The sequence below is a fragment of the Idiotropiscis lumnitzeri genome, chromosome 10 (genome assembly GCF_059441095.1).
Source record: "Idiotropiscis lumnitzeri isolate Australia: NSW breed Sydney's pygmy pipehorse chromosome 10, RoL_Ilum_1.0, whole genome shotgun sequence".
Taxonomy (NCBI): domain Eukaryota; kingdom Metazoa; phylum Chordata; class Actinopteri; order Syngnathiformes; family Syngnathidae; genus Idiotropiscis; species Idiotropiscis lumnitzeri.
The window spans coordinates 14,526,442-14,798,086 of NC_142400.1; the positions used below are offsets into that span (position 1 = coordinate 14,526,442).

At 38.6% G+C, this 271,645-nt stretch overlaps 2 protein-coding genes across 6 annotated transcripts; one reads left to right on the forward strand and one right to left on the reverse strand.

Annotated features, from left to right (window-relative positions):
• Window positions 1–220: 220 nt before the first annotated feature.
• ascc3 (activating signal cointegrator 1 complex subunit 3) lies at window positions 221–46,571 on the reverse strand. 2 transcript variants are annotated; one of them, XM_088307071.1, is made up of 42 exons: window positions 46,490–46,571; window positions 46,101–46,232; window positions 45,262–45,412; window positions 43,253–43,824; window positions 42,027–42,153; window positions 40,288–40,489; window positions 39,881–40,016; window positions 39,168–39,293; window positions 38,547–38,750; window positions 37,607–37,747; window positions 37,307–37,471; window positions 36,856–37,032; window positions 36,029–36,100; window positions 35,560–35,694; window positions 28,078–28,269; window positions 26,393–26,617; window positions 25,596–25,715; window positions 25,234–25,398; window positions 25,036–25,122; window positions 24,232–24,408; window positions 23,919–24,144; window positions 22,829–22,983; window positions 22,301–22,399; window positions 21,588–21,756; window positions 20,983–21,203; window positions 20,045–20,130; window positions 19,459–19,625; window positions 18,887–19,032; window positions 18,009–18,129; window positions 17,488–17,630; window positions 16,541–16,678; window positions 15,861–15,981; window positions 15,078–15,210; window positions 14,560–14,685; window positions 13,384–13,495; window positions 13,171–13,305; window positions 10,068–10,292; window positions 7,506–7,657; window positions 6,966–7,116; window positions 4,913–5,119; window positions 2,795–2,970; window positions 221–1,679 (listed from the first exon to the last, which is right to left on the reverse strand). In XM_088307071.1, the coding sequence occupies exons 2-42, from the start codon at window positions 46,188–46,190 to the stop codon at window positions 1,556–1,558; spliced, it is 6,597 nt and encodes a 2,198-aa protein (XP_088163197.1). In that variant the 5' UTR covers window positions 46,191–46,232; window positions 46,490–46,571; the 3' UTR covers window positions 221–1,555. The 2 variants fall into 2 exon arrangements, with proteins under 2 accessions (XP_088163197.1, XP_088163198.1); XM_088307072.1 differs by having other exon boundaries at window positions 46,502–46,561.
• A 7,346-nt stretch (window positions 46,572–53,917) lies between these two features.
• On the forward strand, window positions 53,918–201,245 carry grik2 (glutamate receptor, ionotropic, kainate 2). 4 transcript variants are annotated; one of them, XM_088307889.1, is made up of 18 exons: window positions 53,918–54,035; window positions 55,464–55,837; window positions 106,222–106,389; window positions 107,702–107,959; window positions 115,014–115,195; window positions 118,953–119,006; window positions 120,091–120,264; window positions 139,113–139,256; window positions 141,545–141,652; window positions 143,265–143,378; window positions 149,720–149,926; window positions 152,060–152,283; window positions 156,943–157,061; window positions 161,643–161,860; window positions 169,668–169,893; window positions 180,204–180,454; window positions 180,700–180,727; window positions 197,198–201,245. In XM_088307889.1, exons 2-18 carry the CDS (start codon window positions 55,738–55,740, stop codon window positions 197,443–197,445), a joined length of 2,823 nt encoding a protein of 940 aa, XP_088164015.1. In that variant the 5' UTR covers window positions 53,918–54,035; window positions 55,464–55,737; the 3' UTR covers window positions 197,446–201,245. The 4 variants fall into 4 exon arrangements, with proteins under 4 accessions (XP_088164015.1, XP_088164018.1, XP_088164017.1 ...); XM_088307891.1 differs by lacking the exon at window positions 53,918–54,035 and adding an exon at window positions 54,825–54,905; XM_088307892.1 differs by lacking the exon at window positions 180,700–180,727.
• The last annotated feature ends 70,400 nt before the right edge of the window (window positions 201,246–271,645 follow it).

Here is a 271,645-nt window from a genome sequence, read left to right on the forward strand (position 1 = left end):
ACAATGCAATTTTGTGATGTTCTGATAGTCAGCCAAATAGTGCTATTTCTCAATCCATGTCATGAACTTTATTGTGGGACTTACCTCACGTCACGTGTATACTCAACTTTGTTGCAGAAAAATATGCAGTGTTTTAAAGAAATATATTAAACTCACAAACATGCTCACACACAGGCACACACATTGAATTACTCCAGCCACAAATTCACTCAGAAAATACTTTTATATATATATATATATTTTAATTATCTGTTGTGACATTTTCTTTGTCTATTCACAAAAGTTAATTGACATAAAAAGTAAAGCAAAAAAATGACCAAAGCAAGGATCCAGCAGTCATTATAATCATGATTCGCTCATATAATCCAAACAATTAAATAAAATAATGGAAAAAGCATAACTAAAGCACATTTTTGTCTCCCATAGTTAAATAGTAATCCAAGTTATTTTCAGTTTAAGCAATTATTTTGATTTTTACATTTGTCCAACCTGTTTTACACTTTTGACACAAATGGTAAATTTAGAATCTTCAATGAACCTGAACATGTCTTTGGATTGTGTGAGACTGTCACCATGGGCATTAATTTGGGGGGCCCAAGCATGTTGATGGCAACAGTAACACTCCACCTCCAACCTCGGTGAGCATTCACAAACTGAAGGCACAGAAACAGCTGCAGCTTGCAGTATAATTAAGGTGGACCTGCTACAAGGCATGGCTCACCTGTTTTCTGAAGCTGAGCCATGATTGGTCATTTTCAGGCAACAGCAAGTGGCAAAATGGCCACCGGTGGATTGTACTCTTTAAAGGGGACGTCAACCAAAAAATATTCTTTCCAAGAATATGTTCTATATGTCTTCACTAATCTAAACATTGCATTTTGATGAATATTGAGCTTGCAGAATATAAATTAAAATGCAAAAGCCACCTGTTTTTAGCCATCTTAGGGGGTAGCCATATTTTCACTTGACTAAAAATTACATCTCAGTTCCTCAGGGCTCAGGTAACGACCAATCAAGGCTCACCAGTTTTCTGAAGCGGAGCCATGATTTGTTGGCAGCTGAAACCTGAGCAACTGTTATATCATTGTCAGTTGAATGCAACTGGCAAAATGGCCGCCTCTTGAGATGTACAAAAACCGGGGGATTTTACTCATTAACTCATATTCCACAAACACAATATTGATTAGAATGCTGTGTTTTGACTAGTGGGGCTCCATAAAACACATTCTGGTTGAGAATTTATTTGGGTTGACTTCCCCTTTAAATTAGATCTTATCCTCACGAGGGTTGCAAGTAAACTGGAGCCTATCCCAAGGAACAAATTCTTAAGAACTGTTACGGGTTGACTTCCCTTTTAAGCATCAAGAGTATTATATGAATTTAGACACATGATTCTTTATGTTTGGTCACAAAAAATAAACTAAAATAAAAATCATCAAAAAGTTCATGACAGTCACTGTTTCAACAAATGTGCTATGTTGAACTGATGACCACTCTTAGGCGGAATTTTTGAAGAGGCAGAGGCAGCAGGGGGGGGGGGGGGGGTTCCTGTAATCTAGTCTGTGACCTCTGTGTTGACCTGGGCACTGATGCTGGCTGGTGTCACATTGAGGTGAATGTCATACTGCTGGTCCAGACCTAGGTAGCTGTCACTCATCAGGTAGAGTGTGTAGATGCAGCTGAAAGCACAAGGCAAGTATTTGGGCATGAGGCATCCACATGACGGCAGATTATAAAAGCAAGACATTCATCATGGAGTTTACATTGATTTAATTTTCACTTGGTGGAACTGTAAGGAAATCATGAAGCCAATAAATATTTACTATATTCATGATCTGGATCAATTCTCAACTTTTTTGTCTGAAAACACCACCACAACGGATTTGAAATGAAACAAACAAGAAGTGCTTTTAAGGAACAAAAGTAATGTGACAAATTAACAACTGTCAATCAAACTTTGAATTTGTAATAGTTGATGGCAAATCATTTGCAGTCAATTGCAGCTCAAAGTCAGGAATGTATCGACATCATGACACACTACATTTCATCCCTAGTGAAGTTCTGCAAGGCATGTCCTATAACTGCCTTCAGTTCCTGCTTGTTCTTGTGGAATATTCCCTTCAGTTTTGTCGCATGCTCAAAAAGATTCAGGTCACAACCATGCCCTTCTTTGTCTTAAAAAGATCTTTGGTTGCACTTCAGAATTATAGGGATCATTTTTAGCTTTGGTGATTAATGTGCATTGTCCTACAGACACCAAGAACAAAACCAAAAAAAAAAAACATGGTACCAATGGGTACTAGTTAGCCCGCAAGGACAGCATAAGTATCCTGCCGCTCTGTTCGAAAAATAGCAGACCAGTGATGGGACACTGTGACTCAACATGGTCCATGTTTCCTCATATACCAAATATTTTATATTTTGTTAAAGAATTAAATAGACTGTTTAAAAATGTTTTTCATTTTCCCAAATATTAAAAACCAACGACATTTGAACGCTGCAATTTTAACATCGTCATATCACCGTATTTAATATCGGTCCATGCCAATATCACAGCAATGTTGCTTGAAGCATTTCCAGATGACTGCTTGAACAACCAATTGAACGGACCTTGGTATTACTTCCTTTGATGGCTACTTTGTCTCTTGAAGTTAAAATAACTTTAGCATTACAGACTAGACTTGATTCACAGAATACACTAATTCTTCCAATCTGAGGTCATTTAAAAACACATGGTTTAGTTTACAAGATGTTTCTGAAGGCTTTTAATAACTTTATGAGGAGAGGTACTTACTTTCCAGTCTTCTCAGGTGTGTAGAAGGCCACGGAGACTGTTGTGTGGTTGCGCACGTATCCAATTCGTTTGACTGCCAGCAACGCCTTGTGATCCACTTCCCCAATGACAAGAAACCAGCCTTCATCTTTCACCTTGGGAAATCTTGGAGCCTGAGCCTTACTGTCCTGCTTCCTCTGTTGAAATAAACACAAACTTGAGAATCTCTTAATACCAATTCACTTCTTCAAAGAACATGATCAAATAACAGTAAAGAGCAGTGGACAATTTCGGGACAATTTATTACATGAGTAAATATTCAAATTGAATTCAACTTTTAATTGTGTCTCTAAAGAATGCATTTTTGGTTCATTCACAAATTTCACACCAATGCCAAATACCTCTTAATTATTGTAAGCAGTGCAGGTACACAAAATGCAGCATTATTTGGTTTCGGGCATAATTCTGGCTGTATATTTAACCTTTTTCGTTTCAATTGTTTGTTTCCATATAGTACAGGTCAATTTTTTTTTAAAGCAGAGTCCACAAATGGTTAACAGAATTGAAAAGTTTTAGTTTTCACAGTATTTGTTTGGGATCATTCTTTAGTTGGAACACGCATGTGTGCCTAAGTTTAAACAAATTTCAGGTGAGTTTGAAGAATTTTAAGGTCACACTCCTTTTAGGTTAAATTGTTCAGGAACTCTTGGGAAACCGATGCCTCTGATGACACTGAAGCGAGTTTTACAGCATCATAGACTGAGTGGGTGCTGACCAAGAAACAAGTCCACGCTCTGAAATCGACACCTTTAAGCTTTACTGAAATTTGCAGCTGCTCTCCTGGAGAAACCAAATGCCTTCTGGACAAAGCATTTTATGGACAACAGGAACTAGAAAAAAATATTTTACCACAACGACATCTTTCGATGAGTTGAGATGAAGCTTTAATCTAAAGGACAATATCGTCGTAGCATTGTGGTGCGTCATGCACTGGGTCTTTTAGTGGTACTGGTGCACCGCGTTAAGTGGATGGACTAATAAATGAAACGTAAATTCCTTGAGTTCACATTCAACAACTAGGCGGCTCACACATGGACCTAATTAGTTTGTTCCATAAAGATAATGATGCCAAATACTTATCAAAATTGGTTTGGGAAAGGATAAAGGAGCTTCTGGAGTGGCCTTCTCAAAACCCCGACTTAGACCTTATTGAAGAATTTGTGAACTATGCTAAAAAAAATAGGTTTGCACCAGCAGAGCAACAAAGTCTAAAACATGGTTGAGTCTAAACTTGCAAAGAGTCATTTAAATACATTTGAATTCATGTGCCTGTGTGTATAAGATTGACTCTTTTTGGATATTAGAAAATGTAAACATTTTGAATAATTTTGATTTTTAAGCTAATTATAGATCATTCCACTTAGTAAAATAGAAAAATCAATAATGAAAAGGCCAACATTAATACAATATTCATGATCGTGATGGCATTTCTTACTAGATATCAATTTTGGCATTGATGTCTTGACTGCATAAATAATTTTCTAAAATTGTTCTCACTACAGGGAGCCCAAGAAGGCTGGCGAGAGCTGCATCAGATATAAACATTTCATGTGACAGCATATCATTTGCGTATTAATTTTTAGAAAATTAACGGTTAATGTCTTTTTTACCCTACCCATTGAAATAAATCCACTGATATATGTAGGACGATTGCAACTTTATGGGCGGCGTCTATTTTCAAATCATTTGACTGGGGGATGTGTTTTGATTGGTCACCGTTCAAGTTGCGTGCCTATGGTGAGTTTTTTTTTTTTTTACTTAGCAAGATGAAAAAGATCAAACATGTTAGCTAATCACCTTCAGGGCTTGTGAGATGGAAAACCCACAGAAAATTTCACGCATCGAGCGCGGCAGGCTTTAATTAAAGTGTTGACGTCTCTGACTGCGCTGAAAAAACGTCTATGCTTCCAATGACCAGTTTAACCACACCTTTTGTAATTATCAAATCTCGTTACATCATATCGCTATTATATTGTAAATGCAATTAGTCGTTCATCCTAGTCTTGCTTTTGCGTCCAGCAAGGGACGGTTTGAGTTGCTAGAGTGTTTATGTTCAAATCTCCACTCAGCCATACTGACCCTCTGCTGGCCCTGGTTGATGCGTCTCAGTGACACTTGCAAAACATACTCCTGGTCAGCATGGACATCCAACCAGCTGCTGGCCTCCCTCATGTTTGCTCCTGCAGCAGGCAAGTGGCGCTCCGTTTGTTGTTGACTCTCCTCCCACCAGCCCTTGACACTCAACATGACTTCCAGTACTGGAAGATGACTGAGGAAGGTCCACATCTGACCAAAGAAGTGGGGGAAAAAAAGGTCACGACAGTAGCAGTGTTAATGTGTCGAAACGAGGGGAGGTGCCACCATATTAGAAGTGTGTGTGTATTTGTGTGTGTGCGCGTGAGTGTGTGTTTGGAGGGCAAACTATTCAGGGCTAAATGAACTTTTGAGAGCACCGACACCTTCTACTCTCCATAGTGGACAAACCACTACCAGTAAATAATCAAAGTGTCAACTTTTAGTTGAAGTAATGCAACGGCAATATGAAGCGAAGACCCACCGTGCATTTACTTGGTTACCAAAAACTGTAAAGTTGCGTGCAGTCTATATAAATATTATACATTTTACTGAAGCAATTAAAATAGTATGTGCTACCTTAGGACAATAAATTTATAACATAGCATATCAAAGGGGAACTAAATTCATGCTGTCAAGGCCCCAAAAAATGGCGTGCTGTGAATACTATCCAGTTGCACTGCACAAGATTTGACATGTTTGCCAACCACCTCAGTCAGAGGACTTTGGTCAATAGATAATATCCAGGCTGCATTTGGCATCTGTAATTTAAATAAACATGACAAAATTATTTTTGCAATATTTTTCAAAACAATATGAGATGCTTGATAAACAGCATCCTGTTATTATTATTATTGTTGTTTTTATTATTATTTTTATAATTTATATAAAAGTAATGCAACTGCACAAAAAGTAAGTATGTAACATTATATAATTAAAACCTGATTAATTAAAATAAACAATGCATATTTAGATGCCTTCAATGTGTTAATGGCAAATTAAGTCCAAAGCTCAATACTCAGTAGAAAGAAAGATGTGTATGTGTGCATTTGTTTTATGGGAGCCTGGGGGAGAAAACCTTTCCGATTCACCATGGCAGAGGCTATTTATGTGAGGATTACTCACTCTGAGCAAACCAGACAGGAACACTGCTGCACATCTAATTATTTAATTAGCGAGGCCACCATACTGTGGGAGGGCAGGGGCCGATGAGGGGAGTAAAGGTGGGGAAGGATGGAAGCGGGCCGACTGATTGGGTGAAGCTGCAGAGCCTGCTGTCGTGCCTGGTCACTCTCATTACAGCAGCAATTAGCACTTAGATTGGAGCGGTAAACCCCATCAGTGGTGCTGTAATTGGGGATCCTGGAGCTATCTGGGATCACAATGGCAAGATTGCCCATGACATGTCATTGGTAATGGTGCGTATGTGTGCGCCAGAGTATAATTACACGCCTGGTATGATAATCAAAAATGCAATATTCAAGTACTGTACTTACAATCGAAATGGAGTAGTTGGTTGTTTACCCTATATTATTTTCCTATTGACGAAAAGCACTCAAGGCAATTGAAATACTGGTACTTATCACTGCCAACATTCTGAATATTGATGGAAACTTCCCTCATAGCCAGTAAGACTCCACAAGTGCAACAAGTTACAGGTACAATCCCACCAGATAAGATTTAACAAAGAGTCTGAAATGTTAAATGGATTCTGATCAAATTAAATTTAAGATACTGTTCAATACACATTGATAAGAAATTAAAATTCTGATTCTGAATCCACATTTTGAGTGAGCATTGTTAAAATGGGATGTCGTACAATGCAGGTAAAAGATTTTCACCACTTAGAGAACAGTAGAGCCTTTAAGCCGCAACATCTGGTTATTATTATACTTAATTCATCCTAGTGTTGACGTGGCATTTATTTCCTTTCTAACCAGGCCTCAGGTTGGACGAGTGATTTTCTTTTGTTGGACAAAATCGGCATCACATGCTTTTTTGCTCAGGGTAAAAAAACGGATATATTACAAACTACTGTTGTTGTAAACAAACATTTTACCTGTGTAACATGACTAGAAGGGAACTCATGGCCAACAATTGCAGCAAAAACTCTTTCCTTTCCACTGCAGGTCGCTATCAACTCAGGAAGTCCTTCAATTGGCCCATTGTAGCAACCTGTTTCTCCCCTCTCCTTCCGGTTAGCCCATTTCCTAAAAGATATCAAGCAGAATGTTCACCATTAATAGCAAAATTCGCACATGAGACAGACAACACCATTGGACAGATTTGAGCATTTTTGCGTCTGTCGATGTCATCTGTGCCCTCTTGCTGTAAATATTTCCCCCGTAAAGAATTGTTGGTAATAACCTTTTGGAAAGAAAGTAAGAATAAACGAAACAAACGAAAATTGACAGTTCCCACAAAATGTCATTCGACAGTATTGCTAAAATGATGACCAAATAAGGAAAAAGTACAAAAGTGCTAGTGGAGCGCACAAGAGTTCAAAGCAAATCAGTTCGGCCGATGAGGTCGAGTGATTCTTGTTTGGAAGAAGAGCAAGGGTGGTCCGTAAAGTACGGCACTTGAATGTCATGCTTACCTGAACAAGTAGAGGTCCTGTTGCTCCACATGTGGCAGGGTCAGTAGTGAAGAATCATGCAGCCAGCGGCCTTGCACAATCATCTGCACCAGGTTGCAGATGCTTAAAGCCGTAACAAGCCAGCCCTCATTTGCAGCAACATCAAGCAAGGCCTGAGGAAACAAGGCAGGTCAGCATCATTTAATATGAAGCAATCATCAACTTTTCCAAGACTAGGGTGACTTTTAATTCTCAAAAGTAAGCTTTTAGTACTAATTAAAAAATCTTTATTGAAATGCAACCAATGAAAACCAGTCGTCTGATATTTTGAAATTTGGCTCCAAAGTATTGTTAAAAAAAAAAGAAGAAGAAACTCGTGAAATAGGCAAGTTTGAGGCAATCACTGCAATGAAACAATGTTTGTAACTTCCGATGGGACGTCTGCACAGTCTTTAGGTGTTTTGTGAATTCATGAGCAAACAGCTCCAATAGTCCCAAGTTTTTGGGGTGTTTTCGCCAGACGGCATGTTTCTGCTCCTTCTACAAATATTCAATAGGATTTCAATCAGGGCAATAAGGTCACTCCAGAAAAGTCCGCTGTTTTCTGGATCAGTTTATAACCACCCCCTCACACTCCTATTAATAATTCATCATTTCGAAACTATATTCTAAATCAAGTTGAGTTTTCTCTGTGATGTAATACACTTGATTTAATGATCTGATACATTTGAGTGTAATACAGATGTTAAAAAAATCTGAAATCAGAAAGGGGGCAAATACTTTATCTTGGGACTGTATGCCCAATCCCAAATGGAGACAGAAACAAATCCACCTATCTTTACTCACTACTCTGGCCAATCGCCACACGTATACAGCCTGAGCATAATCCTGGACTCCGCCGGCTTATTATAGTCACACATTGAATCATTCACTAAATCCCCTTTGTTGCCACTCATCTACAGAATGCCGCCATTACCCTCAGATACCTTGGCTCGACTACTGAGAAAATTATTGGAACAGCTCCAACATGTACAGAAATCAACCACATCAAGCAAGCCCTGGTGGCACATCACCCCCTCTGTCTTCTAATACTCATCATATTTCTTCCAATCTCATGTACTAGTGCATTTACACTGACACTAGTTAGAGTAGAATTAAAAAATGTCAATGGGTGAAGAAGAAGCAATTGTGACGAGATAAGACGGAAAATGCAGAAAAATAACCAATACAAAGATTTAAAAACAGACGTCCAAGAAGTTGCTCCAAGTATATACATTTTTGAGTCCTGCAAAGAAATATTTGGGAAAAATAATTAACAAAATGAGCAACACGTCCAAAGAGCATAAGGCAAGACCTTAACTGTGAACAGTAGTACAGAAGCGAAAATAGAAGATACGAACCACTAATCAGGAGGGATAATAGAAAGCATAGGCTTGTCAGAACGTAGAGAAGCAAGACAACAGTCACCCTTCTGTTAGTGACATTTTTACTAACTGCATCGTGGCGGGACGAGGATATTTGGGTGTCCCAACTAGGAACGGCTAATATGAATTGGTGCTCAAAATGTCAGTATACTGAAGCGATTAAATAGTGATCTACCATTTATGTCTGCATATATAATTTTAATAACTGCTTCTAATTTAGTTTTACATTTTAATTTCCCAACTATAACAATTACCATATTTGCAAAAGCGGTAACTTATTAAAACCATGCAATCTAATGCTTTTTAAACATGCCATAACAATTGCTATAATTATGCAAAATCCCTTCAATAAAAGTGAATCATTTAATCAAATATTTATTGTTTGCATGCTTAAAAAAGTAAACATTCACAGGCCAGCATGTAGTAATCAGTATGACAGCAGGGAAATTACAAGCACATGTACAAAGTCACACCCGCATAAAAATGCTCTAGGTTTTGGACAATGACTTACAGACGGCCTGACATGGCCCTAAAACTGAAAAGTGCATACGTTTTATGGACATATGAATAGGCATCATTTTAAAATTTGACATGTAATTAATTTTTGATTGAAAAATGTTGTAAGTAATGTGGCAACCAAAAACTTCACAACTCTCTGGATTTCCGAGTGCCTCACATCAATACCAGACAGAAAAATGTGCTTTGAGTTTTAATACTGTCATCCTTAAATCAAAAGGTATGATTCTAGATCCTTGGGATATTTGATAAAAAGCAGTCACAGCCTCGTTATTAAAGACACTTAGGAACTGATTCAATTGCGACAAAAAAATAGTCTGCATTTTTCACTGTTAAATAGTAACTTAACTTTTTTCTTCCCTTTTTGTCCATGGACTACAAATGCAAGATTATTTTGTGCTTGTGTTGTGTGCCCAGTTAATAGGTTCCAAAACCAGTTATTATTATTCAAAATGTCTTTGCAACCTTTAACGAACGCTGACAAAAAAAAAAAAAAAAAAAAAAACATACACTCGCAAACATTCAACGCTCAGTAAGATACAGGTTTTAAGGACTAGGCAGTCATCATACATTGTGTGATTGTGGCAACTAATTTGCTTATACAGTAACTCTTTACTGCATACAAGACTCGGAGCAAACATACCTGACAGATTCGTATGGCATTGTCCAGAACGGTCTTGGTATCAGTCGAGTAGTCGCTGCAAGGTAACTGGGCATGGCTGAAGTGAGCTTGAAGCAGTAAATGGGTTTTAGTATGAGCGCTGTCATACGAGTGAGGGTTGACCTTCAGGGGGAGCTGTTGAGCCAGGCTGCTGTTGAGTTGGTCTTCATTGTGTCTCACAGGGAGCTCGGCATACTCCTCAGCATCCTGAGACAAAAATGATCATAGATCAAACATGCTGTCATTTGTTGTTAATTGAAGCAGCCTGCCTTACTTATTTCGACTTGGAGAACACTGGTACATCTAGCGTGTATTTCTACTAATCCAAAAGGTCTGCATTGCTTTGAAGTTTATTAAGGTTAAATGGGAGTTGCTGAAAAATATTTGTTAAAAAATTGGAGCATAACACTAGAAAACACAGCAGAAAACACATTTGACACACAAGTAAAGCTGAAGGTGCTTCAGTCTCTCTTTGTGCCTATGCTGGTGTGTTTGGTCTTGCTTCCAGTAGTTTTGTTGTAAAGATGGGTAGTCATGCACACTTTCACTAATTCACTCCAATTTAACTTTGGCTATTATAGTCCCATCAACAGACTGTGCAGGAGGCATTTGTCTCCACATGCCTTGCACTCCATATCCCCCACTCCCAAGACTGTTGATGCGCCATCAATCACTGGTCCAAGACAGAGGCTCAACATCAAGGAGCTGAAAAAGGACCGCAGCCAAGTCAAGGTTGAGGGTGTGAATGATTTAAAAAAAAAAAGGAACAATCGAAATAAATTCTTTATTTTCAGTGTTGTGCCTGGATATGGATGTTCTGGTCAGATTTAACATTGTGCAATATAAAAATTACCTCACTCACCCCAGAACAGGAAACAAATGGGACTGCATCATTGACACAATGCTTGCAACAAGAAAGTGTGACAGTACTTAACATATACCGGAGTCGTTTTTACGTTGGTATCTCATTGAGCAGCGAAAGCACGGCAACGTAGGAAATTGTAGCTTTTCACCAGGTTTCGTAAAATGTTTCTAAAATGTATTCTTGGCATCCTCGCAATATTTTAGAACTTTTTACAAACCCTGACGAGTATCTAACATTCTTTATGTTCGCAAGGACTCACGGAAAAGTGAGATACCAACTTTTCGGATCGTATAAAACGACAAGAACAGTTGTCTTGTTTATATAAGGTTGTAAACTCCAACCAACAGCAATACAAACTGAATCAAGTACATTCTGTCTGTAGTTACAATCGTTGGTTCTTTTATCTCAGACAGGTTTTTTTAGGTTATTTATCTGACATGTTTTGGAGGCAGTCATTGGCCTTATTCAGAGTGTCACATGATGTTGTGTGTTTGTGAAAGACTGCTGCCAAAACATGTCAGGTAAATAACAATCTTTAAAAAAAAAACTGTCTTACATAAAAGAACAGAGTATAACAGCAATAAAAATAAAGGAACCAGCAAAGAAAATAAAGGACTTTTGTGTACCGTTGTGTCGGGTAATATGTGCTGTTGTTTTTAGGCTTCCCACGATCAGGATTTTGGAGCCAATCACCAATCAGCGTGTTAAGATAACCGATCACCAATCCGATCAGAAGACGAACAACTTATTTATTTTTGCTACAGTCAACCCCGCTATTGACAGAGCATTGAGACTCGCTTGGCCCACGAACAGCCAAAATTCAAGTATACTGGGCGTCAGTTAAATGTGGAAAAAAAAAATACCTAAAATGCTGATAAACATTCAATACAGGGAAAATGGGGGCAGGGGAGATATGTTGGCAAAGTACAATAATGTGCTGGAAGAAGAAAAAACTCATAATGACGGAGCTTCTGGTGAGGTGCTGTATGTGTTTGGCACATTAGTGAACAGACTGCAGCATTGACAGAAAAGAGATGTCACTGCTGTGTCAGAAACAAAAAGAAAAGAAAGCGAGTGCAGCAGCTTCACTATTGTGGTGCAGCTTGCAGGCGAGAGGGGGTCGGGGCCATGGAGGTTGATTTGCTGCTGTCCATACAAATGAAACGTCTTGCAGGATAATTAATTGCAGCATGCTTAACACATTTTCCGAGGACGGTTTTGACAGAGCCAATGCAAAGTGCACATTTGCTACCATGAAGACCTGAGTGGCGCTAGAGCGTTGAGACTAAGTGGCTTTTCTCACCCAACTCAGTCTGAAGAGAAACCTTTCCTCTTCAAGACAGTAAGAGCTGGATTGTAATTTCACTTCTGTAGACAGAACGTCGTCATCAAATTGCCAGATTACACTGAGGCTATGTTCACACTGGAGGGCAGTTTAGATGATTATGCCCATATATGACATGTATCATTTTTTTTAACACAATGTGAACAGTACAATTCAGATTTTCTTTACATACGACTGGGTCTCCTTTTTCTGCGGATATAAATTGGATATGTAACAGATGCATCGGTACACGGATAGGCACAGGCGAGTGAGAGTGCTCAAAAGACTACTGACAATTATCCATGAATTTGCAAGATTGTTAAAACTAACGTGAACTAAAGCGTTATTTTTATATTGGCATATTTAATCCTCCCTGAAAACATGAAGTATAAAGTGGAAGTTTGTGGAGTACTTCATCCATGCAGACGCTTCATTTGTTACGCGTCGCAACGACGTGACATCATCTTTCGTAGATGTCGCCATGAAATGAGATCGAGGAACATCATCTCAGTTCCGAAAAAGATTTCTACCCCCCTACCACCTCTCTCCTCTGTTAATCTAAGATTAGCCCCTACATGTAGTGACATATTAAGTAAATACGGTGACGTCATATTTTATGCATGCCACTTGATGGTGTGCTGAGTGCATATGCGTGTCACATCACGGATGGGTTCAAGTCACATTTGTTTTTTCAAATGTGAATGAATACATAAAAACATTGAATTAAAAAAAATATTGGACATAATTATACTACTAATTAAACTCAACACACTGGCAAAACCCTGTTCAACACTTCCTAATGTCCTGATATTCTTTTGGAACCAGAAAGTATATGTATTCTGCTAATGTCCGGTCAGACAAACAAATATCTCCGCGATGAATATGTGAATACTCACAGTCAGAATGGAAAGAATCTCATGGATGGGAAGTTCAGCCCGCAGTCTTTCTTTAAACAAGCGGATGGTCTCATGTTTCAGGTAGTAATAGGATGCAATGCGACCGTAAGTCAGAGGATCAATCGCCCGGTCGTCCTTGAGAATTAGAAATTTCCAAAGTCAAACGAAAATACACACAATTCAATAGTTTAATAACTCAACAAAAGCACACACCTCTTTTATTTCAATGCAGTAGGAGCACTCCAGGTCCCGCAGGCTCTTTTCTACCAGACTTGAGAGGTATTTGTTGATAGAATCATGGCTGATGTCATCCAAGTTGTAGTAACTAAACACAAAGCCATTTGAAGTGAGTTTGGATGTGCACATAAATATATATACATATGCACATGGAGTACGTGTACATACATACATACACATCCAATATTTTTAATGAAGTATTTTTTTAATGTTTTTAAATTAAATCCTTCATCTATGAAAAGTTTAAATAATAAGGTATTAAGAAAAACAAATACAAAATCAAACCCTTTGATGTGTGGTGTGTAATTTTACTCAGTAAAAGGTCTGCTACTTTGTGGGCATTAAAAAACATTTTACTGGAAACAAGTCTGTGTACACTTTACAGAAGAAAATAGCCATATGAAAGGAAAATGACCAGCCTTCCTAGAAAATGACTCCCAGATTACACTATCAAACTGTGTCGTAAATAGGTTCCATACTCGGCAGAGCCATTTAAGAGTTACCACATGAGGCCAACACAAAGTATAATTGAAGACAATTTTTACTGGTCATGATTGTGATAGATGTGTCAAATGAAAGAGAAACAAATACCTGACGCCTTATCAAATGCCATTCGGTTCTAAACAGCAAACTATTCTCAGTGTATAATATGTAACGTAAAAGGAGTACATTGAAGAATCACACTTTGATTTTTAGATTATTCTTAAATCCTGGTCATTCTTTCATCTTAGTAGTTAATCCTTAAACCCTTTTGCAGGCCGCAACTACACATAACTAACTAATTATAACTAAACTAATTAAAACTAACAAAATTTAAAAACAAAATGCAAAATGAAATAAAAAAAATATTCCAAAACTATAATAAACATGGTCAGCACCCAGAATGTATTATACACATGAAAACATGGCGGCTGCTGTGGATCAAATTATGCTGTAAAAAAACGTGTTTTTTTTTAACCTTCAGACATTATTATATATATTACATATTAGGTCAGTGGCTTTATTTTTTTTTTTTGTTTGTCATTATGGTCGGGGTTCCTTTTAAGACGTCAACATCTTTAAAAAATTACTAAGTGTAAATATTCTATTTTAGTTTTATGTAGAATTTAAGATTTTTATGTTGCAAATTCTATATACATGTAACAACCTAACCTCGGGTTCATCACCAGTCGTCTGAAAAAGTAAGTCCAGGTGATGTAGTCCATTGCATCTTGCTTGGACGAGACAGTCCCTGCAGCGATCTCGGCATTCAAATGGTCCGACAGCACACTGAGAAGGCTAAGGATACAAAAATCACTCAATCTCTTCAATTGGCAACAATAACAATAATAATATTAATGAAGGTGGTAGTACTACAAATATAAATAATGTGAAGAATATGTAATCCAAAATGAAGGCCTTATAATCTCTTACATAAAGCGTTTATATCAAATGGCTCAATCCACGTCTAAATGAAATACATTTACGGTAATTGCAAACTATACTACTTTGGCACGTCTACGTTGATAGAGACAACGCTAACTAATTCATTTAATATCGAAATATTAATTTGGTAAAATAATTATTTCAGTCTCCTTTTCTTGAACTGTTTAAAAAATTATGTTAAACTTAGACAGTTACACAAAGATTCCCCTAAACTGTATGGCAAGAGAATCCCTTCTTTCACTCACCTGGACTCAACAGGGAAAGGCTCATAGAGAAATTTCTTGTAGAAATCTTTTTTGATGTCATGGACAAGAATAACCGCTTTGCCCTGGTCATCAAACTGAGGTCGACCTGCTCGCCCCATCATCTGCAGAACATCTAAAGAGACACATAACACAACAGGTCTACATTTTACATTCCATATGATGTAGACAACGTTATGGTTGCTTGTTCCAAAGATGAAGTTTCTAAAATTAAATAATTAAAAATTAATGAATAAAAAAAAAAAATTATGGAATAACCACTCTTGGAAGATGATCATTTAAATGTTATATTTTGGAGGGAAAAAAAGCAATATGTGGAAGTTCCAAAAATCTATATTTTTATTCAGGTGCCATCCTTTAAAAAACACTGTGAAAATTTGTTGTAGGTAGCCACATTCTTTTTAAATTGTTTTTTTTAGACCAAACAGAGAAGAATAATCACCAGGTGGAGAGGGAGTAAGGCTAGAAGCTTCAGGGTGGGGATTTTCACTGTGCTACCATGGTGCAGATAGGAAGGCAAAAGGAGATGGTTAAGATCGCACCGCTACTCCCCAATAGAAGCGAGTATATTAAAAAAACAAAAAAACGTGAACTGTGAACTGCAATTTTCACATTATTTTGTTCTAAATTACAGAACAAATCAATCTCTACAATTGCAGTCTAAACTGCACGACTGACACTTTTTCATGGACTACAATGATCCATTTGCTCCAAAGGACTTCAGAACTTAATGCAAAGACAACAAACCTCACAACAAATTCATACCTGTAATGGGGTAGTCCACATATCTTCGGGTTTTTCCATCATAGTATTCAGTTCCTTTGACAACCACCAGATGAGCAGGGAAGTTCACTCCCCAAGCCAGAGTGCTCGTGGCAATCAAAACCTGACAATACAGACAACAGAGATCAGTTGACGACTGTTAAATCAGAATCAGAATCAGAAATCCCTTTATTGTCATTGTACTCAAGTGTGCAACGAGATTAGAGAGCTCCCCTCTCCAGTGCAATACAACAATAGTTCAGATAAATATAAAATCCTGGCATTTATCCAAGAAAATAAACCCCCTCCTGAGGACAGTTGTGTTCAGTCAATATTTTAGCTTTTATTTCCATGTTTTTACACCTGGATCATCAAAAAGATGGCACATTTTTGTTTTAATCCACCCACTTTGCGGTGAGCAAGAACTTTGGAATATGTGACTGACACGTATATTTGGATGTCAAGGTGTGTCCTTTACATAGATAATTAAGGAAAGACTGTGTCTGCAAATATAAATACAAAACTAATAAAGACAAAAAAGAGACAAAAAAAACACCGCAATAAATTAAATTTAGTAAAACCAGCCGTTCCTAAAGTTATCATTACCTATCAGCCAGCCTTTTCTAGCGAATACACGAAACATTGTTTCGTAGTTGAGCCTGGTGCCTGCAGCAAGATCGTACCTGGATCTTGCAGTTGACAAACAGTTCTTCCACAGTCTTTCTGTCTCGTTCATGCAGGCCAGCGTGATGCATCCCGATTCCAAATGCCAATGTTAGCTTCAAGTTAGAATCCCGCACGGTGGCAATGATGTCCTCAATCTACAGATGGACCAAAAGAAAGTCAAAGAAGTCAGAATTAGAATTCCATTTTGGTGTCTTTAATTAAGTCGAGATAATAATCTAATTGCAAGTCTCTATCGACTTTGCTTTCAATGTACTTGCACTGAATGACGAACAGGGGTAAAGAAGCTTGCAGAAAAAAATAGGGGTTTGAAGTTACCAATCACAACACTTCTTCCAAAAATCCCTAAAAGTTGTAAGAAAACACCAGAGCTGCAAAGCTGTGCCAGGGAAAAATCTACAAACTGATCTGACAATTGATTTCAACTTGTTCAAAAGTGTCGGACATCTTTTGTTGGTTTTCAATAAGAACTTGAATGTTTTACTTTTAGTTTGTTTACTTTAGCAAACGTGAACCAAACCATGACCTTAAAACCAATGTGCGTACCAATCCGTAATTATATTTTTATGTGGTTTCCCCATTATAACTATCGCTTTGTCTACATTGTCGGTAAATATACAATGTCTGGAATTGAGCCACTTGTCAAATCTTTGTACATGAACAAGATGTAACACACTGATGTTAATTGAGTTATTTAAATTGTATGTTTTCCTGTTATTTGCAAGCAGACATGTATAGACATGATATAATGTAAATGTATACATGTACCACTTTGCCTGCCAGAAGAAGGTGCATATGTGTTCTTATTTTATTGTACCATGAATACAAGCTAGGAACGATCTAATGCACATGCCTTTCGTGATGCTGCACTTGAACAATGCATGAATGCATGAGCTGTGATATCACTGGTGAGATAAATGATATGCTTGGTGATATTAGACAGTACTTCTCTCTCGTCCTGATGCAGCCACTGTTTGGGGTTGTCTTCTGTCGCCAGGTATGCAATCAAGTCCAGAGCTGTCAGTCGGGTTTGACGTCGTGAGGAGACAAAGATCAGCACTGGCTTAGCTGGGGAGTGACTACGTATTGCTGTGGAGATAAGTGGCCCAAGTATATTAAGTTGAGAATAAAAAAAATTATTAAAAAAAGACAAGAATGTAGACAAAACTATTCTTCTGCATTTTTTCCATGTGGTCAATATTTTGAATTTGGAATTCAATGATAGGGACATTTTTGGTTAACTCTCTCATTAAGAATGAATGGTTTGTTTGAATTGTTGCTAAACAGCGATTTCTGGAATCATGCGTATCCTGAAAAAGAAATATCTTTATCATTTAGTGATTTTATTTGGTCGAGAAGTGTGGAATTAGCCAAGTGCTGAAAAAGTACGGAGGAGAATAACAAAGAATTTCAAAATAACGCATGTGAACGCTCTTCAGCATCCACAAGAAAGTAGTCAAGCTGTACCTTGAAAGGTGGGTTTGTTCATGGTGGCCATGCGGGGGCAGTAGTGCTGTCCCGGGAAACCATGAATGTGAACCTCCAGCGGTACAGGGCGAACAGAAGGACGGAAGTTAAACAAACCCACCTGTCAAACAAAAGACAAGAAGGGTGTGGAGAAAAACGAAAAGGGGAAAACAGAATGCATCAAGTATAATGTGAGCAGCTGGTGTTACAAAGCCCCATCTGGTAGTAATGTGAGGTTTCTATCACTGTCAATGAGAAACCGAGGCACAAAATTGCTGCCGGACTGGTGCTATAAAGTCTGAAAGCTTTATGGTGTTGATGGATTTTAATGTGTTGTGGTGGTGTGACACAGCACTGTGTCAACAGCACTGAAATGCGAGTGAGATTTAGGATGCTGTTATTATCATGTTTAGTCTTTTCATGTGCATTGAGTATTTTAAATGTACCAATTAAGAACTGGACCATGAGCTACAAATCAGCCCAACCAGTACAGACGGAAAGAAGCGAAGAGTGAAGAAGATTGAAGGAGTACAAGCATGGGCAATAACTCCATCTTGTGGCCAGACTGAAGACTCATCGCCATGCGTGGACAAAATTGTTTTAGAAATAAATTAATGAAAGAAAAACCCAAAGTGGTCACAGAAATAACTTGAATCTGACAAAAGTAATGACAAAATAAAAACAAATTACAAAATTAACAGATGAAATTCAGACAATATTTTTGAATTGTGGTTCAACAGTTTTCAATAGGGGGGGCGAGAAGTTTGCAAGACACATTCAGTTTTGTTCCCATGAGTTGTGAGGGTCAAGTGATAGCTATGAAATGAAGACACTTGCAAAAATACTGTTATCCATAAGAACCTCCATGAGTTCCTTACCTGTACGATTCCCAACCAGTCAGCAAGGTCTCGCGCATTAGCCAGTGCAGTGGAAAGACCGACAACTCGAACACTTTTCGAGGTGTGAGAGGAGATGAAGTTGGTCCGTGACACAATGACTTCCAACACTGGACCTCTATCTTCACCTGCAATCACAAATTAACGATGATGATCCACCTCCCAGTGTTATTGTTCAGTCTGGCCCCTGGTGGCAGTTTTGTGGCATAAGAATATTAAGCGGAAGCTTTTGCCCATCAAATCAAGTTTCCTCTGTCGTTCTCATTACTCACAGTTTGCTACAGGCGACAATGCAGAATGTTAAATGACGATAGGCATAAAAATCAACACGATAGAAATGTCTTTTAGATACATATTATCATATGGCCCACCTCTTTATTACTTCCTCACCAGTTACCCATCTAGCTCCCTGGTATTTTTCTAACATGGTTCGAGCCAGACCTACGAATGTGAACAGTGCACTGAATCACAGAAGCACTTATTTCAGTCTTTTGCGATTGCATTTACTGACATCCTAAAAAAGAAAGTTTCAGGCGGAGATAATCCTTACATACCAAGCAGGTGGATTTCGTCAATGATGAGGATTGCTACTTTTTGAACGTAGCTTCTGTTTTGCCAGCTTCTGCTTACTCCATCCCACTTCTCCGGCGTGGTGACAATGAGGTCAGCCTGAGCTATGGCTCTCATATCTGGTGTCACATCACCTGTCAGCTCCACAACTCTACACACAGATGTAACACAGAGGACACTTTAGAATATTCACACTTTAGATATCACAGAATTCATATAATTGGTTTTATTGCTATATTAAATATACCAAGTTAATGAAATGAAACCATGGAAAACATTTTGCGCAATAAATATACATATATACTGTATATATTAAAAAGAAACGCTATTGAAACACCATAATTACAAACCTATAATGAAAACGGACCAAATGTTTACAAATGTTTATGTTGAAAATAATGCATGTTTTATTACAGTAAATTATCTACAATTTGGCACGTCATTATCGTGATTCTCTGCAGCCACATTTTTATCTAGTAAAGAGACAAACACAAATGGCAGCTAGGATGCTGCACTATAGGCCCAACTTCATAGAATACATTTGTGTGGACGTCACCCCGGCAAACTCACTTTTTTCCCAGTTTCTCTTCTATCCTGACTTTCCAGTCCTCAATTCTCTCCCTGACCAGAGCTTTAAGGGGGGCAATATACACCACCTGAAAACACAGAAAAAAAATAGATATACATTTTGGAATGAATAAAAGTTATTTGGCTTTTGGGCTGCAACTAATGATTATTTCAAATATAATGTTTTTGTTCATTAATCATTAAGCATTTTTTATTTACATTACTTTATTCGAAAACAGGACATTATATCAAACTGAGAGTGCAGGAAATACATAGTCATGAACTGATAATAATTCAGTTCCTGCTTAACGATAGATGCGTTCTGCATCATTGGAGGAAAAAAAAAAGTTTCTACCTGTGTGTACATTATAGTTAATACCCCATTTAATAATGTGAACCGTGGCTATTAGTCCGAAGCGGCTAATATATGAAATCCATTTTTATGGCTAAATTTACCAATTGATAGATTTTAATCAGGTGTGTTTTATAGTACGGACATTATGGTAATTAGCCAGCTAATGAGCTTTAAATGTTAATGAATTATGAAACTTCTGCCGTTAGCCTTGTCGTGCACGGATGCTTTATCTATTTATTTAGTGGGTTTTTTTACCGGGGCGGTGGGAGACAGGCAAAATGCAAGGAGGCAAGCGCTTGAAAAAGGACGAAGACAGAGAACAATTTTCGAATAAGGACGGAGGAACAATGATGGATGGACCGGCAAAATAGGGTAAACTGCCCATGCATGAAATCATGATTGAACACTCTAAATTGTTTCGAGGTGAAATTGTGAGCGTGGATGTTTTTCTTTGTGTGCCCTGCGATTGGCTGTCAACCACTTCAGGGTGGACCTGCCTGAAGACAGCTAGGATAGGTGATAGAACCCCACCGCGACTCTCGTGAGGTGTTTGGGGACCACGCTGCACAAACGCAGAATGTCTAACCTTAGAGCTTGGGTACTTGTTGAAAACTCTGAACATGGCCATCTCAGCAGCTATTGTCTTTCCAGAGCCCGTTGGTGCCCCCAACAACACATTAGTATCAGTGTGATACAGTGTGTGGAAGATCTGTGTCTGAATGGGGTTGAAATGAGTGAACTTGTACAAGCTTTCATACTCCCGGTGTCCTAAAGCTGTAACAGGCAACGGCTGCAGGTCCAACAACTCTGTGAGGGAAATATGAAAATTGGATACATTTCGGGAAAAACAAAAACTATATGACATACAGTTATTTTCAATCTTTCTCGTTCATTTCCAATATAGCCATACCATATACAAACAATAGTTTTTTATCTGGCAAAAAACAACAAATCGCAAGGGAAAAAAAAATAATGATCTGTTTTTTATAGCCACTATACTTCCTCAAACAATTCAAACATTCCATCTTCAAGTCTCACATTCTAAGTTCATCAATTCACTTAATTTCACAGCACTTCAGTTCAGCGTCCGCTTTTCAGCGTTCAAAAACAATTTCTAAAGGAATCACATCATCTAGGTATTCTAGACTGTGATTCTAGTTCAATGAGGTTTTCCTGCATGACGTAGCGTACCGGTGTGAGGGGGGTGTCGCTCAGGCAAGATAAGGTTCTGGAAATTGATGATGCAGATAGCTTCAGCGCCAAGCCAGCGGTCAGAAACTGCCTTGATGTAGTACTGAGAGGGTAGCGGTTCGAAGATGGGAATGGTAAACACAATGTGCTGTGGTTCACCTGTTACCACCTAAATAGAATAAGGAACACACAAAAAACAATTTCTTAGAAAAAAATCAACCATGATACACACTTCAAATCGTATTTTAGGTACCATGGATTTGCAGAAAGTTTAAAGTTAGTTACTTAAGGAGGATATACAGTTGATTTAATAGCATAATTGCCCCAGTTATTTTGATCATGTTTGGGAAAACGAAAAGAACAATTCAACAAACGAGTTCAGTTGCCTCAATTCAACCTTTGCAATTAATAAGACCTGTGTGACTGAGACTTTACACAGGCATAAAGATAAAAACCCACAATAATTATCAATCACATTGGTATTTTTTTATTGATACTGATCTAATAGTAGGTTAAATATGACTGACATTTGCTATTAGGTTAAAAATGTCATTATATTTTACCAAGGGTGAACCAGGGGTCCTATACTCAAAAAATATGCTGGATAATTAAACTTCTTATATTGATTTCTGTTTGTTGTCTCTATATATAGTTTAAAAAGGATGACTAGTAATAATTTAATATAATATGATTTGTGACTTCATAAAACCAACCTGCTTTTTCTGGAGGAGGAAGTATTCAGAGTGGTAGATGTGATCATTTATAGGGTCCTCCACCCATAACCACCATGGCTCACCTACAGAACCATGAACCTGAAACACGAAAGAAAACAAGATCGTGTCTTAAAGCTTGGAGGTCGCTTGATTGAGTCACGTCACCCATTTTACACAAGACAAATATCACAGCACACTGCCAAAGAATTGTCTCACTTTACTCAATAAATGATAATCATGGTGTGAAATCTTGGCCTGTCCAGTTGGACTCAAAGCTATTATTCATTTGGATGAATTGCAGCAGGTTGAACCCCAACGAGCATACAACTGGTCAGCCTTTCACAACACATCACTGGCATTGATTGATAAATAAAAGTTATATTTGAGATGATCAAATAATTTTACAACACGTGAAGTGAAATTGGATTTCCATTATGAAGCAACAAGTAATATGCAACAAATAAAATTGCATAAATATTGGTAACCAAAACCTTGTTCAAATTCAACATCAAAGGCCACCATATTTACCTGATCACTCCAACGGAAATCAGGTGTGACAATGAGACGGACGCGCAGAACAGTTCGTGTGATTGGTTGAACACTGGCCTCCATTGTGATTGAAGGGATCTGATGGACACACTGTTTCACCGTCAAGCCAATGTTTACATGATGCAGCATGTGGCCTGGAAACAATAAATTGGGTATTAAAATACTAAGAACATGAAAAAAGAGACAATGTACTAAAATGAAACCTAGTTCCTCATCAGCCATGTTGACTCGCAGGTTACAGCAAGCTTAGAAATTGCTGATTGAAGAAATGATTTCCAGTTATGCATGACAACCCCCTTTTTTTGGATAGAAATGTTTTGATTTCACTATAAGTGACAGCAGCTCCTTTCGCTGTTGCATTTTAATCATACTAACAAAAACAGCACATATCACATATATTGCTTGATTCCAAAGTTGCCATTACGACAAAGAAACTTTTGCAGAGTATGGTGACCCAAAATCTAAACCCAAATATTTTTAGAGCAAGACTCCACTGTATTTGTGGAATAATATTTAAACAAAATAATTCATAAACGTAAGCAGCGTCCGACATTAAGACTATTTGAGTGGTGGCCCAAGACATTTTGAGGTGACCCTGCCAGATCCTAATCCAACGACCAGACCAACAAGTGGAATGACTGGACCTGTATATATTCATGCTTCAGTATATTATGATAGGTTTAAATGATTTAATATCTAGCATCTTTACATTGTGTTATTTAAGCCTTCAAGAAAACATTACTTCTGGGTAATTACTATTTTTGCTTTTTATTTTTGTGCAGTATAAAATCAAATTGAATAATTAACATTTGCTATTTTCTGGGCTTTATATCTTGTTAAGGGCATTATGCAAGGATTTAACCTGACTATTTATTACATATGGAACGATAGATTTAGTCATACGATCCTGATTATTATATACAACCTTATATAACGATCCTTATTGTATGGTTATCTTTGGAATTAAAGCGGGCAGGAATAGGTGGACGTGTCACATTCTGGCAAATTCGCACTGTTGCACACTAAGAAAACAAAACGGTTACATTTAAAAACATTAATTGCTTTTTACCAATTTCATCCTTCCTCATATCCTTTAGTTTATCAACAGTGAGCCTCTTCTCCTCCAATCGAGTCAGTACAATGTGGCTCAAGTGGGAGAACTGGCGAAGAGGGTGGGCAAAGCCCCAAAGCCGCTTGTCAATGACTTTGCAAAGTGTGAGCAGTCGATAGGTCATGGCCGGCCAACGCTTCCTTAGAGCAATCTCAAACAATGCCCTGACGATTCGAGCAGCATTCTGAAAAGTGGCAAAAGCAGAAGTAAAGAGGAAACGATCAGAAATCGCTTTAATAATAATATCGCCTTTCAATACTTTATTTCTTACCTGTGCAACGTAAGACAGGTCTGAGATGAGGGAGAAGCTGTCAACATCTCCACGGCTTATGTATGTCTGCAACAGAATGTTAACCTTGCCATAGCCGTTTTCCACGCCACCTGCCGCGGGGAGCTCACAGTAGTTGCACAGCATCTGCTCAAGCTCCTCCATCTCTTCATCACGAACCTGCCAGCACAATTCCCGAACATGAGATTATTAGAACTATAATCTGTACACTTCTAGAGGCGGGTAGATCATATCATTCCCCAATGTTAAGATGTCAAATGCTACTGAAGGTGAGTCGGTCGAATATGACCCGCACGGGGCACGGCTGGTATGGGGAGGTTTCTCCTCTCATGTCTACAACGTACACAGTCGCAAATTCAAATGCCGCCTGAGGGCCTTTTTTTTCCCTCTTTCACTGGGTACCTTTGCTTTGATGTAGCCAGGATGAATCTTGTCAACAGGGGAATTCTAGCAGTGATTTTTGTTTTTCTTGATTTTGCTAACGCTAAATATGAGTGATAAACTCTGCCACACAAGCAACGCAATGCCAATTAGTAGGCATAATTTATAGATCAATGGTCAAAGAAGTCAAAAAGACATTCGGGGGTCAGAGCACCTGTTTTGGGGATAGGATGTGCATCTTTTGGTGGGATATTACTGTTTGTTTTGGGGTTTTTATGAATGGTTGAACACATTTATTTTTGTCTAAAAAAACTATTTTGTTTTAGTCTTAGTATTGCCGACTGTATGATTTCCCCTTTGACTGATCGAATTTCTGTCTGAACCATATCGCCTTGGCAAGCTTACCTTGAGCTGTTCAAATTCCTCAGCCTTTGAGACAATACTGAGGATGTCAGCTTCTGTTCGTTGAGAGTTGAAAAGTTCATTGAATGTCTTCAAAGGGGAAAGAAATATATGAAATAACCGGTCAATGAATTAAATATCCTTGCCTATCATACTTGTGGAGGGATGAATTGTAGCGGCTTTTCATCTGCATTTCTCTACCTCTATAGTGTTGTATCTGATGTAGAAGTGGCTGGATGTCCTCCCCAGGTCAGTGGAAGCAAAGTAGCCAGTGCGCTCTTCAAAGCGGATCATCCTGGCTTTGTCGAGCTTCCTACCTGACTCAATGACGAGCTCCTTTCTGTACAGCTCTAACGATGGATCCATCTGAAAAATTCAAAGGCTCGCACTGAACTATTCAAAATCCTAATGATTTCATCAGACAATTCTTTAAAAATATTTCAGAAAAAAGTTTTATTTAATCTCCAAAAAGTCAGATATTTTTTCACAATGTATTACATTTATTCCAGAATAAAATATTGTGGTGACAGGGAACAATGCTGAAATGAAGTGAAATCACCAACCTGCAAGGCCTTATAGTTGATACCATACGCAAGTGGATTAGCCCTCATGCGCACATAGAGGTAAGTGTAACTGAGCCACTTCACCGCCTCATCCACGTTGGTGACTGTGCCCAAAGCAATCTACAGCAGCAAGAGACAAAAGATCATTACAACCATCGGCCTCTGTCACCATCTCATGGGCAGTGGAAGTAAACACAACTCCTCTTCTCCTTATCTGTCCATTGAACTTATTATCATCCTGTAGCTTCGGCAAAAACAGTTCAAGGGGGATGTGTATTACTTGGGGGGCGGAAGTGGGGGTGGTTATGAACCTACCTATGACACTGAAACTTATGAATGAGCAACAATTACATGATAAAATATGTATACTGTAGTTTGACATTGTGAGATTATGTAACAGTTTTTAATGGACAAAATGTCCACTTTTTAATCAGACTTTATTTATGTTGCGCGCACTATATTTAATTTGACTGTCATACAGTGCTGTGAAAAAATATTCACCCCTTCCTGATTATTTTTTGACAGAACCAGTTTGTTGAATTGTATCTTAGGTAGAATGATGAAAAATTGAAAGGCCTGGATTAAATGTGTGATTTCACCTTAATTGTTTTTCCTTAATATCGTCCATTTTACATATCACATAAAAACATACATAGATATTTTCTTTTAGATAAGTATGATCATACTGTATTCAAATTCCATATTTGGCTTTGAATGAATACAACCCAACAAAACTAATAAAAACAACACACTAAGTAATAGTGTAATTTTTTTCCAAAGAACACTTCAAGACTGACCTCAGCATTGAGATTGTCAGACAGGCTGTCAAGAAACTGACTCTCAATTGGATTCTGCTGGGTGAGCAGGGTCAGGTAATGGCTGAGCTTGTCATGGGTGGTAATGATTGTGCCTTCGCCATACTTGTCAAATTGTGGCCGCCCCGCACGACCAAAGATCTGCATCACGTCTAGGATGCCGAGATCCACCAGGGCACCGCGCTTGGCATCATAAATCTGTGTCCCCTGCAACCACAAGACACAGAAACAAATACAACCAAAACTATTTGAGCATAGACTACAGAGTGTGTACATGAAATTATGTACATTATACAGTGGATATAAAAAGTGGCACAGTGACCCATCCACATCCACCTCAACATACTAAGGTCGGGGGGCGGGGGGGTTGAATTCCAGTTAAGACTGTGCGGTGTTTTCATGTTCTCCACCTGCTTGAGTGTTTTTTTTTCTTCCCCCAGGTACTCCAGTTTTCTTTCTCATTCTTCAAAGATGTTTCTTAGTTTATTTGAACTCGAAATTATCGTGAGGTTGAAAAATGAGACCAAGTATAATTTTACCAAATCTTATTCCACCATTAATGTGACCTATAACCTGTACTACACAAATGCAAAAATACAAATTCAAAATAACAGATTGTGTGGTTGCACTAGTATGCACAACCACTTGGAACTGGCGATGTGGAAAACTAACTAATGAGGATTAACTCATCTATTCTTGTAGGCTTTACTTGAATTTGTTTTGCTTATTAGCAGAAGCCTGAAAGTTTCGAGCTAACATTGACTAGTGTTTAGAACTGCTCATATTTCCCTTCACCGTGACCAAGGCCACACATGGGGGGGGGAAACATGCCTAAAACACGATACTGCCATCACCATGCTACACAACAGATAGGATGTTCTTTTGGTGTTGAGCACGGTTGTGATTTTCTTTTTTAACAGTTATTTTTATATAACCTGAAAATATCCCACTGAGATTAAGAACCTCTTTTTATTGCGAGTACTGGCCAAGGATGATTTTGGGGTTATGGCCAAAAAGTGCAACCTTGGTTTTATATTTTCACATAAGCATTTAAGAGATGTGTTGCCCAGTTATTGGCAATGTCACTGCTGTGCCATATGTTCTCCACTTGATGATTACTGTCTTCAGTGAGTTCCATGGTATGTTTAATGCCCTGGAAATTACTTTGTAATCTTCAACTGACTGATATATTTGAACAATGAGATTAATCCCTCTGGTATAATGGAAGCTGTCTGTCTGGAGACCATGGCTTTTGGTGTAAGATGTGGCTACAAAAATGTCAGGAAAAGCCGACAGCAACACCTGAACTTTATTTGGGTTTAATCAGAGTTACTTTTAAAATTGGCAAGTGTATGTTCATTCCCATTAAACATAATTTTGAATGTGACTGGTTTATTCTGAACGACTGCATCCCCAGTTATAAGAGGGTGTGCTCACTTGTGCAATCACATTATCTCCTTCGTGTATTTTCATTTGCACTTTTGAAGAGATTTCCCTCTTTTCATTTGTACAGTTTATGGGTCACAATAATCGAGCAAGAATTGCGTTTTTACATCTCAAAATTTTGACACTTGCACAGGTGTGAGCAGACTTTTTATACCCACTGTAGATAAAAAAAATAAAAACATAAGTAAAAAGTAAACTAAGGAAATGTAAAATCAAAGAACCTTAATTATAACAGCATGAGCTGGCAGGTTCACTCCCCAGGCCAAGGTGGCAGTACAGACAAGCACCTTGAGGTACCCTCTGGAGAACATACTCTCCATTAGATTGCGGTCAGCGCGCAACATGCCTGCATGGTGGATCCCAAAGCCTTCTGGAAACATCTCTTTCATTTGCTTGTTTCTGGAGCGCTGGATCTAAAGAAAGATGGTTAAAAATAAAATTAATAAATTAAAATAATAAAAATATATCACTGTTAATCGGGAAGGAGAAGAAAACAAACGCAGCTGCTTAATTTTGAAAACAATAACGTAAAAATAATACAGATGAGATGGATTAAAAAAGGGTAATAAGATTTCCTATTAACATTGAATCAAACAAACACAACCACACGCACACACAGATTGAAATGCATCAATGATTGACAGGTAGGTTGTGAACTGGTTGTGCTCGGTGCGAGTCCTCATTATGGGACTTTATCTCATTGTGCGGGCATCTAAATTGAGGTTAAAGAACACTAGGACAGCTTTGCACAGTTAAGAAGGGCATAACAACCAGCAGTTGAGCTGAGAGTTTGTGATAAAACAAAGGTCTAGACCACTGTAGATGTGTGTATGCAATGTTGCTTTCAAAAGTTTTTTAATGCATTAGTAAATAATTTCCTTCATAGGACTAATAAAGAAGAATAAAGACGAAGGAGAATATTTTGGTTGTATTAGTGATAGAACACATTGATGGGTGGAAATATGATCATTGCAGCACGAAATTAGTGTCAAAGGGTATTTATGCAACACTGTACATATAATTCAGGCTAAAGGGTGAAACTATAGTACGATATAGAAAATAGCGGGACTTTTGTAGAAAGGAAACAATTAGATTTCTGAAGTTCAAAAACCATGGGTCGTCCAGTTGGGATTGATGTCCAGAGTACTTCAACACATATTCAACACAATCTACACACAGTACACACCTTATCCTCACAGTCTCGAGCCCTGGTATTGGATTTCAGACACACAACAGGATGACCAATTAAACACTAAGCAAAACAAGTCCAATGCTTCTTTTCTTGTCTTCTCCGCATACAGCAAGTTCCAAAGAAAACATGTTTGAAATGTACAACAACTCTCACTCGAGTTGTTTCGAGGGATGGGTATCATTGAGATTTTAACGATACGACTATTAAGTATACTGTTTATCAATGCAGAACTATAAGGGTATTCTTACCAGTACTTTTGTTTGGAAAAGCACCAAACGGATATAACATCAACCCTTCTTTCTGATTGTATTTTAAAATAAATTAACGTGTGTTGCAAATACAACAATGGAAAAAAAAAACAATAATTTGTAGAAAAATAAATGGTTTGAAGAAATCATTATGATAACGTTAAACATCATACAAACAATTAATTAGTGTAAAAGAAAACTAGTGTAGGAGCACATTGTGCGGTGGAGCTCAAGTAGCTTTGCTGAAATTATGACTGAGGGTCTGTCTACCTACGGGTAGCAAGAAAAGGCAAAAAAATAAATAAATAAAACAGGGGAGGTTGTAAAAGTGAAACATCCTAGTGGGTAAATGAAGCCTTCAAAGCGTCAACATATAAAACTTCAAGCTATATGTCCGGAAAATAGGAAATGCACAACAAAACAAATGAGATACAAATGAGTGCATCATCTGTGGCCAAATTATAAGAGACCGCCTAATGGAAAGGGGACTTTCATACCAAAAACCCAAAATGTAAGCCATCTTTAACACTTGAACTGAAAACAAACAAAGCTACAGTAGGCAAAAGAAAAGAATTCATGGAAAGTGGACGACTGAATGAAAGTGAATCTGAAGCGAGCAAGGTGATAATGCTGGAACTTTTGCTGTGTGCTATTCCAGAGCGATTTATGAAGATGACTGCCCGAAAACATGCAAATTTTCACAGTCATTGAGTCGATTTTGGTTGCATGTTAAGTAAATACGGTCATTACATCATCAATAAATTCAAATAAAGTTCAATTGAGATTATGTATGCTTTTCTGATGCCATTCATTGATAGGATGTTTGCAGATGACATCATATTTCAAGATGTATTTTAATAAACAATAATAATTTGCCATGGAGCAAAAATCGTAAAACGCTTCCTTTAAGAAAGACTTGATGCCAACATCATAGCGGCAAATAGTCCAGATCTCAATCCAATCGAAAATCGGTGATGGAAATGAAAGAAATTGTCAAAGAGATGGATGCAAGCTGCAAAGATGAGCTTGTAAAAGTGTTCGCAGGAAGTCGGAGCCAGATGGATGAAGAATACGAAGCTGTTACAACAGCCAGAGGTGGTGGAACAAAGTACAAAGTAGTGGTGTTTATGTTGTGGTGGTTTTTTTCTCAAGGATTCCACTAATTTTGTGCCTTTAAAAAGGAATCCACGACTGTAATAATGCTCTATATGATATATTTGCTTGTAATGTTTGAGCAGTGCGCGGCGTGTCCTGACTTATGCGGATCAACTGTATTTTACCCAGGTGGTTCGGAATCCACTTCAGAGCAAAACCAAACCATTTGTGGTTTTTAATTTCTAGTTTAACACTTTTTGTCGGAACTTTGTATACGCATACATGTTTTTACATGCTCAATGCATTCTCGTGATATGGTTGCAGCCCATATCGCCATCTTCCGTACCGCTTCTCCTCACTACGGTCGCGGGGGGTGCTGGAGCCTATCCCAGCTATCTTCGGGCAGTAGGCGGGGGACACCCTGAACTGGTTGGCAGCCAATTGCAGGGCACACAGAACAACCATCCGCGCTCACACTCATACCTAGGGGCAATTTAGAGTGTTCAATCGGCCTGCCATGCATGTTTTTGGAATGTGGGAGGAAACCGGAGTACCCGGAGGAAACCCACGCAAGCACGGGGAGAACATGCAAACTCCACACAGGATGGCCGGAGCCGGGATCGAACCCACGCCCGATGCTGTCTCTCACTGTGAGGCCACCGTGCCGCATATCGCCATCTTTTGCCGGACAAATCAAAACAATTGCAAACTACTACTCACATAAGCAAAAAGGAGTCCAAATGCCTTATTTCTTCTCAACGGGCAAAAAAAGTGACAACAATGTGAAAAGCATGCTAAAAGATGCAAAATTTAGGGGAAAAAAGGCACCGGACTCGGTTGATACATAATTATTCTTACTGAAAACAACAACAATCTCCAACAAACAGTATTTCTGTGAAGACAAAAATTAAAATGCAGCCTGGTGGGGCGAGTCTTCTCTCAAGTTTGTGCAACAAAGCCATGTGAGATGTGGGGAATGGAAGGGAATTGAAATGCTGCAGTGGAGGCATTGCTTTGATGTGTCTGCGTGTTACAAACTTGATTCTGGGCCCTAATCTGAGGTGAGTCAGCGCTGATGTCGGCTGTGCCATGGCTACATCTGAGATGGCAGTGACCTAAGCTCCTGATCACATCCCATTAGGCTCTGCCACTTGCTGATGCCGCTTCTGCTGAGCTCACTCTGTCCACAGATAACTAGCTGCCAGCTCTATTCATTGTTGATCCTGCTTGCGAGCGTGCAGAGAATCTTAGCTTACAAGTTTATTTACCAGAAAATTTGGCGAAAACTCTAGAACTAACATTACATAGAAAAAAAACAACATATGAACATCTGTGAATATTTAAATAGCGTAGGAAAGAAGCAGCCCTTTTTTTAAGCTACAGGTCATTTAAAACGCTGTGAGTTCAAAATGTAAACAACATGTGTGAAAGTTCTTTTGTGAGAAGCGGAGCTGTATCATTGCATCACAGTCACACATTAATACCAAAGTTGTTATTAGATTAAGTTGAATCGAGGTTTGAGGTCATTTAAGATATTTAAAGTCTGTTTAGGGGTGACAATTCATTTTTGTTAATAACAGGTTAGTTACAGGCGCCTTAACATGTCTGTGACATGTCTATCAAAACTGGGGCTGAAAAATTAATTCCATTTGCAATGTAATCATGATTTGACAAAACGCATTTTGCTAATCACAAAAGCTGCGATTTAAATGGTTATTGAGAAGTGGGGGAGAGGAATGAGCGAGGGAGGTGGAGCAGACAGAGACCAGAGACAGAAATTAAGTATTGCACATAGGCATGAATACTTTTGCAACCCACCGTGAAACGCAATATGCTTAGAAGGCCTGGGCAAATCAAGATTTACATATTTCATATAAACACCTCAATCCGAAGGAAAAAAAAAGGCCAAATACGACTGGAATTTCATTGGGATTCACAGGGATGGTATATTCCTTTTGCCAATCCGAACAGTTCAATCAATGTTATTACACTGCCGTGCGTTCATTTCAAAGGCCTGACTTTACTGGCGACAGGATGTTTTACGCTGATGATCCACGAATGTTGACGAGTGGACCAAAAAGGTTACTCTCTCCTTGAGTTGGGAATAAAAGCTTGCATTGTGTAATAAGCCTGAAGTACCGTCTGATTAAACGGCTTCCTACACAATATGAGAGAGTGCAAGCACTGAAATTCAGATCCACAAAATTGCAGCAGGAAAAACAAGAAGAAAATTTGTTGGTGGAACAATGTCGCAAAAGGCGTTACAAGACTAACAAGCGTGTTTTGTGGTCAGATGTTTACTATATTTTGAAGGGTACAACAATGTTCGAATATATTGGTAAGCATTTGCAAAAGAAGTGTTTTGGGGTCATAGTGATTTATTCGAGATTTAAACTGTAAATATAGCAATTAATCACTCTTGAGGGAGCGGTAATCAGAAAAATTTGGGGTGGAGTTTGTTTCTGTAATCCCCGCATCAATGGTATATTTTTGGTATAGTTGAACTAGATGCAAATGTGTCTGCACTCCAAAAGTATTCCACCTTCTTTTGCAGTACGTGGGATTCTAATTTATCTTTTTTTTTTTAACCCATATCCATATTTATTTTTACATATATGGGCATGCCTTTCAACTGAATCATTCACTTTTCTTTGCCTTGTGGCTCATCACTGTTGATCAATGCACCACCGAGCATGTTGACAGGCTGTCATGGATCTGACGCAATGCTTGGACAGGTGGTGGACTAGTTTCTTAAAAATAGCAGCAAATGAAAGCAAACACATATTAATGAGGTCTGTGTGTTGGTGATGTGAAATCCCCGGGGGGCTACATAATCAGATGCAGTCTGCCTGCATTGGTAACAAAGTTAAAGCTGAGCATCTGAAGAATACACACGGAGATTTTGAAAACACAGACCTCCCTCACAATGAAAGAGAATACACGTTACCGGATAGACGGCACTTCGCCTTTATCATTAATTATTTGAAACTACTTTTTAAGTCAGTTAAAACATTCACAATGTAGCTTACTATCTTATACCTTTCTTTCCTTTTCTAGACTGCAAATTTACAAAAGGGTTACTAAACAGAATAATGTATTGTAATAAGACCATGGGACCACAAGGTGTCTCTTAAACTCCACTCCTCTCAAGGGACCAGAAAGGGAAAAAAATCAATGTAGACAAAGAAGGAAAGGATGGAGTTGAAGGCAGAAGCCTGATAGTCAGCAGAGAAGAAAAGTCGAGCAGGTTCATGCAGACAGCAAGCCTGGATCGAGTCACAATAATTTCTAGTGATCTCAATTTACTTCTATTCACTAACAAGGGGACAACAGGATACAGCAAATTGGAATAAACAAAAATTAAAATATAAACAAAGGCAGTGAACCAATAAATTGCTTTTTGTCACACTTCATGTTAGGTTCGTTAAATTTGATATTGCTTAAAAAAATATATTTGTTCTTTTTTTTTTCTTCTTTAATTGTGCAACTGCACACACGGCAGCCTTTGATATGGAAAACTTCCAAATAGTACATGACTGTAAAACCAGGATAAATAGTTTCATTTTCAAGAATATAAGACAAAAAAAAAAAAAAAAATCAGACAAAGCACCAATTCCAACAAAGTTGGGTCGTTGTGTGTGTTCAATTGAATGCACTACAAAGACAAGAAAATGTATGTTCAAACCTATAAACTTTTTTTATCTTTTGCAAATATTCACACTATTTGAAATTGATGCCTGCAACACGTTTAAAAAAAAAGTTGGGATAGCAGCATGTTTTCCACTATGTTACATCTTCTTTCCTTTTAACAACACTCCCAAGTTTTTGGGGACTGTGGACACTGTTGAAGCCATTGCCGTTCATCAGTTTGACCATTAGTGTAATCAATTCATTCTAGATTGGAAGGGATTTTCAAATGATCGCATTCTATTTGTTTTACAAAAAAATACCAACTCTAATGGAATTGAGGTTTATAGAATTATGAAACCTGGGAAGTGAAAGCATTTCAATAAAACACATCCTCATCCCACTAGTATTCAATTAACGCTCAATGAAAGTCCAAAGACAAGCCAAATATTACAATGAATGTGTCTATGTTATTTCTCTGTAATGCAGCATATGAAGTGTAGACATTACTTAAGCAGGAAATGCCACAATTGGATAATATTACCAGAATGTTGTCACTCGTTTAGCAACAGCTAGATCACAGTTCCACCTCCGAAAACTATATTGCGCAATGACTGATTTTAGTAGTGGCAATAACCGATACAAACTTGTTTAGCAGATTTTCAAACTCTCGTGATAAAACCAATTAAATAACAATAGAAGAGAAAAAAAAAAAGGAAAAGCTGTTTAGACGTGTGTCTTTTAAAGGAGAAAAAAAATAAAACACTAATTTGTATCACTGACCTTAGGTGCTTTAATACCCTGCATATGCATATTGGGGATTAGCACACCTATAAATATTAATGCAGGGCAATTTCCAGAGAGCAAACAAGCGGTGCATTATCTCTGTGTGGGCTTAAAGTGGAATCGCCCTGATGCCCCTTGCTTCACAAGCACATGCCGACCGACAAACACTCAAAGAAAAATTAATGGAGTGGATAATACTCGTTGCACCGAGCTTGGGTTGAGGTAATGTAAACTTTGTGCATATAAATCATACTGAATTCTCTGAGCACATATTTCAGGAACAGTTGCGACAATTGCTTTTGAAAATCTGCTTCAAAGACTAATCAGGCGATGAGGCACCGTTTTTAGTCGGCCGACATAATCTCCTGTCTCTATTTCCAGCTTTGGAAAGCAAGAAAAGTGATCTGATTTGTATACATATCCCTTTTAAATAGAGAGGAGATTAGCAACACATCAATCATGGCTCAGCCTGAGGGAATGAAGGAAAAATTTTCCTAAATTTATCACACTGGCTTCTGATACAAGTGATTGAAATATGGGAATTTGAGCTCGACAGACTGTCCTCTGTGGGAGAGCAAAGCTCCACCTGTGTCCCCTCTTACACGGCATAGAATATGAATTACCCGATTGCAATCACTCTTTCTCCATTGCGTTGACACATGCACACATACGGAACATAGGCAAGCGCACATCTACACGCACATTGTGGCACTAACAAACAAACATACTGCATAGAAATCTGATTTGCTTTGCACCTGTTTTTCACACTGGCCGTAGTCTGGACCCTGGTCTGGTTGAAAGACACATGTTTCTCCATGGTTCTTCGCCATCTCAATTAGCCCCATGGCTGTCCTGACGGTAGCGTTACGAGCATGGACGAACACCATTACCTGTGGCATTAAATGACATATTTAACACATTTTGTTTAATATGTCTTATATAATTTGATAGCTAGTGCAATCGTTAAAATGCATTTCTTCCATGAATCTGTTTTTGTAACCAAAAACAATTGCATATTAAGGTAATCTTTTCCTTCTCATTGAAGTACAACTACAAACTACAACAGAAATTATTTTGGACTGCCTATTTGAGATAAAACTTTACTTTTGGATACCATAAGATTGTGCAAATTATCATAATTGTGGCTGGTCAATGTGTATGTGACACTAAATTGGACATTCATGTAATTAAATGCAACTTCTCCAAAATGGGTGACAAAATTACCTGATGACCAGCTTTGACTTGTTTGACAACTTTGTTATAGCAAACCTCCTCCATGTCATGAATTTGCTGGATCTAAGCAGAATAGAAGAGAATCACTATTAGTTTCATTCAAAATGTCTTGTCGTGTCATGTTGTTTTTAATGTCAGCATTTCAGACAGTTTGAGGAATCAAAAAATGCTGCATGTCATTGCACAGCTAAATACTGTATGTCATTGTGATTTATGGATTTATTCTTGCGATACACAGTAGCTCACAAAATCCCTCACATCTAAGCAACTGTTAACTTATATCCTCTCAAGGGATAATACAAGGGGGAAAAAGTACTTTAGAGGAGTCACTTCACACCTTGTAGAGCAATATAGATTTGCTATCCAATGAAAATTACTCAACATTGTCATTTCCGTCAAAATAACTGGCATACTGGTACATACCTAACTACACAGCTCAGTTTCAATTTCCGCACTGTTTCCCAAAAGACGGCACCCTTATTTGCAATATGGCCTGGCACGATTTGGACATTTGTGTAATCAATGTGAGGTAATTAACTTGTGTTGACACCTATTTCTAGAATAAAAACTGTATTTTTAGTAATTTTTAAGGGACAATAAATCTTTACTGTCATACAGACAGTACAATGAGTATTCTAAGTTAGTATCGTCCCTTGGGAAAATATTAACTGGTTTCTGACATGTGAGTGAAGTATTGTTGTTAGATACTACATTCTCCTCTGTCGATATAGCTAGACCATGTTTCAGATCAATGCTAAAAAAAAAAAATAAACACTGATACAATTGTTTCCCAATAATTGCAATCAGAGCTCTTTTACCTTGTTCGTCGATTTGATGCCAACAAAGGTCTGTCCGAGTGGCACTGGTCTGAAACGACTGTCGAAGAAGAAGAGGCCAATATACGGGTTGACATGCAAGAAGGTGGCCACATCGAGATAGTTGGGAAGAGTGGCTGATAATCCCAGAATCCTAATCATACTCTGGGTGGACTCCACCTGGTAGGACAAAGCATTAAAAAACACAAAGTTTCCAGAATGAGGGAATAGAAAGTGTGACTGATTTGGTCAATTAATAGTTCAATAAACATGCAAAACCTGAATCACATGCAGCAATGATGTGTCATTTAGGTAATTATTAAGTAATTATACACCCTGGCATACATAGTACCACAATGGGGTAATTGGAAATTTCTTTTCTGATGATGAAAATATAAAATGTAGGACTCTGAAACATTTACAGCTTACTGATGATAATAATGTGGTCTTATACCTGTCTGATGGTCCGGGCCACAAGGCTCTCCAGGACTGGTCCTCGATCTTCATGAAGAAGGTGAACTTCATCCAAGATTAGGAGACGTACAATCTGGGAGAGAGCATTGTCTCCAACACTCTTTCTTGTCACAACATCCCACTTCTCAGGGGTGGTCACTAACATCTGGTGAAACATAGAAAAAGATTTACGCAATCTTCCATGACAGATATTCATTTACCAGTAAAATATTTACGCTGATCATGATCTACTTGAGAACATACTTTCCGACTGTGTATGGGCATCTAAGCATTTAGGTACCTGTGTTCGGAGAATCTCCCCTTTGGTTAGCTGCATGTCGCCAGTGAGTTCTTTGACAGTGATGCCCAGTGGCTCCAACCGTTTACTGAAGTAGGTGGTCATCTCAGCTGCCAAAGCCTTCATTGGAGCAACATACACTATCTGCAGAAGCAAAAATAAGTAGCGTTCATAGCATGACAGAATAAATGTAGAAGATTAGACACCACCTCTGTGATTCAATTCTGAAGTGCACACACTGTTTAATGCAGAAGGAGGAGGCCAGCTGTCCTTTTTTTAGCCTTTTAAGCCTGTTTTAGCAGCATTATTTGATTGGGACAGAGGTAGCTCAGAGGTACCGGAGCTAGTCCGTTAAGGCATTTAAAAAGACTTCCATTATTTTAAAATGTATATAATTTGTGAATTATAAAACATTGTTTTTAGATGTTTCAATGATAAAATGTGATCTGCTTTTGGTATTAAACCTTCAAGGCTCGTAAAGTGTTCGGGTGGCTCAATTAGGACTTGCTTTCTGGAAAATGTGTGCACATTCAAGAGTCAAGTATTTCCTCATAAGCTTTAAACAGTTAATGCCTGCTCTGACAGTTTTACACGTTTTCGTGGCATGACTTTTGACATAGAACTGTGAATTTAAACAATTCCCAACTATTTCTGCTCTGACACCTTTAGTGGGCCGCTGCAAAGTATTATTCAATAAAGCAGGTTCTCTCAAGGAAAAAAATATTCAATGTCTAGCTTGTAAAATATACAACCTGTTACACTTCTTTTTAGTATTGAACGAGCGTGATTCTCCTTTTAATTCTCTTTTTCCACCTGTTATTATTTAATGCCCCGCCTACCAAACAAAGACAGCTGGAATCAACTCCAGCACACATTGAAAAACTGGTAGCATTTGTGTCCATTTTGCTCGTAGTCTCAATCCATCATTGCGTTCGTACTGTACCTTGAATTCATCCTTTTTGATGACACTACCAGGTTGTATGTGTTGCCGAATCTCATGAAGGACAGTCAACATGGCGATGTTGGTCTTGCCAGCACCAGTTGGGGCGCAGATTAGAAGGTTTTCGTTGGTGTTGTAAGCAGTCTCAAACACCAATGACTGAATTCTGTTAAGACGTTTCATTCCTTTGAATACCAGTTGTCCAATCTGGATCAAATGGTGCACACAAACACACAAACCCACACACAATTTTGTCAAAATTACAATATTTCTAATAAATCCTTTTGAAATATAGCCATCCATTATCTGAAATGGTGCTGGAGCTTATCTCTGCAGTTTTCGGGCAGCATGACTAATAGCAAAAAAACTAAAACCTTTTTGAGTTTTCGTTGATTAAAACTACCACATATAAAGAAGTCTAATAAGAATTTCTGTCCAAAAGACAAAAACATAAACTTATACAATACAATACAGCTTTATTCATATAACAGCTGGAGCTATAAGAAAGCACTTTCCATTATGCCAAAAACAACACAGCTGCGTACCAAATAAGTAGGAGACACAAATTAATTACTCCCTAAGCAAGTGAATCGACAAACACAGAGATGCCCCATGCCATCTTACCTCATCCAGTTCGGAAATGTAAATGGGTTTCTCTTCAAAGCCAATAGGCATTGGTTCATTGGGTGGAATGTCCACCTCTTCATACATTTTAGTATTATCTCTCTGGATTCCCTCAGGAAGCATCATCTGGATGAAAATAACACAGGAAAACAATATTGTATAAAAATAAATACATAAAACATTTGTCAAAAATAGATGTCAGCCCTAACTAAAGAAAAATTGTGTTCCTCAGTGTGATCTTTTTTTAATCAGTCTGTTGAGGAAATAATGTAAAGGCTATTGTCAAAATTAATGCTTAATTAAAAGCCCAATTGGAACCAAATCATTAAACAATAGGATGTAAGTAATTTTCCTCTGCTTTATCACAGTTCATCATTCATGCACACCTTTTCATGTTTTTTTTTTTAATGCAATTTGTTTCCCGGGTTTCTACAGTATACTTACTCAAATGCCCACTCATGTGGGAAAGGGAAAGGCACGGTCGCTGATGCATTTTTCAGACATTTAATGACATTGACATTTAAACACAGACTTACCCATATGTACCGTGAACATCTTTTTTTTTTTTTTTAATAATCAAAGATACTATCAATGTACATCAATTTGGACATTAAAAGTTTCACAAGCAGTGTGATATGAGAGAATATTTGAATATGTCTGGATATGCCTATTTATTAGCATATGTAGCTCATAATTTGGTAAAAAATGCTCACCCTGGTTCCTCCAACAAACGCAGGTGTCTTTGTGGCATCTGCATAACTATCATAGACATTTGGGTATTTAATCCGCTCATACACTCTCTCTCTAGAAAGTGCAGGTTCATGGCGTGCAGTCAAAAGTGCCTGCTCCCTGCGCAAAAGGACAACATAATTCACAATTACAAAAAAAAGCAACTGTTTGTTTATGAAGTAGCTTATTACAATGAGGAGCGAAGACAAAACACTACAACATTCGTAGTCCCATTTTTACAATCTATGATATATGAAAAGGTACTGATGTGTCAGTTGCCTAAAAATGCAGCATATTTTCAGATTTAACAAGAGCACATGTAGAGAAAGGGACAGCAAAGACAGAAGAGGAAAGAAAGAAGATGAACAAAAAAAGTAGAGATCTGATATACCGCTGGGCTCTCATCTCTTTTGGGTCAAAGTTCATGAGAGCATCTGAGTATTCCACATCATCAGTTCCTTTCGCCCTCTTTTTTTCTCTCTTCTCCTCCCTGCGGAATATCTTCATCAAATGCTTTTCCTGTTCGGAGTGAATGGTCACCTGACAGCCATAAGTGGGCCTAGTAACTTCGTCACTGACTTTTCTGACATAATCTGGAATGAATAAGGTTACAAAGTTGATTTTCCACAACAATAAAAAATTAAATTAGTCCTTGATAATTGAAAATAAATATGTACTGTAAATGTGACACACCAATTGAGAAGAATATTATTCAGAATCAAAATCAGAATGCCCTTCATTGTCATTGTACTCGGTGTACAAGGAGATTGGAGGATTATTGACAGCATATCCAAATTTGAATGATTTAAAAAGAATGCATTGTATATAAAATGAGGCGTCAAAACCGTGAAAGACCAAACCGTTGATTTTGCTCTCAAAAAAAGTGGGTGAATACACTGAATGCACTGAAAACATGGCTCAGTTGTCAACGGTCAACCAAAAACCACATCATCTAGGAAAGGAAAACCTTACCAACTTGATTCTGTGTAAACAAGACGGCATAGGCTTCACTCCCATACAAGTGAGACAAGTAAATATGGCTTTACAATTAGTAACCCATTCGCGTTGGAACTTGTAGCATGTATTGTGTGTGCGAGTCAGAGCTCGACAGCTTACATAGAGACAAGCTAACGTTGGCACTCACATTCACACATAATAGCAAATTACCTTTCAATTGGTATTGGTGGTGGACACTAAAAAAAAAAAACTTTTACTGGTCTAGTAGAGGAAACAAATAATAATAATAATAATAATAATAATGGCAAATAAGTACAAATAAATTAATTAATCAAATATGGTAATCGTGCCAAGCACAAGTGGCATTGAAGTTCAAGTGCAGTGCCGCAGTCCATCTGTTTAAGGCACAACAGCTCAATAAAAGTCAGATTTGCTCCTGACAACAGATGAGATGTGATGATTGCACTGAAGCTTGCGCTGATTGACTGAATGATTTCTACTTTATCTCATCAAGAGACTCAACCTGCTCTTTCCATCTTGCTGCGACCTGGATCGTGACACTAGTATTCCATACACCAGTGCCCCCCCACCCATTAGCCTCATTTAAAAAAAAAAGAAAAATTGTCACAAAACAAAGTTGGGTGCAAAGCAGCTCATATTTCGCCTCTGTTTGGAGAGTTCATCTTTCGTCTCGACAAAACTTGAAAATGTAAAATGTATAAGTCTACTGAAGTGCAGTAATGAGCAGGTGAAGACCACTCCAGGGTTTGTCCAGGATCATTTACTACAAAGTATCTTCATGCCCAGTTCTACAGCCTATATGCTGTTTAGACCCTGAATTAGCACACTAAACTAATAGAACTTTGGAAAGGTCCAAAAATGGCTGAAAGCTTATTTTCTCCATTCAACCAGGCTTGTGGAGTCATAATTAAAAAGACTTTGACTATGTTCATTTCTTTTCTTAGTTTTTTTAGTGTATTCAGAAATTTGGAAAAACAACAAGAATATTTGTTTCATGGTGTCATTATGGAGTGTTGTATGTAGAGATTTGAGGAGAAGATTGAATTTATTCCATTTTGGAATAAGGCTGCAACATAAAACTTGGAAAAGGTGAAGCACGGTGAATACTTTCTGCAATCACAGCAAAGGAAAGAAATTTTTTTTTTGTATTACCTTGTAAATAACCTGATTGTGGCTGTGAAAGTGGTGGGATGTTTAGCAGGGAGTCAACAATAACTGTTCTTTGCTGCAGAAGTGTGGAGATCATTTCTAGACCTTCTGGGCCAAGCAACTCAAATAACTAGATGGACAAGGAAACAAAGAAACAAATGAGTTGCTGTGAGCCAAAAACACAGTCATCCATAACATACGCAGCAAATAGACAAATTAAAATTCGGGAGAAAATTGCAAACTCCACCCAGCATCTGCACTGGAAGACAGATGTGCTATCCAGTTGTCCTGGGCAGTTTAAGAGTTTGATAAAAAATAAAAAAAACATTTCTTAATGTATAATTGCAAGGAGTTTATGGAATTCATCATGTTTCATAACATCATCAAAAGATTCAGAGAATCTGGTGAAAAAGCTGAGAAGGTTGAAAACAAACATTGAATGTCCATGACAATCGATCCCTCAGGCATCACAGCAATAGAAACGAGCAACATTGTGTAAAGGACAATGGGACAAGTTGGGCTCGGGAATACTTCAGAAAACCATTGTATAATAAAGAGATGGAAATTTTGGATAGATTTTTTTTTTTTTATAAATCTTGTTCATAAATAAATTGGAAAAATATGATAGATTAATCGATTATTAAAATAATTGTTAGTGAGCAGCTCTAAAATTGAAAAATGTGCAGCTCATTCACGTGGTCGGTATGAAACCCTGATCAGAAAAACCCAAATATACAATACAAGCATTGTGAGCTATACTACTCGAGAAAGGCAAGTCCGTGATGGGTTGTTAATATCGCTACAGTCTCCACTTTATAAATAGGCTGAAAAGGGACACGCAAGGGTCATGCAGCAACGTTTAAATTCCAAAATTCAACCTGGCGCCAAACAACTCAGAGAGTGGTGTAAAGACTCAAGAGCGCAGCCACAGGTCTGCTGCCATCTTCTAGTGAAATATAAAATAGCTTTGTTTGTAACCCGGGCCGGGTTTGGACATGCCTGGTTTAGAATGCAAAACATATGAAAATCTGTGCCACAAAAAAAAAAAAAAAAAGCCTTGATGTCAGACTCAGTGTATTCAGCTCATGAACAGATAATTCTGTTGTTCACCAGCTACTGATCGTTAGTAATAATCAATGCAGACTGTTTTAACAAACAATACAACTGACCCAAAACTAAACATCATGGACCTTCTGTCTTAAATGAGATTTTTGAAAAAAACATAATACCTCATTCTGCAGCTCATCATTGCTTTTATGGGAGGCAAGCATCTCAAATAGTGAGGTGCACAGGTCCTCTGGGCTAGAAGATATCATATTTCCGTCCTTCAGATATTTATCCACTTCTGTCCTGAGGATAGTTCCATTCACCAGAGATCTTTCTGTGAAGAGGCTCTCTCCCTCGTTGACAACATTCATCCTACTTTGTTGATTGTTTAGGAAGTTGGTAAAGTCCAAGCTCATGTTCTGATCTTGAATGCCAGAACAGGGTAGTTCTTCCAGCGGATCAAGTATGTAGCACTCATGGGAGAAGGCAATGTTGCGTCCAAAAGAAGAGCCTTGTTGAGGTTTGTGTCGGGAGCAATAGGACTGGATAAATTCCTCAATTCTGGAATCTTTGAGTGAGTCCATCAGTCGTGCCACACAAGTGAAAGAATTTTCAGCAGCAGATGAGGGAAAAGGGCCAAACATCTGCTTGATAGCCCGAGTCTCCTCTGTGCCCACATGGTCTTTGTTGTAAAATGTCTCAAGCAGAAAGACAGCAGCATGTTCAATTGCATCTTGACCATTATCGCTCCCCACTGAAAATCAGACGAAAATTATAAATAATGATTACATACAAAATATCGCTCCAGTTTTTATTTGACATACAGACACACATTTCTTGTAATTTCTGCATCCTAAAAAGGATTGGTGTGACTGATTAATGTGAAAGCAAAACCTCTGTGATGTGACAAGAATGCGCACAAAGCACAATGTCGAGTGACATGCACCAAAAAAAATCGTACACGGCCAAGTTTATAGAAGTTGATGTGATCCTGCATGTAGGAGCTCATTATATGATCTCATAACGCCATCTTAGCAAGGCGGGAGGATGTAAAAATATTTTGGGGAACTGAGGCAACACTCCTCAATCTCTTCATTTCATGGCGACATCTACTAAATATGACATCACATCTTTGCCGTGCGTAACAAATGAACCGTCTCTATGAATGAACAACTACTATGACCACAAACATCCACTTTCTTCTTCAAGATCCAGGTGAGATTAAATTAAGGTCAAATGTGAAGACAACACTATTATTCATAAAAAACTTGATTGAGCTTCAAGGATGATTGGTAGTAGTCTCCCGAACACTGCCCAATATTCAACTTTTGATGACGGTTGTGAACGGATGAGTGTACATTTTGTACTTGAATTTGGGATAAAAAAAACTGAATTGTATTGTTTACACTGCATGAAAATATCAGATATGTGTCCTGTAGTATTAACAAAGCCTTAGATGCAGACTGTAATAAAAATCTGGGATTTGTAAAATACAGTGGAGCCCTGCTATTCACGGGTGAGAGGGACCAGGCCAGAGTGAAAATATGCAAATAGTCAAAGCTTAATATAATTGTAATGAAAAAAAAATCTCTAAATATAAAATACCACTACTACTACGACTACTACTACTACTAATAATAATAATAATATTAATAATAGTAATAAGTGGGAGATCAGGTTATAAGTAAATAAATCAGTAAATAAATAAATAAACAAACGTAAATAAGCGAGGAGTTTTCACAAAAAATGGGGAGTAGTGGCACACAGTGCTAGGCAGTGAAAGAACTTAATGCAAAATGTCATTAATATTAGATAAATGACAAGACAACAATGTTTTAGCCAATAACTTGAATACACACAATTGAAACATGCCAGCCTTTAGCAATGCTGCTGAACATTTGTTGGGAAAAAGTGCTGAAAGATGTTTTTGCCTTTTCTGTGATATCTGCTTCCTTGACTTAGCTATGCCTCAATTTATGAGACCATGAGATTTTTTTACTTCATGTTATGAGAAATGTTTGAGCAAGTGGGCTTCGGACACTCAACTGATCGAGCTAAGTAAACAAAATGGTGCAATTAAGGTGGAACCTCTTAGTGGAACAAATCCATTAAGAACATTTGCCGAAAAGGATTACTTTCGCTTGCATGAGTGCGTGTATGCGTGCATGTGTATGTGTGTTTCCTGCATTACCTATCTGTTTGGCTGCAAAAAGAAGGCTCTTTAATTCCTGATGGACAGCATGTTGCTTCATTTTGTCCTGATGATCAGTACAGAAGTGGAAAATCTTCTGCCATGTAAGCCCTTCTCTTGCAAACAGCTCCTGTCTCTTCAAACGTTTGGCCTAACATAAAAAAAATAAATAAATATATATATAAAATTAAAAAAAAGAATTCAATTCCTGAAAAATTAGTTCCACTGCAGTCAGCTTTATCACAAGCTGCCACCATATATTCACTGTTGGCGTAAACATTTTACATTCTAGATCAATTTTACGAAAAAGCCACGTATACATAACTTTTTGTGGCGAGTGTACAAGTTCGCCGTTGATTCTCAAAATGTTAACACACTTTAAAAATGCAGAAAAATGATATGAACCATTGACATGTGTTGATAAAGTGTGAATGTTGATGAAGTCCTGATGTTACAGTCATACATGAACAGAAATTTTAATATGACTTCTTACAACTAGTTCAAGGTTTTTACAACTGAAATTACATTGAACAAAACTGTGGTTAGCATCATGTGACCCATGACAAGCATTCCATTTTTCAGTAAGGCACATTTGAAAAATGAATTAGCCACTCCAGATCTAAATTTACAATCGCTTGCAATTTTCTATATGCGCTTATGCATGTTACACAACAATAACAATAATTGTAATGGTATACTTAACCGGCATATCACCAAGAACGTGAGAATTTGTAAAACACTCGTAGTGTAGATAAAGCGCAATGTAAGTGCACGCCTTAATATTCGCTCAATGAGCTATCAGGGCTAAAAGAAAATTGTTTTTCCAATGTTCAACTTACCTTGAGATCACAGAGCTTCTCATCGAAGTCCTCCTTCCTGGTGACATTAGAGAAGGAGCGGAGAGCTCCTGTCAGCCGCGGAGGAGACATACTACACACACAACGTCTTCCAAATGCCGATGTACAATATCCCTGTTACAGAGAAACATAAGAGAGCAAGATGTACAGTCATTTTGACGTCCACGCACCTCTAATACAATTTAAGTACTGTTTTTGTCAGGTGTTTCACTATCCAAACAAACTTCGACACAAGCTAATGTTAGCTCGAGAGGCTGACTGTCACCTCCTCGTCTGTACTAGAACGTATTTAGCATTGCAAACCAAAAATGTGACGACAAAAGAGTAACAGACCGTATCGAAACTGTCACATTTCATATATCGACACATACGTGGCTAAACACCTTCAACTGTGGTCCACCAGTAACCAGTGAGTGGCCGACCTGCTGGAAGGCAAGCACATGTCAACAAAAGTTCCACCGCGCGAAGAATTGTGGGTGTAGTAGTTTTTTTTTTTACATTGGCTTTGGAGATGATCGAACGGGAAAGACTACATTATCCAGACGTCTACGTATACTGCGTCACACGAGGATCAAAAAAACATTCGTTTTGTACTCTTGAAAAACGGAATAAAAAGAGAAATATTATTTATGCAGCTAAGGATAATGATCACTAGACATTTCGTATGTTAATTCACTATATAGTAATGTAAATATAATTCACTATATAGCAATATATATATATATATATATATATATATATATACATATATATATATATATATATATATATATATATATATATATACATATATATATATATATATAAGTATGGCCCGCTCAGCACAAAATCTGCAAATATAATTTTAAAGAGTTTGTTTCACTTTGTCTCAAAACAGCTTACCTTAACTAGAATCCCACATTGTATTTTATCCAAATGTCCTCGTTGATGTTATTGTGAAAAGCGAAAGTCAAGCCATGATTATTGGTCCTACAAAATGATGATCGTAAGAGGGACATATAACTCCAATTTGGCCTTCCTTCACTGAGTCCCTGTTGTCGCACCATTACACAGCACCTGTGAATTATGTAATTGATTTTAAAATACTTTTATTTGTTTTCACATCTTTAAATGTTTTTTCCCTCTCTGAGCTCCTCCACCCCTTCGCAACTGCTCAGTGCCTTAGGTCAGCGGACCACCTGCTACTGAAGGTACCGAGATCTAAACAGAGGTTCATAGGGGATCAAGCCTTTTTCCACATCCCTCCAATGTTTCTAAATCATAGGGAGGCATCAAGGAAGCATCCTAACCATCAGCCCGAGGCACCTCATCTGGGTCCTCTCCATGTGGAGAAACAATGACTCTCCTCTGAGCACCTCCTGGATGGCCGAGCTTCTCAACCTATTTTTTAGAGTCTGCAGGAAACTCATTTCTGCCACTTGTATAGGTGAAGGTGGGAACATAGATTGGCCATAACAGGGGCTTTGCCTTTCGACTCAGCTCCTTCTTCACCATGAGAAAGAGATACAGAATCTTCATCATAGCAAATGCCACGTTGATCTCCCACTCTATTATTCTCTAACCCATGAGCTAGAACCTGAGATACTTATACTACTGCACTTGGGGCAGGATGTCATCCCCAACCAGGAGAGGGCACTTCACCTTTTTCCAACTGAATTCATGGTCTCAGATTTGGAGGTGTTGATTAGGAGGTTGTTTTTCATGTCTGCTTAGTGAGGGATAGGATGGCACCCTAACAGCCTCTATACTCCAGAAGTTCTATGCATGAGTGGTGTCCACTGGACCAGGGGCATTGCTGCGAGAAACCTCTGCAACCAGAAACCACTGCAAGCACAATGAGTACACGCACACGCTTGCATGCTCACACACACTTGCACAGACACACACGTAGGCACACCCCGACACACGTGCACGTACACAAACACCCACACACACGCACCACTGAAGGGTATAGCTTGTAGAAAACAATACATCAGTTTGAGTCTTATCTATGTGAATTTCTCATGTTTGTCTTGTCATCCTTAATATTATTGTTCCAACACAAACCTCAAATGAATATTCGGTCGTTGACATTACCATGGGCAAAGTAATATGACCTGAACCGCAAAGGAAAACTTCAGTGTTAGCCCAGTATCCTTGAATTTAGATTCAAAATGACAACAAGCGGTACAGAAAAAGATGGATGGAAAATGCCAGTTAGAATTTATTTATTTGTTTATTTATTTATTTATTTATTTATCTCTGTTTTTCTCATTTCCGCATTTGTAATGTGTTTGTCATGTTTGTTTTTCCCATATCTTGGGCGTGCATTCATCCACTCCTGTTCCTGCCAACTTTAATATATACATTCCACACCATGTCATACCCCTGTAATGTTACTACTGTATTTCTTTCCCCAAAGTCATGACAAGAAATGGACCTTGAAAAGCCAACAGAAACCAGAAACTGTCAGAGCCTTGAACATGTAGAGAATGCATCCTCTTGCTAGCCCAGCCAACATGGTCTCAAGAGGCGCTGCCTCCGGAGTCCCTTCAGAAAAGTGTGACAACCCTTTTTACATCATATTTTCTCGCCTTCAAGATTTTCCTTTTTTTTCACCCTTTCTCTTGATTGTGCTCTGTGGCTCCATGTTGGCATAGTGAGAAGCAAAACTAATGCAGACAGGAAAAAAAAACAAATGTTGAAATGATTAGATGAATGTTTATTGTTGACATGCGTGTCTTTTATAATAAGCAGCAAGTCACAAATACATTTTAAAACATTCTAGTCGTTTGATTAATGAAGTATAAATATTTGTGGACCATAAATTATGCGACAAAGACATAATGTTGAATTGTTTTTCCTCAGTTTGTGCCCAATGCTGAGATTATTTTTTTTAAATTTTTATATTAATTTTTTTTACATGTTTTTTTCAGTAACTTCTTAATGCAGTTTCGAATTTACTTTGCTCATGTGTTATATGTATCACATTCATTGCGGTGGTAAGGTTCAGCTAATTATAATTCCAAACACATTCTGTTCCTCACAATGAGCAAGAAAAATAGCTTTGGTACTCCTGCTTTTAAAATTTTCTTTTAACCTTCTCCCCTCAACCCTTTCTTTCTTTGATTATCCTCTCCTCATTTCTGCCGCTGAACCTTATCAGTTGAGACGCTCTTGGTATTTAGAAAACTGCTGTCAGGATACAGCAGTGGCTCCTTTTCTCATTAAGATGCGGGTAGTACCTTTGTTTGAACTTCCTCTCCAGTATATTGCGCTAATTGACAATCAGAGGGAGATGGGCCAAGGCATTCCTAGCTTTCAAACCCTCAATGCCAACCTTACTTTGTGCAGACCACCATACTTCATTCAGCATGTGTGCATAAATAAAAAAAAATAGATCAACCTAAGTAACTAAATATGTTGGACAAATTTCAAATCGTTTTCATTTGCCGCAGACGATTGTGGAATACGTGATGCCAACGTCCGGAACTCGACCGTGTTTTATACGTTTTTTTACTTTTTGAAAATTACTTTTGAAATACTCGTGTGATCTGAGCAAGTTTTCGTAATTGTTATATCAGTGCAATAATATTAAAAAATGTTTTATCCATAGAGATGACACTATTGCACTATTGCTTTACAAAAAGTACAATGTTTGTACTTTTTGATTTGTTGGCAATGGCTATTCTATTTTTTAAAATGTATGAAATGCATAATTATGCAATGCTGATGTATTTGTCAATGTAGAGATATTATCTTGGTTCGGGTTAGGGAAGGCGGCCTATATTTGATGGTTAACCTCGGGGGTTATGACTAGGTAAAGGCGGATCGGCATACAGTTACATGACACATGACATTCTGCTCACCTAAGGACATGTCAATGTTTAAATGTGTTGCTGCAACTTACCGTCTGTGATTTTCCCTCATCCTCCTATTACAGCAATGCCGAGCTTGAGGGCGAGGGGAGCGGGTTGTCAGAAGCCACATTCCTCAAAGAAGAAGAGAAAAAGACTGCTAGTTTTAAATCCCAAATGGATTATATTGATTTCTTGCTTTCTTTATTCTATGATTGTTCAATGACCTAGAGGCTACGCCTGCGCTCAGGCACACACACAAACACACACTAAAATCACCAGTCACTAATATGGTGCTTGCGGGTATGCGGTAACCTCTGAAGACTACCTGTTCCAAAAATAGTATAATTTTAATTTCCTAGCAAGTCTGAACGCTGTTGTAAAGGTGATCATTTGAAAGTGTAAATACTTGTAGTGATTTAGAGATGAAGTCTTAGATATTGATATTCATCATGTTCTATCATTGTTGATGATCAATGTCTTCACAGAGTTAAACATAATTACTAATTGTTAATAGCATATAATTCAAGGTAATTTGAACAAATATGTTATTTCAGATGTGTGGTCTGTCACATTGATCAGTATAGCCAATTATAAGGTCTCTGTATCAGAAGGTTGGTGACCCATTGATGTTTTTGTGCTGTGGGAGGGACCTGCCTGAAGAAAACCCACAAAATCCAAATGACAGATTTGCTATATTTTGCGCTCTCTTGTATGCAAACAGTGTATGTTGATTATCATTATTAAAAATATATGTGCCAATTTCTTTTAGGTTTTGCTGCCGTGTTAAATGATTGAAAATTGAGTAGTACTTGGCTCTTACTGTTGCCAATGTCACCATCATTATCATCATCATCATCGTCATTTATTTTTTTTTTATTAATTAATTTTTTTATCTAGCTCTTAGCCTCATTTGTTTGCAGTGAATACAATCCTGTACTGTTTGCCAGACGGTTGCCGGCCACATAAAGACAATCAATAATTCACAATTACAAACTCCACGCAGGAATGGCAGAGCTGTGATTTGAATCCTTGAAGTGTAGAACGTCAGACTTGCAAACCACTTGTATACCGTGCTTCTGATCGCCATTACATTAAAATTGATGTCAGGTGTCCCAAAATTAGGTGCGACAGATACATTATTGTAATACATTATTGTAGTGTTATATAGTGCAATGTACGTATTAAAACATGTATATTAAAACACACACACACAAGCAAGCATTGTATTAAGACACCACCTGTATGGATTTACCTATATTGTGAGCGTGTGTTTCAGTGGCTGTAATTGCCAATGGCCAGGATAGCAGAACTTGTTGGATTACAGAGATGTCATTGACTATTTATTTGTCGAGCTCACAATTCAACTTTTCATGCAGCTCACAGGAGGGTATCAGAGAGACTGGGGGGCAATCAAAGCTCCCTTTCATTTCAGCTCCAGAATGTGCCTTTAGATCAGGCCTTCATCACTGTAGGGTTGCTCTCCTTCACCTTCAAATTGTATAGCTTGATGTTGTTATTGCCGTCTGATGGTCTTACTTTGTTGTCCCTTTTTTTAATTCTCTCCATTGATTGGCTGAATATGCTAAAACTCAAGTCCTCATGTTGAGCGGTGAAGGTCAATGAACAAAGGGCCTTTACTTGGCTGCTTTTTCAGAGACATACAGACTAAACCCTGCAACACCCTGAGACAATAGCTGATTTGCCCCAAGGACAAAATCCCTTGAGGCAAATTCAGCAATGTTGTTTATGCACAGCAGAGTAGTGAGGAGTGTAGTGGAGAAAACAAACAAATCCATCAAAAACTAATGGCATAACATAAGACAACAGCCTCTTCCAGACTTGAGACTCAGCAAGAAGAACAACGTGGGAACCAACAAACGGTTTGAACTGGCAGGTGAACGTCAGTTCAACGCAAAATGATCATTTAACAACAGCATCCCTTATATGACCACACCCACAAGATACAAAGGGGAATTCCGCACTTAAGATTTAGAATTTAAGAAGCCTTTTGGATTAAATGTCCAATAAAGGTCATCTCAACCACAAAGAATGCTCAAGGTGCCTCAATTTAACTTTTACGGATTACCATGACTTGGAGGACTGAAGATAAACAACCGACAGGCCTGACAGTAGTGAAGCCAAGAATAAGGGAAACTCTAGATCAAACCTCCTACAGTCAGTGATGAACACTTTTCTCAACTGACTATAACTTTTAATTCTTTTGATACATGCTTTGGTATGGCGTCCATTGTCATCATTTTAATTTGAAAACCACATTTCCAATTCAGCGATTCCACTGTGTGATGAAATGAAACCCAGCTTTGGAACACAGCAAGGGCAGCATGTGTGAATTATAGCAGTCATGCAAACAGATATAGACACCACTTTAACTGAAGCGCGACAATCTCACTTGGTCATGGACGCAGTCTTGATATTTATTACTTTTTTTGTACCCCAGGGAGGATAATCAAGGTAGGCACTGTTAAAAACTAAAAACAGGATTGAAAGTTGTGGTTGCACCTGAGCCAGTAATGGAAAGAGTGCACGAGTGACACTTTCTGTTCCAACTTTCTGTTAAACACGGTAATAAAAGAAATTCAATGATTTTTGTTATTTTTGGAGAGGGTTATTTTCTCAAGTTTAAAATAAGTTTGAGACCAAATAATGCAATATTAATACAGGTATTTTCTATGATCTTAAAATCCTATTTGATAAAAACTAAACAATAAAACAAAATATCCCAAATTAAAAGAACTTGTTTTGGAAGACAAATGTAGTTTTAAATTGAAACATTTGTACAAATTAACTTTATCTTGTATTAAACCCAATTCAGAGCATATTATCTTTCTGGGTTACGGTTTGTAACACCTGTCCATACCAAATAATCTAAATAAACAAAACTAATCCCCAACAGTGTTGTAGGAGGGATAAAAACGATGATGATTCTACATGCGCACTGGCTGACAGGGACCCTGATAATAATATTTTTGATTTGCATTTGAAGTGGTGTTGCCCAAACTGATTTGTATTTTTTTTTTCACGCAGTGCCCCAAACCACCATTTCACTCCAGTAGCTGGTAATTATCTAATTTTGGGCACTATTTAAAATTGAGATCTCTAGATGACATATTTTGTGTAGCATTCCTGTATGTCAAATTCATATGCTGAGGATGTGCCATTAGAAATATTAACATTCACACACAGGCCATCTAACCCCAATATTAAGGGAGCATGCAGGTCCTTGCTAACATTTTTTTGCTTCTAGATTCTTGCTGTCTGTAGCATGCAATTTGTTTTCCCAAAATATCGCTTTCATTTTGATAAATATTAATTGATAATTGTGAGGAGAAGCTGAACAGATAGTGGATGGATGGGTGGATAATTGAAATTACAATATGAAGAAGAGTGTATTATAGTGTAAAAAATACAAAAGGCTATTTGCAATTCCAGTCATGTGACCGTTATTTTACCTTTATATCAACTTGGGCTATTACTGGCTTTGCTAATAATAATAATAATAATAATAATAATAATAATAACAATAATAATAATAATAATAATAATAATAATAATAATAATAATATTAATAATAATAATAATAAATAGATTTGCGGTTAATGGCTCTGGGAGTTGAATTCTTTCGAACTATCATTCATCTAATATTTGACACAAACCACGGTGAAAGTCAGCATTTATTTTCATCTTCATGGAAACACAAAAGGACCTAAAACGTTATGTGCTGCTGATGAGCCACGTTTCTGTGTGACAGCAATTCCCTCAAGAGTTGTCATCGTCGAAACACACTGCAGATCAAGCCATATTATAATATTGCTTAAAGGACCTGACAATCAGTCGTGCCCGCCGGAGTTGCACTGTGCAGCGCTCCAGTGAACTGGTGTGTATTAAGCAGTAAATCCCAGTGTCCGACAGGGGGCGTGCCTTCCCCACGGCCGGGTCGAGCGCTACTTTCCGGAGGCGACTGGTGCTGAAACCGCTCTGCTCTCCTGTCGAGAAACAAAGCAACTTCTTTGTGCTCTGTTGTTCCGGTGACTCTCTTCCACGCAACTCCCTGTTCAAGGTAAGTCAAATACTGCCAACTTCACATCATATTGTACAATATTTAGGCACGTCGTTTCTTTATCTCTGGCGCCACACCTTTTCAGGAACATGCTTACATTTTTTGAGACATGAATTGGAAGTATAGGAGCGTTCTGAAATCATTTCAGACGGGTCAGAATCTCGCAAAGATTTTAGTGTATTCGTCACACTCACAGAACGCAAAATATTGAAGTTAAAAAAAAAAACCTTGAAAGATTATTACCTACATTGTATTTGGCTGACCTCTACTTGCACACTTTTTGCTGTTCGTCCTTCTTTAAAGGATGAGTATAGAAAGACAATGTGAAGGTATACATGCTTCCTGTAGGTCTGCCTTATAAATGATTGATCCGTAGATACAGATTGAACGAGTCCTGAATTTTACTCCAATAACTGAAGAGCATTAAATACACTTCAATCACACCTGGGCTTCTCGAGATCTTAAAACCTCCATAGACACACTCTCAGCTGTGTAATTGACCTTTCTAGTGAAATACAGTATGCTCCATCTTGTTTGACGTGATTAACTTCATAATTGTAAATAACTACTACCCCGTTATTTAAAAAAAAGTAATTACAGGATCTGCATACCTTGCATGAATTGTTATGAATTTATATTGAGTTCCTTATTATTTATACTATTCTCATTAATATATAGGCATCACATAAATGTATTTCAAATATAAACCTCGGTTATGCCAATACGCTGACAGCAAAAGCACAAACCTGTAGGCTACGTAAAGAAATATGAGCCGACGAGGCTTCCGTGGTCCTGATAAGTTACCAACTTCCCAAAATAGTCAATTCAGCGACGGCATGACTGTGTCGTAGTTTAAAATCAAGTTTTAAGGTCAGCGTTTGCCTCTTACATTTTTCTGAACTTTTTGTTTGAACTTATTTATGCATTACTACTTATATGACGGTTTTAGTAGATTTGTCTCTTGAACAGTATTTAATTTAGCTGAAAAAAACCTCGAATTATACGAGGGATTCGTCGTATAAAAAATAAAAAACAGCAAACATAAAAGTGCCGTCTGGAAATCATGCGCGCTGTTCATCAATCCGACCGCTGACCGGTTTGGTTTCCAGCGTAAAGCTTGAGCGACTCCAATCAAATAGCAATCTTGTCTAATTCATTGACTGGAGCGGCGACTCGGCGAACCATGCGAACAATTTGAGAGAAAACAAATGGAGGTTATCAGAATGCGGCTGAGAATGTGTAGAGTGGTCAGCGGCAGGCGGAAAACATACAAGAGCTTTTGCTGCTTTTCTTTCTTCACATGCGTTGTGCCACTATTTGCTGGCTCCACTTCAAATGCTGTGCGGCAGTGCAGCGACAGCTCACACCGCCGCTTGACTCGCGCCAAGTCTCCCCTCTCCTCCTAAAGCTGCCCTTGTCTCTTCCCAGATGGATTTCTTCAAACTGCGCCCTGCCTAACATGGATGCGCCTTCAGGTCTCTCACCATCTCCCCCATCATCATCATCTCCATCATTTCCTTCCGAAACCAAGGACTATTATATTTTCTTCTTGGTGCAGTGAGCCGGACACGCAGTTTTTTTTCTTTTTGCCTTATGGATGTAAGGAAGCAGTCGCCCAAACTACTGGAGTGAAAGAGAAAAACATACATCCGGGAAATATACCGATTCAGGGAATAACAATACTGTGCAGCGCACAAGCAACATGAAGATTATCTCCCAGTTGGTGTCGAGGTGCAGGCTTCTACTGCTGCTATTACAATGTGTGGGATATTCTCACGGGATGCCACATGTCTTGAGATTCGGTGAGATGTTTCATATTTATTCTCATATTACCTGAAAAGTTTGACTGCTGTTTTGTAACATCGTCTTCCATCCCCATGGTGATGTGAGCACCTTTCCACATACTGTACAAGAGTTACTTTCCTTCACATGTGAGAAATAGTAGAAGTTACGCCACACAATGTTGACAAGAGGCTTTTTTTATTGCCTCAGTCGGATTAAAAAATAAAAAAGATCGATCTAGTCATGTTTGTGGATATAATAAATATATAAATATGATATAAGGCTGTAAAAGTTAGATGCAGACAAAGTAACATTTTAAAAAATCCTGTACGTCTCTTGGGATTCAGATATCAAATTATATTCTAATTACACTAATATTTATTAATGCTACATGGGTATGAGTAAATGGAGTACACTTAACGTCCATGTAAACTGTACAGCAAGGCGGGGAAGTCTGTAACCTGTTGCTATTTAGAAGCTTACACCCATCATTACATTTTAGGAGAGATAAAATCCATACCTCCATCTAAGTGTGTGTGCCTTTTTAGGGATTGGGTTTCAAGTCATATCTCTACCTTATTTTAATGACATACTGTAATTTGTTGAGATATAAATTGCCAATTTTGACTGAATTGTGTACTTGTCTATTGTTTTGTCAGCCATTGAAATGTTACACCATGTGGAGAAGTTCATTTTTGGCCGTGTACATGTGGAAAGATGTTGTTTGGTGGGGGTTGGGGAATTCGGGTGATGTACTGTGGGGGCTGTTCCACTGTCATTTACACTTTTAAAGGCTGTAATGCCATTTTTTGTTGTTCTGAAAATGCTTCAAGCAACTGCCAACAGGCCAGGGCCTGGGTTACCTTAAAGGGCACCACGGGGGGGGGGGTTATTGATGATGACTGACAGAGACCCCAATAAATAATATTTTAGCATTATTCCAATATGTCTTTATCTATGACCAGCTACCACTTAGCAGTTGACAGATCTGTTTGTGCTTTTTAAGGCTTCAGTTACGAATGGATTGCGATATTGATGTTTTGGTTATTGCAACATTTCTTAGATTTACACCTCCTTCTCAAAGGGTTTATGCGTGGTGGTCATATCACATCCCTTATGACATCATCAAGTCCATCTGACGTGTAATGACATTTTCTTGTGCTTGACAAAGCTTCTTTACAGCGGGACTATCCAGTTGAGTTGAAAGCCTGCTGCTGAGTGTTTCTCTGACGTTCTTCCTTTCAAATCTTGACTGAAAAAGCGTCTCTTTGAGAAGGGACCTTGAGAAGAAAGCTGTTAATGCGATAATCCCGGCAGTAAACTCATTTTGTCCATAATTAGAATGTCAGTTTCTGTTGCTTTGAATTAATCAGGAACTGGGAGAATATAAGCAATGGATAAATGAATTGTCAGAAAATAGAAAACTCTAGCTGAGATTTTGCTTTATCAGACACCTACTGTGCAAAACTCAAAAATAGTTTTTGTGACATTTGCATGCATATAAAATGAAAATGCATTCACAATATTTTCTACTCTTATTTAACACATAATGACAAAACTCAATGCAATGCAAATTCCAGCAATAATATTAGATTTGATGCTAAATGAATAGCTCTATAACTGCGTCATTTAAAAAAAAAAATCCATCATTACTATTGTTAAGGCAGTGTCTTTGAAACAACGCTTCAAACATCATCATATTCCGTTAGTGGTAAAATGTTATGGCTGGTCACTGTATATATATATATATATATATATAACATGCTGAATTGTTTACGACAACTGATAATCAGACAACTGATACATAATGATTTACTTATGGAAATTATATTTCATATCCAGTCACAAATGCTTTGCACATACATCTCACAGTTCTGAGATTGTGGGTTAGAATCTGGGCTCTGGCCTTTTTGTGTGAAGTTTGCAATTTCTGCCTGTGGGTGGGTTGAAGTCTGCCTTGCAGTGTGAACCTGAGGAGAGTAGTGTGGTGTAGAGTCGACGGGTGACCAGTTTACCCAGCGGGTTCTGCTCACCCATGACCCTGATGAGGATTATTGATATAGAAAATTGATGAATGAAAGAAAAATTACTACAAATAGGATGGATCACTCTGCTTTTAAAACGCTTTAAACACATTGATATAATCAGGGGTGCACATAGCAATTTTTGGTGTGGTTCTCATAGGAGCACCAGAGGTTGCTGCTTAATGCTCATTTTTCCTCCCTTGGCCCACCAACCTCATTGGATTAATTTAAAGATTGGGGCAAGGGCGTTTCTAGGGTCAGAGGCCGAGGGGTGCTGAGGTCCTGGACAGGTGAGATAAAATTCACTGTTCCTTCTAATTAATCGCAACTTCATTCCCACATTTATAAAAGCGAAGTATCATCACTGAATCTGATAACGGCTGTTTAATTGGAGAGCCATAGCAAAACAGGAATCGATTAAAATGAATAAAACAAGCATATTGTAATTCTATTAATTTCTAGAGTTTGACAAATATTTTTTATACAGCAGCACCCCTCCAAAAAGTATGTTATTTTTTCTGAAGTAAACCTCGTAAGTACTAAAAATGCAGAAAATAATGGACCATCAAATGCAATGGCTAACATATAAAATACATTAAGATAAATTAACATTTGTGAATATTTTAATACTAATACATAAAATTCCCTCTCTCTGTGTCCTAATAGGAGTTGAAATGTCTTTGGACATCATTGCCGGTGTTTTCGTGCCCAGTGAAAGTCTAGAGCAAGATGTGCATGAGGGAAGTTTTCTTTCTTTTGGTATTTTGGCAGACGGGTGCAGGTAGAAGGGAGCGTTTGTGCCATGTTACGCCTTCGGAGGGAACACAGTCGACTTGTTTCCCATTCAGTGAAAGCAGGTGCCCTCATTCCCTTTTAATTCAGCGCAGAGAGAGCCACACAGTCAACATGGCACATACATTCAGGAGATTGCCGCGTGCTATGTGCATTTGAAAGGAACTTCAAGATTGTGTGTCTGTGTGTAAGATGATCCTGATAATTAATTTTGATGAATTTATTTCTACAATGATTCAGAAGGAATGGCAATGACAACAGCCTGGTTCAATTCTGTTGTCATATTCATGAATGAAATACGATGACATCCAACAACACACGTATGCGCAGCTCAGTATTTGTCTGTGTGCACCTGGGTCAAATCCACCAAAATTGCAATTGACCACCTGCGCCACAACTTAGACATGCTTTTTGCTGTTCTTTAAATTGTAATCTACATTCTGTCATCAAATTGTCAGGTGTGTCGGGTATTTAATGAAAAACATCCTCGGTGCACAGGAACACTCAACAAGGCACAACATAGTCTGCCAAATTCCAAAACACAGCAAAGTAGACTTACCTTGGCACAAAAATAAAGATCAGACAGTTTTTACACTGAGCGCACATGCGGCTGTCATGCAGAATAAGGCCTCACATCTTTGAGCTTGTCAGTAGCAAATGTTATTTTCTCTCAGTTCCATTTTAAAAAGACGGCAGTGGTGCTGTCTCTGACCACCTGAAACGTTTCTTAGCTACAACAAACGTCAGCTGTAAATCCTAACAAATATACAATAAACTACGATTAAATGCAGCAGAAATTCTAATCGTCTATTGGTATTGCGTGGTAGTTATGGTATCGTTGTGAATGATCGGAAAGCAACATACCACTCTGTGCACGATTGCTGTATTTATATTGTCAAAATATTAGATTCCAACCAAGCACAGTAGTGTTCTCGCTTGTTTACAGGGCATACAGTAAAAAAACAAACAAACAAAAAAAATGTAATCAGACAAAATATACCAAACTTTATTTTCATGACTCCACTTAGATGGATTTACTAGGGTAGTAGACTTGTCAATGAAATCCAATTTCACTTTTAATGGATGGTCCTGCTGCTCTATCGCCACTGGTATGAAGGTCATCGTCTAATGGTGTGGATGAGCTGATTGTTCCAGCCTGCTGTCACTATTGTCTCTGAGAGGCCCATCTGTTAAGCATTACAATTATAGTTGACATCATCATCCAGATGCTCAACAGCCCACTATCGCCCTGCCTTAATTTTGTTCTGTGAATAAAAGACTGTTTCTTCACTTGTGATTCTTCTCTACTAAGACTCAAATTTGTTATATGCCATTGAATCAGCGAGTCAATGAGTTAATGGTGTTCCAAATAAATTATAAAAAAAAATAAAAATAAAATAATAAAATAATAATATATATCTATATCTATACCTATATCTATCTTTATATATATATATATATATATATATATATATATTTTTTTTTTTATGTTATTTATTTAAGGTGCATTGATGAAAACATCTGCCAGTCATGCTGTCCTTAAACTAGGACTTTAAGGTCACTGAATACTTCAGCTATGGCTTTCCTCTTTAATTGGGTTGTCTGTGAAAAGCCGCTGAGGATGAAAGCGGTCACAATCTTGGACAGTGAAATGCAGTATGTTTTCCACTCCAATACAGACAGAGATCTGAGAAGGGATTGATAAATAACATGAAGTCTTCTTTATTCAACCTGATTCCTAAAGTAGTTGACTGCCCACATGTCAGATACTGATGCAAAAGGTGGGGCGGGATGAGCAGAAAGGAAGAAAAGGCTATTTTCATTCGCTGCCTTTTTAAATCAGTCTTTTTGCCCCAGAACCATCTTTGAGTGCATTTGTCAGAGTCCTCACTGTTGACCTTCTGATCAGAGCCAAAACAAAATGCTGCACAAATTGTTGTCCTTTCAGCGATATTGTATGGAATACAGAGTGCCACGAGATCATGTGTCCCTATTTCCCCTTTTGGTCTGTTGTCGAGTGAATTATATGCCACTTTGCCAGTGGTAAAAAAAAACAGCCAGTCTCCGAATACAACAAAGAGCTTATTATGTCTGTCTTGTTTCAGCAATATAATTTTCTCTCTATGGTTCCTAGTTAGTTATCCTTTTTGTGTGTGTGTGTGTGTGTGCGTGCGTGAGTGTTTGTGTGGTGGGGGAGCAAACAAACAAGTGAACAAACATTTTTGAGTAAATGATCAATCTCTTAAATTTAACCGCACCACTTCACAGCAGCCAAAGAACTAATCATTTTCTTGGTCAGCTAAAATCAAGTTTCAAAGTAACTTTTTTTCATTGAGGGGCAGTTTTGCTAATTATTTTATTTGAGGAGCAACTTTTTGCAGAGACCTGAAACAAGGGTTTTATTAGTTATTAATACAAAATGTTACCTTATTCGCCATCATGGAGGCCATAATTATTCAATCAGCAGCGGTTCTGCAACGTTTTTAGCCACAACGGTAGCCAGCAATTATTCGTTGCCAGCTAGATGGTGCAGTGTAAGCAGAACAGAGCTTGCGTCGACTTCGGACTGCTTGCACATTGGTGGTTGATTCTCAATTTTGATATTCCAAATTGCAAAATGTAGCTTTTGGCTCACAAACTGCAAAGCAAAACTGCTTATTTTGAGTCTTGGAAAGTCTTGCTCACCCCCCACCTGTGGTTGTGACCTGGACACACATTTCATGTTGACACCCCTGGTTGGATTTGGGTGAAGGCCCCAGATGAAAACATAAGGGTAAAAGAATTAGGATCAGAATAACACTGTTGGTGCCAAACCTCTCAATTCTTTTTGCATTGGAACATTCATATATCCTGTAAGCTACACCTACTTGTGTTGAGAGAAAAAGGACATTTCCACATTTAACAGTCACCAGATTCCCCCCAAAAATCGAATAAAACATGAATGTGTGATCATTCTTACAAACAGGTGCCAACAAGCCCAGTGGTTATCCGTGGTTGAAAACAAGCTTTTCTGTCTGGGGATGAATGGAAACGAGATGTGAGAATGCAGCTTTCAGCGCACACACTGATGTGTGTGCGGTTGTTGATTTTGAATGGTATTTTGGACTGAGCCAGCAGAGACTGTTTCCCCTGTGGGTGTGTGTTGAAGAGTGGCATTTCCAGTCAGCTGAAGCTGCCGCACATCATAGTCTCTTCTGAAGTAACAGATGAAATGTGAAATGCAATTTTTAGTCTGGATGGAAGGACAAAACAAAGACACAATATGAATACACTTCATTGTCCGATGGGAGAGTTAATCTGTTGGTCGTTTTAGACCTCAGAATGATTAGGTCAATATCTTTACATATGCACATTATTGTACATAAACTGTGCAAGAGAATATAAGACTCAGTCGCTCAAATCCTTCTGGACTTGGCAAATTTTAGAACCCATTGTGGCCCGCCAATCAAAAAGTTTGCCCACCCCTGGTTTAGACGTTTATCAGTGCCTACACAGCACCTAGGCACTGCCGCAATAATAGTTCATACTATGCATCACGCTGCCAATCCAGTAAGAAGACCAACTTCAAAATAAACCTGACCCAACCAAGTAATACATGGACATCATTGGTTAGTTACAATTTTATTATGAAGTTAGCTGTGGCTTAATACCTGACTTCACTGTTGCTACTTGCTTGCGACTTTAAAATGAAATATTGTTCAATTGCAGTTTAAGGGTGCTAAAAAAAACGACTCAGTTCTGCTAATACAGTAATCTAGTGCGCCTGTTGCCAGCATTTAGTGGTGACTGCGGTAACAGCTTGCAGTGCCGGAGTTAGCTCTTGGATTCATTTTGAAAGGCAGTTTATTAGATATAATTGATAAGTAGTTTGGATAATAGATGGACTCTGCTCACTTTGATGCTGACACAGTTGCTGTTCTTACTGATCACCTTTTAACAAACCAGGCTGTCTCAAATGTGCAGTTTTAGTCGATGGAGACTATTGTTGTTGTTATGTCACTTCGCGAACAAGTGGTGCGTTTACAAACTCGTACATCTTAGTACTGAGCTTGACTTGCTTATTAGAACGTCTAAACAGCAACAGTCAACAATAAAATGCAAAACAGCTTGTTACACCATCATCTTATATGTTTCTACAACCTTTCATAAAACTAATTAATAACACAGTTAATCCATCCATCCATTATCTGTACCACTCGTTCTCACAAGATTCACGGGGGGTGCTGGTGCCTATCCCAGGTATCTCCAGGCAGTAGGCAGGGTACACTCTGAACTGGTTGCCAGCTAATCGTTGGGCACACATAAACGAACAACCATCCGCGCTCACACTCATATCTAGGGATAATTTAGAGTGTCAATCAACCTGCTATGCATGTTTTTGGAATGTGGGAGGAAACCGGAGTACCCGGAGGAAACCCACGCAGGCACGGGGAGAAGGTGCAAACTCCACACGGGAAGGCTGGAACTGGAATCGAACCCACAACCTCTGAACTGGGAGGCCATCATGGTAACTTGCCGGGCCACCGTGCCGCCACCTGCAAATCAGTGAAAAAAAAAAATAAAAAAAATAAAAATTATAGGTTAATTTTAATTTCTTCAATTTTTACAATTTTACGCTAACTAGATACTTTGTAAAATTGAGCTTCGTCGAGAAATAATTTCCCGTAAATACAAATACACCCTATAAAGACACCCTAGTCAATGAAGTTATATTCATTTTGACAAAAATATGGTGTCAAGCTTGTATGTTGCATATTTTCTCATAAGCACAAAGATGGTTATCGTGATGCATTTTGGAGAGGACAATCCTCCCTAGCAGCAGCAGCTCTGAGCTATCATGTTCGCAAGGGAGTTATTGTCTCTGATGTTAATCTTGCAAATCCCCAGTTGCATTCAAACGACTACAGCACCAGGCCAGAATCTGCTACTCCTTTCAGCGTACATATGATGGAGTAGGCAGAATTAAAATCCTCATGCTTGTCTGATTTTTCTGGCTATTTGTTTGCTCGATTTGCATTGTTCCTTCTAAGCAGCATTAGGACATTTATTTAAAGCAAAGGTTATGTAGTCATTTCATTTAGACGCATGAAAATTGAATTCCATTTGACTTCATATCATTTGTTGATGCTGCTTTTCATAGACACGTTAAAAATAGGAAACATCTTCAAAGCCAAAATAAATTTCCTGCACTTTTTATTTTGGTTTTATTTTTTTGTGAGGGGTAAGGGAATTGCAAACTACTTGTTGAAGACGAGAAAACAACAAAACAATTTTCAACAGAAACACCACCTTATATTTATCACCAATTTGAAACTAAAGTTCAGCATAATCAACAACAAATACTAATGTAATAATTAACTAACAAACTAATGGAAATCAAAACAACTCTCACATTCATTAATTTTGAAAACCTCAATGGTACTGCCAAGGTCTTGGGTAGAAGCGGCTCCTTACACACACTGCCAGAGTGGAGCATCACCACTTCCACGTCCTGAGGTTGTGAGTCGAGGATGGTGGCTTTGGGCAGCTGCCGAATGGCTTTGAATGCTGCAGAGTGAATGTGAGCCACTGCGCTCTCATTTTAAATGAATGAATGAATTGCATTGACCTTTGCATGGGAAATCAATGCCACACTACTTCATCCATGGTACATGTGAAATTGTAAATATGGTTTCTCCGATTCAATGTTGGAATAAATCATAAAACATCTTGACTGTATTCAGCTTATTTTTGTTTTGACGACAGGCGGCTGCAATGTGGCTGGTTTAAACCCTGAAATAGTTTTTGTCCGCATATGGAAGCTTCTCATTCTGTGCATTTAATGGGCTGTACTTTACGACATGGCCACATCATGCAAAGGCAATTCATATTTTAGTGACCGAGACTTGTCATGTGAAATGTTGCGGCAGAACCTAAAACGCGGCGAGGGTCATCATCAGGCACGCTTCTTCTTCTTTCCTGCCGCGCGCCTTTTGTAAAAGCAACAGAGGCAGTGCAGTGTGGTGCCAGGCCAGGCGGAGTGGTGTGGCGCTATTTGGGACTAATGGAAAAGCTGTACTTGCCTGCCTAGTGCTGATAATTGTTCATTACTGCTTCTTGAGTGGTGCACACGACAAACAGCTTTAGGACAACATGAAAGGGGTGCTGCAGCCATATGTTGAGAGGCTTTAGTGACCCAAAGGTAATATAGAATCACATATATGCCATAGTTTACTGTGGAAAGCTTCGAATAGCAAGATATAGCCCGTTTAATCCTAAATCAAGCTGCCTAGTTTGCTGAGAGCAGTCATTCTCAATCATTTTCTGTTATGCCCCTCCAGTAAGAAGAAACCACCCACTCTCCGCCGCTACTATAAATAAAAGCATTTTTGTTGCAAAACAAACCTACACTGTGTTAATACTCGCCGCGCACAATGGGCTATGAGAACGCCACTGCCAACTACTGGAGTGGATGTACAATTACACTTTATTGTAGTACAGCGGAAAAAAGCATGTTACCCAGGGTCACATGCCCCCACCTCAGCATCGCACCGTGCTCTCCAGGGGGGCCCGCCCCATTATTTCAGATGCACTGGTTTAGAGGCACTATCAACCATGAAACTTTCAACCTCAGCGATGACAATTTTTTTTTTTGAACCACTGACAATTAGTTTGTAGTCTACTAAACAACGCAGACTCATCTGGGATGAATTTTACCATCCAAGGTAGTTGTGTTGCATCAGGAGTATAATAACTGTAACAAACATATATTGCTAATGGCAAACTGTGGTGAACACTGACAGGGAAAAGCCTAAAGTCACATCTCTCCATCATTATAGTTAGCGGTGTGCTCAGTGCTCTTGGGTTTCCTGAAGTCAGTGATCTCCTTCATATTGGCTGTATTCAGGTACTGCTATTTGATTTCACACCATTACCTGGGATGCCAGACCTCCTCCCTGAAGGCTGATTCGTCATTGTCCCTGATCAGTCCTACAAGGGTGGTGTCATCAGCAAATTTGACAATGTTCTTGATGGGGTGAATGGGAGAGCGCTCATGTGTAAAGAGGGAGTAGGTGAAAGGATTGAGGACACATTGCTGATCCCATGTTCAAGATGAGACTGAAAGAGTGTTGTTTATCATCCTGACATTCAGGGGTCTGAGGAAGTCCAGTATCTAGGTGCACAGTTTGTGGGGTACACTGGGTGATAATTGTCTATGCAGCTCACTGTGTTCTTCTTAGCTACTAGGACAATGGTGGTCAATTTAAAGGGGAAGTCCACCCCAAAAGATTCTTTGCAATAATATGTGCAATGTGCCTTCACGAGTCTAAACATGACATTCTGATTAATAACCAACTGTGGGGACAACCATTTTGTCACTTTCTGTTGACTGAAAATGATATTGCAGTTGCTCAGGGCTCAGGTAACGACCATTCGCCGCTCGCCTGTTTTCTGAAGCTGCGCCATCATTATTGGTCTTTAGTAGAGCCATGAGCAACTGTGACGTAATTTTCAGTTGAGGAAAGTGACAAAATCGACACCCCCTGATTGGTGTAAAAACGGGTGCATTTTACTGCCTAACTCATATTCCACAAATGCACTATTAATCAGAATGCTGTGTTTCGACTAGTGGGACTGCATAGAACATATTCTTGTTCAGAAATTTTTAGGCTTGACTGCCCCTTTAAGGCAAGTGGGAACTGCATATTGCATTGATGAGAGGTTAAAGATGGCGCTGAAAACCTCTGCTTGCCGGTCTGCCCGTGCCTTTGGTACTCTTCCTGTCACCCTGTCCAGACCCGCTGCTTTCCCAGCATTGACACTGCACAATGTGGTGCACACCTGAGTCACTGAAGCTGGATGGTGTCGCTCTGGAAGGGTGATATAGGTTCGAGTTCCACTGTTATGCTGGTAAAATTTAGTAAATAACTGGTTGAAAGGATCTGGAGAGGTATCGCCTGATGGGTCAGATATCGTGCTGCTGTCTTTAGGACATGGTGAGTTTGTTTAACCGATTCCACATGTTCCCAGTGTTGCCGCCATTGACATATTCTGCAATTAACATTTGAACACACACAGTGTTGCAACACATGTAGACAGATAATATAACAAAACTCACAGGCAGATTTCTTTGAAAAATGACTAATATTGCTGCAGCTTACTGAGTCAGTTGTGTAAGCCTTCTCGGCATCTTTATTATCCTGCTACCTGATGGCCAAGTTCACCTGTGGGAGCACATTTTGAGACTGGGACAGATTCATTTTATTCATCCAATGGGGATAATTATTTTAGAGACAGGGGTGTTCAGTAAAGAGTTTGGTCACAGAATAAAGTAAACTCAAATTTCCCCATTGTGGGACTAATAAAGGACATCTTATCTTATCTTATCTTAAACTTGTAAGTCAAGGAGTGCACGCTACATGATGAGAGCACGCTTCATTAAACAATAGCCATAGATATGAATAGGTAGATGTGACATCCTTCTAATGATAAGATAATGCCCATTGTCCATGTTTTCCATTGCTTGCCTAGGATGGCAATCTTGACTCATTCAACATGGACGCCACATAGGCAATAACCACAACCCGGAAATCCATGAACCAGCCTGCGTCCGTTCATTTCGCCATGGCGCTAGTACACAACAGCGGGTAATTCTGGTGCTAATTTGACAACTAGGAGCGTTTTTAGTGGACCTGACACTATTTTCTGTATGTTTCTGTTGTTTCCATGTCCGTTAAATCGAGGTTCCACTATTCTTCGTGGGTGTCTGCTGCTCGCACTACACCGGTCATTTCAAATTATTCGGGCAAACACTCCCCTCGGGTTTGTAATTCAAGAGTTTTGTGAAGATTGGTTTCAAGGATCAATGATAAAACTCACTGTTCTTCATGGAGGGTTGGTTACCCCAATGTCTGATGCATCAGTGGCTCTATACTTACACCCTTGGTAGCAAAACACACATTCTATGGTAGCACTTCTCTTTCATTTGTTCTTGACTTTTATGGTGATTTCCAAGCAAGGGCAGAAGCTGCTCTTACTTAAACAGAAGTCAAGTGCAGTTCTTATCTTCTATACGATTGAGAGTCGGCATTGCTAGGCTGCCTCACATATACTATAAAAGTAAGGATCCGATAGTTCTTCTGTTTCAATCACATTGTCCTGATAATTTTTCTTTAGAATGTTTAGAACACATTGTAGTAGTGTGTGTTGGCAAACATTAACTTATATTATTTTGGAAAACTGTATAAAGCTTTCTCTGGAGATTTATGCACAATTGACAGTGACTCATTGAGTAAATCATCTTGGGTCAGGCAAGCCAGACGTAAAGACGATTACTTCGACTATGCATTTCGGTAACGCGCCGCTAAGTGGTATGAGGCCCAAAAAAAAAAAAAAAAAAACTACCTAGGCACTGATGTCCATATATTATTTGGTTACAACAACAATTATCAGAACTGGCAGTCACAGTTGCAGAGTGTGTATTTATTTTTTTTTCTCATAGATGGATTTTCTTCTACCAGCATAGAGAAAAGTGCCAAAGTCCTCTCAAGCTCAAAATTAATATTCAAACCTTCTGTTTTGAATCCTCCCTCATCTCACAAAGTGTCTTCCTTCTGTTGGTAATTCTAAATTCAGCATGTGTGACTTGAGCTCTCCCTGCTGTATGTATTAGAGGTTGAGGTGACACTACTATTCTGGTGTAGTTGTAACCTGAACAAAGAAAGGACAAAGGTGTGTGATACCTGGATCAGTGTGACAGTAATATGAACCAAATCTTCATAACAGACTGTTCTCTGCCCTCCTGAAACATATCCTTGTCAGTGATTCACAGATCAATACTGAAACATTGATACCTCAGATACCAGAACCTTATGATCGAAAATCAATTCTCAAATCAAAAGATTGATCGTAGTCATTTGAGGTAATGTTATTAACAAAAACACCATGTAAAGTAACTAAGCTGTTTAGAGCATGTCTAAAGTATACATGGTTGGTGCAAATGCATTTTTCTTCCACCTAGGTGAGTGTGAAATGTGTAAAGCGAGGAGGCGTCATCCCAGTGCACAACTATGAGGGATGGGGTCTTTGTCACATGCAAAAACTAGCGATAAGTGTGGAAAATGGTCTCCAAGTGCCGACTTCACAATGTAGATCTGCAATCTCCTGGCCAACTTTAGCCCATGGCCCTTGAGGTTACCATGCAGTTCCTTATAAAATGTACATGTACTTAGTGCACTTCAACGACCCACCAGACTTAAGCAGATTTGCAAAAAACGATTTGTTTCTTCTTCAACTAAGTCAAATACATTAAGCGCGCCTCTAGCGCACCACATTTAAAGGGAATCAGAGGAGCTGTTTCAATTGGCGAAAATCAAGTCGGCTTCGTTCACGCCCACAACAATGCAAACCACCCTTTTTTCAAAGCGCCATGCTTGGCTGGCTAGCACGCATTTGTGAAAATACCAACGCTCGATCCAACCCGCCTATATGCAGTTAGAGAACAGACAAGACTGGGTTCGAAAATGGACGCCTAACTCTCAGTCTGACTCTGTAAAATGGTCATTATGGCGAAGCATAAAGGGTGTCATGTGAGGATCTACAATCTACAATTGGAATAACAAGGTGTATTCTTTTGTTTTTGTAGTTTACTGAAGACATTTGTGGTTCAGAATGAAAGATGAATATGAGACAAAACTTCAGGATTATTTTTCATTTATTTATTTTTTAATTGATTGTATCAACTTATAAATGTGTTGAACAACTCAGGACATGATACCTTTTGTATGAAGCCACCCACTTTAAGTGAGCAAAAGTATTGGAATGGGCATATAACATAATGTTTGAAGATGTAAACCTTACACATACACACACACGCACACACCCCCACGCACACACGCTCACGGACACAAAAATGGTGATCAACCCTCCCTTTTTCGGATAGCTCTGGACATGTTTCCACTGTCAGAGAGATGTGTTCAAACACCAGAGCTGTATTGTGAGTATAAGCTTCTGATTGAAAATGGCAGTGAAGCCTCGCCACGTCAATAACTCATTTGGTAGGGGTTATGAATCCAAACGATCTTGCTGAGGGGAAGGTTTCCTCTCAGCCATATCACAGAAGAAAGAATAATAATCCTCAAGAAGAAATCAATGGCAAAATGCTTTGCCACAGAGAAAAATACCAACACCGCCGTGCTCAGTCAGAAGAATCTTCCTTTGCATGCCGTAAATCCAATTCTTAGAAATGTCATATTAAAATTTCAGGCCATTAAGATTGGTTTATGGATGGAAGATGATGGCTTCCTTCTCCCAGGGGCAGAGATTAAATGTCAATAATGCCAGGACGGTTCTTTCATAATCTTGTATTTAGACTGAAGTGTCATCCACAGTATATTGTCAGTGCCTTCTGCTGCATCTTAACAGTGTTTGTGTTTTTGTCTCGCTGAATGTTCATCCGTGCCTCTGATTTGAACAAGGCAGTCAATGACTGGGATGTCATCTGATTTGCAGAGAAAGACATTAGAATATAGGGATAAGGAACACATTTGTAATTTAATATCAAAAGAAGAAAATACTACTACTAATAACAATAATAATGAAAATATTTTTTTCAGACTCGACTTGAACAGACAATATTGTTTTGTCATTTGTAGTTTCCACATGGGTGTTTTAGTAGTTAATTATAGACTGACTGTGACTTCCATGAGTATGGGTTGGGTATGCTGTAGAAGAAATGAGGTGGAAACAGACTGGAGCAACAAATGCATTATGCGGGTAAACGAATAGTGGGTTGGAGTTACAACTTGGATCATTTGCTTCCAAAACAAAGCAGATATCCAGTAATGTTTTTTTAAGTTCATAGTTGTAATTATTTCATTAAAACAAATGAAAATGAAGCTGTATTTTAGTCATTAAGTTCAATACAGTTGCTACTACCTGTCATTTGGACTGAAAACACAAATTCAACTGAGTAAATAAACATCGCGGAACACAACTAAGTTAAAACACATGCATGCGACTTTTGATTTGCTCCTGCAATATACAAGATGTCATTTGTGGATGTGCTTTATTTATCATTCATGTGCAGGTGATCTGTTGCCCCTTACCTTCACCTCATCTGTCTTCGCTTTGATCACACTGCAGGTCATCATACATGGACAAGAAAAATTTGGTTAAATCTCACCTGTAGCATTTCGGTGACCTACAGCGTGATCGAATGGAGGACTGCTGAGGAAGAGGGGGAGTGGTTCATTATAACACTTCCATAGTTCACACGTGCAACTCCTGCCTGAGATTTGTGAGGCGCATGTGTGAGTCACTAAGAACACAAATATAGAGCAAAACATGATTGTCTAAAAAAAAAAAATAAAATTGTGTCATTATTATTTTTATCCGCTCGGATTAAATTTTGGTGCCTCATTTAGAATTGCTGTCACGCAGGAGCACACTGATCGCCGGAGACAAAAGAAGCGCATCTTGAAGTCGCTATGGCCTCATAAGCAACAGGACTTCTGGCTGTGGGTGATCTTTTTTAGTTTGCGACTCGAGAGGCATGTTTGTGCGTGTGCTCTTTCTTTCTGTTGTCTTCATTCTGGGGAACTTTGTGTGTGTGACTTTTCTGATGTTTGTTCCTCAATCTACCCGTTGTAATTCAGAGGGGAAATCTGGACGTCTCAAACAACCCAGCAGTGAACTGCAACTCCTGCTGCTGGTAGGCTTTTTGCAATGTGTGTGTTTGCTGGTGTGTTTTCATGCAGGGTGAAATTGGTACAGCAAGGGGAGTCGTTTTGATTTCCCAGGACATCTCAGTCAGGTCTCATTGCTTTTCGACAGCAAACCAGTGAAAGAAGAGGAAAAATGGTGAGCAGGGAGAGCAAGAAAAAGAAAGTGTGTGCAATCTAGCATGTGTTAGAGACAGTGAAAGAAGATGGCATGCAGGTCAGTTGGGGAACATTTGCCGAAAAAAATATGAAGACACGTTAGCGTGGAGGGAGCAAATAAATAAAGGATGCTTTCGCTGAATAAAACATGACTGTAAATGGTCGTAAGAAGAGAGACATCATACTTGTAGTTTGAAATAGGATGTCAAACACAAAACAAGCGCACGGCACAACACTACCAATCACTAACTCGCCTGTTGGGACACTAAAGATGCTATGTGTACTTTGTCTTATATCATAGGTCCTAGTGTCATGGTTCAGAATCCGAATCCGAAAGCCCTTTATTGTCTTTGTACTCAGTGTACAATGATATTTGTGAGCAATGCAACAATAATTTAATTCATTTTATAAATTAGATTGTTTAAAATTAAAGAATTAAATACAAAATAAATCCGAAATTGGATAAATAAGAACACATTATGTCGCCGTTCACATGCGGATCATGTTGAAGTTCATCATTTTCATGCAACTGACTGAAAAACAGACTAGCGGCTTTTGCTCAGCTTTGTTTCCATGCACGTCATGAACCAGAATATTATAAAATTAATGAATCTTCAATAATGTCATTTGGTTTTTCTCTAAGTATATAATTTCAAGTCTATCTGATAGGAAAATTCCCGAAAAAACCCCCCAAAAACTTCAGTATAATTTTGGTATTCAGCCGCTGCTTACTGCAGGGGCAGATCTTTTCTTGTAGAAAACTGGGCCTGAAATTTAAAAATTTTTAATTATTAAACAAAAGTTGACGTTTTTCAAAATAGATGTGTATCAAAACAATACAGAACTTTTTGAATTTGTTTTCTCGTGTTTTAGAAATGAAAGTTGAAAAATATAACTGTGCTTTGCCTCCTTCGATTTTTCTTAATGGAGGCGAAGGTTTGTCCACTACTGTGGTTGTGGTTTAATATCTTTTCTTAACAAAGCGTTTGCTTAGCAACAGCATGAAACTGATCTAATGTGTCAACCTGAACCTGAAACAAAGTATTGGCTCAATTGAAAAAAGTCAAACAGCATCATTATTGAGACAAACTATACTGCAATACTGAGGCTGACCTATTACCCATTTTTATCCATTTATTTATTTATTTATTTATTTGTTAGTTACTGTTGGTGTCGTTGTTCACTGAGTGTACATGTCAGTGTCAATGGTTGCTTGTATCATTGTACTCTACCTTTTGTCAAGCATAGGCTGTACAACAGAGTGAGTAATTGTAATAATGAAAGATTTGACACAATATGAAATAAAAGGCTTTTTCTTTCAAGAAAGCGTCTTTCCTTTTTTCATCAGAGTACAGCTACTATTGCACTATTTGTCAAAATTATAAAACACAGTACAAGATTTGTTACAGTTAGCCATGTATTCAATGATTTAAGTCGTTGACGGCTGTTGGACTTAAAAATAAATGGAAAAGATCTAATTAAACAGGTAAATGGGTCATTTCCCTGTGAGGGTTACAATTACCCTAATTGAAAAAGCTGGACATGGATTGAAAGTGGCAGTCTAATTATTGTTTTTTTTTTTTTCCCAAGACTGCATCGTATGCTTTGGTCTGTACAAATACATTTCCACACATAGCTGGTAAGTCTTTGAATGCATTCCATATTTTGTTAGTGTTCTTTCGGTCACAGTCTGAGGGCAAAATGTTGGAGTGAAAAAGGTGGACTCAAGTGCATTGAGTGAGGCAAGACTGGGGAGCAGGAGTAATCTAAAAAGAAAAAAAAAAAGGTTAAATAGGAACACTGACACATGTAAATCAATTCATCAACCAACAATTAAAAATTCAGTATCAAGTATAAAAAAAAATAAACAAAAAAAAAAAGACCAAAAAAAGTAGAAAATACAGAAAATAAGTTATGGGGAAAAGCGCAGTGGAAACGCCTCTTTGACCTCGGCGGTCCAAGTTACAAAGTCCGACAAAAAAGCCCCTGGCTTCAATCTGATGTTACTCGACAATAGCGAAGTAAACACAGATATAAACACAATTTGTAAGATTATACACATATATTCATGCATTTTTATGTATTATTACATGAATTGAGTTATTTGAAATAACTTCACGAAGTGATTTGCGCTGACTGCGTGAAGATATGCTGTTTTCTGACCTTATTTGGTCAAATGTAACGAACAATTATGAGGCAATACATTCCTTTATTAATATAAATAAAGGAAATGATGAAGAATGTTTGAGGAGGTCAAAATACAGCATGTCTATGTTTTTGTGATTTTAGTGAATTTGATTGGAGTAAAGGCAATCCGATTCTGAGCTCTCTCTAACCCCCCTCCGACCCGATTTAGACAGCTCACTACGCTAGACTTGCGCATGCAAATGAAGCCCAATGTTTTTTTTGTAAATTGGCACTACATAAATAAAATTTACTTGATTTGACCCTGTAAATCTCTGCCCTCTTATCTATGTCGTCCAATAAATCAGACAGTGTAGTTCGGCACAGGTCATAACACATGGGAGCATAATTAATTAGGGACGTGACCTGCAATTCCGCTGTGAATGATTAATTCAAAGTTAGCCAGTACAATTTCGTCCCTTTTTCGTCAGCTCCTTTTGCCATCCACTGTGAGTCACTACATCATGTTGAGAAAAGGTTAAGGGCAATCGCTACTTTTACATGTGACTCAGGTTGCTATGGCTGCAGTCTCACAGCGCCTTTAAGACACTGTTGAGTGTTCATTGGGCTCTCATTCTTGGGTAAGAATTGATAGAGGGCCTACTAGGAAACCCGAGTGCTGGCAGGTGTCTTACACTGTATTGAAGAGTGTGAGACAGCCATATGCCGTACTGCAAAATGAAATACCTACCAAACAGCAGGTGGGATTAATGTGTGCGCGCAGTAGCCTATTGGGACAAAAATGTGACATTGTGATCAGAGAGCCAGGTGATAGGTACTGACAAATATCTCAAGACAAACAGACAAAAAAAAAAAATGGGTAGAGGAAAAGTGAAATACACATGCGGCCTGTCAGTATCCTGAGTACAAAGGCTGCATTTGGTCCAAAAGGAAAGCAAAATATATTTTGTATATAAAAGAATCAAGCTGATGGCTTGGCTCTTGGCTCTTTTGTGTTTTATTGGGCCTTCCATGTGGAGCAGGCTCGAGTCCAACTTGATTACAACCTTGTACACATATCATCGACAGGCACAATTCTCTTTCAGCCAGTTTGGCAGGATTAGAAGACATCGGGAGGCAGTGAACAGGAGGGGAAAAGGAACAAACAAGGAGTCAGTGTATAATATAATATATCATACGGTATAATGATCGTACGGAATCTATGAATGTACATATTGTCTGCGATTGGCTGCCAACCAGTCGAGGGTGTAGACCGCCTTCTGCCCAAAGAGGAGAAGCGGCTCACTTAATGCACGGATAAACGTGTTATGTTATATTATGTCATTTGGCTAATAACCTGGGGAGGTTCAGCTCAGTTAGGAAGAGTAGTAGTGAATATGTCGACAGCAGCAGCCACAACGAGGAAAATATTGTTACTGTAGTTAAATGTTGATTAGCTTGACAAAGTAATCTTTGGACAGTAATAGAATGTTATTCAGTAAAACGAAGCTTGACACACATTTGTCTTGATTTTCTTTTTCTTTCATTTTAAATATTTACAACAAAAATGGTCATAAAGGGTTTATTAATAATGACAGTATAAGTAACGATCATTCAATCATAGTAGCAAATAGTATGGATTAGATTTTTGCTCTATGTCAATGTTGAATTTATGAAACATAACAAAAATCTTCAAGTAAACGCTCCTTTGTAGTGCTATTTACGAGTGATCTGTTTCTGAAGTGGATGCTCAGTGCAGGGGTGGGTCAATGATAGTCGTAGTCAAGGTTATTGTCCATCTCAAAACCCTGAAAATCAAAAACCTACTCTGCTCAAAAGTATGGGAACAATGAGGCTGTTTGCTGGAATTCTGCTTTTTACTAATAACATTTGAGTCTGGCATGAAAATATGAATAAGAGACAAGAGATCACACACGCACACCCACACACAATTGGTGTTTTAATGATAACGGTCATCCGGTCAGTTAGCACCTTGGCTTTAATATTAATATAATACCTTTCTCATTTCAATTCAGAAATGTCAGCGGTGTTGATAGGGGTGGGAATCAAAACCAATTCTTGGTGGAAGAAGTTACGTTCCATAGTATGTCATGTTACAATAAATAACACTGAATGTCGAAACCATTTCAAACTTGGCTTTTGACTACATTTATACTAGTTTGGGGTGCAAGCAAAATTAACAGTCTAAGGGTAAACAAACAAGCAATTGTGAGGCAGTGAGAGAGATGGAAAATCGATCAGCCATTGCAAAAACATTGGCCGTAGCTATTACAAGCATTTGGAATGGCCACAAGTACCTTGTAGAAGGAAACCACAGGTGTACAATAATAGCCATCGAACGGGTAGCCCAAGGGACTCCGCAGCAGTTAATGTGAGATCTGTAAATCTGAAACACCCAAAAACAACTGCAAGCGTCATCAGCAACAACCTCCAGAGGGCAGGAGTGAAAATATTAGAAGCTCCTGTTCCAATATTTTCACTCACTTAAAAAAGTGGTCTTCCATGACATCAGATAATTATTCATCAAAGTGCACTGCGAAATCTTACATAACATTGTTTATGAAGTTTATTACAATACAATACAATGCTACTTTATTTATTGTTTTTGTGAGTGAGGCAAGTTTTGTAAGTACAAAAGTGAGATGGCGAAAGTGTTTGGTAGCACTGTAAGAGAAATACTGAGTCTTTGCATGACAGGTGTTGTTTGATTGAAGTTGGTGGTGAGGGGCGACCGGTGATTTGTTGTGGTGCTCACTTTTATTGTTATGTCTGATGGCGGTGGACACATAGGATCTCCTGGAGCACTCCTGTCTGCTCATGAGTGATATAATACAAAGCAAAACTGACAGCAGAGTGGGGTGGGTGAGAGGCAGTTTTTAACTTTGGTTTTGACATTCATAAAAAGAAGTTAAAAACTACATTTTATTCCTCGATTTCTACTAAACGTCTACTGATGCATGTTTTTGGATAGGCCTCCCGCGTGCACATAAGAACAGGCATGTGCTTATGTGAAATGAACCGAGACGAGTGATTTATATTTGGGGAGGAGACATGCCATGCAGGTAACATTAAGAACAAACGCCATGCTGAGTATTTTTAACGAGCAAGAAGTGGGAATTGAGTGCCCGAAGGAGGATCTGCTTTGTCACAACCCTTCTGTCATTCCCGGCGGCTGCATTGTTGCCGTTATGTCCATAGTGTTACGTCCATAATGCAAGCAGTCGCTCGTAAATTAAGCCTTTGAGACTCCGGACTAAAGCAGCACTCTCATGTTGTAAGCAAGGTAGGAGGACATATTAATTACAGCATTGTCCATGTGTGTGTAGTGAGCGAACGATATGGCAAAAATGGTGCTGTCTGCTGTATTCCTCCTCCAAAGAGAATTTTGAGCCACCAAAAGACCATATATGGGCTGTCGCTGCATCAAAACTGGAAGTTCACTTGATAGACTTATTTTATCGTATTGGCTGGAAACAATATGGCTTCATTCTTTCAGGATCAACATTTCCCATTGCATACAGCTGTGTGTGTGTTTCAGGGCTGAACGATTTTGAGAAAAAATGTATTGCGATTTTTCTGACAGATCTTGCGATTGCGATTTGATTTGCAATTTTCTTCACAATGTACAGTGACAATTACGAACATGACAGAAAGCAAGGACACTGAAGAGGTTTTGTCCGGGGGGCAGTTTTTCGAGTTTTTAAAAACTACTTGCCGTCAAGTATAATTTTATATTTGTCTAATTGTTTATATGGAAATGCATTTTTTTTACACCCTATTTTTTTTCCGTTTTCTACTAATGTACATGTGCTTTGTACATAAATGTCAGATTATATGTCGATAAAATCATTGTCCCTGAGCAAAGCTAAATTAATTCAAATATATAATTTTGAGACCTATTATTGTGTAGAGCTCGAAACCCAGTACTCTGTGGTGCAAAATATTACTATTAATAATAGTAATATTATTGAGGAGATTATAAACATGTTATATACGTTTGACATAGAACCGCTTCATCATGGATGATATCTACTGTTTATGTGTTCCGGTCTGAGAGCGCCTGCTTAATTGCTAATGTAGCCGTGGTCTTATTTTATGTATAGATACGTATTGATTGAAATACAACATTTTTGTTTATAACTGATGGCTCTCCGCCCAGACGTCAACTATGAAACTTGAACACACCTTTGTCTGATCATGGAGGCATATTTTTCAGGAATTGCTGTCTATTTCAATTAATTTCACAACCTCAGATTTAAGATAAAATCCTCAGGTTAGACAGTTTATTACACTACAAATTAGGCAGGTGCACCTGGTGACAGTGGCTGTTGTTTTTCTCAATAATATATATCCCATCAGATACTTAATTCAGATACTTAAGAGTGAGTGACTTTTCTGATATATTTGAATGTGAAATGAAGCCATGAGCGATCGGTTCACTAAGAATTATTTTGAACTGCAAAAAGGGTGCTAATTTCGGAGATTTACTGTTCACCATGACAGGCTTCCTTTGCTGAAAATGCTTCAAACAGAATCCTGTATTTCCAGCATCATTTGGTTATTGTCGTTCAATGCCTTTGAGGCCATTACTCATGATGCTTGTGTCTGGCTTTGACAAACTAAGAAATTTAATGCAGGTGAATGATGGATTTGTGGGGCAATCTGAGCATGAGTTGGTGCATCCCTGAGACAGAAGTGCTCACCCAGTGTTGTGTATTTTGCACACATGCAAATAACTGTGCACCAAAACTCTTTAAAAGTGTACTTCATGTGTATTATATCCACTTTAACGAGTGCAGATTGACAAATAAACTGAAGTGCAAAGAACAGCACAATTTAATCTCATATTTTGTGTGTTCCACACTTTCATTTACCTCGTGAATGGTAAACATCTTTGGTATTCATGTCAGGTCTTTTGGCTAGAGGCTTGCCTTTGACTTCTGCAAAGATTATGAGTGGCTTAAATCTTTCATTGTCTATATAAAGCCAGCAATATCCGCTGTAGCTTGTCTGGAGCCAAATGACACTTGAAGAAAGGAGCCTAAAAACGTTGGTTAGTGACGAAGTGAAGTGAAGCCAACGCGACAATTTTATTGACAAAAACATGTTCTATGTAGGCCCACAATTTGAAACATGTCATTCTGAATAATATTCTATTTGTGGAGTATGAGTTAGGCAGCAAAATCACACGTTTTTGTCCATCACAATGGCCGCCCATTATTATTGAGGCCCATTTTGCCACTCGCTGTTTACTGAATATGACTTCACAGTTGCTCATGGTTTAGCAAACGACCAATCATGGCTCAGGTGTGTCGTGCTTGGTCCTTACCGGAACCGTGAGCAACTTTGATGTAATTTTCAGTTGAGAGAAGTGACCAAATGGCCGCCTCCTGAGACGGCTAAAAACGGGTGGATTTTACTGCTTGACTCATACTCCACACATGCAACATTAAGCAAAATGCCATGTTTAGACTAGAGCAGTTTGTGTGTTAGCAAATGTTAGAAAACTATTAACAAAATACTTGATGTGAATTTGACATGGATGAAGTTATAAACAACTTACAAATGTAGTATTCTCTTCTTAATAATTTTTAAAATTTACTTCCATGGAATTCTGTGTCATAGAGTGTAATAGCCAATGATAAACGGTTTTACTTGTAGAAATTGGTTAGAAATAATCAGTGACAGTAATGCTTTATCTTTTCATCATTATTGTACTAATCATCAAATATAGATAAGTACATGCAACCTTCCATTGTTGAGCGTATATTTTGATGGTAGAAACAAATAAAATGGGTTTACACTCCAGAAGATTTGATCTTTGGATACCCAAAAGAATTTTAAAAGTCAATACAGAAATATTTCCGGTTGTGAGCTAAATTCAAGAGGTAGTGTAAGTTACACCTGATGTTGATGGTTCAAGAGATAATGAAAGGGTCATATTTAGAATCTGCTCAATTGTCCCTGAGAAAATGTCTTCATTTCATATTTGACTCTTATCTTGAGAATGAACGCAGGCAAATTCAGTGATGGGTTCCAAGTTTCCCTCTTGCTAATGGTGTTATTTTGAGACCGTGGAGGATTTATCCTCACAGGGCCGAAGCAGCTGCCATCTCTTTGCCAGTGTATTCTCTCTATAATCTCTCTGTCACTCACCTCTTCTATAATAACCATTACATGTTCAGTTAAAATGCCTTTCCTCCTTCTGTCTAATTATTGCCAAGCCCTTTCCTTCTTGCTTCATAATAGATGCCAGGAAACCTTAAGAACTCCAGTGCAAAAAATAGCGCTTGACTTGAAGGCTTCTTACTGAGATAATGTCTGCACACTTACAGTAGAAAAAGGAAGAGAGGAGTGGGTGTACAAGTGGGGGTGGGTGGTACCATTTTGTCATCTCCTCCTTTGCCTTTTAACTGCTGTGGGAATAGGGAGATAACGGCTTTCTCAAAAAAAAAAATGGTGTGTCTAATCCAGACAGAGCGAAAGAGGCTAGATACTGAGAAGGAAAAGATCAAGATCAAGGGTGAGAAAAGAAGCAAAGCTGACAGAGAGGGTAATCATTTACAGTTTTTTTTTTAACAATTTAAAATTGGAAAAAGAAATAGGATGCTAAATTGTACCAGAGTATTTTGAGTCCTTCAGGTCCCTTTGGGAAAACTTCAGACAGGCTGGCCTTTGCATTTAAGTAAGGAGCGGCTCTCTGTCTTCCATTCTACTATTCAGGCCGGATTGATGGATGCTGCAGAAATGGCTGTCCTCATCCGGAAGGTTCTTCTCTATCCACAGAGGAACACTGGAGCTCTGACTTTGTGACTTTCTTGGTGGCCTCAATGACTAAGACCCTTTCCATTGATTTCTCAGTGTAGATGAGCAGCTTGTGCTCAGAGGTTTGTTGATGGTTCTGAATTCTTCCCAGATCCGTGCCTCGAGACAATCCTGTCTCTGAGGGGTATCGAAAATTCCTTTGACTTCATGCTTATTTTGCGCTCTGACATGCGACATCAAATGTGGCAGCTTCCATTCTCAAGTGTGCGCCCAAAGTGTGCGCCCAATAAACAATGAAGCTGAAGAATTATCTCAAGGAGGATTATGGATGACAGGAGAGACCAAATCTCAATTTTGAACATAGTGACAAAGGCTGTGGATTCTTTTATGAATGAATTGTTTAATTCTTCTTGTTGATAAATGCAGACATACAACTTAAACATTTTTCAAGATGTTATCATGATGGTTGTCTGTAAAATCTGTTTCAAACACAGAAAACAGCAAAATTAAGACGTAATTCTAGTCAGGATTAGTGGGTATGTGAAAATAATGAGTGAGTTATGAAATGGAAGACCATTTCATCTTTTGTCTCATTCTCGGCACAAAGCATAATGATGAGAGGGGTCTGTGTTTCCATATGTCCGAGCCGGAGGCATTGGATTCAGCAGGAAGTCTTATTAGCATAGTACTTGCTGCAGGATATCACCGTATGCATGTTCATTGGTAATGAAGAATCATCTGAGAGCTGCGATCAGGCAACCATCTGTTACCTGCTAACTTTTTTCACCCCAGTAATAAGGATGATGCCGGAAAACACCACAGAGCTGTGTGCTCTTGAGAGTTAAAAGTGCCTCTTTAACAAACAGTGGCAGACCTATTTATTTCTCAACTTTGGTTCCCTTGTTCTTTTTTTTTCTTACCTCAGAAGACAGTGGCGGTTGACCCTGGCCTGCAGTCAGTGGGGTGTGCCTATGATTGAATAGGTTATATATCCAGAATTTGTTTAAAAGCGTTTAGACAGTTGGCTTCTCTCATCAAAACAGCAAGCCGAACACAAATCACAAGAAAAGAAGACATAACATGAAACAAAACAAAAAATAATAGCGACATCGAAACACAGATCATGACAGACTGATAAAAAGAAAGTAAACTTCATTTTGGGCCGGGAACAAATTCATTCTGTTTCCATTCATTTCAATGGGGAACATTGCTTCAATACTTGAATCTCTCAGTTCGCGAATGGAGTCTCGGATGAAATTAATTTAATGAACAAGGATCCATTGTACTGGCAAATAATTAATTTTTTGGGCTCAAAAGGAGAAATTGAGCGATAAAAATGTTTTAAAAAACAGTACTGTTCATTATAAGGATGATATATTCAGATATAACAGTACTAAATTATGTGGCAATTTGCCAAAGTTCTGAAGTGTCAGGAAGGTTTTCACTATTTATACATTAAGCCATGTTATTATATTTACATGTTTTGTAGAGTGAAAGATAAAGTGGATAACCTTTTTTTTGGGGGGGGTGGTGAGTCATTTTCTACTCATGTTGCCCTTGGAAGGACTGAAAGAGCTTAAAGCTGCGCAACACTGATCCTCTGAAATTGATTTCCATTTTCTTCTTGCATGGTAATACACCAAAAAACTGAAACTAGGTTTGCTTCTCAAGCTGCTCACTGAAAATGTATTCATTGCTTTTGCAAAATTGCACACACCATGAGAAGAATGGAATTGTTTAACTTGGAGATAAGCATTTCTTATTGAAAATGTAATAAACATTTTCCTCAAAATTGCCTGCATTGTATTGAACACCACAGGCAGTTAATAATAACAACAGAAAGAAGAAGATGATTCTTCTAAGCCTCGGCGTCTGTTTATATATGAATGGGGCATCCAACCTGTTGAGGAGTAAAGCAGCTTTGTCAGATGAAAGAATGTGAAAATATTTTTGGGGACAGTAAGGACCACAAATAGTTGTCTTATTTGACCCGGGAGTATATGAGTGTCTAATTAAACTTGCTGTCGAGATAAGAAAAGAGCACAAAGTGTAAATAAAGCCATGCTCTATTGGCCTGCCTTTCAACACAAACCCACACAATAAACACTATCTTTATAGCAGGTGTATTGATTAAGCACATGTTGAATTTCCCCTCATTTATTCTGGCAGACTTTCTGGAGAATCCTGTCTATGCCTGGCTGCTTATTTTGAGAGATGTGGTGGTGGCCCCACTGAAAAAAGACACATCATGTGACTTCAACGATTTAAAACCACACACTCCAACACTGATGGTGGCAGCTTTCTTTTCTTCACAGTTCATGTCTAAGTTATGCTTTCTCCAAGCGGGTCAGTTATAAAATCAAAATGCTAGAAATGTATGAACTCTTCATTATGCATACTTCATTACACAATGGCCACTCAGTCAATTATTATCAACATTTACCATTAAACTGGCCAAGGGAACCAGTGACAATAAGATATTGAAGTAGTGAGAGTATGGCCAAAATTTTGGTAAAAAATATGCCCAAAAACTCCTGTTCAAAAGTGAGACTTATTTGTATGGAAGGGGAATACATAATACTGTGCATAAATCAATGGCTTTAGCATTGTTAGTATGCATTAATGTGTTAAAATATTAACCTGCGGTATAACTTCCAACCTTGGATAGGGAGTCGTACGCACAGGTGGAATAGTAAAGATGGCAGGTTTCTTGATGTCTTAGGAGTGGAATAAAACAATTTGCATTTCGACTCAAGGGGATGACTCAGAACTGTAACTTCTGTGTGGATGATACTGGCGTGACAGTTCTAATCCTCTTCAGAAATTGTAAAAAATTCTTCTGTGATAATATTCGTCATGTTTACTAAATAACATAGGGAACACATTTTTGTTGAGTTAGGTCTGACAGCTTTTTTTTGAAGTAATTCCAAGGGGCGGAACCCAAAACTGTTTTTCTTTCACGTCAACCTTTTGAGCTATATAATCCCCGTTTTCGGAAAAGATTATTAAATGAATTTATTTGTATGGAAATAAAACACCCCAAAATACATAAAACAAACAGCATAGAACTTACAATGGTATGGCATTGGTTACATTGTTAAGACAAAAGACAGCACTAATTCTCTTAATTTCTTTTACATTAGCCTTCTGATTTATTGGGAGCTGCACACACCTCTCACTGCACTCCCAATTGTGACTGAAAAAAGTTGCCACGTAGCTGTAGCTGAGTCCAATCCTAACAAGCTGTCAGTCATACTACAACTAATCAGTGGAATTTAGTTTATTTTGTATACTGTGGAGAATAAACTCGACGTGCTGGAAAAAAAAAAAAACTGACTGCGATTTTGGAATCAGCATTGCAATTTTAGTCTCATCATAAAAATCTAACGCAATATATATATATATATATATATATATATATATATATATATATATATAATTTTTTAGTTTCCCTAGTGTAATCTAATGTTTAATTAACATCCACAACAACACCATAAACTGTTTCTTGGCCAAGTATGCAAAACACAGAAGGAATGTGTCTCCAGCAGTGTGAGCAACACTAGTATTACAGTAACAGGCAATTATGATAAACCAAGACATGACATATAAGTATAGAAAATCTTTCCGCAATGTCCTTTGTGCAATAATACCACCCCAATGACAGTTGCGCAACAATATGGACAGTCATAAGAGCAGAGATAAAGTGGTCAGTGGTGCAGTACTTAGAGTACTACGACGGTTTTGCAGATAATCGTTGCAGATAATCGTTGCACCATTTATTAAGTGTACAGTTGCAGTAATGCAACTTTTTGTGTGCAATTATGCAGCCAGTCCTTGAGTGCTTTGAAGTGTCAGTGCTGGAGAATATTGATCAACAACAGCTGTTCAAGTATGTACACGGTTGAGGGTACAATGATTTGTGCAGTAATAATAATGATAATGCCCCACGGGGGCGGGGGTGCAAAGTTGCCAAACATTTGCATAGTGCCACTATAGATTATATTTTAATCAACTGTTTTGGGAGTTATTGGCTAGAGGGAAGAAGCTGTTTGAATGTCTTTTGGTTTTGGTGTGCATGGTTCGATTGCGCCTACCTGAGGGGTGGAGCTGGAAGAGGTGGTGACCAGGTTGTGGGTGGTCCAGGAGAATTTTCTGTGCTCTTGTCTTGGTTCTTGAACTGTGCAAGTCCTCAAGAGTGGGTAGGAGGGTTCCAATGATTTTTTCCGCAGCCCTAACTGTCCGTTGCAATCGGATCTTGTCCTTTTTTGTGGCGGCACGGAACTAAACTGTGAAGGAGGAATACAGGATTGATTCGAAGACTGCTGTGCTGCTGTGTAGAACTGTCTCAACAGCTCATGTGGCAGGAGCCGAATGGACCTTGAGTTTGACATGTTGTGTAACAAACTGACATGATCGTTTGGTCATATACACAAAGTTAAAGCTCACTGTAACCACTGCACTTGACAGTAAAATCATGATTTCATTATCATATTTCATTTGTATGACTTGATTCCATCACCCAATGAAAATTGATAAGAGAATTGTGAAGGAATTGGTAAGCAGTATCCATAATGCAATCTGAATAGGTCAATCCGGGAGTCAATTTTCACTCCTAATTAGGGCTGCACGATATTGGAAAAAACTGTCATTGTGATTTTAATTAGCGGGGGGCGTGAGCAAGATGGTCTGTGTAGTCTCAACAATTTAGAGCATAGTGTAGCGTGCTGCTTTTATGAAACAAACCAAAAGTTTCCGTGTTCTAAAAAAAAAAAAAGAAACATTGCACGTCCTACGATGTGACTATTGTGCATGCGCACATTGCAATCGCAATGTTCAAACCGCATATCGTGCAGGCCTACTCCTAATCAACACAGACATTACATATGTTACATGACATCAGAACTGTGGTTGAGATGATTTTTTTTCGTTTCCTATCCTCCGCTTTGCTGCACTCTGACAGCCCTTTAAACATTTGGCCTTCAGCCACTTTGTTTAACAACTCTGCATTTTGTTGATTTCCTTTGTGTAAAGTGGCTGTTATAATAAATAACAAGCCAGATGTGCAATCACAATAATCATGACGTACATTGCAGCCTTTTTTTTTTTTACTTCAACTTATGTCCTAGTCCTGTTTATTTCTATTGTGCAAGACAGCAGTTATGGAGTTTGGAGCAGTGCTTTTATAATTAGAATTCTATTACAGATGTGCATGCATCCATGTACGACCAAGTATTTAGTAGTTTAGTCGAGTCGTATATGCGCCAGTGGGTGACCTTGTGCATTTCTAGAAGTAATGTTTATTCATATTATGCAAGATGGCTTTTATCTTTAATAACTGGCAGGGAACAATCATTCCAGTAATGAAATGACAAATCTACATTTTGCTCATTTGTATGTACATTGTCAATCTTGCCAGGCCATGACTCATCTATACCAAGTGTCCCACAGGAGGTGATGTAGACCAAATTTGAGTAAGCATCACTTTCAACTCACCAGATTTAGGAAACAAGTGGGCACAGACCTGATTGTCTGGAATGTGTGTGCTCTTAAATTGGAATATAGTGATGCTATAAAAAAAAATTTAAAAATGTGCAAATTGAGCATGTACACCAAAAATACGGTGAAAAACGATGTATTTGTGTGACTAACAGACAAATTCCCATATTTTTCTGGGAAAGTAAATGGCATCCCAGAAATCATGCTGGATTTAAGACAGACTTAAAATGATATTCCCATGCATGAACCTCAATAGTTAGTTGCAATTCAGTCAAATGTTTTAATGTCTAACTACCTGTGCTGAGGGTTTTAGCATTTCATAATACCGCCACCACCAATCTCTCTCTCAAAAGGTTGTTGTACCTTGACGTAGACTGAAGAGAAATTGTGCTAACAAATGTGGACATATAGTAGACCTCATTGGCTGTATTAATCAGCTTCTAATTAAAAGACAGAGTTATGGTTGACTGGCGACTGGCCCATAGGAGCTATTGTCTTAATAATGCCATGAATTAGGGAAGCCATATTTTAACTGATGATGGGAAAAAAAACACTCATGTTAAAGTTCAACACCGTAATGAGACGCAACTGTGTCTCGCTCGTGTTCAGCAGCTAGGGAACAAGATCGCTGTTCTTCGAGATCTGTTTGACCTAACGATATAAGCCACAAAATACGCTATTTTTTTTTTTGCATTATTTCCTGCTGCCATATCTTGCTGACCTCCCTCATACTGCCATAGCATCTCTTTCTCTAGATCTCTTCCTTACCACATCCTGTCCACCATGGGGGGGGGGGGTCCGAGCCTTCAGCTGGTGTCTTGGGAACTCATTACCACCTGCCCTCCGTAATACAGCGTCATTAACCCTCTTCATATCCATACCACACGACTCATAACACGCCTATTTTGGACTCCCTGGTCACTCAAACCTCAACCATTTATCTACTAAATGCAACCATTTGTCTACTAAATTCGTTACATATATCAGGTTGCTATTTTTAATTGATGTTGTGCTTTTCATTGTTATTGTACTGCTTGTTTTCTTTTAATATGTTTGCGGAATGTCATTGAGTGCCATCAAAGGTACCAATAAGCCGAACAAATTATTAGCGGTATTATGAAGAAACATTTGACTGGAAAATCTGTATTTTAAGTAACAGTACAGAGAAGTTAACAACTGTATGATATTACATAAAATACGAGGGCTGGGCAATAATTCAATATCCATATATATCTCAATAGACTCGTGATCAATATCAATAGGAATTGTACTCTACATCCATGGAAAAAAAAAATCAATAAGAAAACCCGACTCCGGCATTCTGCTTGCTGAAGGTAATGGATATAGTATAACGATAGATTTGAGCCCCAGTTATAAGCACATAAGTGACTGGAGCACAGAACTCTGCAGAAGAAGACGTGGTAAACCACCAATCAAGTTTACGTATGCGGGCACACGTTTATATTGTGCATACTAACACAATCAGATAGATATGTGATGTTGAAGTAAAGAACTTGCTAGCTCAAACCCTCTCAACCACATGCAGGTAAAAAAAGTCCAATGACATAACGAGGCAACTAAAATCAAGGAGTCCAAAGACGGTTGGTCAACTGTAACGCATGCACTCCAAGAGAGTAGAAGTCCGGTATGCTTAGATTGTATGAACAACAAATGAAGGTTAATAACTGCCCATGGAGAGAGAATCCGAGCAGGTATGGGTATACTTATTGGTCCTCGACTTGGTGGCGATACATTGGGGTTCACCCCGATGGACGAGAGGGTACCCTCTCTTCGCAATCAAGTGGATGTACAGGTTCTTACAGTTGCTTGTTAACACCCAATTTAGATTTTTTGGAGGAGTGCGTTCCTGCTGGAATACGTAAATGCTCACATGGGCAATAACAATGAGACCTGGTAGGGCGTGAATGGGATCTTGGTGTGAAACGATTGGGATGAAAATCAGCACTGCCACATCTGAGACCATGGAGCTCATTTGAAAAAAATGTATAGTCCCCTCTCCAGGTCAGGGATGAGATCCTTCTCCAATTGGAGGAGTTCGAGTATCTTGGGGTCTTCTTCCCGAGTGAAGGAAGGATGGAGCAGGAGATCGAAAGGCAGATCGATGCAGCGACTGCACTGATGTAGACTCCATTGTTCGTCATGGTGTAAAAGGAGATTTACCAGTTCATCTACGTTCCTACTCTCACTTAACGTCAGCTGTGGGTCATGATGGAAAGAACAACCGGCCAAAATGTATTTCCTCCGCACCGGTCTGACTGTCTGGGCTCTCCACGATATCATGAGACGTTTGGTTATCAGGCTCAGTTCTCTTCTCGTAAATTTTGAATTCTCTGAAATTATTAAATGTTATGCATGTCTCCAGATTAACTTATTATTCGGCGCAGAGGCCACTAACCTGAAATTTTAGGAGAGCATTTAGGGGCACACTGTAAGTCGACTTAGCAAGTAATATTCACACTGAGCTCAAGAGTGGAGCAGAAATTTGTCAGTGAAAAAAAAAAGATAAATAATATATATATATATATATATATATACATCAAGAATAGTAATTGATTATTTTTTTGTCACCATAGTCTGGAGCCCTGTTTATGTAAAATGCATTTGAATTTAGTTCATAATATTTAATTATGCACCCGTTTAATATAATGCTTGATTAAGAAATGTAAGCATGTAAATCCTCAACTACTTTGTCTTTGTATTTTAAAATGCCATAAAAAAAGCAATTGTAAAAAACAATAACACTGAACATCTAATTTACTTTAGTCACATTTTATAATTTTGCCGTGACTATAGTAAAACGTAGACTCTGCTCTGTGACATAAAGCTCTGTTGTGAAGTTGAATTACTCAAGACATTACATTAAACCATCTTCTTTCTCATTTCCACCACATGCTGCTTGTCTTTTTTCTGTCACAAAGCAAAAGCACTCTAGCAAGTGAAGGGACTGTTAAACAGTAAGAAGACAAGCATTCTTGTCTGAGTTGTGTCATAAACTCTTTTGCAGAATATTTTTAACTGCTCTATTTATAATCTTTCCTCTGTCCTACATATGTCTTAAACTGCTCCTCTGGGAGGTCTTTGTCAATGACAAAAAGATTCGGTATCTCGCTCTGTTTCTGTCTGCAGCGTTTGACGAGGTCAGAAAGCACAGCACAAATGGGTCTTGGAATAACAATACCATTCCAATATTTCAAATCAAACCAAGAAATCACACATGGTCAAAATTAAGATTTTTTTTTTCACTCCATCTGCATATGATATTTCAGGATGTACGGGCCCTCATTGGTAATGTGTGTTCATATTGATCGGCCAATTTCCGTTTTCAGCATGACACAGGCATAAAAGGGTTGATTTTTTTTTTCACTCCTTACAATAGTGAGCATTTATGGTCTCATCTTTGACACCCGTTTAATGTTGAATAACCTTTGGCATTAGTATGGTTTTGCTTTGCCAGATGAATCTTTAACAGCTTCATGATCAACCCAAATCTGACATTTGTCTTAAGAGTACTTAGCTATCTGGTCCATATTGGATGAAGAGGTTGTAGGCTTAAACCCAGAAGGTGTTGGACATCCTCGACTGGACCTCACAAGTCGACTGGAGTCCTGCTGTTGATTATTCATACAGAATTCCGTATTCCTCACAGTACAGAGGTGCCCAATTCGATTCCAGGCTTCGGTCTGCCTGCGTGGAGTTGGCTTGTTCTCCCCGTGCCTGGGCGTGTTTTCTCAGAGTATGCCGGATTTCTCCCACATTCCAAAAACATGCATGGTTGGTTGATTGGACACGCTGGATTGCCCCTCGGTGAAATTCTTGGTTGTTGGTTTTTGTGTACCCTGCGATTTGCTGGCAACCAGTCCAGGGTGTACCTTGCCTACTGCCAGAAGATAGCTGGGATAAGCTCCAGCACCCCTGCGACCCCCATGAGGATAAGCCGCTTAGATAATGGATGGATGGAGATATTACTGCGCCTCCTCCTGCTTCTCACCTGGCCTTTGCTTTTCGGGTTTGTGAAAGCCAAAGATCGTTTCTGTTGGTGCTTATTCCGTCAGTGTTTCAAAGTTACCTTGCTCATTTTTGCATGCTGCACCTACTTCTGGCTGAAACAAACACTTTTTGTTTGAAGCCCCTTTGAAGCGCTTCATTCTCGGCTGTGATTCTGCCAACAGCACAGAGAAAAACTAGGGAGAGAGAGAAGTAGGAGGAAGACAAAAAAGCGTCGAGAGCCAGTGGGCTGACCGGGATTTTGCCGCTGGCGTGGCCGCTTTGAAGCGCCTAATTCTCTAGTGTGATGCTGCCGGTGCCACGGAAAAAAATGAAGGGAGAGATAGTAGAAGGAGGGCAGAGGGGGGAAAGCATTGACACGCTGACCGGTCTTTTGCCACTGGCAAGGCCGCCTCTCTTATCTATCCACCCCCGATGACTGTCAATAACAACGCTAACATGGCTGCTGTTACATTTGCGATTAGATGAGCGAGTGTGCAATCACTAAGTCTAAGGCTAGCTTGTGTATGGCCTCCTTTTAAATGCCTGCTCGATGTGTTGGCCTTGCAAGTGGCAATTACCCATTGATGTTAAATCTCTTCGATGGGGAATGTAAAAATACCAAGAGCCCTCTAATAGTGAGAACAAGCCTGACACAAGGGACACAGTAAAGCTCAGCAGTAGTGCCTTTTGTTCGCAGAAACTTAAATATTTTCATTTTCTTTGGGAACGTAGCGTTGACTCACAAAAAAAAAAAAAAAAAATACAACAATACTCAATAGATAATGGCAACCAGAAATAGTTGGGTTAGCAGAAATATGAGATGGGAGCTCCTCAATTGAGCGCTGGTATATACTCAACTAAAGAGATGACCTGAAAACTGATCATGTCATGACTTTTTACGATTATAAAATGACACCCAACCAGTGCATCGCTTGTTATTTACAGCTTGAGAGCCTGAGGCAGGAAATGAGATGGAGGTGGCCGAGGCTGTTCTTGAGTCGTCAGATTGAGTTGAGTTTGAGTTTACGACCAAATTCACAAATCTATCAGTATAAATTTCACGCATTAAGCCGACTGGAATATTGTCACCAAGTGGCACGCAGATTGATTTATTCATCTGCTGTTAGTTAGTAGAGTTGCACACTTATACAAGCTTTGGTATTGATTCATTATCAAATCAATATCAATATTGATAACAATACTTTTTAAACATCAAGGTCGGCATGTAATAAAATTAGTCAAACTGAACACATTTCCATGACCTTTAAGTTTTTTGTGTCTTTTTTCCTCGTGACTATTAATTAGCTAAAATGAAATGTATGGAATAAAATAGAAATTAAACATTTGTTATCGCTTGCTATAGTAACATTCTAGCTAGTAGATTGTGTCTCTTTCACAGTTAGCACAAACATGTATTTATCATTCACACAATGTGGGCTGTTTTGTAAATTGTCTATTTATTTAAATTCCTGTGAATGTATTAATTTCAACATTTCTAAGAAAAAAAATATATTGTATCAAGGTCTCAGCATAATTGAGACTTTTCAAGCTAGCTCCAGAACTAAAAGGCCAATGGCACATTGAAAGTGAATATTAGTTCATGCAAAGAATAGCGAAAGCCTTCATTTCAGCACTATTGTTTACCTGGATGTTGTGTGATGGACAGAAAGGCCTTCACCAGTAAACGCTGCCTCTTCGTAAAGTGTCAAGGACTCATTTGTGACCCCCTCTCTCAATTTCTGCATCGCATTGTTTTCTAATGGGTGTTTCTTAAGGCGAGGGATTATAGGCCAGCGTATTGTTGAAAGCAGTGTCACAGCCAGTGGATGATGGTGGAAGATTACTTGCTGTCTTGTGGCGCTTTCTTTGTGTTCACTCCCTATTCAGCCAGTGGCCCTATCCCTGTGTTCCCCTTCGTTGTTGAACCGCTTCCCACTCTCACAGTAATCTCCCTTGCATGTACCTGCTACTCCCGGGAGCTCCTGCATTGTGTCTTTTCGGCTTCACTGGCACCTGTGGATACTCTCACCGCATTCTCTTCACACTCGGGCATTTGAAACATAGACGTCTCACTGCGAAAGTGAGAATTATCCCTTGCATAGTTCCACTTCCATCATTGCAATGCTAACAATGTGTTTATGCCGTATTCCGTATTGCACATACTCTTTTTGGGAAGAGTATGTGCACAAGTATTAATTTGCCTCGGAGGGGAAACGTGTGTCTGCGCACACAGTGTTGCGTGTAGACAAGTGTGTGAATGCAAGCGGAGGCGGCTGGAGAGTGGTGGGTCTGCGGAGGAGTAATGGAAAGCAGTGTTGCTGATTGTGTGGAGTGTGTGTGGGATTGTTTTGGACCTTAGCAGGTGTAGTTGTTGGTCGCTCATGTGGGCGGATGTGGTGGACCTGGGTCTGGGCCACATTTAGTCTTGCTGCGGAAGTGCATTTTGTGTCTACAAGGCTGATCAACAAGGGAATTGAATATCATTTGGCATTTATTATCAGCCAGATGGGCTTCTTATCCTTGTGCAGGTAACCCGCGCTATGAATGAATACCAATCGGGGGGGGGGGGTGAAAACGATTTAACTGAATTTACATAATCACGTATTATTCTATAATATTAAATGAAAACGTGCCGATAGGAGGCTCAGATTGTGACTGTGACACAATTAGCATTTACTTTTGGCTTGGAAAGACCTCATTCATGTGTGTCTATCATTGCAACCCCAACAAAACAGAAATAGTGTATAGCCAGAGTTTTTATTAATATTTTTGATTCATTTGGTCAATTATCTGTGCACATAAAAAAAAGAATAAATAAAGTTGATCTAAGTCGTGTTTACATTGCTATCATGCGTGATTTGATTGAGAAAAATGAAACAAATACACATCAGTCATTGTGATTGCTTCTGCATTGGCGGCATGACAATAAAGCTAAGGAATGATGGAATATAACATGAATTTAATCTATTTAAAGTTCGTGATGATCCGTGTAAAGAATACTGTGTGGTGTGAGGCTTGATTAATGCAATATGTATTGTTTTGGAGGCTTGATTCACCATAAATGCAGCTTTTACAAGTGTCAGACACGTTTTAATTAGTCAAGAATTCACCCGTGTAACAACACTGAAGACTATTTGTTTTTTTATAAAGCAGAATTGCAGCCATGAATAACGTGAGGTTAGTCATTTTGAACAAAAGTCTTAGTGGGACACGTTCCACAAACTGCTTTTATAAAGTTGCTTTTCCACCTTTGTGCCATGAGTTCGATTGAACTTTTTATAACACACCATAAATAGCATTTGAGACAAGAAACCCTCTTTATGACTTTGATTGAAAACAAATCCCTCATCATGGTTATAATATTTAAGTATTATTGACAGAATGCACCTCCATGTAGCCCACCATTTAAAATGTCTGAGATTTACGAATAGACAGTGGGAAGATCGTGTAGCCCCGAGAGAGGCTTCAACTGTAGAACGTCTCAGAATTCTTTGGAGGGCCATACGTGCCTAAATGAAATACATAAAAAACAATAAATGATGATCGGTACATGTGTCATGAATTATTCAAGTATCTCAGTATTTCATTAAATATTTAATTTATTTTAGTATGTGTTTACTTATTTCAATATGTATTGAATTATACCAGTTTTTAATTGTGTCACAATTTCTTCATTTAGTCACTGCTGTTACCCATGAAATATAATTTTTTTCTGAACGCATTTTAAATTAACATCAGTTCGACACAGATTTTTGCTATTCTTGGGACAGTCAAGTCTGTATATCCACATATAGCAGGCTTCCACTGTAATTAAATTATTCATGTCTCATTTAATGTAGTTACTTCTTTCATTATGGTGTATGGGGTTCTCCATATATTTCTTCTGCACATTTGTAGTATTCTTGTTTTATTTTTTTTTCTAATTGCTGTTATTTTTCATCTAAATTCAGATTGCAGGACATACGTTTGAAGTGTATTGACCGCAAAGAGTAAAAAAGGTTCAATATTTAAGTGTGGAACGAATCTTTGTCTCCTGAGCGCTGGCAAACTGGTAAAAACATTGCATATAAACAATTAAATAATTCATCCGCTTCTTGAAATTCATAACGCTCTGGCATACGTGCACTAATATCATCAAATGATCAAAAACAACTCCCATAAAAAGTGACTTCAAAGAAAAACGGACCGACTCTCTTTCACAAACACTCACTCCAAGATTTTCTATTCACGGGACAGCTTACGTGTGTGTTGACTGACTCAGTCACGAATCGAGTTTCCTTCAAATGGGAAATCATTTGCACCAAATGCATGGTGATGTTTAAAACAAATAAGCTACATTATGCATAAAGCAAAAGCGATTACCCACTTTTGAAAGCTTTGATGAATATTTATAAACTGTCTGTTGCTGCACATTTCTCACTGTTTCAACAGAACCAATGCTTTGCCTTAACTTCAAACGCTAACCTTTGAATGCTGATTAAAATCACAGAATTGTCTTTTGGGTGCATAAACTGTGCGCCTGACTGTGCATCTGCGAGAGTGTCTTATGTTGGAAAGGAGCCTGCAGGCATGAAGTGTGTGATGCCTTCTCTTTCCCTGAAACTCTGATTGTCAGGGTTTGTTAAAGGCAAAGTGTCCAATGTTCTCATGGCTTTAAGGACAACATGATCTCGTAGCAGACAGATGAAAAGAGAGCGGTAACTCATTGGCCCATGAATGGTGATTCCCCCCCCCCCCCCCTTCAAGTGCCTCATCACAATCTCTCCAAATGAAACCATTATCTCAACATTTGTGCCTTGGGCGCTTCCCTCTTACAATTTTACTCTTACTTTGACACACACGCAGAGTCACATAACATCCCCTGAATGCTTCCCTTTTCGCTCGGTTTTGCAGTGCCGTATTCAGGATGAAAGATGGATGGTGACAGCAGGGGAGTGTCGATTGTTGGGAATGGAGGAAAGCGTTGAGATGTGGGTGGCAATGTGGAAACATATTTTTGGTGACTGGAAGTGACTACTTATTCATCCAGGAGAAGTTGGGATGTGCTTGTCATGACAGATGCCTTAAAGTAGTCGAAGGGAGACCTGTCTTTTGCCCCGTGATTCAGTCTGGTGATGTTAACAGGTAATGGGGCGGCAGTAGCTCGTTATGTCAAGACTTGGCCTATGGAGTCGGAGGACACCGATTAAACATTTTTTGGGGGTACCCTCGAGAAAGGCTTCGTCCCTGCAGATCAAGTGTTGCACTCTTAGAGTACCTCAATCGTGGAAAATCTGCATTTGTGTGATCGGGTTATATGTGTGGTACACAACAAAAAGGATACATCGGTGTATGAGTTTAATTTTCCTGTGATTCCAAGTTATAACACATTAAGATAGGTATGAATGGAAGAAAATGCTTCTCTAGTGGGTAGAATTATTTGATTTTATATATCTGGGCCATTGGTATAGCAATGGTTCACATTACTGATTGCTGTGCAGCCAACATGGGATCATTTTGTGGGATCAATTTCATTTGTTGATTGTTAAAAGTTTGAAAATGAAATGCATTTTATTATGGATGAACGAGTGTTATTGATACCAGACTTTCTAAATGTATGATTTGTAGTTGAAACCTTTGGAAAAAAATAAACAAATATTGCCCACACACGTCCATGAAGAGACTTATGAAAGCAAGTAAAATGTCAAAATTCAAGTATTCCTGTGTATACCAGAATGTCTTTCCTGCTTTTATTCATGCACTCTCCATGAATGTACTTGCTGGATGACCTTGAGAGCGGTAAATGAGGCCGCTGAAAAGAGAAAAATGTAAATGTATCAAATATGTTGTCTACGGGTCATTGAATCGAGGCCTGGGTAATAAATATGCGAACACTAATGCAAAATATAATTTTCTTTCAGCTCCCATATTGCTCTCCTTCCTGCGGCTTACATGCACAGGATTACCGTATAGCTTGTGGCGAACTCTACGAATGGATGAATTTATAGACATTCCGAATCAGTTGGGCAAATCTGTATCACATTACAGTGGTGAGCATTTACGCTGAAAACTGGCTTGAGGATAGCAGGATAGAAATAAGGGCTTGTAAAGTCTAAGACTCCTGTGACCTACAAACCCTTTATTCAGAGTAGTAAAGATCCACTATTGATCCCATTACCGCTGTGAGACTTTATCGACGGCTCTGCTTCATAGCCATCAGGAACAATAAAACTTAATTAAACTGAATAATGGATGGGGAAAGAAAGTTGTGTTTGTGTAAAAGGGTGATCATTTGCTCCTCTTTTCTCATTTCATAAACCAATTAACTATTAATCTTATCAGTAGCATGGCTGATCCTTTAAATGGACCGTGATTATGTCACATCAGCGAGGTCATGTTGCAGCAGCGAAGGAATATCACCTTTGAAGGAATTTGCCCGACCCTTCATTTTCCTAATTTTCAACCATTACTTAAGATATTATCACACACTTGCCTCAGAACGGAAAATCAATAAGCCTCTACTTCGTTCCAAAGCAAAGCTGATTTTAAAAGAAGAAAAGGCGTAAACATTGTGTGCGTTGATTAAGATGTGAGCATGTTACGCTTTAGCAAATGATAATACTTGCAAAGTGTATTTTCCCGTAGACTGAAGGGAAATTACCCTCAATAAGTGACTCAAGCCTCACACCTGCATCCAGAGATTTAACAACAATAACTTGAGCTATTGCAAGGCGTAATGCTCGGTAATGCCGTCTTAACACCTGACTCTCAGTGGGAAGGCAGTCATTTTCAAATTTTGTACAGTACAAGAATTGGCAGGCTGCAGAAACACACAGTTGGAAACACAAGATACTCAGATTAAAGCCTCCATGGTAATAAATACTTGACATAAAAAAAGGCTTCGTTTTGCTCCCTTTAGCCGTGGTGTTATATAAATCTACATCCATCTAGCTGTGAGAAGGTGGGGCACATTTCAGATTAGCATGGAGAGACAAACAACCATTCTCACTCACATTCACACCAATCGGTAGTTCAGTTTCCAATTTACCTAGCATACATGTTTCTGGAATGTGAGTGGAAACGGTAGTACCCACAGAAAAGTCCCTCAAGCGTGTGCCTGTGCTACAAAGAGTAGCCCAACATGAGAAAAGAACCAAAAATCTTTTGACTGTGAAGAAGACAATTATGTACACTACAACACATTCACCGGACAAAGTGATGGTAAATATAAACTTATGTTTATAACATGATTAACTCATTCACTCCCAGTCAAGTAAAAAAAATGATTTTTGACGTCTATAGCCGTCATTGGCAGTGAATGAGTTAAACACTCCATGTTGACCACTTGCATTTACTCCACCCAGGAATGTGACTACTTTCATCTTTTCCTCCTGCTTCTTTCTTTTATTTTAAACAATTGCTAAAATTACTTAACCCTCTACGATAGAAGACAGTTAGTTAACCGTTAATTAAAGACAATTTTGAATAACAAGCCGTACAAGCTGACTATGCAGCTAACTTGTCTGGGAAAAGATTGCAGTCAACTAAATAAGCAAGAAAAATCGTTCAATACATCCCTAAATATAACATTTACGAGAGCTTCGAAGCAACAGGGGCATCAGTCAGGTCGAACGGCATCATCGAATACTCCAAATGATAAAATTTCCCTTCATCACCTTCACAAACGCAGATCAGACAGTAAGTGTTCCTCGAATCAAACAGTGGGATCACAGAAGTGTTTGAAAGAGGGTCTTCATGAGACGGACAACAGTTTTCTCAATGAGACTTCGACAGTCAATACAGGGTCAAAAAGGCTTTTTTGTCAACAGAAATGTGAAGAAAGATGGCCAGCTAGAGAAAAGATGGGAAGCACGGCACAAATAACACAACTCCAATTCACCACAGTTGTAGACACACAACCTATATGAGTATCATTAAGTATTAAGCACAGGAGACCAGACGCAGCGGACCACCAAAAAAAAAAAAAAAAACCTTTGATAGAATAAATTCCAAGCAGAACCAGTGTAAAGAAAAGAAATCTAAACTATTTCATGTCTCTGAATTTTATCTTGGCATTTGTGCTTTCATTTCCTCCCGTGTACTGTTGACGCACACAATCTAACTGCCTTTCGATCAACTATAACAAAAATAAAATATAATAAAAATTAAGATTTTTTTTATTTGCAAACACTTTTACCATTATCTCCTCAATGCTCATATCATTTGAAAGTCATTAGATACAAATCTATATTCCTCCACGTTCATCATGGTCTGACCGTAAACCTTAACTGTAATTAATTCTCTAACAACACAAAAAAAAGTCTTCAACATGGTCTAATCGGTTGACAAACTCTTTACATTACTTCAATCTTGGTTCACACGTTTTTTGTGGATATTTCCATCTCTGACTAGGCCATTATAGATCTGTACAGCAAGTGTGAGTTTGCTTTCTGCCACCCAAGAATGTGTTCCCTCCCGCTGTGCAATGTCCATTGACATTTCCAGATGTGAGTAGTTCAGAGGCGCTGACTGGGGAAAGAGGGCGACATTTTATGCCTCTGTCACAAAGCTGAGAAGCACTGACATTTATGGAATGTGCTGAGTGGATTTGCTCCCAAGATTCTCCATTATTGGAAATAAAAGGAAATTACTCATTACCTACTTATATTTGCAGCCATAATCTGTACTCATAGTATGTCAGATGAAATAGAAGCAGAAATGAATGAATAGAGAGCGAAAATGGAGTATAAAAAACAGATGAATAAATACAACAGCCGAGCTGCAATTCTCAAGTGGCTCACTTTGTAGAAGCGTCTTCAGTCTTTTCCCTCTAAATCTCCATCAACTGCTACATACAGCTCCCCGAAGTATACAGCCTTCTGCTGTTGATCTTGCATGAAAAGGTACAAACTGTTCTGCACAAACAGACCATTAAAAAATAATGCCATTGCGCTTCCAAACAATTACGCCTTGTGCAAGATTTCAACGTATTTAAAGAGAAACAAAATACTACTCTCTACATCTGATCATGCTGTAGCTGGCTGAAAAAAAAAAAGAAACAAAAAAAAACGTCAATCAACAATGAAAACGCGCTAAAGCAGTGCAAATATGAAGTCAACTCTTCTGAGTTTTTGTGAATGGAAATTTGCAAAAATATTTGTCTGAATATGATTATATGCCACCTGTGATGAATAACAAACAATATAATTATTTCACTTAATCATAGATAACATGATCTTTACGTTTTAAGCAAGTTCTGTAGTGGAAATTAATGTTTTGATTTGTTTTCATTGTGATTTGATATTTTTGATAGGTGAGGGAGATTGAAAACAACATGGAAGCATGGTTTATATGCGGATTGAAAGTAGCTTATAATAAAGAATGATAAATTCATCCATGGATCACTTTTCTATATCGCGGGTGACTTTAAGAGAGAGTCGGGGTACACGCTGTCCAATCACAGCACTCAGACAAACAAGGTTTTATACTTGCATTCCAATTTACCGGCAATTTAGATTCTTCAAGAGCGGCACGGTGGACGACAGGTTAGCACGATGCCCTCACAGTGAGAGACTGCATCGGGCGTGGGTTCGATCCCGGCTCCGGCCATCCTGTGTGGAGTTTGCATGTTCTCCCCGTGCTTGCGTGGGTTTCCTCCGGGTACTCCGCTTTCCGCCCACATTCCAAAAACATGCACGGCAGGCCGTTTGAACACTCTAAATTGCCCCTAGGTGTGATTGTGAGAGCGGATGGCTGTTCGTCTCTGTGTGCCCTGCAATTGGCTGGCAATCAGTTCAGGGTGTCCCCCACCTACTGCCCAAAGATAGCTGGGATAGTCGGTCAAATTGATCAACAAAATCACAATGTGGTATGCACCCTGAGACAAAGAAAAAAAATAACATTCACGGTTAGAACAAAAAATGCAGTATTTTGACAATGTTTTATGTTTTTGTGTTATCTGATCTTTATTATTGTTTATGCTTTTATATGTTCTCTAAAGTGTTATGTTACAGCTGCAGCTGTTGTAAAAGCGCTATATAAATACAGAAGTACTATATTGTATTGCATATCGTAATGAATGGTATGAATTATGGCTCTTTATTGTTAAGTGTTACCATGGAACGGAGAGGTTGTGACAAACGCGTCATGTTACTTAGAGTAGTTGAATTTACGAGTTCATCAATGCACCACTGATCACAAGTGTTGCAATGAGTGGCAGAGAGAAAGAGAGTGAGAGTTTTCATAGTCTCAGCATGTCACAACGTCCATAAAGTGTGTGCTTTATTGCAAATAAACATGAGTTCTCTGTCATAATGGCTCACGTGAAACTTGAAAGACGTCACAATGTATTGTATTCAAAATCTGGTTTAGTACAGCCAAATGAATAAGTAAGCTAGATAGCGCTTCCAGGGCGCTTCAATAAAATCCCAATTATCTATTAACTACTACTGTTGACTACTAGTCCACATAAGCTATCTACATTCACAAAAATCTACATTGAAATATGTAACGGATTACAACAACCATGAATGTAATACATCTTATCTGAGTGTCTGAGGTTTGCCAGGGATGGTCAATTTAAACCCACTTGACTTTTTTCCATAGTTGGTGGCGCCGTAGAGCTCACCAGGTGAGAAAAATAAGATTGTCTGAAACAGAGTAATAGGCAGAAATACAGGGAGGAAGTAGATATTCTACATTCTGTATATTGAACAACGTGGATAATAATAATATAAGATCATCTGCTGGGCTCATTGGTTTGAAGCTTACTGGCCACCACCCATTATTGTTCAGTAAAGAAATGATTGACTCATTACCCATATAGTCAAGAAATCCTACAGTTGATCCAGATTTTTCTTTTAACTGTTTGGCTAATTATTCATAACTAGTAAATAGGCTTTAGTTTGCAAAGTCAAGCTAAGTTATATGAATGGGACTTGTGTGGTACAATTGCTGTAACTGAAAAATGTCATCATAAAAGAGAATATTTACTGTTTGTTTCTGGAGACACATAAGTGGCGCTTGTCTTTAGTTTTCTCTCTCCTGAGCTCTGCTAAATCAAAGACTCATTTTCTGAGAAAACCTTTGTCTTTTGTGTCAAAATCGATAGCGCTGTCAAAAACGTGTCTCACAATAAATTTTTTAAAACAGAACTGGGATGTTAAGCTTAGTGAGTGCCATTCGAGGTCAATGATGGCAAAACATTACAAATGTAATGTTTCTTTGGGTACGTTTTAAATCAGGAAAACAACTGCGATAAATCTGTAGACCATCACCACCGAATCTCACCGCGGTGGACAGCTTCTTTTGATGAGGTGAAGAGATGCTCTGTGGGCAAACAATGGTTCTCAAGTGAGACCAAGGGAATTCTACGGCACATCTTTCCCATTGCAGTGCAAGCACTTTAGCTGATATTTATTCATTCCTCCAGGCTCATTATGATATGCAAAATAGAACCCCCCATGAGATGAATACAAATTAAAATCAAGGTACAGTGTAACTCGTCAGTGGTATCTTTATTTAAATGCTGGCTTTCAGCTGCGTGGCGCAAACCTTGGGAGCAAGAGGAAGTCAACAGTTGAAATCATCCCAATGAGACAATGTAGACATTCGTGCTCAAGGGGATTGCGCCACAGGACAGATTGGATGATATCAATTCTAGAGGATGGTCCTGCAGTCGAGGTTCAATGTTTGTTGTTGGAGGGGGAAAAAACGCCTGAGCTCCTGTTGACTGAGATCAAGTCAGCGGGTGCAGGCCAAGGGTTAACCCAAACAAAACACTTCAATCCCTCACTGATGCTCTCTACAGCTCCCTATGGTCTCCATTGATTGAATCACAGGTCAGTCAGAGTACATTGATCTAAAAACCCAAGCACACCACCGCCCCCCCAACTCCTCAGGCCTTATCTTTGTCAATTCATTTGCTGGCTGCCAGGAGTAGTCACTGGAGGGCTGTAGCTGTGGGGGTCCATGTGTTAAACACACTTTTCCATTCCGTGTGCCTTATACTGAAGCCATTATTTTTCAGTTTTCTATTGACTGTGTAAAACTACAGTGAATGTCACTGGAATACACTTATGCATTTTAACTATCTCCGTGTGGAATATGTAGTTTTGGGACCAGGCTTTATTGAACAGAAGATGAATAGAGACTATTTTTTGTAAGGCACCATGCAACAACAACAACGGCATTGTTGTTTCAAAAACAAGCCGTTTTGCATCTCTGGCACAGTTTCAGGCTTTCACATGCAGCATGCCCATGTTCTCCAAGTGTGTGATTGAATCAATGTATGCCTGTTTGTTTTCATTCACGTAATTATAAAATGACTTCAAGATGCTTATCCTGTTTTGGATAAATGCAGTAAACTTTTAAATTCAAGCATTCTCTAGAACAGGCGTGGGCAAACTAAGGCGCCGGGGCCACATGCGGCCTTGTTAAGCGTTTTAATCCGGCCTGCCGAACTTGAAAATAATTTAATGAATAAACCTTGTTAATGTTTTATTTTTTAAATATTGTGGTTTTTCAAAGACATATATATTGTTGTAATGCTTTGGTTCACTTTCATTTAAAATTAAATGTATTTATTGTCTCCGATGTGGTGAGGTTACCAAAACATTCCATCCATCTGCTCCTGGTCCGGCCCCTCTGTCAAATTTTAGAACCCATTGTGGCCCGCCAATCAAAAAGTCTGCCCACCCCTACTCTAGAATTATGGATTATAATAGCATGGCTAAATGAAGATGCACAGTTATGCATAGTATCATTTTCCAGCGGAAACCAAGTGTAGTAGAGAATAATTAACACTTTTTACAGTGAACTCAAGTGCTCCATTATGAATCTCTTGATAATCCCATGTAATTAATAAATTGCTCTGGTAGGTTTTATCATCCATAATAAGTACTAATTAAATAATTTAGTAGGTCCGCCTCCATCTAGTATTTGTTACATTGTATAATAATGCCATACATCTTACCTCCATACATAGTATAGTATTTACTATTTATTAATTTTGGTCTTTTGCGGGTTGAATGAAATTATTATTTTCCAAGTAATTCATTTTTAATTAATCGATTGTCATGAACAGTGGATTGTTACTGAAAGAACAAGATGACTGAGTAAAATGAGTTTGCTTTGCTCTCCTTAGGGTGAGAAGCACAGTTATCTGTGAGGGGCTCAGTGTAGAGCCGGTGCTCCTCCGTTTTTTGAGGTGCCAGATGAGGTCGCTCGGATGTCTGGTTAGACCAGTTGTCTCAAACTCGGATCCTCGGGGGCCACTTTCCTGCATGTTTTCCATATCTCCCTGCTGTAACATACATGATTCAAATGATTCAATCTCCCTCCTGCAGAGCTTGCGGATGAGCTGATCATTTTACAATCGTGGCAATACAATTTACTGTTGTATAAAAGAGAAAAAGTCTTTAAATTCATATTTAATGCAATTGAGTCAGCATGTTAGTGTGGCCCTCAAACCGTTTCATTTTTTTTCACATGGCAGCTTCGAGAAAATTAATTGCCCACGTCTGACTTGTAATATGAGACTGTGTGAGACTGCCTGTTGATTTAGCGCAGTTCTCTAAGGCAGTGTTTCTCAACCTTTATAGAACAAAGACACATTTCACACCTGAGAAAAAAATCATTGCACATCATTTAGCAAACAAAAAGTGCATTTATAGGTTGATTATGTACCTGCTGTCAATTAGTGGAAGAACACATACATGGTTGGCATACATAAATTAACAAAAATATTAGAAAATAAGACATTTTTTATAAAAATACTTGACATTGGTTAATTTTTCGCGGCACATCGGGTGAGCTCTCATGGCACACCGTTTCATGGCACATGTGTTGAGAATCTGACTGAAGTGACTGAAGGTTCGGCTATTCGAATCTTCGCTGTTTTGTTTGGCTTTTGTTGCTGGACTTGCTGTTGACAGATCTAAATCAAGGCCTTCTGTCTCATGCCTGGCATGGGATTGATTTGAGATCCTCTTTGACTGGACTAGGACCAAAAAAATTGCCTCTCTAGTTTTTAGGGTGGTAGTTTAAATAATTAGTTAAATACGTTGTTATGCAAGATGGGCACTCAAGCCGAGTTAAATCAACCACAGTATGCCTGCATTTGCTGGCTTTTCTGCATCGTTCAAATGTTTGGTTTTCTTCCACTAACATTTCCAGTTACATCGCTTCAAACGTCATTTGGCGTTTTACTGTTTACCACATGTTTGATGGTGAAAATCAACACTGAAGTGCAAAACCTAAGCAGCGGTCTCCACCAGTTCACCTGTTGTCAAAAGAACACACAATCTGTTAATCGCTACAGGCAACTTGCCCTTAAGCCTTCTACATAATACAATGCCATTAGCACCCAACTCAATCAATATCCAGAGTCAGTACACATAGTAGCAGGGGATTTCAATCATGTGGATTTAAAAGGGTTTTCCCCCAGATTTCAATACCCTATAAACTGTGCTAGATAAAGACTACTCAAACATTATACAGGCATATTGGGCTGTTCTCAACAAATGCCCACAAATTAAAAAATAAATAAATAAATAAAAAACCGTCAAAATAGGGGCCCACCCTTCAACCTCAACACTGACTCCCCACAAAGAAGTGCGGTGATATACACAGTCCCGGATTCTCCACCCTCACACACATGACTACACTCTTATCCACCCAAGCATCTCCATTGTGAGTTCTGGTTGACTGGCTAGAGTTTCGGTAACCACCTGGAAGAGTTGAATGAAGTGGTTGAAAACATGGAAGTCTAGGCTCCTTGGGCAGCTGCCCCATGACCCAACTCAGGAGAAGGAGGGTGTTATTTGTAGTGTTGCTGTACAGTTAGACACGCATTTGAAATGTAAATGAGCATCATTATGACAGCGGAATAAGTCAATTAGAATAAAAGATTTGCAAGGTTTGAAATGTGGCATCTTCTTATTTCAATATGAAGTATGAAGGTGGTGGTGGTGTTGATGTTGATTCTATGTGAACTACTGTCCATTGATTATATTACAGGTTAGACCAGTGCAGGCCCAGATTGCGATCCTCACCCATTGTGAATATCTTTGCAGCGATCAATGGCATTTACGAGGAAACTCAATGCTAATGTGAACGCTAGTGCAGTTACCAACTTTCTGTGACTTCAGCAATCAACAAACAATTACCTTGTTAAAAATTGAAGAGCGCTTTAACTGGCATAAGTAGCAGCCCACCTCACAGACGTTGGTGCCCAGCCATCAAAGGCAATGCATATGCATTGAAATAACTTGTTTTTGACGTTTTAGTGATTTTCACAAACATGGAAGGCGGCAACACTTTGCCCGTATGAGATTTAATGTTGCTGTAGGCCCAGTGATGTCATGCCTACCTAATTTTCACATCCATGGTTCTCAGAATGCATTGTGTGGTGCAACACATTTAAATAAGCCTGTATGTTAACTAGTGACATCTAGGCCAATTTCTTATACAATTAGCATTGCTCAACTGAGCATTGTCTGTAAATATCAAGTTAAGCATCTTAAATATAAGATTTACGCGTTGATTACTCTGAAATTTACCACACAATTCAAATCATTTGGTAAAAGAGCAGTAAAGTAGGTTCAGTCTTTTTTATTACTTTCTCACTACGGCCATTTGGCAAATTTGGGTCGATTGTTTATTCATTCGGGCCGGTCTTATTTTTATACGTTAACAAATGTTTTACAGGGCAATTACACCTGCTTTCGGGCAGGATTTGGCCTGCCGGCCATATGTTTGATACCATTGGGTTAGACTGGTTATTTTCATATCATTATTACGGTTACAGTCTTAGAGAATATAAACTAAAGATTTATCTATAAATAGTTATGACCACTTTGATTGTAGCTTCACATAAATGTTATTTAGTCCATATTTTGCTTTGATGCATTAAGTATAATCCACATTAATATCTGTCTTTTTCACAATCACATGTACCAGCAAAATGATTTTGAAAGTGTTTTTGTATTATGTCATTGTTGTTACTGTTACCATATTCTTGGTAGGTCTATTTTGGAAAATATTCATTCATAGCCAAAACTGGGTTATAAAATGCATTACCATACATTAAGGGCAACAAACCAGTACAGCAAATGCGTCAAACATCATTCCACTTCCGAGAGGATTTTAAGCCCCGCTTTATAGTCTGAAACATACGTTACTATATTATAGAACAGTTGTTCCACTTAATCAGTAACATTTTCAAGTTGCCAACATTATGTAACCTTTGTGTCACTCTCCAATCACTCCATACCACCTGAAGGCTCCATGCTGTCAATGTTGTCTGATGAAAAAAAAATGTCATGTCTTTGACAGGAGGGATTTTTGAGTCCGTTGAAAGCGGCCCATCAGGTGCTGAAGAACTCGCCTTCAAATTTGCTTTAAACACAATCAACAGAAACCGAACTCTACTGCCAAACACCACTCTTACCTATGACATCCAAAGGATAAACATCTATGACAGCTTTGAGGCCTCCAGGAAAGGTATTGTATGATTTTTATTATCGAGCCTGTACATATGGATGTACAAAGTATGTGTGTGTGCGGCTATGCATGTATATAAGTGTGCTGATGACGATTTCATATGTCTAGTCAAAGTCTTATGTCTTGTCTTTTGAATTTAAAATGCACCAGGAGAACATGGCTAAGTGCTTCAAATATAAACAGGTATAATTGATTGTTTCCAGGTAATGACTCGGCGGTAGTAATTCAAAAACGTGTTTGTCCCACAGCGCTGCCCAATAAAATCAGTTTTGCATGTGCGCCAAGTGGGCAATTTAAGTCTCTTAGCAATTACAGGTCATTATATTTTGTCTGAGTGACTGAGTTGACTTCGTCATATAAAATACTGTTATTATCAGATGGCGAGGTTTAGGGGGAAACATTTTGCTTGAGTTCTCCTCAGTTAATCGCAGGTACAAAGGACCTCAATGACACAGTTTTCCAGAAGTCATCCACTACAGATCAAGTTTGAGTTTGCTTGCATGTGAACGGAGACCACCTCTCCAAGTGGTCTTGGTCTGCTTATTTGGAGCACACTGAGGATTTGATAATGGCGTTCAAACAAATGAACCACACTAGCAGAGCAATCCCATTCGGGTTTGTTTTCGCCAGACCAAGCATGACCAATCAAGTGTGACTGGAAATGGTCGAGCAGCTCAGTTGAGTCAACACCGAGTTCTACAGGTACCTTAAAAGTGGGCTTTAAATGATCAGGGTTTTTTGGGGTCGATCAGAGATCAAAAGGTTTGAAAAAGAAAAAAAGAGATACACAACCACTGATTTGAGCAGAAGATGGGACAATACATCTATTCAAACACCTTGCATGTTTACTCTACAGTACAATCAACCCCTGCTCTAGTGAAAATACACTGGAAAATAACAATAATAAAATTAATAATAATTTAAGCCCTCCAACATCTCCTTCGCTAATATTAATGGAAAAAAAAATCTATGAACATCGGCATTCTAAAACTACTATCTTGGTTCTACAGCTGTTAACAAGTCCATACACTTACTTAACAGCTCAGCCAAGTAGCCTACGTCCGCTCCTTTTTTCCTTGAATTGGAAGATGACTGTGTCGTCCACAGACCACAATGATTATTTTATCCGACATTCTCCGCAAAATATCAACCAATTTCAATTGATTCAATCAGATTGCCGTAGATCTTACTCAAAGGAAATAATCTCATAATACAGTCTGCTGTTTGTCTTTATGCACTGTACTATTACAATGTGCATCCTCATTTTGAGTACGTCAGTATTCTTACTATTGCATTTCTCCCTTTGCTCCAGCCTGTGACCAGCTTTCCCTCGGAGTGGCAGCTATATTTGGTCCTTCTCACAGTTCCTCGGCCAATGCTGTCCAGTCTATCTGTAATGCACTGGGGGTGCCGCACATCCAGACCAAGTGGAAGCACCAAGTTTCAGACAACAAAGACATCTTCTATGTCAGCCTATATCCAGACTTCTCATCGTTGAGCAGAGCAATCCTGGACTTGGTCCACTTCTTCAAGTGGAAGACAGTCACAGTTGTTTATGATGACAGCACTGGTGAGTTATCCTTTCTTAATACCACAAATTTGGCCTCATCAGATATTCATCTTCAGTCTTAATCAATTGCGATGCAGCTTACATATTTTTGAAGAATCTCTGATTATGTTTTAACTGCTTGATTGCGTTTTTGTTGTAAAATATCAGTACCACGCCTGTACGCTGTACAGCAGGAGGACCGTATGGTCTAAAGCAGTGGTTGTGACGTTGTCACCCTGGCCCCCGCATTTTCCTATTCCCGCCAACTGGCGACCCACTTTTCTACAAAACGCAGGCTGGACTGGTCATCTGTCTTACAAGGCAGCTGCTCAGTGGGCTGACGTCTATTGTGGCCGATATGATGCTATTTAATGATTATTTTCCACTGTTTTACCTCAAGAAACCTGCCAACTATTTAGATGGCAAAGTCCATTAATACATTTACAAAATAAACAGCAAGCTATCAATCAAAATTGGCCTTAGAGCTACTTGGAAGCCAAAGGTGGTCACAATTCAGCACAGTCGCATTCATGGTCTCATGAAATAAGATTTACACATCCAGAAACTAGCTCAACATAATCATAAGAGAACCAGCAAACAGGAAAACACAGCATTGAAAACTGTAAAGAATTCAGAGAATTTTGTGTCATTGTGCTTTTTAGATATGATTTGAATGAATCATCAATGATCGCAATATGCAAAACCGGCGGGGCAGGGTCAGAAGTAAGCCAATAAGGCTACATACAGTAACATATGTCTGGGTCAGAGTTGGATGCCAGCCTGAGATACAAGCTGCCAGATTTCCTTGAACCCGATCCAACACACTGAGTATTTCTTGGCTCAGAGTCTTAAAATGCTTTTTAATGCGGACTTGTTCTGATTAAAAGAACAAGTTCGAGTTGGCTGAAAATTAGGTTGTTGCTGTTTTTATTTATGTCTTAAGGCAATGCCATCCTGCACATAAACAGCAAATAATTCTGTTCTGTTTAGTCATACATGAGGTTTGTTGTACATTTGCGCAGAACTGGGCAAACAATTTCCATTGTCTGAGAATTAATGCTATAATTGTTGTACATAACATTTAATGAAATGATGATTTTTTTTTTCTCAACATTTTTGGAAAGAACTGAATATATATTGGAGATTAGAGAGTCTTAATTAATTTGATAAGTGATATACAGTGATACATTCACTTTTTTTTGTTCCAAGATGCCGTGGGTCAGCCCATTTTTCCCTTTTGTTGCGAGCGTGGATCTCACGAGTCCAGGGAAGTGAAAACAATGGAGCATTCAATTGAAACTTTTAGCTCAGAGGTGTCCAAACATTTACTCTGTGAGGGCTGCATACAGAATAATTTAAGGATGCAAGAGTCAAGTTGAAATTCTTAAACATTACTTAATTAAACATGCTAAACTCAATCAAGATATTATATATTAGACGTGGTCACTCCTGTATTCCACTACAATGTGTCCCATTGGAACCATTTAAAAAAAAAAATCATTACAAATAAAATATTTTATTTCTTCTCTGTAAAATACAAATAACGTATTGTATCCTGTCAGATATAGATTCAATAATGTAATGCTTAATGGGCAAATTCAGTGCAGCAGTCACACTCTATAACCACACCCCGGGCTGTTCGGAACACGACCATCTTTTCAGAAATGGAATTAAAAAGTAGTAGAACCATCTCTGTATGAGCAGTTTTTCCACCGAGCAGGGAGCAAACAAGCAAATCAATACCCACAATGGGACTTGTCTAATAGTTCAACGTTGTAATGGCAAAACGGAGATGGCAGCAGCATGTGTTATAGCGCTCCTATCCAGGCATGACATGCTTACAACTTCCGAGAAAACTGCTGCTATTGCAGCTGTGACAAGAGATTTTTGAAGAGGCCATATGGGAGAAGAGACTATGATACCACAACTCTGGCTAAGAAATAGGATTTGTTGCAAGCATATACTATCTCCATAACACGGACACCGTGTTGATTCCTTGTTTTATTTTCAAAGGAAACAGATATTGACACATAACGTTGCCAGCTTCTACGTGATTTATGCCACTTTCCACCAAAATAGGAAAAAAAAACAACAAATATACATATATATATATATATATATATATATATATATATATATATATATACATATATATATATTTATATAAAATGTGCTTTCACAAAATCAGGCGTTTGTCGCGAGATTTGTTTAGAGATCTCGAATAAAGTAGATATTGTCAATTTTGTACATTTTTTTTCCTAAAATAACATTCTTAAGGTCTTTATCGTAATTTCCTGCAACCCAACGGTTAAAATTCTAGTCGGAATTTATGAAAATAAGTGATTAGTAGGCAAAGTGCATCATAACAAAGCAAACAGTATGCTAACGCGTCTCGGTAACCAGCTGCCTGAAAATAACCAACAGGTCCTAACGTCTAACGTCACTTCAAAGATAATTTCTACAAATGGGCATAGCAACCAAGATAAGTAGAAATACACCATAATGTGAGGCTAGCCTGAAATCAAACAGAAGATGGGTGATTGGTGTCAGGTTGTCTAGGAGGTTGAGGAAGGAAAAATGCAGAGAAGCGAGGCAGGGGTAAGTTTTTAATCATTAATCAAATGATGTTTTTTTTTTAACTTCTCTACTTGTACTGTTGGTTTAAATTTAGGGGTTTAAGAAAAGGCAAGTCAGTGTAAAGCTGTGAGTGAGTTGTGCGTTACACAACTACAAAGTCAGTACAAAGCAGTGTTTGTACTTTTAGTTTAGCAACCTCTTGTGAGTGGTTCTGCGATAGAGTTTGAGTACCCACGAAAAGACAAAGCTTGCTGATACTGGAAAGCAAATTGTACTGCAGAATAGCTTGACATTCTTGAGTTTTCTTTTTTTTAGTACCCAGCACAAATTCAAGACACCTTGTGCTGGTTGCAGTCAAGCAGTCCCAGAATATAAATGAGCTTCCCCCTCACAGCATATACGCGTTTGCTCCATTTTTGTGTCTGTAAACATGACTGTCCAAAAAGCTCTGGTTTTGTCTCATTTGCTCAAAGAACAGTGTCACTTTGTGTGTCAAATTGTGGCGGATGAGGACTCAAATGCAGGGAAGCAGGGAGATGAGAATGAAGTAACTTAAATGGGTATTTAATTTTAATTAAAAATGGCAAACAAGGCACAGGGATAAACTAAAGTACCAAAGTACAAAACAGCATGGATAAAGTAACAAAACAAACGCTGGCAAAATAACTTAAACCTAACTACTACAATGACGATGACAGAGACTGAAACATGCTGAGAAACCGACAACAGGCAGTGACAATGGCGACAGGGAACTGAATCCAAACAAATTGAGGAGACAATGAGGAACACCTGGACAAGACACAAAGGCTTGGAGGGAGCTGATTGGTTGATTCTAGGGAGTGGGACGGCAAGCACAAGTGGACACAATTTTCTCACTGAGACAGACATAGAAACTCAAGGAAAACCTGAAACTAAATACTAAACCCAAAGCAACCAAATAGAGCACAAAATTGTTAAACACTGCTAACCATACATAGGAATGGCTTAATGCAAACCATCAGACTATTCTGAAGCGGTTTGATTTATTTTTAAACAACTTTTTAAGGACCTTAGACATGCAGTGTATGTCCAAAATACCTGTCAGAAGGTGCACACGACTAAAGTGAGGGATACAGAAGTAGTTCAATTGCAGTGAATGCAGAATTTTTTGCTTTTTGAAAAAATGATGTTCTACCACAAAATTGAAGCAATGCTTGATTTCTATAATTTTTTTTTATTGATGCTCATGTCAATTTTAAGTTGATTCAGTGATCCTCAGGGAGGTTTGTTTCAAGAACGACAGTGTGCCTATAATTATGCCTTATGCCTTTAATTAAACTTTGACTGATATTAATACTTTTGCAATTCACTGTAGTGTATTTGGGCCTATTAAAAATGTTTCTGGTAGGGCACAACTGACAGATTTTTTGGGGGAAGTTGATTTTTGGAAGAATAATATACGCATTACTGATTAATCGGCCAATTAATAAAAAATATATATAATGCATAAAATTGGTTGATTTAATCGTGTAGCTGATTACGTGGTCAGGCCCTGACGTCCGGATTGGTGGATACAATCAGTGCTTATGACCCCTTGATACAGATTTCAAACAAGCAGAGATAATTGCAAATATACTGAATAGAGAATTTGACAAAAGTTAGAGAACCATTTGAAGTTTGTCCACAACAGCATTCCTAGTTCAATTTTATGTTTCATTACCACTAAACAGTCTGTTTGGTAAAAGCCTCACTGACAACCCACAATATCAACCCGACTTCAACTGTGATGTGTTCTTTGGATGAACTTTAATAATACCTTCGTCAAGTGCAAAGACAGAAGTTGTTTTTAGCTGCATTTATTGTATGTAACTTCGTAAAACATGGCCCATGTAGGTCCCAACCTATTACGTAACGTGCATTAGGTCTTACATTTGAGTGTGAGTCAACTCTATTTGCCGCTTAACTTCTATCAAGTTGGGATACATTGAATAACTGCACATCATCCATTTGGAAAAAAACAAATAATAATAATAATAATAATACACATATTAAATACCACCAAAATATTACAATCATTTTCCATAAAACTGTACACGTTTTGTGGTCGAAATATTTTCTGTGATCTACCGTTAGTACTTGGACTTGGCAGAGGTCTGCGCTCTACAATCTGCTCTTGTTTTATTGCATGGATTTATATCGCACCTTTGTCAATAACACTAACCCTGTTAAATTGCAACTTCTTTTAATGTTTGTTTCCGTGTCGCACTGTGTGACTTGCTGCTGGTGCTTGATCTTGAATTTGCTCACAGGTTTAACGACGGTGAGAAACTAGGGCTCACTGTGATATTTATTGCTACCTCATTCATAGAAGTGGACATAGGTTAACTTTCAGTACAATTTTATGTAGTTGTATAAACCATTCTTGGATGTTATTATTTTGTGAAAATAACCGATTCAACATTATAAAAATACTTTTTGTGTATGTTGGTGAAAGTTAGGTTTCTGCAAGAGGTGAATTTGATCAATTGCAATCAAGCCACCTCACACTATTAAAGCTATTTATTTTGTTATGTACAGAATTCTAGCTTTTTTTTTTTTTTTTACTCTAACGCAAAAAGCGAGCTGCTGAAGCAAGGTCAGATGGCACATGGCAGAAATTCGCATCAAAAGGGACAAGAAACAAAGAACAGACAAGAAAAGTCAGCTTGTATTTACCCAAATGTGCATCGGTATCGGATGCACATCATACGGTATCTAACTAGATAGATTGCATTATTTCTGACAAAACCCAATGCTTTTGGGCAAGCAAAATTTAAACTTGAAACAGATTAAAGGGCATAACTGAAGGTCATTTGCTGGATAATTTCCTTATCACATCCATTTACTATAATTTCCGAACCACAAAACACACCTGAATAAAAGCCAAAATAGCTAAATTTCGGCTTAGAAAGTGATTTGTGCATTCATTAGTCACTTTGGAAAATGGGGTATTATCCATATTATAATCGCCGATAGATGCTTTCTTTCCCCACACAATGCCAAACGCAGCTAAGGTTACACAGTATACTCCAACCTTTCTCAGACACTTGTTTTCAAGTGAGGCAAATTCACAGATGTGCTTGGACTCTGAGGTAGCACTGTAGAGATGGTTATTTTTATTAGACTTCATCAATTTGCTCAACTTAAAATGCTTATTTTTGCTTGAAATTGCTTCTTCACACAGTCTTCTTCTCTCGCTTGCTGTCTTCAAGTCTGGCTCTGTCTCTTGCTCGTTCGGTCGGTCGCGCTCTCTCAGTTGAACTCTCAGTTAAAGGCCGACTTAATGCAATTGCATTGCAAGATTTCATTCTACTTCAAGTGCAAATATTTTAATTCCATCCCTACAATACTTGACCCGATTACAGGGACGGACAAAAACCGACTTGCGTCCTTAATTAGTCCGTCCTTTTTAAAAAAAATTCTCGTCCTCTGTCCACCGTCTGGGACGGAATACCCATCTTTGAATCAGACTTAAGACTTTGTACTTGTAAGTCGCAAACCCTTTGCTTGACCTCAGAACTCCATAAAGACTGTGATCCACTGACCTTACCAAACTTTTGTATCTTTGTGATGCTTTTCTGTGTTCGCTTTGGCCTCTTTCACAGATGAGCTTGATTGCAAGTAGCGGATGGAGGTAGCATGGCAGGTTGGGTACACCCAGGCTCAAAACGGGTCCCAAGACACTGACACAAGAGTGATATCGTTAACTGATTCTCCTTGATTGGAGAGCATTCAACTGAAAATTTCATTAATAATTATTAATAGTTAATTATGACCAGGTTATTCTGTTGTCGTGCACAAAAACAGCCTATAATGACCATCCTGCTGCGCCTCATCGTCTCATTGCCTTGCACTCAGTAACTATCTGAGACAAAACTGAATCACAAAACTGGCGAATATGACCACGTTGACAACAATAAAACATACCCTGCTGGTAATTTTGTTGATCTTAAAAAAGCCTTCAATACAATTAACCAACAAATCCTACACAACAAACTGGAAGAATCTGAAATCCGGAGGGCAGCAGTTGGTTTTAACTTCTCCCCACTTTCAACATTGACCCTGGAAACCTTTAGGACTGTGACTCATTCTTTTTTTTTTTTAACATCATGCGCCAGCTTTCATAGCCAGTGTAACATTTTTGTGGCTGTTGATACGGTAAAAAGAAGCAGTGTTTTTGTACATCAAGGCTTGTAGGACAATTCCTCCACAAGAATATTTATCATATCTGCTTTTTGCTGAGGAGAATCTCTGGCGACCCTATAATATGCACTTAGGTATGAAATATTCATGCTGGGTGAAATACAGACCTTAAATTAAGGTATGTGTTTTAGACACTGTCACTACTCGTCAACACAGACTCTTCTTTTGTAAACCCAAATAATTTTTTTACCACCTTACTTTATTACAAGCCATTTACCGCGTACATTGTTTGCCATGAGACTACTTAAAATGATATTTTTTTCTGCTGTTTTGCAAGGTCTAATTCGATTGCAAGAACTTATAAAGGCCCCATCGCGGTACAACATTCGATTAAAGATCCGGCAGCTTCCTGCAGAGACCAAAGATGCCAAACCGCTGTTAAAGGAGATGAAGAGAGGGAAGGAGTTTCACATCATCTTTGACTGTGGACATGAAATGGCTGCTGGGATCCTAAAGCAGGTGTGCATCTGTGTGTGCGTGTGTGTGTGTGTGTGTTTTGATCAAACTGGAAAACAAATTTAGAACATTGAACAGGATGTACAGTGGTTATTGTCTACGAAATTCAGATATTTCATGAAGTCACTTGTTTCTGGACTTAAAGGCACGACACAAACAGAACAACTCAAGTGTGGCTAAGAAAGGTTTTGGGTCCGATAACAGGCATAAACATTTATTTGGAAGATAACCTTCATTTGAGGCAAATAACCAGTCAGCAATAAAGAAGAGTAATGCAGTTGTCCTTCCAGATCCCCTTACAGCGACATACAGAATTGTGATTCCAGTGGCGGGTCAGCAAAAGCAATCTCCTGCTCAGCAAACAAAGAAGCTAGAAAAACAAATTGTCTTAGTTGCAAGTTTCAACAAGTGTGCATTTTTTTGTTTGAGTCTAACTTTGACGCAATTCAAAATCATCCAAATTACGCGGTTCCTATCGCTTCATTTAGTCACTCGATCAACAATTCCAATCAGTCTTTGCAGCTGCTGTCCCAAGCGAGACATAATAATTGCCTATACATTGTATATAATTAAAACTTGCAAATATTTGGGAGGAGAAAAGTCTCCCAAACTGGGAAATGCCAAGCCTCAACTAAAAAATCAAGACCTCTGTCATCTTTCCGGTGGCGGGACACAAATTACCCAAAAGGGCTGACTCTTAATAGGAGTCTTATTTTGTTCGAGAGTTGGGACTTATATTAATTACCACATTTAATCACACATTTCTATTTTTGCATTCCAGGTGACACTGAACTTTTAGTACCCTAAAGCAATTATTCCCACGCAGGCTGATGTGGCACCCTACGTGTGCCATGAGCGATCATCAGGGGTGCAGCATATTATTCAATTTCACTTAATTTAACATGCATTATTTATTAATTCTAGTCATTAATGATGCATTTCTTCCAACGCACCTTTTAGGACTCACAAGGTCACCTTCAAAAGGTCAAAAGAGATGAGTGAGATAGAGAGAAATCATGCTGCAGCGCCACCGCTATCATGCGGTTGGCATTTGATCTAGCTGATCAAGTTTATTGTATGATGCCGTTTATGTCTTAATGCAGTAGATTCAGTGCGGGTTTATCGATTGCGTCACCTCTAAACTTCATCACTTTATAGCAAGAAATGCATTGTGATGAGGTTCTCGTTTAAAAGCGTTCATGTTTTTCCTGCTTACTGGACTGATGAAATATTAAGAAGGACTGACAAATAATTCACTCCCATCACACTGTCCGTCCCTCTCTTAGAGGTTTTAATCAGTGCCAAAGTGTTCCATTGCTGGAGAAGGTCAAGGATTCTTTCCATTAACAATGCCTCGAGAGGGAGGGGCTGAACTAGAGTTGAAAGCACATCGGGAGAAAATAGTATACGGTGGACAGGAGCTTAGTTGAGGTGTGGTGAGGGTTAGATGTTCAAAAAACATTTCACTTCCTTTATGGTACGGCGTGGCCTCTTACCCGCCCCCACACACACTTGTGATATAATCGCTAACCTTCATTAGAGGGGATATAAAAAAGTCTACACACCCTTGTTCGAATGTGTGTCATTACCCACACCGCTTATCCTGTACAGGGTCATGGGAGGGTGCTGGAGCCTATCCCAGCTGACTCTGGGCGAAAGGCGCACTACAACCTGAACTGGTCGCCAGCCAGTCACAGGGCAGACATAGACACCATCACTGAGTGGGAACTGAACCCACGCTGCCCGCACACAACTCGGGCGAGTGTACCACTACACCATCAGTGACACTACCCTTGTTCGAATGTCACATTTTAATTAAAAAATAATAATTTCAACACTTTTCCCCACCATCAATATGACCATCAACTGTACAAATTAATTAAAAAATAAGAAATATTTTTGAATGGAGGAGCAAAATTAAACACATTTAGTTGCACACCCTCTCAGTGACTGTGCTCAGTATTAACCAATCACATCGAGTTCCTGTTAAACGGGAGTCAGTACACACCTGGTATAATTAAACGTGGCTCCGAATGGTGTCACAAAAGATATTTTTAAAACCCTAACTATAAACTACAAGTTTAGCCTATCAATGTGGGCCTGGCGATCAACTCGCATCTGCAAAGACATCTTGCGGCGTATTATGTTGCACATTTTACAACACTTCTAAACTTGTTTTTGAAAAGTGTTATGAAAATAGATGTAGATGGACCTTTGATTGAGTTAGGTTCAGGATTAATGCCTTAATGCCATCGACTGCAGGGGACATTGCAGTTATTGTGCTTTCTACTCGTGTTTGAAATCAGGTTTCTTGTTGAAAATATGTTGACAGCAAATGGGTGACAACAGAAATAATTGATTCTCAATGCTGGAAGTTCCCTCAAGGTTTCACACCAGATACGAGTATCCATTAGCCCTTTCTCACTGTTTAATCATGCTCCATACAATACTAATCTTTGATACCTATTGATTTTTTGAGTCTTAGCATCTTAGCGCCACACTGTTGGAATGGATTGGCATTAAGCCAGCATACTCACTCTCTCTCACACACTCACACACACACTTTGATACCCTGAATGGTAATACAATTATAAAGAACCAGTGATTCTACTTTGAAATCTCATCTGTAAGGTGCTTTTAATGATAGATTGTCTTTGTACATTTACAAGGCTGAGGATGCGAAGACAGAAAGTGATTGGTCCTCTTCTTCGATAGTCTCATTGTTTCGATCACGAGTTCAACTGACAAGGTGATAGATTGAGAGTTTACTCTCAGATCCAGACACCTCGAGCAATTTGAAGACTAGGCTAGGAAAAACTCCGTCTCAGGAAGAACTGACACTCAAGACATATACCTGCTCCGCAAGAACAGAGAAACATTTTCTATTTACTTCTTCAGGAAGAAAGACCAAGACATAAGTTGTTTTTGTTTTTCGCTGGCCAAGCATTTAATAATTCACAAGAACTACATATGATGATAATCGGCTTGGACAATGGATGGATCAATATTTACAAGAAATCATCATTTAGCCGGCCAACTGCAAAGCATTGTTCGTCTTTTGTACTATTATTATTATTATTATTATTATTATTATCCACGTGTGAAGCTTCTGAGGCAAGAAATTGCTTTTGTGGATAACATGTTAAAAAAAAGTAAATCTATGCTTAATAATGCAAAGTATTTTCCACAATAAAATGTGTTGTTATAAAAAAAAATAAAAAAAATACTCACTGTGTTATGTTTGCTTTTTTTCCTGCATCTATTTATGCCCTGATGATACAGGGAGATAACAGCTTCATGCTAATGGCTGTGATACAAATCCAATACCTGTGCCTCCCAATTCAACACATTTCTGAATCATCTGGCAATGCAACAAACCACCACTTTATCAGTTAAAGTACTACATATGTGAATTCTTGATGAGAAATTTGGATTTCAAACCCTCCACTACACAAGAGACCAGACTGGCCACCTTTAGGCCCAACAAATTTAGCTCACTCTCCACTCAACCTATTTGGCTACTGAATGAATTGATCTTTTTTTTTTTGGGGCTGTCCACAGTATGTAATGTATACTCTTGTACATTTCTATCTTTGCTCGGGCTTCCAGCAGTGAAGCCGACCGAATATCTGCTTTGCCATGATAAATGACAGACAGCACGTCCATAAAATCTTCAAAGAAATGCTTATATGTGTGACATTTTGATCTTAAATATCATACCTTTTAAAAATGTCACTCCATCCTTCTTTCTATTTCTTAGGCCCTTGCTATGGGAATGATGACAGAATACTATCACTATATATTTACCACACTGGTAAGTAAAACATTTTATAACTACAGTACACGGAGACATGATATATATACCAAAAAACTGAACATTATGCCATGATTCTCCCTTGATCTATGCATCTATAATTATTTGATGTAATTCAAATTTCTTCCATCCCATTATCCACTGTGATCTTAATCAGTGAAAATAGATGTTAGATGTCTCCTTCCTCATTATCCAACTCATACTAAAGCCTAATAGCGGTCCTCATCCTGGTCCTTTTTCTTTGGCTGTTCCACATAGCTGACTGCGATCATTTATTTCATTCAAAGTTCATCTTTGTCATTGTCATTGATGAATAAGATGGGTGTTTTATCAACGCCATTTGTTTATGACTTAACTATACCTCATTACAGTAGTCTATGTGGATAGCGATTTACATGCTGTATATAATGATTTGATTTACGCTGATGTTGACTCACACTTTCAGTAATACTCACTGTTCATGGTAGGTGTAGGTCCTGGGGGTAAATAATCCAGCCCCATTAAATAAAATAACTTTATGGATCCATCATCCATCAATGACCGACTATGCCAAACTCGCTGAAACCACGTAATTGTCCTCTGGCGATGTTATTGGGAAATAAATAATAACCGAAGCACCGTCGATATATTTTGGAATTAAACCACAAACTGCATGGTTGTCAGGGTAAACATGGACCGCTGAGTATATTTCTCCGTCATTGGCGAATACAAAGAAATGAAACGTTTAAGAAGAAAGGCCAGACTATGGAGAAAGTGCCCCACACCTGACAATAAAGTGTCATGTTTCAATCTTGTTCATAGATTTCAAGATTGCGATCATAAAGTTTAGCAAATTTCTCTAGAATGCATCCAGAGGTATTTGAGAAGACGCTCGCAATGCTTTATAGCCGCTGTGCATAAAGGTTCATTGTGTGTCAGTCTTCAAAATGTCATAATTGCAAGTACAACAAGCCTGAATATAATCAAGTGAGAAGCAATAAGTACACTAACTTTTTATCCACTTCATCAATAACTAAATCACTATTTTTTTTTTATGAATAATTTAGTATGTTCTAAATGGTATCTAATGACTTTGTCCTCTCAGGATCTATTTGCCCTTGATCTTGAGCCATACCGGTACAGTGGCGTAAACATGACTGGCTTTCGGATTCTCAACACTGAGAACAGCCAGGTGGCTTCCATCATAGAGAAGTGGTCCATGGAACGGCTGCAGGCGCCCCCAAAACCTGACTCTGGTCTACTGGATGGCTTCATGACAGTAAGCTTTATTAATATTATTTCTTAACGAGACAATGCTTTTTCTGTTGGAATTGCACGTGACGCTGAACTGAAATGCTGTGATTGGCTGGAGACCAGTTCCGAATTTCAAACGCAAACATGAACTACTAATCCATGTGCGTGCTTCTCTGACCAAATTATTGAAGTAAGACTATGGCTGCACCTGGGATGACCATTTCAAAATAAGTATCGCTCTTTGAAAATATAACTGCGAAGGTGACATCTAGTTTATCACCTCCCCCATCAAACGTCATCTTTCCATACATCCAGGGACTTTGGATGAACGCCGGCGTTCATCTTGCGAGTGCCAGATGTGAAAAGAGAAACATGTTGTTACTGTGATGTGAAACATGTCCGATCAGAGCATGCAGCTTGTAATCAACTAAACTGTGCCTCGTGCTTTTTTCATACCACACTCTTACCCGGGAACACAGCCAAAAAACATCAATTTTCGATAGACAGCGAATGGAATAGAACAAGAAATGTTAGTAACTGAATAGATAACATTAAGAATGACTCTGGGTGGATAAAGGAGAGATGGAAGTTAAAAGGTCTTTTTTTTTTCCTTTTCATTCCCAGATGGACTCTCATAGACTTGACTTGATGTAGTGGGAGCTTGGTCATATTCCAGTTGTGAAACTGTTGTTTTTATTTTTGTTTTTTTTTTAAAAAAAGCATGTTTTTTTTAGAGTCATCTTCTGAGATTGATTACTCAATTTAAATTCCTTTTGTTGCATTCGTGGCTCAATCAATAATGTTTGTCACTCGAGACCTAAACTGCTCTCTGTGTTCTAACTGTATTTTAACAAAAACATTTTTCCACAAACTCTTGCTTATTTGAAAAATCCATAAACACCCCTGTAATGTGGAGATCTTTTCAATTATGTTAGTTAACGAGAACATCGAATGAAGGGCTATTTATTTATTTCACTTATCATTGACAGGAGATTAATGTGTCGAGCGACTGTGTTGTGACCCTGCCCATCAGTGAATTAGTGGCGTCGGGGTTAGGAAGTGGGGATTGATTCATTAAACAAATGGCAATCAGTCAGAAACTAATGCTTCTTGACAGTTTGCAAGGTTGTGTACAGGTCTGATTAACGGCTGCATTTGTCTGCTGCATTTACGTTTTTTTGGTGCTTAAGTAGCGAGCTGTTAATGTAACATAACAGTGAACAGCACTTCAGTTCATTGGACTCCCCTTGGTATCACTGACTTGTAATAAATAGTTAAAAAGGTAGAAAATGAAACTCACAATGTACGCACAATGTGAGATGCTATTGTTTTTAAATATTTAAAACGTATATGTGTGTCCATAGAAGTCAATTTAATATGTGACACTATAAATGTGGGTCCTCCATCTATTGTACCTTCACAGCAAATCTGGACACCTCTGCATGGCAATGTTGGTTCACAAGCATGTTCCTCAGGACACACACGTTTTGGGGATTTATTTGCAGTGAAAAATAGTTTTTGACAGAAGTTCAAAGAAATATGTTGGCATCATTCATGTTCATTCATCATTCCTTCTGTCATGTGGCCCTCTCTTGCATGCTCATATTTTGGATGGAACATAATATCAACTTCTTCCCATGTCCAAGCTTTTGGACTGACCTTTTAGACATCAAGGTCATCTTGTTCTTTTTTTGCCGCTTGACAACACACTTTGTATTCAGAGCAACAGCTCTTCTGTCCTTTCTATGCACACATTACCATAAAAATGCTATACCTGTGGGTACAGTTAAATGGGACACAGAAGGAAAGCTATTTCCTTTTTGACAGATATCATTTAAAGTCTGATCCAAACAGAGTTATGAGAAAATTCAGACATTTTCCAGGATTCATATTTTCACAGAATCACTCAGAACCGACATAGTGCCAGGAAAGGATGAAATGAATCATATTAGAAAATGTGTTTTCCAACAGCAAAAACCCCTGCTGAAGGCTTGCAGCCAAAATATGTGTTCACGTTGCAGTTCTTGTATGTCGGCCAATAACTCTGCTTGTATTCCCTTAAATACTGTATGTGATTGATGCGCATTCTTGATGCTCATGCAACAAACAGATGAACATTATTCTTGTCTATTTTTTAGTTAAGGTATATTATAATATCATTTTCACTACAGATAATTATCACTGCAAAATTGCATTTTTCATTTGAATATGTATTACAAAATCGTTTGAATTTGACAAACGTGTTTGCTCACTCGTGTGACATTTTCTAATTGTGCTGAACATTTGTCATTGAGATGCATTCATTCCACATTTTTACATTTTACTATAAAGAAAAGGTTACTGGACAGATAATTTGTGTTTGAGCGAAGTGGGGTTATTAAGCAGCTTGCAGCAATACCATAGGGCTGTCGTCTGATGGATTGATTTTCTTCTCTATCCTGCCTGTTCCTCTTTCAAACTGTCAGTCATTCCATTCCTCTGGAGACCATCATGAATGGCAGAACCGACTAGGAAACATGTTTTGCACTGGTTTAAGAGGGTGAATAAGTCAGCAGGCTTCACGTTGATTAGCGATGGAAGTGTTGTTTGGCGCTGACCCGTGGCATTGTTCAGGTGTGAGGCAACAAAGCAAAGCTGTCAAAGTATACACATCAAAGCCTGTTTATGCATAGCGGTTCTAAACTCTACTTATGGTGCAAATGAAAAGAATGCTGTTTAATAATGTCCTTTGTTGTCTCCCAGAGACGTCTTTTCTCAGCTAGCTTTATTCCATCTGTTTCTCTGTGTGCGTCAAGTTGTGTCTCATAGAGTTGGATCGGCTTCTGCAATTGTCCACATGCTAGAGAATTTGGAATGGCAACTTGGCTGTGACATGTTGGTGGGCAGCTGGCACTACATGTGCAGAAGCTAGAAATGACATCCAACAGTGACTAGTAATCTCTTGAGCAAGCCACTTGAAATTTTGGTTGATCTCATAATTTCGGTCTTTATTGCTGCAATTGGAAAATTGAGATGTGTTTTGAATATCTTGCCTCGTCTACAAATAAAGAAATCAAATCATTGGAATAACTGACACTTTGAAGTAACACAATTGTAAGACAACTTCACCCACACAATGCAAATATGAACCAAAACATTTTGTTTTGTGTAGTGAAAGAAGCCATTAGATTGGAAGTGGATGCTTTAGTATCTGCTTCTTGGTCATGTCATTGTGTAATTGGCATGCCATTGCTTGGTAAAATGGAATGATCTTTCCTTGAATTTTGCAAAATTAAAAAAAAAAATCTTTATTCAGTAATAATAATTTAAGCAGATAAAAGCAGCTGCTCACACATCACATTTAATATTGATCATTGATGATGATGGAAGAATCATAATAATAAAGAAAAAAAAATAATTTTTTTTTTGGGCTTCACAACAGCATTATTGTGACCGGTTGCCAATTTCCCCGAGATCAACTAGTTGATCTGGTTGAGTCTAGGCTCTGGTTCATTTACCTGGGATTGACTCAAACTTGCCACTGATCTGTACCTGCGAGTATATATTACATTAACTCTCTTTGGCACTCACCAGGATATAATTATGGGTTGATTGCACCCTTCCTGCTACTTCTTGCACGACTGTGCACTTTATACCTACGTTGCAATGATATATTATCATTATGTGCTATTTTGAAACAGGCCTTTAATGTTTCTTACCTCAAACACAAACCCATTAGTGCGGCCGCATTGTCAATTTTGCTCCACCAAAGATAGATACCGTATTTTTCCGACTAAAAGTTGCATCAACTTTTTTCATAGTTTGGCTGGTCCTGTGACTTATACTCAGGTGTGACTCGTATATATTCAAATTAGAGCTTGAACCCGCACCAAAAATCCATGCTCCCTCAATTCTTTTCCTCGAGGGTCAGTGTCCTGACAGTTTCCCATATGTCTCCCAGCTGCAACACACCTGATTCAAACGATCAGATAATCAGCTAAGTCTGCTGAAGCTGCATAATAATGCTGATCATTTGAATCAGGTGTGTTGCTGCTGGGAGAGATGGACAACTGGCAGGTCACTGGCGAGCGAGGAGCAGGATTGAGGACCCCTTATCGTAATAAATCAATAGATGTTGTTGCACGTAATCCATTTCAGAAGGTGGCGCTCATTTTCCAACCACTAAAACAAAGTAGAAAAAGAATGGAAGATGAAAAAGAAAAGTAAGAATTTGAGTATGTAGTTTGAAAATTGAAGGGACCGTCACCCCAGTTAGCGCGCTAGTCTAGCATGTGGCAGCACAACAAAGATTTACTATTTATAGCACCCAAAAGTGCAATAACCAACCAGGAGTCTACCTTTGGCCACAATGCGACGCTGGACTGTAGTGAAGGTAATTTTCAACAAATAAGAAAAACGTTTCCGTAGTTATAAGTAGACGTTTGCTGTCAGCACGATTTAGGAACGGGGATTTTGGGTGCGAGTCCAAGCTCTCATTTCTTCTTTACTATTACTAATGTTAAATACAGTCAATGCATGATGATTTGTGAAAACCTTATTTAAATTCTTCAAACCTCTATTGTAAGTGGAAGTATGTTTATTATTATCTCTTCTTACTCTAAATTCCCTCTCTCTCTCTCTCTCTCTCTTTATTTATATATTTATTTATTTGTCTATATATGTACACACACACACACACACACACACAATTTGTTTTGGTTTATTCTGCAATGCTCATATTTGTAGTTGTACGAAGGAAGCTATGAAGGTTTTATAGGGGATTATTGTCCTTTGCTCATTAAGTGCTTGCTGGGAAAAACTCATCAGATTCACTTAAGTGTTAAGACTATTAGTTCTACTGACAGTGTGTCTAATTCACGGGACAGTGGATTCTGTTACTAAAGCAATACAGCAAAGCTCTGTTTGCAGTCATGTTTGCAGTCCATTCAAGGCTGGCCATTACTGTGCTTGACAGACCAGCAGTCTTTTTAATTAGCAAAACTACGCTTAGAGAATTAACTAGTTGATGTTGCTTTGAGATTAGATACAATGATAATGCTCTGCGTGTCACTTGTTCTTTTTATTAGGTGGGGGGTGCCTCCTTTAGGGCTCATATACTTGAAAGTACAAATGAACTACAACAGTTATCAGATGAACACATCTGTTGCTAATATAGATCATTAATATACTCCATTTTACATTATTATTTAAGATTTCTGCAGCATAGTGAAATGGTGATCAGAGCTGCGACACAGAACCTGTTGGTTAGGCCCTGGGTTCAAATTGTGGCTTTTGCCTTTCTCTGTGGATGTTCTTTTATTCTTGTGTGGGTTGTGCCATGGTGCGCTGGTCTGTCACTGTCAAAAAATTGAATGTGAATGAGTAACTTTAAAGTGCCCGGGGCGGACCAACTTGCGTGACTGGGAACTGGTCAGCAGGGTGTCCCAGTCGCCACCACTGCCACACCCACTGGCAGCCACGACATGTCATCGGTGGGCCCCTGGCCTCGCATTGGTTTTCTGGTGGATGGCCACTCCAATCTGCTCCGGGACAGATCTCAACACAAAAAAAAAAAAAAAAAAAAAAAGAACAAAATTGAAACACACATGCGCGATGACAGGCATGCAACGGGCATATCACTCACTGCCCAAAAGACGCAATAAACCTTCCCTCTTCACGAAGAATGCGGGTGTGCTGGAGCATATTCCAGCTCTCTTCAGGCAGTAGGCATTGTACACCCTGGTCTGGTTGCCAGCCAATCGCAAGGCACACTAAGACAAACAACCATCCGCGCTTCCAATCACACTAGGTCCAATTTAGAGTGTCCACTCAAACCTACTCCCTGTCTCTGAAATGTGGGAGGAAACCGAAGTACCCAGAGAAAACCCACGCAGGCACGTTGAGAACACGCAAACTCCACACAGGAATGCCGGAGCCGGAATCGAACCCACGACCTCTGCGCTGTGACTTGCTAACCAGTCGTCATGGCATTTATTGCAGCAAACATAAAACATGAACAGCCTTTATGCAACTTCACTTGATTTTAGCATGTGACATTATTGAGGAAGTATTCAAATAAAAATGACCTTGAGAGGAAAAAATATAGTTCCTCAAAATATTGCTGCTTGGATTACTCCACTAGCCGTGCCTACGAGCAAGACTAAAAATAATAATAATATTCCCTTTATTAGTCCCACAATGGGGAAATTCGAGATTCGAACCCAGGCCTCCTGGGGAGACTGGGTCCGGAACGCGGCGCCTTAGACCACTCGGCCATCCTGGCAGCCAAAATTCGAGATTCGAACCCAGGCCTCCTGGGGAGACTGGGTCCTGAACGCGGCGCCTTAGACCACTCGGCCATCCTGGCAGCCCATGTATGATGTAATTGTGGTCACGTGCATATACTATACTCGTCACCTTGGTAGTAAACAAGGCACACATTTGCCAGTAGTCCTAATTAGCAGCGACCATGCCCTCCACAGTGTTCATGTTATGTTAGTGCATTACATTAACATGAATCTCACTCACCGATTTGTGGAATGTTAATTTTACCTTGTATTGGGTCTGATGCAGCTTCACACTGAGCATCTTCGGCAGAGTGCAAAGTCCGTGTTACAACAATTAAACGGCAAATGCTCCCACACTTTTGCCATCTTCCTGCGCCGTATACGGAATAGCTTCGATTCCACCAGGAGCACCAGAGGTTGTTGTTTAATGCTCATCCCCCCTCTCCCCTCGGATCGACCTCATGGATGAACTGAAAGACTAACAGCACACTTGGGAAAAGATACGGCCCTCTGGCCACATCCGGCTCGTGCGCCGTCTCTGCAGCCTTTATCAAGTCAAAATATAACATAGAGCATGAGCGCCTTTTATTTTGATGTGCGCACGTGCCAGCAGTGCAAGCAAACGAGAGCAGTGACTTGTCTTCAGTGTTGCCAATTTTTGACTCAAGTCAATTTCTTGTCTAAGGGCCACCAATGTAGTCAGTTTCTTGGAATACACAACATCCTTTAGCGTACCTATTGGGGAGTTGAACACATGAAAATTCATGTCCACCAATTCAATTCATCACTTTTGGCCAATGCTACCCAAGCAGTCGTTTGCCATACACATAAATGTCTGGAAGCTCATGGCCACTATTTTGAGCGCCGTTGTAGAGACCAAAGGTAACTTGCATTAATCATGTGGATACATTTATTTTTAAAATATGTATGCAAATTGTGTTTTACGCATTAATTTGGCTGCCTCTGTTTTATACAGCATTCACTTTGTATCATGTATTTTTCACTGGTTGTCAGTTTAATTCAACACAGTGAGGGACAAACAAGAGCTCCAGTCACTTTCAGTGATCATTTATCAATCGGCTCAGTCACTTTAAAAGCTATACGGCTTGATGACTTTCCTCATCAGTTGAAACATTAAAGAAGCCTGTAAATTAATGAGTTCATCCCTGAGTGGGTCTACGGCTGCAGCACAGACCGAGATGATGGGTCTCTTTGGCCAATCGTAAGTAATAGAGAGACATCCTGGCGAGAGACACCATCAGTATTTTGCTGCAGGAGACAATGTGACGAACTACCCGATTGACATTGCAAAGTCAATTGAGCCTTACGTGAACGGCGAACGTGGCTGCTGAGAAAACACAAACTCTATAAAAGCTGGCTAGGTGCGGTCGGGGTACAGTCGAGGTTAGATAAACAGAACAAAAGGACGGGAGAAGGTCAACTACAAATGTAATGGGACTACGGCAGAGTAAGAGCAGAAATGACATTAAATACATGACTGAAACTCGGAAACAACCATTGAACACAATCTTGTGATTCGTCTGGTTTGCTGGGTTCATCCTGGCACTGAAAATATTGCTACTTTCCTTTTGTTTCATAATAACCACGCCTCAATGCTCTTTCCCAGCCTTTATATATACACATATTCCACATTGTTCATAGTTCAGCTTCATATCCAAACAAACAGCGAGCAATATCATGCAGCCAGATAACTGGGAGGAAGTCTGGTGGGTGTCTAATATGTAACAATCTCTGTAAATCGCCCCAATGAACTCAACAGGAGGGTCAATAAACTGAATTTTTTTTAAGATAGACAACAAAAAAATAGCAAAATATTGTATGAACTTAGTAAATAGGTTCTTCGCAATAATAGCAGCTGTTCAACAAAGGAATACGAAGGCAGGAGCAGAGCGGCCCTATTGTGCACTGACACTAATTTTGCATGAGGTACAGCTTTGGCATGCTTTCTGAATGTTTGACAAACACAAGTTGGAAGTCAATTAAAGGTCTGATTTCCTCCGCAGAGAAGGTGAAAGTCATATCCTACCTGCTTGTAAAGCTACAATTTCATTTATCTCAAATGATTACTTATTATCACAGGGACCTCAAGGCTAATTGTTTTTCTGTCTAGCTCTGCCTGTATTCTGCCTAACTGATGGTGGCAGGAATAAGCAGCTCTATTAGCTCCTTCTGCTTTCGAACCTGTCATTCAAACGGCCTCATCAGTATCGCAGCATGACAAGTCATTCAAATGCATATGATTAAGTCATCACGATACGTACACTCTCCTAAACGTATTGAAACGGTGATGCCAATTATTGTACTTTTGCTGTCGACTGAACATGTTTGGATCTGTCTTCAGAAGAGGAATATGAGACAAGATAATCAATATTTGATCTTTTATTATTAGGTATTTGATGCTTGAGAAGCTAGCATCACGAAATACCACATTTTTAAGTGAGCAAACGTATTGATTGTTTATAGCTGCAATCCTTCGCCTGCATGAACGGCATCAAGCCTCTCACCTACTAACGTCACCAAATATGCATTCTTCTTTCATGATACTTTTCCATGCTTTCTTCACATCCTCTTTCTGTTTTTGTTTTCATCTCCACTGCCCCACACAGAACTTTTTAAAGTCATTTACGTGAAGCATGACAGAAACAAGAGCGTAAACAACAGCTATGTCACTATTTATGTTATTTAAGACAATTTCTTGTGGCTGAAAATATGAAAATTAATCTAGATGAAATTGGATACCCGGAGACCGTAATCAGGCGAATGATGAGAACGGCAGTTCTTTTGACGGTACCGAATCACTAAGATCAGTTCATTAACAGAAATATTTGTTCAGAATATTCATGCAAAGTTTCTCCCTCTCCAATCTTCAATCCGCCTACCCTAAGGAAATTTGTTCAAGAGGATTAGCCTTTCCAATTTGTGAACTGAACCCTACATTATTGTCTCCCCATATCCCCGGCCCTTCTTAAAATGACAACAAAAAAACCTGCATTGTGTGGGACGGGCGAGTCATGTTACCAGACCCCATCATGTCATGTCATTTAAAATAAGAGTAGCATATCACCAGTTGGAATAATCTGTCAGAAAAAGAGAAGAGGTGAGTCCTCTCGAAAGAGACTAATTACAACAAAAGAAAAAAAACAAATGACTTGAAATGAGTTGAAGTCACATTTCCGTGTAGCTGAGAGAAACACAGTTGTAGAAAACACAAAATGAATCTTCAATACTACTTGGTAAATTTTGAAGGCAACTTTATTTACTACTGAGCATGCATGTATACATATGCATATAGTTTTTGGTCTTTCACTTGGAGAGCACTTTTCCACCTATTAAGGCTATTAAGACGTTTCTCACACTCACTTCACTTCACAGCATCAAGAGCAGCTGGGGGAGTTCAGTATCTTGTTCAAGGACACTTTGACATGGTCATGGGGATCAAATTCATGACCTCTGCGTTGGGAGACACACACACACACCCATACGCACACACACACACACACACACATATATATATATATATATATATATATATATTGGAAGAGTAAGATTCAAGTGAGAGCCACTTTCACGACAAAATACAAAGTGACCTTTTCAAATGTTTATTTCTTTATACACAGTAAGAGAAAGAACCCAGCCAATACATTTTCAATGACGGCATTATTTAGCTTAATGCTGGGATGAGCGGTTGGTAGCATGAATGTCCTTGGCTTTCTTGATGTATTTTCATTTTGTTGCAGGCACAGTGAGGCATTCAAGAAGGCCTGTCTCTGTAGATTTCTCTGTTTCCTCTTGCTAGCATTCAAGTGTTGCGTCACACAAGTTTAATCCTTTCATTTGTCTAGGGATCCCATTCTTATTGCCCAAAGTCTGTGTATTGTATTTCTGCTGAAGCCAAAAAGCTGTGTTTTATATTTCCGAGTGTGAGAACACTTTTTTGGGCCCCAGCCAAAAGATGCCCCTGTTAAACGCTTGGCAGTGAAGGTTGTACCGTGAATCTGATTTTTTTTCTGTTTCAAGAGTGAAACAGTGTGCCGTTATTTTTCTCTTTCTGAATTTACTGCTAGGTATATAGCTTTCATTGAACTTTGGATGTGCCATTTTGTATTCTGAAAAAAAAAAAAATAAATATCAAGATGCATTCAATGTTCCCCGAGGAGAATATATACACTGCTAGATACAATTTTTGTAGAATTTACACTATGTCATTAATTTTGAATATCACAGTAAAACACAATTACACACTCATGCAGAAATGGAAATCTGACAAGAACACAACGGTTAGATGTACTTTCCCACATGAACTGTCAAAGAATATAACAATAATCTGACTTCACTTTCGTTCAAACATATTCACAAATAATGCCCATTGTGAGGACAGACTGATAACATCTGGTTGTTTCCTCTTTTGTATAGCTCATCTTGAATCCCATCAGCTCTTGTCTTTTGCGTCCCGATTTCTGTAAAACATCTCAATACAATGCTCATCTCAAGCATGTTGTTAATGGCTTGTCGCTATCCTCAAGCTGTCATCTGTGTTACTCTCTTTGGCAACCAGCAGTCATCTTCAGGTCTCATTTCCCGCCGTCATTTCAGGGACATATACGCTGATGGGATGTGGAAAGAGACATATCGTCATTACAAAGGAAAACCCGGCCATCGTAATGATTCCATTTTACACAGTCAGTTTCCTCGCCTTTTGAGGCACATTACTGTCACACATGGTTGCAGCATAGATGGTGAAAGGTCTTGTCAAGTTCATGGGCCTTATTTTTGACTTCACCTTATATATGAATAAGTAAACCTATGTTGATTTGAAATTTTGTTTGTGCGTCTATGAAGTTTAGTCTGGAGCTAAATGAGAAAAGTGGTTGCTAGGGAACAACAGTTGGTTTCTTTGATAGAAATACCATAAACCCAGCTGCAGTCTCTGTAGCAGAGAGCAACACAAATAAAAGCCTAAAGGCGGTCGTCTGTGCTTCAATCTGACAGTCTGTTCGTTTGTTATCACTGCCAAAAAGACGACCGACTTGTTGTCTTTGCCTCTGAACAAATAATTTCAAATTTCAACTCTTTTGGTGAGATGTTTGGTATCGGTAGGACATTGGTCAATGAGGACTTGAATAGATGTTTTCATATTTTAATAGAGGACAGCTTCTGTAGCACAGACAAAGACCCTTTTTAATTACATGTATGTGCATACCGCAAACATGATTTTCTTGGTTTATTTAAAGTCCATCACCGTGAATACAACATGCTCACATCATTAGTAAAATCTACAGGTTCCCAACCGCTTCGCGAATGCTGTTGTGCAAATGTGCAGTTTGTATTTCCTTTTAGATTCAATTGTCATAATTGTCAAAGCAGTTACGGCATTTAAGGGTAGTTTTGAAACAATTATGCTGTATTAAGATAAGGGAAAATTATTTGGATTAAAAACAGGCTTGATTATTGGCACTTTATAACTGATCTCTGGTAGTTCACATTGTGCAATAATGTTTATGGTAGAGTGGTCCTCCGCCTTATCATATTGTATGTATTTTTACTGTCTTTTGTCTTTTCTGCTAATTTGTTGTTTTGGACGTATTGTGTCATTACAACCACCAAGCATCAACAATAATGGTCAGCTTTTTTTTTTTTATCAGGGATGAACGTAGACTTTTGTTTTTTTTTTTCATTTTTTCTAAAGCACATCAAATGACAACAATAATATAAGGTATTATATAGCAAGTAATATTAATTCAGGGCTAGTATCAACATGAGGTGGATTTTTTCTGAACTGTCATAGCTACAAATTAAGTGTATTAAAATACATATTGCACAATCTTTTTTGGGTCAAACTTAATGTAAGTCATTTTAGAAATCTGCGTCCAAAAAACATTGAGGGACATGTAAAGTCATCCCTGATTAAATGTTGCTGTTGACCATTAACCATTCTTTTGCTCATGCCGGTCTTGAACTGAAAGCTATGTGAACTTGTGAACTTCATCCAGATTTTTTTTTTTAAAAATTTTAAGTTAACATGAAGCCACAGGAATGGCTTGACCTCACACAACACACACCCACACACGCAAAAACATGCACATTTAAAAAACCACAGTGAGTGCAACTAATACATTATCCGAAGGAAACTATTCACTCAGTCATATTTTTAAGCAAACGCGTTAAAAGGCAAGCATCATAATTTCCCCCCATTTTTATCGTGAAGTGTGAGGGTGAAGTGTCTGGCCTTAAACTGTAGAACACTGACGCTGAAATATCATGTGGGATGAGAAGTGAAAACTGCACTTTGGTGGATGATAATGAGATGGGAGTGGGAGGGTATCCACACTGAGGCTGGCTGGTGAAAGCAAATTTTAATCAGAGAGGCTGGTCGCAACAGCAGTGTGGCCCCTGAGGGCTGCGGGCATCACATCACATTATAACCAAGCCCAAATAGAGGCGCCAAAATGGTTGGGCCTGAAATAACAGATAACCCTGCCAAATCACATTATCATCCAACCCGCTGCGGTCTTAATCTGCCTCATCCTCCCGCTCTGATGAAGCTAATGGAGGGAATAAGTGACATGCTCTTTCTTCACTCTCTCGCTGTCACTCTTGTCACTTTCATGGCAGTGTTGCTGGCTTTTTACCTTGCATGTTATTTTAAGATGGGGAACGTTACACGACAATATAAATAGATATATGGAATTATTGCTAGCAGCTATTTAGGTAATACTCCTGCTCATTTTATTTGGTGCTGGCAAAGTTAGTGAGTGCAAGAAAAATGATCCTTAAAGACATGCTCCTTTATGGATTTTAATATTAATTTTTTGTGGTGTTATTAAACTGCACAGATTTCTGAACAATAATGCTGATCATGTAATAGGCAGAATATTAAATGTGTTTTTTATAATTCAGAATTTACTATTTTTCCAAATCATTCAAATAACAATATATTAAGATATGATCCAAGCATTTTTAATGAAAAAGGCCAGCAAGCCCGTTTCACATTAGATTAAAGGAAAATGCTAACGAGGGGTTGGGTGTGACACATAATAATAATGGTTTGGGATCATCTCCCACTTAAAAAAAAGAAGATATAGTGTAATGCACTTTTTGATTGGCGGGCCACAATGGGTTCTTTCACAGAGGGGCCGGACCAGGAGCAGATGAAGGGAGTGTTTTGGTAACCTCGCCTCATTGAAGAAAATAAATACATTTAATTTTAAATGAAAGTGAACAAAAGAATGACAACAATATACATGTCTTTGAAAAACCACAGTATTTAGAAAAAAAAACATGAACCCGTTTAATTCATTTAATTTTTTTCAAGTTTGGCGGGCCCGAATAAAACATTTAACGGGCCGCATGTGACCCCCGGGCCGTAGCTTGCCCACGCCTGGTGTAATGTGTCTAGTGCAAAGCCAAACTGTCTACAGAACATCTCCAAGCCAAAACACTGACATAAACAATGCTATCTAAATTAATTTAGCTTACCACCGTTCGTTAGAATTTATTCAAATATACCCACAAAAGGTCAAGAATCGACACAGCCGACGGTTTATTTTCAATCGCTCTACTGAACAAACAAAATCAAGACATTTGCATATTCATACACTTCTGCTCAATGCACAGACTGGCTAACCTGAACAATCAGCAGCCAACTATAGTCTCAATTTTGACTCTCACATCACCATTCACCATTATACATGTCTGTGAATTAAACATTTTAGTTCAAATACACTTTTAAATACGTTCGAACAATGTTGCAGATACGTTGAAACATAATTGGCTGTCAAAAATGTTTACTCCACATTAGCAGTTCCACTTTTACTACTCATTTTTTACTTTTCATATTGTGTGGCATTTCTAAATGTGTCCAATAAGAACATCTGCTTTTGGCAGCACTTGCATCGTGTTACTACTACTTTTTGGTTGATGTCATCCTTCTTCTATCCAAAATGTGCCCAAACAGCGGAGATTAATTTCCTTTTGGGTACAAGCTGCTTGCATTGTACTGTCAGCACAAGGTTTGTGTTATCCTCCCTGACACAACCATGCCTATTTATTCTACTTTTGCTGGTTTTATGGCAGCGTTTACGTTTTCCGACACCTGGATGCCTGACGCATTAACGTTGGGACGTACTCAGTTGTACCTTATAATAGTTGTTGAATATATGGCTGTTCGATCATGAAAAAAATATTAACCCCGATTTAGTAATAATTGAAATCATGATTATTCAAACTATTTTTTTTTATTTTGGTACAAAACATAAAAAAGTCAACAATATTAAGACAAATCAAATTCTTTGAAACGCTATAATTATGCAAGTTTCTTTTGGATGGAACTTTTATAAAAATATTTTAAAAAAGGTGCAAATATATGAATTTGTGTGTGGTTTGCATATGGCACTAAGATAGGCTAGGCAGGATTTACATGAAGTAATGTCAAACCTAAGAGATTTGAGGTTAGAAGTGCCTGGGGAAATTTCTGTGGACACTAGCGCATTATTTGATCATGACAGTCGCTTTACGACTGAAAAGCTTTGTGAACCAGAGCAAAATTGTTATTTGCACCCCTGCTTATGTTGACACGATATTTATTCTCAGGAATTTGCAGAAAAGATGACAAGAGTGGGGAGTGCTAATTGTCACTCCTTGCACCTCCCTTCACGCCTCACGAGGGCCGGTTTGCAAATAAAGCTCTTCTTTGTTAGACTGAGTGAGGAATAGAACAAAGTCACAGATTTATGATGTTTAATTTGCTGGAAAGAGAAATGACATCCTGTGGATCTCTTGGATAATTATTGTCACGTCTTGAGACACACCAAGCTTGGTTGAGGGACAGAAAGCCAGAAAGAGGGCACTTTTGGGGCAATCTTCCTCTTCGGCATTCACAGAACAATAGAATGTTTTAATTCCTGCCAATATCCAGCATCGTCACACTGCCATTGAAGAGGAACTGACCAACATTAAAACAGGCAACATTCAACAACGTCATCAACTCTATGTGAAGGACAAAAGGTTATCCTGCAAGAGGGAAATGATCACAGATTTGCTCATGTCGAGGCGCACCAAATGCATTTATAAGGAACTGCAAGCAGACAACCACGGGCAGATGATAGAAAGTTGGCCAGGGAGCTGACTGAGGAGAGCGCCTCCCAACCGGAATGTATGCGTCTGTGTGCGGACCCGTGTAGAGGCTGGCGTTAGCGTGAAAATCAGGATACCTCTCTCTCTCTCAAAACGCTTCTTCATCTCTAGTCTTTACACTACTTTTTAGTCTGTTCTTTCGTCGTCTTTCCTGACATCAGAGAATGCGCTCGACACATAATTCATAAACATATCTGTTCTGTAACTTGTGTGCACAGTGCACTGCTGAGAATAGCAAGAATAGCTGATGGCAGTGACTGACCTAGTCATGAGTAAGACCTCAGTCAGATCCCAAAAGACTATCAAACAGGCTCAGCTTTTAATCTCTCCCAGCAGCAGGCAGTGAGGGAGGGAAGTCACTGGGCTGCTTTGTGGAGTGGCTCTAGTGCTAAATTTCTTTCCTAATGTAGACTTTCACATACACGGTCCTCCGATACTCACTTTAGCTTTTTTTTCCAAGTGCAGTCTCATCTCGGAAGGTGTTTATGTTCCGATCAAAAGAGGCAGAGCTGCGTGACAAGAGCTTTCTGCAGGACCAGCAGAGCTTGCTTCCACCTTTCACCTACTTAAAAATCAGCCATGAAATGCCATTATAACACTATGCCTCCATCTTAACACACTTGACTTGGGTACATATGTTGAATTTTAGGTAAAAATAAAAAGTCATAATAATTCTATCTACTGCTGTTTTCTTTTTTATTTCTTGTATTGTGATCATTGTCCTGCTTGTCCTTGGCAAGGTGATATAAGTCTAAGTAGTTTATATGATAGATCTTAGATTCTATGATCACAAGAGATTTACATTTTTTTACAAAATTACTTTTAGACGCATTTGAATTGGATAAACGACTGTGAATTTTAATGGGAGGCGCACTGAACTGCTTTCACCATAATCATAATATATTTTTATGTTTTGATCTCCACCAAATTCAAAGGTCAACCAGATTGTTTTGAACAATGAATTGATTGTTGTGCTGAGTGCCATCCATTACATTTGGGTATAAATCAGAATAAAAATGTGGCACGAGAAATTTCTTTTAACTCACTGGAACAAAGCAATTTACTAATATTGTGTCAGGCAAAAGCTCTTCCAATGACAGCAGAATTAATGCTTTTCAGCCAAGCGCCAGAAGACAATAGACAATATCCTTTTTTCGGTCCCTAAATTTTAATGTGAGACTGTAATTTGCATAATTCCAGCGAGAGTCATGAACCGTTTGATCCATCTGAATGCACTGCAGTAAAAAACATCAAGCTTCTGGATTGCTTTTATTTACTTGAATTATATAAGTCATACATGTAGTCGACAAAAAGGGATAGCAATGTTTTTATCAGTTGACATAAGGGAAAAGCAGCTTTAAAAGCATTTAGTTTTAATTTAATTCAGGAGTGACATAATTGGTTTTAATGAGATGTTTATAGAGTGAAGTGTCGGTGTTGCTAAATCATTACCGAGACTGCCTGACGGGTTCCTGTGATGCTCGCACTGGGGACAAGCAGTGAGGCGTGCTGTCTTACTGCCAGAACTCCTCCAGCAGGACTCAATTTCACTTTCACACCATTTTTGACACTGCTGAATACATTTGGACGACTGCTATAATAAAGAGCATATTCAATTCATGAAATTAGTGCTGTGTGATATGATGATGTACCGAACGCTATATTGACAAAAGCGTTCTATGTAAACCACAAGTTCAAAGTTCAAGTCACAAATCTTAAAATTAACATATTCAGTTCATAGTTTATGGTTGATTTTTTTTTAAACTAAATGTATCGTTCCTAAATAAACTATTTCATCTTTCTTTTTTTTCTCCCCCAATGTATTTTTATAATCTGGCAAGGCACAGCTATCACCCTACAATATAAGAAAAAATAAATAAACAGGACTGTTTCTGAATGTTCAAACAGACATAATCTGTTATAGGAACCAAGTTGAGGTAGGAGTCCGTCTGTCTTTTATCCATGTTATCTGTGTTCCTTCCAGCTGTCGCTGCATTGCCATGCTTTAAAGCAACTTTGTTGTTTCAGGTTCGCTCTTGTAATTGAAGTCCGTATTTGCTTTTTGAGGCCTCAACACACCAATAAAATGGCCGGCGGAAAGTTGGTACATGGCGTCTGTTTGGTGTAGCCTGCAAAGTCGTAAAGTCTTGAGCAATTGTTGCGGCGTTTGGGGGGGGGGGTATCGGACGATTGAACATGTATAATTGGGTTGGCCATTTTCACATCAACTCTATGGACAGAAGAGCGCAAAGACGAAGTACTCACTCTCATTCACGAAAGACCGTCGTTATTGGACATCACCGTCAAAGGCTACGCACTGACCATTTCTCACGCATGCGCAGAAGGTCCGGAGTAGTTGGCGTCTCCGTCGGCTTTTGCAGTGTGTTCTGACATTTTCCGGTCTGACGTGTCGACTTTTAGGCCGACGCGACAGTTGGCCACGATGGCCGACGTCCGATTGGTGTGTAGAGGCCTTAACACCAAGCGGGCAAAGCTTACACAATGTCCAATTTGTTTCCTCCTGAATGGGGACCTCTTCATAAAAATCTTGATTATCATTATAGGAGGATAACTTATCATTTGCAGAGAAGGAGGAGTGGGGCGGGCCATGGCGTTGTGCGTCATTGCACTTTTTTATTTTGTTTTGTCCGCTTAATTAAGGTTAATTTACAGTGTGTTTAGCCTGATTTTCTCTTTTCAAAAACCGTTCAGGCCACTGAATGAGCTTGTTCGCAGAAAAATTCAAAGAAGCAAAAATTGACTACATTCAGTTCATGGTTGCCCAAAATATGAACAAGTACTTTTTTTTAACATATCGCTGGTCCTCCCTTTTGCTGCCCTGATCTTTTGGGTTAGGAGTGCGGTTAATCAGAATTTTTCACCATGAAACACATTTGTGGGGTCACACGCTGATGTTCGTCGAGGAGGTCTGGCGTGTCAGTTTCCGCTCTACTTCCTCTCTTGTGTTGAGGTCAAGACTGTGCAACCCAGTCAAGCTTATCCATGCCAAAGTTCTTATCCATGTTATTGTGGACTTTGCTGTATGAACTCCTGTACAAATATATTGAAATCAATGGCTGCCACAAATTAAGAGCTGGTCCAAAGGCAGCTGGATCAATGTGTCCGCTTGCTTATCTTTCTTGGAATGCTGGTCTGCTTATAAACCAATAGATGTTTCTCATTGTTACTACAACAACATCATCATCATCAACTTATATTCTGATCAATTATAGAAAAGGCAAAAATATATATATACACATCTGTCTGTGTAACCTCAAAGGTAAAACAATTCTTAAGTGACATTGGGCTATTTATGGATTTTTTTTCCAGATTTCAAAACCATTTATCCAATAGAGATTATTCATTATCTCAATTTTTCGACTGGTTTTAGCTGCCAGGTTGTGTGTATTTCATGCTAATGATAGTGTTTTCCCTCCCCTCTCTCCTCTTGCAGACGGATGCTGCTCTAATGTACGATGCTGTGCACGTGGTGGCCGTGGCTGTGCAGCAGTCTCAGCAGATCACTGTCAGCTCATTACAGTGTAACCGACATAAGCCTTGGCGCTTTGGGAACCGCTTCATGGCTCTCATCAAAGAGGTAGATGTTTCTTTATCTGCTTCCTGTTCTCCCGTACATGCTTTTAGGAAAGCAGGTGGAGACTGAATTTAAATGAGGTTTAGGCATAATGTAATCTAAGAAAACAATGAATGAATGGCATTTTCAGTCAGTGTATCCCATCTGCACGGAATGAGAAAATTATTTTGAGCTTGTTCTCGCGAGTAGAAATCAGAAAACCAAAACAAAATAATGAAAATGGTCGTAACTGACCAGCGTTAGTTGCACAATGATAAGCCTTTAATTTTCTGTGGAAGGCTATAATTATGCAATTTGCCAGCTGTTAGCCGTTCTTTTTTCCTTCAATTAAAATATAAAGTTTTGAACACACTATTTGAGAACACCAACATGTTTTTTTCCCTCCTTTTAAATGCCTTCACTTTTTCTTCAGCTTTATAGTTATGGATTCTGTTATTTTAGAGCAGGCGTGGGCAAACTACGGCCCAGGGCCACATGCGGCCCGTTAAATGTTTTAATCTGGACCGCCGAACTTAAAAAAAAAAAAAAATCAAATGAATAAACCTTGTTAATATTTTATTTTCTAAATTTTGTGGCGTGTCAAAGACAGCTATTTTGCTGTAATGCTTTTGTTCATTTTCATTTAAAATTAAATTATTTTTTTCTCTCCGATGAGGTGAGTTTACCAAAACACTCCATCCATCTACTCCTGGTCCAGCCCTTCTGTCACATTTTAGAACCCATTGTGGCCCGCCAATCAAAAACAATTGCCCAGTTTTATGCACGAATGCTGTAGATCACAATGTGCATCAGGCCCATTTATTTAGATAGGGAGCATTTTGACGCTCTCATCTTGTCAATGAACAGAAGGCTGGCGAGGCGAAAGCAATATGACAGGAAGAGTGAGTAGTGGGTGCAATTCTGTTAAAATGTTGCAATTATGTTCATCTCACACACATACACACACATACCTGTTGCCAGATGTGAACATGTGTTCTGCTTAACAGACAAGCACTTAAAAGTGACTCGAATTCCATCCAGCCTTGAACACTTTTTTTAACCTTTATTCACCCAGGTAAAGCCAGTTTCTCACTGAGTGTCAAAGGTGTGCGCATGTAGTGGATGTTGTTTGTCAGGGTTCGTTCAATGTTGTAAAGACGTTCGCCAGACATTTTTCGTGTTGCCGTGACATTTAGAACAAGTTCAAGAACAACTGTTTGTGACCATTAAAACTGTTGGTGAACATCTTTGCCACAGTTTGCAGCCTTAAATAAACCCTGAAGATAAAACAACATTCACTCTATGCGCAAACACAAACACACGCACACACATCAAATTCGGGTTTGATTTTCTGCAATCCCTGGCAAGTGTTATGCATGTCACATGAATAACATACTGTGCCTTAATGTTCAGCACCAACTTGTAGGCTCAGCAATAACAATTTAACAATTTCATTTTTAATCATAAATATTTGACAGTTTACAGTTTGTCACAGACTTTCACATTGTCTACATTTATAACGTATAGTCACCGCTATCTTCAAGCCAATTTAAGACATTATAAAGGTGGCCAGCACAATATTTAAGTTAAACCTGCCTACCTTCCAAACGCAGCCTATGTTCTAAAGCAATCAGCAGCTCGAACTTGACATGTTTCCATCTGGGCTGGCTGGCGTACTGAGGGAATGCGTCTCCAGGTGGAGCGGCTGGTATTTTTCATTGGTTGATTTTATTGAAGATACATATGTACCAAAATATAAAAAAATAAATTAAAGGAATAAGATCATCAATATGTCATCAATATGGAGAACGTGTCCAGCTGTTTATCTTGGATACAGAAGACAAGGACTTGGTGCATTTTTGGATGAGGACAACTTCAGCACGTTGTTAAAAGCTAAAATAAAGTACCACCGAACTCCCGCTGCCATTTTAAAAACACGCTGGCGCGACTGAGCAGCCAGCGCGACTGCTCGGTTGCTCGGTTTTGTTTGCGCCCAATGATACGGTGCGTTCTATCTATGTGTCAAATACAGAAATAGCACCCTCAACTGGTACTGTGCCCTTTGATACGGCGCGTCTTTTGGCCGTAGTCTCCAACTTCCTTGTTTGTTGTGTCTAAAGATATGTACTTTCCTCCTCTGCAAATGTCAAGCTCCTACCCCACCCTTGGTAAGAATGACATAATGGGCATCCATCTGTCAGAGACTGTCTCTGTTTTGCCACTGACACACAGAATATTTCACCAACACACAAAAGCTTGATGTCATATCATATGTACTGTCTTTCTTTGTTACATTTTTTTTTTATCTTTAGGCTCACTGGGATGGCCTGACTGGGAGAATAACTTTCAACCGGACCAATGGCTTGAGGACAGACTTCGACCTTGATGTGATCAGTCTGAAGGAGGAGGGGCTAGAGAAGGTTATGACCTTCTAGTTTGTGTGCACATTCAGAAATTAGATGGGTAAATAATCAGTAAGCAGAGCTTTGTGTTAATGCACAAGACTTCAGGTCAAAATCACCTGTAAATCAAAATAGGTGCAGCTATCCAGGAATTAACATTAACAACACAAACACAAACAATACATTGGCAAGTCTAAAGTTAAGTCTCATTCATTTTGGGAATATTTTTAAGAAAATTCAAATATACAAGAATCAATAACTTTCTACATAAATGTGAAGATTATGTATTCTTTAATTGTATATATATATATATATATATATATATATATATATATATTGGGCTGTTTTGATGACAATAATAATATACTCAAATGAAATTAAAAAAACACTTCAGCATCCACACTGCAGCAGTGCTCGACCTCTGGTCTGCGTGTGCATGCGCCTCTATGAATAATTTAGTCCATTAATAAAAACCCCTTCAGAAGCCCTCCAGCCTCATGAAGCCTGAATTAAAGAGTTGATTTGCAATTACAGAGCCTATCTCGAGTCAGTCAAATAAGAAGAACCCTGAGGGGACTTTGACGGATATGGGTTGGAGTGTTTGTGCTCCTTCGTCATGATACGATGGGCAGGTTGGTTGGACTGGACAAAGGGTTAGTGATGGGAGGATTTTCCATTTTTTAGAAAGGATATAAGAGGCCTTAAGATATGGTTACGAGCTACACCATTCTTTTTTTTATCTTTTTATCTAAATCATCCTCACAGTTTTCCTTGAACAACCGCCCAAAAGACCATGAGGCCAATATAATTCTTAATGTTGCTTCCTGCGAGACACCATAAGACGGTGTGACAGACTGTCAACTGCCTCCTCAGGCTTCAACACATTTTCTAATTCACTTCATGTATCCAAGAAAGAAAGGGAAGGAAATTACATTAAAATCAAATATGGCATATCAAACTGGCTGTCAAACTACTCCCTGTTCAGCCCTAAGTACACCTCAAAGAGATTTTAATGGAGCTATAGTTCACGGGCGAGCCTCAACTCCCAGAGATTTTACCTTGGCATTAGGATCGGATAGACTCATGGGCAGCGCAAAGTCAGTGCAGTGTGATGGCACCTTAAATGTCATTGAAGTGAGAAAAAAAATATTTATCTATTTAAAATGTATTTATTTAACACTTAAAAACACTAACTTATGTACTTGAATTTCAGAATTCTGCATTATACCTATCTGTGTAATGAGAGCAACACGAAAGGCAAGCGGATTACTTATTTGTGTGCTCTTCGTCGCCCCCTACAGTTGTGAAGAGGAATATGTCCCGTGATAAATAAAAAATGTTTTATGTTGTTTTATTTTTTTTAATGCACACTAGCAATGTTGTGAGTAGTCAGTGTACATTGACATATCCAAAATATGTATTTTATGTCAAGATATTAATTGTTTGTTGTCTAACTGCTCATACTAATGTTACAAGTACGATGTATTTTTTTTTTTACTGAACACACAAATGCTAAATTATTTGGATTACCATTGTTTTTGTGTGTTTGGAGGGGTTTTTTTTGGTCGAAGATTTCACACGACCAAACTCAGAAGTAATTAATGAATGAATGAATTTTCTTCATGTTTAGATTGGCACATGGGACCCTCCAAGTGGCCTTAACATGACGGACAACCAGAGAGGGAAGACAACTAACGTATCAGATTCCTTATCCAACCGATCCCTCGTCATCTCAACTATACTGGTATTTAATCTTGTGCTTTTTCTCAGTTAGCCAATGTGCTGGCCCCTCCATCAACGATTTATAAAAGACCACCCACAGAGAGCAAGCAGTTTTCCAATCAGCTGAACTATTTGGTATTTTTATTTGTAATAATATTAAGTGGGCATTGCTTTAAATTTTTATCAATATTTGCTGTTCCATGTTCACCACTAATCGTCAAGTTATTTTAAATTTGTACAGCTGGCTCTCTTGAACATTATTCGTTCATCCACAGAAGACTTTATCAGGATTTTACTCAATGATGAAGCAACCGTTTCCTTTTGCCACTTTTTAGCTTAGGATTCAGTAGTTTGACCATTTATCAAGAAGTTGCTTTTCTTACATTATAGCAATGAGGTACATTGAATGCATTTGCATATGAATTATATTTTGTATTCTGAGAACAATCTACAAAAATATCACAAGAGGATGTTCTTACAAATGATTGTAAATTGTAACAGAAGCATAAAATACTTTTTTTTTTTTATTTCTATAACTGCCTTAGAAAAAACACACACTGAAAAGAGTTAAAGCTTGTAAAATAATTCCCAAAAAGGAATGTAAAGGTTTGGCCAGGTCAGTGGGACGGTGATAATTTGTGATTAGTTTGGAGAGTTGAGTGGGTGATGAGAAGGAGGAAGAAGAGCTTGGTGTAGTATTGTGAGAAGAAGACTTGGACAAAGCATTGGTTTTCGGTGACAATAACTTTTCATTTTTATGAAGAGAATATTGATGAACGACCATTTGTCTTCATTTTGTCATCTTAGCAGACGCTGCAGTCTGAGAGAGCATTTGGGGACTTCACTCATGGCTAACAAAAGGATTTAGGCTGTTTGTCAGCGCGCAATAGCGGATGCCTTTCAGATGGGCGCTCAAAGCACTTTTTTAAATATATTTGAGTATAGACTTGTACATTTTGCAAGTGATGGTGCGAGTGGTCTATTTTTGTTTTGTGTAAAATACATCCAGAAGCTTGAGGAAATGCTGCGCCGACCAACCACCTGCTAATTTCAGTGAGGTTCATTGTGGTTGATAATGAAACGTGATCAGCAATTCATCAACTTGAAGCTAAAATCATTTTTGTGCAGTGGTGAAATCGATGCGTCAACCACTTGGACCAAACCTTAGTCGTTTCCTTTCCGTTTATTCATTAATCATCATCAATCATTTACCCATTCGGCTTTCCTCCTCATCCATATCGTCTGACACTGGGGACAGAGCAGGATTTTGGAAAAGAAAAAAACAATTAGCCAACTGAATGTTCTTACTTAAACACAATTGGGACTCTATTAATGTAATATCATGTCATATATCAATTTTGAAAACATGGACAAAATAACCTTCAAAATTCATCTGTCACTCTCAAAATTTTTGGTGCTCCTCGTACTGGCTTGTGCTAGGGCACTGATTGGTGTCTAAGGTGGCAGTCTGTGTCAAAACAGTAGAATTAAAAACATCTAGCTATAACAGTACCAAAAAACATTGATATTGCAACACAATGTTCACAGTCCAGATAGATATATGTACTGTATGCACGTTTTTTCCTGTTAATTTATGGTACTTAGTTTGTATTTGCTTGCTGTCATTATGATTTTGGTCAATTGCAAAGTATTTTTTTTTCAACAAGGAAGCATATCCCTATTCAAAGAAAGCCCACTGTTTAACCAAGATATATATATATTAAAAGTCTCTCAGCGGAGTAATCTGGTCATAAAAACAAGAAGTATGATACGCTGGAGTCATTCGAGTCTGACAATGTGCATAATGTGCGAATGAAATCTAGCAGAATGTAGCGTGTAATTATTGGCAAATCAAAACATAAAGACCTTCAGCCATGGCAAACTTCATCCAAAGATGTCATTGTTTTATGTTTTTTTCCACATGAAAAATCTCCCACTGCTTTATTTAAGCTGCCTTTTACTTGGAGAGCAGTTTTTGGGGATGCGGCTGTCCAATTTCAGAGAGATGATGCACAGCACTCCCAAATTGCCAGTTGACTGCCTCAGTACAATAAAAATTCAGATTAATTGGTAGTTAAGTCTCAAATTCAGACAGTGGGAATTGAATGCATAGTTAATGGCTATGGCTTGTTTATGGCTCGAAACATTCAATCATCCTTTTTAGGAAGAAACGTTGGGCGGCACGACTGATTAGCACGTCTGCCTCATAGTTCAGAGGTACAGGGTTCGATCCTGCGCGCCGGAGTTTGCATGGCTATTTAACGTTGTTCCTGTATATAAACTACAGATGACATGGATTGGGAATCCAGTGTTTAAATTGTGTTTTTATCAAAGCCATTTGTAGCTTTTTGTTATTTGTGAGGCAAGTGTAAAAATCGCAACATCAAGTCAGTTGAGGGTTGTCACTATAATGGGCCTTCTTTCCTCTCTGGCATGCTGTGAAGTGATTGGATTGCCATTATTAACAACTTTGTGGAAGTAATTGCCATATCAGGATCAAGTCATGGGGAGGTGTTTGATGGGTTGTGAACACCGAGGAAAGCAGGGAGGGCTGACAATAATTGGGTTTGTTACGTTTGATTGATGCATACTTTCATGCAGCTTCTCCTCATGTTCACGGGGATTATGTACTATAAAACATGATGTAATTACTGTTAAGATCTTGGCCCAGCAACATTTTATGTACTTTAGAAATCACTACTGTAGTGTGGTGAAACCTTATGTAATCAAGAAACAACAACATGCAGCTTCCATTTACACAAAAACAAACGCGGTGTCGTCAATACTGTTGTCAGCCACTTCATTACACACGGTATAGTGCCACCTTAAACTACGGGTTTGTTGTAACTCAATGTAATTGTACATCAAATTCATTTTCCCAATTTAAATGGGTTAAAATATCTTTACTCTGTTCGGGCCAAAATCAAATAAAAAAACAAAACACCATAATTGTGGGCATGTGTTTTTAATATAGAAAAATAGCGTAGTTTTGTATAAAACCAAAAGCAAATATAAAAAAAACAATGTTCATGTCATGAAATCAATGAAATAGGCAACTTTATTATATTAAGAGTAATTACTGATCAAAAACAATTCAAGGAATTAGAAGTCAAACATCTGCAAATATTTACTCACTGTAATGCCACCAACTGTCAAGTATGTGCATTGCTTTTACACAAAGTTTTAAGAAAAGCTTTGTAATTAAATTGTGATAGTTTGATATGAATGCGGAATTATTCACTGCCTTACTGCAGCCACCTTTTGTGACAGAAACTTTAAAGCTTTGCCATTACATCTTCCCATCACCTTGTGTACCTAGATAGAGTTATGTTATTCAGTAAATACACTAAAAAATGAGTTTTCGTACATGTACCCTTGGAGTTCAACGATTTTTCTGGTCGATAACTGACCAAATGACCAACTGAAGCAAGCCCAGACGACGCCACTGTCCCTACAGACTTGGAGAATAAGCATTAGGCTTGTGGACTACAGAACCTCGATTTCTCACAACCGCAGTAAATCGTTGACTGGTTTCAATATATGTCATTTCTCAACCTTGTTTTGTAGTTTTTGCACAGAGCTTTGTCAAAACTGATTATTTTGTGTCATATGATTTGATCAAAACTAAAGGGGAACTTTAGCATCTCGAATTAGTGCATGTAAATGCAATGGTCAATGAAAGTGGTAGATTTCTGTCATGCATGTCACTGCTTCCTAATCTCTTAAAAATAGCAATTACTAATTTGCAGTTCGTCGTTTATCCCATTTTTTTTGACTCAGTGATCTATGGATACTTCCTGCCTTACATCTAGTAGTGAGTTGTCACCATTAGCAGTTAACTCTCACCTCAACAATATTAATTGGGAACTTTCTCTGCATCATCTTGCCAAGTTTACGACCCTGCTTTCTCCGGCGTCAAATCCACAAGAAGGCTTACCTGCTTGTCAGACCTCTACTTTCTATTCTACTCTTCTTTAATCAACTCTACTGGAATCTTCCATACACATACACTGTACTGACTTTGAAATCTTCTTCCAACTTCCACGTGAGCTGTTGACCTCCTTCTTCTTCACTTCATTTTCTTAAGTCTAACAAGACCGCATCAGTCACTGAATGTCTGTCACCACTGGGTAATTTCAACACAATACAATATGTAAATGGCCTTAATGACACATTGGCTCACCTCTCCCCGACCAGCATTACTCCCTTGCCTCTAGAGTAGCCCAACCTCGTTATCTTTAATCATCAAACTATAACTATAAACTATAACTCTTTTCACTATTCACCTTGCCCATCCCTGACTGTGTATTAAATGCCCAATGACCTTCAGGACACGCCCTAACAATTAATACAGCCCTAAGCACCGTTCTAGCAAGTCGCATATCATTTAAACTTTAAGACACTGCAGCTCCAAGATCAGTTGTGACGGACTGGAGTGCACAACGCGACATATGCCTTTGTCCTAACTCCCTTGCCTTTTGAACGTCTTTCTTCTTGTTGACCTCAAAGTTATGATTCATGAAGACCTCTTGATGGAAACTAGAATTAGAAGATCTCCCTTTACTCCTCACATGCAGGCCAACAATGATGCCATTTACAACCACAAAATACATTACTCCCTCTTCTTTAAGTGACCAGCAATGCAGTCCAAGGGCCCTCTTCTAAACATCAACCTCTTACTTTGCCCAATTGACCTTGGTCACTCTTCAACAGACCCTGACTTCTGCACCACATTCCTGGTCTCCTTCCAAATCAAAGTAAGCTCCTCCCACTAAAAGTTTCTGAAAGCCCCACCTCCCAACCCATAAAATCTGGTCATAGTCTGTCTCGCCCATTGACCTCAGAGCTGTCTTCCTTCATCCTGGTAGATGCACCAAGTTCATCACTTAGGGCCAAGACCATCACCCAATCTCTGGACTCCTATCTATTGCCTTGGTTAAATCATACAAATTGAAACTGTCTTCTGCAAAACTATTGTCTTTATCATCAACTACTCCCTAGAATCTGGCATTTTTACCTTCAAATTTTAAAACGCCCACTCAAATCTATGCTCAAAAGCTTGGTGTAAACCCAAGTATCCAATTTCCAACTTTACTTTCCTCATCAAGATCCTGGAAAGAGCAGTTGCCCGAACAACTTGGCCACCAAAGATCTCTCCCAACCCTTTTATCTGGTATTTGACCCCACCACAGCATGGATATCCAACAAACAGTTTGTCCCAATGCATCGTTCCACTTCAACTCCTATTCCAGTCAGTCAAGACATACCACAAGGCTCTGGACTTGGACCTTTCTTTCCACTAGGTGCAGTACATGGTTTTCCTTTGTCAGATTATTCTCTCTTCCACTCTTTTATTTTTTTAAACCCAGCTCTCCATCAGTACAACCTTGATGACATTGAACTTGTTGAAAATTAACTCAGACAAGATGGAGCTCCAAGTTGTGGCCCTAGAAGCGCCACTCAGGAAGGTCTGAGAACTATCCATTAACATCAACGACTACTCCATCCTCACTTGTCCTGAGGTGTGCAACCTTGTGATTATGCTGGCCTTTGAAATGTTATTCCAACCCCACATTGATTTCATTATCAAGTCAGCTTTGTTCCACCCTAAAATTCAGACTCCACCTATCACTCACTGAGTCTGTTCCCAACGCCCTCATCAATGGCCTAATCACTTATCATATGGACCACTGACTTACAAATCTCTGACCTTCTTCAAACGTATACTCCTGCCCGGACGCATTACTCATCTGACGCTTGACTGCTCTGCATCCTAAATACCAAACTCTAATGCTGCATCCCCAACTTTTGGAACTCTCTCTATAGAAGTCAGTGATGCTGTTCACTTGGGCCTTTTCAAAAAATCCTCAAGCATCATTGTTCACCGAAGTATAATTTAGAAACATGGATAAAGTCACACAGACTCAAACGCATGCGCACTGTTTTATAGCCTATATGTTTTACTTAATTATTCGCATCACTGGGTCCCTTCATATCATTATTAAATGTTGTTTTTGTCAGTAGTAGTAGTCGTAGTAGTAGTAATTGAAGTTTGCGGTCTTATCATATATTGCAAACTTATAGGTGACTTCTGATGGATCTAATAAAATAAAATAAAATTTAAAAAAACAAAAAAAACCCATCTTGCTACAGATAAAATAAAGACTATTCATAAGGGAAAATCTGATATGACGTGGAAAAACTTTTCAACCACACACAATAAAGTAGGCTTACACAATCATTACACAATGAATCAGCTTTGTGTTCTTTTAAACATCACACAATACACACCCTCCAATTGCTGCAATTTGGTGTAAGATGCCAAGCAATATACAAACTTGTCCCTTCTCCCATATTTCACAGGAGGAGCCATATGTGATGTTCAAGAAGTCTGACAAGCCTCTGTATGGGAATGACCGCTTTGAGGGCTACTGCATCGACCTGCTGAGAGAGCTCGCCAACATCTTGGGCTTTACTTATGAAATCCGCTTAGTAGAAGATGGGAAATATGGTTCCCAGGAAGAAAACACAGGCCAGTGGAATGGCATGGTTAAGGAATTAATGGACCATGTACGTCTTATGCATTTTTCAAGTGCCAGCAACCTGTTAAGTTGTTAGTAATACAATGTTATTGAAAAACCAAATTGAAAAAATTGTTTTGAATGCAGTGTTGCAAAGTGGAGAATCTCCATGAGAAGTTTAGCAGAGGAATTTTCAGAATGATTCAAAGTTGGACAATCTCTAACAAAAATATGTCATAAAAGTGTTCATGGTTAAGTCAGGCCGAGCAGTGACAGTCCCATGTGCTCAGTCGCTGATGTGCACTACTCTACTCGCCTACAAAGTACATTAACATAATTGTTGTAAAGATAGTAAAGATACTTCTTTACTTATTCATTCATTGAGAATGCCGATATTGGCAAAACAGGTCCAAAGAAGTCAGATTTGAATTGATCTGCTCTGAGAATCCGCAAAAGCATTCTGAGATGCATGGAGACGGAGAAAAGGAAATTAAAGGTAACTGGTGGCTACTTTTTGAAGTAGAGTGTAAACAGCTGCAAGGAGCTCATAGATCCTGTCGTGAGTTGTTTCCCCTGCAGACCCTATTAAAACATGTACACAAACTGCTCGCAGTTACCAGTAATTGCTCCCAAAAACATCCCAGTTAGGATAAACTGAATAGATAGAAAAATAGCAGCCACTGCTCAGTCAATATCTGACCCATTAGAAGTAACACCCAATAGGTGTCAACTACTTCTTAACTCGGACTTGCCCTAGATCAATACACTGTACGAATTATGTGCGTCACAGTACCTGTAGCATAGAGGCAGCATGAACTCAAGGGAAAAGAAAAAACACTGGCTTGTACCAGAAGGAAAACAAAAAAAAAATGCTATTACACTCCCTTTGGGGTAACACTAGGACAAGACACAAACTGCAATGAACTGAAAAAAAGTGGAAACAAACGAACTAAATGACGGGCACTAGAAGGTGCTGATTGCCTGACATCGCAAGGAGCAGAGAAAAAGGAGAGACAGAAGCAAAATGAATGTCAACACTAAACAAAGAATAGCAACAGACAACTGTAAATGGTCAAAACAAACAATGTAACAATCAGGCTTAAATGGAACCCTGTGCATGTCCTCTGCTAGTCATGACTCCTGCCGTGTCGCCTAAGAGCCAGTTGACAAATATTATGACAAATATGTGAACTACCCTCAGCCTCTCTGGGTTCTTTTGGGATGGTAGCAATGACGGCAACTGAAGGCCCCTGTTACATTTCCGCAGTAGCTCAAATTTCTACTTACCTGTTCCTGTCACCGCTGGGCGACGGAGCCGCACGAACCCTGCTCCGGTCCCTGTGCATCCTGTGCTAGGGTGGGATTCTAGCCACGTCAGTGAGATGCCAGCGAGGCAGAACAGGGGCTATTTGTCAAATAATTTTGTGGTCATTTCACAAATTTGTCGTTAAAATAAATAAATAAATTAAATTTAAAAAAAAAAGTTGTTTGGATCAATTAGTTCAAATAGTGTGAGTATTAACACAGAATGTCTGCTTTCAGCAACATTGCAATATTACAACAATCCTAAAAATTTCTGCTTCTGAGAAGTGAAAAAAAAATGCTGCACCTTTTTGTTTATTTGGTTTTACAGTGTTAACATGAATTTTCTTGACAAATACTTAACAGAAAATGTGTCTGAGATGATTGAGAAATTCATAAATCAAGTTACATCATACTATTCTACATATTATAAGATTGCACTGTCAAAAAGTGTGATTTTTTTTGGTGAAATTACTACAGCACATAAAGTTCCCTTCACAATGATGCTTGAATACCTGAAAATTGCTTTTGTAGTCTTGAGTGAATATATTCGACTGTCGAGTACTCCCTGTAGTATACTGGTAAATGGGTCTTTTACGCTAATGCTAATCTCTCAATTCCTTTTTGCAAACAACCCTCACCTTCCTATATTGCTTAAAAACAAATTGATGGAGTGAATAGAGCTGAAATGAAAATATATTCTCCAGCTTTAGTATCGTGTAATGGGTGGAGAAAGGGGAGCTTTAAATGTCGAGCAGAGTGCTTTGAAAAACAACATGGACAACGTAAAAATTGTGTTTTCTTAATTTGATTGCCTCTAAACATTTCCCGTGCCCTTAACTTATGGCCTATCCTTCTTCCTTTTTATGTTTATTGACAGAGAGCTGATCTGGCAGTGGCGCCGCTCGCCATCACATACGTGCGTGAGAAGGTTATTGACTTCTCCAAGCCCTTCATGACATTGGGTATAAGTATACTCTACCGCAAGGCAAATGGGACCAACCCAGGGGTCTTCTCCTTCCTCAACCCCCTCTCGCCCGATATCTGGATGTATATTCTGCTGGCTTACTTGGGTGTCAGTTGTGTGCTGTTTGTCATAGCCAGGTAACATGTCACTATCAGTGATCACACAAGTCAGTATCTTGCTTCAATGCTTCCACTCGACATTGCCTTTACGACTAACAACAGGCTACTCTCAGTAATTACAGAAGCAGTATCCTGAGCATGCCGAATTGGTGAAGCATCCATGAATTGACACAAACGCATGGTCATGGATACAGTCTCAGATGCTACATCATTGTCGCGTCATTTAATGTGTTTAACCATCAAATCGGAATCTGCTTTGCTTGGAAAATAACTTGTGTTTCAAGATTTTTTTTTTATTTAATACTGGCAATGGCGAGGCTGCAAGGTTACCCCTAGCCCATTTCTATTCAAAAACAAAAAAAAAAGCATAGACCCTGACAAATAGAAACACAAACCTTACAAAAGGTGGTAGATATATTTTAGGATTGTGTGTATGCGTCTGAGAGAGTGACAGGAAAGATGTGCACTCATATGAATGTGTGTGTAATGCTGCACTTGTCCCAACCTTTCCCTCACTTTTCCCAGTCTCTCACAAATATTTACTGTCTTCTCTCTCTCTTTCACCATGCCTCAAACATGTAGAAAGTGGACCCAGAAAACGTGCTTTGTGAGCCCAAAAATAATGGCAAGCAAGCGAGCAATGACTGTGGAAACAGTTACAGATCAGGACATTAGTCTTGTAGTAACTCGTAGCACCTGAATTTGACAATGGAAAGCCATCAATAAGTGAGTATGACTGTAACAAGGAGCGTAACGACAATGTAGTTAAAGGTGGCTTTCCATTCAATTTAGCTTTGTCTATTTACATTCACTCTTTATTGATGAGGGCCAAGGTTATCTCATCCGGGATATGCCATTGGACATTTAATTACGCAAACGTCCCACAATGATTTACCCCACCGGCCAAAATGTCAATCAAGTAAAGTAGATAAAGCAGAACATTTTGAATCAAGCAGTGTATTGTTTAAAGTGAATCTCATGGGTGGAAATTCTCTCTCATATCGGATATCGGTGTGAGCGTCGTGACACAGAGAGAAATCGACACAATTCTGCTATTGCAAATGTTTCTTTTTAACCCTTTTAAACAGTGTTTTACTTTGGAGAATGGGGAGGCTTTCTACTTCATGGATTAGCAGAGACATTAACACACAATTGTGGGAGGTGGGGGGGGGTGCCGTTGGCTGTGAGGCTATAGTTAGAAAAGTCCCTGTTAACTCTAAAACTTTCAGCAGCCATTGGCTCGCTTCCAGCTGTGACTCTGCAGTTTTACTGTTAACACATGTATGTTTTTCTGGTGTTACTGGCATTATGATTACACACAAAATAAAAGGCAGCAACTGTCATCTAAGTTGGCTCAGAATATGCACCTACTGAATTTTTACCACAATATGCGTTTTGGTAAGTGCACACACTCCCCTCTCCATAATTTTTCTTCTCCTATGCACAAACGCATGATGGGTAGTTGCACGTTTTTGTTATTGAGCTGTAGATGACAGTCTCATAATATTTTAGGACATGATAAGTCTGAAACAGAAGAATAAACGACCAAGTCATGGATGAAAAACGATCATTTCCCCATGATGAAAGAAACGTGTTCAAGTTCAGTCCAGTACGTTTTGAAAATAAAACTGCAGAGCACCATGCATATATATTTTGTTATGAAAACAGATTTACATTTCAAACGAGATCAACTTTCTGTTGGTAGTGTTTTTAACTAGACAAAATATACAATAGATATATATATCCCTGTAACTGGAAAAAAATAAAAGCAATTGAGAAGTATTCTTGCACATTTAGCATACATAAACTATATATTGTTTAACTCATAATACCATAAAAATATATTTGATTGGAAAGCCCCCCCATGTATTTATTTTCATGTGCAAGACATGACTGATTGTTTGCTTAGTAAATAAAACTATGATTATGCTTTTGTGAGAGATTGTAAAGCGATATTGCGAATATTGTGATGGCCCAATTTCACAAAACTTACAAAAAGTTTCTAAAAACAATAAAACTGCTCATTTATACGAGGAATACTAGAGAAGCTGTGGCATGAGAGGCCGAAGTTGGACCCAGAAGTGGTCACGGACTGAAAAGTAACAAATGAAGGGAGGGAATCTTCCTGGAAAAAACTTTCAAAAGACAACAAAGTAATGAATGAAAAATCACAATCTAAATTAGGAGCGAGACATCATGAAACTACTCGGAACAAGGCGGATGTCATAACTAATACCATGAATGTAAAAAGACGTCCAGCACGGAAGTTAATTTACCGGGCTGCTTAAATTCAGAGGAGTGATGAGTGATAGGAGACAGCTGCGTGAGGAGTCGAGCACACCTGACAACACCCAGCCTTGAAACTAGACAAATTAATCCAAGAAACAGAGCAACTAAGGTTTAAAAAAAAATAGTAATCAGAATCAGAAAGCCCTTTATTGTCATTGTACTCGGTGTGCAACGAGATTAGAGAGCTACCCTCTACGGTTAAACACAACAATATTTTAATTGAATATATAAATTAGATTAATTAAAGATTAAATAATTAAATAGAAAATAAATACAAAATTGGATAAATAAAAACACGACTTTATTAATAACAGAACCTGCTCATCAGGCATGAGCTACTTTATTTTCTCAAGGGGAAATGTGAGCTTTTTTTTTTTCTGGTGGCTAAAGACCATTCTGAAATTCTGTTCACGTCACAAAACCTGCATTGCACTTGCTTTTGTCTGTGCTGTAATGTGTGACTGATTTTATGAATGAGACAAAGTAAGAATAATGAGATTTTTTTTTTCCAACTCATCGCATTCCCCAGTTAAACATTTAAATACAAATTTCCCCTCAACAACAGAACTAATACTTGACATTGTAAGATAAGATGAAAATCATAAATTCCTCATCTTACCCTCCCTTAAACTGTGACACATTTTAACACAACATCTTATTGTGGGAAATGTTTCTTTCTTCATTATCAACGTTAACGTGCCAAAACGTTGAGAGGAATGTCAAACAAAATTTCCCCTCCACCACTGATGCGCTTTTAAAATATGTCGCAATATTAATCTTTTATCAACAGTGCCTCGTTTTATGTATGTAATACTGAACACATATCAGATAAAAAGAATAACTTTACAAATACATACATATATATAAAAAGTATCTTGTGACAAAGCAATAGAAGTAGTTTAACTATGACGATTCATCTACCTTGACATTTCTGAGAGGGATGACCCTGCCCCCGTGAAAGGATAAAAGATGGACATTGCTCACATATTGCATCTGATTTCTTTCCAGCCATGCTTATCTGACCTTGCACTAAATATCGCTCACTGCACAACAGATAACCTAAGATAAGGCAAGGACACTTTAATTGAAATGACAGCACAGTAGATAAGAAGTGCCACAATGAAAGAAGTCTGTAGCTCTGTTGACTCCATAAATGGCACTCGCTTTAAAATATTTAGGGGGGGGGACAAAGCGGACAATCGCGACTACAAAGTAGTTCCATCAGAGTACCCACAATGCATGTTGCAGATGACAACGTTGCTCACCCTTTGTCTTGGCAAGTGCTAATTGTCTGTTCACCTGATGAGAAGAAAACATGCTGACATTTGCGTGAGGAACTGGGTCACATAACGACATGTGGGCGCAGTTCAGTTCATGCTAGTTTGACACTGCAAATTGACAAGGAAGCAAATCTTGGGCTAATTGACTGAGCAGATTTACCAAAAACTAAGAAAAAGAAGGGCTCATCAGGACATTTTGAGAACATTGACCTCCACTCCAATCCATTTGTGTGTTAAAATGTTCGAGTAAAGCTTTGACTTTTGCACCCCAGAACAAATCAAACCTGGCTAGTAGATTTAATTGTAGACCAATCAACCTTTACTAATGTAGTGTCACTTTTATTCAACTTGGATAAATGAGAATTTTATCTGCTCTTGGACCGTGTCAAGTGGTAAAATCGCAAAGGCCATGGTTGGCAGTTCTGATCTGCTGAATATGAATATTCCACCATTATGACAATGAACCCATTGATTAAATTAGTTCAAGGAATTGGCTTTGATATGAATTTGTCCATATGAGGAGTATCATTTGAACCCCCCCAACCCATATTGCATTGTATTAGGATTTAGACCTGGTGCGGGCAACTCCGGTCCTGGAGGGCCACTATCCTGCATGCTTTAGATGTTTCCCTCCTCCAACACACCTGATTGAAATGGTCAGGACCATTACCAATCTTCTGCAGAGCTCACATATGAGCCGATCGTTTGGATCAAGTGGGAGGGGGAATATTTAAAAATGCAGGATATTGGCCCTCGAGGACCAGAGTTGCTGACTCCTTATTTTGACAAGGAGGTTTGTATGCAAGCTATGTTACTAATTTCAGTTATTCACTCACGCAGTCATACTCCAAATCTCACAGAAAATTGTATAAAATGATTTGAAGAAAACATTTCACAGTTTTAGCCTTGCAATCAGAGAAATCCCTAATCCAAGTCAAATGATCAGATCAAACTACGCAGGGAATAATCACTGAAAGTGACTAATTGTTTTTTTTTTTGTCTCTCGTCTTCCATAGGTATGATGACCTTAAAAAGTATCTGCCCATTTTCAAAGTTGTCTTCATGCAACTACATTAAACCTGTGTGTGTTCTTTGTCAATTGTCACAGGTTTAGTCCCTACGAGTGGTATAACCCTCACCCTTGCAACCCTGACTCGGATGTAGTGGAAAACAATTTCACCCTGCTAAATAGTTTCTGGTTCGGAGTTGGAGCTCTCATGCAGCAAGGTAGACGCCTCTGCCTGCCCCGTTTTCCTAGCACAAGTCCCACTTTTTGCTGGGGGTCAATCTTGCACTTGTCCCAGGCCCGTGACCATGCATGGGGGCCTCTGTGCATGTAGTCACATGGTTCACTGATAGCGTCTGATAGGTCAGACCGTGCTTTGGGCTTACAGTAAAGACATTTTTTCCTTTTATGCAAATGATTATCCTGCATGTTCTGTGTCTTCCTGTACTCATTTAATTAAAATAATTTGAACAGGTAAGTACAGCCATAATGAGTAACATCCAATGAGATTACACACCCTGCCTGTTAGATAACCGACTTTTTGTACCATATCTTCTCAACTAGTTGACATTTTTAAAATGTGGAGGGCGCTGTGTTAAAATTTAAATATTGAATGATATCACCGTAAAACACTGACGATGCATGTAACTAAATCACATGTTATTGAGGCAGCATGGTAAAATAGTTTTTAGGATGTTTGGCTCACAGACACGAGATGCTAATTTGAATTTCCACTGTAGTTAGGTAAAGACTCATTTGCCAATAGTTTTTTTTTTCTATATGCATCCTGTGATTTACTGGCAACAAGCACAGGGGTGGACCCCACTCTTGCTCGAAATCAGGCGCGACCCATGTGAGGATAAGTGGCAGCATTTTCTCTACCACTTATGACGGATGAATTTTTAAATGAGGAATTATTTCTAAACCAGAGACACTTCAATATGTTTGAAACAGATATAAGCAGAGACTTTGGGGGTGCAAAGCATGGTCTCTATCCCAGCTTGCATTTGGTCATAGAAATGACGCATAGACGAGCTGCTCACAGATGGTGGTTTAATCAAATTGCTAAATATTTTCTATTTCAAGTGAAATTGCTTCATCATTTCTTTTCTCTTGAATGAAGTTGAGTTTAAGATTTTTTTATGGGTCAGGCAACAAGGAAAATTCATGATTTTTTTTTAATCTGTATTTACAGTATTTGTAGAAACAATATATTGTGTCAAATGGTGAGGTACAGTGAATGATTCATATATTGAACTGGAACCAAAGTGATCAGATGTGGATTGTTCAAAACAGGGAATAATGTGATTATTTGAGGCAACTACCTTCATAAAAATAGCCAATGTTAGTTTAAGTGTGAGTGTTTTGAATCGTTTAAAATGATCTAATTTCCTTAAAAATTTGTCTTTTGGAGTTATCACACAAATTGACAAGGATGAGATGTTTTTTCATGGTTGGTTCATTGTAACTGTTATAACTTTGAAAAAATAAAAAATCCTGTCGCTTCTGGTGACACCTTTATAACATTGCAGCAATGATCTGAGCTCTCCAAAAAAATGTATTAATAAAACGGATCCAAAAGTGTCGTTTATGACAGAGGCATTTAGCATGTCACCATGTCAAATTAATGATTAGATGCATTGCATACTGTGGGTATAAAAAGTATATAACCCCTTGTTCAAATTATTATTATTATTAAAACAACCGAGGTAAATCTTTTCAAAGATGCTTACATCTTTAATGTGACCTTAAACCTATAGAGCTCAATGGAAAATAAAAAAGTGATCCTATAGTATAACGATACCATTCAGGAAAAGGGTACAATATAATTTCCAAGGCATTGCATTCAATATCCCATGGACGACAGTGGAAACAATCATTATCAGGGGGAGAAAATACGTCACAACATTAATATTACCAACATCTGGTAAAATGAGAAGAAAATTGGTCAGGCAGGTTGCGTAGAGTCATCACGTCTATAGATATATACACAGGGGTTTGTCAACTTTTTATATCCACTATATACTGTGTGTGTGTGTGTGTAGCCGATATGATTCACCTAGTTGAGAAGATGTGGCATCTGGCTCAAAGGGTGCCCGATTAGAATTCGCGGAGCAGACTATGCCTACGTAGCACCGTGGTGGATCACAATGTAGAGAGGCTCCCGTGCCCGGTGGCTTGCCCCGCCCCCAGAAAATTGTGGGAAGTGCTGTTCGGTCATGACGTTACCTTGGGTACATGACAGTCAGCCCCAACCAAGTTCGATGGATCAGCCTTTTTTTTGGTGCCAGTTACTGCAGGAGGGTAAGATTCTACACTGAATAATAAAATTGCTGTTTAAAGAAACCAACATCCTATAGCTGGACATCACAACTGTATTCAATCCTTTGGTGTTTTTCCCCTGTGTTGACATTGTTTAAGAATACACAAAGGGCCTGATTTATTAAAATCCCAAATAGCGGGCACAAAATTGGTTGTGACTCAACAGATTGCATGTACAGTTGGCGGTTATGCACATGACTTACTAAGATTGTAAAGTTTTTTCCAAGATCCCAAATAGCAGGTGCTAAATTGCAGGTTCACACACAATAACAGACTGCATACGCTTTAAGTAACAGGTGTAAAAGTGGCGGAGCCTGTAGTATATAAAAGAGGGGTTTGCTCTCTGGTGGATTTCCTCATGCAAAATGAACTGCGCAGCGTGTTTGGCAGACAGAATCCTGGCTGCAAAGCTTTAATGAATCAGGCCAAAAGTGTGTATTTGCCATCCCATCCCAACTCCATGCATCCTTTGCAAATGCATGATGGACCTTCATGCGTACCTCCTAGTATTGTTTACTCTTTTTGTCCTTCCGTGTTCTTTTAGTGTGCTGCTGTTCCCGAATACATTAGTTTAAATAGTTCCCACAGCAATCAGTCCATTGACGAGATTGTTACGATTATTACAAATGAAGGGTGACCCAAAATGACTGCAACCCATCTTATGGCAGAGAAAATTGATATTAATAACCCTATTTATCTAATTTGCGAATTATTCAAAAGGATGGAATAACAAAAGGAAGCATTATGTTGTTCTGGAAATGCTCTGGATAACAAAGCTATTTTCAGACCAGGTCATTTAAATCTGTGTAGGCTAAATTGTTACCTGGGCAAAACTCTGATGTCTAGAAGGCTTAATGAGTTCACACCCCAAAGAAACTCTTCAAGAACCCGAGCTCGAACGCGGAAAGGGTCCAAACTGGACTATGTTTGAGTGTTAGGGTGGCGAGGAAAAGTGATGCTATCAGGGTCTCTGTCGCTCACAGCCCTAAGAATACGATTCTGAGGCATCCCGCAGGAATCCGTAAAGCAGATTATGATCTTGGAACTAAAGTTGTACCTTTCCAAAATACAGACAGAAGCTCACCCAGGGGGATAAGCACAAAAAAAGCAACTTCGAGTGTCTCATGCACCGAGATGGACAATTGGAGAAAATTTTGTAAAGGCGATAAAATTGAGACCAGATGCACTAAAGAGCACCAATTTTCAAAACTGCATTGTTAGGAAATCAAATTAATTTGTGTAACAAATAAAGCAAATAAATAACCAGTTGTAGAAATGGAAGCCACTTATTTGGGTTGCAATCATTTCAGGTCACCCCAGTGGCGTGCAAAGCACTGTGGAGACCCGAGATGAACCTGATTTTTATGCCCCCTGAAAAAGATTTTCACCAGCATTGCAGGGTGCTCATCAAAGTTTTTAACATTTAATCACATATAAATCAGACAGATTCCCCTTTATCAATGATTACGCACAGGGGGGTTCTCTAGATGCACCCCTCACGCAGGTGGATAATCTGAGCTCCTACCCTGTCGGCTCTACTCTTTGCATGTCACTGGCTCATCCTGCAATACACAACAACCTGTTCATGTTGATATATATATATATATATATATATATTTATTTGGCATATTTTCTGATCTATAGAGCTGCATGGTTCAAAATCTAGGAAAAAAGGTAGCGGCTTATAGTCCGGAAAATACGGTGTGTGTGTGTGTATATATATATATATATATATATATATATACAGCTCTCATTAATTCAATAACATTATAGTCTGACTGAGTAAAAAGTGGATCTAGTTCATTAAACTTCCCATCTAAGTCAAACCGAATAAAAGGATCCCTTGCCACTGCTGTATCCATCGCAGTGGGTTTGCACTGTATCCCCCCCCCCCCCCCCCCGAATGCAGATCAGGTTTCTCACAGAGGGAGTGGAGCATGCAGTTCTGAACCCCCTATCTTTATGGCTCTTTATCAGCTGTGAATGACTGTCTGAAATCCCATTTTTCAATAGCTTAATCTGCCTGGGTAAAACAGATTACATGGAACGCAGGCTCTTCTCCTTTCAATTGAGCAATTTCTCTCCCAAGATTCATGTGTATGTGTAACTACAAACTACATATATTCTATTCTGTCGAGCAGGGAGTGTAAATGTTACTATTGGCCAATTAATTCAAATAGCAAACTGTGACGCAGCCACATACAAATTTTATGAAGTCCTAATCTAGTTCCGCACTTGGTTTACTGCTCCCAAGTAATATGGAACAATGTGTAACATTGAGAAACCTCAACAAAAAAGAAATATATTTTGATATGACTTAACCTGCTGCAATAAAAAATGTGTTTGAGTTTATTTTGGTTGGAGTTTGAGCCTGGGAGCAGGTGCAGAGGCCCAGCCTGGCCTCTGCTGTCCAGGATGCTGCCCCTCTCTCATCTACTGCACAACTTGCTCTCATGCCTCCCTCTGCTCCTTTCACTTAGGATCTGAACTCATGCCGAAAGCCCTCTCCACCAGAATTGTAGGAGGAATCTGGTGGTTTTTTACTCTCATCATCATTTCCTCCTACACGGCAAACCTTGCAGCCTTCCTCACTGTGGAGAGGATGGAGTCGCCTATTGACTCTGCTGATGACCTGGCCAAGCAAACCAAGATAGAGTACGGAGTGGTAGAGGATGGTGCTACTATGACTTTCTTCAAGGTCAGTTATATCCATATTATATATTTAGTTACATCCTCCAGGGACAAAACTTTTTTCCACTTGAGTCAAACTGTTTTACATCCCTTATTCACATTTGATGATATAAAGTGCTTACACATTTTGTCAAGGTTCCACAAAAGAAGGCTGTGTAATCTCCCCAACAAAACACTCTCCTTCAATATGGTTTTGTGTTTTTGTTATCACATGATTTAATTTGCTAACGACTGTCTCTTGATTGAGTACTCGACATGTGCCTGAAATTCTTTTGATAACAGTGATTAATAATTTTATTTGGGTGTGATTAACAGATTTTAAGATGGAAGTCAGTGCACAGGCAATATCGTTTGATACCATTTAGCTTGTTTGAGCACTGCAGGTTATGGGTGATGTAATTGCTCATTGAGTAGGCAACATGCAGTGCATACAGATTGAGTAGATACTTGGAAGTACTTTAACAGGGTGTGCAGAGTTACAAGACCAAAAAAAAGAAATAATATAATGTTATTCTGACAACACCCTGCAAAATTATCGATATTCTGGTTTGGACGATTTTGTCAGTAATTGCTCGAGAAAAATGAAGAGAATCACTGATGCTCACTCACTCCATCCCTAAAAGAATAAGAAAACTGTCTAAAACAGAACAGATGGGAGCCAGGTATATGGCCAGTCTGGTAGGCATCTGGGATAAGAGATGCGAAGTACTCGACTCGACGCACAAGGCTCCACTGAGCCATTCAGGTGGATGACCGTGATGCCTGGAACGATACGCACGGGGTGACTTGAAGTTTGTATAGTGGTCACAGTAGGTGCACCGCCGGAGCAAGATTGATTACTGGTGTGAAGCGCGGGCCGCCCAGTCATGATATGGACAGGATCCGATGGCGGCGAGCGTAGCTGGAGCAAGAGATGACTGGTGCGGTGGTCCTCGCCGCTCAGTTGGACTGGCTGTCCAACTGAGCCATTAGCTGGTGTGTGCCTATGTTGGCCAACCATGTGGAGGTTCCAGATAAACGGCCAAATGGTGCCCAAGTAAAAGTCCGAAGGAAAAGACTTGGGTATGGACACAGATTAGTGAAAGGGAAACTGATTGTGACTAGAAAAGCAATGAGGGACAAAACCGGAGAAATCTAAATCTGAGTAAGAGTCAGAATCTGAATCAGAATGGAGATTCTATAAATTGGAGCCGTAATCTTCTAAATAATGAGAAAAATTAAATAAATACATAAATCAGAGGTTGCCGATGGTGTAGTGGTACATCCGCTTGACTTGTGTGCGGGCAGCGTGGGTTCAGTTCCCACTCGGTGACGGTGTCTATGTCTGCCTTGTGACTAGCTGGCGACCAGTTCAGGGTGTAGTCCGCCTTTCGCCCGTAGTCAGCTGGGGTAGGCTCCAGCACCCTTCCACGACCCTGTTCAGGATAAGCGGTCTGGATAATGACATGACATGCATAAATCAGAGTCTATTGGGTCGCTCTGTCAGGTATGTGTTGTTTTCAACATAGAAAACTGCGGCTTATGGCCTGGTGCGGCTTGTATATCCGTTTTTTTAAATTTATTATTATTTTATTTTATTTCCCCCAAAAAGTGTTCCTGCGACTTACATGCAGGTGTGTCATATAGTCCGGAAAATGTATTAAACTCTATGCACCACTAATTGACCCAAGGTAGCACATTTCAGAGCCCAAATGGGTTTATATTCTATCAGCATTTACTATGTTCAAGGACCGAATCATTCATTGATTTATAGACCAGAAGCCAAATTTCAAAATTTATTCAAGTGTTGACTTGGCGCCAGCGCAAAACCTCCAGTCATCCAGTCCTCCATTTATCCTACATACAGTCGCTTTTCTCATAGGTGTTTTCAGAGCAGTGTTAGTTAATTAAAACCAATCATTTGTGCATTTGGCGCGTTAACAGCTGTTATAACACATTTGCTTCCATCCAAGTGTGCGTTAAAATATGTCCACAGGTGCTCTTCACACACAACACTGTGGTTAATACAGTATGCCTTTCAATTTGCCACATTCAGAATGATTCATTCAACAACTGATTAAAATTGTGCCCCTTTAATAACTGAACAATCAACGGTTGGCAGGGGGACAGCAGGCATGCTTTTGCAAGCAAGCAGAAGCAGATTAGACATTTGATGGATCTTCCAATAGTGCTATGCAAGATCAAAACGAAATGTGTGTGTTTAAAGTTGGTAAAGGTAGAACATAGGTAGTTTCTCCACAAATAAAAACTGTTCCCAGATAGTGTAATAAACTGTCTGCGAAAATTATTTTTCTTTGGCTGAACATACCAAATCAATCATTACAATCAAGAATTACAGCATACTTCCCACCCTCTTTTTTTTCTTTACAGCTCTTTTGAAACCAGTTCTTATCTGGGGGAGCAATTTTGTCTGACAAATGTGCCAATACTGATTCAGCTTTAAAAAATAAATAACGACAGGCAGTGAATTAACTTAAATATGATAAATTAAATGAATTGTACGCAGCCTGTTTAATTAACATATTAATTACATTAATTACGAGTATCTGACAGTGATCTGGTGAAAATAAATAAATACCCAGATGAACAACAATTATCACGTACTTATCACCCTCTTTTTTCAACCCTGTTAAAATCAGCCTATTTTGGAGGAGCTGTGTGAATTCAAGTGTGAATCCATGGAGCACCCAAACAGTAAAAACATGTATTTTATTTTCATCCATGAAGGCCACACTTGATCATCAAAGTAGTGTGAGGATCCATGCATGTAACGCATTAGGACTCATTGCCAAAAATAAATATTCACAGCCATTAGAGACACATTTTTTAATATCATATCAATATCATTAATATTCATTTTAGGTAATTTCCCACTGACTGGTTGGGACTCGACAAAACTAGCCATTTGTATACAAACAAGTAGTAAATGTTCACCCATTTATCCACCTTCTGCTGACCAGGTGTTGGTTTGCAGGAGCAATAACCTTAGCAAGGAATCCCAGACCTCCCTTGCCCCAACCACTTCATTCAGATTTTTCAGGGAAATCATGTCATGTTCTTGAGCTCACTGTGAATACTTTTACAGGGAAGCGTATTTACAGAGCATTTGTCAGTTGTAAACGTGTAGTTCTTTCGTTATCCACGTTTTAAAGTATATTTTGCACTCCTACAACCTATAACTGATTCCGTGGTAGAAAATGGGATTGGAGACCAACACTTGCCGTGTGTACTGTACATTCTACCTGATTAAGTTTATGGTTATAATAAGCAAACTCAATTAATCTTAAAACGGATAAAGATAAATATGAAAACTGAACAGAATAAATCAATAATAACAGATACAAGGATTTAAATCAAACATTGAATTTATTTTTCTCAGTTGAGACTTAATGAAGTCAGCCAAATGCAGAGGGCAACTTCCCGTAATGCATTTATCAAGGTGTTACTCGCACTCAGTTATAATGATGGTTAGTGTGGTGGCAATACACACAAATTATATGCACAGACATCACGATTCACACCCAGGAAAAACATTTACAAAATACTTACTGTTTTGGTAATTACTGACTCGTGCTGGAAAATAGTATAATGGTGGCTAATTATGTAAATGTCTGCCTGGGATAGTCTCTGAAGCATAGAAGCGTTTCACTTGTCTCTCGAGTAGAACTCCCTGTGGACTTCCGCTACAAAAACACTGAATAATTTAATAGCAAACACCCACTGCTGAAGAGACTTGCTTGTTAGCTAATAAAATCACATCTTGTTAAAGGTTGTGCTGGATTTTTTTTTCATCTTGTGAGTATAATTGGGAGATGCCGGTTAATGTGTAAAACAGAATCCCTTCACCGGGCTATGTGTCCAAATTGCCGGTCTTTACGAATGCAGATAGTTTAGCGTGAGCCTCAAAATAAATGGAGCGATGGTTATTCAATAAGGAAAAACTCATGGAGATGGTGATCTTGATACTAGAGGGAGAAGAGTAACCAGAAAAGCGAATGAGTCAAAAAAAGAAATTCATTGATGGGCTGTTATTTTGGAATATATATATATATATATATATATATATGTATATATATATATATATATATATATATATTTATTTACTATATATATATATATATATATATATACACACGCACACATGCATGCACGCACACAGTAGGGAATATACTAATTAATGCGCATGAATTAATTTTTTTTAAATGTTTAATCAAACAGAGCTGCAAAGCTTGAGGCCTGCTTTGTTACATAATTAATTGTATTACTTACATATTAAACGCCTTTCATAATGATCCTATCCACTGATGACTTGTGAACTCATAGTTAACAGGATCTGTCAGGTGTATAGCTTCGTGTTACTTGTGTTACTTCAAGATCATGATCTTTTAAATATTATGTTGGCAGTCTTCAGAATAATACTTGCAGCAATAGTAATTAAAACACATTTTATTTGTTGATTTAAGTCATTAAGTTATTTTGTATACAACATTATAGAATAAATATGACAATAGCAACAAAGAGGTGCCCAGTACACATGGATGCACACACATACATACATATATACATAATGTATAAAATTTTGTATAGGAGTCACAATCAATTCATGGGTTCATGGGCCACAACACTAGCTACAGAAAATCAAGTATCAAAACAAATATAAAGCAACAAAACTGTGGCACAGACTACGACAATGAACGGAGGAGGACTGAACAAAAGCAAGGAACTAAATACAGACAAGTTGACAAGACAATGAGGAACACCTGGACAAGACTCAAAGGGTTAGAGGGAGCTTATTGGCTAACACAAGGGAGCGAGATGACAAGCGCAGGTGGACCCAATGACCAAACAAGATAGACATGGACACAAGAACACAAGCAAAAAAAAAAAAAAAAAACATGAAAAAAAAAGCCCAAATCAAAACCAACCTATACAGATCACGACACGTATAATTGCCAAAAACCTAAAAAAAAATATTACAGTTCACCTGTCTTAGGCTGGACTTCCAAATTGAGGAATTTCAAACTGAGTTGCTCTTTTTAAATCCCAATTTTATGAAGCTCTCTGAGCTTCTTTGAGAGGTTAGAGATTAACCAAGGTGATCAAAAATAGAAGTAAAAAAAAAAATAGCCCAGAAATTCAAGTAAATAACTATAAAGCGCTTGGATTTTTTTTCTAAAAGAAATAAGATGAGAAGAAAAATAAGAATAATTAGAATAGTTTAGCATTAAAGACAGTACTGGCTAATGAGTTTCTACACATTGGGTATTATGGTCTCAGAAACATAAATGATCGTATGGCCTATATAAAATAACAATAGGAAAAAACATGCAATGTTGCCATTGTGGAGAGAATTTTGAAGTCCCAGGTATATTCAGTCTCCAAATTAAAATAAAAAAATCATTGAATTAAAATGTAAATTTGAGAGTGTGTGCTCAAAGCAATTAATGGAGAACTGTAATTGTCTTTCTATTCATTTCCCAAGTTTATATCGTTTAAGTTTTTTTTTCACTTCATTTAAAATAACCACCTCATTGGGTATAAAAAATAGGTACATTTAAAAATTGTTTATCAGCACCATTTTCAGATTTGATCTGGATCTATTATAATCAACTCCTTTGCTGGTTGAGTATTTGAAGCGCAAATTTAACTGTATACTGCACTTCCCGGGCAGGAATGCTTTTCCGATTATAGCCATTTTGTTTAGTGTCTACTCTGTTTCCTAACCAGCGTCTGTACAACGGCGCCATGAGAGAAGGCTGCATAAAAGTAAACACTGTTGTTTGTGTAGACAAAAAACATGCACGATCTCCCTCCACTCTCTGGATTCTTTTGATGAAGGGCCTTTGAAAAATATGCAAAACACTTTGACAAGCAGCTAACAAAATCTTGACGACAAGGACCAGCATGTGCTGTTGCTCTCACATCAAGGCTACATAAACTCATATGCTGAATGCCCTAAACTACATTATGACTCTCATTGACTTCCCAAGGAAATGTGCTTATAATAAAAAAACTGCTGCTTTTACTGTATACAGATCAATTTTCTGAAAGAAGCAATTTTACACATACACTCACAAGTGCATGCTACTGTTGAATTCCGTCCTTTTTGCAGATTCTCATGAATACAGAAAATGAAATAAAGTATACAATGCCACGCTGTGTATGTCAGCGCCACAAGCAATACAGTTAAAAATTCAATAAGCGTATGTCCACTGGCAGCCGTTCTCAGCATGACGGGGGGCGCGTATGGGTCACGGGGGTCTGCACTTCGGGGGGAGGCTTGTGCAAACATTAATTTGCCGTATTTTTTTTCTTTTTTAATTGGGCAATTACTGTACACCCCTTATGTAAGCAGTTCCAACCGTGGCAAACGCCATTTTATCTACATTACTTCCACAATCAAATGCAGCATTTAGGTCATGTGGGCCGGATATCCAATCATCAATAATGTGATCACATGGCTTAGCGGGCAAACTAAATTTTTAGTGCAGCAGTTCATTATTTTAGACTGATACAAGTCGACTGTATCGAGACACTTTTAATACTGCAATATAATGAATACTGTGACATGTCTAATAATAATAATAAAAATGCGTTAATCGGGTGATATGAAAACGGCACATTTTTTCCCGTCCAGTTTCTAGTGGATCTTTTTCAATGCAATGCTCGTAAATGTGTGCATTAAATAAGTCACTTTTTGTGGCATATATATATATATAGCATTTAAGGCACATTTCACTTTCACTTAATATATGTATTGATTAGTGACAGGATTCTTTATTTCATCAGGAATATTTGAGCAATTATGCATTGAAATGGTCACACAGAAAGAGTAAGAGTATTTCAATTAAATTTGTCTGAACTCGGAATCACTTTTATTATGTAGAATAAAAATGTATTTTTGGAGCGTTGTTGTTATCTTTATCTGTCCTTTTCCAACATTGCAAATCAGTTGCGGTGTTTGGGTATACATACGTGAAGATGCACCTCTGCTGTCTGCCTGGAGTTATCTATCTGTCCATGTATTCATCGCCACTGCTTTCTTCTTATCAGCAGTCAGAAGCTTGCATGCTCAATCGCGTGATTTGTCAAGGGTGACTCCAAAAGATTCTGATAGGCACTCCACAAATCACCCAGTTGATCTAAAATATCGACCAGCCACAAAAAGTCATTACACACAATAATGGCGGGCGGGACCTTGAAGATGTGACTTAATTGGGTTTCAAATGGCTTCAAAACTGCCTTCAATTCTGCTTCTCAAGAAAGTAACATTCCCTTGTATTCATTCTGTGGGATAGCTGGTATGCAATTTGAAGCACACTGCTTATGCCCGTGATGGTGCTGCTCCTAACTGCAAATGACAGGTGCAGAGCAAAATACTTGAAATACAGTATGAGTGATCTACATATTCTATGGTATGTGGGCTGACTTATATCGCTTTTCTGCCTTCAAGGTACTCAAAGCGCTTTTATCCTGTCACCTCATTCACCAACCACCGATAATGACCCAGCATCAGAAGTAATTAGTATCAATATCTTGCTGAAGTCTAGTTGGGCTGCTTGCTGTTAAGAGCCTGCGCCACACAAGACTGACGTGCATTATAACATATTGTATGTACAGACTGTTTTCATGACCATTAAGGTATTAATGCGAAATACGACAAAAAGAAATGATGTGGTTCTCCTGCTGTATGTGGAGAGACAAATGGTGTTTATTGCCACAAAAGTTACCAAATATGGTACACTGCCCTATAAAAACGACAATGAAATGTTTTGGGCAATTCATTTTCACAACGTAATTGTGTCTCCTCACAGAAAACCAAGATCTCCACTTATGATAAAATGTGGGAATTCATGAGCAGTCGGCGGCATTCTGTGATGGTGAAGAATGTTGAAGAGGGCATTCACAGAGTACTCACCTCGGATTACGCTTTCCTCATGGAGTCGACGAGCATCGACTTTGCCACACAACGCAACTGCAACCTCACGCAGATTGGAGGCCTAATTGACTCACAAGCCTATGGAGTTGGGACTCCAATGGGTATGTATGTTGCATTGCTGACTAAAAACGTTAAACTATATTTAAAGTTATTGTATTTTATGCATATTAGCTGTAGTTTTCTGTTTTGCACTGAATACAGTGTATTGTTGAATACAAGAAAAATGGTACTGACTTATAATTTGAATGATTTACAATTGTGTACACAGTGTGCAATCACATGTTGGTGAATTCCATTCCTTCTCTATGGCTGTCAAAAATGAAAATTTGGTGCCATATAAAATAAAGAAAGACGCTGGCACCCAGCGGTGAAGCGGTTTCTCAAGCTCAATGACTTAGAAACCGATTTTAGTGCCATCTCAATAGCAGTCACGGGTGTAAAGTGTCGTTCGGATAAACTACATCAATTTAAAGAGAATTCAATAAGAACAACCTAATCTATAATGAAACGTACACTTCTCAGACTGTAGCTCCTTATAGCCAAACTGTGATATGCAACACGAAGAGATGCCAGCAAAAGGAAGTACTGCTTGTGTAAATAAGAGCGAGGCAACCAGGCAGCGAGACTGTTCCATCTTTTGTCTAATGGAAATATGAGGAAAAGATGACATGCCACAATCAGCCTCCGAGAATGAGGTACTACATCTGTTTCGAGCCGTGGACGCTTTATTTAAACCAATAAAAGTTGGTGCAGAAATAAAGGGAGGAGATAAAACATTTGACTGTTAGATGCCGCCAACATTATTTGCCTCCCAGGTTTGCGGCAGTGTTTGTTGTTGTTGTTTACATTCTCTTCGGGGCTAATGCTAATATTAGCAAAACACAATGGGAGCTCCACGACAGCAGTTACTCCCTACAATCCAAGCGCCTGGAGGCATTTACAACGATGCAGGTGGTTCACCTGCATATCTCTGTACTACTGGACCCAGCCTACCAATCTATGAGAAACAGTCCAACCCCACTGTCAAGAGTGTCACAGTATGGCCTCCACTATCCCTATCCCAAGACCTCCACGGTTTCAGGTCTGAATGACTATTGACGAGTGGCTCTCACTCGGATAGTCATGAACTGCTTTGAGAAGCTGATGATGGCACAGATCTAAAACTCCATGGATGTCACCGTGGAGCCTGAGCAGAATGCCTACAGGAAGAACCGCTCTTCTAATGATGCCATCTCATCACTATGCCACACAGCCCACACTAACCGGGAAAAAAATTACTCCTATGTCGGCCTGCTCTTCTCGGATTTCTTCAGATCCTGTTGCAAAGTTGAACATTCTTTGACCAAGGCTTGCCACTGTCAATGATCGGCAAGCTTTTAGTTTGCAACAAAAGCACAAACCTCTCAACTGCTGTTGTGTGACACGCAGTTGCAGTCCAGCTCAGCAATGCTGGTGGCAGGCAACATTTCTTGAAAGGCAATTCATTTTGCAAAGAGCCGAGGGCCAAGCCAACATGTTATAGGCAATCGGTTTCCACGTGAATTTCTGGTAAACTCGTCTAATTCGGGTTTAGAGTGTAATTGTATCGCAGCTCTTTTACCGTGTTTCAGTGTTCCTCTCAAATGTTACCCTGTAAATCTGCTTCATGGTCAGATGATGCTTCTTTAATACCCGGCCTGTTGTAGACATGCTGATGGACTTGACATTTTGGAATATGGCTTTGTCTTGAAGGATTGCATCACGGATCTACCTCAACGTGATAGCATTACTTGCAACCACCGTGTTAGAAATCTTTTGTTCTTGTCCTTCATTGAGAAGGTTTCCTCTGCCATCCATGCGTGAGTGTTGTCCAATCTTTGACAAAGAAGTCAAAGGGCAACACTGTATGGCAATTTGGAATGTATGCCATATGTATTTGTTACAGAATGAGTTACCAATATAAGTGTAAATAGTTTTACTTACAATTGTAATGCATCACTGCACGGTGACAGGAATACTCCTCTAAACACAATTAAACACAATTCTGCAAGTGATTTGAGTAAACCATTGACTACATACCTTTTAGTTTTTCCTGCGAAAGGTTTGGATGATGGAGGAGATTGTAGAGCGAAGCACATTAGGCTGGACTCCGCGACCTGCCTCTGTCATTGTTAGGCGATATTTGCCCACATGGTCTATAATTGGGGCCCGAATTTCATCCGGAACAGCATGGTGTCTTTGTGCTCCTCGGCCTCTTCCCCTTATTCCATCACCACATGTCCTCACTTCTCCTCTTCTCCTTCTTCCCCCTCCTTCTCTTCCACTTGCACCGGCTGGAAATCATCCTTGTTCATTTACTTGGTGAGGTACCATATAGTTCATACAACAAATAGTAACTGCCCTGGCCAACCTCTATACTGTGTATATATTTTTGGCAGCATTCACGATCATAGACAGCACTTGTCAACTAACCATAAATAAATGGATTCCTCATCTGAGATGTGGGGAAACTCCTCCTTCATTCGTCAAGTTCTAATATCACCTCTCAATTATTCTCATGAATTTATCAAATGTCCTGAAGAATCTATATATGGTCTTTATGGTATTACGTTCTTGACTAATTTGGAGAGTTGACGTGTTTTGGAGCGAACAATTGTTCGACTGGTAATCAACTAAAAGCTTAGATCAGCAAGATCTATTTATTTGGAAAATGCTAAATGTGGTCTGGTTGTGCTAAAAGTAGGCTACTTGTACATAATTTGCAAAGATTAGAATTAGAATTAGAATTAGAAATCCCTTTAATGTCATTGTACTCAAGAGTGCAACGAGATTAGAGAGCTCCCCTCTCCAGTGCAATGCAACAATAATACAGACAAATATATAAATTAGATAAATAAGAGAGTGCAATGGAAAATAATACTGAATAGGGTATATAAAAACACATCACGATGCACTGAGGCACTTGAGACATTTTCTAAGCCATTTGTAATTTGATGAAATCACTGAGAAATCACATTCTGTTGTGAAAAACTGCAATGTGGTTTGGGGATTTGTCCACGTTGAGAATGTCATTTCTGCTTCAATAAATGAGCCAAACCAATTGGAGAAATATAGTTAAATAACTGGACGATTTTGTTGAATTTTTATGACACAATACTTTTTTTTAAATCTTGTGCAGAAATACATCCCAAAAAATTCAAACTAATACTGAAATAAATAAAAATTAAAGGAGAACAAAGCACTTTTGGAAAAGAAAAGAAATAAAACTAATAAAAGCTAACAAACATGCTCTGCAGACTAATAAAACTTAAATACATTTATAAAAAAAAACACAACAACCAGCAACAAATTCCCCACAAAATGGACTGGGACGTGTTTACCTTTTCTTTAAACACCACTCAACCTTTTTGGGAACTCAGGACACCAACTGGTGAAGCTTGATAGGTGAAATGCTTTCCTATTCTGGCTTGATATATACTTTTTTTCAAAGGTAGTATTCTTCATAGGAGGTTTTTGAGCTGTGCTTTGTCTGGTCCCTCATCTAGGACCTTTTTGACCAGGGTGACCCTGCCTGGGGCATACAGCCACAGAAATACATAGCTCCTAGGATCAAACCATCCACCGGGATAAGGGGATGGCTCATTGTCCAAAGTCCCTTTTAAACCTCAAATCAAATCGCTTCAAGCTTGCCTGCCTTGCCAAGAATTCAAAAATAAAGTGACACATAGTTGAGTCGTCACTTGGTAAAATACATTTAAATTTCTATCCAACCAAAATCAGACATGTCCCGCCTCCTCTTGAGATTAACCCAATATTTTTTTCATTTTTCTGTGTAAAAGTAAGCTAATTCACTGGAGCTATGGATTGCCAAGAATCGTTACTCAGAAATGTTATTTTCAGGTTATTTTCTGTACAAAAACAAACCGTTGTGATCTATTCGATTCATAATTTAGACATCTATATTATGACAACTGTGATACAATATTTGTTTAGTATGTAGTATTAGTCCATCACATGAATTGCAGCATATGGTAAACATGATTATCCGGAGATTAACAAATGAAAATGTCCATTTCTCCAGTTATAGCACGATTACACAACTTGAAAATATTGTTTTTCTTTTGAAACTATGCCCAAAGGACAACACTTTGAAGTAATTTAGTCACTTTTATCATTTTATTGTGGCTATACCTCTCTGGTGGTTTGCTTCAGTGTAAAGATGCATTTAATGCTGAATAAGTTGAAAGCTCGCCCACATTTTCCAAATAGCCCGCCCAACACTGCCTGTGTTTATATATAGAAAAAATAAGTCAGTTGGAAATAACACAATATAAAATTAAGTTGCAGTTTTTTTTTAGCCTATTAATATTACTGCAAAAGAGAACTGATGCGAGTGAGTGGAAAGGTGAGCAAAGTGAATGAAGGCTTGCAAACAGTTTCTATGTGGGCCAGCGTGTGGGATGTGGAAAGGAAAGGTGCAAGCATTAATACTCCCTGGTGGCTCGTTCACATGCAGAAAGAACAAGGTATTTAAATTGCTAATCCTACCCTTTTAGTTGCATTTACCATCTGTAGACTGTGTTCCCATATAGTCTGGCCATTTAGCATGTATCTCATTGACTTGAACAGCGTTGGTGTCAAACTGCATTAGAACCTGGGCCTTGCTCGAGTCACAGCTGCCAATCCCCATGACAACTTGCTCAGTTGTATAATGGGTACACTTTTACCTTCCTGATGTGTACTTCCTGCATTTTTAACCACCTAATGTGTTTGTTAATGCATACAATGACAAATGCATGATTAGATATTTGCTACAACATAATTGAAGCATTTTTTTAAGGTGAATGGGAGTATCATTTTTAATGATACCCGGCCATCGTGTCGAAGTATCCTTGAGCAAAATATGAACCCCCAGTTCCTGCCGGTGGTATGTCATCAGTAGGGAGATGAGGTAATAGTGTGACACGCTTTGAGTACCTTGGATAGAAAAGCACTATACAGACATTTACCATATTAATTGCATATGTAGCTTCTCAGAGTAGACAATATCAGACAATTTCGATTCTACGCCAATTACTTTTTTGACAATTTTTCATCACTTTGTGTGATTTTTTTTTTCACCCCAAATAAGCACATGGCACTAAATGATCATTTAACTATTAAAAAGAATAATATTTAGCAAAGATTTCAAATTTTAAATTTACAAATTAAGATTGATTTATACATAGTTGTCACACAGCCTGCAAATAGTAAGTTATGCTAGCAATCATAGACATAACAAATGCACTTTTTTTCATAAATTAATTAACATGCATTTGAAAATTCTACCTGATGCCCTAACTCTGCTGTGAAAATGTGAGCGTTCCAACCGGCCAACAGTGTATTTCTGAACGCACTCATAGTACAGAAACTTGATGAGTACAGTCCATACCAATTTGATACTTGTGAGTGTATCGATACATCAATGCCACGTTTGCAACTGTTAAGAAGTTTCCGATAAGGCATTTACCAACCTGGGGCAGTTCTATTCTTCTAAGACAACCAGAACAGCCCAGTTGCGATCCATTCAGTGCGCTGAAAATGAAATGACCTGGACTAATCAGGGTATTCACGAGCATCGATACCATGAAATCGATACATCCTTCACTATCTCAGAATCGTAGCTATCATTCAACTTTTCCCATCCAGAGTGGAAAGCAACGCTAACATCTTTTAATTTATCCGCATGAACACTATCACTGTTTTCAGGCTCTTGCATACAAGAAAATTCATTTTGGATGCTCTTCACAATTTCTATCGGACAAAAAAAAATCTTTTTACATACGAAATAAGGCATTTTGCAATGCTTTGAAGGCATTGTATGTTTTGTTTTAATATTTCAATTTTCCTCATCATGAAATGATATCTCCATTGTTTCATAATTCATGGCCAGAAAAGTAAAATAAAACACTCAACAGGATGTAATTGATGATGTACAATACCGCATCGTAGTTGCTGATGGTGTAGTGGTTGACTCGCCTGACTTCAGTTCCCGCTCAGTGACGTCTGGAATAGTCTCCCTCTACAGGATAAACGGTGTTAAAGATGACACATGACAGAGTATACCACATGATGCTCCAGTTTTCTCCCACACTTTCCATATAGTGTAATGCGAATTAGCTGGAATTAGAACACAGACTAAAAAACATAAACAATAGACATGGTTCATTGATGACTATAATTTGTCCGTAGGTGTGATTGTGAATGGTTGTTTGTCGATTTGTGCCAGAAGAGAATGGTTCTTGTCTACGTACACCTCCTATTGATCCCCTCAAAGGAACTTCTTCAGTTTGTCCATCAGCCTGAGCTGCTCTCTGGACTCAAATGCCTTGCCCCTGGCTCAATATTAAAAGTGTAACATTTTCTTATAGAGACGGGAAGAGGTTGCCCGCCTCAAGAGAAAATACCAAAAGAGCACAGAGCATTGATTCTACTCTGAAATTTCACATTTGTATAATTTTCACTTTGAATCGAGAGGCCAGGCTTACATGGGGCTCGCAGACTGCCTGTTGCCCATACCTGCTATATGAAATCTCCTTTGGAAGATTGGCTTCAGAATATCCAGAGTTATGCACGTGGCTCATATTACCAGGTTTTACAAATAAAGTTGTTTTAGCTCATTACACTGATTATTACGTTTGATTGGAGAAAGATGTCTATCCGAAAACTAATTGGACAGTGTTTTTGTTGTGTCCTCAGCCAAAAGTGAACTGGGGAAAGAGTGGCTGCTGGGAAGTGGCTTTAAGGCCATTTTGGTCTTCTAAGAAACTTGGCCTGCTTTTGAGATGGCACACACACACACACCCCCACACAAGGCAACAGGTTTTTTTTACTGAAAACCTGCTGATCACATTTAATATTGCTCTGCAGCAGAAGTTGGCAATCTTGTGAGCAAGTATAGTGAGAAGAGAGATAAGAAAGATGAATGATGGCTTTTTGTGGAGAAATGTCTTCGAACTTTGTTCAGCGATATGTGTGGTTGTTGCAACCAGGAGTAGCAGGATTATTTATTGCATGTGTTTTTTAATGATATTATTTCCACAGCTGAAACTATGTTCTGGTGTGCAGCGTATTTATTTCACACTTGCTTTGACAATCTAAATTGTAATTTTGTACCCTGCTGGAGTGAACTGAACTCATGCAAATTGTTTCCTTCTCTGTTTTTTTTCTTTTGAGGATCTGTCAATAATACTGCAAAAGCAATTCATGAAGTGAATGATGAACTATGGTATTTGGATTTTCAGGAGTATCGTAATTAGATTGTGCCTTAAAGTCAGCTATGCAAATGTGGGTTGCATCTCAGTCAATAAGAAGTCTAGTACTGTGCATCAAAGATTGTGACTGTTTGACACATTATGCATGTTTATCATATCCATGATATTGCAGCTGAGGTTTTTCCATTTGTTTGCATTTGACAGACCTGGCACGGTGTCATGGCTGGCTGTTATTTGGCAATGCCAGTGTTTTTTTCTCTCAAACATTGCCCAACTGCACTCCTTAAAGGACATTATCTCATTCGCTTCAAAAAGTACATTCATTTTACCTGAGCTGACTTAAGGAAGACGGCATTGAATAAAAAGGCCATGATTGCAATTCATATTTGCCATCACTCTGTTCATGTTAAAATAAGAGCCAGAAAGCCGAGACCCATCGGGAGAGATGAATCACAGATGAAACTCTATGAAGAATAGATGAATAAATGCAACCTAATGTCACTAAGCTGACTATAATTACAGTTCTTGAGTGCTGCTACAAAGCAATTGTAGTCCATACAATTTCGATACACACTTCATAATTGTTGTTCAAGCGAATCAGGTTTTGTTCCCTGATCTCCAGGGGGAGCTTACTTTAAACCGGAGGTGTCAAACATAAGGCCAGAACTGGCCCATCAGGTGGTCCATGCCTGTAATGTCACCACCTCAACACTCTCTCTCTCTCTCTCCCTCTATATATATATATATATATATATATATATATATATATATTTATATAAATAATAGAAGCCTTGTTGTTCACGAGAAAAAAATGACATGCTGCCAGGTTGGCTGAGTTGCTGGTGGATTGGTTGGCCCTGTGGCAAGAACTCAGTGGATGATGCACCTCACAACAAAGACGGAGTCAACATGATTTTGGAATAGGACTTTGACTGATTGGCTTTCTTCTGCCTTTGCAATGTCAGACTCCTTCTATGAAGTCCGTCGTATTTGGTCTGCAGGTGATATACTCGTAGATCCACCAGTGACAACTCTCCCTAGCAAGTCCAGTCTCATTAATCTCATCGTCTGCTCTCCGCTTGATGACCGAAAATAGAGGATTTTTATTTAAAAGCATGCAGAACACAGTTCAATGGCTACAGAGAGCTGAGGTCACACCTACTGCATATGCTCCAGGGCAATTAAATTGAACGGGTTTGAAATACATCTTGTAACACCAGTCCTGGAACCTTTCTGGCACACCTTATATACAGTGTACACTGCACTCCATGACAAGAAAGTGTCTGGTGGGATTTTTCTTTTTTTTTACCACAAGTCTTGTCCAGCATTATTTAATTGGGCATTCCAACGGGCATTTGGTTTTGATCATCAGACTGAGAAAGAGATCTTTATTTCTATTGCTGCTGTATGTTTAGATATAGAAGGGCCAAGACTTGCAGGACACAACCAAAGAAGAAAAAGCAGAGCAGGGGGATTGATCTACTCTCAGAAAGTGCACACAGAGAGAAGAAAACATTTCAAGGTGCGGTTTCCCTCATTAACAAGGAGTTGAAATTGAAATCATTTTGATACAACAGCTATGACATATTGTGATATTCTATAATTGGTTTGTTTAAGGGTTAAAAAATATTTTGATAATAATCTGTGAGTAGTTATGAGTAGATGACGGGGGGAAAAAAACATGCTTTTTCCCAGCTCAGCCAGTGGCCAGCACCAAAAGTAAATTGTTTTGCCGAATTTAGAAATTGATTGCGCATTACCCCTGTTGCAGTCATGTTGCTCTTTGGGTTAGAAAGTGTTCTGGTGGCGCAGGAATTATTATTGATGAAGGATTTTATGAGTCTTGCAAGACAGGGGAATTCATAGTCAGTTGTTGTGGTTGATTTGTCTAGCTCTATTTTTGTGAAGATGGACGGACAGATGGATTAAATCTAATCTATGTAGAAAGACTAAAAAGTGGGTTAAAAAAGGTCACCATTGGTTTGCTCAGACCATGACATTTTCCTAAATGTGGTTTGGGAGATTTCCTTATGGTCCGATGAACACAAGGTTGGCGCAAGTCGAACACTAGTCATCAAAAAAAGGAAATCATATTTGCAGTGAGGCGTGGTCGTGGCAGCAACATCATGGGGATGGAATTTTGAACAATTCGAAGTTGCAGTAAATATTTGTATTGCGTTGCATAGGATTCTGAGAGGAAGAAAGAAACATGGCAGGAAACGCCTAGAAGATGTGAAATGTATTTGGGATTAATGGTGACAGGTGTGCACTGAGCACATTACCTCAGTTGTATTGTTTTACTTACTTTTGGAGAGGTAATGTAGAGGTTCACTAAAGCAAAACCACAATGCACCACGTCAAACTATCGATGCAACAAAGTGCACGTTAAAAGAATCACAAATAGGAGGCATTTTCTATTGGACAGTCAACTTAATTATTATTTATTTGTTTCAAAGTTGGGAGCTGGCTCTTGCATAACTGGTACCCTCAACGGAATACAAATATTTTCTCCCAAGAAGCAAACAAAGCAGTAACAGAAAATGCATGTATACAATCTTAGATATACATTTCGACAAGAAAAACTATTACTTCTCACGCACCAACACTTTGCCAGTCATATAAAAAGTTGCATAGATTTTATTGTCGAAACAAAATGGCCCCATTGTTCTTGTATGCGACCTAAAAGATATCTCAACTCGAGAAGATAGTCAGAGTTGACCGTTTTGCCTTCCTGTTTAATCACAGCAATTTTTTGGTGGGTCTTGTATATCAGTGTTTTTGTGTGGCTGTAAGATCTGATTCAAAAAGTGAAGTAGACGATTTGTGGCTAGGTGAGGGAAATAATTTTAGACTCTATGGTGAAATTTATATATAGAAGTATTCATCGCAGAGATAGCATCCACAGTCATCTATACCAAAGATATTTTACTTCTGTTTTCAATCTTGCTGTCATAGCAGCTGTCCTTATTTTCTCTAATGATAATAAGTTCTTATCATTTTTGGAAATGCGCAGCTTGGAAAGAAGGATTGAAGAGATTGCACACCTGTATATGCGAGTCAATTTGTCTTGCAAGTTTGCATCTGCCTCCCGCACTCAGGTTTGAGAAGGAGCTATGATTGATATGCTGCGATTCGGTCAATGTGTGTTCACAGTCTGAGCTCATCTTCTGGTTCTTCAGGCTCGCCATACAGAGACAAGATCACGATTGCCATCCTGCAGCTTCAGGAGGAAGGCAAGCTGCACATGATGAAGGAGAAGTGGTGGCGAGGAAACGGCTGCCCGGAAGAGGAAAGTAAGGAGGCCAGTGCCCTCGGGGTGCAGAACATTGGCGGAATCTTCATCGTTTTAGCTGCTGGACTTGTCCTCTCCGTGTTCGTGGCTGTAGGAGAGTTTCTTTACAAGTCCAAACAAAGCGCTGAACTCGAAAAGGTAGGAACATTTGTTGTTTCAAAACAATATGCGCAACATTTCTCACCAAGTGTGCCTTGAATGAGTTTCATGGCAGAACTATCTATAGATGTAAACGAAATGAAATGAAAAAATATGGTAATGCTAATGACACTAATTTGCAAAATTCATTGCACATGACCATCTGTTGTTTTTCACATTTTCATAGCAGTGCTCTATAATATGCAGGAAGATAAGGGTTGGTTTCTTTGCATTTATTCACTTAGGCCCAATGGCGACAACGAGATAAGAAACGTGAGGAATTCTGCTGTCACCATGGATCCAAGCTAGACTTTAACCACCATCACAAATGACCTCAAGATACACTCAAGAAACTGACAAAATCTAAAACTGCCGCAAATTGATTGTCACAAGTTCGATAACATAGTACACATATGCAAGTCCCAATTTCAGTGGAGTTGCGACATTTTGTAAATAGTAAATAAAAACAAAACACAATGATTTGCAACACTTCTATATTCAGTTGAATACACAACAAAGACATGATGTTTAATCTTCAAACATTTTCCGCCAATACTTATTTTGAATTTGATGCCTGCAGCAGGGACTGAGGCATGTTTACCACTGGGTTACATCATCTGTTCTGTTGTTAAAAGGAACTCAATAAGCTTTTGCAAAGTGAGGACAGCAATTGTTGAAGAATTGTAGCTGGAAATATTTCCCATTGTTGCAAGCATGCATAACTTGAGCTGCGCGCACTTTTCACTTCATAATATGCATCACATTTTCAATGGGATAAAGGTCTGGACTGCTGGCAGGCCAGTCGAGTACTTGCGCTCTTTTACTACGAAGCCATGCTTGTTGACATGTGCAGAATGGCAATCTCTTGTTGAAATAAGCAGGAGGCTCCAACACAACCACACACTATCACAGATGCTGGTTTTTGCACTTGGCGCTGAAAAAAATCTGTCTTTTTCTTTTTGTTATTGATCCATGGGACATAACATCCACGATTCCCCAAATCAATTTGAAATGTAGACTCAACTGAGCCCAGCACACTTTTCCACTTCGCTTCAGTCCATCTCAGATGAGCTTGAGCCTGGATTGCCGGTGGCATTTCTGGGGGTTGCGGATATGCTGCTTTTTTGCTTTGCATGGTTGAGTTGAGTTTGAATGTAGTGCCCCTTACGTGCAGAGATTTCTTCAGATTTTATGAATCTTTTACTGATATTATGGGCATTAGATGATGAAATTCCTTGCAAATGTACTTTGCAAAAGAGTCTTAAACTGATGCACTTTTTAACTATGCAGTTGTTCCCATAGTGGTGAACCCCACCCCATCCTTGCTTGTAAATAACTGAGCCCTATACCGAATCATGACACTCACCTGTTTCCAATTAACCTATTAAGACATTGTTCCAAAAAGTTTTTTTTTTTTATATTGGCTTTCAGTCTTTGTTCCCGCTGTCCCAGTTTTTTTGGGGGGGAACTCTTTGCAGGCATCAAACTAAAAAAAAAAAAAAAAACAACAGACAAAAAAAAACAAACAAGAAAAAGAGAATACAGATTTTGGAATAAAAAAAAACATTTGTTTGAATATTCAATGAATTGTCTTTGTTGTGTATTCCATCATAGATAGGTTGAAGAGGATTTCCATTCAACGTATTCTGTTTTAATTCGCATTTCGCATAATGTCGCAACTTCATTGGAATGCAGGTTTGTAGAAACACCCCAAATATATAATAAAATATATTAGAGTCAAAGTGCTGGCAGTACACACATTCAACAGGCTAAAACCAGACACTAGCACAATGCTTTTCATGTTGCATGATCCATGTCAAAAGTCACAAAGATCCTATTCCACCCCTTCTTCTATCCACTCACCCTGCACCTGCTCCTTAATTAATAAAACATTTTTAGACAGTTTGTTCTCAAGAAAATGTAGTTTGATGTTGGATGAAAAGTAGAAAAAGTAGTTCATGGCTGGGCAGCCGGCGCCATATTTGATCCATCCTACAATGTAATTTAAAAAAGGACTAAAAAAAATGGGGAAACTGTATCCACAACAAATACTTTTTTTGTCATAACACTAACAGCTAAACATTTCTGAGGTCAGTGAATGTGAGACTTCAAGTCATGGTAAGTGATGGAAAGTCATATTTAAGGCGGCATCTCACCAAGTGGCGAAAGCGTGTGAGTGTTAGCAAATGTTTTTTCATCAGGGCTCGTTATAGGTTGCAAAAGGTGGCAAAGATGTTCGTTGTATGTTGCCATTCTCTTTCACCTGATTTGATCAAAAACATCATCACTGAATGAAAATCAAATCATTTTAAGCTCTCCTTACCATTTTAAGTGGTTCATTGGGTGGCGCTCTCTGCGCTCCGTGTAATAGCATAGGGGCGGGGGGTGTTGTCAGGTTTATGACGTGTACTATACTATTATAAATTGCTTCATCTATTGTCATTCATCACAATGATAATTGAGCATTTACATTCTTATGAATCTATGTTAACGTTTAAATTTTAGGCATTAGTCGTAATAATTGTTTTTTTTGTAATTACAGTGTACTAAAAGTTTGGGTTTTTTTGCCAATTTTGTGGTGCGCACTAAAGCGACGGCTTCCTTAGCTTTCGTCTATATTGCCAAATAGGCAAGTCGAACCTGAAGCACAGCAGTCTCACGAGAATTTTGCATCTCCCAGGGCTACAAAAATAGAGTGAAGGCACATTCAACTCATCCTTGCCCCGAGGCTTGTTGCCTGGAGGCGGGGCTCTAAAGTTGAACAGTTAGTACGCTTGTAAATACTAGAAAATAAATGCTGAATTTCTTGTCATATTTTGATATCATTAATATTCATATTTATAATAAGAATCATACCAACAAGCACGGAGGAAAATATTGTGTGGATGGAATGATAATGAGTGATTGTTTAGTGGTACACTTACATGGCTTTCATGCAGACATTGTAGGTTCATTTCCTACGTAGTAACTGCATGAATGTGAATTTGAAGTTTCTGTATATGAGCCCCGTAATTGACGGATGACCACTCCAAAAATTAGCAGGGATGCATTCCCGTTCACTGCGATCCTCAACAGGATAATTGGTATAGAAAATGGGTGGTATTTAGAATCCATCCTCTTCAGGGTCGCAGAGTTCAGATTTATTTATTCATTTTTTTTAAAACACTAATAATTTTGTGAATGTTATTTTATTTATTTAAAATGAAAACATTCATTTAGTTAATAATTTAATTAGATTTTATTTTGAGGAAAATATCAATTTAGATAATGAATAATATAAGTTTAATTCATAAAAAGACATCGCTACAGAATTACCAAGACAACCAAACTCTGCCAAGATTAGCATTAAACTTCGGGCATTATTTTTGGGGGGGGGGGGGGGGGGGGTGGACACAGTGTATAACATCTCTTCATAACCCCCCTAAACTGCAGTGGCATCTTCTCATCCTCACATTACACTTCCACAAGGTCACACTGTTCATTTTAGGGCCAGTGTGAATTGTCTCTAAAAATGATAATAAATAGCCCAAAAAAATAAATACAAGTTGACACCTAAATTATTCTTCCTTCTTATAGTTGGCCCCTCAAATAACACAGGACAAGATAACAAAGGTCAAGACATCTCAGTCTTCTACACTTGCCAATAACATTTAACACATTTTCATGTAAAACACAGAATTGACACTTGTTAAAGGTAGCAAGAACAACACATTTAAAACCAAAAACTTTGAAATCAGGCTTCAGGTAGAAACATCCACAAGTTTGCTTAACCGGATAGCTTTTGATCTGCACAGCACCCTAAAAGTACCTGTTCAGTTGATCAGGTGGACAATTAATACTTGAGTGAGAGCCCCATCATCTCTTGGTAAGAACAAGAACAACTGTCGTACCAAATACAAATCATTCCAAGAAAAAAAAATGCTGCATATGTGCTAAATGTCCTGAATGTTTGTCCAAACTGACAAGTCGATGCAAGGTTATTTAAGGCAAGGCAAGGTAGCTTTATTTCTATTCAGGGGTGCACATAAATATTTTGGTGTTCTCCTCAAGTGAGTACCGGAGCATATTATTTGGTGTTCTTTTTTCTTTTTTTCCTCCACCAACCGGCCTCATGGAAGTCTTGTCGCACATCTGTACAAGCTTAGTCATTTTGTTATAACTGAATGTACTTTTTTTTTTCAGTTTTCACTTTTTATTTCTTATTTATAGCAACATACCAGGCAGCTTATTAAAACAAAAACAATTAACTGTTTTACAATAATACATTAAATTAATATTTTTATTTGTAATCGGCTAGTTCTTACTTGCAGTGTCCCCTATTTTCACAGACTGTTGAAGCCACAGCACAGCGACACGTGCCGACACGTTATCGTTTTGCCAGTGCCTCTCCTACAACCCGTTTGACCCCCATCTAATGCCAAATAACGCCATAACAACGGTTTTTCATACACAACGCGCCACAACAAGTAGGACTGTGCATGTATATCAACGCCTTGCTTCGCTTTTTTTTATTTTTCAATATTGGTCCTCAGAAGCAATCGTTTTGGCAGCTTTGAATTGAGGCGGCATAGTCTGATCCATTATTCTAGTGCACACAAGCACGGTGACAGATTTGAACAAGAGTGCATTATTCAATTTGCAGTGCTCTCTCGCACCACTTATAGGCCCCCATGTTTATATAGCACATTTCATACACCAGGCGACTCAATGCGCTTCGCTCAATGCAACGACACAGCAACTAAAAGCATATACAAACAACAGCAAATGACATTCAGAAACAAAGCAGCAAACCAAAATTAGTAAAAGAATATATATTGACAGCTCATATTAACAAAAAAATTAAAACTGTGTCTCTATATGACATTTGAGAGTACAGCCATTTCCAATTTATTTTGCCATCCTTTTTTTTTTTTTTTTTGAGGTTTTATGCTTACACAAAGTTCTCTTCACCTTGAAACGTACCAAGTTATTCAAAGCCTTCCCTTAGCTACAGAAGGTTTGATTTTGGAAGAAAACAGATGCCGTCATTCTTTCCCCATTTAAGTTGAGGACACAACAGAAAACGTTTTATTATTTTATTATTATTTGTATTAATGCGTTGACACCTTTTTGGTCTCTTATCAAAACATCGCCAACTCATCGCCAGTGAAACCAGATAGAAATATGTTCTTTCTAAAAACCATCAAAACAAGTCACAAACACGAACACATTTTCATACATCTCAATGAAGAAGATGAAGAAGAAGAAAAACATTTTAGAAGAAGATTGTAATGAGTTTAACTACTGTTTCATCATCTGCTTTGGATAGTTGCAAATTACTGGGTTTGTAAAAACAGCCATAGACTGAGCAATGTAAGCAAATGCTACTGAATATTTATGTTGGACCAAACGGTGTGCCTTGGAAACGACTTTGTAGCCTTGTTCACATTTGTTCTTGAATTTCATTTTTTTGTTTGTTTTTGACATGGCCAGTATAATTTCATTCAGCTTTCCAAAGAGTGTGTGGTTAATAAGTTAAATTCATGATTTCATCAGGTGGCAGCAATTATTTTTTTCACGTGCACAAGATCAACATTTTGAAACTCGGGGAAAACATTGGAAAATGCCCCCAGTATAATGTGGTGAGTCGCGCCTTTTTATTCTTTTCGGTGTATTTTCCACCGGCATAGAAAATTACAGCAGACAGTCAGACAGACTTTGAATTAGTACCCTCAAAGTGAGAATTGAACACGTGCTGCCTGCACAGAAGTCAAGCAAGTGATCCATATGTGCTAATCAACGTGAAGCTTATCTTAATAAACCACAAAAAAATTGAAAAAATAAAAATCATTTTGTGCTTCACGAAAGAAAACAGAAACGTATAGATTTGTTTCTATTTTTTCAATGTGTTGTTACGTTGTTGTTTTTTTTAACCACGTAACTGGGTGTCGACTTGAAAAATTTAGCATTGAGTATCTCTTTGTTGTTTTGCACATGCTTGATTGCACACTCTGCAATTTGCATTTTATAATTACTTCTGTTCTGTGACATTAGACAGAAGCAAAAATAGCATCTCCTCATTTCAGTACTGGGGATGAGCTTTGCACGCTCATATAGACTGATGGTAAATGCTAAGTGGAGTACATTTATATAGTGTGCCCAAAGAACTTTACAAGCTTCACATTCATCTATTCACACACAAAACTATACATCAATGGTGTGTACCATGACTGATAAACTGTTTCATTTTTTTGTTTACATTAGTGCTGGGCAATTAGTTTGAGTCGTTATTTAGATTTTGACTTCTCTTGATTTTTAAAACGAGAAAAATCGAAGAAAAACGTATAAATGTGCACAACAGTGTGGTGCGTTTGCTAGTTCCTAACTTTGTAAAAATAACCTGAATGCACCATGTTGCTTACAAAGCAAGCGTGTAGCGTGTGATTCTGTCTTCCTGTAGTATGCATTAAGATGTTTAATGACACCTTAATTGGAGTTTACTGTAAAACTAAACACACAAGTAATATAATTATCTAATACATAATCATCTAATCTAACGCGAATGCAAAGTCAATGTAAAATCCCATTGACATGCTAACGTTAAATTAGCTTCGACGTCGGGAGTGATGTCCCTTTAAATAACGGGTATTCACACACAAATGCTGAACAAAGACACACATACAGGTACGATAACATTATTCAAAGGCACAAATTCTTCCCAATCTATGAAACTGTTCTTATATTAGTTGAGTTCAATCACAATTTTTTTTCACAACACTTATATAATTGTAAGTGTGTACTCCATACATGCACGGCACCACACTGCCCTTGAGAGGCCAACGCGTGCACAGCACAAAATGCCGGTATTTTTTTATTTTTGGTAATTTTATTTTACTTTCCCTTTAATTTATTTTTCTCGTTGTCTTTTCAAGTTATACATGTGAGTTGTATATTAAGTTTTCAAGGAATTTTTCTTTCCACAAAATTCAATGATACAAATATCTAAATGCTTTTTTTTCTTATACCAACATACATTTTCACATGATATGGCACGAAATACGATACCCAAGGCCCAAGTTAGCTCAGTAAGTCCCATTTATTGTGAAAGATAGAACACCAACATAAGATAAAATAAATAGGGCCAGACCGATTAATCGGCCGGATGATTATGGCCCTTTCAAACAACGGCCAATATAATCAGCCACCAACTGTTTTTAACTTTATGAGTTCTAAGCATTCACAACAGTTGTACACAAGTAACACTGGTCTCATTGTGTATTACACATAACTCTAAATAACCGTGTCCTTAAATATATATAATGAAATTTGTTGATAGACATGTCATTCAAAAAAAAGAATACTTTGAAAAAAAATGTTTTCAACTAATTCTTAGGTGAGCATTGCAAGTTGCACAAAGAATTGAACAGGGTGTTTCAACTTTACACACAACTTAAAGTCGAAATTTGTTTAAGAAAAGTAAAGACAGTGCAACATAAATGTGTTATATATTATGTATATTCAACTACTCGTACCACAAACACACATATGCCAAGGATTAATAATGTCCTATAACTTCATTAATGAAATAAATTGTGCCACACAATGCATTCATTTTTATTTATTTTTTACGCACAATATAGAGACCAAACAAAGCAACGCAATTTCTAGATTTTCTAACTGAGAATTTTGAACTAGCTAAGGGTAAATACCAGATTTCTTGCTGTAAAGCGTGGATGCCCACGTTCAGTCCTCAAGACCCCCTAATCCAGCCTGTTTTATATATCCTTGTCCTACAACATACCTGATTCAAATGATCAGCTTGTCGCAAGCCTGGCGATCCTGATCATTTGAATCAGGTTTGTTGGAGGAGGGAGAGATATAAAACACACTGGATGGGAACTCTTGAGGACTGGACTTGGACACCACTGCTGTAAGGTCTTTGTCAACATTCTCTCTGATTTGGTCAATGTCATAGCATCCATCCATCCACTGTCTTCTGTCTAGCCAGAGCCGGGTAACAAGGGGCATCAGCTTTAGCAGGGAAACCCAGACTTGCCTCTCTCGCCAGCTGCTTTGTCTAGCTCTTCTGGGGGAATCCCACGGTGTTCCTGGACCTGCCAGGAAACATATCTCTCGCTTTAAGTAGGTTGTCCAAGGGGTTTTCTACCAGTGGGACATGTACGTAACACTTCACATAGAAGGCGTTCAGATGGGACAACTATTCTGGCTCCTCTCAATGCAAAGGAACAATGGCTCTCGCTAAACTACCCTGGATGACCAAGCTTCTCACTCTATCTCTAAGGGACATGTCATGCAGAGGAAATAAAATATTATGGCTGCTTGTATGCGTGATCGTGGTGGTGATGTAGCTAGACCAGTAATTCAAGAGCTTTGGCTATTGGATCAGCTCCTACTTCACCACGACCGTTGCAGAATCCACATCCGTGCAGGCGCTGCCCCGATCCCCCTGTTGATCTCCATTCTTCTCTCATTCATGAGTAAGACCTCATTATACTTGGAACTCCACCACTTCAGGAAGGATCGCAACCCTGACCTCGTGAAAGCACTCCACTGTTTTCCCTATGAATACTATGGTCTTAGATTTGATGGTGAAGATTCACCTCTCATTGATTTACCACTTCATGCTCCGCTCCAGTGAGATTGTGGCTTGCTGAAGTCAACAGAACCATATCATCTGCTATAAGCAAAGACATGATATGGAGGACACCAAGCCTAACCAAATGCTTCAACTGTTCCTTGAAATTCTGTGCATGAAGGTTATGACTAGAATTGATGACAAAAGACAGCCTTTCCCAACCCTCACTTGAAACAAATCAGACTTACTCCCGGAAATACAGACGGAACTCTGACAACAGTCAAAGAAGGATCGAATAGTTCCTATCAAGGGTCCGGTAAGGTATACCCCATTGCTACCTCCTCCCCAATCTTTACCCAAGTGTCCAAGAACACAAGTCTGAAAACACGGACACCACCTGGTGCTAAATGAATGCTTGGAGACCCTTATGGTTGTTGTCTAAGGTCACAATGTCATTCCTCACGTACGCATTGAAGTTCCCCAGCAGAAAGAGGGATTCCCCAGCAGGAGCACTTTCCAGCACCTCCTTCTAGTCCTCCTCCCAACGTACAGGCATGGAAGCGTCGGACAATAGGAATGCCGACAGCAGCTCGGCACCTCTAACTGGGGGCAGCTTCAGTGTAGAAGCGATTCCAACCCCTCAGGAGGACTGGTAGCAGAGCCCAAATTGCGTGACTATATCTAGTCAGAATTTCTTGGTCATGCTCACCAGCTCGGGCACCTTCCATGCCAGAGCGGTGGCATTCCAAGACCCTAGAGCCTGGTTCTGTAGCCGGGGATTGGACCGACAAGGTCCTGGCCTTTGCCTCCCACCCAGTTCTCTAAGCACCCGCACTGCCTCTTCAGGCTCTGCCCAGCGGGACTCTATGAGTGCATGTCCACTAGACGCTCACCATCGAGCCCCACCTCCAGGCAAAGTAATGTCCGTGCATGTTTTGTGTCTGTACTTTTGTCATAACTTTCAAAGGATTTCTGTTATTCGTCATGTGAATTCTCATTATCATGTGTTTTTACTTTTTCTCACATTATATTGTCAAAAGAAAATCCTGTCCAATTGCTCCAGGAAATAGGAGGAATTCTACACAATTGATATTGACAAATGGATAGTTCAGTTGTCATCTGTACTTTTCCATGCATGCCAGGCTATGCTTGTTCACGATTTAAAAAAATAAATCCTCATATCCTGTAACATAAATTAAGGAAAAATATACAAAAAATGTATAAAATATGGCCCCACCCCCTATTATTAAATCTATGGTAGTAGGACTCATTATCCGCTAATTTACATAATTGACATTAAATGGATTGCCATCTCCTTGCTAATCTGTCAGATTTCCATGATTATGCCCTTCCTCCCTCTCCTCATCCGCTTCCTGCTCTACTCCTGTCCTGCCCTCTATTGTCTCCTTCCCTTAGCTCCTCCTATGCTTACTACTCCCGCTACTCCTCCTCCCCCTCTTCCTGCTTTTCCCAATCTTCTTGCCTATTGCTGAGGCGGCTGCAGACTAACCTGGCTTTTGGGGTGTAAGGACCACCGGACGGCTGTGTGTGAGAAACCCATCTTATCTCCCCTAACATGCACGCAACATGCATGCACACACACACACACGCACACACGCACACACTCTAAGAACTGCACATTTGCATGCTTATGGATGCGCACATGCACATGTAAAGGTGTGTGTTGAAAGAACAAGTAGAATCCCCTTAACAAAGTTGGAGATGACATGTAACACACGTTAACGCCCACGTGACGCATCATGACGAGCAATCTCGTAACAATAATAATAATAATAATAATAATAATTTGCCCTTTATTAGTCCCACAATGGGGAAATTCGAGATTCGAACCCAGGCCTCCTGGGGAGACTGGGTCCTGAACGCGGCGCCTTAGACCACTCGGCCATCCTGGCAGCCATATACAAGGCTCCCTGTTGTAATTCTGCCGTTGTAGTGATTTTTACCTCCTACTGCCAATACTACTAGTTCTATTGCAATTGTACTGCAAACCTCCTTTCAAAGTCAACATTATTATAATTTCTTTCTTTACAGTCAAATATTGGAACCCTTTCAAAGCACATTCTTCATTGAATACAATCATTATGTTTAGATGAGGTAGTTACAGAGTGGAAACTAGACATCTGGATCCATTGAGAGCTGGTGTCATTAAACACTGACCAGTGGTGCATTTTATCCAGAACCATTCTACTGCTTAACCCCCTTAAGCATCACATTTGAATGTGCAAAGCCATTTGACAAAGATGGAATATGATGGCATTTATGTGTAGATGCAGTGCAAGAATGTGACTGACAATTTGTTGGTTTCTACCAGAGGCTGCTTTTCACGTTACATGTTTCTACATTTGGCATTTCAGTGCTGTTAATGAGTTGCTTGAATTTGTGTATTTCTAAAATCTGCAGCATTCGTTTGATATTTTCTGCTCCCAGTCCTGGCATATTAACAAATGCCAGATAACCTGGAGCTGCATTAGCAGTTGGAGCTGCATGAATCATGACAAACCTCTGCAGTTAATGATTTGGTGATGATTTGGATCAGAGGATATTATCTATATTATCATGATATGCTTCATCACACAGCAGGGACTCACATAGAACACTCTAAAAAAAAGTCACTTAAACAATCCATACATTTTCTGGATGGATTCGAGTCACTTAAACTGTGGAGTATAAATAAAGTATACTTGCAGATCATGAGGTATCTATCTCTCTCTAGCTCTCTAATGTTGTTGTTTATTTAACTATAGGAAAACTATGGCCCAATTTCAATCCCACCCCTTACATCTCATCTTGTCCCTTCCCACTTGAAATGCACATTCACGACACGATGGCCCAATTCTTTGTAAACTTTAGGGGTAGGGTCACAAACAAGGGTTGTATGGCCCTTCAGCTCGAAGTCAGACCCCCAACCTCCCTAGATTCTACACACACCCCTCGGCGACAAATACAATGTCTGCACAAATAACAACGAATGAGAAGAAGCGGCAAACACATAGATGTAAGTAGATGTAAGAAATGTATTTGTGCTTCATAGACGTAACACTTGTGGTTTTATTGGATTTGGCCAGAGGGACTCCAGAGGCAGCTGATGGGTGCCGGTTGGCCTAACTGAATGCAGCCTTGGTGTGGGAGGCGGTTGACCAGGCCATGAAATAAAACCTCCGGACAGTTTTGCAGCTACTTGTCAAGTCAAACTCCATGCTTTCAGTCAGAAACGGTTGAGGTGCCCTCTGCAGGTTGGGAATCAGACCCTGAGCCAAATGGAAGAGTTCAAGTATCTTAGGGTCTTGTTCATAAGTGAGGCGAGGATGGAGCGGGTGATCGGTGCAGTATCTGCAGTTATGTGGACTCTGTATCGGTCCGAAGAGAGAGCTGAGCCGGAAGTCGAATCTCTCAATTTACTGGCCGATCTACAACCCTGCCCTCCCCTATAGTTACAAGCTGTTCGTCGTGACTGAAAGAATAAGATCCTGGATAAATAAGTTTCCTCTGCAGGGTGTCTGGGCTCTCCCTTAGAAATAAGATGAGAAGCTCGGTCATCTGGGATCAGAGTCGAGCCACTGCTCCTCCACATTGAGAGTAGCTAGATGCGGTGGCTTGGGCATCTCGTCAGGAGTCCACATGCCACGCCTCCCTGGTGAGGTGTTTTGGGGCATGTGCCTCTGGGACGAGGCCCCGAAGATTATCCAGGAGTTGCGGGAGAGACTGTCTCCCAGTTGGCTTGGGCTCAGGAGTGGCTTGACAATGAGGCTGGGGAGCGGGAAGTCTGGGGTTTGCTGCTTAAACTGCTGCACCTGCGACACGATCTCCGATAAGCGGAAGAGAATTGATGAATGGATGGTTTATGATATTACTGCACCTTAAATTCCTATAAGGAGAAGCTAAGACTCATAACCAAGCAGTACATTTCTAAATATAGTGCTTTATTAATTTTTTTCCATTTGTGTGATGTGTGTGCACTCCATGCACCTTCTTGCCTGCCAATTCCTACTTCCTGCATCACATTACAACATTGCCATTCTCCACAGTGCAAACAGGCCCTTCCTCAGAGCTGTGGCACAGCTGCTGATTGTTAAGCATCATAAAAACTCTGTAATCCAATGACCCTAAGATGCCGCTATCAATCCAACATACCACCAGCAGGCAGATTTGATGGCATGTGTCCCCTGAGCCTGAGCAGAGTGGGCCGGGTGCACTACAAAGCCTGGAGCCTGCATAGCTTTTACCGCTAAACCACTGCAGTGCCATTTAATTTTACTGATGGTGGGGGTGGGAGTAAATGAATAACTACCAACGCCAGTCTGCAGTGTGGATCTGGTTATCAGCAGTGTTTATTAATACACATGATGCATTTGTGTATGTACGGTTATACAGTAGATGTAAAGAATGTACAGATACGTCTCGATAAATTGAAATACGGTGGAAAAAAATATTTGCATAGTTTAATTAGTAAAGGGAAACATTTTATGTAGGGTCAAGAGACAAATTCATTATTTTATATGGACATTCTTCAAAACTAAAGCGGATGCATACTATTTAAGTGTCACTTTTTTAATTGAATTGCTAAAATGAAAAAAAAAAAAAGTACAAAATTTAAATTCATTCAGAATCATCTGTGTGTACTTAGGATAATGAATGCAGGTTGCTATTCAGTTATTTTTTTTTGTCTGTGTGTTTCTTCCAGTAACTATATTCCAATGAATGCAAACATTTGATGCAGAACAATCAAGGTTTCGATACATTGACAACTTCAGGATCTCAATTTATGGGGTTCTCCTTTCAAATCAACATCACTAGTCAGATGTTCTTCTGTAGTTTTGTAAAGTTCACAATGAAGGCTTGATACTTTCATATTTTTTATTTAAAAACTGGTCAGTATTTTATATTTTTCCCAAAGAAAACTTTCTTGGCCTATTATGAAAGTTAACATGGTTTGAGTTCCTGCGTTGAACATGCCATGTTCCTGCCTTATGTTTGTGTCACCATTCGAAACAAAAGGCCTAATTCACAAACCATTATTCTAAAGAAATGTGTTCTCAAATCCCACTTACATCCTTTGTAAGATGAATATGGCCTTGACCAATGTATATTCTTTGAAGATCGCTCAGAATGCAGTCCTTCAAGTATTTCATAATTGAGAGAAATAATTATGTTTTGCAATTCTCTTGTCTGAATCGTATTTGATTCTTTTTTGGTATGATTTATCCATCCATTCTTTTCTTGTACTTGTAGGACTCGTCCTCATTATGGTTGCCGGAGTCGATGCCATGAATACTCTTGACTGCTAGCCTGCATTCCTAGTCCTTTGTGCTGCTGTTGTAGGATTTAAAATATATTAATATTATACTGTATAGACAGTGTTGTAATGACATTTTTTTTCTTAAGAACCTTTCTCAGTAAGGAAATTCTCATTGACGTATTGGAAAATTTAGGTTAATTGATATTAGTCATGATGTTTGACTTTTATAATTGAGTGCCAAAATACCTTTAACCTTCACACTGTGATTCGTTTTGGCACATGCAGGGAGGGATAACAATTTCTATGGTCTTGACTAAGGGGGAAGAACTATGGCCATGCTAAGTTTCTTGATTTCTAATATTCGTGTCTTTCTTTCTTTCATTCTTTTTTTTTCTTTTTCAAATTTTGATTGTCTGTAACGTGTACATCAAATCGGCGTACTTCATTGCTGACCACATTTTGGATGAATTTTAAAAAATTTAGTCTGGACCAGATTAGTTTGAATATTTCTGTCATTAATGACAGAATGATTACATAAAATACAGATATTATGACTTTATTTTTATTAGAACTTGAAAGAGTTCCTAGGTGTCTTCATAGCATGTACATATACATCATATTTTTCATATAGTTGAATTTTGTATTTTATAACGGCCTGATTAGTCTTGAACAGTGAGCCAGCCCTCCTGTCACATAAACTACTAGGCCAATTCTCTACAATGACATCAAGGAGGGTAGATCTTGCCTGGTGGGTGGGCTCCTTTCAGCCGCAATTGTCTGCAGATTGTGTGCTTGCACCTACTTGCGTTCTAAAAAAAATGAAAATGAAAATTAAAAATAATAAAATTAAAAAACAAATTGCTATATAATACTATAAACAGTAATAAAAGTAAATTAAAAGTAAGCTGTTTATATAAGGTGTAGCACAGAATTTCATGGCATGTTTTCTCTGCAGCATAGGCATTGGTCAATTTGCATTGTACTGTAGCTTTGCTGCCAATATTTTACTGTATGCTACGGAGACATACTTTGTAGCCGTCCTTATATCCAATGAGTTAACAACCGCATAGAAGGGCTAATAAACGCCCATTAAGTGCTATTAAGGTCCACCATATGAGACCAAACGCTAAATCAGATTTAGTCTGAGTCCTTCCTATTCATTTGTATTCATATTAAACCAGAATAACGGAAAAAAAAATACACGAGTGAAATGGGATTCTGGGAAGTCCGATGAGGAACAATGTTCATAAATATGTCATAAAATTCCATGGGCTTGTTGAACACACTCTGCTCACAAGGAATCTTCCCATGTGGAGATACTACCCCTAGGATGTGTGTTTTTGTATGCGGGCGATCATTTCCTTTGGTGTAGCAATATAATATTTGAAAGTATATTGGAGAAAATGTGAGATATCAATATTTATACTCATAAAGTACAGTGCATCCAGAAAGTAATCACTTCATTTTTTCCACATTTTGTTATATTACAGCCTCACTCCAAAATGGAAGGAATAAAATTATATATATAGTCAGGATTGAGGGTAAGATGATTGCAGCTATGTAAAGGGAAATCCTGGATGAAAACCTGCTATGCCCAGAGTGGTTCAGGACCAAAGCACACAGCCATGAAAGTGAAGGAGTGGCTTCAGGACAACTTTGTGAAATTCTTTTGACTGACCCAAACTTGAATCCAATCGAACATCTCTGGTCAGAGCTTAGAGTGAGCTGAAGTTGGTTTCTAAAATAACTAAAAGGGGACTTCAATCAAACCTTAATAAATGACCCAAAAAATTCACATTGTTTTTATGGGGTGTTGTGAGTAGAATTTTGAGGGGGTAGGGGGTGAAAATATTCCATTTTGGGATGAGACTGTAAAATAGCAAGGTGCATCTGGAACGTTCACACTTATTCGCTTCTTGCACACTCTATGAATCGACTTTGAACCTCTTCAGGAGAAAGTAAATTCTATGAAATAACCGAGTGTTGACAATTCCCAGCATTCCACAATTCCCCACATTTTCCTTAGAAGTGCCTTCCTGTTGCTGCCAATTCTCTGTCCCGGCACACAGCCCTGTTATGCTCTAGTTTTTCATCAATAGTCACTGACTAGGAGTGTCTACAAACAACATTTTCACTTCTGATACGCTACAGATATTGCGGCCTCGTATGCTGTCCGATACCGATATAGATCCGATATGGTATCGGCAGGTGATGCTTTCTACATTTATTTTTTTTTAGTATGAAAAGAGTCTTGATTAAGGCAAAAATATTCAAACAAAAAATAGTCAGCAGCAGTCGGTATGAGAAAATATGACCCATTTATTCCAAATATTTGGATGACATAAATTAAATCTCAAAAAATAGAATTCACTGAACTTGAATAATTGCTGAAGTGCAAAATTCAAATTCAAGTTTACCTCAGTATTTTCCAAATCAGAGGGGCAGACCTGAAAACTGCACAAGCGGATTCTGGAATGGACTGCTTGTATATAAGTGCGAAAATCTGATATTTTGGATTTAGACCGATATAATCCGATACTGTAGTTTTTTTTTTTTGGGGGGGGCTGATATAAGGTGATATGATAACTGATGTCAATATCGGATAAAGACACCCATATAACTAACAATATTAAATGTTTCAGTTCTGAAATGATAAAAGAATAATCAATCATAATTCAAAACAACCATCATTCTGCCATCCATATCAAATCCATCCAACCTCACTACCAAACATCAAAACGCACACAAATACCTCAGAGTAACCATCATTGAGTCATCCCAGCACATTCTAATTTTCAACCCTGGTAGTATTGAATTATGCTGTATTGTTTAATTGATCCTAGCATTTGAACAGCAAAAACACCTTAAATCAATTCTGTCCCATTGTCTCCCCCTCTACTCTCGACTTCAGAGGTCCTTCTGCAGTGTCATGGTGGACGAACTGAGGGTGTCATTGAAGTGCCAGCGCAGGCTCAAACACAAGCCTCAGCCACCCGTCATGGCGAAAACGGAGGAGGTTATCAACATGCACACCTTCAACGACCGCAGACTGCCAGGGAAAGAGACCATGGCATGAAATGGGAATCACTTTCTCGCCCTCACCTCCGCAATGAGGAGGCATGTAGAGACACTTGGGAGAACCGTGGGGGAAACTGGTAAAAGGGGGAGAGTCCACTTTGGGTTATTTTTTACATTGAGCTGAGGTGCTTGAGAGTGCATTGACAAAGAGTCATTCTTCTTAAAGATTAACTTGGATTCAATCATATTTCCTGTGGAAATAACTTGAACCTAGGAGAATTTTCAGCAAGTTACCTCATTATTCTTACCACAATAACAAGGAGCAAAGTACAGGCAGTGGCATTTTCAAGCCTGAAAAAAAAAATGGGATGAAAAAGGCATAGGGTGTAACTATAAAATTTTAATAATGGTGGAATGGACCTTATCATTATCATCATCTTAAGTTTCTTAAGATGCCTACAAAGTGGAGCGGCAACATGAGCATCTTAATCAAAAATTGCTTTGCTATGATCACAGCTAAATTTCATCTGGGGAACGGGAAACTAACATTGATTAGTTTGTTTTCAAACATTGATTTGAAAAAACAGAAAGGCTCTGAACTCGAGTCAACGCCAAGCCTCAAAGACTACATTGAGTGGAGCTGATTTCAAATTGTATAGGGAAATACTGTAATTTTTTGTCACATGCTGTATAATTGATTGAGAACCAGTGATACGTCATCCATCAGGCAATAAGTGAGATGAATTTATTTTGTGTTTTGGATTACTAACACTTTTAGTCTTTAAACGTAGTGTATGGGAAGGATGCAGAAATATAACCAAAGGATGCATGGTTTAGGGCCGATATAGCAAGCTGTTGAGTTCCATGTATTGTATCAGCCTGTAGTCGCAAATAGGGATTAAATGAGGGACGTACATACATCATTACTTTCAATTTAGAGACATTTTAGGAAGTGATCGGCACAGCTCCATTAATTCACAGCAATCACATGCGAATAAACTGTATTTATTCAAGTATTTATTGTTTTATTTATAAAATACTTTGTTGATACGGACTGAATTTTCACTGCGGCAGTAAATCTCAAGTTCACGCCTGTTTGAGTATGCTGAAGTTTCTTACAATATGCTCTGTGTAACGTCTCTCTTGTGGCTTTTTTTTTCCATTTCTTTTCAACAAATCTAATATTTATGTGCATTTACAATTTCTAAGAAAATTTGTTTTGTACAAAGAGAACCAACATTTTGTAGTGGTTTTTACCAACATGAACTTCACCATCAAGTGTGACATTCGTGGTCGTTGGGCAGGGGCGTAGCCATCCTTTCAAAAGTGTGGTGGGCAAATTGCTGAGGAGTCAAGCTATGTTTACGCTGTGTTCTTGGTGGCCGCGACAGCTTCAGGCCATCGTGGACAAAATGGGATGGTCGTGAGACAAAAGAGGCTGAAATGCCACAGCACACTACATTTCGGGCAAATGGGACTGACGTGACCATCAGAAACATTGTGTAAACGCTTGAGACAACTTTTATGAGCATATGATAATCCTCTCGAGTTCAACTGCTCCTCGTTGTGGTCAAAGAACTAAATAACCAAACTGGTTAAGATAAAACACAGTGACGGAAAAGACTAATAATTAAGGGACATAGTTTATCACCACCAGATTGTGACTGTGTGAGTGCATGAATGATGTATCTACTGTGAAGCATCTGTGAGTGTCCTGAAAAGCACTATATAAAAAATGATGAATGATTATTGCTATTGTTATTATTAGATGAGCCCCTGCAGACATCACCGCCGGCGAGTAATATAACTTTTAGATCCACAACGCAAGTTAATTTCACATTCTAAGTGTGACATTTTCCAAATGGATCTCTATGGAATTCACATTCTGTGAAAATTATGATCCCCGAAATGAGGTCCAATCTGGACTTTTCGACTTTAGCAAATCATGCTTCTTTGGTGGTTACGCATAAATCTTCAGGTTATGCATAGTGGGTGGGTCAGAAGCCTGGACAAGAGAATTGGCCTACATTGAAAATGCGCAAGTCAGACCCATTAAAAAAAATTAACTCAAACGTGAAAATATGGCCACAAAGGTCCGATGGCAAGACTGAATACGAACATTTAGTAAAATATAAATCTCTCCAGCAAGCTTACTGCATTCTTAGTATAAAGGGAATGAAAATGTTTTGAGGCTTTTTTTTTTCATGTTAATACTGATGACATTTGTCCCCCACAAAATCAGACCAAATGGCTTTGAGCACTGAAAACTGATCAACATCTGCAAAATTTTTTGTCAATTTGAAATATGTAAAACCGCTGAGGCAAATGCCCCATAACACAATCACCTGACATAACCAACATAAGCAGGATAAGTACTGCCCATGTCAACATGAAACGCGCAGCAAGTTTTTTTTTTGTTGTTGTTCGCTTCCTGCCGTGACCGACAGCGACAGCATACATTTGTCTCACCTCTGCTGTCCGTGTGGTAAATCGTCTGCGCAGTGAGTGTTGATAATACATTCAAGCAGGGTTTAACATTAACTTATTTGTTCACCAGCCACTGTAGCTAAAGCTTCTGCAGATTTACGAGCCACTCTGCATTTTCACTAGCCACAATTTTAGAACAGGACGGAGATAAAGAGAAAAGAGAACCAAAACAAAATGAAAATGGGAAAGACTCGTCTGTTCATCAGTAAACTGACTACATACAAAGTTGGCTCAGCATTTGGCACCTCCACAGAAATATACGAGAGTTCATTTCCACTGTGAGAAATAAAAGCGTTTTTAGACCACAGATGCATAATGCGTCATAAAATAAAAGGCCCAGTTAGTTCAGCTGGCATGACCCAAGCGAGGGGATGGACACCACCATCGGCGTCACGTACAGAAAAATGCCTCGAATGCCATCTCAACTCTTCTAAAGTATTTAATTCCCCCAATAACTGCCCATTAATTCCTCAGAGCTTAATGTTGAATGCACCGTGGCGTATCTGTTTTGTAAGACTTAATGAAAGTGTTTGTGTATGCGTGCGTGTGCTGCACTGACCGAATGATTTCCCATCAGAAGTGCTCGGACGCTGACACTTCACAGGAGGGTTTTCAAGTTCCTCTACTCCTTTGCTACCCGAACCATGACTACCGTTGTGCTTGACTAGTGAGTGTGGACTAAACATGTTGCCTTCACGTGAACACACACATTTTTTTTTTTTTTAACTTCCCCAACCAATCCGCCGACCACAAGCGTGGCGAACCATGGAGGGCAATTCATATGGATCACGGATCAAAAATGATCCATTGCACCACTAGACTGTATATACAAATTCCAAACCGGCCAAAGTGGCTACTCGGAGTGGCAGCGTCGCCCGCTGCTGCTGAAATTCAAATGCATTTCACGGGTTGTTGGGTGTTGATGTCAAGGCCTGCAAACCCCCCCAATCCTCTTATCCCCATCTCCAAAACTACGCCCCTGCAGATTTAAAGTCCAGACTGGTACTCACAAGGTTATCCTAATCACGGAGCTGACATGCATAAGGAAGAGTTCTGCCGAAAGCGTGTCCTCACATTGGTATACACTCCGTTTCCCCTCAGAGTGACCCATTGACGTTTTGGAGAAGAAAACTATTTTTTAACATATAAAGGAACAACGTATAAAGAAAAATATTTTTACCTCAGACCACAGATAATTATTGAGAACATAGTTGGAAACAAATACATAGTATGTATTTACACAAAAGAAGAAAAACGTAAATAATGCCTACTCATTTTGCAATTCTAATTTATGATACTTAGGATTCAGAGTTGAGCAAACGTGTGTAAATGTTTTTTAAACAATGTGTTAAAGAAAACATGCATTTGTTGTGAAAACTAATTTCAGTGCACTGTTTACCCTTTGAAGTTGATGCACAAGTTCAAAGCAAATAAAGTACAATATTCACAAGGTATACCTAATTTGCTTTGTTTTTGACTCAATGTGCATGGATTAAACATGAGGAAAATATAATGAAATATAAATACATGGTTGCAGTAATGTGACAAGTATAAGGACTGAGCAGCAATGGAGGTCATGAGCGTGCACCGGCTAGTTTGGTTTCTTTGACAAACTAATCCGTACCCACTTTCTTTCAGTTATCCTTGGCACGGGCAAGGACAGAGTAGGCTTAGTCCCTAGGCCTAGGGGATGGGAAGGATATGAGCAGACAAAGTGTGCAAGCACAAGAATTCACTAACAACTGACAAAGACTGAGAAATTGCTTTTCCACATTTTTGGTGAGATTTAACAAAGATACAGCATAAACATTTTAGGCTACTGTTAGAGTTGTATTTTTTTTTAGCACAGAACATTTACAGGTAGTAAGTTTACAGCATTAACAAGAAAAAAAAATCAACACTTTGTTAGAGTGTCATTGCATGCAAAACAGTATAGAAAAAAACATCAACTTGTCATCACAAAGTAAGCGTAGTTCATCGTTTTCAAGAGAATAAATCAAAATCAACTAACTGCAATCGCCGATCACTTGGTGGTTGGAATGATGTTTGTTTTTAAGGTAATAAATTGGTCTGGACCAGTGCGTCTCAAATAGTGGGGCGGCCACCCCTGAGGGTGCGCGGTGCGATGCTGAGGGGGGCACATGTGACCGTCGTACTACAGTAAAGTGTAATTGCACATCCACTCCAGTAGTTAGCAGCGGCGCTCTCGTTGCCCATTGTGCACAGCAAGCATTAACCACGACGTCGGTTTGTTCTACAAACGAAAATGCTATTATTTGTAGTTGTGGTGGAGTGTGGGTGGTGGGGTGGGGGCACAAATTGTTTTCTTCTTGCTCGGGGGGGCGTAACAGAAAATAATTGAGAAGCACTGGTCTAGACAGACAGAACCTATAGCGCTTTGCACTTAGACGGTGTGAGAAGAATTGCACTGATTGATCGCAACAGCAAGTGTTTGAAAGCTGAGCAAACTCAGCCTCCGTGAATTTAGGATGATTCCCTAGGGAGGTTCTAAAGACGGCGCACACACACGGCAAACGCTTCGCAGCCCCTGGGATGGCCCTGCAAGTATAGTACAACACAGGTCAAGTTCACATGGATAACTTAGGGATGGTGCTTTCTAACATGTGCTTGTACCCCTCCAGCTGGCCCACTCAAGACAGTTGCAACATCATACTGTGTGTTTGTGCTACACTTAAGCTCTCCCACACCAGTGTTTTTGGATGTTGTGCTGCTCATTCGCAATATACTGAGAATCTCTGCAAGGGTTTGAAAACAGTCCTGCAAACAGTCCACAAACAGCGAACTTCTTTGACTTTTTATCCACTGCCTCATCAGTCTTGATGGCACACCATGTGAAATTTGTCATTTCATTCACATTGATACTTCCTGGGCACAGCAGGTAAGCGTTTCATTCTGGGATGTTGGCGAGATATTCTGCACATTTGATGGGGAGGTATCCATCAGGAGAAAAGAATAAAATGAATTCAAAAGCTCCAAAGGCGCAAGAAAATTCCCTTTGTGTGGTACTTTCATCATGGGCACAAAAAGAGAGTCACAGTCCGCTTAGGTGAAATGACTAAAAATTCACCTGACATACACTCCCTGCTATCTTTCAGATGCTATCACCTGTGAAAGGTTGTCTGTCCCTTCATGCACGTTGCCTGGGAGATTTTCCACGCAACAACTCTGTCCTTATGTGTTCGTGCAACCTCATGCTCGACAAAGACGACAAAAGCTTTCATTTGAAATGACTTCTGACCAAATCATCGCACTTGATATTTTTGACACTCTCCATGAGAAGCTTTCAGGTCAATGAATATTTGAACCGGTTGTGCTTTTCAATTCAGCTGTGGTGACTGGTGGCTTCTGCGAACCAAAACAATCTCGTGAGTAGCCCTTTAGCTCTACCTGTCGGGGCTGTATGTCTTTGTCATCTAAATCAAACCCTGCAGTATAGTGGAGTGAGTTGCTGGAGCTGCCTCATTATTTTTCCTCGCTTGGCTTGTTTTCTCTACTCCTGTCTGTGTATACCAGAACCAAAAGTGGGTAGGGTGGCTACAGATTAGATTAGATAACCTTTATTGGTCCCACAATAGCGAAATTCGCATCGTTTCATCAGCAATAGTGCTTGATGAAAACAAAATGGAACAAAGAAATAGCAAGCATGGAGAACACTGAAATGTAGGCTTCCCATTGTATGTGCACTAGCACGTCAACATAACGAACATGAACCTGCACACATTGCAGAGGGAAGAGAGCTTCACACAGTGTCTCACAAACGTCTTCCAGCCATGAATCTGTAAACAGTAGCAGGCTCACGTAAGGCTGCACAATTACTGGATTTTTTTTGGACTGTACGTTGTCTTGGAGTTTAAGTCGTACCCATAAAAACCTAAATGCGTGTAAAAAAAAAAAAAAAAAAAGATATTAAGATACTATATTCCGTAGTATAAGACTCATTTTTCTGGGAAATTTATTTGACAAATATCGAGACCAAGAACAGTGCTCCACAGACTCGCACACAAAATAATAATTAAAAGTAATTCCAATCCAACGGCAGTTGATTTATGTCAATGCCAACTAGGGACAAGTATCATCAATACTGTGGTCAAAGGTGAGCATTTACACTTGTAGTCACCTGTCCGTCAGTCCCTGTAGAAAGTCCAAGGGTCCGTTGCTGATGGACTCTAGTTTTCACAGGCAGACTGATGACTGACGATCACTTTGAGACATCGTCGGGAGCAGTTTTTGGCAGTCCCCAACACTGCTCAAAAAGCAAAGACTGGAGACATAAGGAGGAGCAGTAATTGTATAAGAATGTATATATATTTTTTGTGTAAAGTTGTCCAAACTGTTTCTAAATGAATAAAATAGAGTGCCGTGACCCGTCGAAACAGTTTTTTATTGGCTGTCATAAAATATCGGTGACAAAATGTAATTTAGTGATGAAGCAAGCGCTTTAAAAATAACAATGACGGACTAACAGACTGGGCTGGCCTAAAATAACGACGGATTTGAGGTCTGCCGCTGACAAATGACGGAAGTTCACTGCGGGAACACCACTAACTGTGGAATACTACTTATGGGACTTAAAACACACATTGGTTTGCTAAAGTAATTTTGTAAAACTTAAAATATATTCACTATTAGATAGTATTGGTTTGTCCTCAGATATTTGTCACTTTTATTGACGATATACGATAACAAGAGAAAATAGTTAGGTGACATACATCTGAGTTATCTCGTTTTGTTAAACTTGATCAATGGAACGCTTCAAAGCAGAAGGAAGCTTGTGAACCATGAGGATAAGTTTGTGTGCAAATTAATATCCATCTAATAAACGTGATTACTCAGCTCACCGTTTTATTTATGGCATCGCTCAATGTTCTATGATCACTTCCGCAATATAAAAAGCATCAACCCTGTTATTTTACACTCTGACCTCCAACTTCCTCTCTTCTGTTCATCCCCCAACAGACCACAAATCAGTTGATTATTACAACGACTCTCTCTGCCACCTCCTGATTTTAAAGGCTCCCTTTAAAACCACAACTGTGTCCTTTTCACGTGCTGAGCCGTAGTTTGCCACTCAACTGCACAACATAAAGGCTGCTGGCCACGGTATTGAGAGGCGTATTAAAGCCACCGGCCTCCTGGTTTATGAATTGGCTTATAAAGATCACCAGAAAGCCTATGCAGCTGCCCGTAAAGAAGCACATTCCAATTACTACTCTAGCATCATCAACAACTCTGAAGAGCTTTTCTCCACAATAAACCATCTCCACAACCCTCCCAATCAATCCCACAGCAGATCAGTGCGACAGGTTCCTCAGATCGTTCAAAAATAAAATCAAGTCAATCCGGTCCAAGCTCTCCAATGCTCTTGCCCCATCCCTGCCATCTGCTGGCATTCAACCTGCTTCTTTCAGTGCCTTCTATACTGTTTGACAGAGTGCAGTCAAGCTCATCAACGACCGTCTCATGTTCGCCAACACTGGTTCCCCTTCATTGCTCAGCCTCCTCGACCTTATTGCAGCTTTTGACACTGTTGACTATCACATACTCCTAAACCACCTGGTTCTCCTCATATCAGACTAACAGAACATAGAATGTCAGCTTTGAATCTGTCCAGTCCAAAAAAGCCAGTGTCATCCGTGGAGTCCCTCAAGGTTCTTTCCTATGACCCCTACTATTTAACATATACTTGCTGTCTCTAGGTCGTGTCATCAGCAGTTATTGAATCTCCTTCCATTGCTTTGCTGATGACACTCAGCGTTATTTAAGAATAGACCCAAGACCCACCACTACCCCTTTCCTTTCATCTTCGCCTTCATCCCCACTTCCATCTTTCCAACTGCCTGGAGGAGATAAAGGTGTGAGTGAGCCAGAATTTCCTCTTGCTGATCAGCTTTAGAACTAAATCTATCTTAATCGAACCCCCCCACCCCCAATTAGGTCCAGTAATGCTACATAAGAACCATTTCTTTTTCCATTCAAGACATTCCCTAACACTGTAACCAATTTTGGAGTAAAGCTCGACCCACATCCGACTTTTGGAATTTACTTCGAACATCTGTACAATGCCTGTTTCTTCCATCACTTAAACCACTTCTGTCCAACCAAAAAAATCTGGAAACAATTATTCACCATTTCATCCTGTCTTGATTATTGTAATTCTTTCTGTTCTGTATGCTCCAAAAAAAATCCCTATCTGCACTTCAACTAATTAAAAATGCGGCGGCTCGGATTTTAACAGGTTCTAGGAAATATGAGCACATCACCCCCATTTTATCTTGCTTGCATTGGTAACCCGTCAGGTTCAGAGTCAATTATAAAATTCTTCTTCTTACTTTTGAAGCTCAGAACAATCTGACCCCTATTTATATTTCTGATCTTTTAACTCCCTTTATGCCGCCCCAAGCCCTGAGGTCCTCAGATGCCGCCCTGAATATCCCCCAAACTCGGCTGCATAACAATGGCGATAAAGCCTTTGCTGTTAGGGCCCCTCGGCTTTGGGAACACCTTCCAGAGGAGATCTGAGGGGTGAAGTCAATTGCTTCTTTTAAATCACTTTTTTTAAAACTCACTTTTATTGTTTAGCCTTCCTATAATCCCTTTTTACTCAATCCTTACTGTTTTTCATTATTTGCATTATCGACTCAAAATTGTTTGAATTTCTGTTTGTATTCTGTTTTGCATTTCTTTTACTGATTTTTATCATGGCTGTTACTTATTTTAACTTATTTCGTAAAGATTAATATTTGATCTCAGGAGCATTTCCAAGTACTGCTCTTTTGTGTCTTTTGCTGATCCTGAGAAACTCATCCATGCCTTTGTTTCCTTCAGGCTTGATAACTGGATAAGTTTGGTCATTGTTGTTACCCCAAAAAGGCTCCAAAAACTTCAATTCATCCAGAACAGTGTTGACCAATTTCGTATGAATATATGCAAACACGAACATATCCCCCCCCTATTCTTCAGAATCTCCGCTGGCTCCCCATAACCTCCAGAATTCCCTTCAAATTTGCACTGCATCCATGGCAACGCCGCAATCTACCTCAAAGATCTCCTCACTCTGCATACATCCTCTCGGCACCTTTGGTCTCGTGGTACCAACTTTCTCCACCAGCCCCGAACAAATCGCCAAACCTTGGGAGACCAAGCTTTAACTGAACAGCGCCCCGCGTCTCTAATTCCCTCTTTGAACTCTTTTAAAATGGCCCAGGAGACTTTTTTTGTTCTCTCAGGCTCTCAAACTTTGTTAAACATGGGTTTATTATCTAATGCATTATTATTTATTATTATTAAAAAAAAATGTGAAGATGACATGAAACAGGCATTTGCATTTGCAAAGTATTGGTGAAATGTTTTTTGTTAGATTTGGGACACAGTTTGAGGGCAAATTGTGTTCAGATGGCGCCTGGCAACCTATTAATTTTAATAAATTTTCACAAAATGAAGTAGAAAATACCCTGCTAACAAATTATTTAAAAGGTTAACATTAGAGATATTCAATTTTCATGGCAGGTTTATTCCAATTTTATTTTTGTTTCATTATGCATTGTATTATAAAATAATGATGGTATTTGTCACATCACTTCCCTGTAAATGAAATATTTTGATTGAAAGAAAATGGCAAAAATAAATAATCAGTATTAGTATTGTTATCAATTAAATTGTTTCAAAATGTATCATCTCGAAATTCCCTCTCATTCACTAACAAGCAAACATTTTATTCAATATTCAAACCATTGGATATTTATTTATCCTCATTAAGGTCGCGATTGAGATGGAGCCTACCCTAGCTGGCTTTGGGCAAAATGTGGACTGACTGGTTGGCAGCACATTGCAGGGCAATTATTAAATATACTTCATCCATTTTTTTATGTTAGTGTACTCACACCTGTTTGATGTCTGATCCGTCTAGTAAGTGAAGCTCTGAAAAACCAAAGTGATATTTTTCCAAGATTAAATTCCCACTAGATGTTTTGGAAAGGTATTTGATGCAGGTGGTGCTGGGTTACCGTGTTAGTCACAATTTGTAAGTCACCCTTTCTCACAATGTACCAAATAAAAATAAATCACAATCGACACTGTTGGGCTTTATAAAGTGTGGGGTGTTTTCTGTATTTTTCAGACATACTTGTGTAAAGGCATTTCTTGGTTTATGGCCACGTTTCTTTTTTCCCCCATGAAAGGCGACATTGTGATGGCAAGTCTGCAACATAACAAAACACCTACAACACATTCAACTGAGTCTGGAAAATAAGATGGCACACTGCTAGGTTTTCTTACAAAATATAGACACAAACAGGTTTAAAAGCACATGAAGTGAGGAAGAAATGTGTGGTTGAAAAATAAAATTGCAAAATTAGGCTAGAAATACAGAAGAGCCCATGATTCCAAACCAAATATTACACTTGATTTGAGAGGTGGAAGTGGGTGTTAAAAATTATTTTCGACTGATGTGATTATATCCTCTATTTTCTGATTTATTTATTTGTGGTTAATTTATTTATCATATGTGCAGTATGATAATTTCTTTCTTCTGGAAATTATTTTCTATTAACTTCTAATGATTTTCTGGTTCAACTCGGTTCATGGGAGATTAGAGGGTGAGTCCAGGCGTTTATTTGTAAATTACATTATTTTTGTCGCCTTATTGACCGTCAATGTTCAGAACATTGATTAAATAGATATGAGTCTGTCATGTCTGTGTGGGCTGACCACCTACCTGTGTTGTGGGCACCTGCTTTTAATTGCACCTTCCTCACCTGCACCTCATTATCAGTGATTACCTTATGCGTTGACCCTCATGTCTCCTTCTGTTTGGTCGCCAGTTCATTGTACTTAGATGTTACGGTCCATCAGTTCTTATTCTTGCCACTGTTGCATAGAAAGCGTCGACCTTGTTTGAAAATTGACTTTGTCTTTTTACCTCATGTTTTTGGATACTGTTGCCTTTGCTGCCTGCTTACCCAAGTAGCAAAACAAGCTCGTTTAGTGAACTGTATATTTTGAAACAGACTTTTGTCTCTGACTCTTGCATTTGTGTCAAACTCCTAATGCTTTCCATGACAGTCATTACATTTTACATATACATATTAGTCTTGATGCAGACTTTCAGGCCCCACATGCAAAGCACTCTGGTTTTCCAAGTGTGAGGTGCACCTTCCTGGAATGTGCAGCTGGAACAATAAATTGTTAGCATTAGTGTTGTAACAATGGAGACTGGTATTGACACCTCATTTTGAAGGTTTCGATCGTGGACGTTCTCTGGTCCTAAATTTTGTGGTCTTGACGACACGAGTGAGCACATCTGCCTGATACGAAGTAAACTGAAGTTCAATTTTTGGCTTCGACCATTTTGTCAGGAGTTTGTGTGCCCTCGCTGTACTTGTGTGGGTTTGAATCAGTGAAGCTGATGGCAAGGCGAGGGAGTTATGTTGGGGAACTGAGCGATTGTGGTGATAACATGGAACAAGGCTGGCCAAAGACCTTAAATGAAAGCCATCAGGCAGCACTGATGAGAAGAAACACAATATCAAAACGAGGAAAACAACTCATAACAGTGTCACTAAATTGCGTTGTCACCACTTGGATTATGTGGTACCTGCACATAGATCAGGCAGGACCTTAAACTGATGAGTTGATTACAGATCAACTGCAGCTCTGTGACAATGTGGCCTGCAGAAGCCACCCAGCCTGGAATGAAAAAGCAACCAGTAACATGAAACAAGAACGAGCCCCAGCCAAAATAAAATTCAAACTGAGCTAGTGCACCACAGCTATGTTTGAATTTGTCTGTATTAAATAGGGTTATAAGGTAATAAGTAGGCTGGGATTTTATTCTTCCCTCTCTGGGTGAATTCATTGTTTCACATTGAAAACATCACAAGTGCTGTGATTATTTGGCCAATTAAAAAAAGTTGGGGCTTGTGCAAGACTATTCTGCTTTCATCAGTAGCCCATGAGAAAATGTGTTAACATTTCGGCACCAGTGGCATCTGGGATTATTTTGGACCTTGATATACAGATTTGCCGGTGCGTCACAATACACAAATAAATGAATAGCATTTTCTATGCATGTGAAAACAAGTTATATGAACATTTATTGACACTGAAGTAGCTCCATACACAAACATACTAGCACACTCGAGTCAGTCAATTTAAGATTACATGAAGCATAAATTCGCTGAATCCTCACCAGTCAGTAAAATAAAAGTAACCAACACTGACAGGCGGGATATCTCTCATAACTTTGATCATGCATTATGAATTCTGCATGTATTATTCATACAGGCGAAGAAACATAGCTTGAGGATGTGGCCTTTTTTTTCTCTCTCTCTGGTTGCTGACATTCTTGAGGCGTTGCAGGCTTGTTGTCTTTCCACTACTTTGCCTCCACCTTCTAATAAAAAAATAAATAAAAAATCCCCCCCAGAGGTCTCATATGCGCCACCTATCCAATAACTCTGCAGGGACTAAGCTCAAATTCACGGCAGAGGGAAAACAGTCGTAGTAGGGCAGCCCAACTGTCATAAAGTTTAATATAAGATCAAATGTTGCTCTTTATGCATATGAAGGCACCACTGCATTGAGATGATCTGAAAGATGTGTGTGTGTGGGTGTGTGTGTTTAAGAGGGGGAGGGGGGGTTGAAATTAACCAATTATAATTAAAAGGTCCTGTTAATAGCTTTATAATGCAAAAACATTGAACTATTGACCTTAGAAGATATTGTATGTATTCGGTCTCACCGACTGACAAATGGAAATATGAAAGATACGTTTCTGTTTAATAAAAATATGTAAATAGTTATATAATAACAAAAAGAATGTTTAATAATTCAGTGAGAATTCTTCACGTGTTTATCCTTTTACTTTTTACCAGTGAAGGCATACATGGAGCGGCATCACCAGGTAGCAGTAATTGTGTACCGGAACATCTGTACCAAATATGGACTAGAGGTCCTAGAATAAAGATGGTAGACCCCTTGTAACAGGGGTGGGCAAACTACGGCCCGGGGGCCACATTCACCCCGTTAAACGTTTTAATCCGGCCCGCCGAACTTGAAAAAAATTAAATGAATAAACCTCGTTAATGTTAAATACTGTGGTTTTTCAAAGACATATATATTGTTGTAACACTTTTGTTTAAAATTAAGTGACATATCTGCAAATTATGGATGAATGCGCATCTGCAACCTCCAAGACCAACCCAGAACACAGAAACATCTGAATTGAATGAATTAGGTCAGAATTATAAACCTGCATTTGTTCATCACATCCTGAGCAAAGATTGGAGTGTCATTCAACTGCGCATTACCCACCATTTTCCCTGTTACGACAAACTATGGATCATTTATTATCTATATTTTGCTCACTCGCCAAAAGGCACCAACAAAAGTTTAAAAACTTTGAATTAGGCATTACGCCTTCCCTTGAGAATCACAATGTAGGATGACTGACCTCATTATTTGTACTCTTGCGCCGAAAACTATTCTGCAAGTCTTGAACTTGGATCACTGGCATGACAATGAATCTGCAAAATGAAATGTATGATAAATAATCATGTTGTATCCTGAATTGTTTAAAATGAGGTATGATGACATGAACGAGAACAATGCAAATGAAAAGAGAGATATTCATTCAGTATTTGAACGTGAGACCCACCTCAACCTATTAAAATCGTGAAAGTAGAGCAACAATCACGAACTTTTAAAGAAATGTCTGCAAAAGTGTAGGTGAGGAATAAACTTCCCATTGAAAAATGTAACAAGGATTTATTTCTAGAGAGAGAAGGAAATAACAATCTAAACACACTCAAAGGATTGAGATACCAAGCGGTCATCATTTTGCTATGTAACGCTGTCATTGCTTATTCAGGGTTAGAAGTTAAAAACGGTGCATATAAAAGCGAACATATTTGACAAGAGAGAATGTAAATGTTCCCAAATGACTAACAGCAGCAGATATGACGTAGTGCTGATGGTTACTTTAAGTGCAAAAGTGCAGAAAGAGTCAGCAGCAGATGTGTGACATACGATATGCAATGTGGATATGCAAAACAGCAGAGCTAGCGCAAGTGGATGCGAGTAAGAGGGCAGGAGGCAGAAGGTGGGAGGTAGTGGACCGAGTTCAGCATCCTGACAGCCTAATGTATGAAGCTATTTGTGAGGCTTGTGGAGGCTTTCAGCAGGAGGAAGTGCAGCCTCGGTCACACACAGCGATGCAGCCAGTGACGGCATTCGCAATAAGGCCCTTTAGAAAGTGCACATGCTGCGGGGTGGTGCTTGAGCTTTCCTCAATTTGCAGAGAACATAGAAGCATGTTTTGAGCCTTCTTGGCCAACGATGTGGTGTTGTTGGTCCAGAAAAGTTCTTTCGAGCTGCGGATCATGAGGAGCTGCGCTATTATTGCTCCTCAGCAGCATAGATACTGTAGACTACAGAATTGAGGGAAATAATTCATTCACCACATGCACGGGGTTCGATTCGTGGGCCGGACTAAAATACATCTCCGGCCTTGGTTAATCGAACACTTTTTAAAAATTCCCGTCCCCAAAAATGGGCGTCCGATCGGGCCGGGTCGGCCCGTTCCGCCTGTGGCCCGTTCCTGCCCAGCTCTGCAGCTCCGCTTTGCAGTCGTGCTTCAAATCAAATTTTTCTACTTGATGAGAGCCCAAAAACCCTTGGCTATAAGTGTGCGTCCGTCAGCAACAAATGGCCATACAGAAAACACTAATGTGGCCAAACAATTGTTTCGGCATTTTTTTTTAAAACAGTTCAGAGGCATGCATTTTTGTTTTGACCAATTTATGTGGCCGACACAACCGAGTTGGTCAACTTTATTTCTCTTGATTTCACAATTATTATTATTATTTAGGGCTGTCAAAATTAAAGTGTTAACTTAAGATAATTAAAAAAAAAAATGTTAATGTTTATTTTTTTTAAACATTAATTTGAATAACTTGGAAAGCCAAATTTCATATTAGCTGTACATCTTTAGCACATGATCTCAAAACAAAATACCTTGCTAAAGTTACCACTGGGCCTTGCAAACCAACACTGCTGGAGTGTGGTGCTTGCAACTAAATGTACAGTATAAGTTTTGAGAATTGTTTCTAAAAAATCCTAGAAAGATGACTCAGTTTAGATCACGTTGAAGGATCACACACTTCATATTTGGTGATTTTGCATTAATTACATTATATTACCTGTTAAAAGCCTCTCAAAAAATAGTCGTCAAAAAAATACGTTTAATCGCAATTAATTACAGATTTCTTGTGATCAGTTAGTTAAGAAATGTAATCGGTTGACAGCACTATGATTATTATTATTATTATTATTATTATCATCATCATTATTATCATTGTGTTTTATGTAGACCACTTTGTTACAGCTGTGGTTGTTTTTTTTTCTTTTAAAGTGCTCTATGCATAAAGTTGAGTTGACTCACTGTGCAGACTGTGGCCCGTTGTAGTGCATCCATTTAAAGCGAAAATTGACTACATTTGTGAAATTTATTCCCCGCCCATGCAAACACTGCGAACAAAATATGATGGAGCGTGTGGCCATCTATTTCATTTACAAAGTGACACAGGCGGCTTTTGTAGGTAGCACAATACATTGTGGCTGAGCGCAACATTTATCAATAGCACATTCTCAGTCATAGCACAATCCATGCCTGAGTATTTGATCACTGTCTGCACACAATTTATCTCAGTTGCCTTGCTTATTGCTCCTTTGTCAAATTGGTAATGGTAAATAGTCTTTCACTTGTATAATGCAGTCGAAGCGCTTCACACTAACTTAACATTCACCTACTCATGGCGCAGCATCAAAGACAGTGGTCCTTTGTTTCAGGAGGAGAAAGTGTGCATGCTTTTTAATGCCCATGTTTACAATTTAAACGTACTATTCTAGATCCTTTAATAATTTGTACCACTTGGTACGGAGGTGCCGCTCAGAGCAACACAGTCGAGGGAACGATGTTTTGTTGACAGGAGGGCCGTGTTGTTCAGCTGTTATATTTTTACATCAGTAGATTTTCATAATTTATGGTTTCAGTGCCAGGAAGAAAATCAATGTTGTATTTAACAACGTTCGAAAAATACTGCATGTGCTGTTTTCAAGGCAAAATGTGGTTTACAAAATAATTTTATCAGGATGACCTAAATGGAAATGGATTATTACAATGAGCTGAACAATTCAATTCAATTCAGTTTCCGTTTTCTGGTTAAAGCCTGCTTTAAAAGATGAACCTTTTTTTTTTTTTTTTTTTTTAGGTCTGACTGCTATTGAGTATGAATTACTCTTGCAAGACTTCAATTAATACATGGCTATGAAATTCAGTGTCTTTGGGACGGATTATTTATTCATAAGGCAATTGGGTATTTTTCTGATATTACAATTGCAACAAGAGATATTCGATAGAGTAAGCACTATAAGCGGAAGAGTCAGCAGTCTGGTGTCATGATAAGGCCAGGAAAAAATAAAATAATATATATATATATATATATCGCTGCACACTGAGTATTATGACAATAAAGAGCACTCTGATTCTGAACAGTGACATTTGAATTGATGTTTTTTTCCCTCACTTTTTGATCATTGCTTTTTACATTCTATAATTTTACAGTTTTTTTTTTACGATTGCCTTTTATATTTTTGTGTCGCAAGTGCATCCCAACCCACTCTTTGGGGAATGGAGGGCAATCAGACTCAGATAATTCTGAATTACTGGTTCAAGACCATCTGTGATCGTTACCAGATGTGTGAGTGTCTTCCCCGCAAGAGCAATTTTATTATGCTGATGAGCCTCTCATCCTCATGGAATAAACATTAAATATATGCAAATAAAGTACAACAATTTATTCAACTCTGTTTTTAGTCCAAAGGTAAGAAAATAAAACCAGGTTTAATATTTTCATAGATTGGGAATTATTTTGGGGTCTACAAAAGCCCTCCCATAAAAAAGATCCTTTATAGCCACTTTCATTAGTATGCAGAAGATGTCATTCATGGTTCTGTTTTGGGGAAAACATTTTGAATATAATTTTGAACATGAATACATTTTCCCCGGAGTTGGTTTGGCTCAAGAGCATGCATTTGGCCACGAGTGCTGTTGTCAACAGAACTTAAAAAAGGTTTTAAGATTTGATTTGATTGAACATTACCCTTTAAATAATAAATGCTAAATATCGGTCAGTTAGCCATTCTCAGGAAATATTATGTCGCCTTAATTCTATGCAACCCTTATTCTGACAGGTAAAAAATGAGCTGCAATCGGAAATTGCGGAATTAAACATGCATACACTGGAAGGTCTGGAAGATTTTTTGTTTTTATGTTGTAAATTTCAGTAGTGCAAGATGTTCCAATAATTGTTCCAGTCCTTGTGAACCAACTTCAACAGCTACTTAGACAATTGGATTATGAGACAGTGGAAAATGTGGGTTGCTATTAAGCATGACAGGGATGTTTCCTTTCTCCCATGTGGGGAAATGAGTTTTACTGCCATGAATCAGCTCGGCTAATTAATTGTTAGTCTTCAAAAATGTAAGCTATGTTTGAAAGCTCCCTGAAAATTTAATGCCTCGAATGATTAAAAGCTTCTCATGTACTTGTGTGGTGGCGAAATGTAAAAGCCCAAATAAATCCTTTCACGGTGTGATTCTGTGAAATGAACTGCGGACTGTGTACTAATTTATCAGTTCTCAACAGCATTTTTGATGAGGAGTGGTATCATGAATGCAAATAAGTAGCTCTCCATTAAAATCAAATTCTCTGTTAAAAATCATTTTTAGGGTGTAAGAAGACAAATGTGGAAAAATGTGAACCAAATGTGGTTCACTGTTCAACTGATGTTCTGTGTGTTCACCATTTTCTCATTTAGATGAAGTCACTCTGGTCACAATGACAGTTTGCCCCCAAACTGGCAGTTATAATCGTGGAATTCAGATTTAAAAAATCCCAAGAACTTGGAGTTCCTTGTAGCAGGAGTTCCTGGTTATAGAAATTGTGTGTGGCCCACCTGATTTGCGTTCACGCATAGTGACTTTAGTTCAGGGTAATTTATCCAAATTAGACTGGTGACGTACTATATCAAGGAGAAAGAAAAGCAAACTGCACTTTCCCTCTTGCTCAGCAAGAGACAGTAACAAAAAGGAAAAATTACTAATAAGACAACCCGAGCAACAAACAGTGTTGTGTGTGAAAAAAGGAGATTGCGCAAACTACCAGGGTACATAAGAAAGCTCCGGAATTAGTTCCTGCTGAAAGCCCCCAATGTGATGGACTTTTGACAAATGTTGGATTCAAGTTCATGGAGAGCTGTAGCTGCATGCACACAGTTGCAAGCGCCTCATATTTATTTGTCGTTTTCAGATTTTTTTCTTATTAGAAATCTCAATGGCTTTCTCTTCCATCACGAGGAAAGTAAGTTTTAAAGACAGTAACATGATTTGCCAACATTTGACAAATAATTTATCTGTTTGCGGTGTCTTCGCTTGATGGCAGCTTATAACTCATTTCTACTGCTTTGACCTTTGTTTTTAAAGTTTTTGTTGAAGTTCTTTTGATTTTCGCCTGGAACTCCTCCCATATTCCACAAAACGTTGCTAACAACTTATGCCTGATGGGTATGAGCAGTTTTGCTAATAAAAGTTCGGTGGTTTAGTTCTTTCTCATTAACGTAGGAGTCTAATTATTTTTCCTCATGTTGAAACGGTGTCATTATTGTACGTAAAATGCTTGAATAAATTTATATTCTGCCGATGGGACTACCACTCGTATCCTCTGGCTGTAACTCACACAAAGTGAAAGAAAGGGCGGTTTTTGAGCAGGACTTGACTTTGGGAACAGTTGTTCAGGCATCTAGAATAGGAGTGACGTTTTGACACAATTTTATAGACACTGATAAAAATAGACGCACTGCTTGGAATCCAAATTTGCTTTTTAAACCCTACTTTGAACCTAACTGTTCTGAAACTCATAGTCACACATTCTTACATTTAAATTTTTACTCAATATTATAACCACTGTTAAAAATCAAGAAGTCAAACCCTCCTTTGAATCCGCGACTGCTATAAAACCCGAGATCTCACATTCTGACAGCTTAATTGTTTCACAGAATTTTGGAACATGTGTCAAAAATCGAGATCACTTGGAGATGAATCGCTTTTATAACCTTATACGCTCCTTTGAAAGCCCGAGTGACAAGAAACTCCAGCTGTCTATGTGACTCAGTGGCTCGCATCCCAGACTTTGGACACTTGGGTTTTGGGATCAAATTCTGTGCTGCGACATTCTCCAAAACAAAGTGTCTGACTGAATTTTGGAACCACTGTTAAGTTGTTTGGTCCATGAAGTTTTCGTACATCAGCTTCCTCTTTATGACTTAAAGACGACAGACACTAGGTATGTCATTTACTTTTACTGTAGCGGGCCAACTCAATGTCACTCTGCAGATGCATAGTGTGGAATATACTATAACAACAAAAGGTAGCATTGGATTCAATGATTTAAAGCGAACACATAAAGACAGTTTTGTTCAAGCTAAGTTATGAATCAATATTGCCCTTCACTGAAGTCCTTCCTTTAATAAGCAGCTCCGACTAGACTTACATCCACCGCCTCATACTGCAAACACTAAGCAGTGAGCCTTGAAACCATGGTAACACGAGTCACAGCCTCACAATGCTTTACAAAATCCAAGTTGGTCTCATTCAGATGCACTAGCGTCTGAAAAAGAATGTGGAAGAATGATGCGGCATAAAGGTGACAAAAGAAAATTGTTCCAAGGCAGCAGCGGGGAAACAAAGTATTTTAGATGACCTTGTTACTTTTTCAAATTACATGAATGCCCGAATCCTTCATACTGTCATCACAAAATCACCAGAGAACACCCTTTTTTTTTTTTTTAATCCAATCATGTTGTGTTTTTCAACATGACTCTTCAGTCAGACCACAATGATACATGATCTCTAAGGATGACTAACAACACGGCATGAACAACATAAAAAAAGCGCCGCTCGTAAAGTAAAACAAGTACTGACAACCTTGGATGAAAAACGTCATGTCACCAAAGTATATTTTCGGCAAACAGAGTCTCACTGATCACAGAACACAGACGACTACAACTATCGGAGTGAATAGGCCTGTTTAAAATTGTTCTTTTCAAATATTCAAGTAATTTTCTTGTCATAATTTATTGTCATTGTTGTTAGCAAGTCCTCCAGCTTGCATCAGATACATGGCCAAAGATTTAATATTAATTCTCTCAATGACTGACTTGATCGTGAGAAATTATTTCCCCAGGTATTATTAAGGAGACATGCCAAGCTTCAGGCTGGGAGAGGTGATCTTCAAGCCAAGGTCGTAATCGTCGGCTGCCTGTGACATTGGGATAATGTTAATGTTTTAATTTTTGTCCTTGTTGATGTTATTGTGCAAAGCTAAAGTTAAGCCATGATTACTTCAGGCAACAAAGTGTACGGTCGCCGAAATTGAGTGAAAGATGATTTTCTATATTCAGTTGTCTTAATTATTAATGCCCTTTAATTTATGTTTTGTATTTGACCACAACAATAATAAACAAGTTTGCATGTGTGCCACATTTGTCTGTACCGTTCTTAATTTTGACCATGTCAAATTTCACGAAAATACTGTTCCGACCCTCATGAGAATGAAGGTCAACACCATAGCAACTACAGAGAGTTTGAGAAGTTGTTAGCTGGGAACAGCAGCGGTGCTTGTGTCGAGTTGTTGGGCTGGAACAGATATACGTTAATTGGAAGTAAATCCGACAGCTCAGTGTAAAAATGCAGTACGCCATAGAGCGGGAAAAGAGAAATGCTATCATTGTCACCCAAAGCCAAGAATGTGTTAACCGGTAAGATCTGAGGAGTGCACATTTTGTCTTCATTATTTTGTTTAATCTCATCGAATACATTAATAGTATATCAATTAATGATAACATTTTGCAAGACTATACTTTAAATGTCTGGTTAGTCAGCAAACAACCATACACATCTTCTTGTAAATGTATATAACTATAAGTATATTTGTCAATCTTCCGCCTAGCATCATTGAATAACTTGGGAGTGGATCTAAAGGTCAGTCTTTAATTTGCAAAAGGCTCTTTACTGGAAAAAGGCAAGCTTGTTAATCTTAACCCTTCCGATGAATCCTACTATCCTGGACTGCTCTGAGTCTGAAATATCATTGCCGTTTTAATTATACCATAGTGACTAATTAAAATGAATTCGTACTGATATCAAACAGAGCTTAATCAATGTAATTTGCTCTGTGCACAGACATTTACACTGTAACACAAAATTACAGCGATGAAATACCAATAATGCTTACATGAACATGACTTTCTACAAGTGTAGGACCGGGTGTATAGTGTGATGTTTTATAGTGATCTTTCCAGGATATACCGTCTTTCGCACAAAGTAAGGTGGGAGAGACAGCTCAAATGGACAATTTAAACAAGATTGTTTTATCAAGGAAATATTGTACAGAAAAATACCATTGATATAAGAATATTAAATGCATAGAAATAACTTTAAATTGTAAGGACATGGATAAAAGGTTACCCTAAAACAGGCGTGGGCAAACTACGGCGCGGGACCTACATGCGGCCCGTTAAGCGTTTTAATCCGGCCCGCCGAACTTGAAAAAAATTAAATGAATAAACCATGTTTTTGTTTTATTTTCTAAATACTGTGGTTTTTCAAAGACATATTTTGTTGTAATGCTTTTGTTCACTTTCTGTTAAAATGAAATTTATTTTTTTCTTCGATGAGGTGAGGTTACCAAAACACTCCATCCATCTGCTCCTGTTCTGGCCCCTCTGTCAAATTTTAGAACCCACTGTGGCCCGCCAAACAAAAAGTTTGCCCCCCCCCCCTGCCCTAAATGAGACAGACATGATGCAGACTGATCTCTGAGTACCACTCGGAAATATATAAAAGAACATTTAGAATTGCATTCTGATCGATAAATGTGCTTGTAGCGCTTCTCCAAAGACTTTATACACCCGTTCGTCACACGTCACAAACACATCTCCGGTATGGGAGCACCAAGAACTGACCTCTAACCTAAAATTCCAGGCCACCGGTTCAGCTCAGCACCTTATTTGAAGAGACAGGAAATTAGGTTTTATCTACAAAGGTGACCTAGTTTTTCAATAAAAAAAAAGAATAGGATGCTCAGGCTGTATCGTACACGAACACAAAATGTATGTTTAGATCAGGGAATGCCGCTAATCATGTGAAGCCCATTGAGACTCCTTTATAAATGAGGGCTCCACAAATAAATTACATTTTACTCGTATTTGACACATTTGGTGCAGCAGAATGGAAGAAAAAGGTAAAGCAGGTGAGAGTGTGGCGGCGAGTGTACTTTGCAGACCACCAGCAATAACCACCACAGACCAGTCTTTCCTCTGAAACATAATTGTGTGAATGTACACTAAAAACAATCTATCGTATCTATCTTAAGGTACAACTCCCTTGTCGTTGTTTTCTCTGGTGGGACCGCATGGAGTAAGCATTGATTAATGAGCCTGTGTATGGAAATTGTAATCTGCAGTTATGAAAATCATGACCTACTTTGAAGACTAATTTTAAAAAGCTGAGGCCATTTTTTATACCACACCAATGGTAAAACACTACTTAACATTTAGTACTAGGAACATTATATTTCCCGAGGGTAATATTTTATATTTGTAATGAATTGCCACTGTCAAGTCTTGGATAGTGAACTGGACCTAGAAACGAGCTAGATTTAGTGTGACTCTTCCCATTAAACCTTCGCAAATAAATATTCCATTGCATTAATTAACAATGGCATGAGCCTGTCCACTAGCCGGGGGAATCATGGGATTTAAAAAAAAAACAATAGCAACTTCATTGTTCTGACTGGATCTTGAATGAGGGGCGCAATGGTAGCTGACAGGTTATTAGCACGATGGCCTCACAGTGCAGAGGTCGCAGGATCGGCTCCGGCCTTCCTGTGTGGAGTTTGCATGTTCTCTCCGTACATGCGTGGGTTTTCTGCGGGTACTTCGGTTTCCTCCCACATTCCAAAAACATGCATGGTAGGTTGATTGGACACTCTAAATTGTGCCTCGGTATGAGTGTGAGCGCAGATGGGTTGTTCATCTACATGTGCCCTGTGGTTGGCTGGCGAACCAGTTCAGAGTGTACCCCACCTTCTGCCCGAAGATAGCTGGGATAGGCTCAACATGTCCGCGACACTCGTGAGGAGAAGCGGCTCAGATAATGGACGGATGGATGTTTTTCAATGAATGTCCTTTAACCTGGCCTCCCCTGTTGTTGTTAGGTTTTTTTGCATTACATTTGTAGTAAGGGAAAAAAATGTTTTTTGCCATCAGTTTTTATTGTTAAACGAATCGCATCACCCGACAACTCATCAATAACCTCCAAACACTTTAAAGCTTCTAAAATTTGGAGTTTGACCAATCTGATGGGAAGAAAATGCCTTTGATGTAAAAAAATGTCTGCAACTGTCAGCAATTGAAGTCAGCATATGAAGAGAGCTGTCAGCACACATCACTGGACTTTATTTAGGCCAGCATCAAAGTATTAACTTGCAGCGTATTTGTTTTTCTACGTGCAATTCCCTTTTTTGTGGCACTATTTTATGAAAGAAGGACGCTGATAAAGACAAGTGCAATATTATCAGCAGCGTTGGGAAGTAATGGATTACATATAAAGAGTTTTTTTTTCATCTAATAACAAAATTTACATAGGGGTGATGCCTTATGAAATTTTACCGGAAATACGTCACACCACTCTGTGCATATGATCCGTTGTGATAGAAATTTAAGTGTAAAAAATTATAGACATATCAAGTTCCTTAAATCTGAAAAATAAAAATTTCCTGGTAAAAGATGCAGAAAAAATCTGATTATTCTCCATGCATTTTCATGCAAACGTGTCCTTTTTTTCTGTTATGAAACATAAATGTAGTTTTAATTTTTTAATAATTTTAAAAACAAATATATAATTATTTCAAGACCTATCACTGTGTAGATCTCATAACTCAGTACACGAGGCTTCAAAATAGAGTACACATGCAAATGCATGGCTGCTCTTATGAATATTTAATTTATTAAATTATATACTCATGACCTTATCCTGACTGACGTGACTGAGTCATTTCCAGGTTTTGGTTGTGTGTGTGCTTACTGTGTCACTGTTTACTCTACTAATATTCTCTCTCCAGACACTAAATGAACCTTTTAATTTGTTGTTCATAGCTGCTTGCACTCCACTTAAATAGCAGCTAGACTTCTGTGAAAAGTGTACTGTACACAGAAGCAATTTTGCTGGTGTTTGGCGACGCAATATCAGCTTAGTAATCACCATTGGCTTTTTGTGCTCGCGTGCTGCCGGTTTTCTTACTCCTCGTCCGCCTTTCGTGATAATGATGCTTATTTGAAGTGTAGCTTATTTTCTGCCATCGGTGCGAGGCTCTGCACATGCAAGGATAATGTTTAGCCGAGTTGTGGCAGCTGGCCAGCGCCACAAGTATCATGCCGCTTCTGATTGGTGAGCTCTGTGAGAGAGAGGGAGACAGCATTTATTTGTGAGATAGCTGATACAACAACTGGGTCAGTCAGGAGCAAAAAAAAAAAAAAATGGAACTTTGACTATCTTAAGATGGCATAGTCTGAAATCGACTTGATCCAAAACTGATTAATCCCAAGTAGACTGTGCGTCTCATCTCTCTTTTCTTGCTCTTTGGGGTCAAAGTCGACCCACTACCTTGTGACCCCGCGGGATTCCTCCCGCAATACATTAAATGTATGTAATATCTAATACATTAGTGCAGTAATGGAGTGTTTACAAAATTTAGTGAAAATGCACAGACGAATAAGGCAAGAGCTAGGTTTTACTATCTCTGTGACAGAATTGGTCCATTTGTAGGACCATTTTTTTCCTTGCCATCAACCGCCAGTGCCAAGTTGCCTACAGAAAAAAAATCTGCACTATATATATGAGCTTGCATGTAGTCGGTGAACCTTTTGACGTGAGCAAAACAACTGTCTATCTTTGTGTATATGTACATGTGAAGCCATAAAATCATATTTCATGCACACAATTATACATGTTTATACACGTGCACATACTATTGTGAGGACCGCTTTCCAGGTGGACTCTTAAAACGCTGACAAGGGAAAATGTAGGGTAACAAGGATTTATTTGGACCGGCAAATGACAATCGACACTTGATAGGCAAGGAAACTTGCTATCAATAATAATTTGGTATCTATAATTACAGTCGTCGGAAGACGAGAACGAAAAGCGCTGGTGGAGTAACCTCACACCAGGAAAATCAAAACGAGGAACAAAAATAGCTTGCAACGCAAGAAGACCGAAAACGAGAATGTCCTTCCACAAAAGGGTAAGGTTAAATCCAATACACGAAGCGATAAAAAAAAGGCGAGCCGAAACGTAGCTGAAACATGGAAAACAACAAAAACTTACAAAGACCATACACGGTGTAACTTGGGCGAAGACTATAGCGAAGGCACATGGGCGATAGCAAGTTGGGTCAATAACACGTCCGCGTCGATGGCTTAAGTAGTCTGTAATCACGCGCTTCATTGAGCGCAGCTGCGTGGCTCATGAGCGCGTCTCGCTTGCGGCCGGGTCCCAGGATCGCGCGCCGTCGGAACACGCCCACTCAGCTGCAATGAAAACAGACGGATCGTGACAACTATATTGTGTGTGTGCACATGTCGGGTATATTATATGAGTGTAAGTGTATTTAGGAAGAGAGTGTGATCTTGTACTCCCTTATAATGCGAAAAACAATGATACTAAAACACTTTTTGTGATCAATGTCCAACCCTCCATTGCAGTCAAAATGCACAAAAAATACAGAGTGCATGTAGCAAGACCGTTCACCACCCACCACTGCCAAGACCCTGACAACAAATATTAAGTTTAAAATATGGTGTTTATCAGGTTTGTGTATAAGTGTGAAGGGGTGTGTGTGTGTGTGTGTGTAGACTAGTAAAATCAAATTGTGATGTCTTTTTTTCTTTTTCATACTGCACAGCCTTAGGATGGCAACTAATATTCATCATCACTGCATTTCAGATTTCCACAAAGACACCCAAGCTTAAACAGAAATAGTTGTAGCTATAGAGTCCAGGTAGCAATTTTTATTACCAGGGGACCCATCTTATCTTCTAATACCTTGGCTGATGAAGGGATTCTCCGGGCCCAAACTTTCAGAGGAAAAACAAATCTTCAATAAGACGTCAAGGTGAAGCATGCGTTTGGTCACCTGAAATCAAGATAGAGAAACATCGAAAAGCGCTCAGACATGCACCACTTGTTCATACCAGCAGTAGTAGTTGGATGTGTTGTAACCTATGCGAGATGGACAAACATTTACCTGTTCTCTTGCAGTCTGCGTGTATTTCCGACATGATCAAGTTTTGCCTTCAGAGACGTGGTCAGAGTTCCCATCCATTTCCATGCTTGAACTGGCATTATCTAATGATGAGAAAATAACTCCCGTAAGACTACATAGGCGTCAGAACGCCTGTAAAGCTCTTATAACACTGTAATTACCTTCGCTGGGTCCCCATTTTTTATACTTATGCTGATTTTGATCTTTTTGCTTACCCCTCTTTTGAGATGGTCAAATTAAGAAAAATGCCTGATGGACTGCAGACAAATTACGCAACCTCCTACAAAACTGTGCTTATACCCCCTCGTTGAGCTCTATACCTGATCTTCCTCCAACAGTGGAGCTGCAGAATGTGGCATAGCAGATGTGAAATGCTTACCACCAGAGAGTACGATGTCTTCTACAATTATTGTTACTATGTTCGCCATTTCCTGCAAACATTCAATTTACTAGATTACACCCACTATAACTTTACTCACAGTGCAATTACCCATGTAGGCTACAATTTCCATTTCAATTATCGATGTTAATAGAATATGTGCACAGAGAAGGGGAATATTTCAAGCAAGCTTTTCTGGCACAGTACAGCCAGGTTATCCCGCAGTTAAATTCTCTTTGGTTACGATGCCAATTAAGTCTATGGCTGAGATGGTACAAGCTTAAAAGAATCTGTTTGCCGCAGTCAATGAATATTCTCAAAGCCTGATCAGCTGCAACAAGAAGGTGGGAAAAAAAAACAGACTCAGAGTTGAAAGCTGACATTGACTTTGGATAGCACACTTGCAGTGGCCAATCAGATTGTGTTCTTCCCCACCGGTCGATGGGATGAAACACTTCGAATGGTAGCATTTGACAGCTGACGTGGTGCAGAACGGAGATATACCAAATGTTATTCCTGGAGCTTAAATGTAAATAGTTGTTTTAATTATTTCAAAACAGATGCCATTTCTGCCAAATAAAAAAGCCATGCCTCAAATGAATCAACTGGGTTTCTTGCAGGAATTTTTTCAAGTTATGAATACGGTGAGTATCAAATGTGCAACTGGAATTCATAAAGTTCAAACAGGCTCATTACTGTATGTCAGGGACATGCGCAGTCAGGGTAGCGGCAGAGCTTCCCCTCGCCTAGATGTGAAGAGATTTAAAAAAAAATAATAAATAAAACCTAATAATCATTACCTTGACCCTTTTCTTTGTTTGTCAGTCCCCCGCCTTCTGGCCATGACCTGGGTATGGCCTTGCTCATGACAGAACGCTTAAGAGCTAGTGTAAAGTGAGTGAGAGTTGATCTGGTTGTCAAGCACACACAATCAATATATATAAAAAAAAAATCTATAATCCAAGGTCCAATATTATGATGACGTCCGTTGTTTGTGATTGCCAGTCCTAAACCAAAGTTACATAAAACATGTTTTTTTTCTTTTATTTCTTCAAGATGCAGGTAACAAATTCCAGCATTTGGAAGCAGATTATAACAAAATGAAGGAAATTAATTACTCCAAATTAGTGTATATGCATCAGTGGGAAAAAAAAAAAAAACTAGTTTGACAAATTATTGTCAGTGTTCAGCCATACCAGAAAACACACTGATGGCCGCTGAAGGTTTTCAAACCTTAACCAAGCAAGCCTCATGTCGAGCAGCGGACTAAAATAGAAGAAAGTGAACAAAAACAAATCCAGCAGTCATCACAGCGCTCAAAGGCATCAGAAGAACATGTTGGATTATTACTGCCTAAGCAAACATTGTTGCTTTTTAGAAATGATCCACCATAATCTGTAAACAAGCGACAATCCTTGTTTTGAAATGAGAAATCCTTAAATCAGCTTAGTGCGTAACAGTTCTTTCTTAGAATAACTGGGTCATTTTAATTTACCTAGCAGTACTGTGCAAGCCTTTTCATTTGATTCCATATGAAGATGCTTCAACTGCATTACTAAAACAGAAAATGATATCTGGACAAGCAGTTTACAACACGCACTGAAGAAAAATTGGGACCAGAAACCTTCAGAAAAATTAAGTAATTGGGAAATGTTTACATTTTTATGTAAAAAAAAAAAGAAAAATCTAACACAAAGTCATCACACTTGTGATTTGCTAAAACCAAAACAATAACAAATGTATCTTGGGTACAAATTCCCGTAATCTGCAAATCACCTGCAGGAACGTATATTAGCTAACCTATGCTATAGTTTCACCACCAAGGACAGATATGCATATTCCTAGTTAAGTGTTTATTGGATTTATAGGCATAGACAAAAAAAAATGTTAAATGTTTAATTTTAGTTTTTTTAAATAATGCAAGGCTCAACCTCTGAAATATTGCAGAACACCTTAGTGAGAAGCAAAACCATGACCGCTCTTCATTTTGCTGACAAACTCCCTTGTAAATTTGCTTGAAATATTAATTATTGTGTGGTAAATTATTGATGATTTTAAAGCATGGCTCAAACTCCTGAGGCTGCAAGCAAGAATCTATTTAAATGCACCGGACTTGTTTCTGCCACCGCCTCTGCTGGGTCAAATCTTAAAACAAAACAAAACAAAACATAATCAAAACAATATCTTCACAGTCCCTAATAATTAAAGTATATTTCAATAGTTATGATAGAGTGGCTGTATTCCAGATTTTGTGTTTTCATTCAGTCTGCACAATTTTCCAATTTTGACAATATTTTTTATTAAAATTCAAATTGGTGAGACGGGTTTTAAATTACTGTCATATAATTATATGGTTCAAATTATTTTTTTAAAATGTACCTGTTAATTGACAATCAGTATAACGTTGCGTGTCATTGTATTTTGTACTATTTATTCTTTTAAGGGTTACAGGTGAGCTCAAGCCTATCCGAGCTGTCTGTGATCAAGCGGTGTGGTGTGCTGTACCTGAGATGGATGACATGGTTGTTTGTCTCTGTTCAAAAGGGTTGACACAAACATGTTATTCAGTCGGCCAATAATCATACACAGATGCAAAATCTAAACTGTGGATGCCGCCATTCATCCATAAAATCGAATGGCGGGAAAATGTGCTTAATCCTGTAAAAGCTTCTTCTTTTGTTTCCAAGCTTTGGTACAACATCACTGTTTAAGTTTAAGTCACTGCAGATCTTACGTGAACTAGCACGACGATTCCAGGTCAGTATTGTTTTGACAGCAAAACTCACCAGGGAGTGCAGAGTTATTTATTTGGACTGAGGTGCATTTTATGTTTTTATATCCAAATATTCTTTACTGTATGCCCTCTTTATTTCATATGTGTCCGCCGAGGGCGATGGATGGCACTGACTAACTGAGTCATTTATTACGGCAAATACTTTCATTAGAGCAGCATTGTGCTTATGTGACTCATTGTACACACCTGCACATTGTTCATCTTGTGGTGTTTAATTCAGCGTTTACAAATCATTCATAACAGTGATCAAAATACAAGACACCAAAACTATTGTCAATCCAAAAATAAATCCCATTTAAATGCATGTAGACAATTTAAATGCTTCAAGTTTGACATAGCAAAACGATAGTGTGATTGTCATTTAGTGCAGTGGTCCCCAATTATCGGGGTGTGTGTCGTGACTAGCCGCGCAGATAAAAGAAAAAAAACAAACTTGCAGTACTTCCGGTTTATTTATAATTCGAGGAAAATTTACATCGGACTCTTGACGCATGTCAAGATGCTAATTGTCTTGGTCGCCTCGCTCTAATATTAAACCCACAAGTAGGGAAATGAGTAAAAAAACAGATCATGTACGCAACAAGAGTCCCACCCGCAGACCCGCCCTGGTTGCATATCTGGAAAATGTATGAAATCAAGAAAGCAGTCCACACTGGAAAAAAGCCTGTGGACCACCGATATCGCACACATGCTTCTCGCATTGTGACAAAGTGGATGATTGCGGTCGCCTTTCCTTGGTGAAGAAAAAAAAAAAGTTTCACATTAACAAATGTCCAGAATACTCTGGAGCGGTATTACCTTGCTATTCAGGCCACATCTCATGAATGTAAATGCAGGCGGCTTTTACAACCACTGGTAGCATTCAAGAACAGGAATGTCAACACATACTGCATAGCAAACCCATCATTTGTCAAACTGCTGAAGGCAGCGTGGTGTGTGTGCGTGTGTGTGTGTGTGGTTGGCTGTTAATACAAACGGCATATGGAAAGCACGAATATTTATATATACATGTATATGGTATCATTCTGAGTTTTGTTTTGACGTTGGTTTATAGTAATGGTCCCACATGTTCTTTCTTTTCACATTTCCTTTCACATTTGATTCTTTTCAATTCAATCGCTTTATCTCGTTTTCCCCTCATCGTCCACACTGTTTGCTGCCTTCCATTCACTCGGCTCAATCACTTCAACGGTGATGGCAATCATCAGGGTGCTCATTTTAACAAGTTGGGAGCTACACTTGCTGCAAATGGCTTTGGTTAAGAAGCACGTTTTATAGGTACAGGCCTCATTTTCGTGACAGTCACTTAGGGGAAAATGCTACGCTTGTGCTGACATGAAAAGTAAAAAGCTCTTCCTGATACCCTCATTAATATGTAAATTTAAGCCCACAAGTGTATTCTCACATCATTAAAAAGTCACCACACTCCTTTTTACTCATTTAGTTAATGGAGCATAAAAATTAAAAAGGAAAGACATTTAACAGTGTAAAAAAAAAATAATTCATTGCATCTTTACTGTTTACATACTGCATGACTCAGACAACTAATTCGACTACTACACTAAATGGAGCTTGACCTACATTAAATAGTTATCGGTCAGAAAGTATTGTTGACAGAAGAAAAGCTCAATTCAAAATTAACGGGCACAAGGAAAAGTATGACATGATTTTGATTTAGGCTATACAATTATTATGCCATACCACAGTGGGATGATTTGAAGAAAAAAGCTCAATTCTTTTGACTTTGTCTTGTCCATCACATTGTTGCTCTCCTATCTTCTGAATCTTACTCTTGGCATTGAGGTAGAATAAGAGATTAGATTATCTTTTGCTTGCACCATAATTAGCTCTGGAGTTTGCGATAAAAGTGGACATTTCTTTGCACAATGGGCTCCACCAAACTTAGATGGCAAGAAAAAAGGACTTGGATGGTGAAAAAATTAAATCTTTAAAAAGAGAGAAGTAGAGAATTTAACCTGAATTCAATTTCTGTGGGCTTTTTAAATAGCTTCACTTACTTTATTCAACATTTCCTCCTCCCTATGTGACAATATACCGTGGTAGTGATCGTTCATTACTAAGTGAAATATTGTTCATTTATTTTCTCTTTTGTACTCATAATAGGTCTTCATTCAACTGAGCCAAAATATTTTCGTGCCCCGCGCACGTCAAACACAACGTTCCCCATTATGAGACATAAAGCCATGGCCTTTTGCTTTTCTACCCATTTATATGCACAAGATGCCCCTCATGCTCTGGTCCCTGTTCTAATTGGGCCAGAAATCTGTAAAGCAGTAGCGTATACATAACTATTCTTATCATTCTGAGTCTTTGAACCTTTTATATACGATGTGTGATTTTACTTCCAAAGAGCTCCCAGAGTTAAAAAGAAGACCAAATGGAGTGCCTTCATCTCTTCATCGTCATAAATCAGGCCCGTCTCGGGTGCTCATTTGAAAAGGATCTCTCTGACAATATTATTATATTCCCCATTCTTCAGCAATATCTGAGGCGCACTATCTCTGAGGAAGAGCTCAAAACGTGCCATGTTTTAGTTCTAATGTGGATCTCCCTTTCTCAATCCATTCCTTTTAAACAATAGCGTGCTTCTTAACGGATGACCTTGTTCGTATGGAGGTTGTTGCAGTTGAAAGGTATACAGACATGAAAGATGCCGACTAATGCATAGTTGTTTTAGTATCCCCGAGACTGTAATCAGATTGCCTCTTTCGTGATTCAATGTCACTTAGGCAACTTCTTTTCACAGGTTGTGTTGAAAATCGATAGAGGAGTTCCCAACAAAGGACGAGCACGACAGCTCAATACAGTTATACCACAAGCCTAAAACATTAAAATAAAAGTCACCTTTCTTTTTCATGTTCAATCAAAATTCACTTTGGTGCTCTGTATGTTCTATGGCAGGGGTGGGCAAACTCTTTGATTGACTCGCCACAATGGGTTCTAAAATTTGACATTGGGACCGGACTAGGAGCACCTCATCGGAGGAAAAAAAATACATTTAATTTGAAATGAAAGTGAACAAAAGCATTACAACAATATATATATAAGTCTTTGAAAAAACGCAGTATATAGAAAATAAAACATTCACAAGGTTTATTCATTTACGTTTTTTCAAGTTCGGTGGGCCGGATTAAAAAGTTTAAACGGGCCGCATTCGGGTCTAGGACATACGAAACAAAAACATACAAATATACAAATAAGCAGCCCTTTTTAACAAATGCACAACTATAGATGAATACACTAAGAATGGATGGATGTTACCTCACATCACCAAATACATTGATGATGTCACCAACAAGCAAAACTTCAACACGCTATACAACAAGCAAAACAGATTGCCAGTGAGTGCGTCATCACTGCTTGCATCACTCTGTGGAACGGAAACTGCATTGCCACCTGCGGAAAAACTCACAACGCATAGTAAATACAGCTGGCAAGATCTTGACTGCTACCCTGCCCAGCCTCACAGACATTTTCAACTTCCGCCTGACCCACAGGGCCATGAGCATTGCTGACGACACCTCCATCACCTCACAAACCCTCTTCAGTCTCCTGTCTTCAAAACAAAGGGATCAGTCCCTCCAGGCCCAATCTACAAGATTTGTGGACAGCAGCATCTCATCAGGCAGTCAAGATGCTGATCTCTGTCCACATCATCCTCGTGGCCCATGACTGTAACCCAGAGGCTTGCACTACAAGACTCCGTGTTACCCAATATTGACAATCTAAAAAGAAATGTTTTTTCCATGTGATGGTCTTGAATTATTGCGGCTTTGAACACAAACACTTTATTATTCTACAGGCAATGTGTACAAAGGTGTAATGATACGTGAGCAAGTGGATAATCAACAAAATAAAATTGAGAGCAAGAATAAGCACTTAGCCATGCCTAACAGACTATTTCTTTGTAGAATGGAGTGATTTGTGGATATTACTGGAATTAAGGCTTTCTTTGTCTGCAGGGCATAATACCCAATTCAGATTTTTGTTATATCTAGTCTTTTTTACATACGACAAATTCCCAATTATAAGGCGCACCTGCATATAAGCCGCAGTTCCTATGTTGAAAAAAAATGTTGTTTACTGTATGTACAGAACGATTTTGTACTGTGAATGCACATAAAGGTACATAAACAGATTGTTAAACAGTGCCTTTTAACACGGCAACAACTTTGCTAATTAAAACAGAACAGACCCAAGAGAAAAAAAAAGACATTTATTTAGCGTATTTTCTGAACTATAGTTCCCCTACCGGTGAAAGAAAAATCCACAGAAAACCTCCACCGTTGTATTAGCCGCATGGTTCAAAATCTAGGAAAAAAGTAGCGGCTTATAGTCCGGGAAAATACAGTACGTGTTCAAATTACCAAAAAAAAAAAAAGAAAAAGTGACTTCTAATGCAAAAGCAACGCATCTGTATTTACTCGATGTGGTTTTAAATTGCAGTCAATTATAACTGCCCTGAATTACAGTCTTTTCACTTAGGCTTCTCCTAGTTTAAAGGAGATGTATTATGCATTTTTGCAGCAATTAAAAACATTAAGATGATCCATTCTGAGCTGTGTTTTGCATTTTCCATCTGTTTGCTCTTCCATGTGTTTTTGTTGTTGCTGGTTTGTTCCCCGTAGGCAACACAGGGAGTTGAGCATGGAGGTGGGAGCTGTTGTAATCAGCTCCCGGTCTTGGGTTCTGTGGCTACACCAGGAAGACATCTTCGCTGTGCTGCATTCCGCCTTGCGCCCATATTGGCTACTAGTTGGATGTTCTATTTTTGTGCTTCCGTTTCTCCCTGTGAGTTCTGGCGTTTTTCTCATGTTAAGTCTTACACTACTTCTTGTTTAGTTGCTGTTTGGTATTCTTCCTACTTCTTTGTAGCACTTTAATTTGTTATTACCGACATGTTTTTTTTTTTTTTTTTGTGGTTTCTGTACTACTATTTTCCCTACTAGTCATTAGTTTATTCGTCTTATATTTTGGAATGGGATCACATTTATTGCAAAAATTACCTTTACAGTTACAACAATCTGTTCAAGAGACCAACAGAGGAAGACAGAATAGACAAGCCTGATGGGTCAATAAATGACAGCCTGATCTTCATAGAATGAAAAAAAAAAACAGTGAAGCTTTGCTCTTATAAAGGAGATTGACAGTAAAAAAAAAAAAAACATCTGCTAAAGCCACATGACATAAACAACACCTTTAGTTTAGGAATTTTCAACAACACTTTCTATGTTTTGTCTGCTTTGGGGTTGAAAATATGTCTGTGGCATGCTTTCGCCAGATTGTGCAAAGGATAATGTACCAGACATGTATGTTTTACAGCAAATTTCTTAAGCTCCTACCGCACTGAGCGGCGAACATTTGCGAGTGTTTGTGAAGGTAGCGAGTGTTGCGGTCTCAGCAAGGCTTTGTTCAAGGTCGCAAAAATGTTTGTAGGATATTCGCCTCTAGAAAAAAAAAAAGACGTGAATGCCCATTCACTACCTATTATAAACACCAGCAATATATCACCACCATTTTGAAAACGTTAAAATACAGCATACAGTTAAATGTAGCAAAATCTTCGGCCACGAGAACGCCACATGCTTTATGTATTGTCATAGATGTCAGTAATACGAATATTCATGGCCTGTGCCGTTAAAGGCTTTTCAGTTTTTAGGCCTGTAAAAGCACAAGTGATTGATCCAACATGACTGGCAGGCATTGTATACATGATGCATGCTTGCGCAGTTTGCTGAGTCTTACAAACCCCAGTAAAAGCATATAGCATGCAGATCACTTAACCAGTGGAGAATAATTGAGTTTCTGCTGATTCGATTCCTTCCTGCAATATTTACAGCTGTTGCGCCAAAAAAAAAAAGAAAAGTTGAAGCTGCATAATTTATGGTGGACAATAGCAGTAATGTGTACACTATAAAAGCCTTTTAATGTTAAAACAAAGGCAGCAGCAAGTGATTTCTTTTAATTAGTAGTAACCTAATGGAGCAGCGGAACAGCAATTTGCTTTCTGTTCAGTCGAACGGGGAATTTCTTGACACCTTACTTTCTTACTGCATTCAAAATGCAGAAAAACAAGGCGCAGTCACAGTACTGAAAAAAAGGAAACATTTTAATTTTAAAGAGTGAAAAGAACAATTGGAATATAAGGAACAAGCATGGGCCAACGTAGTGTCCATAGCAACTGATATGAGTGATCAACAACCGAACGCCTAAATACACAAAAAGCTTTGCAGAAAACAAAATGTGTGTTTCTATCATGCTATTTCAAGTTAAATATATGCATATATATATGTATATATATATTACTTTTGGCCCAATAATGATCTCATTTCTTGTGAAATCTGACTTATTTTGGTGATTATTTATCTTATCAGGATGTAAGAAACCTGGCTCACGAATACCCCGCCGCTCCCCGTGTGGCTGCCGCACCTGTTTGATCGTCTGAAAGCCTCTGCTGTGCGCGCACCACATACGAAAATGTAAATAGTAATCTAGTTGCCAGGGAGGGAGCCTATAGGCAAGGGACGCCACTCATAGCTCCTTTTTCCCAAATACTCTTGTCGGGAGTCCTGCTGGCTGTTCGTGTTTAGTCTGCAGAGGCAGTATGTGGCTCCTCAATCTTAAACATATAAGATAGGGAACCCAATCGTTTTAATGGATTGCGTGGAGCTGGTGCTTAGAAAGCAGGTATGAGCAGGAATGGTTCGAAAGAAAACACCACTTTAGGGTGACGCACAATTTAACATGGCTAAAAGCTCAAAAAAGTGAATTTTGCATCAATTTCAGTTCATTTAGATTGCCCTAAATCACACAAGAGTCTCAAAGGGATTCAAAAGATCACAGATTACAAAAAGAATCAGGAGGACTCTGGTTTAATCTTGAATGGGCTGTGTCTGTCTGCAGCCAGACCGGTATTGTTCAGTTTTTGCTCCAGAGAAAGTTCTGGACCTGTGCTAACACTGCTTTTCTACCAAAAGAAATGCCAAGTTCGAGGGACAAAAAAAAATCTTACAGCATCAGATTTGAGAGATGATAGAACAGAACCTGAGATAAGTGAGGATAATGGAAACATGAGAATGTTTTTTAGAGGCAGGCATGAAGTACTGGGCGAGATGTACAACTGAAATTGTCCGTGTTTTTGTTAAAACAAAAAGTGCCATGAGGCAATTACAGTGTGCAGTGGAATAGAAATGTGGAGGATGGCTATGTTTAGTTATTAGCCAATTAGAACAGGGCTTGAGTGTTCCTCAGAATGCAGAATGGGTGAATGATACTTTTTTATCCTTAAGAATCAAATGAGTCGAGTGGAGTGTGGAACAAAAGAAGAAACCAGTTGATAAGGAGAACATGAGTGTCTAATGGTGGTGAGACAATACCAGATATCAGAGCTGCTAAAAGAATGTTTTTGATGTTGCAGAATGAAACAATATATGACTCTCTAGTTTTGGTAAGTGTCAAGCTCAACTACAAAATATTTATCAGACCCAAAACCCATAGCACTTTAATGACCTTAGATAACCTTAGCCGATTGCTGGCCATCCTTGACATCTTATTGGAATGTCTGTATTACCAACTTTAAATGGTACTTTCTGCAATAACAGTTGGATGAAAACCAAAAAAAGCTTATTGTAGATAGTGCAAAAAGCTCCAGAAAAAAAAACTGCCCATCAATTTTCGAAACAAAATCCAGACTAAAAACAAGCAATGCTGTTCATTGTCCTGTCACCGTTTTTTTTTTTTTTTTTTAAACTGAAATGCCTTCTGTTATAGGCTATATTTTAAGTGAAATGTGACAAAAGACAGTGGAAAGAAATTAAATCTCTCAAATGATAAATTGTTACTCTAAAAACTGTGAAATTTTAGTATTTTCTTTGTTTCACTCAACATAACATTTTGTCAGTTGGTATCTATTTGTATTCAGCACAACATGTATCCTATCAATAAAATATCTTTATTAAAAAGCTCAATTCTACTTGGATTACATATTGTTTTGTGACTAAAATCTTGAATTCCCTTAGACCTGCAGCATGACTGTCACCAAATATTTGCTCTGCTGGTTTAGAGTATTCATGAAACACCAAGCGCTCAGTTCTGATTTCACTGATCCGTGTTATTAGTTTCCACTTTTGCTGACAAGCCATAAATCTTGAATGTACAGAATCTTCAAATTTGTGTAAAGCCATGACCAACTGTACAGTAAATTAATCCAGCCCTGAATATCAAATTAATCCTATTTCAAAAATACATGTGTTGATGTGATATCTTTCAAAGACAAATATTGTCTCCGAAGTGATGAGTAAATGTGCTACAAACAAAGTCGTAGAGAATTTTCACCAGTTCCAGTTGACCGTCTTGAAAGGAGTCCCTCCATGCCGAAATACGATACACACTGGAGGGAAGCGGTGAGTGTTTCTCATGGTTCTTCCGTGATGCTTTAATCATGACACGGGAGTTGTCTTTACACTGACATGCTGTTGTTGATTGAATATTGCCAGAGTAAGCAATTACGCTAAATTGGTTAATGACCGTTGATTTAACGTTATCAAAACAGACTGATGTCAGTTCCAGTTTTCATCTCTAAATGGATATTCTTCAATTCTGATGACAATTCATTAAGGGCTGCTAGAATAATTGGTCAGCAGACAGACAGTGAGGTTCATGAAAAGTTGATGATTGTAAGACACAATACCAGTCTAGATAAGAGCGCAACAATAAGTCAATTTTTTTTTTTATTTAGACCGAAATTTCAATCGGAACAATGGTTTGCCTCAATTGACAGCCTGAAAATATGACTGCATATTAACAGCGATAGCAAACTATTAGGTTGATGTGAAACGAAGGACTAAAAGGACAATAAAAATAAAAATAAAATCTTTATGGCTAGGCAAGAGTCATCAAAATAAATGGATCCACACTGTATTCTAAACTATTTTGCATTTGGGGTATCACGTGAATAAACATTTGTGTATTAGGTTTATTTGTATGTAGGTTTTTGGTTATATTATTTTTCCTGCTATCAAACAAGCCCTATTAAAGAAAATTACTGAAGGAAGTTGCTCCACATTATGTAGATGGTCAGTGCTATGTGTGAAATTGTCCATGAAAACCAAAGATATTTTAATAAAATTCATAGTCAAAAAATGTGTTGTGTGACTCAGCAGATTCAGGCAAAGCAAAATGGCAAATGTGTCATATTAAGAGCATATGCATTAGAAAGTGACGGGAAAACAGCAAGCAGGCATTTGAAGCTGCTTGCGTCTTTGGAGTCCCAAGAACAATCCATCCATTCATTATCCGAACAGCTCACAAGGGTCGCAGTCGTGCTGGAGCCTATTCCAGCTCTCTTGTGCGGTGCGGTTTTGTGGCGACACAGCATGCGCTTGCAGTGTTGAGCTGTACACCCTGATACATTCTGAACTGATTGCCAGCCAATCGTACGTCCCAAGAATATCTTGTTGCAATTCCACAAAGGCTTGCAGTTATGCATAAAGCTATAATCCGGACACCTCTATCTAATGCCCACATGAAGAAAAAAATCACTGAGCTCAGAAATAAATGAGGACAAAAATTGAAATGATGAATGCTCTGCTAATTTGGATGGTCCAGCTGGCTGATGTCCTCAACAGATGAAACAATTGAAAAAATAGTGATGTGTGCTAGATCCCATTAGAATCAGTTCATAAAATAATACGTTCAATAGATTTGTCCAGCAAATCATTCGTGTTTTTTTATACATACATCTACATACATACTGTATCTCTGCATTTCGCCACGTCTTAATGTCATTGTCATCTGATTTATGGGTCTGTAAGATTGCTGAATATAGTTTGATTTATTAGTCGTAAACAAAAAAACATTACAGCATTTGCTCCTTTGAAAACCCAGATTAGATTGTATCCAGATGTTATGGCAAAAATGCCTTTTTAAATGTGGATAATATGTGCAAAATATATGCTCTTAGTATATTAAATTCTTCATAATACATTTCTTAATGCATGTACAAAGTCATGTCATTATCCACACCGCTTATCCTGTCGCGGGAGGGTGCCGGAGCCTATCCCAGCTGACTACGGGCGAAAGGCGCACCACACCCTGAACACGTCGCCAGCCAGTCACAGAGCGGACATAGACACTGTCACCGAGTGGGAAACGATCCCACGCTGCCCGCATACAAATCAGGCGGATGTACGACAACACCATCAGCGACGCGGATCCAGTACGAAGTATAAAAAAAAATAAAATTTAAAAAAATCCACTATCCTAAACCACCTACAACATCTGAAGCAAACACAGGAAACACATACTGTGATTTTTTTTTTCTCTTGCATATGAATTACCAATCAAGGATGGCACAAACTGCTGTACAGCAGACAAACTATTTCCGTGCATTTTTCACAAAAAACAATGAATCACATGATTTATTTGCTGCTCTTTTTAGGAAATATCCAATGTTACCATTTCAGAAGCTCATTATCTTTGCTCTATGTTTGTTTATGCAGAAGTACAACTACAAGAGGCAAAATCCCCCTGATACTTTTCATCATTTCTGTGCCTTTTCATCTGACTTTCATTTATATCCATCTAAACATGGTCACAATTTTCATTTACCTTTCTTCCCATCAATTGGGGAATTCAATTTAGAGAAGATACATTTCGTAATTACTCTGATATATATTTGAGAGCGATACGTATTATCATTCCTTTATAAAGTCAGTGAAATTTGAATTAATCGTGCCCAAAATCTTTGTGTTATAGATTATTTTACCCTCCACTCTCATTGTAATGAAATATCAATTCTGTATTTACATATTTGCTCTAATATAATTGTCTAGTCTTTTTAATTGTATTGTTCATCCAGAAATGTTTTATTTCATGATTTTCCGAAGGCTTCATTCCCACCTTTCCTTGTTTTTAAATTGTGCTATGTAAACACATTTACGAAATTGTCAACCTTATTTTGAGTTTTGTCTTCTTTCTGTTCCCTAAACATACTTTATACACAATCAAGGCTGACCATACTGTACATTACTTCTTTCTATAGCGCACTTACTTCATATAAATAGATACATAAATCACTTTTGCCCATAACAATGGCGTTTACAGTAGACAGAACGATTTTTGCATTTTCTAAAAGGCCATACATTTCACCATGTAAAAGCTACCGAATACGAATAAAGGCAAAGCTGATGACAGATAAGGCATCCCCAGACTATGACAGATTTGCTCCTCGAAAATCACCTATATGGTCACCTGAAATTCCATTTTATCGTACCGATAAGAGACAAGTGATCGCAGATAGCAATCTGTCAACACAAAGTAAATTAAAATTGTTGCGACTTAAAAGCTGATAGTATCTTGAAGCAAAATCCAATTTATTCTAACATAAGATGCTGAACTCCTTTGATGGGTGTGTGATGGCGTGTGGTGTTTTGCTGTTTACTAAATGCTTTTGGTAAAGTTAATTTATAACTGGAATTACTGTCAATAGTTTATTTTTACAGTAACAATATTCATTAATGTTGTTCAGAAAGTAGTGATTAATTACAATTAAACCTGTTTTGTAGCATAAAGTTGATGCATTTTAGTATGACTGACCAATAATATACATATAATTTTTTTAAATACATCCTAAAGATGACCAAACCACTATAATAACAGCTTTTAAAATTGCTTTTTCCACAAATGAATTCTGAAACTTCTTATTTTAGGAACGCTGCATATTTATCAAACTTGACAATATTGCTCCGTTTCCCAATCAGAACTTTGAAACGGGCCGTCGGAGGTACACTTTTACCCTTATACGCCGAGGTCAGAATATTGCATACTTAAACACAAAGTGCATTTAAGTAAAAAATAAACAAATAAATGAAAAATGCAGCCTGCAGATATTTTCCCGCAATTTACTTTCTAATTATGAGCTCATTTTTGTTTCCAAGGAAACCAAATGTGACACCTAATTCCACAGCCACAATCTTGCGCCGCCGTTCAAACAAGTGCGTGCTTGTGTGTAATACACATTGGTCTGACAGCTCCAGGAAGGATGCACCCTCTCTGCAACTGACCTTGTCTTTTTTTTTGCTTCCATGATCAAACACTTATTTTTTTAAAACTCCCCTTCCTCTTTTTTTGCAGTATCCTACATTTCACATAACTCAAACATTCTTTAAAAAGAATACAGTAAATGTCTTTTCTTCTTTCTGTAGTTAAATAATATGGAATGTTGACAGTGCACCAAAAAGGAGATATTCATTATCTGTCATCATATTCATTTCTATGCTAATGTGAAAAATCTATTTTGAGTCTCTCAAATAAAAATAAGTGGTTACTGCACATTGTTTTTGAGGCTTAACTTAAAATGAGAGAAGACATTTCCAGCCATGTGCTATTCCCAGACTCTATCCCATAAATCATAATGAATACAATGTAAATACCTGACAGTTCCTTGCAGCCATCAGCGCGCCATTTCAGCACTCAGATGTTTTGTTTAGTCAACAATCTAAACAGAGAGGGTAAGAAAAGACAAGATTGATAACCAATGAATGATGCCGCAGCTAAGGGTGATTAATACATCCTTAAAATGCCTTTTCCCTCCCTAAAGTTACAAAGAATGAAAAATGAGCCAGGTGAAGATGAATTGACAAAACAATTCTTAAGGACATCAGCGTATTTGATGTGTTTACAGAATCCAACACAGCTTGTAGGGACTATCATATAACGAGTTCGCGCAGACTGTTTTGTTGTGTGTGCTGCATGTGACTAATTAAGTGAGTAATAAGTTCCAAAAAAAGCAAGCGCTAAATTGCATTTTCACTATCACGGTGTCATGATCCTGTGATTTGGATTTTTTGCATAGATGGTCGACGCTTCATCTGCACACCAGTTCTGCATGGTCATCAGTCAGGTTGTTAAGCGTGGGACATACAGGAGTTCGACGCCGGGGTACACCTTATTAGAGCAGGTGCTTTTTGCTTGCAGTACACATACAAACTGCTCTGGGGGACTCCAGCACCGTTTGTCACCATGTGCTGAAATGACCCAAACGTAGGAAATGCAGCCAGCGCTAATAGGAATTTTGTCATAGGTAGATGGCATGAAGGCTTCTTATGACTCGCTTCATGTCCGCCCTAAGACAATTCAGAAGATTGAAAATTGTATGGCTGAGTGGACAATGTCACGTCTCTCGGCCACCACTCATTTTGCTTGTGCCGTGTTTGCCTTTTTGTTATGGGAAATGAATTCTTTTATGAGATACATACTGCCTTGCCTTCCTACGTGCCTGCTTTTGGGTCCACTTCATCATGAAAATGCAGCCGTGGCACTAATAAAGCCAAGAAATTATTACGCGTTTTGTTTAGAGGTTAAAAGTCTATTCATTGTAACTGTATGGTTCACTAGCTCATTTGCAAGATAATTTCAAAGGAATATTGTATTCTTTTATGAATTTTTAAAAGTAATTATGCTGAAAAAGTTTTATTTTGTCAAGTGGTTGCACACAGAATCATCTTGAGTATAAAACAGTTTTAAATAGATCTGTAGTCTTTAAAAAAAAAAAAAAAAAAAATCTTGATTGTGCAACCTATGTTGGCCGAGAAAGGTCACAATAATTGCAAACCCGGCAACACAGCAACACTGAACCTTGAGTGCAAAAGCCACAACACAACAATATTGAACTACAGTGCCATTGCAAAAGGCTCAACGGAAGTGACCAAAACGCCTGCGGTATTGAAAAAGATGCACGGCTGGCAAGTGACAGCTGTCCTCTCGTGCACGTTGAACCCGACACACACGCAGACAAATCACGGGAACATCACAAATAAATAATTTGAAAAACAGCATGAATAATTTCTGACATTGCTACAATGACACAAGCTCCAACAATAAAACAACAACTTTATTTTTACTACTATTCCAGCTTTGCGTCTTTTCCCATCCTGCAGGAGTTTCCGTCACTTCCGCTGTGGCTTTTTCTATACGACTGTCGTTAAATGTCTTGCCGAGATTCAGCGTTGTTGAGTTGCAGAGTTTACAATTGTTATGACCTTTCACCGTGGCAACCCTTTGATGAAAAAATATTGTGTAAATTCAACACACCATTTTTTTCAGTGGCGTCAGAGTACAGGCAGAGCAACAGTATGTGGCGGCTAATGATAGCTGTGGCCGCCTTTGGCTGGCTCCACGTTAAGGATCAGCTTTTGACGGTGCCACGGTGGTCGACTGGTTAGCACATCCGCCCTACACTCCGTCGGTCCAGGGTTTGAATCCAGGCTTCTTGTCTGGAGCTTGAATGTTTTCCCCATGCCTGCTTAGGGTTTCTCCAGGCAAGCAACCAGTTCAGAGAGTAACCTTCTTACTGCGTGAAGATAGCTGGGATAAGCTTCAGCATGCTCGCGACCTTTGTGAGACGAAGCAGTTCAGATAAGGGATGGATTGATCATGTGGTCCAGAGAAATTGTTCCGCCTTACTGCCGTTTTCACGAGGTCGTAAATACACTGAGGCACTTGGATGCTCTGACACACATGTACTTACAGTACATGACTGAACTATAACGAGGCCCTTCACGGCTGAAGCCAGAGTTACGTTGCCTCTGTTACTGACAATTTCTGTTTTGCTTTTTTTTTTTTTCGCTGAAAACAATAATATGTGTGGATTTTACGCTAGGATCCTCTATGGAAAAATTGCGTCCCCTACAATTTAATGCATTATAAAATTTTTGAGAGAGTGATTATTAACATAGATGTAATCTAACCTGTAAAATCTTAATGTGTTCTTCACTTCTTTTTATCTCCACCAATTTGTTTAAGATAAGGGTGGCAGCACGGACAACACTGCTGTTGATGTACACCATTTAAATTGCAAACATCTGGAAGATCCCAAAACTCATGCCCGAATTTTGTGGGCAGGTTTTAGTTCGGCTTTTGACAATGTTAGACTGCACTGTACATGCTTTGAGGTAAACCCTTTCATGATTAAATTGTTTCATTCTATTTTGACTGAAAGGTCACAGCAAGTTTGTTTATTTGTTTGGGACAATTTTAAAATCTGCCCAAGGGGCAAAGGACGTAAATGGGCTTGTACAGGATTCCACTCCTTTCATATAATGATATCGAATGTAAAACATTGGAAATAAGAAAATCTAAAGAAAACCTATAAAAAAAAAAACATGTAAAGACAACAGAAGAATAGATTTCCTAACTAAGAAAAACTGAACAATAAAAAAAAGAAAATAAAGTGGGAGATTGGATACATGAGCCAGGTCCTAAAGAAGCATCAGAGCAGTCTGTTGCTGTTAGCAGCTCCATATTCATTGTTAGCTGCAAACTAATTTATATAATTAATTTAATCTCAAGTTAAATTATGATCCAAATCATTAGACACAACACATTTGCATTTCCCATTGCGGCAATGTGGCTGCACTGATTACTATTAATAATTTCAAATCTCTAATGATCTAATGAACTGTTGTAATCCGAAAATAAGATAAGTTGTTTATTTTTATTGATTATGCATATGGAATAAAAATATTTGTCCCATTTTGGATGTGTTGTTATTGGCAGGTGCATGGCTGCTATCCAGTGGTGTATCTGTCTCCTTCACACATGAAACATTGTCGCCTTTGCCATGTGGTTTTGCTTCGGTCAAATTCAGTTGAAACTACTTCTATATTAAACATGCTCATTCTGCTCCTACTGAAAAAAACAAACAAACATATTGGTCAAGCCGCTCCTAGCACCGTGAAAGGAAATAAATCCTGGAGCCGTGCCTGTATCTGGTCAAGACATTATGGGTACATTCCAATCAGAATTTGAATGTGATAGTTGAAATTTCACTATTGTTGACCCTGCACAGCTCTTTGTCTTCTCTGGGTAGAAAAGGAAGAGATAGGATTAGCTGGAAGACACCATCTTCTTCAATCAGTTTAGCAATCAGACGCCTGCTCAGATCCTGACAGTGACAAATGTGGCTTTTAATGTCCTGCTGCATGCTGGCTCCATATTAATTGCATTTTTCTGCAAGGTAGATGAGTGTCACACAGAGTGGCAATGGGTGTTACAATTAACACTGTATGATGGTCTGTGGTTCGCTGGTACTCGAAGTCTGTGGAGGCATTGAGGTTGGGTATGTAAAGCTGGGTCGATGGAAAGATTCTGCTATCCATCGCAGGCAATTACGATTACAACACATCACAAGATATCACAGTCAGCAAGTAATAAACAAGCCACAACGCCTAGTCATATAATTAACAGAGACCAACGGAGGGATAATGTTTATGTACATCAAGATCAATATAACTGTCGAGAAGCCGCACATCGTATCTAAGTCTCCGTAAAATCGCACAACAACGTAGCGCATTTCAGTGTGAAAGCCTCCCACAATTATTTATTTATGAATAATAATAATTATGATTATTAATAATCATAATTCTTATTATTTATTTTTTGGGCACACATTTTCTCTGCCCTCTGTCAACCACTTGACAAACTTTCCAATGAATAAGTTGAATATGAAAATGCAAAATTCCAACACAGCTCAGTTTTAATGGAAAATTATAAAAATAATAATCAGAATAATAATAATAAAATGAATAGAAGACAGTAAGAAACAGCGAACACAAAGACAAAGTGAGACTACAACCAAATTTCAAAGACATTTCCAAATTGTGTTCTGGACTATCAATGTAATGCAGAGATTCACGCAGCGAGCTGCGGGGTGCGGATTCTCTCCTCCGTAGTGACAAATGAATGACCCTTAAAGGGAAACTTGATTGAGCTTCTGTAATAGGACTCTGTGTAAAAATGTTGTCAGCGCTAAAATTCAGCCCTCTAAAGGGGCTATGCCTGTTACCTTCCGATACGGCGACATTGCGGTGTGAGTGGGCCAGCCCGTGTGTGTCAATTTTGCATACAAACTCTGGACGTCGGCTTGTCAAAATGTCAAAGTTGGTGCTCGGCATACGTTGCAGATGGGTCACAGACAGTGCAGCATAACTAGTGCGTCATGTGATGCAAAAATCAATCAGTGCTATTACACAATCGTTACCAATAGCCAATACAGCAATTTAGAATGACCTGAAAAAGCAGCATTTTGCTATTGATCATAATGTTCCGTGTGATTTTTTTTTATCTGCTTGTGTTGTCAGAGAGCAAACATTTGTTATATCTGATATTCAGGATGGTACCCCAACTGCTACTGGTATTTACTGGATCTTTTATCAAATTTTGGCTCCGCTTTAGATGGCCCACTCTTATGTATGAGCCCGAGGCAAGCTCGAAGGCTTTCATGCTGCTTTAAACCTGCTATTTGCCACTGGGTTTGAGGGTTTTACAACTGGGTCAGTGGACCCATCAATATTACAAGAAGTGGATCCTATTAGCAGATGAATTCTTAATAAAACAAAGATGTGAGTTTTACCTTAGCTACCATTATGGGAGTAGACAACATTTCACACTGGCTGTTTGCAATTTTACAGAAGTAACAGTATGGTTGACTATCTTCTCCATCCATGAACTATTACACATGTACACACACATTGAATGGTATGGGCCACAGAGTTGGAAATTGCAGTTTATTGTGAAGGAACAAAAAAAGACATTTTCAAAGCCCATGTAGTATTGAATTCGAACAGATTTTTGTTTTATCCAATTTATAGTTTAAATTGAATTATTTGTTTTGAATGATAATGATGTGTCTCATTGGAAGGCTGACTTTGCTGTTTGCCTATTGAAATATACATTTTGTAATATTTTCTGAATTTAGTTTGGTCAGATCATGAGGCCCACTGGTTAGCCATTTCACAGCACAACGGTTTATTTGTTTGTACGGTGCGATATATTATATATATTATATTATATACACATATTATATACACATGTAAATTTTACATTTGTATATATATATATATATATATATATATATAGTCAAGTTCGACGACTAGCAGACTCCGGTGCGCAATTATCTAGAAATAGCTCGATTCAGCCAAGGGTGAAGCGAGACTGAGATGGTTGACTACACTCAATCTGTTAAAGCACAAGAATTCTAAGCTAAATGGGACATTACCTAAATGGTTAAGTCTGATGGATTTTAGGCATTGTATCACTGCAAGACATGAACGCTGCAGTCAGCACATTTGCCACTTAAGAATTTACAACTGTATATTCACGATCATTGTGTTTTGTGCAGTACAGTGTTTTTAAGTGTTAAGTGTTAAAATTTGACTTTCAGGACTATCTATGTCAAACTTATATGTACAGTTTTAATAACACGTTCTAATAAAGCACAGAAGTCACAATAAAAATCATTGCACGGGTTACATGTTTTTTAACCGGTGCATGAAACTATGCATTAGTACTGTAGAATCAGTTACTTTCATTGTCTATAAAAAAAACAACTAAGGTCCTCTTTCTAATAAATAATACATTTAAAATGAATGCATTCACAGTACTTTATTTATTAAGACAATAAAATGTGTGCAGCTTTTATTGTGACTGTTATGTGTAACAGTGAGCATGATGTGAGTCTTTGGTCATGTGAATGGAAGGTGATGGTCTGAAGTCGTGTAATCAGGATAGGCATTATGTTTTGACAAACACTTGCGGCATGAAGCACATTGCACGACAACTTGTGTTATATTGAATCTCATTTCAAATTGGAACTTGGATAAACATCTGAGGAAAAACAAACGATACGAGCTCCTCAACTTGTGGTTGCATTACATTTCTCAGTGGCCTTCTCCCAGCGAGCCTTAGGAGGTGAACGCTTCCAAAATGAGGTGTCATTGCGAATTACATGAGCAGCTGAGGCCCAGCACCATCCCATCGGTACGGTTCATTCGTCCAGGTGACGCCCAAGGTAATCGCTCACAATCTGGCGCGCAGCTAAGTGACAGAAATTGGTGCTGATATGGTGCCTGTGTCAAAGGTGGAGGTGTGTGTGCGTGGGGTGGTAGCAGAATGTTGCTTTGAAATAAAACACACATGCATTCCGACTGCATTGTTACCGGTAGCTTCACCAAATTCCCGATACAATCAAAATATTGCACAATAAAAAGTCTGTGTATGTCATTTTTGTTGGTGTCGTATTTAGTACAAAAAATTTTCAAATCACATTCTATTGGTGGTGACATTTCTTTCACGTTTATTGTGATGAAAATATGTCGGACAAAATTGCGGCGCTATTGTGGTCAGATGTTGTTTTGCTCAGGTTAACTTTTCATCTTTCCTTACTTAATTGTAAAAACTGAAATCTAGGCTTGGATGGTATGCTGATACTAGCTGTGTTTTTGTCAAGATACGGTACAGGGGTGCCTCAGGTGTGGCCTGCATCAATACGTACGTTGGGTCCTTTGGAACCTTCAAATGTATGCGCGAGTGTGTGTGCGCATGTATCCTTCATCTGGTAGCACAATGCAAAAAATGTCAGTTCAAAAGTATACGCATTGGGTTGTAAATATTAGAAAGATGAGATCAAGTGCTACCCAACTAACATTTCCCTCTTTGAGGGATATATATATATAGCCCCAATAAAACGTCAAATTTGTAAACAAATCTACTACATCTTATTTCTTTTATCCAATAATTTACTGCCCATACTGCCACAGTAAGTGTAACTGCGCATCATTAATTTATTCGAGTGACATTTGTGTGATAAATGAGATGAACTTTTGTCCCTAAAACAAGGGTGACCCTGTTAAGATTTTGAGGACGCTGACAAGGATGTGGCTGCTAGGGGTCCAAGTCACAGGGGACGATACAGTGCGGTTCGAAGCCTTTTATCCCCGGTGTCACCTGAATGTGTGTGCTCACTCAGTCTAATGTAGGATCATCCTCCCACCCCCTGCCTTTGCTCAACACATCCTGATTTCATCACACATTGTAATCAATCTGCCTCCCAGGGAGCGTGATGAGGTGATGCATATCTACAGGACCTCAGCAACTGCATGACACAAACGTCAGGTGCATTCAAAGTCGGTCTCATATACAATATTATAATGAGATGAAACGGTTTTCCTCTATAGTTTAAAATGACTTTCTAAGTTGTGAATGTGCGACATGGCCATTTTAAGTTTGCACTTGAACGCAGTAGTGCACGGTCACTAAAGTTACGACGTCACACAGGCACACTAAAAATACATTACCGGGTTGGAAGCCAGTGAGATTCGACCTTATGTTCAGACGCCTGCAGCCAAGCCACACGTGAAATACGTGAAATATGCTTCTATATCACGGAAGCGTATTACATTCACTTGGGAAAAAAATATCCAGTTTTTCTGAATTATTTTTTGGGGGAAGGAGCTTTTTTTTTAAATGAAATTTGAGTGGGGTTTTTTCCTGTTCTTCCAAATTATTTTATTTCTATTTTTTGAAATATATTTTTTTGTTTGTTTTCCAGAATATTTTTTTTCCTGAGAGCAAATAAGATGCACACTGATTCTTGTAGAGAGAGAGAGAGGGAGAGTGTCCGGTTGTGGAGGAGGTTGAGGAAAAGGAGGACCCAAAAAAAAGCAGGGAAGCAAAGCAGGGGAAACTTAAGGGGTATTTAATCAAAAAACACAAAAGTACAAAACAACTTATAAGCAACAAAACGAAAAGACTTGACCAAACTAAAAAAAAAAAAAGCGAGAGAGGTAGGAGGACAAAGGACATAGATACTAACATGGACATCTGACAAGGTCAGCTGACAAAGGCAATGCACGGACAAGAATGGAAAGAAAACGGGGAACTGAATACAAACAATTTGACGAGACAACAAGGAGCACCTGGATAAGACAAAAAGGCTTGGAAGGTCCAGATTGTTTAACACTGGGGCTTGGGTAGACGAACACAGGTGGACACAATGAACATGACGAGACAAACCAAACAAGGAAAAAACATGATACTAAATTCTAAACCAAAAAAACCACAAATACACAACATGACAAAGAGAGAGAGATTTTTTTTTTTTGGGGGGGGGGGTGAATTTTTTTCTGTATTTCTGAATAATATGTTTTTCTGAATATTCTTTGTTGTTGTTTTTCAGAATATTTCCTATTGCAATGTTTGTCCAGGATCAGTTAGATATATATGTCATGCTCCATGGATACAAGATGATGCATTTGAAATGCTTTCAGTTTGACTACGTGGTTACTCAAGAATTGATCATTTTTGTAAATCGAATATGTAAATAGGAAATTGCTGGTGTCAGGTGGAAACTTGTCCAAATTTGGTGAATTGAGCATTTTCCACATATTTGATACTATTGATCTGTTAATAGCTCAACTAATGATTTTTGTTTGCTTCCTGAAATCAAAGATGATGTTTTTGGAAATGTGGAGATTCTGCCTAGTGAAAGCAAGATATGAATACCTCTCGAGCTGTGTGATAAGCAGATTGACGGTTTATTTTGGACAGTCTCTTTTTAACACCAATTAACAACTCAATTTTGTTATCAGTCTAGAGTGAGGATTAAAACTACTTGTCTTATATTTTCATTGTTAAATTATTATACAGGATGAATCACTACCTCATGTCAAATGTTAATACTGACAGTATTTGTGAATCGGTTGCACCAAAGGTATTTTGAGTGGCTTTTTTTTTGTTGTTTAACACAAAAAGATTGTGTCTGTATTGTTGAGTCATGTAGTTCAGGAGTCCTTCTCTCAGACAGACAATTTATTTTTCCACTGCAGTGTTAAAATTGGACATTTTCATTGTGAAATGTTATAAGCATCAAATGTGTGCAAACTCAAGTCAGATGCGTGCTCTAATAAAACAGTCAGACTGTGTGCATAATTTCTTGAAATTATAATGATGCATTTTAACATAAGACATGACGCAATACACAAGAATATTTGAGCTAAGAGCAGACATGTAAACGAAACACAAATATTGACCAAATTTTATTAGATATAATTGGCTACCTATTACCCCTGACATTTCCTGGGAGTAACAAACAAATCGGTAAAGGTATAATTCCCTAGCTGTATTTAACCATAAATACATAAATATCAAAAGAGAGAGAGAGCTATTAATATATTGTAGTATTAAGAGCTGCATTTGACATTAAGCGTACACGCCATTGTGGACAGGATACTGTATTATAAAGTGGTTTATTTATAATTCATAATGATTGCCCTTTTTATAGAATGCTCTTTTTACAATGCACCTAAGGTCTTACATTTTTTTGCTGCTATTAAAACTGTCAGCACTTATGTGTATATTTCCCTCAATGAATAGAAAGAAGATATACCAAAGTGGAGATGTTCATTTGTAGAAAATTCATAGTTATTTACTGTTTAAATACCCTTTACAGTTAAATTCCTGGCCCACCTGATCTATCATTAGTTGAAGGCTAACATCCCATCATTTGATCCAGTAGAGCAGATTTTGTTCATGCAGTTTGGGCTCATATGTAAACACGGAAGAACAAATAAAGCTCAATGCCTTCCTCTCAAGTGGCGGGTGGAGAAAAATTATTTTCTGCCGTGGTCCGTACAAATGTCAAACACTGTCTCATCGCATGGATACTGTTGGAATTTGTCACATAGCAAATGCGAATTACTAGGGAATAAACCTTGAATTAACAAAACTCACTCCATGCCTCATTTTTATACTCAAGAAGGAAAGTGCTCAAATATAGACTCAAAAACTGTTAAAAATGTATTCTGATAGTCTCCTAAATTCTCTGGAGTTCAGGAAATAGTACAAGTCAGATATCTGGGTTGCTTTTCTTATCCTTGCGAAGACCTACACCCAAGATGAATGTAGCCAAGTAAAGAGCGCGACTAAAATGTAGCCCTCACAATATATAGTCACATTTAAACTGAGTAATGCATGAATAACTTACGAGAATAATATAAGACCAGCAAACGCAATCACTTCATTTGATAAATGCCGAACAACTGCAGTAAATATGAAGCTGCTAATGTTAATGATAAAAAAACAAAAAAAACAAAGAGCTCCCAAAAAATAACTCAGAAAAACAGGGGTTTTTTTTCAAGTGAATGCAACACACGTGTACTATATGCATCAGATATGAATGTTATGCGTGAGGGAGACTATACCGGCAATTGTCCAGGGACTTGCAAAGTGCTTCTAAGTAACAGTTTAGTTTCTAAAAATACATCTTAAACTACACTTATTTTTTATTTAATTTTGATGCCACAGTTTATCATTCTAATTGAAAACCGGTATGCCTCTTGCGGAATTGGCTAGCCTGTGTATGTATTTTAGGAACTGGCTTTAGAGTGAGACTGAAAAAGGATTCCATTCCAAGGACACTTTATCAACTCTTGCTTTCTTAATATGTAGGTAGCTTCCACAAGGATTGGGATTCCTTATTACGTACAGTAGATGAATCAAAGGCTAGAGGACATTAATGAAGAGGAACACGCGGACCTCTTATATTAATTCTGTTATGTGATGCAAATTGAGCTGGCAACCCCCCTACCTGAATGCAGGCAGTCCACAGGGGGGTCTCTCTCTCTCTCTCTCACTCAGTCTTTAGAGCCTTGTATTTACATCTAATTTAATTATGTTCTGTCAAGGTGGCATGTCAGTCAGAAAAATTCTATTCAGGGGAGCATATTGGAGAGGAAGTCAATAAGCAGTTAAAAGAAAATTAAAAGCTGATATTTTGAATTTAGGATGTTTTGCAGCAGCTCGCTTTTTGTCACAGCATGCTTGCTTCCTTGGAGAGAAAATAGTGCACTGCCATTATGACAGACAAGGGTAATTAGCTCGTTCTCTCATGTATGTCACAGACTGAGAATATTATTTACGGTATTAAATATTTTTTTTCTGCAAAATTAATTTTTTTTCAAGAAGTGCTCAACCATGGAAACTATGTAGCTCCAAATATTGATCTTTTAGGAGTCATGTGACCACTTTAATGCCAAAGGTTCATAGCTGTTGTATAAAGCAACATCACTACTGTATGTAGCAAGCCGTATTCAGTGGAATATGTGAGGTGCAAACACAAGTGTGTTTTATAAGGTCAACAACAAAAAGAGCACATCATATTTGTCATGCAGACTTTGGGCTGAACTTTACTGACTTCCTGAAAAGATGAGCTGCTATTTTATGATCAAGAGTGAACTTCTCATCCACAGGCTGCTCTTATGAAGCTGTATCTTAACCAATAGAATAGGTGCCATTTGTGAGAACAGTACTTAGATTTTATTTGTCCACCAGCTGTCCTGCTGTGTCATCCCTAGAAGGCAGATACTTTCAATAATTTTTTTGTGAAATAGTAGTTAATAATATTTAATAATATTTTAAGACTTTATTTTTTTCTAAAAGACACAAAATGAAATAATCCAGAAGGATAAACCTTCAGCCCCAGAGGTGATTTTACTTAAATTATATATAATGACGGCATTTATTCGTCAAACTGCGAACTAAGCGAGTAGTAATGTTTTTACTTAGACAATGTGAGATTGGAGTTCAGGAAAAGCAGCATTTTCTCATTTACGTTTCTGGTTATTTGACTCTCCTCCCTGGAAAACAGCCTCTCAGCTAGAACAGATGTTGCAACCTTTCGGAGGTGTCTTTTTGCCACTTTGCTCAACAGTGGGAATTAATTTCATGTTTCCCCATTTGTGCAAAGGGTGCTCATATGTTGGGAATATTTTTCTTTATTGCATCTAGTGCGCATTTCTATGTACGTGTCTGTGTTTGATGTGCGGTTGCTCTGAGAAGCCAAAACAAGAGTATCAAACTCATGCCACAATCCTCCCTGCAAAGTGTAACCCTGGTGAAATTGAAGCAGAAACCGATGCATCACTGCTGTCACTCATGCTTTTTTTCCTGCAGTCCAGAGCTTGTGTCTCACTGATTTGATCATTTCGACAGTTCTCGGGTCAAAAAAGACGTTCTTGAAGGGCATGTCCAAAAAGGCGCTTGCTTCATGCAAATAGTTGTTAGCAGCACACCTGCAAGTTTGGAACTGTATCTGGCTTCAGGACATCAATTACCTGATTTATACGAGACCACTGTTCTCCACCAAGGAACACGCTATTTCTTCTCAGAATGCAGCTTGTTTCTCTTCATAGAGTCTCTCCAGAATGTACGACACTGACTGCACCAGTCTCTGCTGTGGCATCTGCAACTGATTTTGTTTTTCTTACCGTCAGTCAGTTACATTGGTGCTGTGGTGGATGAAACAAACAATGGCAACATATTTGACCAGGAAACTTGCCATTATGGAGTCTTTTACAGTAATTAATTAATTAATTGTGTGCGCATTGTGTTGTGTTGATCAGTACGTGTGCTACTTGCATATATTTTTCCCACAAGCTTTGCTATTTCATCCACAGGTACATAAATATAGTTACGTATTGTTGTAAAACACAGTTTGTGCACTCTTTAAACTGTGCAGTATTTGTGTCGCGTCGTGGGTGACTGTGTCTCTCTTGCTTACAACCCAGCAATTAATTTTGCGCCTGTGTGAGAGCTTCCATGCATTTTGATTGGCTGAAATTTGTGACGCCGCCACATCGAGCAACTGCGCCTGACATTTTGAAGCGCAAAACCTGTGGCTGAGACTCAACAACTTGTGAAATCTTTTGGCATTGCGTGCGAGTGTTGAGCGGAAGGACTTTCAAATATTAGGGCCACCGCACACTAAGAGATGCGGTGGTCCTAATGTTTGAAAGTTAAATAACTGGCCATTGTTGTAATACCAGAATTATGATATATATTTAATGAAAGAAATGTTTATGACATAAGTAATATTACATTATTTACATTGCTTATGGGCAAGTGGTGGCCGATGGACCACATGTGACCCACCCCTTGATTGATCACAAAATAAATAAATAAAATAAAATGGGAGAAAGATTTTTATTTATTTTTTTTTTCTGGGGATCGAAGTATGTTTCTGCCAATACATTGGACACCCGGCACCTTCCATTTCACTTATTCCCAGATTAGGTTTTTTCCAATAATTTCCCAAAAAAATGTTTCGGGAGGGGGGTCCTGCAAAAGGTATATGTCAGGTTTATTGACGTTTTTTCTTTTTTTTTTTTAGAATTATTTGGGTTAACATTTTTTTAATCCACAATGCATTTCAGAGGATGTCAATTATTTTTTTAATTGTTGAAACCGTTTGTGGTTGAATGCTAGCTCATTTATACATGCACTGAAAAATGTATTATGAAAAATGTAATATATTATGAGCACATGTTTTTGTCCATATTTCAAATGATATTTTTCTCATCTGTTTTGGAAGTGTTTGCTCCTATGTTGGCTCATCCATCATTTAAGTTGCCCTCGACAGCATGTATGTAAAGGTTAAAGACCCTCTTCATCACATTGCTGAAATGGCATTCCGGAACAGTCCGAAACACATTGCTAATAACCGGATACGCTTTGCTTTCAGTAAAAGTTTCCAGAAGAGACCTCTGTCTGGGTGCAGATGTTGCAGCTTATGCTGCCTTCTACAATTTTTTGCATCATGAGCCCCTGGGTGTACTGTACAGCCTTGATGTGCTTATACAAGTTGCCCGTGTTGTTGCTGTGTTGAACGCTCTTGTCACAAAGGTTGTACATTGCTGTTGTGTTGTCCATAAGAGTGAAAGACTACTTCTTTGCTCGGGCAAGGACTTTGCTTTTCTATTTATGGTGGTAACGTGCTGCTGTTGTGCTAGTCAATTTGAGTATATGACTTGAGCCACCGTGCTCAGCATTCACGTGATATGAAAGGAACAGTGCAAGTCTGTACGACAGGGACGTGACAAGAGCACAAAATGTATGTGAATGTGGTAAGTTGTCCGAACAATTGTGAGAGTTGCGACATTTTTTTAATTAGCATTGATACTTTACGAGAGTTGTCCATAACCAATTTATTCTCATGAGAATATCGTTGTATTGATATGGCCATCACTATTGATCAAGGAAAACTTGAATGATATATTTTATCCCGTTTATCAAGATAAAAATTTGTCGCTCAGGTGAGATCAGTTATTGTCCTTTTGACGATTAAAACTGGTTGACTAAATTACAGTTGTATCCCTGAAGACTACAGATTGTGTGGGATGTGCGACTTGCGGTGGAAAATCAATCTCCTGTATTGTTCACTTCATAAAAGATTTGAGAATGAGTTGGTTTCATGATATTATACAACATATTCTGATATGTCATCTCATGAAACTGTGAAATGGCTGTTTGATTTCCATGTGGTTGGAAAACCTTGGAAAAGAAGAACATGATTGCTCGTTGCCCATTCATCTAGGTGCTGTATCATTTGATTATTTGGCATCTTCTAAGACCATGTAGACTGGGCTTACAATTGTGCATTAATGTTGGTCTTACATATGACATGGTTTTCCGACATAATCAAAGTATACCGGTAAACACCAATCCCCATATTATCAGTTACTGCACAACTCTGAGTCCCTTCTCGAATGACCGAGCTTCTTACTTTTCAGCTCTGACACCCTGCAGATGAAAGTCATTTGAGATGCCCGTATCCGGGATCTTGTTCTTTCGGAAATGACTAACAGCTCGTGACCATAGGTGATGGTACGAACGTAAAACAATTGGTATATCTAGAGGTCTGCCTTTGGGATCAGCTACTTCTTCACCATGACAAACCAATACAGAATCCACATTTCACTGATCCAAGTTTGATGGCTTGAGGGTGGTTTGTTCAGAAGTCCTGAAAGTTTACCTGCATTGAGCAAAAGGAAAAATATACAGTATATATATCAAGAAAAACTACATCCAAATGAGTTTTTGGTTACACTGGTCGTATAAAAGCCATCTTATAATAGCTCGCATAACCTGTTCATTGAGACGCAGCCAAACTCGCCTATAAGAGGCAGAGGAGCTCTGACAGAGCGGTGTTGAAAGTCGTCTAGGCCGGCCCGTCTCCCCCAATTCAAGGCAGAATTTTCTTGGTCAGATTCTGACAAATCTCAGTCCATCTTGCAATTTTCTAGAGTCAATACTAACGGAAGGTCCATCAATCTGTCACTGCAGATGCCCGTTTTGCTTGCTCTTTGTCAGATGCAGCTCGTGCTGCAGTGCATAATAAAAATACGTCGCCGCATGCAAAGGCAGAAGCCTGCCTGTGCTGAAGGTCAGGTTACCGTTCCATTTAAATAAAATACCAAATAAACAAATAATTATCCAGGTCTGGATGCCACGTTCGCGGCCATCTGACCGGCTGGCTGCGTGGATCCCTGGGTGTCGCTGACAGGTTCGCTCGCGGCCTGCCTGGCGGTGATTTTTTTTTTTTCTGCAACTGCTTTCTACAATTGACTCACAAGGAAAACTAAAATAAATAAAAATTTACATCCAAAGGTAAGCTATGTGGTGTATCTCTTGATAGCTGGTTGTTGTCCTTAAGGACATTGCCATCAGACAAATTTAACTGTGCTGGAAAAAAGTCTTGATTGTACAACAATAGAGGCAGTTTCAATCCTTTCCAATAGTAAATGAGAAATTTGTGAGGAAAAAACATTTCCTAAAAGAAAACTTTGAAGACTTCTTTTCTATTCAAACTATCCTCTGGCAACAGCACGCCATGTCATTATTGCATCCCTATCGGAAAGAAAGCCACCAGATGAGCTCCCTAATCAGAACATGGATTCCCTGGCTCAATCATCCCTGTCAGAGGGAATAATTATGCTACCATCATCTTAATTAAAACTTAGCCTGATGATTAAAAGTCATTGTTTACCTTGCAGGGGCAGCATTGATATGCGTGTCATCAAACACTATTTCGGGCATTCTTTGCCCTTGCCGAAATTTGATTCTGCTTCCAGCTAAGAGGCAGTCATTCGCTTCTCCTTTTAGTTATGCTCTTTTCCTGGCAGAAAGGCACTATGGGCTTGAGGGAAAACTTAGATGACACCCAATTATCTAATGTTTGCTGATTGTACCAAAATGACTCTTGATGGACAGCTTTGATGTGGAGGAGACCTTCCCAGAGGTGAGCTCATTGCAGGAGAGGAGTAAAGGAAGGGGGGGAAACAAGGGTCATACATGGAGAAATGTGAAGGACGGCAAAAGCGAGGAGAGAGGTTCAGCAAAGGTAAAATGGGAAGGGCTATTCGTGAGGTTTTTCTTATTCATTCTTTATTATTGAGTGCAGTTTTGTATTCATACAAAATTGACATAAAGTGGTGGCTGTGGGATCCAATGCCAGTAATCAACAAGAAAATCGTCCTCTGGTGAAATAATCTATGAGATACGAGCTTTTTCTCATACTAATTGTTGAACATAATAATATTTTATTTCAAATATAAAAAAAACTAAATTCAGTCTTCCGTTGATCTATGTATCAATTCAAATAAGTGGTGCAAGGTAAATCTAGCGCCGAATCAAAAATACTTTGCTTATTTATTTTCTTTTTCTAACAAAGCAGTTTATCTCTTCCAATTCCAGTGTCTCCAATTTGTTCGAAATTTCCAGAGCATGAGATCACAGTCCATTCACCCAAAGTGGAGAAAGGCCTTTTTTTTTTCTTTCACGTTATGCCCTTTAACTTGTTTTGACAAAGCTTTGACCAGGGACCTACTGATGCAGCTGAAGCCGACAGTGCAAATATGCCTGCTCCAACTCTAGTATTCAAATCAAAGCTGACACCACAACAGAATTGAAATTGTGTGTGGACAGAGATGACCTTCCTCACTGGAAAAGGAAAACAAATCTACATCTCGTGTCAGCGTCCTTGGGGGAGAGGCAGGCATTGGTCTAGGAGAGATGAGGAGAGAGTGTTTGACTGGTGTTAGATGTGTTTCATTTAATGATATGGAACACCGAAGTGCATTGCCCAAAATAGTAATCTGTTTTTTGTTTTACACATTTGACATTTCTTTATTCTTATTAATTACTTTAGAGTCAGAGGAAACTTCCCAAGCAATCTAGAAGATCATATTCAATTTAAGGCTTAAGACTGTTCCTATTTTCCACACAGAACTGTTTTTGTTATAATGCCAGCCTTGCACATTTGCTTTCATGAAGGAGTGAAGGAACAACATCCTCAGCATGGGGTAGATGTAATTCACTACTTTGTCCATGGAGGATGCGGCAGATCTAGAATCCTCTCTTCATATCTGCGAGGTAAGCAGCCAATTGTGTGTTGTTGGGTTTTTTTTGTAATCACAACTAAGTATGAATAAAACTTATCAGATGAGTTTGTACACACACTTGCAGAGCATGACATGACACTTCGGGCCTCAAGTCGGGAGCAAGCATGAGGGGGAAAAAAGCCAAACAAGAGGAAGCTGGTGCCGTCATTGAAATAAAACTTTGTGACTCAAACCTGGCACTCATTAGCTAGGAATGTCTGTCTCCATTCTGTCAAGAGAGAAGATCACCCCCCAAACAGCCCGGATCAACATTTATTGCATATCTTTTGCATTCGCTGTGTAAAAAGGAATATTAAAATGACCACTTTGTCATTGTATAATAATGTAGCCAATATATTGGTTACAGGAAGCCTATCAAATAATTATCAGTTTATACCCTTGCAATTTATGTTGTTACGGTTGTGCTTATAGTGCAGTAGTAGTAGTAAGCTAGTATTTCCGTTATAGGTCAAAAAATAATATAGTGTAATAGCAGTGGTGGGGCGTGCATTTCACTCTTAGGCCTTCAGTGAAGTCCTACTTAGTTCTACTTGAATATATCCCCCTCATAATAGCATCATTTATGACACCATGGCTGGACAAATAATATACAGAAACACACTTACACAGTACTAAATGAGTATAAGGTCCGTCTTGAAAATGGTCTTGCAAGTGTATCTGCAATTAAATCCACGTTTCCCTCCTTCGGCCACTGTGGTTTAAAAAAGCAAGAATATATTTAAGATTTTCGACCCAGTTAAGACTTTCGGGTGTGTTGATTCTGCATTGCGCTGCCTCTTCACGAGTGAGTATCCAATCATTGAACACGTCCAGCACCTTCAGCGTAAGGCCATCGAGAAGGCTCACTGTAACCAAATCATGAACATATTGGTTATCGCAAGTGTCTATCAACACTGAAAGCTCATTGGCTTTGACAGAACAGATGCCCGCACGATTGTATCTGAAGGGCTCGGCGAATAGTGCGTGCTCCTGGTGTTGGGAAATCTACCTGGCAACACAAGCTAGCTGAATTCTGATTGGATAAAACCTCTCACCTAAAAATACAAAAATAGGATATAATAAGTGGGAAGAATATTATCATTATTTCTTAATTATGTTAGGCCAGCAAAGAAGGCCTTGAAGTTGATAAATACAATCCCGAAATTTCCATCAATTATTTTTTGAAGACAACTGTTAAAATCATTTGGGAGGCGTATGTATATCACAGTAAAATGTGATTGGACAGTAGACACAGAGATGGTATTGCAAATGTTTTATTTTGATAGTCAAATGAAATACTTAAACATTTACTCACAATTGCTATTTCCGTAATTTTTTTTAAGATGTCAGTTTTACGACTAATATGTTGTGATTTGTGCTCTTGTGTGTCACATTGTGTTTGCATTAGAAGCCGCATTGTATTGTATTTGAAATGTGAACGGGTACCTAAAAAGATAGGATTTAACAAAAAAAAAAAAAAAATCAGACAAACATAGACTTGTATACGAACTTTAGTAACAAGTTCTGTAGAGCAAGCCATAATAAAACATTTAAATTGATATGATGTCTATTCATGCGGTACAATTGTAGTCCCTGTGAATGTGCAGTCAAAGCTGAAGAACTCTCAGTTGAGATATTCATTGTAAAATCCCAAAACTGCTGAATGTTGTGTTGTGTTGTAAATTGATACTAGGTCACCACTTTGGCAGCATCTTTGCTGGCAACATCCAAGAGTGTCTGGAGAGGACTTAAAGTCTCCAGACTTAAGATATAAGGTGTGCTGTAACGGAACAAATGAAAATGGGAGCTCTACTATACAACAAGGCCATGCGAGCCTCCAAGGGACCAATTTCTGCCTGTTCTGCACTACATGGCTTTTGAGTTAAATTGAGGAGGATTGGGAGACAGCATAACAGGATTTGTGATTAAAGCAATTGGTGTGAATGTTAACACTCAGTCAATTGCTGTTGTTTGGTCTCTTCCACAATCGCCCAACCTCACTCACCTACCTCCCAGATGTTTATTCACCTTACGCTAGTACACAGCCATGATCTCTCTTGAGGCTAAGAATTACAGAAGTGGAACGGAGAGTCCTTTGGAGATCCTAACCAGCCCAAGTCTTTATTTATTTTCTCAACTTTTTGTGCCCTTGATCTGAGTTGAACACTATTGTATGGGGCAGCAACAGAGAAGCTCACACTCTTGAGGATGAATGTGAGCAGGGCTGGAAATCCAATCCTCCGTGGAGGGCCACATTTTGCGCAAGGGGATGTATTAGCACAAATGCGCAGTGGATGTAGAAATGCGCAATGCATGCACAACCATGGTGCATAAGCATTCCCTTGAGGCGGCCAAATTAGCACCATTTGCCTTAGGAAAGTGCCCTGTTGAGGTCTATATATATTGTACCCATAGTCATGCTCTTACCAAAAGAGAACACCATTTATAAACATGACAAGAGTAGATTTTTTTTTAACAGAGAAGGAGATGCCACATCCAAGGTTATTCAGAGGATCATCAGCATGAGGTGGTTCTGATGTACCTTACGTTGAGATGGGAAGTGCTGACTATAAACGGTAGCAGTTCTAATATGATTATTATTATCAAATAGAGTGTTGCATCCCTTCCGAATTCTTCGATTAAACATTCCTTCTAGTAATTTGATTTGGCAGTGATTGTTTAGTTTCGGTATTGCTCATTTTCGAGTCAGCTGGATCATTTGTTGGTGGTGCTTCTGCCATACTTTTGAGGTCTGTTCCAGAAATGTAGGAGCTCATTAATGCAAGGTAATGCAGCGCTTCCAAAAGTTACGGCTTTTATATATTTTTATACAGAAACATTGCTCAAGCAGGTTGAGAACGAGCAAAAATACTTGGTTGTTCTGTCCGATAGAGGAAGTCAGCTGTGTTGTATACCTTTTGGTCACACAGACCACAATGACATTGTCCCATATTGTTTTGAAGATGTGTATGTGCGTGTGCGCACGTGAGAGTGTCTGTTCTTTTTAAACGTTATTTGGCTGTCTGTCTGCTCCGCCTGTTTTTTTGTCCTAAAATAGCTTTGACCGTACTTTAGCAATGATGGAAGCGCGGTTAACATAATGTGATGGACTGACGATGATTGGGTTGGCTTGGACAAATGACAGACTGGCAATGGCGGTTGGGTAGCCTGGCTGCTGGCGAATGACGGTTAGTAGTATGTACTGCTCATTATAATTATTATATTATTGGTTGTCTTTTATCGGCACGGTAGCCGACTTGTTAGCACGATGGCCTCACAGTGAGAGACAGCATTGGGCGTGGGTTCGATCCCGGCTCCGGCCATCCTGTGTGGAGTTTGCATGTTCTCCCCGTGCTTGCGTGGGTTTCCTCCCACATTCCAAAAACATGCATGGCAGGCCGATTGGACACTCTAAATTGCCCCGAGGTATGAGTGTGAGCGCGGATGGTTTTTCGTCTCTGTGTGCCCCGCAATTGGCTGGCAACCAGTTCAGGGTGTCCCCCGCCTACTGCCCGAAGAAAGCTGGGATAGGCTCCAGCACCCCCCGTGACCCTAGTGAGGAGAAGCGGTATAGAAGATGGATGGATGATTGTCTTTTATAGTTTCATGAATTAAATTTGGTTGCAGGTGCAATATAGTTAATGACAGTTTTGTGGCTGTTTTTGTGCTCGATAAAGTTGAGAGTGCCAAAATAAGCCATGCAAGTCTATGTTCACTCGGACCTGCATGTACTGTGAAACATCAAATAGCTCCTTAAAATCACGCATGGTGATACTTGGATAACAGGAGCAATTTTAAAACAGTAATAATGCATCACTTATGGGAACTAGACGTATTTTCAGCACACTGCGAGTATATTTGAAAGAGTTTTAAGTTACCGCTATGTTTTAGACTCGCAATTGGTGTCATGAACTAGGCACAGGTGGTTTGGACTTAAAACTATGACTCAAAAGTTGGTGAGGGAAAAAAAAATATGAATCCTGGAAAAGGTCAGTACAGGTGAGAAAAATACGATGAAGCAGAGGTCTGACGGGCATGAGGCAAAAAACAAAGTCAAAAGTAAGAAGATACACGATGGCTATACGGAATGCTGGAATGTGACCTGAACAGAATCGACGAACTGGCAATGAGACAAGAGACACAGGGAGTATATGTAGAGCTTGATTGGGGATGAGAACCAGGTGAGGGCAAAACAATCAGGGTGAGGTTGCCACTGCCGAGGAAGAGGGCGGGAAAGCAAAGAGCAAGCTGCAGATCATGACAACCGGAAGTTAGCAAGCCTCCGTTCCCTAAATGCGGAAACGATCCATGCGTCGAGTCCATTCAGTCCCAAGCTAAGATTAAAGATGTCGCTTTTTCAAATTAGTTTCCTTACCAGAGGCCAAAGCACATTTTTTTGATGACTAAAAGCTCCTCTCAGTTCTTCACTCATCCCATCTGGCACCCCCATCCTGTCACAGTACCAAACTAGTGGGGTGGAAAATTGTGTCTTGTCATTTAATTCATTTAAGAAGAATGTTTTCTCTCCACAGAATTAATCTTTTTGCTTCTTCTTTTTGCTTAAGTTCAATGCTCAGCAAAAAAAATAAAAAATAAAACGGCAAACTGCATGCAGTATTTTTTGCCCTGTTTTTTTATGTTGAGCTTATAAATTGTCACAGTTGAAATCCTGCTGAAAGCCATCATTTCTACAGCACAGGCAGAATGGAATGTCAGCTCTCTCGCTTAACTGTTGTCACAATACCAACATTTTGACTCAATACCAATATTGAAATTATACAATGGCAAAAACTTAAAATTCAGTAAAACAGTAGAATAATTGATGAGGTAAGCAAGTTCAAATTCGTGTCATTTGCATTTTATCAGATAAATATTAGCAAACCAACAAGAATCCTTTAGATAAAATCCATTTGAATTTTTTTGTTGTGGGTTTGTCATTGCCTAGAGTAGAGAATATTTAGGTTTGTTTCTTGTTTTGTCTCATTTTCTTGTCCTGTGTTGCTCATTAGGTCGTTTTGTTTCCGCCTTCGCTTGTCAACCCAGTCTCTTGTGTCTTCCATTCAGCTGCTTGAGCCACTCGTGTCTTGTCCAGGTGTTCCTCATTGTCTCGTCAGTTGGCTTTGCATTTAGTCTTGTGGTTTCTGTCTTCATCAAATTGTTGTTGTCATGTTGTTTTGTTTTTTTCTGGTCTTTTTTTGTAACTTTGAGTTTTGGAACTTTCAGGACAATGTTAATGCTTGTGTTTTTGTTAATAAATAGTTTTGTTCAGTATAACCTGCTTCCCTGCCTTGTATTCCTGCCTCTCTGTGTCAGGGTCCTCTCAATGCAACCATGACAGTTTTAATCACTTTTAAAACAATTGAACACTGAACATTTAGCATTTTTAAACTCAAAATATTGTATATAATGTAGATCCAGCACTGCACACGGGTCTTGGGCTATCAAAACATTTTAGCAATGCTATCATGATCATACCCTACAGCATATAACTAGAAGGCTACTTCATCATCATTCATCATAGACCACCAAGAAGGCATTTTTTATTTTTTTTTGCATCAGGTTTTCGCCAAAAGGGAGCTCATTGAAAGAGCGTAATAAATTGATGTGTGTAATGAATCTCACCCTGCAGTCTTTTTTTATTTTCTTCATTTGCCTGTGACTTTAAATGTTGCTGCTAAAAAGGATTTGGTTAATATGCAACATTTTGGGCATCCTCAGTCAAAACCTCTGAAAATGTGATTAATTAAGCAAGTTGAAGATTAAATTATTTTCCAAAAGTCATCTAGTTACAGTTGATAGTTCAATCTTTGAAAAAAAAAATCCCTTTTTTATTTTCATCATTTATATATTTAAAATAGCAGAAAACGAAAAACGGCCTCTGCAAAAGTTTGAGGAGGAGATTTTAAATGCAAGGACCGAGATGCTTTAAAAGAACAAAGACAGATGGCGACGGAGGGCGATTATTTTTATGAATTTGGATGAAAGTGTGAGGACGGAAGGGTGCCCAGGTCATGGATGGAGGACACGGGACGGTCCGGCAAAATAGGGTAAAGTCCCCATATATGATGAAAACCTGAGATGATGAACTGCAGTGCCATAGTTCTGACAGAGACATTGCTCAATTTATCATCCTGGAACACGCTGTTAACATTGAAGGGCTTGCTTCATGTTGCGCCCACAGAAGCTGCAAACTCAGCGGTAAATCCGCAGAGGTGTCGTTCGTGTATTTACATCAACAACAACCGCTGTTAAAAAAAAAGAAAAAAAAAAGCTAGCATTGTCTCAAGTCATTGATCAGACATCAAGATTTTGAGTGTAAAGGTCAGACCATTTTATCTGCCCGGAGTATTACAATAACTGCTGTGTACATGTCCCCATCAGGAACACAAAAGGAAGCTATTAGTGTTCTCTGCCAGACTATCAGTGAGTTGCAATCCGCTTCCGTTGAGTGGATTTTCATTGTTCTGGAGATTTCAAGGGCCAACATGAAAACAGGGAACACCAGCATGTCTGTTTTACAACCATGCAGGTTTTTGCATTTCAGGCATAGTCAACATCTGGAAAAAGCATGCTATTGCCATGTCCAAAAATGGTTTGTCTTCACAACAGATCAGAATTAGAATCCTTTATTGACCCATGCAGGAAGTTTGGTAAATTACAGTGTCTCTTTGCAGAAAATTTGGAAACAGGCAATATGGGGAAGACAATGAATAAAGATCAAGCATACTATGCTCAGTGAAATAAAATATTAAGTATAATGGACACAAGCCCGAGTTTCTTGCACTACACTGTCCCAATCATCGCCCATCTCAGTCACAAGGAAAGGAAGACATTTTGATACTCACTTCAAGTACTTTAGTGCAGAAGCAATGAAAATATACAAAATTATTTTACATCCTGGGGCTGTTTGCTCAAAAAGCTTCATTGTGTCATCGGATCACAGGCAGCAAAACACGGGGGAGGAAGGCCAATCAATTTGAAATGTAAGAGCGACATCCCTGACTGCCAATCAAACCGTTTTGTCCCCTGTAGCCTCATTAAACAGATTGGATATCAGTCGGACATTCACTTCCTGCCTGATTTCTAACTACAGTGGTCAATTTATATGCGCACTCATAAACGGCACATTTGTAATGAAAACACATACATACATCAGTACGAAAGGGCTTTCATTAAAGTATCAATGTAGAGCGGGATAAGGTGGGCTAGGGAGTCTGTGAAAAAGGGTTACACTTACTATTAACCTTTCTGAAATGGCTTGTGACTTGAGTCTTTATTGATGACCCAGGTTATAAAGCCACAATCATTTCTCTCAGAGGCTGAAATGAAAGGTTAAACTATTCACATTAATTAATCCGCAAGGTTTCTTATCGGCAGACTTTAGCTTCAGCAGTGCAAAGATAGTAGTCATTAGATGTTACCGCAAGTTATCAGCAAACTGCTCTGTGAGTTATGAAAGGTCAACGTAATGGAAAGTCTGACTGCTGCTATGACAAACTTAGAAAAAAAAATAAAATAAAATAAATCTAATGTTAACTCTCGATATGCCTTTGTAAGATTTGAGTGTTGCATAATATTAAAAGATGTCAAATACGATTATTGCAGCAAAGTCGTACATGTGGCAAGATTGAAGTTTCTGGGATTGAATCTTAGATTGGGCCTTATTGTGTGGATTTTGTAGCTTCTCCGTCCCTTGTTTTTTTTTTCTTTCTTTTTTCTGGTTAATCCATTTTCCTCCCACATTCCAAAAATGTGAAAAGACAAAAACATTGTAGCATGAAAATTATGCTGTGTGGTTTGCTTTGTAATTTATTTTCAAGAGAGTATTTCCTACTACTTAAAGGTTAATATTTGCCACATTTCAGACCTTGGCCTTTGGGTATCGTTGCTTCTTTTATTTATGTAAATATTCATGGGATACATCATACGCATTTCTAAAAGTTTGCTGTGTCAAATTAGGTATTTTATCATGGAGTCTATAGCTTATATCCTTGCAGATTTTAGTCAGTACACAGTTTTCAAGTCTAGTCAAATATATTTATGTAGCCCTTAATGACAGAAAAGACTCAAAGGGCTTGCCATGACCATAGTTGACAAATATTAACATCCTCTGATTTAAGGGGCAAGGAAAAGCTGAAAGACATCAGGTTACGTGAAGGTTGAAGAAGAAGATGACCCAAAAATGTAGGCAAGCGAGGCAGGGAAAACTTAAATAGTATTTAATTAAAAAAAGAAACATAAAAGTACAAATCAAATGGGAGCAACAAAACGCAAGGACTTAACAAAAAAATAAAGCAAGACAGGGAACTAAATACAAACAAATTGTCGAGACAACGAGGAGCACCTGGACAAGCAAGACGCGAAGGGTTGGAAGGACCTGATTGCTTACCACTGGGGCTTGGGTTGACGAACACAGGTGGACACAATGAACATGACGAGACACACCAAACACAAGGAAACCAAAAAAAAAACAAAATAAAAAAATATAGATGTGACAAAAAAAAAATATATATATATATATATATATATATAATTAATAAACCACCTTTAACAGCAAGAGTGAACAGTAATCTGGTGAGGAGTCACCTATCTAGAGTTGAATTCTCTGGTGTGTGCGGGGGTGTGTATCGCACCGTGAGCACTGTCAGGTCAGCAGTTTGAAGCAGCAGGCCTCTAAATGGCTTCTAACAGGAGTCCAACAGCTGCTGCAGCTCTGTCATAATGCATTACATTGGTTAAAACTTGAAAGTTCTGTCTCAAGCCTGCTAATCTGCTGTTAGTCATTTGTTTTAACATAGCAATCAATCAATGGCCAAACCCTTTTAGAAGGAAAAAAATGCTTCAAATCCAGGCAAGCACTTAAAATAATTGAGTATTACTGCATATTTCACCATAAATTAAATATACAAAGAGGAAACTGCATTTGAAAAATACGCACACGATACTTGAAAATGGATTTTGGGATTTTTTAAAAACGATTTTGAAAAGTATTCAATAGTTAAGAACACATACCCATCAATTTTCTCTATTGCTTATCATCATTAGAGTCACAAATTTGCAGGACCTAACTCAGCCGACTTTGTGCAAGAGGCAAGGTACACCCCGGAATGGACGCCACTTATAAATCCAATATATAAACTATATCATAGAGATAATGCGATTTAATGATTGTGTATTATAATATAATGAAATTATATTTGACGTTACCAAAATGAATACATAGCTGTAGAATACAATTTTTCACATGGATATTGGGTATGGCCACTGGAGGAGCTAAAAAAAAACATCCCTACGGGCGCTACCATATGTGCGCCTGGCATAACTATTAAATACAGAAATAGCACCGTCAACCGCTGCTGTGCCCATTGATACAGAGCGTCTTTTGGCCATAAAAATACGGTAACGGTTACAAATATGGATTATTTTGCTTGACTATATATTTAATTTTGGGAGAGAGAAAACTACTACACCTGACATTATGGAAAGATAAAGGCATCACTCACATCCATTCAAGACTCCGATATAATCAGGTTCCAACATTTAATCCAGAAGTTCAAGAGTGGGAACAATCAAATCCTTCAGTACTTACCTTTATTCATTGCATTGATTTTTTTTTTTTTTTGCTTTTTGCTAATGGAGTATCCAAAAGTAATAAAAAGTAATCAAGTTACATTACTTTAATATTACATCACTAACTCCACTACATTTTTTAACAGGTATCAATCAAGTAACTATCAGAATACATATTTAAAGTAACCCCTTCAACAATCATCTTGACACACTTGAAGCTGTTGCATGAAAACGTAAATGCATATTTGCACACTCTAAATGAAACACATTTTATATCCAATAAAATGCTACGGTGCCGGTAAATCGTCTATGTGACTTTTTTTTCTCTGACACAGTAGCGGATCTCCATGGCAACAGCTCCTCACAAATAATGGGCTGTACTTTCAACACAGGATTTTCGCCATGACAACTACTCATCTAATGAGTCTGGTATTGCCATGGTCACAGTTTAAGTCTTAACAGTTTCCTGCTGGCAGACTATAAAAGAGAATGTCAGGAATTCTCAAAAAGCAGTTTTTTGTTGAATGCTTAAATAAAAGCTTACAAGATGTGGTTTCAAGTGGGTAATTTGTTGTCTGTTTTGTCTGAATCCCATAGACTGCCATCCAGGATAAGGGTAGTGATCTCTTATTTTCCGCACAACACAGCTTTATCACCCTTTTTCCAGGTCTTAAAACTCGGTATTGCCAGACTCCATGTAGGCAAAATTGTCTGTTGCTCTTGCCGGGGTCAGGAAGGTCATCAGCTGCACATAGTTCCTTCAATCGCCATCCATCCAGCATGAAAACCACTCGTGCAAGATCAAAGAAATGGGAGGTTCCCGGAAAGTATGGTACTACCGGATGTTCAAAAGCTGAACCTCTTCGAGAGGGAATATCTCCTTCCCATTACGATCAATCACCACATTTCAATGCTTCAAATATTACAAGTATAATACGGAGATAAAATTGACAACTTGACTAATATGTGCGCTGTGTGTGAGTTACGACTGTACTGTACTGTATACTTCCACAGGAATGACTTAAATTGAACGGGAACTTCAATGGGTACCATACAAAATATAATATTGACATTTTTATTTTCCTACGTTTTATTGGTAACATGAGTTTAATGAAATCGATATAGATCAATAACGTATTTCATGCGAGTTGCATGCACGATTTTAGTAGGAGAATTTCACATTTTGTAAAGGAAACAATTCATAAGTTGTGTTGTAAACGTGATCCTCAAATGAAACACTATTTAACGTAACATGATGGCCATTTTTCACCATTAAGAAATTATCAACGTATTATTGCAAATTTTAACCAGTTTTTCAAATGAATGTATGAATGTAGTGAAGCTGTTCAAGCATAAAAATAATACTTAAAAAAAGTGTTTTTACTTTCGAGCTAAGTCTTTTGCAAAAGGGCTGAGTGATTTAAAGCATATGTAATTTTTACCGGGTTTTGAATCAGTTCATTTTTGAGCTCGCATGTCACACTCCTGGACCATACTTTCTAAGAACCTCCCAAATACAAACCTCAGGTTTTTGCTCAGTCTTTCAGCTTTCGTGGAGGGCTCATCGTGGTTAGTTTGTGAATTTGGCAACCCATTAATTGGAACCATTATAGAATTTATTCCTTCCGGGGTGCACATATAAAATACCTTTAATAAAATTTTTTTTTTTTTTTAAATGCACCTTCACACGTCACATAAAAAAACACAACAGTAATGATTACAATGGAGTCCAACGTTGTCTGTTTTCATTCATGTAGATTTTTATAGTTGCTAAAAACATAATCGTGTGCGCGTACAAAATGGGATGGTTCAAGCAACTTCAATCTCGTCTCACTTGCAAACCCCTTAGCCATCGACAAATATTGTTAAAGGGTACGCACACCCCTTTTAGAACTTTTACCGAATCTAGTTGCTCCTCTATAAGTGTCTTCTAATCAAACGTAATGTTCACATTAACTATATAGCGACAAGTTAGTTTTCTACTTATACTCATTATGATGATATCTGTTTTTTACTTCCTGGTAAACAAGACTTGATGAAGTTGCTCCTGTTGCAGCAAATGACCACCGTACATCTTCAAGTCAGGGAACCGGGCTTGTGCTCATTGGTGAGGGGGAATGGCTATGGTCAGATACTCAGGGTTAGTGAAGTGAAATTAAATAAGCCTGGCAATTTGAAAACAGCAAACTCCCCCTATAAAGTAGGTTTTAACAGCTTCAGTGTTTAATAATAATAATAAAATAATAATAATAATAATATTATTATTATAAAAAATAATTATAGAAATTCCAAAAAATAATAATAATGCGTCAGCAAGCCTTTTGTTGACACAATTTGCACACAACCATGCTTTGACATAGTGGTTAAAAAAAAAAAATAAACCTGAAAATGACAGTGGAAACATTCAATTTATTATATTTAGATTTTTAAAAGTTGTTTCACCGTGCTGTGGATATAAACACAAAAAACTCTAAATGTGACTTGTGAGGAACATTTACAAGTCATCATGGTCATTTACTTCCTAGGATGCGCCTTGCATCGCGGGAGTGATGACTGCTGCTTTATCGCCTTTTTTTTTCTGTTTGCACCACATATTCGCCCCACTGACAGAGTCACTTCTATGGCTTGTGCCTGTAGAGTTATTACCTCTGCATCCACACCAGCTGATTACATCTGTTCGACTCAATGCTCTCTTGCGCATTGTTGCTCCCTTGCACAATGCCATGTTTCATTCTGCAAAAGACCCCGTTCTGTTTCATGCTGTTCATTCCTTATCATTGTCTTTTCCTGTCTTTGTTTCATACTCCCCGAATCAACCACCAACCCACGCACACACACACACACGCACATAATCATATGTCCATATTCTTGATATTCAGTCCAAAAATTCTGAATTATATTCAAGGCAGATAAGTCATTGTGCACATCCTGTTTGTCTTTTTTGCCTGGAACAGTTCAAATCAATGAGGCTGAAAATGTGCTTCTGGATGACTTCCTGAAACCACTCTCTCAACACCGCTTATCCTGTTCAGGGTCACAGGGTGCTGCAGCCTCTCCCGAATGACTTTAGGCAAAAGACGAACTACGCTTTAAACTGGTCACCAGTCAGTCGCTGGGCAAAGAATAGTAATATACATTTTGTATGTATCAAATTTTAAAATCAGAGTAAATATGAGCAGGAGGGGAGGGTGAGGTTCTTCAATGCTTCTCACGAGTGATGACCAGTTATTCCTCAGCAGAAAGAATGGTCACTGATCTTTCTTGAATCTACTTCCTGTGTACAGGGGTTTGAGTTAAAAGTTCTGAACATAAACAAAACCCGAGCAAAATGCAAACACCCGATCATAGAGAGCCATTACAAACTCTTTAACTGCGGACGCTTTTGAGCATGTTCCAAAGTTTTTGTAATGATAGTCTTTGTTTTAAAAATCAGATCCAAAAATTACACATTTTTCTTTGGATTTCTGTTGTTTAGGAGTTAACAGACAATTCTATTCATATATTCTATTCTTATTCATATTTTATACCAACTATATTTTCTTTCTTCTGGAGCCCCTCTGCATGAATCTCTGTAGTCAGTGTGTTGAGAACAATATGTAACTAAATGCTCATGCTTAATCTTTGTGAAGAGCCAAACACGCTTATTATTGTAAAAAAAAAAATGCTTTCACAAATCAGCTCTTTCTCTCTGCTGCTACACAGTACATATTGTACACTTCTCTGACCATCATAAAGCTCTTGGCAGCTCAGGTCTCGGTGTGGATGAATGGTCGGACATTAAGGCTCACCTTGTTCCTTTTGAACCCTGTGATTGGATTATGGTAGATGTGGGCACTCATCGAGCTTCGTAAGCATATAGAGCCTAAAATGCACTTAAAATGTCAGCAAGAAGCTGTCATCTGATTTAAATTTGCATGAATAGATCATTGTCATGAGCCTCTGGGTCATCTCATGGTAGCTGAGGCTATTATGATAAAACACTCAACAGTGAAATAGGCAGTCTCATATGAAGACATGGATCGAGAGAGCGGTCTCGCAGTTCAGAAAAATTAACACTTTGTTTCGGATGAAAGAATGAAAAGTTGAAAAAAAAGCTTTATGGCTTTTGTAACAACCAGTGTTTGATAAATGCTGTAAATCATAGGTGTCAAACTCTGGCCCGCGGGCCAAATTTGGCCCACAGTGTAATTATATTTGGCCCGGCTACAGCAAATGACTACTGCACCATTTTATATTGTCATTGTCATGATCCACAATGCTTATCCTGTACAGGGTCGTGGAAGGGTGCTGGAGCCTATCCCAGCTGACTACGGGCGAAAGGCGCACTACAACCTGAACTGGTTGCCAGCCAGTCACAGGGCAGACATAGACACCATCACTGAGTGGGAACTGAACCCAGGCTGTCCGCACACAACTCGGGCGAGTGTACCACTACACCATCAGTGACCCCCATTTTATATTTTATATGATAATGGTAACATTTTTGTATAATAATAGTAACATTCAAAATGTTAATTGTAAAATTCAAAATCATAATAGTAACATTCAAAAGAATAATAGTTATTTAAAAAAAATAAACA

Bases quoted from the DNA above. Each gene is read 5' to 3' on its own strand.
- ascc3 (XM_088307071.1), bottom strand. From the start codon at position 46,190: ATGTCTCCTCCGCGGCTGACAGGAGCTCTCCGCTCCTTCTCTAATGTC. The intron at 22,400-22,828 runs GTAAATATGGTG...TTCGTGTTTCAG, and splicing joins ATTTCCGTTGGAGTGATCAG to GTTCATGGTTCTGTAGGTGA. The intron at 15,982-16,540 runs GTACGATCTTGC...CTGTATTGTCAG, and splicing joins TTGTCAACTGCAAGATCCAG to GTTTTGATTGCCACGAGCAC.
- grik2 (XM_088307889.1), top strand. From the start codon at position 55,738: ATGAAGATTATCTCCCAGTTGGTGTCGAGGTGCAGGCTTCTACTGCTG. The intron at 161,861-169,667 runs GTCAGTTATATC...GTCTCCTCACAG, and splicing joins CTACTATGACTTTCTTCAAG to AAAACCAAGATCTCCACTTA. The intron at 169,894-180,203 runs GTATGTATGTTG...CTGGTTCTTCAG, and splicing joins TGGAGTTGGGACTCCAATGG to GCTCGCCATACAGAGACAAG.